Source organism: Papio anubis, chromosome 13 (genome assembly GCF_008728515.1).
Source record: "Papio anubis isolate 15944 chromosome 13, Panubis1.0, whole genome shotgun sequence".
NCBI lineage: Eukaryota > Metazoa > Chordata > Mammalia > Primates > Cercopithecidae > Papio > Papio anubis.
Genome location: NC_044988.1, coordinates 27689344 through 27957074, shown reverse-complemented (window position 1 = coordinate 27957074; position 267731 = coordinate 27689344). Strand labels below are relative to the sequence as shown.

General features: G+C 41.7%; 2 protein-coding genes across 4 annotated transcripts; both read right to left on the bottom strand.

Annotated features, from left to right (window-relative positions):
* Nucleotides 1-26469: 26469 nt before the first annotated feature.
* Nucleotides 26470-252095, bottom strand: APBA1 (amyloid beta precursor protein binding family A member 1). 3 transcript variants are annotated; one of them, XM_021927537.2, is made up of 13 exons: nucleotides 251877-252095; nucleotides 96110-97379; nucleotides 69162-69257; nucleotides 64550-64589; nucleotides 60703-60848; nucleotides 51073-51105; nucleotides 49972-50058; nucleotides 49176-49361; nucleotides 45048-45227; nucleotides 42504-42716; nucleotides 33903-34022; nucleotides 31661-31801; nucleotides 26470-30322 (listed from the first exon to the last, which is right to left on the bottom strand). In XM_021927537.2, exons 2-13 carry the CDS (start codon nucleotides 97307-97309, stop codon nucleotides 30251-30253), a joined length of 2514 nt encoding a protein of 837 aa, XP_021783229.2. In that variant the 5' UTR covers nucleotides 97310-97379; nucleotides 251877-252095; the 3' UTR covers nucleotides 26470-30250. The 3 variants fall into 3 exon arrangements, with proteins under 3 accessions (XP_021783229.2, XP_021783230.2, XP_021783231.2); XM_021927538.2 differs by lacking the exon at nucleotides 251877-252095 and adding an exon at nucleotides 251687-251840; XM_021927539.2 differs by lacking the exon at nucleotides 51073-51105 and having other exon boundaries at nucleotides 251877-252078.
* On the bottom strand, nucleotides 139947-140990 carry LOC103878393 (cytochrome c-like). The gene has a single exon (XM_017949915.3). The coding sequence runs from the start codon at nucleotides 140500-140502 to the stop codon at nucleotides 140230-140232; it is 273 nt and encodes a 90-aa protein (XP_017805404.2). The 5' UTR covers nucleotides 140503-140990; the 3' UTR covers nucleotides 139947-140229.
* Nucleotides 252096-267731: the final 15636 nt, after the last annotated feature.

Genomic DNA, 267731 nt, shown 5'->3' with positions numbered 1-267731 from the left:
TATCTGCCCATTCCCAGAAACTGAATTCCCCTTCAGGCTCATGATCTTTCCATTTCTCTAGGAGTCCTCCTGTCGGCACCATAGCTGTCCACTAGGGGCTGGCCCACTGCCCCAGGTAAGCCCCTCCCTTGTTTGAGGGCCTCACTGTAGCTCTCCAACGTTCCGTGGACTGCCTACGTGGCCCGGTCTGGTTTCTTCTCTCCCTCACAGCTGCTTGTGTACCCTCAAATTGCTTTCTCCAAGTGAAGCCCTACAGCTCTTAGCCAACCACTTTGTCCCAGTCCCATAGCCAGGCAAGAGAAGGGACTGGCCTTCCCTTCCCTCACTCAGGCCTGGCTGCACCTTTCTTACAGCTCTGGAATCAGTTTTGTTTTGTTTTGTTTTTTTCCTAGCTGCATCCCTCTCCACCTTCCCTTCTGAACCCTATTGCTCACCTCCACCCGCCACCACAGGCCTCCCTATGTACCTGAAAGGCTCAAGGAAGACAGGTGTGCACCACAAGTGTGGACAGTGTCTGGCTTCTAGTCTTGAGGGGACAGTCACAGAGATGGCCTCAGCCATCTCGAGGAATGAGAAATTGCCAGCAACAACTGGAAGAGGAGAGGAGGCATAAAACCTGAGAGCATCAGTTAGATGGACACCAGGAGCAAGTGGGGGCCTGGCTTAGCTTCACAGAATTGTCCCTGCAACTTGAGAGATGGTGAAATCTGAAAACCTACTTCTGCCTTCCTTCCCTGACTTTAAGGAGTATTAAAGTGAAAAAAAAAAAAACAAAACATGCAGAAACATATATATATATATATGTTTATATATATATAATACAATAGTTTACATATATTTAGCATGGGAGGGAACTCAGAAGTCATGTGATTTATCTCCTTGCTGGTTCATCTGGGTAGTAATATACTTTTAAATACTTAGGCATTAATAATACACATGCTCATAGGTTAACTGAATATACATAGGGAGGGCAGCTGTTTTGCCTTTGGAGTTCTTTAGGAATCCATGGTCCAGAGGTGTTGACAAAGCATTTCAAATGTGGTCATCAAAATTACACCCGAGGGTTGATTAATTAGCATAAGGGATGTTTGAAATAAGTTTTCACTGGCGAAGTAAATAATGTTCATGAATGTGGCCAGCTAGGAGCCCTGCGCAGTCATTGTTGCCTCTGTACCAATGAGGCATCAGAATCTGGTCCCCACTTTGTGAGATTGTCACAGGATGGACCGAGATGCAGGCTGCTCCTTCAGAACCCCAACCTTTCAAGCAAGCTACATGTCTGAGAGTCTGAGGACAGCTAAGACTTCCCCAAGCGTACACCCTATTTTGTGCAGCCTCGCCAATGAGCGTGGCTGGCTGGCAGAATTCCCCAAGACCTGCTTTCATTGGAGCATCTTGATGGTGAGGTTTGGAGGGGGAGTCTATGGCCCCTCATTGCCAGAGGCTGCCTGTACTTGTCGAAAGAACCAGACATTAGCTGAACTGTCAAATTGGGTAGGTCAGATCATGCTACCCCCTCAATTTGCAGAAAAGAAAACTGAGGCCCAATGCTAAGAATGGGGCAGGGGTAAGAGACCAGGACTTCTGGCTGGAGTTAACCTTTGGTGTCGTCCATTCCATGAATTTGAACAATGCGTAATGACGTGTATCCACCACTGTAGTAGTATACAGGGTAGTTCCACTGCCCTGAAATCCTCTGTGCTCCACCCAGCCATGCCTCTCTCCCCTAACTCCTGGCAGCCGCTGGTCCTTTTACTGTCTCCAGAGTTTTGCTTTCCCTGGAATGTCATACACTTGGAATCAGGTACTATACAGCCTTTTCAGACGGACTTCTTTCACTTCTTAGTAATATGCATTCAAGTTTCCTGTATCTTTCCATGGTCTGATAATCCATTCAAACCCTTGAAAAATTATTTGATTCAATAGTCATAAAAGTACTCTATCATGTTAACATCTCCAAACACTGACCCTCCTTTTCTGAATTTACTCATGTCAGGGACCAGGGAAAAGCAGGTCTGCAGGCCACACTGGATTAGTGCTCACCTGGGTTCCACTCTAGATGGAGCCTCCCAGTTTCGTTTCTATTGTGTGACAGGCCCTGGGGACACTGAAGAAGAGGACTGGGAGGGAACAGGTGGGGACCCCCTCTTCTCTCTGCACCCATGTCCATCTCTGAGGCTACCTGTGAGGTGAGGCCCGTCCTCACAGTGAGACCCATGGTGTGGGTCTCCAAGGCTTTGGCGAATCCCTCAGGATTAGGAAGAACTGGCAGAGGAAGGGGGGGCTGCAGCCAGGCCTCCACCCCGCGGGAGCGGAATTCTGGAAGTAGAACAAAGGGGTCCATTTCCACCTCCCTCCAGGCCACTGTGGGATGCAGAGGAGGACGGTGGGGCAGGGAGGGAAGGGCCCAGGACAAGACCATCTTTGTTTCTGTGTTGTTCCTCCCTGAGGCCTCTGCCAGGAAAGCCAAGTCTGAAGTCCAAAGACGCCTTCCACTCCTCTCTCTCTGCAGGAGCCTCCATCCTCTCATTCACTCAACAGGTATTTATGGAGCTCCAGGGGACCAGGCTGTGAACAAGGAGCTGAGGGTAGAATGCTGAGCAAGGAGCGGGGACACACAAATCACAAATTACAAACGCAAAGCCATCTTCCTCCTGGCTGCTGAACCACGCCCAGGCCCCAGCAAGGAGGAGGAGCCAAGAGGTGACTTTGAGACCAACAGGCACACGCCTGGTTTCTTAGAGGCTGCTGTGAAGGATCCCTCATCCCTGATTATTGAACAGGCTCACGTGGCAGGTGGTTCACCATCCTGGGAATTCTTCATGAAAAGTTATTCATGACTATTGTTAAAGATGGTAATGGGCTGGGCGCTGTGGCTCACACCTGTAATTCCAGCACTTTGGGAGGCCAAGGCAGACAAATCACCTGAGGTCAGGAGTTCGAGATGAGCCTGGTCGACATGGTGAAACCCCATCTCTACTAAAGATACAAAAATTAGCCGGGTGTGATGATAGGCACCTGTAATCCCAGCTACTCAGGAGCCTGAGGCAGGAGAATTGCTTGAACCCAGGAGGTGGAGGTTGCACTGAGCCGAGATTGTGCCATTGCACTCTAGCCTGGGGGACAGAGCGAGACTCCATCTCAAAAAAAAAAAAAAAAAAAGATGGTAAGGAAGACTTATTCAAGCAGGAGCCACCGCAGTGGGGTTCTGCAATAGGGGAGAAGGGTCAAACTCAACCCCAAACATAGCAGGACAAGTGGAGATTTATATAGCCAAGGAGCAATGTTGGGGTCAGTAGATGGAAAAGTACTAAGAGGAAACATGAGGGCTGGGGCAATTCTTGATAGACTGACTCACTAGGATTCTTGCGGAAGGCAGGCCAGGGTGATAAGCTATCAGGGTAGGGAATGAGGAATGTGATCAGATATCAAGGATAGGAGATTTTTGCTAAACTGACTCAGCAGAATTCTTGCTAAAACTGAACTAAGAGTCCAAGAGTCAGAAAGAGGACTCAGGTAGGGTGCAATGGCTCATGCCCATAATCCCAACACTTTGAAAGCTAAGGTGGGAGGATCACTCGAGTCCAGAAGTTCAAAACCAGACTGGGTAACGTGGTGAAACCCTATCTCTACAAAAAAGTGTAAAAATTAGCCAGGCATGTTTGTAGTCCCAGCTACGTGGGAGGCTGAGGTTGGAGGATCACTTGAACCCGAGAGGTTGAGGCTGCAGTGAGCCATGATTGCACCACTGCACTCCCACCTGGGAGACAGAGTGAGACACTTTCTCAAAAATACAAAACAACAACAACAACAAACATCAAAAAAGAAAAAGAAAGATGACTCAGAGGAGCCCTACTCAAGTTTGGTCAAGGGGCGAGTTGGTCAGACTCCAAGGAGCACCTCTGTTTCTGAGTGGGAACTCTCATCACACTGTGTCCCTTGCCTCAGGCTTGTCACTGTCTAAAGAAAAATGCTCCTTTCATTCCAACAGCTGGCAGGATCTCTGTGTTTTGCCCTAACAAAGAAGCTAGAGCCAAAATTCAGGATGATTCATCGTTCTTCTCTGGCAAAGTGGCTGTAGGTCCCAGGTCTATGGAGGCTTTCCCAGAATCTTTTAGACACTGTTCACGAATTCTGATCCAAAAGGAACATTTCATAGTGGGGGCAGGGCCACATATTAGGCAGAAAAGAATTCCAAGCAAGGAGAGTTGCTGGGATTATTCTGCTCTGGTCGTGAGCTGTTTCTCCCGCCGCCCTGTATCTGCTTGGTGGAGGCAAGCAGGTGTTCAACAGTAATCATACACCAAAATATGAGAGATGTCAGGCACGGAGGCCTCTGTCCTCATTTTGCAGACGAGGAGACCAGCATCCAGAGTGGTAAACAGATTTGCTTGGTCTCATACGAGCTGCAAGTGTCAGCATGCCACAACTTTAGCCTATGTCTCCTGCCTTCCATTACAGCAGACTGCTTGCTCTTCCAGACTGCCGCGGCAGGGAACTCTGGGGAGGTGAAAGAAACACACCACTGGAACTCATAGGGAGCTGAAATGGTAACACCAGTGTGTCACTTACAAATAGTGACAATGAGGCCAGGCACAGTGGCTTGTACCTGTAATCCCAGCACTTTGGGAGGCCAAGGTGAGAGGACTGCTTGAGCCCAAGAGCTTGAGACCAGCCTGAGCAATATAGTGAGACCCTGTCTCCACAAAAAATAAAAAAGCCAGGCATGGTGGTGTATACCTGTGGTCTCAGCTACTTGGGAGGCTGAGGTGGGAGGGTCGCTTGAGCCCAGGAGGTTGAGATTGCAGTCATCTGTGATAGTGCCACTGCACCCCAGCCTGGGTGACAGAGCGAGACCCTGTCTCAAAAAAAAAAAAAAAAAAAAAAAAAGATAATGACTAGCATTTATTGTGAGCCCTTCCAGAGCTGTCTTATTAACTTAAGATTAAGTTCAAGTAATCTTCGTAATAGTCTTCACAATTCTTTACTGATCTCTTATGACTCTACTTGATTTCTCTTGTTTAATTACATTTGGCGGACATCTCTAGTACAATGTTGAAGAGTAGTGGAAATAGAACATCCTTGTCATGTTCCTGATCTTAGAGGAAATGCCTCTGATGTTTCTCCATTAAATAAGATATTAGCTTTAGGACATAAATAAATACATAAGTAAATAAAATATAAAGATAGCATACCTCAGTTCCTGTGTTCTTGAGGGTTTTTGTTTTGTCCTAGTTGACTTTTGTTTGTTTCATGAAGGGGTATTGGATTTTGTCAAAGGCTCACTCAGTACCTCTGGAAATAATCAGATTATTTTTCCCCCTTAGGTTTATTAATGTGGACTATGGTATTAATGGATTTTGAATAGTGAACCAACCTTGGATTATTGAATAAATCCCATTAATTCATGGTGTATTATTTTTTTAATGTGATATTGGATTCTGTTTGCTAATATTTTATTTCAGAAAATTTCAATGCTATTTATTAATGATGCTGGTCTGTATATTTCTGTATACTCTTTATCTGGTTTGGGTATCAGTGTTTTATTAGATTCATAAAATGAATTGGGAACTTTTCCTTCTTTTTCAGTGCTCTGAAATATTGTAGAGAACACTGGTCTTTGGAGGCATGGTAGAATTTCCTGTGAAAGCCCTTGGTGCTTTTGGGCAGAATAGTTCCTTAATACATTTCTCTATTTCTTCTATTAAAATTGGTCCATTTAAACTTTCCAACTCTAGTGAGGGTCAATTTTGGTCATTTTTATCTCCCCAGGAAATCCTCTATCTACTTCACCCAGTTTTTCAAATTCATTTGCATAGAAATTTGTCATCTCTTATAATGAAAAAAAATTATTTTGTTCCAATGGTTATCCTCCTTGCCATTTTAAATTTTATATATTTATGGTTTCCCCTCTTTTTTCTTGTTAGCTATTTTTTTAAAAAAACCTATTTTTATTTATTAATTATATCCACTGTTTATTTGCTTTCTCATTAATTTTTGCTTTTAGTTTTTTTTTCTTTTTTGAGACAGGGTCTCACTTTGTTACCCAGGCTGGAGTGCGGTCATGAGACCATGGCTCACTGTAGCCCTGACCTCCCCAGGCCCATTGATCCTTCTACTTCAGCCTCCTGAGTAGCTGGGACTACAGGCACACGCCACCACGGCCAGCTAATATTTGTGTTTTTTGTAGAGATGGGGTTTCACTATGTCGCCCAGGCTGGTCTGGAACTCATGGGCTCAAATAATCCTCCTACCTCAGCCTCCCAAAATGCTAGGATTGCAGATGTGAGCCACAGCGCCTGGCTGCCTTTAACTTTATTATTTTCTTTTTTGTGCTTTATTTTGCTTTACTTTGTTGTTCTTTGTCTAGTGCTTTGAGCTGGAAATTGAATTCGTTTCATGTTAGTTTCTTACTTTGATAAAGTGTTTAGCGCAATGGATTTTCTTATCACTGCTTGAATTGAGTCCCATAGAATCGGATACATTTTTCATTGTGATTAGGGACCCCCTTGGAAAAAAAAAGAACACAAAATTAGGTACAGGGCATTGAAAGGGGCTAATTATGGGACAATCTATGATACTTGAATTTCAGTGGCTTCACAATAAATCCACCGTTGTTCAAGAATAAGGCTTTGGAGTTTACACCTGAGTTTTGGGTAAGTGGTTGGCATTTTTGAGATCGGCAGCAGTAAGAAAAGACTCTGAGACCATGAGTAACAAGAAAAAGGAACTGGAAAGAGAATGAACTATAATGTGTATCTTGTACCAGGCACTTGGCAGAATCAATCTCAATATAATCTTACCATATTGATAGTTTTACTATCACCAGTTGCAAATGATTAAAAGGAGTTTCTGGGTGTTAAGAAATGTGTTTCAGATCACACATGTGGTTAAGTGTGGCTACATCCAGCCCAGTCCAACCCTGAAGCCTATGTTTTCTTCACTACATGCACCATATTGCTGGTGCCAGAAAGGACTGGCTACAGTGCTCCTCCCATCTTCTTCCACAAGCCGTGAGCTGAGGAACTTCCTGTAGAAAGTCACCTGGAAAGACAAGTACTGGCAGTGTGGGATTACTTATTGCAGGGAATTTGACAAACCATGGTGACCAAATTATTAGTCATCTATTGCTGCGTAATGAATTATTCCCAAGTGACAAACATTTATTATGTCACAGGCTCTGAGAGTCAGAAATTCAGGAGCAGCTTACCTGGGTGCTTCTGGCTTAGGTTTTCTCATGAGGTTGACATCAAATGTTGGGCTAGAGCTACACTCATCTCAAGACTCAAGTGGGGCTGGAGGATCTGCTTCCAGGCTCGCTGATGCAGTTATGGATGGGCCTCAGTTTCTCACTGGTTACCAAGACTTCACCATGCAGAAATTCTCACCATGTAGGCCTCACTATGTAGGCTTCTCCACAGGGCTGCTCATAACATGGCAGCTTGCTTCCCAGAGTGAGATATGAGAGAGAGAGAGAGAGAAAGAGAGAGAGAGAGAGAGAGGATAAACCAGAAAGCCCACCCAAGATGGAAGCCACAGTCCTTTTATAACATATCTTAGAAGTGATATAGCATCATTTATGTTTATTAGAAGCAAATCACTAGGTCCTACCCACACTCAAGGGGAGGGAAATTGAGCTGTACCTTTTGAAGGAAGGGGTATTTAAAATATGTATGGATGTTGATGAGGTTCAGGACACATATCTCAGTCTGTTTTCTGTTGCTATAACCGAATACCTGAGACTGGGTGATTCTTTTTTGGATAGAGTTTTGCTGTGTCACCCAGGTTGGAGTACAGTGGTGCATCTTGGCTCACTGCAGCCTCTACCACCTGGGTTCAAGTGATTCTCCTGCCTCAGCCTCCTGAGTAGCTAGGATTACAGGCACATTCCACCATGTCTGGCTAATTTTTGTATTTGTAGTAGAGACAGGGTTTCACCATGTTGGCCAGGCTGGTCTCGAACTCCTGACCTCAGGTGATCTGCCTGCCAAAGTGCTGGGATTACAGGAGTGAGCCACCATGCCCAGCCTGAGATTGGGTAATTTACATAGGAAAAAAGTTTATTTGGCTCACAGTTTTGGAGACTGAAGTCCAAGAGCATGGTGACAGCTTCTGGCAAAGACTTGTACTGTGTTGTTACATACAGAGAAGTGAACAGGGAAGTGGGCATGAGCAAAAAGAGGGCAAAACACGAGGGGTGGCCTTGCTTTATAACACCCTGCTCTCACAGGAACTAATCCAGTCCCTTGAGAGCAAGAACTCACCTCCATGAGCATTAACTCAGTCCTGAGAGAGCAGTGTTAATCCCTCCTAAAGACCTCATCACCTCTTAAAGACCCCACCTCCCAATACCATCACACTGGGACCAAGTTTCCAACACATGAATTCTGGGGAACACACTCAAACCACAAACCACAGCAACACATTACCCCAAAATATGCCACCTTGGCATTTGAGAAAACAGCAGAAGCAGGAAACTCACTTTCACCTTCTCCTCACTCTTCTCTCCTAAAGCAGGTCACAAAACCTTCATTCTAGAGGTTCCCTTCCTATACCCGAGGAAAGGAATGTCTTTATCTCCGAAGATGCCAGGACACAGAGAGCAACATGAACAACCAGGCCTTGCTTAAGTTTTCCCCAGTTTATTACCATTAGACCATAACTTCTTTGTCCAAATATACTTGTCAACACCTATCCACTACTTCATCATACTTAGCACAAAAATACACAATTTCTCTATTCCTTTGGGTCTTCAGTTTTGAAGGCTTTCATGTCACATGAACTTTATATGTTAAATAAATTTGTACGCTTTTTCTCTTGTTAATCTATCTTTTGTTACAGGGTCCTCAACCATGAAGCTAGCCATGGGTGAAAAGAGGAATTTTTTCTCTCTCACAATGTGTTTTTAAACCCATCACAGTGATACCGGCTGCATATGCAGACCTTTCAGAATTTATTCCTGCCATGGGATTTGTAATAAGGGGATTTTGCCTAGGCTAAAGCCATCCTCCAAATCCCATTCCTTGCTCTCCCTGTAAATCTAAGCCCCATCATGCCCTGTGGCATATAGAGAAGAGATCACCTTCATTCATGCCTGCATTCATTCACTCACTCAGCAAATATTCATCAAGTGACAATGAAATGTTGGGCATAGCCCCAGGTACTGGGGGTAAAGAAGTGGAAAAAGCACATGAAGTCTCTGCCCTCATAGAGCTGATATTTGAATGGGAGGAGTCAGACAATGAATAAAAAGATAATTGAAGTAACAGCAATGGTAATAAGGGCTATGAAGAAAAATAATGGATAGGAGGTGATGGGCACTGCTACCTTAGAGTGACCATGGTAGGTCCTCTGCACTGTGTTGGAGGAGGTGCTCAGAGAAATCCCCTTTAATGAGATGACACTTTAGCAGAAATTTGAATGAAATGAGAGTCAGCCACAGGGATATTGGGAGAAAGTACAGCAGGGACAAAGGTCCTGAGGCAGGAGTGTTCTTGGTGTGTGTTCAGGGAGTAGCGTGGTTGGAATGGAGTGAGCAAAGGAATGATGAATAGGAAATGAAATCAGAAAGGTAGCCAGGCATCAGATCAGGGCTTTGCAAGGTCCTAGGTTTAGTCCAGTGTGATGGGACTCACTTGGAGGGTTTTGAGCAGAGGAAAGATGCAATCTGACTTCATCATGTTATTGGGGTCACTCTGATTGCTAAATGAGGGATGGGATGGGGCAGAAGAGAGGAAACGGGGCCAGTTAGGGGACTGCTACAGTCATTCAGGTAAAGAAGGTAGTGGCTTGTTCTGAGGAGAACACAGTGGAGGTCATGAGACATGGTCAGATTTGGATGTGATACCTCCCACATTGCTGTTTCCGGGAAGTAGTGCTGATGACTTAAAACAAGGATGTTTCTGCTACTTTTGTATGTTTCTAGCTAACTGGTGGTCATTCTTTTAACAAAATCCCATGTTATGTACTATGTTCCAGGTGCTATCCTGGCGTAATGGGTAAAGAAGCGAACCAGACACCGTCCTACTCTCATGACAATCACAGAACAGCAGAGAAGAGAGGCAGAGCAGATACATCACATTTCAATGTGCTAAATACTGGAAAAAATACTAGAGGCATCACAAAGCAGCAAGTCATTCACCCCATCAGCAGGCAGGAAGACTGAATAGGATTTGCATGGGCAGGAATGGGGTGGCAGGTGTTGCAGGTGCAGGATAAAGCTATCTGTGTCTGGGAGCAGTGAGGGGCCACAGATGAGGCAAGACAAAAGTTAGAACCAGGCTTGCAAAGACCCTGGAATGCCAAGCTAAATCCATTAGACTTTACTCTTGGAGGCGCATGAGGAGGCCCTGAGTAAGCCCAGTGACAGCAGAGAGTATGAGCTGGAGTGGAAAAAACTGGAAATATGAACTCCTTTTGTGATGCTATTGTTAATACCATTAGGAAAGATTTAGGAGGGGTGGAGCAAGATGGCCGAATAGGAACAGCTCCAGTCTCCAACTCCCAGCATGAGCGACACAGAACACAGGTGATTTCTGCATTTTCAACTGAGGTACTGGGTTCATCTCACTAGGGAGTGCAGGACAATCTGTGCTGGTCAGCTGCTGCAGCCCATCCAGCGAGAGCTGAAGCAGGGCGAGGCATCGCCTCACCTGGGAAACACAAGGGGGAAGGGAATCCCTTTTCCTAGCTAGGGGAACTGAGACATACAACACCTGGAAAATCGGGTAACTCCCACCCCAATACTGTGCTTTACCAAGGATCTTAGCAAACGGGCACACCAGGAGATTATATCCCACACCTGGCCGGGAGGGTCCCATGCCCACGGAGCCACCCTCATTGCTAGCACAGCAGTCTGCGATCTACCGGCAAGACAGCAGCGAGGCTGGGGGAGGGGTGCCTGCCATTGCTGAGGCTTAAGTAGATAAACAAAGCCACTGGGAAGCTCGAACTGGGTGGAGCTCACAGCAGCTCAAGGAGTCCTGCCTGTCTCTGTAGACTCCAGCTCTGGGGACAGGGCACAGCTAAACAACAACAACAACAACAAAAAAGCAGCTGAAACCTCTGCAGACATAAACGACTCTAACAGCTTTGAAGAGAGCAGTGGATCTCCCAACACGGAGGTTGAGATCTGAGAACGGACAGACTGCCTGCTCAAGTGGGTCCCTGACCCCTGAGTAGCCTAACTGGGAGACATCCCCCACTAGGGGCAGACTGACACCCCACACCTCACATGGTGGAGTACATCCCTGAGAGGAAGCTTCCAAAGCAAGAATCAGACAGGTACACTCGCTGTTCAGCAATATTCTATCTTCTGCAGCCTCTGCTGCTGATACCCAGGCAAACAGGGTCTGGAGTGGACCTCAAGCAATCTCCAACAGACCTACAGCTGAGGGTCCTGACTGTTAGAAGGAAAACTAACAAACAGGAAGGACACCCACACCAAAACCCCATCAGTACATCACCATTATCAAAGACCAGAGGCAGATAAAACCACATAGATGGGGAAAAAGCAGGGCAGAAAAGCTGGAAATTCAAAAAATAAGAGCGCATCTCCCCCTGCAAAGGAACGCAGCTCATCGCCAGCAACGGATCAAAGCTGGACGGAGAATGACTTTGACGAGATGAGAGAAGAAGCCTCCAGTCCATCAAACTTCTCAGAGCTAAAGGAGGAATTACGTACCCAGCACAAAGAAACGAAAAATCTTGAAAAAAGAGTGGAAGAATTGATAACTAGAATAATTAATGCAGAGAAGGCCATAAACGAACTGACAGAGATGAAAACCATGACACGAGAAATACGTGACAAATGCACAAGCTTCAGTAACCGACTCGATCAACTGGAAGAAAGAGTATCAGCGATTGAGGATCAAATGAATGAAATGAAGCGAGAAGAGAAATCTAAAGAAAAAAGAAGAAAAAGAAATGAACAAAGCCTGCAAGAAGTATGGGATTATGTAAAAAGACCAAATCTACGTCTGATTGGGGTGCCTGAAAGTGAGGGGGAAAATGGAACCAAGTTGGAAAACACTCTTCAGGATATCATCCAGGAGAACTTCCCCAAAGGCCAAAATTCAAATCCAGGAAATACAGAGACCGCCACAAAGATACTCCTCGAGAAGAGCAACTCCAAGACACATTATTGCCAGATTCACCAAAGCTGAAATGAAGGAAAAAATCTTAAGGGCAGCCAGAGAGAAAGGTCGGGTTACCCACAAAGGGAAGCCCATCAGACTCACAGCAGATCTCTCGGCAGAAACTCTACAAGCCAGAAGAGAGTGGGGGCCAATATTCAACATTCTTAAAGAAAAGAATTTTAAACCCAGAATTTCATATCCAGCCAAACTAAGTTTCATAAGTGAAGGAGAAATAAAATCCTTTACAGAGAAGCAAATGCTTAGAGATTTTGTCACCACCAGGCCTGCCTTATAAGAGACCCTGAAGGAAGCACTCAACATGGAAAGGAACAACCGGTACCAGCCATTGCAAAAACATGCCAAAATGTAAAGACCATCGAGGCTAGGAAGAAACTGCATCAACTAACGAGCAAAATAACCAGTTAATATCATAATGGCAGGATCAAGTTCACACATAACAATATTAACCTTAAATGTAAATGGACTAAATGCTCCAATTAAAAGACACAGACTGGCAAATTGGATAAAGAGTCAAGACCTATCAGTTTGCTGTATTCAGGAGACCCATCTCACATGCAGAGACATACATAGGCTCAAAATAAAGGGATGGAAGAAGATCCACCAAGCAAATGGAGAACAAAAGAAAGCAGGGGTTGCAATACTAGTCTCTGATAAAACAGACTTTAAACCATCAAAGATCAAAAGAGACAAAGAAGGCCATTACATAATGGTAAAGGGATCAATTCAACAGGAAGAGCTAACTATCCTAAATATATATGCACCCAATACAGGAGCACCCAGATTCATAAAGCAAGTCCTTAGAGACTTACAAAGAGACTTAGACTCCCATACAATAATAATGGGAGACTTCAACACTCCACTGTCAACATTAGACAGATCAACAAGACAGAAAGTTAACAAGGATATCCAGAAATTGAACTCATCTCTGCAGCAAGCAGACCTAATAGACATCTACAGAACTCTCCACCCCAAATCAACAGAATATACATTCTACTCAGCACCACATCACACTTATTCCAAAATTGACCACATAATTGGAAGTAAAGCACTCCTCAGCAAATGTACAAGAACAGAAATTATAACAAACTGTCTCTCAGACCACAGTGCAATCAAACTAGAACTCAGAACTAAGAAACTCAATCAAAACCGCTCAACTACACGGAAACTGAATAACCTGCTCCTGGATGACTACTGGGTACATAATAAAATGAAGGCAGAAATAAAGATGTTCTTTGAAACCAATGAGAACAAAGATACAACATACCAGAATCTCTGGGACACATTTAAAGCAGTGTGTAGAGGGAAATTTATAGCAGTAAATGCCCACAAGAGAAAGCTGGAAAGATCTAAAATTGACACTCTAACATCATAAAAGAACTAGAGAAGCAAGAGCAAACACATTCAAAAGCTAGCAGAAGGGAAGAAATAACTAAGATCAGAGCAGAATTGAAGGAGATAGAGACACAAAAAACCCTCCAAAAAAATCAATGAATCCAGGAGTTGGTTTTTTTGAAAAGATCAACAAAATTGATAGACCGCTAGCAAACTAATAAAGAAGAAAAGAGAGAAGAATCAAATAGATGCAATAAAAAATGATAAAGGGGATAACACCACTGACCCCACAGAAATACAAACTACCATCAGAGAATACTATAAACACCTCTACGCAAATAAACTAGAAAATCTAGAAGAAATGGATAATCTCCTGGACACTTACATTCTCCCAAGACTAAACCAGGAAGAAGCTGAATTCCTGAATAGACCAATAGCAGGCTCTGAAATTGAGGCAATAATTAATAGCCTACCAACCAAAAAAAGTCCAGGACCAGATGGATTCACAGCTGAATTCTACTAGAGGTACAAGGAGGAGCTGGTACCATTCCTTCTGAAACTATTCCAATCAATAGAAAAAGAGGGAATCCTCCCTAACTCATTTTATAAGGCCAACATCATCCTGATACCAAAGCCTGGCAGAGACACAACAGAAAAAGAGAATTTTAGACCAATATCCCTGATGAACATCGATGCAAAAATCCTCAATAAAATACTGGCAAACCAGATCCAGCAGCACATCAAAAAGGTTATCCACCATGATCAAGTGGGCTTCATCCCTGGGATGCAAGGCTGGTTCAACATATGCAAATCAATAAACGTAATCCAGCATATAAACAGAACCAAAGACAAAAACCACATGATTATCTCAATAGATGCAGAAAAGGCCTTTGACAAAATTCAACAGCCCTTCATGCTAAAAACGCTCAATAAATTCGGTATTGATGGAACGTATCTCAAAATAATAAGAGCTATTTATGACAAACCCACAGCCAATATCATACTGAATGGGCAAAAACTGGAAAAATTCCCTTTGAAAACTGGCACAAGACAGGGATGCCCTCTCCCACCACTCTTATTCAACATAGTGTTGGAAGTTCTGGCTAGGGCAATCAGGCAACAGAAAGAAATAAAGGGTATTCAGTTAGGAAAAGAAGAAGTCAAATTGTCCCTGTTTGCAGATGACATGATTGTATATTTAGAAAACCCCATTGTCTCAGCCCAAAATCTCCTTAAGCTGATAAGCAACTTCAGCAAAGTCTCAGAATACAAAATAAATGTGCAAAAATCACAAGCATTCTTATACACCAGTAACAGACAAACAGAGCCAAATCATGAATGAACTTCCATTCACAATTGCTTCAAAGAGAATAAAATACCTAGGAATCCAACTTATAAGGGATGTAAAGGACCTCTTCAAGGAGAACTACAAACCACTGCTCAGTGAAATAAAAGAGGACACAAACAAATGGAAGAACATACCATGCTCATGAATAGGAAGAATCAATATCGTGAAAATGGCCATACTGCCCAAGGTAATTTATAGATTCAATGCCATCTCCATCAAGCTACCAATGAGTTTCTTCACAGAATTGGAAAAAAACTGCTTTAAAGTTCATATGGAACCAAAAAAGAGCCCGCATCTCCAAGACAATCCTAAGTCAAAAGAACAAAGCTGGAGGCATCATGCTACCTGACTTCAAACTATACTACAAGGCTACAGTAACCAAAACAGCATGGTACTGGTACCAAAACAGAGATATAGACCAATGGAACAGAACAGAGTCCTCAGAAATAATACCACACATCTACAGCCATCTGATCTTTGACAAACCTGACAAAAACAAGAAATGGGGAAAGGATTCCCTATTTAATAAATGGTGCTGGGAAAATTGGCTAGCCATAAGTAGAAAGCTGAAACTGGATCCTTTCCTTACTCCTTATACAAAAATTAATTCAAGATGGATTAGAGACTTAAATGTAAGACCTAATACCATAAAAACCCTAGAAGAAAACCTAGGTAATACCATTCAGGACATAGGCATGGGCAAGGACTTCATGTCTAAAACACCAAAAGCAATGGCAACAACAGCCAAAATTGACAAATGGGATCTAATTAAACTAAAGAGCTTCTGCACAGCAAAAGAAACTACCATCAGAGTGAACAGGCAACCTGCAGAATGGGAGAAAATTTTTGCAATCGACTCATCTGACAAAGGGCTAATATCCAGAACCTACAAAGAACTCAAACAAATTTACAAGAAAAAAACAAACAACCCCATTGAAAAGTGGGCAAAGGATATGAACAGACAGTTCTCAAAAGAAGACATTCATACAGCCAACAGACACATGAAAAAATGCTCATCATCACTGGCCATCAGAGAAATGCAAATCAAAACCACAATGAGATACCATCACACCAGTTAGAATGGCAATCATTAAAAAGTTAGGAAACAACAGGTGCTGGAGAGGATGTGGAGAAACAGGAACACTTTTACACTGTTGGTGGGACTGTAATCTAGTTCAACCATTATGGAAAACAGTATGGCGATTCCTCAAGGATCTAGAACTAGAAGTACCATATGACCCAGCCATCCCATTACTGGGTATATACCCAAAGGATTATAAATCATGCTGCTATAAAGACACATGCACACGTATGTTTATTGCGGCACTATTCACAATAGCAAAGACTTGGAATCAACCCAAATGTCCATCAGTGACAGACTGGATTAAGAAAATGTGGCACATGTACACCATGGAATACTATGCAGCCATAAAAAAGGATGAGTTTGTGTCCTTTGTAGGGACATGGATGCAGCTGGAAACCATCATTCTCAGCAAACTATCACAAGAACAGAAAACCAAACACCGCATGTTCTCACTCATAGGTGGGAACTGAACAATGAGATCACTTGGACTCGGGAAGGGGAACATCACACACTAGGGCCTATCATGGGTGGGGGAGGGGGGAGGGATTGCATTGGGAGTTATACCTGATATAAATGACAAGTTGATGGGTGCTGGTGAGTTGATGGGTGCAGCACACCAACATGGCACAAGTATACATATGTAACAAACCTGCACGTTATGCACATGTACCCTAGAACTTAAAGTATAATAATAATAATAATAATAATAGAAAAGAAAGGAAAGATTTAGGATTTAAAATAGCAAGAAAAAAATGGAAGTAGGCCTAATACCCAGTAAGAAGAATAAATTATTTTGCATTAACATTTTAAATAGTTGTATATAAGCAAAAATTAGCTGGGAGTGGTGGCACAAGCCTGTAATCCCAGCTACTCGAGAGGCTGAGGCACGAGAATCGCTTGAACCCAGGAGGTGGAGGTTGCAGTGAGCCAAGATTGTGCCACTGCACTCCAGCCTGGACCACAGAGTGAGACTCGGTCTCAAAAAAAAAAAAAAAAACAAAAAAAACTGTATATAAGATAGCATAATATATTGCTATTAAAAATGTTTTTAGGCCAGGTGTGGTGGCTCATGCCTGTAATCCCAGCACTTTGGGAGGCCAAGGTGGGTGGATCACTTGAGGTCAGGAGTTTGAGACCAGCCTGGCCAACATGGTGAAACCCCGTCTCTACTAAAAATACAAAAATTAGCCAGGCGTAGTGGCAGATGCCTGGGAAATACACATGGTCCACACAGTTTAAATGGAAATATATTGAAAGACCACAGTGATTCTCTCCGGATATTGAAATTATATGTAAAGATTGACATTTGGTTCTGACCATGTCTCATGATCTCCACTGTGTCCTCCTCAGAACAAGCCACCACCTTCTTTACTCAAAGATTGCTTTTTCCCTTTTTACCACGTTTCTAAATTTTTGTCAATTTTCATGTGAATATGCGTTTGTTTTACAGTCAGAAAAATTGTTTCTAAATAAAGATAGAAAATTGATTTAAAATAAGGATCTGCCCAATATGATGGAGAACGGTGGCCTGAAGAAGCCGATTTCGAGCAGAAGACTAACTACTTTGGAAGCAGGGGACAGAACTTGCTCTCTAATTGGGTGTGAGAGAGACGCAAGAGTCAAAGTTCAATTCAGCCTCACCTCTTCAGCCCTCCTCAGTGCAGCTGCCCGAGCAGTCCTGTTAAAACAAGTCAGATCACATCCTCCTCTGCTCACTGCCCCCCAGTGGCTCCCATCTTGCTTAGCATAAACACCAGTATCCTTAGAGTCACTTCATAGCATCAACTTTCCCACCCTTCCTAGGGTTCTCTCTCAGTTCAGGGCCTCTTCCCCTCTCCCTCTCACCCTCCCTCCCTCTGCTCTCACTTCCTGGAACAGGCCTAGGAGTTCTTGCCTCGGGACCTTTGTACCTGCCGGCCGCCTGCCTGTATTGCCCTCTCAACTCCTTCAAGTCTTGACTCCAATGTACCCTTTTCAGTGAGGCCTTTTCTGGCCACCCTCTCCAAATAATCCCTCTAGAACTCTTTCTTTTCCCTGCTTATTTTTTTTCTCTTTGCACAACTTAATACAACGATCTCTTTTACTTATTTAACTTGATTTTTTGTTTCCCTCGCTGGAATATAAGTAGCAGGAAAGCAGAGATTTTGTTCAGTGAGGTCTTCTCAGCTCCCGGCACAGAATTAACCGCAGTCAGATGTTTGCTGACTGACTGAATGACCATAATCTAAGAACCCAAACATTCTATTTACCACAAAAAGACCATCAGATTTACTCATCGCTTAGTGAAAGGCATATATTTGATGGCTAGACTTCTTTCAATAGTAAACTCTCTTGGTACATTTTCACATTATTTCTTGGTTACTTTGTTTTCGGGGACAGCATAATTTAGAGACTAGAAATTGCGGGGAGGTGGTGGTAACCGGGGTCTGGTCTCCAGCCGACAGGAGGATGGGGGCCACTAGGGCCGTCAGATCTCGCCGTGAAGGTGCCGCGCTTGGCTAGATGGTTCCAGCGCGGTTCCCACCTCCTGGGGCGCTGGGGGGCGGCGCTACTCACCGGGCGCTGGCTGCTCCCGTGGTGGTTTATGGCCTGTGTGGCCTGGACGTTGTCCATGACATTATCATTGTCCAAGACATTCTCCTAGCCGCCGTGGCAGTTCCGGTTCTGTTGGCAAAGGCGCGGGTCCAAGGGGCGCAGACCGTTTTCCCCTGGGGGCTTCTGGGGATCCAGCGCCCACCGGAGAGGCGGCTGCAGGCTGACTCCACGCGCCACTCGGGCGAGCTGTGCTCGTGTCTCCCGGGGCCCTCCCCGCTTCTGGTGCAGGCCGCGAAAAACGCGTCCCAGGCCGGGAAAAACGCGACCCCCAACGGATTGGCTGGGACCTCCAGGATCCCAGCTAGTGGGAGCCGCTGTGCTGGAGGGAACGTTCTGGAACGCGGGGTGGGGTCGGTGGACGCTTCCCTCTCTGCCTCTGGGCTCTAGCCTGATGTCTCCTCCCTGCCTAATTAATTTTCGAATGGAAATAACCTGAGGAGTAAAGCAGCCGAAGCGGGCGTCTTATTCCACGCCCACCCTCGCCTACTGTAGATCAGCCGAGAGACCACAGCTTTCTCTATTACTAAAGAGAACTGAGGATGGAGGGGGAAGGGGACTGGGAAGTCCCGGGGGAGGGAATCTAGCCCATTCCAGGCCCCAGACTCCTTTCCCGGCAGGGCCGACGTCCTGGCCGACGTTCAATAAGGGGCTTATTGAAATCGTTGCTGTATTCCCCCACGGCCCACCAGGTGGCTGTAGCGGGTCACACATTGGGCTGGAGAAGGCCAGGAGAGCCAGGGCCAGAGAAACGCCTCGTCCACCTCCAAGCAGGGCGAGTCCCAGTAGTCTGTGGGGACGCCAGACTAGGACGTGGGCCACCGAGGCTTCTAGAATCATCGTGGCTAACAGCCATGGAACGATCGACACGCGCCTTGCATCCGCAGCTCCCAGCACCGTGGCTGGCACCAAGCAGTGCTCCGAAGCTCCTTTCTTGGAAGGAAGGCTGAAGGGTGAGAATGCAAGCGAGCAATGAACAGCAGTTTCCAGCTGCCATCACCCAGAGCTCTTCTTTAGTCAAGAGTGAAATAAAATAGAATAAAATGGAACTGAAAATGGACTTGCTCCCTTGGGCCCCACGTCTAACTCTAGCCTACCTTTCCTGTCAAACTGTGGGTTGGCTGTGCTCCCCACGGCCAAATCATCCCTCTCCCTGCCCCCTGCTCCCAGGTGCAAGCCAGCAGACCAGGAACAACGTGTGTGAGCTGCGCCTGCCCCTGGCTCTGCGGGGACCCACAGTGCATTTTGGCTGATGCTTCCTATCTGGCCTCCAAATCTCACCTAAACCTCTCCTACAGCCCTCATTTGGAATCATACAGGGAGGGAAGTCTGGAAAACAAAGTTCTAGCCTAGTTAAGTTGACTTGATGGAATGCCACCATGCTTGCTTGATGCTTCTGTGCTAGGTGGGGATCTCCTCGCCCTGTTGTTCCAGGTTTCGTTGCCTCTGCATGGAAAGCTGTTTTTCAACCTTGGGACCTGGAAAGCTCCTGTAGCATATTCAAAACCCTGCACCGATCTCACTTGCTCTGAGAAGAACTCCCGGACCCTTCCCCTCCAGGACTAGTTCTGTACCTTGTACGCAATGACTGTGTCTACTGCACATGCTAAATACTCAAGGACAGAGTCACTAATGGTTAGAACAACTGAGCCAGGCTGTGCCCATTGCATAGGTGAAGAACTGGAGGCACAGAGTGGTTGAGTAGCTTGCCAAGATCACACAGTGACAATCGGTAGGAAAGCTGTAATTTGAACCCCGGTCTGTGACTCCTCTTCTAATTATAACCCACAGTGACTAGAAAGCCAAGGAAGATTTGGCTTCTGCCCATAAGAAACTGCAATTAGCGGAGGGGAAAGAGGTGGTTAAGGTAGTAAGCAGCTGGTCAGTTGTGCTATGTCTGAGATTGACAATAGGAGCAGAATGTGGCGTGGGCCCTGGAGAAGGGCGTCCAGGGTAGGAATGAGGTTGTGTTTCCTGCTTCCCACCTCCCACTTCCTGCAGTGGTAGCCTCAGCCTTCCAGGAATGGTTTCTACCCAGCTGGACGAAGGGACTAGGGGGCAGCAGTTATCTATGCTGCTTGCCGCGCCACTGTCACAAAGACTCTGGAGCTGGCCTGAGAACTGGGGTCACAGCAGTGCGCTCAGCCTGTCTCCAGGGCCTCTTGCGTCTGGCGGGTGGGAAGATGAGGTCTGCACTGTTGTCTGTCAGCAGCTGGGATCATACAAAGGAGCATTAGCCTGGGAGCCAGGGAGTGAGGTTCTAGCTGTCCGCTCATTGTGTAGTCTCCAGCAAGTCCTACCCCTGTTGGGGTCTTTAGTTTCCTTATCTGGAAAACAAGGGGCCTGTGATGGGTGGCCAAGGCTCCTCCTCCACTCAATCGCCTGGGAATCTTGGCGGTTACCTGGATTTGGCACTTCTCATGTAATTCCACCAGAGGGCGCTGAATCATAGCTCTTACCAACTTGGTTCCTGAAGCGGGTGTCTAGTGGGGAGAGCTCAGAGGAGGTGGAGTGTGAGTTGACTGTGATAAAGTTGTGTGGAAGCAATTAGCAATTAAGTATATGTGAGAGAGAGAGAGAGAGTGTGTGTGTGAGAGTGTGTGTGTGTGTGTGTGTGTGTGTGTGTGTGTGTGTAGAGCACCAAAGCTCCTATAACCACCTATATCTCCCACCACCACCCTCTGCCTTCTGGCTGCATCTTCAGCCACTTGAATTCTCCTTTCTTAGCTCCTAGGGCCACCTCCATGCCCTGCCCGAAAGGCCTGGCCTCAGGGCCTTTGTCCTTGCTGTCCGTTTAGCTTGGAACACACATCCCTAAGGCATCCACAGGGCCCTCCCTCACTTCTTCTTCATGAGGGCTTCCTAACCAACCTACATAAAATAGCCACCCCCAAACTCATTCTATGCTTTAGTTAAAAAGTCTTTAAAAAACTGTGGTAAAATATACCACAACATAAAAAGTACTATTTTAACTATTAATTTTAAAAATAAAAATATAGTTGAATGCATATAACATAAATTTTCCCATCTTAGCTATTTTTAAGTGCATAATTCAGTAGTGTAAAGGACATTCACATTGCTGTGTAATCAGTCTGCAGGGCTCTTTTTTTTCTGGCAAAACTGGAGTTCTGCACCTGTTTAACAATAACTCCTCATTTCCTCCTCCCCTTGGCCCCTGGCAACCACTTCTCTACTTTCTGTCTGTAAGAATTTGACTACATTAGGTATCTCATGTAAGTGGAATCATACAATATTTATCTTCTTGTGGCTGGCTTTTTTCACTTAACATAGTGTCCTTCCAGTAGCGATAAACCCTTATGCTAGCATGTGCCCGAATTTCCTTCCTTTTTAAGGCTGAATGAATAATACCCCACTGTGTGCCTGTACTATGTCGTGCTGGCCACTCATCGAGGGACACTTGGGCTGCTTCTGTTTTTGGCTGTTGTGAATAATGCTACCATAAATAGGGGTGTACAAATACCTGTTGGAGCTCCTGATTTCAATTATTGTTATTATTATTTCTTTTTGAGACAAGGTCTCAGTCTGTTGCCCAGCCTGGATTGCAGTGACACAATCTTGACTCACTGCAACCTCAACCTCCCAAGGCCTAAGCAATCCTCCCAATTCAGCTTCCTGAGTAGCTGGGACTCCAGACTTGCACCACCACGTCTAGCTAATTTTATTTTATTTTTTTGTAGAGACAGCGTTTCGCTATGTTGCCTAGACTGGTCTGGAACTCCTGAGCTCAAATGATCCTCTTGTCTTGGCCTCCCAAAGTGCTGAGATCACAGGCATGAGCAATCACACCTGGCCCCTGCTTTCAATTCTTTTTCCATTTTATTTTATTTTAGATAGGGTCTCGCTCTGTTGCCCAGGCTGGAGTGCAGTGTCCATGCTTTATTTTGTCTGCAGAGCACTAATTACCATCCAACTGCCCTCCTCCTGCCTGCAACTAGAGATGCAAATGATTTCTATTTGGTAGAAAGATAACCCTAAAGGTTATAATTGTATTGCCTTAAGGACATTAGCCAGTTTTATTTTATTTTATTTTATTTTATTTTTATTTTATTTTTGAGATGGAGTCTCGCTCTGTCACCCAGGCTGTAGTGCAGTGGTACAGTCTCAGCTCACTGCAACTTCTACCTCCCGGGTTCAAGCGATTCTCATGCCTCAGCCTCCCAAGTAGCTGGGATTACAGATGCCCACCACTATGCCCGACTAATTTTTGTGTTTTTAGTAGAGGTGGGGTTTCACCACATTGGCCAGGCTGGTTTCAATCTCGTGACCTCAGATGATCCACCCGCCTCGGCCTCCCAAAGTTCTGGGATTACAGGTGTGAGCCACCATGCCCAGTCGCAACCAGTTTTACTTCTAACCTAGTAATTTTATTCTAAGGTTCTTTTAAAATGTCTATAAATACTTAGGTCCTCCAAATGCTTTTTGGACCAGCTTTGCCATCTTACTTGTTTCCTCATTAATGATTAATAAATCTCTGATATGTGTTCATTCCGTCTTTGTTATGGGAGTTGTGTTTTTTAACTTTTAAAAAAGTATGCATTAGCATCCAGAAGTTTTTCCCAGGGACTAAAATCTGCATTTAGATGAAATTCAGTACATCAGTAGTTTAGGACTTCGGGTGTTTGGGGGCGACCCGCACTAAGCCATGTAAGTGCGTGCGGAGCCTCTTGAGTTGTGGCTCCTGTTGGTGTACCCAGGGGATCGGGAAATTCCAGGAAGCTTATGAGGACCTGGATCTGCTGGGCCCCAGGAATGGCCAGTACTTCCTCAGCAACCACTATGTGCCATGCACATTCTGAAAGCTTCCTATGTGTTAGCTTATCCTCACACAGTCTCCCTGAGATAGATACTAGTTTGCAGATGAGGAAACAAGCTCAGAGGGTTTAAGGAACTCTGAGGATCAGAGTTTAAGCAAAAATTATAGAAGAAAGACCTAAATAAAGTGGTTCTGTGTGCATCAGGATGGTTGAGTGGGTGTTTTTCTCTAGTTCTGCAATTTCATCTAAGATCAAAGCAGAGAGGCGGAAGCTAAGATATAGTCTATGGTAGGAGAAACCTTGCCCATGGGGGCAGACCCCACCCACACAGGCAGACACCATCCATCAGGGGACTGTGGTCTCCTGTGGGACAGACGCACTTCCAGGGAGCTTGCTGAGAGGTGCCAGTTCAAAGACTAGACCCTTCCACCAGCTGCCTTCCCCGCTTCATCCTGGTGAAGTGAGAGGGGTGTTGTCATTGGCGAGGGATGGGTGCAGAATTCAGGAAAGGAGCTACTTTCTCGCCTCTCCACTCTGGGAGGCAAGGGAAGATTGACCTCAAGTCAGGGGAGGTGAACCCCAAGAGCATCACTGTGAAGGCTGGGGGCCCATGCCCTCCACTTGCCTCCCCACACACTGAACTGGGCATTGGTGACCATCTTATCTACGTGTGGCTGAGGGACTGGACCAGCAGAAGGTGCGGCGCTGTGGGTGGTGAGAGAGAGAATAGAAAGCAGTGGCTCCAGGATGGGCAGGGGAGAGACAACCAGGGGTGTGCCTCCCTTCCTCTGAGGGTGAGGAGGATGGTTGCTGGATGCTGCAGGAGCTTGCCGGCTGGGGAGATGGCGGCTGCAGGCGGCTGGGGACACAACAACCTGGGTGGAAGAGGTGTGCACTTTAGAGGCGTGCGCAGATTGGTACCAGTGTGTGGCCTGTTACAAACTGTGCCACACAGCAGGAGGCGAGTAACAAGTGAGCGAAGTTTCATCTGTATTTACAGCCACTCGCCATTGCTGGCTCACATTACCGCCTGAGCTCCGCCTCCTGTCAGATCAGCAACAGCAGTAGATTCTCATAGGAGTGCGAACCCTGTCGTGAACTGTGCATGCGAGGGATCTCGGCTGCATGCTTCTTATGAGAATCTAATGCCTGATGATCTGTCACTGTCTCCCATCAACCCTAGATGGGACCACCGAGTTGCAGGAAAACAAGTTCAGGGCTCCCACTGAATTATACAGTTCACTACAGAACACTATATATTACAATATAACCATCATAGAAATAAAGTGCACAATAAATATAATGTGCTTGAATCATCCCCAACCATCACCTCCCTGGCACCCGGTCTCTGGAAAAACTGTCTTCCACGAAACTGGTCCCTGGTGCCAAAAAGGGTGGAGACTGCTGCTTTAGAGTCTCCAAGGGGTCAGCTGGAAGATGGGGCCCAGGGCTCAGGGACCCCAAACGCCCAATTGCTGCCGTTTGTCTTCATTGATCTCCTGGTCAGTGAACTAGATCAGCAGAATGAAACAGCAAGGCGAGGCCTGTGACCTTCCCAAGGGCAACTCCTAATGTAGGGGAACCTCTGTGCACCTCCTGCCCATGCCCCTTTCCATAAAGGGACCCAAAGAAGGAGACAGGGAGGGAGGGAGCTGAGTGCAAGCCCTGCTCTCCCAGGGCAGTGCTCACTTCCAGTCTGGGGATGGGGAAATGGGGCAGCCTCATTTGAATGAGAGATTGTGGTTTGCAAATCAATGGAAGAAAACCTGGAAGAAAAACATTTTAAGAATCAAAAGAGACCAAAAAAATCTAACGCCGAGTTCATCCGTGTGCGATGACAAGCCCGTCCCAGGTGGATGCAGGTGGGAGTCGTCGGAAAGCTGAGCGTAAGTGCTTGAACCCTCTGTGCCTGTTTCTTCCTGTATAAAATGGAGACAATGTGGCTCACGCCTGTAATCCCTGCACTTTGGGAGGCCGAGGCGGGTGGATCACGAGGTCAGGAGATCGAGACCATCCTGGCTAACACGGTGAAACCCCGTCTCTACTAAAATACAAAAAATTAGCCGGGCGCGGTGGCGGGCGCCTGTAGTCCCAGCTACTCGGGAGGCTGAGGCAGGAGAATGGCGCGAACCCGGGAGGCGGAGCTTGCAGTGAGCCGAGATGGTGCCACTGCACTCCAGCCTTGGCGACAGAGTGAAGACTCCGCCTCAAAAAAAAAAAAAAAAAAAAAAAAAAAAATAAATAAATAAATAAAATGGAGACAATGATAATACAGGAAAAGCTTCTACCACTTAGAGGTGTTGTGGGAGTTACTGAGTTCATCTCTGCAGGACGCTTGGCACGTGGAAGGTGCCATAAGGACTAGCTGTCATTCTCCAAATTGTGACTTCCCCCGACACCAGTTCAAGGTGCTTTCTTCCCACTTGATCCAACAGCAGTCATGTCGGTGGTGGGACACTCTACTTGCTGTGAGAAGGATGGAGAAGGGGTTCCTCGGGGCCAGGCCACAGGACCCTTGGGACAAGGCCCTGCCTCCATGTTCAGGGCTTTCAGCAGCTACGGACCTGATGGGGCTGCAACAGGCTTTGCAGGGAAGATGGGGGAGGGGCATATGCAAAGAAAAAGCTGATGAGCAGTCTGCTTTGGAACAGGGCTGGATACTCTGTGTTGGGGAGTCCAGGGCCCCCAGCATGCCCCTGGCAGCAGGGAGGGCATGCCTGGCAACCTTCAAAACGTGAATTTCCAAAGAGCACCAGGAGGAAACCTTCCAGAACCTTCTCACACGTGGGCCTCTCAGGGCGCTGTTTTCCACTGTCCACTTAGGTCTTAGTCCCTTACAAAAAGGCACCTCCCTTATGGGAGATGACTGAGGTGGGGGAGAATTAATTCCTGTTTTCCTACCCTCACGGAGGATGTCAAGTATGAAATCCAGAGAATTTCTCTTTCTCCAGTTCAGTGCGTTCGAAGGAGACCCACAGGACTGGAGGATCAGCTGGGACAGGAGAACATAGCCTTTCTTGTCTAAAACCAAGTCAGTTCCACAGAACTGGAAAAGCTCATTTAGAGAACTCCTGGGCTCTGGGCACCTGTAGGGTGGGTAGGAGCTAGTCTGTTAGGGAAAAGACAAACTCATCACACAATCCTGTGCCTTCCCTGCAAGAAGAAGACACTTGGCCAGGCCAAGAGGTGAAGTTCTTGTTTATTGTTGCAGCAACTCTTATACAGACATTAGCGTTCAGTTAAATAAAGGAAGATAGCACAGTAAAATACATCACAACCCCAAACCGGATGACTGTGGCCACGGTACAGAGGAGGGAGGGAGGGACCAGTGACCAGACTGTCGAGGAAGTACATTCAGTGGGTGTGCGGTGTCCACATTCCAGGCTCACGTGTAGATATATTTTATTTATATATTTATTTATATTTATATATAGATCATTGAGTTTTGTGTATACAAAGAACGATATTGTTACAAATACAATACTATACTTCTCCCGACGCTTTACAATAAGCTCTATTTCACCCTCTTTACAGAACAATAGTACAAGTTCATACTCTAGGTGCTGTGCTAAGTATGTACAAGAAATGTCATTCCCACACAGTCCTCACACACTGCCTTGATGGAGGGGAAGAAAGATCGAGTTGTGTGCTCAAGTCGACCCAGGCCAGGGAAGGAGACAGACATGAAACTCAAACCAACAGGCGGCCTGTGAATGTGAGTCAACACATCTAAGGAGGGGCGGCCCCTGGTTGTAAACATTGGTAACGGCTACACCACTGGGTCGAGGGACCCAGGAAGGGCTCTGTAGATGGTTTTCATCCGTGTGCGGGAGGTGTTGGTGCCCACAGGGTGAGGGGGGCAGAGGAGCGATGGGGGAGGTAGTAGGTTACTCTGGGACTCCCTGAAGGCGGTGTTGATGGGCAATGTTCAGAAAGCAAACCCGTGCACAGGGACCCGGCGCCCCTGCAATGCGCTCCTAGGAGCCTGCTCTGGCGAGGGAAGGTGTCGCTGGAGAAGTGGGCTCCAGGCATTGGTCTTTGGGGGTTTCTCCCTCTCGTGAACCCAAGGCTGATGGTGGCTCCCTGAAATGCTCACACTGGAGAAGAGGCAGGGTGGGTTCTGGTGCCTCTGCCTGGACCAGGACGGGGAGGTGAATGTGGGAGTCCATCCCCAAAGCTGAGCCACCAGCACGTCCTGGTGGAGCAGCCACAGCGGCTCTGTGCCCTCGCAGCATTTGGGAAGGCTGTTCTGTACATAGCCTTCCCGTTACACGGGGTATTTAGATATTTACATATATAACTATATATACCGGGATGACAGAAGGGAAGACCACCACTTCTCTTGGGACTTTCAGAAAATCTAGCGACTCACTTTTAAGACTCTGGCTGCTGGGGTGACCATATCTAGGCTCACTCCCTTGCCCCAGTGGTAGCGGGAAAAAGAACCCACTTCAGTTGGATGGACCTGTTCCGAGCTCCAGCAACTTCCACTCACTGGGTGTGAAGACACACCTGGATTAACACAAAAGAATGTGGTGGACAAATCATCTCACTCTTATGTTACAATGTCAGTTCTCCAGGAGAGCTTGCAGAATTGGCTTTTTCAGCACCTCTCAAAGTTTACAAGGTTTTTGTGCAATAGGAATAGAAAGTATATTCTCTCCTTGAGGCGAAGATAGGTAACTGTTATGTGCAGGTTGTACAGGGACGCACTACTGGAGTTCTGTCCCCTGGCCAATCGTGGGCGGGCCTCTGTGGTGCTGCCCAGGTGCCTGGGGACAGACAGGCAGGAGCCCCTGCAATGATTTTCCAAGGCTCCTGATGCCTGAAATGCCACCAGTAACACTTCATTCCTGTTCTATCCACTCTTATTGGCAGAGGAAAGATGAACTGGCTGGTGACTCTTTAGTGTCTCATTGTATCACCAGATACTCTACAGCAAATGGAGAACCCAGGCCATGGTTCCTTCCTGGTCCTCACATTTGTGATGGGTTGACCTTGGGGCTGGTCTCCAAGCAACTTTCTGTAAAGCACCCTTCAAAGAAGTCCTGGGGAGCTTTATGGCCCATCCCAGAGTCCCTGGCCCCACCCCGTGCCACTCTCTGCAATGGCAGAAGCCCCTTTCCCCACAGGGCCCCTGGGCAGCCAGCGGCCTCCCTTCCTTAGGGCTCCTTTGTAGTACAGTGAAACTGAGAGCGCCGCTGCTCATTCCTTTCAAGCATTGCGCTTCCCTGATTCTAAGCAGAAAACTCTGAAGGTATAGAGATCTCGGGGAGCTGATCACAGAGCTCTCTGGTTGAAGTCTCTTGTCCCTAATCTTGTTATAGTCACTTTTCTCCCTCCTTAGAATCCCTCCATTCTCTCTATAAATACATGCTATCCAACATTTGCTCACTGAGTTCCTATTTCCGTAGACACAACATAAATATCCTGGATGCAGAGAACAGGGACTATATTAATTACAAAATATATTAGTTTCTCTTCCCCTGTCTCTACTGAGGTCATGAATGAAACAAAACAAAAGCAAAGCCAAATCACACCTCACATGAAAACAAAATGCTCTTTGGACCAAGTGAAAACTGGCTCAGAATTATAATATTACTAAAACATCTACACTGAACTGAGACGGAAGCCATAAATATGAGGCACCTGATGAAAACACGGAACATTCCACACCAGCTGAAAATGCTCTCAGGCCCACAAGGCAGCAAGAGGGTGTTTATGGGCCACATCTGGGGATTCTGAGGCATAACTTGAGGTTGCTATTGTCCCCTTAATTTTGTGGCTTATGTACTATTCTGGCCTTTCCAATATCACATGCTGCCTAGTGGCCCTGAGCAAAGAAAGCTGGTCTTGCCTTGGGCCAGGAAACAAGAGGACAATTGCACCTGGAGCTCGCCTTCTGGGGAACAGTCCCTCCTTCCCAGACCCCTGGGATGTGTGTTCGGCAGGAAGGGGAGTCCAGGAGGAGGATGCTTTAAACCAAGGTGGTGCTGGAGGGGCTGGGCCTCAGCCGCAGAGAGGGCAGGTCTCTCAGGATGAGGCTGAGCAGCCCCCACCCTCCTGGCCACCTGCCAGGGAAGGGGCCTCCCAGAGAGGTGGGTTTCCAGGGGATCTGTGTGCCTAATCTTCAGCTTGTCTCATTGGTGGTGGGAGCAGGGAAGGGTGATATGCAAATGGGACTGTGTGTGTGAGAGATACAGAGAGAGAAGCAGACAGTACCTGCCTGTGTTTATCTAATGGTTGATAACTTCAGGACAACCTGGCAAAGTTCAGATGCCCCATGAATTGCCAAGCTCTCTGTGACACTATGGTGTCCTTGCCCAAGGCAGTTATTTCCCCTTTTATCCTGGGGTCAGAAGGCTCGTGTTAGAAAACACACATACGTTGAAATTAAAACTAGCAATAGAAGAGGTTTAAGGTTGGCTCAGAGATTCTGGGAGGAAATAATGTATGGTGCCCCAACTACAAGGCAGGCAGTGCATAACCTTAATAACGTGGGCTGGCCCTGGGTACTACCACATTCCCACAGATAAACTCAGAGAGCAGAGATCAGCAACTGGGTTTTAGGCACTGCTGAATCAGCTGCTTCACTGCCCTGGGAGCTCCTTCTAAGAGGTCTGCACCTCTTGGGAAGGGAGGATTCCCCCTCAGGCAGTGACAGCTCACCCCTGGACACACCCAGAAGGCCCTCCAGGATGGTCCTGGGTCGGTACCAGGTGGATGCTGGCTGCTCTCCATCCTCAAGGGAGTGCATACGAATCTTCCCTGGTATTTAAAAAAAAAAAAAAAAAAAGCAGATCGGAGAGAGTAAAGAGGTCCTTGTGCATTCTTCTCTTCCTGTGTAAAACCGAATGCTGGGCGCGAGAGGGGAATGTCTCAGTGGACACAGGGATGCAGCACGAGAAACACAACCACGATGAGGAGAGTCCTCCATGCATGCCACCACGTGCGGCCGCGGTCAGATGTAAACGGGCTGCTCCTGGGCCGTCAGCAGCCTGTACATGGCGGCTGGCATTGTCTTCATGTGAATCTGAGGGTACAGAACACACTTTAGTGGGGGCTGAGGCTGGGGGCTGGCTGCATGGGCACTGCCCAGGGCCGGCGAGAGAGGCAGTGCTTCTCGCATAGAGGGCTTTGCAGATACCCCCCTACTGCCCAGCCACCACCAGGGACCTGACCCAGGGTGGCCTCCAGGAAGGGTGGAATCCACTGATTTTCTCAAAAGCTTAGGGGTGACAGAAATGAACAAAAACCAGGCAAGGCTTGTTTCTCAGTCAAATGCTCTTGCTCTCACCAGACCCTACCCTTTTAAAAGCGAGAACTCTGAAAATGGAGGGAGAAGGGCTCAAGGCTTCTTAGGGCACCTGCCTCCCTCACCTCTCTTGGCAGATAAGGCAAGGATGACAAATCAGCCCTAGAACAGCAGTGATGACTGACAGCAGTGATGGATGACAGCAGCGATTACTGACAGCAGCGATGACTGACAGCTGTGATGAATGACAGTAATGACTGACTGACAGCAGTGATAACTGACAGCAGTGATGAATGACAGCAGTGTTGACTGACAGCAGTGATAAATGAATGACAGCAGTGATGACTGACAGCAGTGACAAATGAATGACAGCAGTGATGACTGACAGTAGTGATGAATGACAGCAGTGATGACTGATAGCAGTGATAACTGACTGACAGCAGTGATGAATGACAGCAGTGATGACTGACAGCAGTGATAACTGACAGCAGTGATGATTGACAGCAGTGATAAATGAATGACAGCAGTGATGACTGACAGCAGTGATAACTGACTGACAGCAGTGATGAATGACAGCAGATGACTGACTGACGGCAGTGATGACTGACAGCAGTAATGACTGACTGACAGCAGTGATGAATGGCAGCAGTGATGACTGACAGCAGTGATGACTGACTGACAGCAGTGATGACACGTCACGCCACACTGCACTGGGGTCACACCTCTGGAGGGTCACTTTGTTGATTTGACTTGAGTCTAAGAGTTAAATCTTTTAAATACATTTGGGGAGATTAACTGGGGAAAATGGAGGCAACTTAGGCAACCATACAGAAAAGCAACAGAAAGCTGAGTGTTGAAAAGAGAAGGTGAGCACATCAGATGAAAGAGAAGGCTGAGGGTGACCTGATTCCATTTCATGGAGAAGCTCCCGGACAACCGCTTGCAAATGTGTTTGGCGTTTGGTCAGAGACAGATAGGTCTGCTTGTTGGGGAGTGTTCAGGATTGGAAATTCAGGGAGCTTTCCCTGAAGGACTGCTCAGGGCCACAGTGGGCATATGAGGCAGGGGCACCAGATGTGGCCCGCAGCACCACCCCCAGCCCTGGATCTCTCCTACCTCCCCAACAGCATTGGAGAGAATGTGGACGATCTTCTCGTGGGGGGTGGCCACGACGCTCTGTCCATTGATTTCAATGATCCGGTGCCCCACACGGACGCCTCCTCTCTCAGCTATTCCCCCTCTCATGAGGCTGCAGATCTGCCAGAGTCAAAGGCTGTGTTACCCTCATGGCAGAGAGTGTGGCAGGGCTGGAAGGCCGTCTTTCCCGAAAGCCCCGCCCCCGCACTCTGCTCTTGGAGAAACTGACATGGTTAGGCTTTGGGCATTTAACTCTCTTAGTGTCTTTTCACAAAAGAATAGGTGCTGTTGGTCCACATGGCCACCTTGTTCATGTGGCTTGCGCAGAGACTGTAGCACATCACTGGTTTTTACGGCACACTGAATACTACTTCTCATCCCAGCTGGGGCTGGGTAAAAAGGGCCATTTGGGCCTGTCGCAGAGTCGCCAGTGTTTTCAAACTGTTAGCCTGTGTGACACAGGTTAGTGTTAGTTCCCGCAGTCATGACTGGGACTCAAGCACTCAAGCACCGAAGTGTTTAATGCAGCAGATTGTTTTTAGGGTCACAATTGTCTGAGCCACCGTGGGGCTGGAACTCCACCTCTGTGTTCCAAAGTGTGGCTGGCTGGGAGGGAGAGGCTCCTTTAGAGCTTCCCAATTCAGCGGCCCCTGTTCAAACTCCCTTCCCACAGAAACGACAGTGAGGCTGGATTTTGTGATGGCACAGTCAGCCACCACAGTGACCCGAGGCTGCAGGCGGGGCTGATGGGCCCTCCACCCTCACCTCACACACACTGCAACATAACTTTTCCCAAGAGTAGGTCTGAATTTACTAAGTTGGCTTTTCATTGCAGACCATGCACCTTTATTTTAAGTGGATGCAGACAAGATTGCAAGTGACATCTTGCAGCAACATGCTGTGTGATTCTGTGAGTGTGTGGCCCAGTTGCTCTCTCAGCTAGTCTGGGGTCAAAACATTCCTTAGGTGTTTTCCCAATGGACCCACAGGTGTTAACAACTCCTTGTTCATATCCAAACTTTTAATACTATTTAACTATGAACAAAGCAAACAAGTACAAGTACAAACCAATGAAAAGATGATCTCAGAGCTAGACTGTAAAGAGTCAGCCTAGGTCCTCTCCTAATAGGTAAACTAGGCTACTCAGGTACGAAGAATGCAGGAAGTAGGGCTGGATATTTCAACTCCAAATGGGAAGTTCAAGGGTATTTCTAAACCTTAAAATGTATTTGGAATGATATTTTAATTATCTAGGACACTTTTTTTTTGAGACAGAATCTTGCTCTGTCACCCAGGCTGGAGTACAGTGGCACAATCTCTGCTCACTGCAACCTTTGTCTCCCGCGTTCAGGTGATCCTCCTGCCTCACCCTCCTAAGTAACTGGGATTACAGGTGTCTGCCACCACACCTGGCTAATTTTTGTATTTTTAGTAGAGACTAGGTTTTGCCATGTTGGCCAGGCTGGTCTCGAACTCCCGGCCTTAAGTAATCCGTCTGGCTTCGCCTGAAGCCCAAGGTTTGAATGATCACTCAAACACCACACTGTGTGAATCCCAGTTGTGACTGTGGGAACTGAGCCGGCCCCTGCACCGTACAACCCCATGCTTGGGAGTCAGCTGCTCTGCGGGGACTCTGTGCCGCCTGGGTGGACAGCCCAGAGGTGAGGAGGCTCTTGGAGGGTGCATCCCAAACTCTCAAGCTAGCAGCCAGGAGGATAGCCCTGCATGTCACAGAAATGCTGGGTTCTGGGCGGGAATCTCTGCTGAAGGGACTCTGTCCAGAGAGGGAGCTGAGCCTGCTTCATCCATTTTTCTTGATGGATTCCTTCAGGGAACAAACTGACTTAAAAAAAAAAAAAAAAAGAAAATCAAAGGCCCTGTAATACCAGCACTTTGGGAGACAGAGGCAGGCAGATCACAAGGTCAGGAGTTCAAGACCAGCCTGGCCAGTATGGTGAAACCCCGTCTCTACTAAAAATACAAAAATTAGCTGGGCAGAGTGGCACATGCCTGTAGTCCCAGCTACTCAGGAGGCTGAGGCAGGAGAATCCCTTGAACCCAGGAGGCGGAGGTTGCAGTGAGCTGAGATCGTGCCACTGTACTCCATATTGGATGACAGAGCAAGACTCCATCTCAATTAAAAAAAAAAAAAAATCAAAGGCCAGGCTACATTTTTATTTGTCAACATTGTGGAAAAGGATGTGGAAGGTGTTCTACTTACAATTCCGTTCTGGACACTGAAACCCAGCTGGTAGCGAAGGTCTGGTCTTCTGATTAACACGGTGGTGACCGGAGGACATCTCACAATATTCAGCTTGACTCGGGATTGATTCTTTAAGCCCTTAAACATGAATAAAGTACAGTGGGTATGGTGACCACTGAGGCAGACAGAATAAACAAAAGCAGGCAGCACCAAAGGCAAAAGAAGCCACACTGAGTTTTCCATAGGACCCACTGCCTGCCTGCAGGCCTTCAGTGCCCGGGCTGGTACAGTCACTGCTCGGCTTCACCTACCCAGGGAAGATGCCACATGGTGCAGATGGAGCCCTTTCAGCCCATGCACAGATGGGGTTCCTGTGGGCAATGTCTTCCTTTTGGGAAGTGGACTAGGTTCAAGGGATCTGATCAAAGTACTTGCACAACTATGAGGAAGTGTCAGATGTACTTTTTGACTTCAGAGATGAAGGAGGCACACTATTTCCCCCAGCCAGGAAAGATACGAGTGGGAAATGGATTTTCTTTCTGGAAGGCAAACTCTAGCAATGACTCCTCTTCTAACAAAGGACATCTAACTCACAGCAACTGGCCTGATTCATCATGGCTCTTTTCTCTGGTCTCTGATGCTCCTCTTTCCCCTTCTTCCTGCCAGTGAGAGATTTTACAGCTATCAACATTCCCACAGCAACCAGGGACTCCAATCAGTGTGTGCGTCCTTGGGAGAATGGGGAGGGTTGCAGGATGGGTGTTGATGGAGAAAGAAGGGGAAGAAATACGACTTGCAGACTGTTGTTTCATGATCCCTGATGACACACCTCTCCCTCTAAATTAAAATGGAGCACAGAGGGAAAGCTGATCTTTGACTATAACAAGGGACTAGTTTCAGTGACTGTGTAGAAAGCTTCCACCTTGGTGTATTGCAGGCTCCTGCCCCTGTCCCCTGATCAGACTCACAGCAGTGAGAGAAGCCCTGGTGTGCTCAGAAGCATCTTTAGAAAACCATCACAAAGCTACATTTGCCCTAAGCTGGGCAATGGGAAGGTTTGCTCCTGCAGGCCCGACCACTGACTTGTCAGCTTCATCCTAGAGGAGGGTGCTGGGCAAAAGGAACTCAGCTCTGAAACAAATGTCCATTTTCCAGTCTCCCCAGGGTGCCTGCTCTGCCTCAACAAACTCCTGATTACCAGATGGGATAGAAGGAGTGACCAATAGCAGGTGCCTTCCCACCCTTTTCAAATCATGGTATGCAGGAGAATCTTGTTTGCACGCTGGGGTAAACAGACCACACTGTTGTAGCTGGAGGCCCTGCAGTCCCTGGCCCTGCTACAAGAGCTGAGGCAGCGTGGGTCAGAGCCCTCAGTGGGAAGCACCTGCCCGACTGGACTCCCATCTACACGGCCAGCTGTCTGGGAAACTGCTCAAGGTCAGGCCCAGGCCCACTCCTCCAAAGGGAACTGTAGGGTGGGTGGGAGGAGAGGTGGGTAACTTTTCCTCCAGGGGAGAACAGCTACCAGGGAATGAGGAGGCACTCAGGGAAAAGGCAAGCTCTGTTCTATCTAAGCCCACAGTATCGCCCAGAGACAGCATCTGCTCAGTTCACAAGTGGGTCCAGTTTGTGCCCTCTATGAGTGAAGTGGAAAGAGAACCTGGAAAGAACAGTAACAAATCCACAAAAAGCACGCATGAGGGGTGATCGTCTGCCTCTTATTCTATAAATAGAATTCTGCAAATTCCACAGCCACTACTGCTGTCACTCCTTGACCAGTCTACCAAATCTTTTTCAGTGCGAGGTCAGGACTTACATTGCACATTTTAAAGATGAAGACATAGACATGGAGCTTGCTTTGTCCAAGGGCTCTGTGGGGTCAGGACTGGAATGATGGATCCTTGCTCAGGCACCCTGCCTAGCAGAGGCGTGAAACTGGTGTTAGACAATTTCACTGCAAACAGAATCTGTAGCCAGAGTGCTTCTTGGAGTGGCAGAAAAGACCAACACCCCTTCTGTATCTGAGTTACAGAATATGCTTTAGATTGAGGGAGAGGCGGGGGCTATTTAGTCTCTGGTTATCCAGCTTTACCATGCTTGGCCAGCAGGTGTATACCAATGGCTCTTAAACCCCACAGCAGCAGCAGCAGCAGCAGCAGCAGCAGCCCCTGGCCACTTTTTAGAAGTGCAGATTCTGGGCTCTACCCAAGTCCCACTGAATCAGAAACCTAGGGGTGGGACCCAGGAATCTGTGGATGACAAGTCTCTGAGATGATTCGGGTGCACACTCAATTTGCGAACAACTGGTGTGGACCACTACTGCAGAACAATGAATGGCCTCATCTGCATCCAGGTGGCTTAATTTCTCCACGGATGATTACATCCAAAGATGTCACTTTACTAGTCACACCTGCAGCCAGTGTGCTCAGTGGGAGCAGGTGCTGGCAAGGGTGGGGTGAGGGTGACATCTTGTGGGAAATTTTGTTAGCCCAGTCACTATACAGCTGACCTGTGGTCAGTCATCTGCATGTCTGTGTCATGCAGGAACACCCCTAAGATCACTGCACATCAAAATCTACCCTGATGATGAAACTAATGGAACCAAAATGACTGTAACTACCTGTCATTGGACACTCACTGTTGTCTGGCATTGACCTGGAAAGGACAGGAGCTGCCTCATTTAATGTGGTGGCCGTAATTATTCTATGAATATATTATACAAGAGGAAACTGAGGCTCAGAGATATTAAATGACTTACTCACATTCACACACAGCAAGATTCAATCCTAGGTCTGTCTGCATTCAAAACGTGCAGTATTTCTACACCATAATGCCCCATATACACAACCGGAGAGGGTGTGTCTTTTGTGAATAAGGCTTGCTCCACAAAGATGACAGGGTCAGCCACAGAACAAATCTGCGTCCCCAAATTCCAGCCTTGAATTGGGGCCATCTTTTTAGTTCACTTTCCTACGTGGCAAGAGTTTTTTGGGGTTCCTGGTCCTCACAATTCCCCACCCCCTGGCTTCCCCACTGATGTGGTTCTAGTTTCTGCTCCTAATGTGTGAATCTTGATGGAACTCAATTTCCCCGCTGTCAGCGTCTGCTCCCCTAGTGCTCTGAATTCCTCTGCTTTCTGCAGGACTTGAGCCTCCCCATGGCTGTCACTCTGCTTGTGGCCTCCATGTACCATGCGACTTGGCATTCACACTCATGCGGCATCTCCCGGTGGTTTTGGAACATCTCCGGGGAACTGTTCTGGTTAAGGAAATGATTCCAAAGCATAGCAATGGAATGAGTGTGATTCTCCCTGGGGAAATGAACATCTGCGAAGGATTCAGGCCTTCCATATGCAGCAGGTCCCATCGTCCCCATCAACAAAGGGAGATGCTCTGGCCTTCCGCTCCTATCGACAGGACCAGCACAGCCTGGTGAAGAGGACTCCCCTGGTGTCAGAAGACCTGAACTCAAGTTTTGTTTCTGCTACCCCAAGCAGTGGGATCTGAAGCCCTTTGCTCACCCTTCTCCCACCTCAATTTCCTCATCTTCCCAACAAATGGTAAAGCTCACTAACGTCTCTTGCAGTTCTGATTTCAATGACTGCACCCCCTTTAATGTGTTTATTCCTAAATGCCTTTGTCTGCAACATCAAATCTCAACCATTATGCTTAAACCTATTCCTGAAATTTAAAGTGGGCTTCTTTTGCAGGGCTGGGAGGTATGATGGAGAGCAGCTCAGACATTCATGCAGACATTTTTATCTGCTTTGAGTGCTTACTCCTTCCCACCCACTTAATCAATCAATATTTACGAATCACTTGTCATGTGCCAAGAAATGTGTTAGGCACTGGAGATTTAGGGAAGTGCACCCTTTCCGGGGGGGACAAGAGACATTATCGGTACTAAGCACAGGGCTGTGAGCCCAGAGGGGGCTTGAGTCCCTTCACCCTTTTCTTTCTCTCTAATCACAAACTAGGAGACCAGGAATTTGTGGGAAAGAAGAGAGATGAATGATGAAGACAGGAGCATGCTGTTGGAATCTCAACCCTTCAGGCAAAGCCACCTGCTTTAAATGTTTACACCTGTTAACCACTGATATTATTTAGGTACGCTTGTGTGATACAGAAAATGTTACCCAACATACCCAAAAGCAAGAGAATGACTTTATCTTCTCAATGTTGCCTAAAAAATTCACACTGCTCTGGTGGGTTCTTTCCTTCTCTGTGAATTGATTTAAGACGCCTGATCTGTCCCTCAGTGAAAGATTTTCTAGATTGGGGAAAATGTGTTGCAAGATGAGGCTTAAGAGAAATAGCAATTGAAAATAACCAGACCATGCATTTGCTCTGCTGTTCCTAATCAATGTTTCATGTTGGGTCCCATTAACTTAGATTTCTGAGCTGCCATTTTATTGGAGGTGCCAATTAAATAAAGGGTCATTTGGTCCCCATGACAACAGTGGAACGGTACAGCAAATTAAGAAATCTGGTGGGAGGGGAAGGCCAAAGAAGAGGAGCGAAGAGAGAAAAGAGAAGCCAGAATGGTCTCTATAGCAACGGGAGAGCGGAACCATGATGCTCCTGGGGAAGCAAGGGAAGCTGTGCGCTATTCTAAAACAGAGCAAAAACCCAGAGGGCAGGACCACAGAGGCAAAGGCCCAGAAAAAGGCAGCCTGTAAAATGTTCCACCCACCAATAATTATGCCTTGGGAATTAATTATGACCCAAAAAATAAGAGGTAGGAAGAGGAAGGCAAGTCAATACCTATAATTCTACTCTAGAAATCTATTTCCTCTAATCTGGGGGGAAAATGGTCAACCAGTATTGAAGAGGCCAGATGCAGAATGCACACTTTGGACGCCTGTTCCAGAAAGTGTGGCCTGCAGACTGGTGATGCCATCACCCCCACAGAGCCTGCTGAAAATGCAGAATCCCACCCTACACCTGCTGAATCAGACCTGCAGTCTAACAAGATCCCCAGGTGATTCCAATCAGTTTGAGAAGCACTGATTCATCAGGATGAGAGTTGCTTGTCAAAGTCACTGCAAAGAGCATGAACATACACTGAAACAAATTTGAACACAGCCTTGAAGCAGCCCAGACGCTGCTCTGCAGTGGCCCGAGGGGTAGGGGTAGGGCAGTGCCCACATCTGTCCAGGTGCAGGCAAAAAGGAGTGTGTTTTCTAGAGAATTTTAAAAATGTGATAGAACCCACTGAAGTCAGTCTGTATTTGGTACTGGCAATTCTGGCTGTTATCAGTGGTTACACCTCCCACCAGCCAGGGTGGTCCACGGACGGACCATCACATCTCCCTATTCAACAAGCGGCGCACTGTGGCAGGGAGGAAGTTCAGCTGTGTTCTAATCAGGGTCTGCCCTGTTAAGTACTTCTTCACCATGGGCGGCCATGAAGGCACTGCTTTTCTTACTCTTCATCTTCATCAGTTACATCTCTTTCATCACCACTTGGCCTTTTAATTTTCTGGTTCTATAGAGACTACATTTATAGACATCAAAGTTCAGTTCCTCAAACAATCCGTTTCCCCTTAGGAAACCGTGCAGACAGAGCTCTGTCTGTACTCCAGCAAGCTTTGCTTCCACCTTGATGCTGTGATCCCACGGCAGCTGCAGAGGGAGTCAGGCCACCCTCACAGCCTCACTGCTTCCCTCCTCTGGTCCCCGCGCAGATGAGGCGGGAGGGATGCTCAGGAGGGTGGGGACTCACTGGCCAGCTGGGGGCCCTGGGCAAGTCTTCTGTGCGTTTAGAGTCTCCGATGGCCCATCTGTGCACCTAGCATCTGCTGTCCCCCTTGTGGGCTGTCCTGAGGAGGAAGGGAGGTGACTCCAGGCCATGAGCTGGAGTCTTGCAGGCCTCAGGAAGCCCAGCTTGTTCTTGCCCAGGCCCCATCCCCACCTTTATTTAAGTCCTCCCCTTGTCTGAGTCTGTTCTTAGTCTGCCATGACAAAGTACCACAGACTAGGTGGCTTATAAACAACAGACATTTCTCTCTCACAGTTCTGGAGGCTGGAAGTCCGAGATCAGTGTACCAGCACTGTCAGGGTCTGGCGAGGTCCCCTTCTGAGTTGCAGATGGCCAACTTCTAGTATCTTCACATAGCAAAAGAGAGCTTGCTGGGGTCCCTTTTTTAAGGGCACTAATCCCAACCATGAGGGCTCTACCCTCATGCTGATCACTTCCTAAAGGCCCTACCTCCAAATAGCATCACTTTGGGATTAGGGTTTCAATATGTATTTGGAGGGAACACAAATATTATTCAATACTTAACCCCCCATCCCCTCTCCTCCTCCCCAACCCTTCTAGACCCAGACCAGCTCCCCACAAACCGTCCCTGACCAGCTTCCCTCTCTCATCGATTTCTCTCTCTTGCATCTGAACTCCTACACCGCCCAGGCAGAGTTTCTCAACCTCATTTGGGGCTGGATAACTCTGTGCTGTGGGGCTGTGCTGTGCACCGTAGGATGTTTGATAGCATCCCTGGCCTCTACCCACTGGATGCTGGCAGCACCTTCTCCTCCCCAGTGGTGACAACCCAGTCTCCATACATTTTGGAGGATGCAAGATCACCCCTGGCTGAGAAGTACCACCTCAGGGTCTGGCTTGGGCCTAGCATTTCACCTGGCACCCTCCCTGGGATGAGTCTGTATTGGAGGCTTATCCTCCAATCCTTAACCATGGGTGATTACATCATCTTGCTGTGCCTCAGCTTCCTAGCTTGTACAATGGGTGCAAGAATAGTACCTGCCCACAGAATGCTGCCCCGAAGGCTCAGCAAGTCAGTCCACACATATCTCAGAGCACACAGCGCTCAGAGCACCCAGAGCACAGACACACAGCACTGAGCACTGCAAGCCATAAGTCCTTTCACTTCTCCTCAAACCGATCAAGCTCCCTGGGGGCAGGGACTGTCTCCATGGGATCCCTGGGTCCCACAGCCCCTCAGCAGTTCTCATGCATGCACCCAAGGTGTTTAATAAGCAACTTGCTCACTGGCAGGAGCGACTTGTGGTCCTGCCTCCCCAGCCCCACCTCCCGCTTGCCTCTCCATGTGATCACAGCAACACCAGACCAGCCTTTCCAGGCCAGGCTCAGACCCCATCTCTCCCTGACTCAACACCGGCCCCTGTCCATCAATTCAAGCAGAAACTTCCAAAGGCCACTTCCCTTTCTGCTACTGAGCTAGGTTTTACTCCTTCAAGGTCAACTTTAAAATCACATAAAATGGGCCGTCTAATCACTCATAGCCTCTCACCTTTGCTCTTAGGGCCGCAGAGCCCTTGCACATCTCTAATTATCCTCCACATGCATACTGTCAAGCCAGCTTCCCCAGAGTGCGGCTCTGCCTCACAGAGGCCCAATTAAACCTGTCTGAATGAATATCCGTGTTCAAAGTTGATTCTCTAATCTTATCTTTAATGTGTATTAAGCAAGAGGTAGAATTCATTTAAGTGTAAGATATAAGAAAAAGAAATTAGAGGAGGCCAAAGAGGACTATTTCTTTCCAGATGTGATTATCTTACATGGAATTAGAATTTAATCCATTTCATTAAAAACAAAAAGGCACCATCCGTGTGTCCTATACACTCACCTTAACCTCCCATCCCCACCCGCTCAGCCGAGGATGCTGGCTTCGTGATTTTTCTTTTGCTCACAATGACTATTTGCATGAATTCATCCCTTTCCTTCTCCTTCTCCCTCTCTCACACATGCACATATGTACACAGCTACATCCTAGCTAAGTCTTTCAGGAAACCTCTGCAGGACCAAAAAAAAGTTGTGGGATCTCAGTCTACCTACAGTACCACAGCACTAGGTGCAGAGCTACTGGGGTCTACAGATGCTGTCATGGAGGAGGGACATCCTAGTCACACTGGCCATGCAATCGGCAAGTTCCAATGTGCTCAAAAGACTCCACGTGAATGCTTCATGTCTAAAGAAAGTCTCACTTCTTCTCAAGTGTTCACATTTAATTTTCCTTCCAGTAGCTCTTCTTAGCCTTATAAGCATCAGTTCAGGTTGAGCAGGAAGGATGCTCAGGTATGAAAAAGCTTCCATGGACTGGAAGAGAGTTTCCTCCTTCTTCTGGCAACGAGCACATGTGAGTTGCTTTACCCGGGGTCTGAGGGAGGACAAACTCACCTGCATCATAGTCAGGGCCACTGGGAAGGAAAAAGTGCTCAGATTTGAAGCATTTCTGTGATTTTTTGACAGGGATGCTAAATCGTGCCAAGTGTATCTGGCTGACTCTAAGTGATTGTCTGGATTCCCAAGCTGAGGCCTTCTCTGTTGAGGCTGAGTCTGGGCTTTGTGCGAGAGTGCTGTGATTGGCTAGTGATGCCTGTGAGGGACATGCTGCTATTAGAAAGTAGTGTTATGTGAACCAAATAAACTTCCCCTGATCTAAATTGATTTCAGGGAAGAATCTGTAAACAGTAACTTGATGGTAAGCTTCCTGAGTGTAAGTCCACGCCTTTTGTGTTTATGTCTTCCTTGGTGCCTGACACTTCGAATATGTTCATATACATTAATGACTGGATGGGGGTCACACTTCACATCACTTGAGGTTTACCACAGCAGCTAATTTTTCCCATATTCAGGTACCTTAATAATGCTCTGGCAGGTGGATAGAGGCAGGCCCACCAGGCTGGTGCCATTAATGGACATGATCTGGTCACCGATATTCAGCTTCCCAGATTTCTCTGCAGGGCCACCATGCATCATATTGGCAATGATCACGGTGGGGAGGATGGATCCCCAGCCAGACTCCACAATCACCACACCTAGGATTTCTCCTTTCTGCTTCTCTATGAAAACCTGGAAGGAGAAAAACATTTAGAAAGCCCACATCAGCAACCATCTGGGGTAGGTAGAAATCAAAGACTCTCCCCCATTCCTGTCTCGCCTAAAGAGACACTTCCCTGGGGGGAAGACACTTCCCAGATGAGTTCCTGTCTTCTCAGCATTCCGCACATTTGGAATTTTTAAGAAATGAATTCACACAGGTCTACACTCTTTGTAATTCACTCTTGTTTCACATAAACAAACTTGCCTCAGCACACAACCACGAGGACCACCAGTTTTGTTTTTTGTTTTCTTTTTTTTTTCAATTTCTTCAGTCCTGTCCTCAGTGGCAGGGGAAGAGGCTCTGTGGGTGGGTGGTGTGTTACGGTTTCTAGAAATAGCTTTTCAAATTCCATGCGCAGGTTCCCCCTCCCACAGTGCTTCCCCAATTCGCTCCGACATTTAAGTTTCTTGAGTTAAAAATAAATAAACACACAGAAACACTTCTCTGCAAGGAGAAAAAGTTGAGAAAAAAGAAAAAAAAAGTGATGCTGAAGTTATCACAACCAAAGGTTGGGTGTGCACTCAGGAAGTGCATATCCTGGATACACAGATTTTTCACAACCTTTACTGGCACGGCAGAGAAGACAGGAGTTGATGTTGGATACTTGCACTCTGGGGAGGCCTGGAGAGATGCCACTAAAAGGCACTGCACCTCTTGGAAGCATCCAACAAAGAGTATGTATGTGTATTTTTGGGGGACTTGATAAAGTCCCCTTCACAGGTTGATGTCTGCTTCCCCCAGCTGCTGAAGTTCACAGTCAGCCCCTTCCCTGGAGAACTGTCCTTAGCTGAATGGGAGACACCTTCTGTTAAGGTTGAATTGTATCCCCCCAAAATTTGTGTGTTGACTTCCCAATCCCCAGTGCCTTAGACTTAGATTGTGACTATTTGGAGATAAGGTCTTAACAGAGGTAACCAATTTTAAATGAGGTGATTAATATGGGCTCTAATCCAATATGCTGGTGTCCTTAAGTAAGAAGAGGAATGGTTGTCTGTCATGGGTATCAAAAAAAGAAGAGGAAATTTGGACATAGAGACATGCATGGAGAAAGGATGATGTGAAGACACAGGGTGAAGACAGCCATCTACAAGCCAAAGAGAGAGGCTTCGAACAGATTCTTCTCTCATGGCCCTCAGAAGGAACCAACACTACCAACATCTTGCTTTTAGTCTTCTGGCTGCAAGGTCTGTGAGACAATAGGTTTCTGTTGTTGAAGCCACCCAGTCCATGGTACTTTGTGACAGAAGCCCTAGCGAATTCATACACCCCCTGTCCAGCCTTGGCCAATGACCGGCGTGGGGTACAAAGGCTTGCCAGCTCCCTTGCTCCAAGGTGAGATAAATCTGTCCTGCAATCTGAGCCATGGAGCTTCCCTCTGGGTCAGAAGGAAGCTCCTTGCAGAAAGGTGGGACACCCTTCCTTGGTGTCCCACCACCAAGCTTCCCACATCCCTTCTGTTCTGAGGCACTTTCCCAACAAACCTCCGTGACAAGAATCCCTGCCTCAGGCTCTGCTTCTGGGGAATCTGACCTAAGACACCAGACAGACCCCAGTGGATCAAACGATCGCTTTCTCATTAAAAGTTCTTTTTACCTATGGGATCAAGTCCAAACCCCTCAGCTGGACTTGCAGGCCCTCCAGTCCTGACCCAGACCTCAGGCCCATCTATCTCCTTTCCTGTGCCCACCTCCTGCTCTAGCCAAACCATACTTCCCCATTCCCCAGACAAATGTGGAACTTTCTGACCTCCAGGCTTCCAACCATTCCATAGACCCTACCCTCGGCTTGCCCCTACAATCCCCAGATCGCCAGATCAGCTCAGATAGCCACGTCTTCCTACAGGCACTCCTGAAGAGCTCAGTCTGAAACCACAGGTCATCCCCAAAGGACCACAGCATCTCTTGTCTGAAACCTGAGATCTTCTCTGTTTGTCCAAGTGTAGTTGGTTTTGATTAGTGCCTGTCCTGGCACCATTACTTAACTTTTTCAGTGCCCTTACCTAGATTGCAGGGTTTGTACAGGCAGAGTTCAGGTCCTATCTGCCTCTGGGACCCACTCCAAACTTAGCTCAGGATGACCAGGAGCAGAGGATGTGCTGCCTCTCTGTTTATACACAATAGCATTTCATGACAGGGCCCCAGAGCGGGGAGCGAGAGATGGGTGTGAGCGACTTCATGATGTCCTGCCAATACTGCACTCTTCACCCTTGATCTGCCTTCACTTCCGCGGCAGGGTGCCCCCCTTTCCAGGCCCCTACCCAGCTGACCCAGCCTGGAGAACAGCTTCAGGAAAGTACCCACATCTTTACAGTTTTCCGACTTGGAGAAGTGAATCAGGTCATCGTTGTACATGTCCTGGGTATTGAGCAGGTCACTATACTCCTTCTGGCTGAGATCTTCGGGGTTAATCCCATTGGCCCTGAGGAATTCCTGGTACGCCACACTAAATGCCTGTCCGATGGACTGTGCAATCAGCTGAGCCTGGAACAGCAGCCAGAGAGGAAAGATGGTCAGCAGAGCAGTGCATCTGGTGAGCAGCCTGGCGTGCTTCCCACCTGAACAATGGCCCCCCTGGAGTTTGAAGAAGCCCTAGATATCACGCCTGCTGGGCCAGTGGCTCTACATGGGGCTACCAGTGCCCGCCAGGGGCCGTTTTCAGAACGACTGGGGATGTTTTTGATTATGATGATGATCATAAGGGAGCTACCGGCATTCAGCAGACAGGAGTCAGAGATGCTGAATATCCCGCCATGCAAAAAACAGCTTGATACAGTGATGAGTCATTCTATACCCTGCATCATCTTCACAGATCCCACTGGACATTCATGAGCATGCAATACTTGTTTACAGTTATCTGAGTCCAGGATTCAACTCCAATTTATACATAAACACAAAGACTTTGTGTGACTCTAATACACATCAAACATTTCAAGAATAATACTGTGTGAATTGAGAGAAGATGTTATTTTGCTTCATTCAGTACTTCACCAGAAGGAAGCTTCATGACTTCGAAAAATCATCAGCATCAGTGCTGTTGTGGTATCTGTGCTGCCGATAAATCACATACCTATCAACCTGCACATGTGCTGTTGTGCATGGTGATTCTGCATGTGCTTGTAGACACATACATGTTATTTAGCCCTCAATTTGAAATGTCAACTAGAAAGTGTTTACGATATCCCACTGCACACTGTGTTCTGCTACATTCAAGCTTAATCAGGTAGGTATAAGCATCTTGACTACCTCATTATGCCTTTCAGAATGGTTGCGCCAGAGCATTTATTAATACATATTGTAATATGGTTTTATTTTAGCTTGCTTTCCACTTATCTTTCCTTTATATTACATTTATGGCCACAATTTGATTATTCTGTGAAAGATTTTTCAATAGGGGAGGTTATATTAGCTATGAATTTCATTTCAGGATAGTAATGGGTCATTAATAAAATATTTATTGTAGAAAGGGAGTGTTGGATCTAACAGAGTTGAGAACTCTGACTGGTCCAACCCTGTGTTTTCCAGTTGAGGAGATGGAGGCCCAGAGACACAAAGGAACCTCTCAAGGTCACACAGCTTACAGGAGGTGGCACTGACTTCTGCACTGGGCTTTGATAGCTTTTCCCTGCATTAATTAAGCAACATTATTAATCCAGACAGCCAAGAACAACTGAACACTTCTCATGTGGCTATGCTGCAGTAAATGCTATACAAGGTATATGCTATGAAAAGTAAATGCTATACAAGGACCATCACTGAATCTGCATATCAATTCTATGACAGCTATTAGTATGACTGGTCCACAATCTTTCACTTGGAATGTAAGAGGCTCTGTTTCAGAATTCAAAACTTTTCCAATTTTAGAAAGGTAGCAGGGTGCAAATACTGGACATTGTGCCATAACCTCCCTTAGGGTCTGGGGAAGTACACAGAGCACAGTAACATTTCTGTGGCAAAATGTGTAAGATTCATGGTAAGCTGGACAAATCCTATAAATGGCCTCCCGGCAGGCAAGGCAGGTTTATCAGTCACCTGACTGCAAAAATCCCTTTTGTTTCTCAGAGCTTTCTAGACTTTGGAACCATGGATCTGTATTAGTGTCCCCATTGGGTAGACCAGGACATGGAGGTTGAGGGGTTAAACTGCACACTTCCTGAGAAGGGGCTGGGGGCTGAATTCAGAGCCCATCCTCCTGACCACCACACTGGACAGCTTCTCTGTGAATTCTGATGGGCAGAAAAACAAAGCCAAACCAGAACATCTCTAGAGCAGTGTTTTAAAAACACAATTCTAACCTCCACTCCACTTTCCCCACCTTTCCTAAATGTTGGTAAAAGCACCTTATTAACAGCAAAACAGGAACTTTCCATGTGGCTGGCTATGGGAAAAGAAATACTGAACTTTTCTCACTGTGAGAATCTGGTGACTTTACAAGTCACATCAAGAACTACCACCGTCTACCTATTGTAAAACCGGAAGGAGTAAGGCATTGCTTTCGGCATCAGAGAGGTGCATGTAGACAAACTGAAAAATATATACCTGGGAATGTGACCAGTCGACTTCCCGATCACCATTAGTGGATGCCCCCGGTGAATGCACTGGCTACTGGGATTTATGGACCACTAGCCATGTGCCACACATCAGGCTTTAACTGCAGTATCTATGAGAGTGCTGCAGCAGCCTGGCGAGGGAGGCACTATCGTCCTGCAGAAGAGCAGCCTGAGGCTTAGTGGCTGCACAGCTTGGATGAGGAAGGACTCAAGCCCAGCTTGCCCAGTTCTGGAGCCAGCACACTCTGGCCCTGCTCTAGTGAAAGCAAAGGGGTAAGGTTCCAGGTCCACTCTTGCTTACCTCTTGCTTCTCCATTCTTTCCTTTCTTCCCTGGCGGACCCAAGGGCACCCCAAGGAGAAGAAACCCCTCCCTAAGAGCTCTAGCCAGATGGAGGTGGCGGTGGGGCCCACAGGGATCCTCGATCCCTGTAACTCTGTCTTTTCACTGGCCTGCAGGACACAGGAGGCTTAAAAGTCCAAATTTTCACTTTTGGAACTTTCTGAGAACCTCCTAAAACTCATTTTCCCCCGTTTGCATGTTGGCCTCAGCTTTACAGGAACAGTAGGGAGAATGGCAGGCAGAGGTATTTCAAGCTCTCTGTCCTCCCAGTGACCTTGTCCTGTGGCTGCTTTCTAGAGAACAAGACCAGTAAAGGATGGTGACAGTAAGTGTCGGCATCTCCTCTCTGTGCCCACAGCCCCGACAGCTCTGGTTCCCTGGAGAAAAAAGCAGGATGGCTGCTGACACCTAACTTCCAAGAGGAAGGCAATTTCTGCAGCTAGATGAAAGAGGTACTGGAGAAGAATGGCCTCTTTGAAGGAACCAAGGCTACAAGACACCATCTTCTCTTCACAGATCAGGACTCTGTGCTCCGTGTGGGAAACAGAGCTTATTCCTCTGCGTCAGGAGGAAAACATGAGAACGGTCAAAAGCAATGGTCCTCAGGCGGTGGGTGAGTTTTCTGCTGTTAAAGATTACTATGGGGCTGTGGCCTCCCCTGGGAGGCAGCTTCTGAGGCCCAGGATGGCGAGGGGAAGCAGGGGAGCACCTAGGAGCAGCTCAGGTGCTAATGCAGTTTGCAGCCTAGTGGCCTCACTAGCAGCTTGGGTTACAACCCTGAAAGCAGGCCAAATGAAAAAATGGCTTTTGTTGTAAACAAATTTTCTCTGTTGACCACATCACCCAGAGAAATGGAGCTTAGGAATCACTGACTTTGTGCCAGGAAGAGGAGCTGGTTTTCCTAAGGACTGGGGTGGGTAGTGCTGTTGTTTGCTGGGGAGGGACAGGGATGCTAACTTTCCTGTAGCCCAGAGGATGGTCCTGGACCACAAAGAACTGTCCTCCCAAAATGCCCTCATGCTTGGGCAGACCTGCTCAAACCCCTACAGGGGGGCCAAATTCTTCCTACTCTTCACCTCATCCCAAAGTCTCTAATAACTCAGCCTCCTTTCCCTTCCTCAAAGGGAAACGCAGCTAGCCCCTGACTCAGGGCCTTCACACCTGCTCCTTCCTCATTCTCACTTTATTCAGGTCTCTGCTCCAAGGTCACCTCCTCAAGCGAGGGCTTTGTTGATCACCCTACCTGACATAGCCCCTGTCCCTCCATCCCTTGACCCTGTTTTATTTGTCTGTGGAGCACTCCCCACTACCCAATTTTACATTAAGTATATTTACCTATTGCTTTTCTGTCTCCTTTCAGCCCTTGCGATGAGTACCCTGTCTGTTTTATTCAGACTTGTATCTCTAGTGCTGGAACAGTGCCTGACACACAGTATGTGCACAGTAAATACATGTTTCATGTGTGATGAATTAGACTGAATCAGGTTCTGAAAAGTCAAGAGAACCTAACCCAGAAGGAGATCAAAGGAAGCAACCCTTACATCCTCAGACTCGAAGACGTGGCAGATCATCTTGTACTGCCTTTTCCCATCCTGGGACGGGTGGGAGGCTTCCACGTTCTCCTGGGAGTTGGAACGAGGCATCCGCCGGCGGGCCATTAGCACAACGATGTTCCCAATGTCCGCAATGTAGGAAATGGTCCTCAGAGGGTGGTCCATCATTGTCTCCTGGAGGTAGGAGGAGAGGGCAGGTAAGTCCAGCGCGGCATCTAATGACCCAAGAGAGCGCCTGCCACCCCATAGCCAGTCAAGTATGTTCACATGCAGGGTGGGCTCCCTGGCTCACTGCAAAGCCCATGGTGAGGGATTAATGGATCCCCACCCAGGCCTGAGGGCATTTCCCTTGGCTAACCAAGAGCAGGAAATGATCTGTGGCAGGTGAAAAGAAATAAGAAATTCCAAACAGTAGAATCTCTTGTGGGGAAGTTAAAAAAAAAAAAAAAAGACAAAAAAAATCAGAATGGCATGGCTGTTTCTGTTTTTGTGTGCAGGAGTGTATGAATGATTTTAAACCCAATTTCTTAAAAGACGAATGTGTCCACATTAATGAATCCTCTGATTAAAATTTCTGAAAATGCTAAACGTCATCCATGTCTTAGGGGCGTTTTTGGGCTTTAAGAAAGCAATCCCAAACCCCATCCAGCAGCAGGCACTGTGAACACCACCTTCTAGCTCACTGGGGCCCAGCATCTGGGGACAGCCGCTCTACCGACGCATGCATCTCTGAGTTACGATGCCACTAAGCTTCCCCCTGGGAAAGGTGGAAGCCAGCTGATACCTGTGTGTCAGCGTTCAGCACTTTGATTCTCTGGGTAGAAATGAAGAGATCCACCTCAGTCATTGGCTGAGATTCGCCTTCAGGAGCCTAAGAAGAAAAAATGCACCAAGAGAAAGTTTGACCACACTGCCCTGACCCAGATGCAGAAGGAGTCAGGTTAGCTCACACAGAGGCACCAAGACACAGTTACCAGAACAGCAATACAGACTCTAGGCTTAAACTGCCAAAGCTGAAGGTACCACACAGAGGATGGACACATGGACAAGAGTTAGCACCTCTAGGTTACAGGGAAAAATGCAGAATCCCCTTTTCTTCCTCCCCTATAGAAGCAGTAACTCACTGCAGTAGATTTCACTCTTTGAACGATGATGGCAAGTGGCGCTCTCTGTAAGGGTTTTGGAGCCCAACAGATTGAAGAAATAGGGCAAAAAACTCATACCAAAAGACCTTGGGGAAGTCGCTTAGAATTTGCCTCTGCTTGAGCCGATGGAAGACAATGTTCATAGCAGCTGCAAATGAAGCCATTTGGATGCAGTTCTGGTAAGAGGGTCTTTACATTTTACACACCACCCCAGCAACACAGAAGCAGTCCTGAAGCCACCCCATTAAGAGCCCCAATGCCTCAACGTCCCAGGAGTAGTAGTTCATAAGCACCTAGAAGCTCCACAACCAAAAAGCGCAGTCTGGTTCATTTAGGGCTTAACTCTGTACATGTGTGGTTATTAGCGAGTTTTCTTTTTTGCATCCAGCAATCTGACAAATCCACAAATCAAGCATAACTATAATCGAACAGACTCAAGTCCCTGCCACATCGATGCTCCTGAATGGTTGGAACTTCCATACTACTATATGATTCATTTAGCATCTCCAATCTGCTCCCTGTCGTTCCTCTGAAGTGAAATGACTAATGAGCAACAGAAAACGGCCACCTTCGGCAACTGAGTTTTGAGAAATGCTGGCTTATGGGGCGGTTCAAAAAGAAATCTGAACAAAAACTTGCTGGATGCAGAAAACAAAAACACGAAAATATAAAAAGGTAAAACAGAAACGAATGAAAAGAACAGGCATAACACCAAGCTGATGAAGTTGTTTGTACTGCACCTTCTTCCTGCTTTTGGCTAATTTCTGGGCCATCTGCTTAGCATGGAACAAACAGAGACAGGAGAATAGTTAGAAAGAATTTGCAGAGACTCAAAGTCAAAAAGGGAATTGACAAACTAATACTGAATAGTGGCATAAAGCGTTTCTGTGGGAAGAGGACTGGCTTTTAAAAATCCCAGTCTAAAGATAATCAATGTCGTAATTCAGAATTTAGTATGTGGGAAGTAGTGAAGTGAGACAAAGGAAATGTGTTGGGTGCTTCTTATACTTAATTGCGATTGATCTTTCCAAACCAAGTTTTGGTTCTGTTAATTTTCTTTATTGTAGGCCTGGTTTTCTATTTCACTGATTTCAGCATAGACCTTTATTTCCTTCTACTTTCTTTGGGTTTAATTTGCTGACTTCTCAGCTTCCTGAGATAAAAACTTAAATTATGGCTTTTCAAACTTTATTCTGATATTCAAAGCTATGAAGCTCCCTCTAAGCATTGCTTTGGATGTATTCCACAAATTTTTGTGTGTTTCAACTTAATCATTATTCCATTAATTTTTTTTTTTCAATTTTCCACTGCAATTTCTTCTTAGAACCTTGGATTATTTAGAGTTGTATTATTAATTTTGATACATTTGGGGATTTTCTAGTTATTTTTTATTTATTTATTTATTTTTGAGATGGAGTTTTGTTCTTGTTGCCCAGGCTGGAGTGCAATGGCGTGATCTTGGCTCACCGCAACCTCTGCCTCCCAGGATCAAGAGATTCTACTGCCTCAGCCTCCCGAGTAGCTGGGATTATAGGCATGAGCCACCACACCTGGTTAATTTTTGTATTTTTTAGTAGAGATGGGGCTTCTCCATGTTGGCCAGCCTGGTCTCGAATTCCTGACCTCAGGTGATCCACCTGCCTCGGCCTCCCCAAGTGCTGGGATTACAGGTGCGAGCCACCACGCCCGGCCTCTAGTTATCTTTTTCTATTGATTTTGGAATTAATTCCCACTGTGGTCAGAGAACACAGTCTGTATGTCAGTCTTTTGAAATATGCTGAGGCTTAGTTGTATGTTCCAGTACATGACTGACCTTGATGGATGTGCCATGTGGACTTCAACATATGCATTCTGTAGTTGTTGGGGACAGTGTTCCATCAATGACAATTAGGTCAATTAAGTTGGTTAAGAGTATTGTTCAAACCTTCTATGTATTTGCTGGTTCTTTAATCTGCTTGTTCCATCATTTATTGAGTGTGTCAAAACCTCCAGCTGTTATGTGGATTTATCTGTGTATCCTGATTCTGTCAATCTTTACTTTATCTTACAGCTGTGTTATAAGGCACGCACATATGTAGGATGGTATGCCTGCTTGATAAATTGATCCTTTCGTTGTTCTCCCTCTTTAGCTCTAGTAATACTTCTTGCCTTAAATTTGTGTAATATTAATGTAGTTTACATCTAACTAAAATGGATGTACCATACTCCCTTTTGCTCACAATTAAAAGACAGCATAGTTGATAAAAGCAGAGAGTGGGGCTGGATTGTCCAAAACCAAGTCCTGGCTCTGCCATTTACTAGCTGTGTGACTTTGAGACAAGCCACTGAACATCTCTGTGCCTCAGTTTCTTCATCTGCAAAATGAAGATAAAAATAGTATCTACCTCACAGGGCTGTTTTGAGGACAAAATGAATACATGCAAAGCTCTTCAGTGCCTTGTACATTCTAAGCACTATATTTGTGTTTGCTGTTATATGATTATAATTGACCTAGGTCATGATGCAATTTCTTGCCTTTTGCTAAGGCTTGCTATTTATACAGATCTTCTACAAATAATGGTGAGTCAATGGCCAAACTGCAGATGCTGTTGTGGTAATGGGAGTGGGGTGTAGGAAGAACTGCTCTCTCATATTCCTGGGTACTCACCTGGTAGAAAAGCTCCTCTGCTCTCAGCAGCACATCTCTGTTTCATTAGTGACTAAAATATGTTGCCTATACTGCCTCATTGTAGAGAAACTGGATGAGTCAGCCATCCAGACACCACATAGCGAATCTCTGGTACACCCGGGAAACTAGGGCAACCGCACTCCCGCACAGATGCCCTGCTGTTCTTACTGGTGGCCATGAGTTCACAGTGAATAGTCTGCTCTGAAAAAGTCTGAAGGTAGCAGCTGTGTCATCCTGACTGCTGCACATTGCAGTGGAAATATTTCTGCATCTGGGAAGTGACCGTATGCTGATGTTATACCACGCCACACCACGAGGATTCCCATGTGGAATCCCAGAGTCTGGCCAGGGATGTTCTGACTGGCGTCAGTTATAACCTGCATAACTGACAGCTGGGAGATCTTTAATGTTTGTTTGACCTTGACCTCTCCTGAAATGATATGGCAGCAATATAGGAATTTCCATTACTTTGGATACCAAAGTATCCAAAGCTGTTGGTCAAAATTCAACTCTAGGGAACCAATTTGAAAGAACTCTTTCAAAAGAAAATAGGTTCCACCATCCCTCGAGTACCCAAATTCCTTTTTTTTTTTTTCTGGAACTGGTGTTGAGGAAGAGGATCCAAAAGGCAAACCGAGTCTCATGAAAAGTATTCTGAAACTTTTTTTTTGTGGGGGTGGGATGGGGGGACAGAGTCTCGCTCTTTCGCCCAGGCTGGAGTGCAGTGGTGCCATCTCGGCTCACTGCAACCTCCGCCTCCCAGGTTCAAGCAGTTCTCGTGCCTCAGCCTCCTGAGTAGCTGGGATTACAGGCACCTGCCACCATGCCCAGCTAATTTCTGTATTTTTAGTAGAGACGGGGTTTCACCATGTTAACCAGGCTGATCTTGAACTCCTGACCTCAGGTGATCCACCCGCCTTGGCTTCCCATAGTGCTGGGATTACAGGTGTGAGCCACTGCGCCTGGTCTGAAACAGTTTTTATGAAGTTAAAAATATTCTGTGGATTTAGAGTAATACCATCTTTAAATCACTCATGATATCCAAGTACCCTACAATAAATTATAATTTAAAATTTAAATATAACATCACAGAAGATGGGAGAGTTGGAGCCAGAATGAGAAATTAGGGTAGCAGAAAGGGGTCCAAGAGAAACATAAGGCCAGCATGCATTTTTAAGCCAGGAATGCCAACATCTATTTAAACCCTTGTGTTTCCTGGGATTGATTATGGCTTACCACATGGCGGGGTGTGGTGCAAAGGACAAACTGCAGCACCACCCACCCACTTACTCCATCCACAATGTGTACTGAGTTTCTGCCGTTGTTAAGACACTCTAGATTAGTCGTGCCAGGGATGCTCCTGACTATTCTATCTTTTCTTTCCCCACTGACATTTGCTGAGAACTTGTTATATGCCAGAATCCTTCGAAGTATTTCCCATAAATCAGTGTAAAAACTTACAACACCCCTGTGAGCTACTACCCTGCTAGGTGGTAAGCCATGATCAATCCCATGAAACACGAGGTTTAAGTAGATGTTGCCATTTCTGCCTACATTGTGTTATCCTCATTTTTCAGAAGAGGGAAATGTGGCACAGAGAGGCTAATTAACTTGCCCCAGGTCACACAGCTGTGAAGTGGCAGAACAGAGATTCAAATTCTGGCAATCTCACTCCACTGTAAACCCCTAGTTGTGCAACTGGGGCAAGCTTGTCATCTGTAAACTTCTCCATTTGTCTACACCATGCGGTGAACAATACCTACCTCACAATATTCTCTACCTCATCCATTTTGAGGAGTAAATGAGAATGAGATAATGCATGTGAAGGGCCTAATACTTTACTGATCATAGACTTTTTCAACTAAGCTGGGAAATGATACAACTCAGGCAAAGCTATAATGATAGATATTTTACTTCTACAATGAAATCATAATTTTGAGACAATCACAAAAGAATGAAAAAATCTGATCTTTGGGACAGGCTAGTTAAGATGGATATATGAATGTTTGATAATGAATGCAGCTTGCCAAAATGCATGGACCACAAGATACCTAAACACCATTTGTAATCTAATTGCATAAGCTTCAGAGGAAGAATGGAGACACAACACCACACTCCGGGTGGATGGACACGAAGCAGTCTCTGTGGTCCAGGTAGGGCTCAGCAGGCCACCCTATCTTCTGGCTGAAGAGCAGAGAATGAAGTGGGAATGAGAGTGGAAGGCAAGGTAGAGATGCAGTGGAGAGCAAGGAAGACAAGTGAGCTCATTGTGCTGGCCTCCAGTCGGGCTCTCTCTAGATAGGAGGTAGGCATGAGTCCCACGCTCTTAGGGGAGAGGTGTGTTTCTATCTAGGGCACATTAAAGACCGACAGCACATAGCACAAAGCTCTCTCTAGAAGTTTCTCCCAAAACATGTTCCAGAGAATACTACCAATAAGACAGGTATCTATCAAATGGTGACAATTAGCAAGTATCTATCGCATGGTAACAATGTATTCTGTGCTCAAGTAATTATGGGAGCTGCTAGTTAAAGTGAATGAAATCTTCTTAGTGCAGGACTTCCCAGAGCCTTTAAGAGGAAGACATCTGTAGCAAATATCCGAAAAGGAGATCTATTTTCTTGAGCTCATTTGCCAGTGGAACTCTATTAGTGACAAGCGCTCAGCCTGACTACAATGCTGCAGGGCACAGTGGGAGGAAAGATGCCTCACACACTGGCGGGTCCACCTTCTCTAAGGCAGTGGTTCCCAAACGCTGGTGCAGAGCGGAATCTCCTGGACAGCTCGTTAAAACACAGACTCCCGGGTGCCACCTTCTGAGCTTCTGACTCAGTAGGTTTGGGGTTGGGCCTGAAAACCTGTATTTCCAATAAGTTCATAGGCAATGCTGATGCTACTGGTCCGGGGATCATGCTTTGAGAACCAGAGCTCTAATGCAATCCCCTAAAGTACATGAGGGCTCTCTGGAAGGATATTACTTCTTAAAAATGATGACCAACAAAGGCAGAATGAACACATTAGGGAGGGACCAAAGACCAAAACAAACAAACAAAATTTAATGGCAGATGTCTTCTACTTCTGCTATTGTGCTCACATATGTCATCTCTTAAATTGTGGTAGACAGAAAAGCCTTTAAATTTCAGAGCCCTCAGCTTACCTTGTATTATTGTTACCTAACATTCTTTTTGGCTTCTTTTTACTGCAAGTTTCTCAAGCTCAAGAACTGCGTATTGGTTAATTTTTATTCTGAAAGGGCCTATCACAGGAGTCTGCACAGCAACAGTTGGCATTTGGGGCCAAATTCTTTTGTTTCTTTTCACATTAAGTAGAAAATACCTGGCCAAACTGCAGCTCCAAATTCTCTCTCCATGTGGCAATGAATCTTGTAAGTTTTTTGTTAAACTAAGAAAACAGTAACTTTCAAAACCCCAAGTCCAAGTCCAATGAGCAATGTTCAATTTTAGTATACAGTTGGTACTACGTGAGCGGCAGACACCACAATCGACAAATGGAACAGAAATTAAAGACTGCTTTGAAATGGAAACCTAAGCTTCAAGGTCAGTGTCTGTTCAGAGATAAAGCACCATGAGTACCAGGGCGCGTGGTGAGCAGTTCTCACTCACATCCAGCCACGTCCATCTGGTCAAACAAACAATGTAGGCAGAGGAAGAGAGGGACAAAACTGGGGTCCCTGCAGGGAGTGAGGGAAGAAGGAGGAATCAGAAAACAAAGGAGGAAACTACCCCCACCTTTGTTTAGGTGAAAGTGCCAAGCCAGAAATTACTAATCAGCTTGGGGTTAAGGACATTGCTAAATGGATTGCAAAATAAATCCACAGAGCTTTTCTTTCTCCTTCTTTCCTGGATGGATGCTATAAAGTCTGCAGCTTTGCTATGCTCTGTGTCCTTTCTGCCAAGGTGGCCTAGAATAACTCGTTCTGAAAGGTCAGTCTCTCTTTCGGAAACAGCATAGCACCATCTTCCTTACAGAGCAGTGTCTGCCAGGCACATGTGGGCACCCGGTGCAAGCTCCTTCCACTTGAGCCCAGCCCAGCCTGCTCAGGATCAACACTCTTTGCCCCCAGCTTCCCTTTGCACTGATGAAGTCCATGTACGCTCCCTAACACAGTCACTTTTTGGAGAGTGCTCACTTAAACAGGCATCTCCATTTACACTTGGAAAAGGCTTCTAGCTAGATGTAACGTCAACCAATCTGACGAGCATTTTAATGGACGTAAAAGGAACATGAAGCAGAAAATATTTAATGACAGGCAACAGTTCCTTCCAATGCATAGATGCACATTGTAAACTGATACTTATAAGTTATGAGTGAAATGTAACCATTTAATTTTACCACTCTATAATGAATTCCTCACGCCAGAGTAATTTGCTTGTAAAAATAAATATATGTTTTCCAGATGCGTATTCTGCTCTAGGCAGGTCTAAAATGTATTTATAATCAGAAAGCCTCTATCTTGCTTGTTCTGATCAACAGAGCCATCTAATTTTTGGTTCAAATGAACTGTGGAACTTCGGGATACCAATCCTTTGGAAGCTTTGAAGTAAAATCTCTGATTTCTTATGAGGCAGCTGGACTTTAAAGAAGGAATAACAACACTATAGGACACCACTGTGGAAATAAGAAAAGATAATTCACAATACAATTGGCACTGATGAGCTTTGGTACAGGGATGCTGTGTACCTTGAACATTGCTTTATGTACAAGTGATGTGCCCCGTGCCTGCTTTTTCCCTGTAAGGCCATCTCAGCACTACCTAAGTGTCATAAGGGGACTGGAAAGGCATAAATGTTCTATCTGTAGGAGTCCAAAGCTATCGGAGGGCTAATAAACAAGGTGTCCCAAAGGAAACCTGAACCTTAAAACTTTGAAACCTTGATGGATAGAACCTAGAAAAAACTAACCTCAAAGCAACATGTAGTTTTCAACCTCAGGAGTCTTCAGTACTCTTTTGGGGGCAGACTGCAGCTTTATTCTGGAAGATTTGCCTGAATGGGCTCTGGTAGCATTCCTTGATAGGGGCTCTTTGGCATTTTGGTAGAGATAAAATCTTTGTTTTGTGGCTCTGCCCTGGACGTTTTAGGGTCTTGAGCACACCTGGCTCTGGCCCAGTAAACGCCCCCAATCACGGTGACAAGCAGAGGCGCCCCCACTCATTTCCAAACACATCTTCTGAAGGCAGTCCCTGTCTATCAGAGACTCCAAGTGAGGCACACCAGGCTTTTGGGCTTCCACCAAACCTGGGGAAGCTAAGAGCACCATTCACCTGGAAGCCCAGGAGGCATATCTGGTAACCATGGGGCACGTGGAGTCAGAACTATGTCTCTATGTCTCTTTGATTTAAAGTTCTCTGCTCTGTACAAAATAGGATGTGACTGTGCCTGAAAAGCAGCTTGTTCTCTCTGAGAGGCTTGTGGGTTGTTGCTTTGAATGCTGTGCCTGGAAGACAACTAAACTAAGATGGAGAAGACCTTGGGGAGACTTTCTGGCACAATGTCACCACTTTGTAGAAATGGGAAGACAGCGAAAGGGAACTAGGCCAAGCTTGGATGGGCGGCTCCCCAAGAACCTGGTGAAGTTCTATCCGTAGCATTGTTTAGTCTCAAAGTCCGAAAAGGTATGAAGGTCAGACTGTCTCCAAGGAGTTGTACTGTTGGGAGCCATGGGGCAAGGCACATCTCTTTGGGCAGGGGGTGGGGCTTACCTTAAAAGAACTGGACCCTCCCACTGTCCATCAGTCTGGGAGAGGCTAATTTTAGAAGAAGACAAATACCACAGACATGGGCCTTATGGCAGCAGGGCCTCTGAGGCACAGGCAAGGTTTGTGTGCCCCAGATGAAGTGGCTGAGTGGATCCCTGACACATGGAAGGAACTATAAGGTCCTGTCAGTAATCCTGACACTAGGTCTGGCCTAGCAGGGTGGTGACAACAGCCACTCTTGAGGCAGTTGCAAATCACTCCTCCCTGGTTTATAAAAACATCAGTAGACATGTCAAAAGTTGCAGCATAGGCTTACTGTCCTAGGAGGAGTTAAGGGAACGGCCAGATCTGAGCTTGGGGGAGAAGCATTTCCTCCAAGTGCAGAGAGGTGGTCAGATCAGTGGGTGACACACAGAGGCCCCAGCAGCAGGAGCGGCAGTGAGCAGCCTGAGGAGGAAGCCATGAGAGGGACATGGGGCTATTCACACAGCATCCTGGGAACTGCAGGATAACTGGACAGCTGAGGGTTCAGGGGCATCATAATTACGGTGTCGGTGATGCTATGAGCTGCTTATAATTTACCACATGGCGGAGTCTGGACACGTGACTATCATAAGAATCAGCCTGGGCATGAGGCCCAAGCCAACTGCCTCTCCTCTGCAAGCACCTCCTGGAATTGTTGGTCACTTACTGTTCCTTTCTACCTCTCAGGCAGAAGGCAGCGGTCAGAGGTGTTCACATCTGCAGGCTTCGCCTGCACTCTGGCGGCACTCTGGCTGAGCTTGAGGACAAGGATCTCACTTTATCAGCTGCTGTTTTTCCTCCCTGCCAAGACCCTGCACAGCCCTGCATGCCTAAGTGCTCAAGGAATAATGTTTTCTTTGATTGCGAGATTAAGGAGTCTCAGTTACTGCGGTCTACCTGTCCCTCTTTCTCCTTCCACATTACCACACAAACACCAGGATGCAACCCGGAAGTGTATGAGAGAGAAGGTATGAAATACGGAGTGGCTCCTTGAGGAAAGAATCCATCTGGACCAGTTGAAACTGGATAAAACAGACTCTTGCAAGGTCTAACCTATTCCAACTTGCTGGAAATACCTGGTCCTGAACTTCTACCATGATGCTGTCCCTAGGGCTCTAGGTGACAATGGCCTCAAGGCTCGGGGAGGCTGCCCAGTGGTTCCAGGTACTGGTGGCACAATGGCAAGTGGATGACATGAATGTACCTTAAGTGTTCCTGGACTCCTGGTTTGCCCATTATTCTAGGTAGTTTTGGTATCGTGGTGGAGATTCTAGAGCTCTGCATTTCTGCATTTATTCATGGGAATAAACTGGTTCTGGATGGTTCAAACTAGTTGTGAATGACTTAAACCAGATGAGAGTGGTTCCTCCTGGATCAAACAGGCTCGTTCCTTTTATGTCTTGATTAAACAGATTCAAACATGTTATGACTGGCTCAAACTAGTTTAAACTGGATTAGCCTTGCACTGACCTTAGACTAGCCAGGTTAGATTTGATCAAAGGGTTCACTGTCCTTGAAGCAAGCCAGTTCAATCTAGCTTGAACAGGATGGACTGGTTCAAAAGCAATGCCACCTAGTTTGAACCAACTCTGTAACATGAATGTTTGCCACTGACCTCCAGCTGTCAGTGGAAATCCAGTGGTACATGTCGTGCACTTGAGACATAATACTCAAAATGGCATCCTTCCTCATTACATCAACTTTTCAAAGGTTGTGATCATAAGTACTTCTTCTCAAGACTGGCCATTTATAACAACCTAAATAGATCATGTTTGTACATAAAGACCCCAGCAGACTTTGGAAATTTTTGTTAACAGGCCCGTGCATAAGCACTGCCTGTCTGATGTCATCTCAAACCATTCTCCTCTAAACTAGATGTGGAGCCGTGGCCAGTGCTGTAGACTGCTCAAGTGCCCACACCTGCCCACCATCCCTGCTGGAGCACCCAGATGTCCTCACCTTGATCCTGCTTACGGCTTCCTGGGCCTGCATCATGCGCACGTTTTTGGAAGGAGTTTTGTCTGAGAGCAGCTGGGTGGAGCCAAGGTAATTGGCAGCAAAAATGATTCCATCGATCAAGTCTTCGGGGTCGCAGGGTCCTGGAACTGTAACACACAGAGCCACAGTGAGGGAAGCCATCCTGGGGCGGGGCCTGCCAACCCCGTCAATGGCACGTCACCCCTCTTCCATGCCTCACCATTGGCACAGGTGAGGCAGAGCAAACCTGCTGGTCTAAGGCATCTCTCTGTGTCTATCTGCACCCACACCTCATTTTCAAATAGAAGGCACAGTTTCTAGAATAATTTGCTTCTCTAAAACCATTTACTATGGAAAGTGATGCAAATATTTACTTAAATATGGAACATAAAATTCAGCAATAAAGCATACTGTTTCTCCTGTTAGACTGAGCTCTTAAGGGACAAAGACCATGTCATATTCACCTCTGATTCTCTTGTGTCTTACTGTCACCCAGGTGGTATCAACTACATGTTTGCTGGATAAATGGTTAAGTAACTAGATGGCTGTCTTTTTAGAAAAGCTTTTTACAGCAATTCCTATTACTTGCCTCCCATTCATATCTCCTCCCCCATTTAGTCCATAATGGAAGAAACAAATTTATAGATCAGAAAAATAGGATATCTGTTTCAGAATGTCTGGATTCCTGTAATGGCTTCTGACCTCAATTGTGCAAGACAGATAACATGACCTCAAAGCCACGGTCCCATGCTGTCAATCTTGTTCACTTACAGGGTATAATGTTCTTGGCCTGTGCCTACACACAGACAGATTCCAAGGAAAATCAAATTTTCTGTTCTAATTTACCAGCCTTTTAAGTCAAACCTGTTTTAAATATTTTAATTGGGGGCACCTGATTCTAACCACAATTAGAATTGTAATTCTAATTGTAAACCCTAACTCGAAATTAAAACGTCTGTGATTAATATATAACTGTATAACAGTCCACTTAAAAAGGCATTTTAATCTGCAATTGAACATATATATTTTCTTTTCTTTTTTTTTTGAGACAGGGTCTCACTCTCTCACTCAGGCTGGAGTACAGCGGTGTGATCTTGGCTCACTGCAACCTTTGCCTCCCAGGTTCAAGGGATACTCCCACCTCAGCCTCCCAAGTGGTTGAAACTACAGGCACTACCATGCTTGACTAATTTTTGTAGTTTTTGTAGAGATGGGGTTTTGCCATGTTGCCCAGGCTGGTCTTGGACTGCTGGGCTCAAGCAATTTGCCCACCTCAGCCTCCCAAAGTGCTGAGATTATAGGCATGAACCACCACGCCTGGCCCTATGTATTTTATTTGCCTTGAGTGGTACATCTGGGGAGACTAAAATATACATTTTAACTCACTGTTAAAACCTCAGGGTCTTAAATTAGATAACTTGTAATGGAAACAATTTGCTTTTTCCTCTTGGAAGGCTAATCTGAAATGCTTTTTATTTTTACCCTTAAACATCAAGCTCATCTTGAGTTTACACAGCTGCTTCCTGTGCTGAACTACTTATCAGAGTACAGATGTAAAATAATCTACTCATTTATCTAAAACTAAGGTGGTGCTTGAAACAAAGAAATTAGAAGTGTTTTAGGAAGGGCTTTCACAAAGCATCTATGTAGTAATTAAATAAGGAAGCCTGTTATTTGTCTTATTCTCCATTTTTACAAGCAAGACTTCGAGGCTAACACTGTGACTGGTACACAGACAAATCTGCCTCCACTACTTACCAGTAATTCACACTCTGCTCAACAGCCACAGGGGCCTGCTCCGAATCTTTTATAGATGTGAGACGGATTCGGGCTATATATGATATACAGGTTCAGTTGTATGGCAGGGAAGCATATAAAATAATATATGAACAGGTCTGAATCCACATTACACTTTATATAAAGTAAAAGATTGTCAGTTCTTCCATGATAAGTTCCTGGTGATGCATTTCAGTGTTATTGAAACATAATCATTATTGCCAACCAGATATGGAGAAGAAAGATCTCATCTGGGAAATGAACTTTAAAAGTCTTCCATCTATTTTTTAAAAATCAACGTTAAAAGAAAAACAAAAACTAACTACCTTCTCTATGGGACTTGTAACATCACACATTCTTCTCTGATTTGGCGCTACGGGCGCTATTCACTGACAAGGTCCCTTTTTGACTACAGTAAGTGTGGGTATGGGGAAACGTTTAAAAGCAATCCAAATTATATTTAAATGACTATAGAAATGCCAAGCAGCCAAGACACACAAATATCAGACCTAAACACATTTTGAGATATGATCTTATTGCCATTTATCCTTTCAGGAAATTGAATATAATTGAATGTCACAGTCACCGCATCACACCCAGAAAAATAAAAGCCCCAATTTCATAAATTCACTTTGGGCTCAGTGCTAGTATATTCTTACAAAGTTAAAAAAAATTAAACCCTTAATGATCCTGTGTCAGAGAATTGCAAGTTTTCTTTTGGCCTTTCAGAACGTGGTTTCCCTTTAGTGCTGCCTTCGGGTTGCTCTGTGGATGAGAGACCGCACACGTGACATCCTCACACTCAGGCTAACGCTGAGCCTGAAAAATCTCTAGGCCAGGGGGACGAATATGAAGAAGGCAGCTTTCAAACTTCAGAAAACTGCCCAGAGTGCTCTCACAGAATTTCAGAGCCTCACAAAACTGATGCAAATAATTCACAGATGACTGAAGAGAGAAACCTGAGTAACTAAACCAAAACGGTGAGCTTGTCCTGGGCTTTGAGCCCAAGGGTTCATGAAGGTTTATGAGCCCTGGTAACCCTTTCCCAGGCAGTGGAACACAATGACTGTTCACGCACAGGATCCAAAGGCCAGACACACCCTCAGAGAGCTGTCTGGGCATTCTCTGGCCTCCAGAAAAGCCTCCTTCAAGGAAGTGGTGATGCACCCAGGTAGACCCTCAGCACCATCTCTAGCCAGAGAGTTGAGTGCCTCTTTGTGAATGAGAAATGGTGCCTGATTTGGTGCCCCATTTGGATGGTACAATCTCCAGCTGGAGTGCAGAGCTTGGCTGAACTTTGGCCCCACTTGGCCTCTGAGTAGGTGCCCTTGTGCAGTGAGTAACCTGCACAACCAGGTGTGGCAGCCCCACAAAGACACTGGTTTCCAGAGAGAATTATGGTGCCAGCCTGCCAATTCATAGCCTGGCTCTACAGTGCCAACTGTGGGATCTTGGGCAAGTTATAATCTTGATGCCTCAGTTGTCTCATTATAACATGGGGATAATAACAAAACTCATTTCACAGGATTGATGTGAGGATTCAATTAGTTATTACATGGGAGGTGCTTAGAACAGAACCTGGCAGAGTAAGCATGCGGTAACCGTTACTATTACTAGCTCATCCACATAATAGATGAAAATTGCTGGGAAGGTTTTTCTTATTAAAAAAGACCAAAATTTCTGCCTTAATGTTCATTCCCACTTGAATTTTTCTTATCGAATGTACGGGGTGCACAGGGACAGAATAAGGAGACTTGGGTTTTTGATCCAATGTGACCACTGCTAAGCTGCATGACACTGGGTAAAGCCCACAGCTTCGACTCAAATTTCAGAGTCCTCATCCACATAATAGGCAAAGACGTGAGTAGGATTTTTGAGAGGCTCCCAGCTATCACCCTTCTGAGTCTAAGATTCTAAGACTGTTAACATTGTGAATAAGTGACTTTATGGCCTTTCTTCCCTTCTATTGTCTTATATCTCAGTGCTTCATATGCCCCAATACTAAAAGATTCATGAATGACTCAGTGCTCAATATTTGCTTTTCAGCTCTTACCTTCAACGTAGGTTGGGAATGAAGCCAAGCTTTTTCTTGACTGTAATTAAGACAAAGAGGTTTCAAAAAGAGCAAAGTATAATGAAATATGCGTTAACACAATCATCCATGCAACATGAAAAATAAACATATCATCAGTGGCAGTTACCAGTTACTGATCATTTTTAGTTAGAGAAAGTAAAGTGCAGATAAACATGCATTTATTAGTAAAGGTTACCTAAAACCCAGAATAGTCCATTCATATTTTAGATAACCTAGAAATCTTACATTTCACAATCAGAGAGGTATTTGCCAACTAAAAAACAATCCCACAGACAAAAATCTCTAACAACAACAATAAAAAGGGCACAATTTGTAGTCTTAAGGATCTGCATTTCCATGTGAAAAACTGATTAGTGAAAGCACCAACGTTATGACTATACGTTGAAATTAAGAATTCTCTTAGAGAAATTTATTTTACTCTTTGCCACAGTGATCTCTCACTGTGCTAAAAATGTGTGCTAGAGGTTTTTAAAATCTCTTTCTTCCATCTCCTACTGATTTATTTTAGTTGAAAAACTCCATTATATAAATCATTATTGTGTGTTTTCTGAATAAGAACACAATAATGGAGTAAATTCCAGTAAACCCTGGAATTTCTTCTGCACCTCAGAGCAAAGGTCAGTGTTCTCACAGCACTGTTGGAAGCAGAGATGATGAGCTAGACACCTTTTAGAGCCTGACTAGATGGCAGCTTAACTGCCTGCTCTCAGAGGAGCAAAACTCACCATACGTTCCTTTCAGAAGCAGATGTCCTAGATGTAACACTGACTGAGATAAGAGAAAGAAATTCACCCCTGCTTCTACCAGTAGAATTTGTAGCTGGTGTGTCTGGACCAGGGTGATACAAGCATCACAGGAGAGTGGAGAGCTATTGTTAAAGACAAGTCCCTAAAATGCGTAGAAGGTAAGATTTGCATGGCCAAGAATTTCATTGCTGAGAACCTACCCAGTCTTAGGTGATTATTTAAATGCATGACTTTAAGAGGAAAGATATCTGGCACTGAATAGCTGTTGGATAGGCTGACCTGCATAGATGGTAGACTCTGGGGTGCCTGGCAGGTTGGATGAGGAAAGCGCCCTGGGTGAGTGTTGGGATGTCATTGGGAGCAACTCCCTAACCTAGCACTTAACACAGTGCTCTTTCCTTGGAGGATGGGAATGGCAAAGGGATGATAACTTAGTTAATACTTGGACAACAGTCTAAAAATAGTAGTTTTAATTGTTTTGTGAAAAATTGGGGCAGTTGAAGAAACCTAGTTATAAGACTCCAGGTCAATTCGGGATAATGACAATTCAACACTAATCACACAATAATATATTGTACAGGGCAGCTTTTCAGTAAACCTGCTGCATGTGTGCTCACTGAGATGAAATGGCTCTGCACACCAAAGTAGGTGGGTTCCTAGTGCACCAGGAATGAAAAGTTACTGGCTAGTAATGCGTTTATGAGAAAATGCACACCAAATAAAAGCCAGGATATGTGGACGGGGGAAAGAGAACTCCAGTTTCAGCAGTGCTTTACATTAATTGTATTTTCCACTTACCTAAGTGAGAAGATAGGCCCAGTTGAGGGCCAGCAGCCAAATCTAATTCAGATTGGTTTAAAGAAAAAAAAAAAACCCTCATAACTTCATGTTATGCAGATGGAAGCTAGCATCTTCATAGGGGCCAAAAACTTTTAAGTTACTATTTCCCAACCATTTCCCTACCCTTGTCCCAAGTAACTAGAACCTGGGGTAAAGAGAGTTTGTTTAATCAAAATTGCTTAGCCTCCAGGTACATCTAAGAAGTCACTTCACATTTTCTTGCTCTATTTGAATACTTTTCTGAATGCTAATCTCAAAGACAGTGTCCAGATTGTAGCAGAAGCTACAAAAGAATTACTTTAGTCTATAGTTCTAAAATTAAGAGCCATTTTATTAAGAGCTACAACAGAAAGCATTTGGTACATTCACTTATTCTCTACTCATGAGCTCACGACTAGCTTTCTTAGTCTCTGGGGTGGTAAGATGTTTTTTTTTTTTTTTAAAGAGTTTTGTGAAATGGAAGAATCTCTAACTATTGCACACAAATAGGATTTTCATCATCATTTCTAAAGATACATAGAAACATGAGCAAAGTCTTGAGGGACTGAGAAACTAACAAATTTGCCTTATTATATCTGAAGCATAATCAAATGCTGAATATTTAGATGTCTGGTTAGCCCTTTATTTCACACTTGGACTGAGATGAACATCTGCTGATCCTTAACTTTCAAGAATAAATAAAGCTGCATTTAAAAAGTTAAAGGCTAAGATCTTTGGGATTTGTATTTGGGGGTCACACAAATCGACTCATGGGCAGAACTTGGAGGCACAATTGGGCAACCGGAACAATGACAGACAAGCTACCTTGTCCATGTAGTCTGTGGCCTGTGAACACTTTCTACTCTGGGAGTGGCAGATCTTGGCAGTTAAGAGCGTGGGTTCCCATGAGCTCTGGATTTGAATCCTGGCTGACCACTTGTGAGCTCTACAATCTCAGGTAAGTTACTCAACCTCTTAGCTTCTTCAACCAGCAAATGAGGACAATGATACCTACCTCACAGAATTATTTTAAGAATTAAATGAGACATTATCTGTGATTTTTCTCAGCCCAGTTCCTGGAACATTGTCAATGCTCAAGAAATGATAATGCTCATTACTGTTACCACCATGGCACCTGTCCTTTTTTTTCTTCTTACTATGCGTTCTCACCCAACCATGTGATGTAAGAATGAAGCGAACTGTGGAACAGTGGGAACAGCAGAAACTGTGCCCCTGTCACTCCTGCTTCAAATGGCCAAGGGTCTGAGGTTCAAGACCAGAGGAGGCCTAAGTATATTTCTAGTCTAAATTCTAATGTTGGTCATTACAGAGAAGGTCTATCTTTGATTGTTTGGTTTAATATGAACAGATTAATAAAAATACTTTTCCTTTGCATATTTAATGGCAAATATATGTGTATTCAAGGGTACCTCAAGGGTAAATTTTAACTAAGACTTCCTTTAAAAGTGATCTGGCCGGGCGCGGTGGCTCAAGCCTGTAATCCCAGCACTTTGGGAGGCCGAGACGGGCGAATCACGAGGTCAGGAGATCGAGACCATCCTGGCTAACACGGTGAAACCCCGTCTCTACTAAAAAAAAATACAAAAACTAGCCGGGCAAGGTGGCGGGCGCCTGTAGTCCCAGCTACTCGGGAGGCTGAGGCAGGAGAATGGCGTAAATCCGGGAGGCGGAGCTTGCAGTGAGCTGAGATCCGGCCACTGCACTCCAGCCTGGACGACAGAGCCAGACTCCGTCTCAAAAAAAAAAAAAAAAAAAAAAAAAAAAAAAGTGATCTGCCACTCAGTTTAAAACAGAGATTGTTTTTTTCATTGCATTTAACATAAAATTATCAGCAAAATGAGGGAAAAGGAAACCATCGTTCATCATGTGGTTTACCTCTTTAACACATCTCCTCACTGTTGATGAGGGAGCAGCTATATTTAGAGTGAGCTGAGCCCACACACAGATTATGGCGCAGACCAACATTTACTTGATGTTGGCTCATTAGCAGGTGTGGGTGGCAGTTCACTCGGTGTAAAAGGACCTTGGGTACAGGAGAAGGCAGTGTCTCCCCTCTGGGGCTGCCCTTTCTCAGCTCCAGGCACCTCAGTGGGAAAAAGCAGCATGTTCTCACTGAAATGTTCCACATAAGCAAGGAGACCACAGAATTTGTTGTCCAAAAGGGATACTTTAGAGCTGCACTGTCTGGCAGTCTGCAGCCACACGTGGCTATTTAAGTTAATTAAAATGGGATAAAATGAAAACTTCAGTTCCTCAGTTACACTGGCCACATTTCCAGGGTTTGACAGGCACATGAGGCTAATGACTAGCACAGTGGACAGAGCATAAGTGGAACATTTCCAGCATCGTGGAAAGTTCTCACAGACAGCACCGCACCAGCAAGAGAGAAGGGCGTGCTCATAAGACGGGCTGCCTGGACAACAGGCGTGGACTGGAACCATGCCCTAGGTAAACTGGGAACATATGGCCACTCTATTCTTATGAAAGATATCGCATTTGGGCCTGAAATAAATGAGTGTTTAAGAAACTAACGTATTTCCCAAAGCACACAGCAACTGCAAGTCCTGACATGTAATGCCAGGAGGAAAGATGCTGTACGTGGAGTTTTTGGTATCCAAGGTCAAGTGCTGTTCAACAGCACTTCCTGCAATGATGCAAATGCTCTGTAATCCACCCTCTCCAATACAGTATCCACCACTGACAGCCATCACAGGTGGCTACTGAGCACTTGAAATGTGGCTACTGTGCTTGAGGAAATAAACTTTTCATTTTATTCATTCATTAGACACCTGCAGCCAGTGGCTATCAAACTGGATGACATGGCTTTAACAGGTGAACTGCACACTGGAGAGGAGAAATCAGGATTGTTTTCACCAGGGTAATGTGGGTCAGGAGCGCTGTAGAATGCTGTAGTAGGAAGCACAGAGCAGTATTACAGTAAAGCAAAGTGGCCCGATGGCCTTGGTAACAAAACAGCACCCTACCTCTTTATTTGTGGAGGCTTCTGCGGGGTCACTGGGGTGAAGAGGTGTGCCTGATGACTCTGCACCCAAGGGTGAGGAGCTGCCAGGAGACGGAGACTAGAACACAGCAAGAGGAAACACGGTAAGAACTTGAGAGACTTGGCAGACACTTGGCCGGGGGAAAGGGGCCGGGAGAGAGAAGCAAGCAGAACACAACCGAACAGACACTGCATGGGGAGAAAACCTCTTAGAAAGGAGCTGCCAACTGTACATAAAACACTTGTGGTTTTCAAGCTTTTTTCTTCAAGTCCTGCCATGCTTTCAAAGGAGATTTCATAGCTCTGGGCTGTTATTTCCCTTAGGCCAAATATTGAAAGAAAATACAGAAAAGGTGGAATATCAAAAGTCCTAAATGAATTGAGCTAAGGATATCACACAAATATGTTTAAAACATTTTTTTCTTACTGATGAAGCCAAATGTTTAGGGTATCAAATGTCTTATAAAATCGCCTGCCCCCAATGATCCAAATGAAAAGTAAAAATTAAAACACACATTTTTAAAGAGGCAGCTGGGCCTGATTTTGACGACTAGAAACCATACCACCTGTATTTTCCTAGTCAATTCAGATTTCAAATATTTCGGATTTAGTCTACAGGCTATTGAAAATTCAGAGAAATTTCAGCATTTTAGCATCTGAACACTACCTTGGACGCTCTTAGAACAGTTCAAAAATCCTTTGTCAAACAGTATATCAGAAAATAAGGCTTATAAACATAATCCAGCATATAAACAGAACCAAAAACAAAAACCACATGATTATCTCAATTGATGCAGAAAAGGCCTTTGACAAAATTCAACAACCCTTCATGCTAAAACCTCTCAATAAATTCAGTATTGATGGAACGTATCTCAAAATAATAAGAGCTATTTATGACAAACCCATAGCCAATATCATACTGAATGGGCAAAAACTGGAAAAATTCCCTTTGAAAACTGGCACAAGACAGGGATGCCCTCTCTCACCACTCTTATTCAACATAGTGTCGGAAGTTCTGGCCAGGGCAATCAGGCAGGAGAAAGAAAGAAAGGGTATTCAATTAGGAAAAGAGGAAGTCAAATTGTCCCTGTTTGCAGATGACATGATTGTATATTTAGAAAACCCCATCATCGCAGGCCAAAATCTCCTTAAGCTGATAAGCAACTTTAGCAAAGTCTCAGGATACAAAATCAATGTGCAAAAATCACAAGTATTCTTATACACCAATAACAGACAAACAGAAAACCAAATCATGAGTGAACTCCCACTCACAATTGCTTCAAATAGAATAAAATACCTAGGAATCCAACTTATAAGGGATGTAAAGGACCTCTTCAAGGTGAACTACAAACCACTGCTCAATGAAATAAAAGAGGACACAAACAAATGGAAGAATGTTCCATGCTCATGGATAGGAAGAATCAATATCATGAAAATGGCCATACTGCCCAAGGTAATTTATAGATTCAATGCCATCCCCATTAAGCTACCAATGACTTTCTTCACAGAATTGGAAAAAACTACTTTAAAGTTCATATGGAACCAAAAAAGATGCCTACATTGCCAAGACAATCCTAAGCCAAAAGAACAAAGCTGGAGGCATCATGCTATCTGACTTCAAACTATACTACAAGGCTACAGTAACCAAAACAGCATGATACTGGTACCAAAACAGAGATACAGACCAGTGGAACAGAACAGAGCCCTCATAAATAATACCACACATCTACAGCCATCTGATCTTTGATAACCCTGACAAAAACAAGAAATGGGGAAAGGATTCCCTATTTAATAAATGGTGCTGGGCACCAACATGGCACAAGTATACATATGTAACAAACCTGCAAGCTATGCACATGTACCCTAGAACTTAAAGTATAATAAAAAGTAAATAAATAAATAAATAAATGGTGCTGGGAAAACTGGCTAGCCATAAGTAGAAAGCTGAAACTGGATCCCCTCCTTACACCTTATACAAAAATTAATTCAAGATGGATTAGAAACTTAAATGTTAGACCTAAAACCATAAAACCCCTTGAAGAAAACCTAGGCAATACCATTCAGGACATAGGCATGGGCAAGGACTTCATGTCTAAAACACCAAAAGCAATGGCAACAAAAGCCAAAATTGACAAATGGGATCTAATTAAACTAAAGAGCTTCTGCACAGCAAAAGAAACTACCATCAGAGTGAACAGGCAACCTACAGAATGGGAGAAAATGTTTGCAATCGACTCATCTGACAAAGGGCTAATATCCAGAACCTACAAAGAACTCAAACAAATTTACAAGAAAAAAAACTCCATCAAAAAGTGGGCAAAAGATATGAACAGACATTTCTCAAAAGAAGACATTTACGCAGCCAACAGACACATGAAAAAATGCTCATCATCACTCGCCATTAGAGAAATGCAAATTAAAACCACAATGAGATACCATCTTATGCCAGTTAGAATGGCAATCATTAAAAAGTCAGGAAACAACAGGTGCTGGAGAGGATATGGAGAAACAGTAACACTTTTACACTGTTGGTGGGACTGTAAACTACTTCAACCATTGTGGAAGACAGTGTGGCGATTCCTCAAGGATCTAGAACTAGAAGTACCATTTGACCCAGCCACCCCATTACTGGGTATATACCTAATGGATTATAAATCATGCTGCTATAAAGACACAAGCACACGTATGTTTATTGCGGCACTATTCACAATAGCAAAGACTTGGAACCAACCCAAATGTCCATCAGTGACAGACTGAATAAAGAAAATGTGGCACATATACACCATGGAATACTATGCAGCCATAAAAAAGGATGAGTTCATGTCCTTTGTAGGAACAAGGATGCAGCTGGAAACTATCATTCTCAGGAAACTATCGTAAGAACAGAAAACCAAACACTGCATGTTCTCACTCATAGGTGGGAATTGAACAATGAGAACACTTGGACACAGGAAGGGGAACATCACACACCAGGGTCTGTCGTGGGGTGGGGGGAAAGGGGGAGGGATAGCATTATGAGATATATCTAATGTAAATGACGAGTTAATGGGTGCAGCACACCAACATGGCATATGTATACATATGTAACAAACCTGCACGTTGTGCACATGTACCCTAGAACTTAAAGTATAATAATGAAAAAAAAAAAAAAAAAAAAAAGAAAGAAAAATCAGCTCAGGGAGAATGGCCTGGTTGGGTGTGGTATTGCCTGGGCTGATGGGACCCCAGCTCCCTGTGCAGGCAGGCCCCGCTAGATGTGAATAGGAAGCTCCCAGGTCCGTGTACACAGAAGGTGCTCCATAAATATCTTCTGAATGGATGGGCAAATAAAACAAGCAAGCACAGGGATGGGACTGATATAGGCCCGGAAAACACTCCTCGGCCTATAGCCAAACATTGTTGTGTGCTCCTGAAATCTTGGGAGATGAAAGGCATCTTCAGGTAAGCCACAGAGATGCTTAAGAATTCTGCAGTGATGGTCCTCTGAGAGGAAGGCTATGCTGCTTCACAGTCTGTTGGCAATGTTTGACAAAAGGCATAAAACACAGAGAAAAACCCAACACAGATGTATTCCCTCAGGAAGCGTGAGGAAGTGAGTCTGGGCAAAGGAAGCAAAATAACCCTAGTCCTTGCTTGAACCCATGTCTGATCTCTCAGGACCAGCCCCCTTGGGGAAGCTGAGGCACAAGACATCAGTAAAATATCTTCATGGAAAGGGAGAATGTTTCACACAGAAATGGTGCCGGTGTTGGGGCAGTGGGGGCACGTTGATAGACAAAGGGGAGCTTGGTGAGCATTGTGTGAAACAAACAAACAAAAACAAACCTTTTCCAAAAAGTCTGAATTATGGAAAATATAGGGGGCCACAAATGAACAGAAAGACAATGCGGTGAAATTCATTTTAATTCAGATGAAGCAGTTGTATGACCCCAGCCTAATGCTGTGAGACTTGAATTTGTTTCTTGTGATCCCATACACCTGATTCTAGGCAGGGAGGTGAGGACAACGAACGACCCCCTTAAATGTTCACATGCAGACATCAGACACTCTGTGGGGAAGCCAAGAGGGCAGGCCCAGGGTAACAGCTGCATAAAGAAACCCAGGCCCCACAGCCCTTGGCTGCAATAAAGCAGCCCCGCATGCCTTCAAGAAGAAACACACACAACTTTTATTTGGCACCGAAGAGAGCTGGTGCATATTTGCTGATTTTGCTCTCTGGCTGACTCCAAATTAATGTAGTAAAGTCTTCATGAGAAGTTAATGCCTTTAAATTTCCCCAGTTTTTCAGATCTGAAGAGCTTCTTCGGATATGCACGATTCTATTTTTTCCCCCAAGTAATTTTCTGTCACAAAGATTTTAAGGGTCTGGCCCCCAGGGAACCTGGTGTAGCTGGATTTTCTTTAATTGCATGGTTTGAGGGCTGTATCACACCTTCATTAAAAACAATCCTCCAGAGAGTCTCACATTTCCTATTTCTCAATTGCTCTAAATCTTCTAAAAATAAATTCTTTACAACATTATGGGAACCTGATGATCTTAGGATGATGTAAGAAGACAGGTTACACAGACAGTGAGCAGGGGCATGGAAGAGGGAGCCCGGACCCCACAGAAAAGTGAGGTGACTGCTGCTGAATACCCACATGGAATAGAGGGAGGGGGCACAAATGAGCCTGCAGTGGACACCGCCCTTGCAGAGGCTCTGGTTGAACCCACACCCACCACATCAGGGACTGCTTCCCCGCAGACCCCGGGTACTCTTGCCTTTGGCACGTGCTTGAGCTAATTCAAGTTTCCTCCCGTTTGCATGTGCAATTAATCACCTCCACCTAGAAAGTTCACCCTCATTCTTTCCTACGTTCAATGTTCAGCTCAAAAGCAATCATCTTGCTGAAGCTTCCGCAGACCCTATTCACAGTACATTCCTTTTCTCCACAGCCACGTGCCATTCTGTGTAATTATCTGTTCACGTTATGCGTTATGCCCCTTCTCCCCCAGGAGCTTTCAGGAGGTAGGGACCTTGTCTTGTTCATGTTCATCCTCCAACTGCCTCGCCTTGGGTTTTGTAAACAGTAGGCACTCAGCAAATGTTTACTGAATAAATGGCTTCAATTTATTCTAGCTTTACAATGTTTTCCAGCTTGCATAGGAAGCAGATATGTTACAGATACACCCAATGCTTTCTTCACTTTTCAGTGGCCAATGGTAGGCCCTTTTCTGATACAGCATCCCTCTAGTGTTGCGTTAGAACATTCAATATGCAGTTTTTTTAAACTAAAAAACATTTTTTTTTTTTTTTTGGTAGAGACAGGTTCTCGCTATGTTGCCCAGGCAGGTCTTGAACTCCTGGGCTCAAGCAATCCTCCTGCCTCGGCCTCCAAAAACACTGGGGTTACAGGTGTGAGCTGCTGTGGCTGGCCTCAATCTGCATTTTGAATTAGAGAAACGGTCTTTGCCTTTGATGACTGTCACCTGGGCTCCAAGGACACTCTTTTGATGCAGAAAGCTGTCCCCAAATGAGAGAGGACCCCATCTAATGGAAGCCTAAAAATCACCACACCATTGCCTAAATGTCAAGGGTGGACAAACAGCTTCAAAACAGACATGGCCCCATGAAGCCTAAACAACGGTGTTAGTGTTTAGCTCATCTCAAATGTCTGCTTTACAAGACCTTTGTCTTTTACGTCCAACTTCCACCTTGATATACTCTTAAAAATGGAGGAAAAAAACAGAAATTATATAATACTGTTAACTTTCAAAGAATACATTGCAGGCAAAATTTAGGCAATGAAATATGATAGAAAAAGTAAAATTGTTGTCACATATATCTCTCTCTGGAGTCTCATGCCTTCTGGGCCACTGGATGGATATCCAATTTTAAGCAAATGAGACCATTTGCTTGTGAGGGTGGGACGTAAATGCAGGGTCAAGAGTTTACAAAGGTAAGTGCTGAACCCAGAAGTCTATCTAGGATGCAGTACGCAGAGATGACTCACCAACAACTCCCTGTTCTACATAATTACAAGGTCTCCTTAAGCTAACAACTCATCTTCTGCAGATAATGTTCTAGTAGATTCTCTACAGCTACCATCTAAGTTTTACTACCACAGCTCTGGGATTCCACAGAGCAAAGCTTTCAGCCTCAAGACCAGGTTCTTGAATCCCAGACAAGAAATGTATCATCCTGTCCATTGGCACTGGAGCTAGAGGTGGGTAAAGGATATAAAAGTATCCCAAGGCAAAGTTGAACGTTCATTTTAATTCTTTTTTTTTTTTTGGCGGGGGGAGACAGAGTTTCGTTCTTTTTGCCCAGGCTGGAGTGCAGTGGTGTGATCTCAGCTCACTGCAACCTCTGCCTCCTGGGTTCAAGTGATTCTCCTGCCTTATCCTCCCAAGTAGCTAGGACTACAGATGCACACCACAACGCCCAGCTTATTTTTGTATTCTTGGTAGCGATGAGGTTTCATCGTGTTGGCCAGGCTAGTCTCAAACTCCTGACCTCAAGTGATCCACCCGCCTTGGCCTCCCAAAGTATTGGGATTACAGGCGTGAGCCACTGTCCCCGGCCTCATTTTAATTCTGTCTGAACATCTCTTCAGGGCAAAGACAGCACTTCTCATGGTAGTGGGGAGACATACAAATAGATCCTGGAACTTTCAGGCTGTTTGAAGGGAAGAGAAGCACCACCACAAGTTATTATTATTTGTTCCTTCGACAGACATCTCAGTGCCTATCTGTGTTCCTAACACTGGGCCAGGAAACAAAGAGGAAGGAGACCTGTTTTCAGAGAATGGGAGGAGGCAGATATGGAAAGGCAGGCCCCCAGCAGGTGGCCAGGATGTTCTTCTGCACAGTGGGGACACAGAGGGAGTGGTCAGTTCTGCAGGAGGGGAGGGGTGTGCATCAGGCAATGCTCCCTGGGGAGGTAGTGCTTCAGCTGAGTCCTGAACACCATATGGTCTTCATAGAGTAGTATGGGACAGAAAAGCAGGGAAGATACTGGAAACACAGGCAGGGAGGAGGAACAGCACAGCTCTGGCAGGTAAGAAATGAGGCTGTGGAGCCGGGCAGGGACTAGTGGCTGGAGCCCCATGGAGGATAGCACAGGGTGTTACCAAGAGGTACACAGCTCAGCTCCTACTCTCTGCCCCAGGAGTGGATTTTTTTTTTCTTTTCTTTTTTTTTTTGTGAGTCACTGGCCTGCTCCCCTCATTGAAGAAGCCTAATATAGGCGTTCAGAACTATTTCCTGAGTTGACCCAAAGATCTAAAGGAATGAGGGATTGAGTTACCACTCTCACCCCTTGGAGATCTGAAGAAAGAAACTTTTATAATTAGGAAAAGTAGATGGGATGATAATAAGAATCCCCCAAAGCTGGAGGTAAAGGGTTCTGCCTCCTTCCAAATAGATGGTGAACAACATTCTATTCTAGAAAGGCCTGAGGACTGAGGCAGGATTTCAGAGAGCAGGGCCATGACGTGGAGAGGAATTCAGGGATATTGAAAGAGTTTTGGAGAAATTCTAGTCAAGAGACACACAAAAAGTGAGTTCTATGTGGGCCATTCATTCAACAGTGAAATGCTGACAGTGTCCAAATAAACCCAGATCCCTGCCTCCCCTAAGAAATACCTGGTCTTTCAGGGGAGACAAACCCATATAGGTTACAAATACAGGGTGACTTCTGTAAACAGTGGTCACTGTCTGAGTAGCTGCAGGAAAACAAAAGTTTTAATGTCACAAAAAGTCACAAATGAGCCGGCTACTTATAATGTGCTAAGTTTGAGTGTGTTCCCTAGAATTCTTGTGTTAGAAACTTGGTCCCCAGTGCAGCAGTGTTGAGAGGTAGAACTTTTGGGAGGTGACTGGGTCATGAGAGCTGTACCCTCAAGAATGGATTGATACATTCAAGAATTGATGGATTAATGGGTTATTGAGGGAGTGGGTTAGTTACTGTGAGAGTGGAGCTATTATAAAAGTCAGTTTGGTCATCCCACGTGAACCCCCTTGACATGTGATGCCCTGCACTGCGGAGTCCCCACCAGCAAGAAAACCCTTACCAGATGCGGCCCCTCCACCTTGGACTTCCCAGCCTCCAGAACTAAAAGAAAATAGACTAAGACACAACATTAGTGCCTACCTGAACGGTCCCAAACACTAGCATCTATTGATCTGGTCCACATCTTTGTCAACTGTTCTGTTGACTGTTGGGACCATCTGTCGTTACAAGGCAAAAACAAAACAAAAACAAATAGCAGCAAACAAAGTGCAGAGGTGCAAATATTACAAAAATAAATAGAGGGATAGCAGAACTGCATAAAGTTGAAGAGGGCAAAGTTGGAGTCTTTCTCAAACTAGCTGTTGACAGTGGAGAAACTGGCAGGGTTGCACTGGTTAGTGAAGGAGTGATGAATGGAAAGAATGTTAACATTAGAGGTGCTTCTAAAGAGAATGACTGGAATATCAAATAATTAAGAAAGGCCCTTAAGAAAACAGAGTCAGTCCTTAAATATTTTTACTGAAATTGGTTTCTCTTTATGATTGAGATGACCCTTTCTGAACATGCTGCAAAAGTCACATGTGATTTGAAGGTTATTTTGTGTGATTCAGTGACTTTTCTTTGAAAACAGTTATAACTAAGATCAATACTACATCATATAAAATCAGTACTACTTCTCTGTTCTAAGAATTTGTGTACAGTTGGAACTATAACCTATAGGTTGATAGTCAAAAGATAAACTAAGGTTATATTTATATTTTTTAGTATTGCTCTCAAGGTAAAGTTCTAACTGAATCACTTCTTACCGATACCTTGAGAATGCTGGTCCTCATTTCAAATGAATGAATGTTAAGCAGCTTTTTGAAGGTACACACATGCAGGGATTCCTTAGAGTACCTCCGCCCCAGTGGCTGAAGTGTGGCATGATGGCTGCCAAGATGGGCAAGGGGTGTGGAGGTCACCTACACCGGCTGGGCCAGAAACCCTTCTAGTGGAGGAGACACAGAATCATCTCCTATCACAGTGCTTGGGACTCCAAAGGCTCTGGAATAAAGCCTGTTGGTTGAAAATCGATAAACTCCTAAGACAATGGGTTTAGTCCTCAAAGCCACCATTTTCTGCTTTCCTATATTAGGATCCATTTTGAAAAGCATAGTGCGATTCCAGGGAACACAGTTACATACATAATTACATTTAATATCTCCCCTGAAATGTATTTATTTATTTATTTTTTTTGAGATGGAGTCTTGCTTTGTTGCCCAGGCTGGAATGCAGTGGTGCAATCTCAGTTCACTGCAACCTCCACCTCCCGGGTTCAAGACATTCTCCTGCCTCAGCCTCCCGAGTAGCTGGGATTAAAGGCATCCGCCACCACACCCAGTCAATTTTTGTATTTTTAGTAGAGATGGGGTTTCACCATGTTGGCCAGGCTGGTCTCGAACTCCTGACCTCAAGTGATCCACCTGTCTCAGCTTCCCAAAGTGCTGGGATTACAGGCATGAGCCACTGCTGCACCTAGCCCCTTGAAATGTTTTTAATTTTATATTGTGGCTGAACAAGGTAACTTATGTTTCAGGATAGTAAGGTGATTAAATGCTTAAGTCCCAGCATCTGGCAGATCAGAGTCTGAATTCTGGCTACCACTCATGGCTCTGATACTGGGCAGGTCATCCATCCTCTCTGACACTTCCTGAGAAATGGGGAAACAGCTACCACCCACCTCCCGGGTTGCCATGAGGATTAATTGGTGATAATGCACACCAGTGGTGGGTTCAGTGCTTGGGCACGGGCAAAGCATTCAAGTCTTTTAATGATCTGAACAGTTAGAAAAGTTATTTCAGCCCTCTGGGAGAGTGCTCACAAGGACAACAAACGCCCACGAGGATGTTTTCTTCATCTCGTTTCCTTCCTTATTAAAATTTTATTCACGGGTAAAATTGAAAAGCAAAAAGGCTCTATAAAATCATACCAAGATTCTACATTAATTCATAACCTCCAACATTCTTAATGGTCCATCGGTAAGAACAGCTCATTACTGGCTAAGGCTGGGGGGTATATACAACTGCTGTGTGCAACTTCTGGCATGTCCACTATCCCCCGACCAAGACAGCATTTCCAAATGTAAGAGTTGAGGGTGATGCTATTATAGTGATTGATTTACAAAAGAGAATCAGGGCATATGCATGCCTCTACTGTTAATTTATAGCATAGCTCACACACGACCTTGGCACACTGCTGATTAGGACACCCGGTGAAATACCCCAGCAAGCCCTAGCCAACCTTAATGAGTTCCAACACTTGTTGGCCTCTCTCCTCCAACGAAACTCAGTGATAGAAATTCATGGTAATGGAGGGCAGAACATAATTCTTTAAAAATTACACAGTTTTGCCAAATCCATCTGAGACTGAGTTATTTAGTAATTTCACATATGTAGAACAACACAGAGAACCTGAGAATAAGGTGTTTGGTTTTTATTCTTTAAGTGACTAAGCGGCCCATATGCTGCATGAGACTACAGCACTAAGAGCTCATGAACTTCTTCACCAGACACCTGTCATTAAGCACCTATTTACTCTCATTTAAAATGCAGATTTAACAAGCCCTGAACAAGTCATTCCTCAGTTCAAAAATCTTTAGTCATTCTATTTTGCTTATAGAACACATTCTAGAGTCTTTACTTTGGCACTTAAGGCACTCCAAGGGTTGGCCTTAATTGTTTTACCATTTATTTTTCCCTCTTCTACTTCCTATTCTCTTTCATCAATCCAAACTGAACTTCTTTCTGTTCCCAGCACATCACCTGTGTTTCTGCTCAGCGTTTTTGTTTATGCTCCTGGCTGAACTCCTCACATACAGGAAGCTCCAGCAGTCCGTCTCCATTTCAAATAGTACTTCTTTCATGCAGCTTTCTTAGTTCTCTTAAGGGAAAGGAAAGCCCCCTCTTGCAAGAACTGTCTGCATGCATTTTGTTTGCACCATTCTTATGGTGCCTCACTGTCTCCCTTCTATTTTATAAAAATATAATGTTACAGGACAGTAATCATATTTTAAGTACAATATTTTAATAAGCAACACAAAGGCAGGATTTATCATCAGCTTACATGTTTCCTCTCCAAGTGCCTCATATGGAGACCCCATAAAATATATAGCAGGAGTTCAATAAACGTGTTGAATAAATGGAAGCACGTATAGACATCCATTTTGTATCAGAGGAAAAGGAAGCAAAAAACAGGTTTATACAGAGAGTGGGTCTGAACACATGCAGCATTACTTCTCAAGGTCCACTGTCCTCAAATAGCTTTGCACTTATGCTTACTGGTTTATCCAGCTTCATCTCTTTTCTCACACCAATGTACGTTGTTTCCCTCACTGGTCCAAGTTATTTTAGATTAACCTCATTCCACATTAGAATGGTTTTTAAAAACCCCAAATATATGATTAGTTTTTTTTCTTGCCCCAAGATATGTTTGTGCTTCTAAAAATCGAAACTGGTTAAGAAATCCATAACTATTCAGTCTCAATTTAAACTATATTATCAATGCACATTTGTATTTCTTTAATGTGGTGAAGTAGAAAGTTATCATGGCATTGTAGGGGCATAATTATGTCATTAAAATGATAATAGCCTGGGCTTAATGAACTGTTTTATATACATATTTATAATGGATTCAAGTAATACCAATGAAACATTTTGAGATAACCATCAGCTAAAATATTCTAACCATTTTTGTTCTCTCTTTTCCCACAGGCAAAGCCCTCCTGTTACCAGCCCCAAGTCGGTTTAACCCATGTTAAATCTATAGGTTGAAGACTTGGGTCACTCGAAGCCCAGAGCCTTGCACAGCAGCAATCTGCTCCAACAGAGGGTGATGTCATCATCAGAGGCCACAAAAATAATGCATTTCTCACCATCAAAAAGCTTCTGAAGTCATGCTCTCAAAGGCAATAAATAAATAAATAACCAATTAACTACACCAGTGTAAAGTGAAACAAGTTCTTATCTGATAAAACTGACTTATAAACAGAGGTTATCTCTTCCCCCTTTGAAACAGCCTCACTGTACTTAAATGAAATGCATTACAATTTGGAAAAATGAGGGAGTCTTTTATTCATTTCTACATTTAAGTCCATCCATTCCTTGATGGTGTTCCCACACTCATTCCCAGGCCACTGGCTCTTAGCTCTGTGGGAGAGAAAAACCAAAGCCACTTTTAATTCCTATTAAGAGATGTAGCTAAGAGCACAAGCAGATTTTCTGTAACAGCACATTACCTGCTAAGAACAGTCATAGTGACCATTCACATATGGCTTACTATGTGTGCCAGGCACTGTACAAGGGTACATTATACTCGTAGTACCTCACTGACTAGCAAAGCAGTTCCTATGTGCAAGGCACTAATCTCCATTCATTTTCATTAGCATCACAGAAGCACAAAACATAACACAGAGCATGGAATTGGAGGTACACTGCCCAAACTGATTCATTTATTAGAACGTGGAGAATCAGAACGCAATGCTGATGGGGAGAAAGCAAGGAACACAACCCCTTTCCAAGCACCCTTTCTGAGTGAACGAGCAGCGTTTGCTCTGTCCTTGCCATCTTGGCCTTCCAAGCCCCAGGCAAACCTGATTCCACTGCCTCCTGTCTGGGGTAATGCACACTCCCCCTCTCTATTCTTGCTGTACTAACTCCTACCATCAAGGGAAATGCAGAGACCAACTTACAACCTGACAGGATGAGAAGAAGAAAATAAAAAGCAAAACAGCAAATGTGATTCTGAAGCCTTAGGATCCACCTACCTCTCCTTCGTGACACTCAAATCGGTACATCCAAAAGTTCTCCATCTTTCCGGGTGCTGTTTGGGCAGCTGGGCCACCTCTAGTGCCTTCACTTGAGAGCTGAGGCTAAGTCCTGACCTCAGTATCCGTGTGAGTTGTTTCCAGTGTTGTTAGATACCCGAGTCAATCATGCAACTGGTAACAGGAGATGTGACCACCTCCCAGGGTGTCCGACCCTCGCATTAACCCCTCGCTGCCTGAATGGTCCAGGCAGTCATGCGTCACTGCTGGGCATCAGCAACTGATGTTTCTGAGAAGGGGCTGGCCTATCCCTCCTGGCAGCAGCACCTACTATTTCTGGAGAAAAGACACTCGGCTCTGAATTGCTACCAGAAACTTTCACACACCCCAAACTCTGCTACGTTTATAGAACCTGTGAAAAAGCATCCAGCTCATGTGGAAGGAACGGGTGGGAGTCAGGGGAAAAGAGGCTCTCTCAGGACCTGCATCAGGATGCACCTGGGCATGTGGTGCAAGCCTGGAGGACACTGAGGCCAGCTAGGGGCCGTGCCTCTAGGCACAGGAAGTCTCTTCACCTTTACCGAGGGCCTGAGACAGCCTCACGCTGCAGTCTGAATAAGGGGTATGCCAAGCCAGCGACACCAACACAGAAAAGGGCTGCCTCCAAGGCCAGTACGGTTTGAACCAAACCAACAGATAATCCTACATTGGGCTCAAGTGCCAGACTATATATGCTGGTTCAGACCAGACCAGAGGAAGGTCAAGTCAAACCAGGCAGAACTGAGCTGGATAGAGGAGCTCTTGGAAACAGAGGCAGCAGTGTGGTTCTGAAGGCAGGAGGCAGACAGGGAGACCTCTGCAGAGACACCCTCAGAGCTAATTAGCTTCTCAATGATCTGTGCCGATGGGGAAGGATGTGGATGCATGAAACGCGTTCATCTGAATAGATGACTTTAGCCTTCTCTCTCATCAAACCCTTTATCAGACATGCTGACAGGTCTCTCTGTGAGCCTACCTGATTGGCTAATGTGCTACGATAGGACCAAAAGGTAGAAAAAAGAGACACAAAGGGCCTGTGAACAATCCACAGCTGGCAAATCCTCCCATGCTAGTTGACAGTTTGCTGTGCTGTGGACAAGCTCTGCAGGCCAAAGTGGGAAACGGGGCCAGAGAGAGGGTGTCCTCAGGCACTGCCCTCTCTGTCCTCATTGTTCTGACATTTCTGACCACTCTTGTCGGCAGTCGCATTGCACCTACTCTAATCTGAATCAGTGGGATGCAAGTCCCATAGCTGTTAGCCACCATTCGAGAAAGTCCTTTCTAAATGGTGAGCACTGCAGGAGGTATCTCTTCCTACTTTACAGCACTGGGCATCTCTCAAAACACTTTCTTCCTTCCATTAATTATTTAAAGAGAGAAAATCTTGGGGTGTTGATTCCCAAGAGTCCAGACTGAATACTCCCCATCATTTAACTCTCCCTAGCCCATGGTGCAGCCTTTCCCCCATTATCACTCTTGAAAATTGCACTGGTTTTCATTTATGAACTGCTCAGAACAGGGTGGGTGAAGCTGTTTAGAGTGTTCACTGCTGCTGTGAAAAGCTTGCAACTGTTTCAGTTATTACTCAGAAATGACCAGCACACCTAAGACTTAAAGTCACTAATCAGACTCAAAGAAAACTGCCAGGCCTTCTGGAAAGTTATAGAAAGCATCTACCCGGTGTCCTATTGGCACAAAAGAACTTAGAATTCTTTCTCTGGCTTTTTTGTTTTCATTGTTTCTTCCCTTTCATGTTCATTCTGCACCTGAAACCTACTTAATTATTCACCACCACCTTCTCCATGCCTCATCAATAATGGATAACACCTGCGATGGAAAACTCCCCCAGCAGCGCAAAGGCGGTTGAGGTGGAAGCATGAAGAGGAACAGCCACATACCACACCCAAGGGAGAAACCAGGCACTGAGACACCAGTCTGTCTCAAGGCCTGGTCTCTCCTGCACGGCTCCCCCATACCAGCAAGGCCCCTTAACTCTGTGCTTACCAAACTTCTTGCATCATGGCACACAGGGAAATGTTAATATTTGTACAATACACTGGGTCACACAGAGAGGACCTGGAGGCCATGATGAGGCTGCACAAGGGCTGAAGACAACGTGCCCGGTGGCCCAGGTCACTCCCCATCCCCAAAGTCTGGGAGGATCATCAGCACTGGTTGAAAAGCTCTGCCTTAACTTATGAAAGGGTCTTTATAGCAAAGTCTTTTGAAAATGGCAGTCCCTTGGGAATAAAGTTAAACTTCTCCTTCTGAGCAGTCCACCATGGACCTACTCTTTCTTCAGGACAACACCTCCTCTTCTCCATTTCCACAGCCTGCCCTCGTCCCAGCTTTCTCTGGTGTGGCCCCCTGCCCCATCTCCATGCTGGCTCTCACACACCTTCCCTTTTATGCCACTTTGGTTTCATCATCCATCGATCACTTCGGGATCTGCAAATCTGCCTCCTCGCAGTCAGACAACAAAACAAACGCAGCCCAGGAGTTGGTAATGGTTGACAAGATCAGTAGGAGAGGACAAAGCCAGCAGCTGCTCTGCCCTAAATCTGAAATCCAGTAGCTGAAATGGGACGATGCCAGATACCAAATGTGGCAGGCAGCCTTCTCAAATGGCTCCCAATCATCTCTACCTCCTGGTATTCAGCCTCTTGGGTAAATCTCCTCCCTGGGGAGGGAGCACGGTGGAGTGACTTACTCTAAGCAATAAAATACAGCAAAGATGACAGGATATCACCTGTGACTGGGTTACAAAAAACCATGACTTCCATCTTGCTATCAGACTCCATGACCTTCTTATCCTGCATACTTTATGAAGCAAGATGCCAAGTGTCAGAGAGTTCTAAAAATGTTTATTGAATGAGTGGATGATAAATTGTAAGATGTACTTTCAACTTTTGACTAAGGACAGTAGTCACAACCTCTCTCTAGTTCACTGGCAAAACAAGGAACAGCATAGCTTTGAGGCCGTATTTCTTATTCCTATATATAGCTGGTGTTCAACAAAACACAAAGGTATTAGCAGAGAAACAGCTATGACAGCTCAGCTCAATCACTTTGCATAGCAGATGGTTGAGAACACATATCTCTGATACTATTTGCTTGTGTAAGAAGTTTCCCATCCTTTTCTGAGGTCTGCCTGGAAAATACACTGGGTTCCATTCCTGCTGCCCTGGCAGCGGGTCCTTTGGTTCTAAGGTTATGCTTCTGAATAAGCTTCTGGGATGTTGACTTAGAGGGTCTGCCAGCCCCATTTTTCTAAACAGTCTGGATCATACAAGAAAACAAAGTTGGTTTTAGAGCCGACACTGGAATGTATACTCTTCTGTAGCAGGTAAGGGGAAAATCAGAGATAAGGATGCTTGGAGTGTTTTTCCTCTTAACACCACACACAGACTGGGGATAACTATCCTAGAACCACCCTTCTTCCCTTCCCTAAGAGTACATCACATTTCAGCCAAGAATCGATCCACTTGGGGAAACAGGGCTCCAACTGAACACATATTAATTCCAAATTCTGTCTACTTGATTTCAGATCCCATTTCAACTTCATCCTTTGCTAACCACATCCTGGAAAAATTTTGTCTGGCCAGAACTCTGCAAGGTGTAATCAGCAAGAGGAAATCTCTCAGTTCAGAATAGCTTAACAAGAATCCTTCACAAAAAATGGAATCCTTTGGCAGCAAGACAGTTCTTTTCACTTGTCCTTGTAAGCTTGACAACACAACAGCAAGGTCGACAGGATAAGATGCTGCTAACAAGTCTTAATGAATTAGCATGTGCACTTGACCTTGATCAGAAGTCTCCTAGCAACGGTCAAAAAAAAAAAAAAAAAAATCCATGTCGGTGGCATGCTGAATTCAGGGCAGGGAGGGGGTAACAGCAAGAAAATCAAGGTCCCAGATGAAGCCATGGTGCTCCTACACCCTCACTGTAACATTTTTCTTGGAATTAAAAAATAATGTGGATGTAAAAGTACACATGATCAGGGCAAGAGTTCACACCAAGCCCTCACTTCCCAGGATTTTGACAATATCTCTGTCTCAGCAGGAGAGCGGCTGGTTTCTGATTAAGAAGCATTAGTGCTGAAATGGTTTCCTGCTTCAAAATACTTTCTCCAGTGGTGTCTGGAATCAGGAGTAAAATGCCAATAAAAGGTAAATGTTATCTGGAGGTGCAGTGCATGTTGCCATTATCACTAATTAGCAGTTTAGTTTGACTTAATCAGACCAACCCTGGAAGAAAAGGCTGACGGTATAATGCTACTTAAGGTGGAAGCTGAGAACTAGGGTCACCTGAGTGCCTGACCAGGCTGGGCAGCCCAGGGGGGGATCTGAGTGCTGAGGACAGCAGAAAGGAAACACCAGCCCAGAGAGGGTGAGGAAGGGCTGCTAAAGGCCAGTCCCCTAATTCAGTTCGCCAGTGACCAACCCCAAATGTTAAGTGAGCTTTGACTTCCAAATGTAACTGACACATCAAACTTGTGATTCTTATTTCACATTTCCATATAGGATTCAATATCTGCAAAACCATTTTCTCTCATAGCTACCCTGGGACAGAAATCTGATTAACTCATTTTACCGATGAGGAAACTGAAGCCTGGGAGGAAAGCAGGTGGCCAACTCAAGGGGACTGCAGCAGATCAACTGTGAGCCAAAGATTTACATACAGTGGACACTCTGAGCAGCACATCTGTGTGACTTGCTCTGAGGGAGATACAGAAGGATGAGACGCCGATAGTGAATTACAGAGGCAACAGGTTAACGCGTGCAAGAAAAGTGGAAAATGAGATCCTAAAGAATTGAGTGTTAAACTCTCGTCCACAGCCTAAGCCAGTGCTTACCAATTTTGACTGAATCTCATTAATACCCGAGCCAAGAACCAACCTCCAAAGGCTCTAATCAAGAAGTCTGGGGCCTTGAAATCTGTTTAGAGAGCGAGGCCCTGACTTTATTTAATCGGACTGTGACCTGGTTAGAGACGAGATCCGCAAGGTTAGAAGCACGGAGTAGAGGCCAGTCCAGATAAGCATAAAGACATTTAGCATTTTTCATTTTAAAGATGATCACATTTATAGTCAAATCACATTTCATAATTCTCCTGGGTCACAAAAAGTCGTCTATTTTCAGCTACTCCTTCTGGGTAAACTGGGGCCAAAATGTTCAGACTGGCTCCAAATCTCCTTCAATCCATTACCAGACTTATTTACTTACTTGTTGGTATCCCATGGGTAGGGTCTGACCAAGGGGTCAGCTAGGCCTGTCAAGTTGAATGTCTGTTGTCTCAATATGAGAAAAACTGCAAGTGGAACTCCTCAGGGGAGTGAAGAGGCCTGTGTCTAAACAGAAATCCTCCTCTCTTATGGCTGCTCTCAAGAAAGCAGTCAGCGAAGACTGTTTCAAAACAAGTGGATTGAGAAACTACATTTTTGGACTCAGAACATGCTGCCAGTTACACGTGTAATTGGAGTATTTTTCATTTTAAAGATGATTATGTTTATACTCAAATCACATTTCATAACTTCCAGGACAACATGGGCTCCAGGATACAACTGGGTTACATATGAAATTCAATTATCATGACATATCTGTTCCTCTCCCAGCACCTTCCCTTCCTCTCCAATACAGCCCCAGTACACTTATCATAGAAAAAATGAGAGTGGCTGGGCATGGTGGCTCATGCCTGTAATATGACACTTTGAGAGGCCAATGCTTGAGGCCAGGAGTTTGAGACCAGCCTGGGCAACATAACAACACTCTGTCTGTACAAAACACACATGCACACACAAACATACACACATGCACGCGCGCGCGCGCACACACACACACACACTAATTAGCTGGGCATGATGGTATGCACCTGTAGCCCTAGCTACTACGTAGGTTGAGGCAGGAGGATTGCTTGAGCCCAGAAGTGTGAGGCTGCAGTGAGCTAGAATTGTATCCTTGCACTCCAGCTTGGGTCACACAGTGAGACTGTCTCTAAAGAGTGCATAGTTGGGGCAGAGGACACAATTTTTCTAAAGACTACTGGGCAGTTTATTGAGCATACACTTATTCAGCAAGCATGTCAGACGCCCGAACTGTGGCCTATGAGCTGCAACTCCAACTGGAAACTGACAACAAAATTCTCTCTCGCTAAATCGTCCATTTCTTTCCATGTTGTTTGTCCCATCACTTCTTGGCAGTTTCACATATATAATGTCTGGTGAGACAATCCATCAAAAAAGTTGAGAAAGATTCCTCTTGGGAAAGGGGTCAGGCAAAGAGAAAAAAATTGGAGCCCAGAGGGTTAAAAAAGATCAATCTTCTCCATCACTTTCTTTTATTCTACAGAGCACAAAGTAACTGGAGAACTTGCCTTCTGGTATGCAGATCACCAGACAAGTTTTGCTCTGGTGATTTCTAGGTGGTGATGGTCTGATGTCAGTGGGGGAGACATCTGCCAGGCAACACGTCTTGCCTAGAGCTGAACTGACAGGTGAAACTCTCAAGACAAGTTAAAATAATTGGAGGCAATACTTCCAATCCAGGTGGTGAGATCAAAAGCAAACATTCTCCCATCTCCTTTTGTTTTTTTTTCTTGATTGAAATGAATCATTTACTCCTCAAATGGGATTTCAAGGTGAAGCCTTTTCATTTTAAAGGTGTACCAGTAAGATCGTTAAATCTTTAAAAAAATTACTCCAGTTGCATTAGGTTCTCACAGTTCACAGAAAAACGCCTCACTTTGTTGTTGTTATTGACAACTAAGGTCTCTTAGAGCATTATTCCCCACGGACAGAAATGACACTTTACTGCGGATCCTAAGTTGCAGAATGGGCCACTAAATGCACCCTGGTAAAAGAAGTCATCTCAAAAACATTTCATTTTTGAAGTAAAGACCATTAACCTACATAAGTATACAAACCCGACGAGAAATGAACGCATCACATTTCACCTCAGCAAGCATCGCTCCCACTGCAGTTAGTATTCTTGCTGCTATCCTTCCCATAACTGTTCTGTGCTTTCCAAACTAAGCACACTATCAAGTCCACCGCTCCTGCACTCTTCAGGTTTTTCATTTTCAAGGTGTAAATTCATTTACCAATTAGCGTTCTTCACCTTAAGTAGTACAGTTCCCGCCTTGACCTACTTTTTATTTCTTTACTCTTATGTGTGTCATGTAAGTCAAATGCAAGTGTGTGTGCTTAACACAAACACTGCAGGAAATTAAAAACTTAGTGCACTCATCTTACCACATAACATAGTTAATAAAGCAGTTGTTTCTTAGAAATTGTGCACAAAATGTACAGAAGTGTTTGCCTTTGTGTCTCCAGGAAAGCAGTAACAATGAGATGGTTCCTTTGTGAGTCATCTCTAAAGGATTTCTACTCTTGCATATTTTTCAATTAAAGCAAAGAAATACATGAATGTAATTTTAAAAGTCAAATGATATCATGCAGTTTATGGCAAAAATCGAAGTCTTCGCTCTCCCTCCCATGCCATGGTCCCGCTCTTCTAGCATTTTTCCCTGGTACTTATTTCCATATTCATAAATAGCATGTTTATACTGCCTTACCTTGGTTTTTCAATTTTAGATATTATTTCCTGGCTCTCCTATAAACAATTAAGGTTTACCTCTTTCATGTTACATGCACCCTCATCCTCTCAATATTACAATTTCTGGTTAATCAATATTCAGTGCTTGTGTTCTGAAGACTATACTCTTCCCTGCTGAGCTACAACGCATATTATTATTGCATTTCTTGCCAATATAACAATTGCTTTTACTGAGGTAAATAATGGAATTGTTTTTCCGTTTGCTTAGTCTTCTATGGACTGATCAATAACTTATGCCAAACTCTCCTAAAACCATCTAAAACTCCTGGTGGCATAAATTTATCAGGAAATCTCTCAGTTCCACTCTTTCTAGAGACTAACTGGAACCCTGCGAGTGGCAGGCCACACGGGATTGGTGACTGGACTTCTGCACCATTGTGATCCTGGGATCTCCTTTCCCATCACCTGGAGATTCTCTCTGCTGCATTCCCAGGTTGGGTTCCCTGTTTCCTGGATCTTGCATCTTTTTTCTTGGTTTATGCTCCCATGCAAGAAGAGCAATCCTCCAGTAGTTTCCTGAGAAAGGGTGCATGTGAGGTAAATTTTCTGGGACCATGCATGTCTGAAAACATCTTTATTGCACCTTCACACTGAATTGAAGATAGACTGGCTGTAGGTCCCCCGGTTTCCAGTGTTGCTTGTGAAAAGTCCAACATCATTGTGCTTCCTGATCATTGTTGGTTTTATTTCTCGAAAGCCTGTACAATCTTCTCTTTCTCCCTCCTGTTCTGAAACTTCTGTGGGTCTTTTCTATTTCATTATTCTAGATAGGTACCCAGCAGACTCTTTTAATCTGGAAGTTCCTGTGTTCTTTGCCTCCAGGACATGGTCTTTCATTATTTCCCCTTCTGTTTTATCTTTGTTCCTACTACTTTTGCCATACTTGTTTTACTGTTTTGAAGATTTCCTCAATTTTGCTGCCTTGATTTCTCCAAGTGACTTTCCATTTGCTTTATGTCTTTGTCTTTGATGTGAGAGATGTTCTTTAAATGTCTGGTGATCCTTGGCTGTTCACTCATACTTAAGAGTAAATCCCCCAAAAAGCCTACTGGAAGATCATTGCTTATGATGCAGGAGCCGTCACTATGGGGTGATCAGGTGGAAAGCCAAGTGGTATACTGGGAAACCCCCAAACATTAGTATCTGTAGTATTTTCTCTTGGGCCTGTTACCTCAGAGAGGAATACACTCATCTGCTGGGGACTAGGGGTCCTGAGTGGGTTGGATTCTAAGCCTGACAACTAAGAGTTGTAAGGCATTCTCTGGGTCTCGCTGCTTAGTGGGCCCTGTGTTTCCCAAGGTACCTTGTTTCCATTTCCAACTGTTGCGATGTCCCCAGTTTCAGTGCTCCTCTGGTTCACCCTTTCCTTACAGAAGCCTCCCATCTTCTGCGGACAGGAGGAGTCGCCTGGCTTCATGGGTTGGAGAAGGCACCAGGAAGTTTAATGTCTCCTGTGAGAGGCTTCCAAATAATCCTCTTCTTGTTTTCAGCCATACTCCTCATATTTCTGCCACCTGAGGTATCTGTGTCTCAAATTCCTAAGTCTTTTTTGGGGGGTGTCTACTGCACACATCCTCACAAACACTTGGCAGAAGACAGAAAACAGAAACCTCATCAGTGTGTTAGTCAGGATGGACCAGGCTGTGCGGTGATAACAAACCACCCCAAAAATCTCTGTGGCTTAAAACGATAAAGGTTGATTCCTCTCTCAGAATACATGTCCCAGGGAGCCCTACTCATTGTGGTTTCACAGGACCTGTGCTGACAGGGGCACAGCCATCTTGTGAGGCTGCCCCCTTAACATAAGGCTTTGGGGTTTGTTTCCACCGGGGAAGAAAGCATGGTCTTAGCTGCTCCCACTTGGAAGCAGTACACTTCAGGGCTCACATTTCCCTGGCCATGCTTAACTTCTAGAGGATGAGGAAGTGCAGTCTTCTCCGTGTTTGAAAAAATAAAATAACTGGAAATCCTGGGGCACACTAACCCTTCCATCACAGCCAGTTACCACTTGGGTGTTGTCAAATTTTGTTGTGCTCATCTGTTACTGTTTCCTCTGTCAGCGTTTGTGCTTTTTATTATTTTACTGGAATTCTAGGAGGGAGAAGAGATAAACATCATCTCAAGCTATATACCACACCACTTAAAGTAGCCAAAACCATCCAGTTTACACCATGTGCTTGCTAGCATCAATCTCCCTGAGTCTACTGTGACTCTGTTCTTGAATGATTCTGTTGCCTATAGACAGATCAGTAGGCTATGGGTTTTCAGAACTGGTCTTCAGGCTGGGCTTGGTGGCTCATGCCTGTAATCCCAGTATTTTGGGAGGCTGAAGCAGGTGGATCACCTGAGGTCAGGAGTTCAAGACCAGCCTGGCCAATATGGCAAAACCCCGTCTCTTCTAAAAAATACAAAAATTAGATGGGGATGGTGGCATGCACCTGTAGTCCCAGCTACTTGGGAGGCTGAGACAGGAGAATTGCTTGCGCCTGGGAGGCGGAGGTTGCAGTGAGCCAAGATTGCGCCACTGCACTCCAGCCTGGGCAACAGAGCAAAACTCCATCTCAAAAACAAAACAAAACAAAAAAAGGAAAAGGACAGGTCTTCATTATCAATATTTTTCAAGAAGGGGATTGGGAGATACTTCTCAAGCACATATTTAGAAAATGGAAACCCCTTACTAGAAGAAAAGCACATTAAGTATTTTTTCAAATGTTTAGAACACAGTTATTTTCTCTCAGTGCTGAGCATGTAATAGATGTGTTCAGTAAACTCTTATGGATAAGCAATCCTGTTTTCTCTCTCTATACAACTCACCAGCAAACAAATGCCAGTTTGCTCCAAGAAAAAAGTGCTTAAGTTCTGGGGGAATTAAAAGTAGTGTTAAAAGCAGATTTAGCAATTAGCAATGGTGGGTGACAAATGGCAATACAGGTTTTTTTGTCTCCTTTTATTTGCTTCATTATAGTTTCTGATCTTGCCACTTTGAGAATGCAAATACTCAAAATACTGCTTTTGTAAGAATACCATTTCTCCAGGTCTGCTGACCATAATCACAGTGAGATAGCTCTTTTTGTTAAAACTTTATCTGTGCTAATAAAAGATTTAGTTAAATCTTATATCCACAGCACTTACATGGGGAAAGTGCCCAGATAATACATTTTTTCCTTTAAATCATTAGTTCTCAATCTTTCACATGCTCATGAATCTCAGAGAAAGTTTACAAAACAAAATAAAATAAAATGAAACAAAAAACCAGATCACTGAGCCCCACATCAGGTATTCTGGTTTGGAAAGGAAGGGCAGTAACTTGCATTTCTAATAAGTACCACCCAGACAGACTTCAGGCCACATGGCTTTAAAACACCTTTCCATTTTCTATAACAGCGTACATGGAGAATGAGTGTTCAGTAAATATTTTTTGATGCTGAGATGGAAATCAACAGAATATAATATCATTATATTCTCATAAGACCATTAAAGGAGGCAGCAAAGGAAGGTCTTTCCTATAAATATGGCATGACAGATGAAATACAACCCACAAATAGTTTAAAAATGACTGCTGGAATACTCTAAAGCACAGGTTTTCAGTTTCGCTTCATATTAACTATTCATAACCCAGTGATCCATACTGATTTCTTAGCATTAAGCTGAATTTCTGACACAGTGGGTTCCTAAAGCATCATACAATGTTCTATAATTAATTTTACCTTTTGAATGAAACAGCATGCAAGAGAGTTAAGTTGTTCTCCTAGTTCAAATGAATAAAAGCCAGCCTCTAGCCCTACCATAGGCTGTGCTGTGGGCTCATTGTGAGGCTGCAGGGGCAATTGGTTAACCAGGTCATTTCAAGGAGCTGGCGCACTGGAGAAAGCTGAAGGAAGAGGCCAGCATCTGGACCAACTGTGCCTGCAGCTTTTTCCTCTGGTTTCTAAAAGGATACAGAAGTCAGCCTTTTGCCAACTCCCTACTTTTGAAAACCTGCTCTATTTCCACCTCATTTGCAAAATGCTTGCTGCAATCCCTCCTAGCTGGGAGGAATCTGGAGACAGCTGGAGGTCAAGGAGAATTCTACATGTGAGTGCACCTGTTTTTCACTGAATCAGAAGCCTAGAAAAGAGAGAGACAGGACATGTCTGAACTCACTGACCCAATGCTGCCCCCTTGCTGGAGAGAAATGAAGTTCCCTTCCCTACTGCTTTCCAACCTTTTCTAATCCGCTAACAGCAAATGCTGACTATTCCTTAAAGAGGAGGTGAATGCTACCACTCTGACCTGCATAGCTCTTTATGTGTAAGTAAAATGAACAAATACCTTACAATAATGGTTTCTCACTCCAAAGATATGTATTGAGAAACGTCCTGGTGCAATCATAAAATGTAGAATTAAATGAAATTGAATATAAGCTCTTGACCCTTATCTTACTCTAAGATCCATTTTAAAATGAAAGGCTTAAAAATTATTCAAGAGTATGGAAAGGGAGAGTAGAAGCAGAGAGAATCTTTATAGCAAAGGAGTCAGAGCAAAAGTTAGTCTTTCTGATATATTCTGAACAGATAGTGACACCTAAGCTTGCCATGTTATAACATTTCCTAGGTATTTCAAAAATGGAAAATGTCAACAGTGGCATCAATTACTTTGTGTAGCTCTTCACAATGAAACACAATTTGGTTTAAAACAGAATACATATCTTTTGTGAAGTGGGAAGGATGACCTGATACAACCAGATGTGAAAATTATGCACCTACTGAAGCCCACAATGAGGCCTAGGGTGGGTGAAAAAACTGCAGAGGCCGGGCGGGGTGTTTCACACCTGTGATCCCAGCACTTTGGGAGGCCAAGGCAGGCAGATCACCCGAGGTCAGGAGTTCAAGACCAGCCTAGCCAACATGGTGAAACCCCATCCCTACTAAAAATACAAAATTAGTTGAGCATGGTGGATGCGCCTGTCATGCCACCTACTCAGGAGACTGAGGCAGGAGAATCACTTGAACCTGGGAGGTGGAGGTTGCTGTGAGCCAAGATCGCACCATTCCACTGAAGCCTGGGCAAAAAGAGTACAATTCTGTCTCAAAAAACCAAACCGAAACAAAAAAATTGCAGAAACCGGCCAGATGCTGTGGCTCACATCTGTAATCCCAGCACTTGGGGAGGCTGAGGTGAGTGGATCACTTGAGGCCAGCAGTTCGAGACCAGCCTGGCCAACATTATGAAATCCCGTCTCTACTAAAAAATACAAAAATTAGCTGGACGTGGTGACACTTGCCTGTAATCCAAGCTGCTCGGGAGACTGAGGTAGAATTGCTTGAACCCAGGAGGCGGAGGTTGCAGTGAGCAGAGATCGCATCACTGAGCTCCAGCCTGGGTGACAGAGCAAGACTCCATCTCAAAACAAAACAAACAAACAAACAAACAAACAAGCAAACAAACAAAACTGCAGAAACCCCTGGCAGAAAAAGGCTTGGAAGGATTTCCTCCAAAGAGGGCACACTACCCATCCCAAATCTTCAAGGGATTGATTTAAGGCAGTTCTCAAATTGTGGTCCTGGGACCAGCATTTTTAGGAACTTGTTAGTGACAACATTGAACTTTACCTGAGAACCAGAGAAACAAAATGAAGAAATACTCCCATCCTTTTGTGTTCTGGGAAACTCCTTCACCTCTGACTTAGAACAGGGATAGGGATGCTCCTCTTGTTTACCTATGACAAGGCCAGACGCAGACCCTCCACATTTCCATTCTTTCTTCACCAACCATCAGCTGAACTGCTTGCTAACCAAACTTTGGTTAAGGGTCTCTCCTTCCTCCAGGTGCGTGAACTTTGGCCAGCATACTACCACTCCTGAGAAAACGCTGGTCTCAGGTAGAAACATTCTCTGATCCACGGCACATTCAACTCCCACCCTTTTCAGGCCACCTTCACACACCCCGTTCTTTCTACTTGGCTACTCCTCCCTATAAAACAACTTCCCCCTTGTTCCTAACCCTAGAGACCCTTAAAGATCTTAAGGTCAGAGGTTCTCCTACCGCAACAGTCCTTCCTCCCTATAATGAAACAGTATCTTTCTCCCCTTTGCAATAACCCTTTCCAAGGAAGTCTCTCCTTCCTCAATCAGGGCTTGTTTTTCATTTGGCATTAGAAATACAAATTCTCGGGTCCCACCCCACTCTTTCTGAATCAGAAACTAGGGGTGGAGGGCAATGTACCCAAGAAAGCATTTCTCTCAAGGCCTCCAGGCACAGTGTGGGAAGCACTGATTTGAAGCCATCCCGCTAACAATCTGACGAGTGCATTCAACACTTTCTCTCCCGCTGGTATTTGAGAGTTTAGGTGCAACCTGCTTCTGAGGCTTAGGGTGGAAAAGTTATTAGCCTCCCCACAGACCACTTCCCATAAAGCCACTACCCAAGGGCACACAAGGCCATGGGGCGCCATCTTCCCTCCCGCCGCATGCGGCCGAGGAAGCCCGAACCCGCACCGACTTACATCTCCGTCCATCGGCCTCTGGTCGTCACAGTCCCTGGTGGGGCTAATGTCCTGGCGCATGACCCAGATGGGCTCTTTGGGCTCGTCGGGGGTGTAAGGCGAACGGATGGTCCTGGTTTTCACCTCCTCGATGGCCTCCTTGATGTCCTTGATGGCCAGCGAGATGGCATCGCGCTTCTCCTTGCTGTACCGCTGCCCTGCTTCGCCGCCGCCAGCGGGGCCTGTCGCCCGCTGCTGCCCCGCCGGTGCCTGCAGGCCGGGGCTGTCGGGGCGACCCCCGGTCGGGGTAGGGGGTCGCTCCAGGTCCTGCTCGGCCTCGGGCATGTCCTCGGCCGCCTTGTCGAGGCTCTGCGAGCTCATGCTCTGCTTGACCTCGGCCACGATCTGGTCGATGTCCTCCTCCTGCTCGTAGCTGTCCATGCGCGGATAGGGCGCGAACTCGGCCTCCTTCTCGGGGCTGTCAGACTCGCCGTCTGAGCGTTCGTCGTAGTGGTGCAGCCGCGCGCCCAGGGCCTCCTGGCGGTATGCGGCCGCCTCGTCGGGCTCCTGCTCGTAGAGCCGCAGGCCATCGTGCGCGTCCAGCTCCGGCGCGTCCCCTATCTCCTCGTACACGTGCTCCTGAAGACCGCCGTAGTCGGCGTAGGGCTCAGCGTAGGGCTCGTCCTCGCCGCGGTGGAAGAGCCGGTGCGTGTAGACATAGCCTGAGTAGGCCGCGTTCATGGCCTCCTCGTGCTCCAAAGAGTGGAAGTGCAGGTGGTTGGGCAGTGCAGGGCGGTGCGTGGCCTCGGCGTGCTCGGCCTCCGCCTGCTCCGTGTACTCCTCGGCCTCCGGCCGGTACTGCACAGCGTAGGCGCTCTCGTCCTCGGGGTCCTGTGCACGCTCCGCATCGTAGCCGTCGCGGGCCGCGGCGATCACGTCGCCCTCGGCGGTGTCCGTGTGGTTGTGGAAGCCGCTCTCGGTGCTGGCTGAGCGCTCCAGGCATTCCCCACGCTCCTCCTCCTCCTGGCCGAGCTGGGCGCGGAGGTCCTCGAGGGCGCCCCCGCGCTGGTGGCGGCCCGCATAGTGCTGCTGCTGTGGCGGCTGCTGCTGCTCCTCTTCTACGTCGGGGTGCTCCAGGTCGGCCTCCACCGACTCGTTCACCTCCCCACCTGCTGCCTCGTCGGTCACCTCCACCTCCGCAGACCCCTCCAAGTGGTTCATGGTGGGAGTCGGGGACAGCTAGGAGAGAAGCTGGGCCTGGCTCACTGCGCTCTCATTTTGCTCCACTGGGCTGGAAAAACAAGAAGGGGAGAGGCTGTCACGTGGTGCAAACTGTCGTTATGAGCTGAATATTCAGATAACCATAAAAACAACTGCTATTGATTCCTTTGGTTCTGGGTCAATTAAAAAATGACTGCAAATTTCAGCTCAATCTGACAGCACATACATAGCACGCAGCATAATTTGTAACTACATATCTACTTGTTTAATTGCTTATTGGCTTTCTCCATTCCCCACCCCTCACACTGAGCGCCTCAGGAACGTTTTGTTCTCCACCATGCATACGATTCGGGTCCCATTTCTGATGCATCTGAATAAAGAGTACTACTAAATTGAATGGGCCAATTGACACATTTTCTATATGCTAACAGATAAATCACTCCAAATTAAACTAGGATCCTACAACTTTAGAAATCACTCTTTAAATCAATTTCAAAGAAACATAATCTTGAACACCTTTTGAAGCCATTGCTGGCAACACAAGTATGCAGCCATTCTGAGGGAGGCTATCAGCTAGCAGTGGGGTCCCGCCATGGCTCTGTCATTACTGCTCTGTGACCTCAGGCAAGTGGCTTAATTTTCTGGACCTCCATGGTGTGACTGGACTCATTTCCTACACGCAGGGTGTTAACAGCTATTACACAGGGTAAAAAAGATTCTGTAATCAAATAAGTTTGGAAAATGCTGAGTTACAGTTGACTTTTCATTGTTAATATCCAGAAGGAGGAAGACACAGGATACAGGCTTTCCCTAACTTGTTTGACCAGGAGACACGTTTTCCTAGAGGCCAATGTTACACAGCAGCTGGTTTCTAATAGTCAGGCCTCCCTACTGCGCACTCAGCATCCAGGATACAACCAACCACGGAGACAATATTAGGGAAAAAAATCCAATACAACACAACAATAAAAAATAATGCAAGTAAAAATAAAGTATAACAACAATTTACATAGCATTTATATTGTATTAGGTATTATAAGAAATCTAGAGATGATTTACAGTATATGGAAGGATGTCCATAGATCATATGCAAATACTATACCATTTTATAATGGATTTTTATATCCACTGGGGTCCTGAAACCAACCCCCACAGATACCAAGGGAGGACTATATTCACTTTCCCCATATAACCTACATCTAAAATTCTATGGTTTTATGAGTTGCCATTATAGCTATAACTGGATAACAAGTGTAATTTTTAAAAAATATGGGTAGGTCTCTTTCTATTTTCAGATAACTTTTGTAGCTCGAGAGAAAGATTTGGTTTCAGTCTCTCTCAATTCTTCTTATCACAAAATAGCTTTATTGTATAATCGGTGCAGTGTATAGAAATAGACACAAAGAATGTAAAGAACAACAACAAAACAGGCAGGACCACTATGATTTTGAGATCCCTGTGGTAAACAGGCTCAACAGTGTGTGTAAACTTGCTATTGTGTTCTTTTGGAGAGCCTCTCTTACAAATGGACACAATGGATGGGAAGTGAACTCTTAAATATAACAGCAGACAGCCCCAGGAGGACCAGGGACATCTGACTGACTCTCTAGTAGTGAGATGCATTATATACTACTCAACCCCCCATCACAACCACAGCAATTTCCTTCAAGCATTGATGACCATCCCAATAGCAAAGGAGACCATTTTGGAGCTACCAAGTCCACATTCAAGCAAAAGTATCATGTCTTCCCATTCTTTGATGGATCCACCCCTGATTTGTGCTCACTAGAAGAAAAGAATCATGATTTACAAGAGATGAACAGTCTTTATTGCTTCCCTACTTGACGTGAGTCCCACTTGATACAAATTAGACCCAGCCTCTTTTGAATAATTGTGGGCTCCTCCCATTAACTCCTCCGAACAGCAACTGTGGACTAAGTGTAAGAAAGTCTTCCAAAAGCTATGAATCTCCCTTCAAACCTTGATGGATGGTTAAGGCTGTAAACCAGTGGCAGGGTGGGGTGGGGAATGATTGAAGCTGTTCCACCTCAGATCATCAGGCATCAGTTAGATTTTCATAAGGAGTGCACGACCTAGATCCCTTGCATGTGCAATTCATAATAGAGTTCATGCTCCTAGGAGAATCTAGTGCTGCTGCTGATCTGACAGGAGGTGGAGCTCAGGTGGTAATGCTCACTCACCTGCTGTTGTGCAGCCCGGTTCCTATGGGCCATGGACTGATACTGGTCCACGGCCCAGTGGTTGGGGACCCTTGCTCTAAACAGAAGAGGCAAGTGTTGCTGCTGCAGGCCACCGAGTTAAATGGCCTCCAGTGGATTATGAGAAACACAAAACAAATATTCAACTCAATACAACACATGGACAAGAACAGTGTACCCAAGTTTCCTTCATAAGGACTTTCTAAAAAAGACAACAGATAAATCTTCATTAAATCTACATTGGTTTGGTAATGTACAAATCTAATTCTAATAAACACAAAGCGAGCATTCACAGAAAAGGATAGCAAACATATCATAGACTTTCTTGGGTTCTGCTACCCTGAGGTGTCTCAGTTGTATGTGGTCAGTGTAAGAAAAACAGTAACAAAAACCACAGAAAGCACCTGAATGACCAACAATTCGTGATAACTGTATGTGGAACTGACCAAAATGCTGTCTTCAGGAAAAATGGCTCTTCTTTAGCTTGATGAAAATCTATTGACATATGTATTAAAAAGAAGTTTTAGCTTATTCTGGGTTAAAATTGGTGAATGGTACCCTCTTATAACCCATGTATTGATTCAAAGGAAATGGAATTTCCTTCCGTGTATATCCACTAAACTGTGGTAAAGGAAGTTCTCTGGTGGGGCAGGGGGTGGTGGAAGACAGTGTTAATGTAGTTTTGGTACAACAGAACTTTTTGTTCCCTAAGTGCCTTCTCCTTATAACCCCATCCACAGACCTCATGGGAGTATTTACATATATAGTGTTTGTATTTTACACATCATCGTGTTTTCAAGAATATGATTTGGGTTGTGGTATTGCAACATGTTAATGAATAACAGACATTGACTTTGGGAGTTTCCCTAAGACAAAAAGGCAATTGTCAATTTTTAAGGAAGGAGCTGAAGTTGATGCTTAGGTTTATCCCTACACAAAAGAGGACTGTTCTCCATAATCTGGCAACTTTGGGAGTGGTATTTATAAAAAACATTTAAGCTGCTTTTTAAAAATCCCAGGTTATTGTGGGAGTATATTGTTGGGACGAAATTTTTGAAAAGCAATTTGGCAAGATGAATTAAATTCTTCAAAAGATAACATACCTTTTGCCCCAGTAATTCTACATATAGAAGTCTAAAAGGAAAAAAACTTGAATGTGGACAAAAATGTTTCTCACAATATTTTCTTCAAAAGCAAAAATTTTAAACACCAAATATTAAGTGCTAATATTTATTAAGTACTGATAAGTACAATGCTAATCACGTTAGGGTTATATTGTGATCAGAAAGATGTGGGGGTTTTCCCTCTGGGAAGTTCCACCTGGAGTTTCCATAACACTTAACTCAGCCAGCCACAGCTGAAGAAATCACACCTCCTCACCCTCCCTTCCCATCCTGGCTCTCAAATTGGGTTCCCTCCTGTATTTCCCATATGGGCAAATGGCACCACCAGCCACCCACTGAATCATCTCCTTCCCTTATCTCCCTCCTCAAACTGATGCCAGAGTCCACTGTCTTTAATAACTCTTGGATCAGCCTTGCTGCCACTGCTTTGTCTTGGTCTGTCTTCACTACCTGGTTGCTTCCTTGACTCTGCTTTGTCAGCCCCCTCCAGTCCATCCTCCCCACTGCCAACCTGATGATCTTTATAAAATACAAATCTGAATCCCATAACCTTACTCCTCAAACTCTTCAGTGATTCCCTTCTAGGGCACAGTATAAATGCTTAGCTAACTATGTCCCAGGTACTACCAGGCATTTTCCACGTGACGCGTTTAAACTTCACACTAGCCAATGAAGAGTACTGCAATTATCAGCTCTTCTGAAAATGAGGCAACAAGTGATTAGAAAGGTTAGGATTGTCCCAGGTCACACATCTGGTAAGGGAGGCCCCCTGACATTTGATCTCTGCACTCTAGCTCTGGGGTCTGGGCTCGAGTCCTATTCCTGGCCAACAAAGCCCTTGGGATGCTTCACCCCTTTAGTCTAACTCCACACTTCACCCTGCACCCTGCATTCTAACAGCCAAAGTCCTGGTGTTGGCCCTAACTGCCCTCCCTATTCATGACATATTTTAACTTATAACTTTTCTTTGGTGAATCTTTCTTGTCTTCTCCAGGCCATGTTCATACTTGATGAATGTCAATTAGGTGCCAGCCTCCAGGCACGCTCGAGGCACGGGGGCAGAACAGTGAGCAAGCCAGAGGAGGCTTCCCTGCTTTCAGGAAGTCCCCATTCTATTGCATTGGGTGGCGGGGAGAGGGAAAAAGGGGCAGACAATAATTATGTAAATAAGTAAACAAGATAACTTCATAGGGAAACAATTTATGAAGCTAATACAACAGAGTAATGCCATGGAAAATGACTGAGGAAAGGGCCATTATGTAGATATTATTCAGAGAATGAGATATTTGAGTTGAGGTCTGAATAATCAAGAAAGAGGTGGCCTTGTGAAGATCTGAGGGCAAGGGCTTTGAGGTGAGAAAGGATCAGCTGTGTTCAAGGACAGAAATAATGTTTGCAGGCAGGTGTGGAGTCAGTAAGGGACAGTGTGATGGGTGATGGGGACAAAGAGATGGGAAGGGGCTGAGCTGGGCAGGGTCTGGTACATCATGGTAAATGGTGTGGATTTTATTTCAAGTGTAGTGGCACGCTGCTGGGGAGTTTAAGCAGGGGATTGATAAGTCCTGACTAAGCCTCCCTTTGTGCCCGCTGTGCTTTTTCTCTCTCTCCCTTTCCCTTTCTCTCTTTGTCTCACGCACACGCCATATATATATTATATAAAAGTATATGTATGTATATATATAATTATATATATAAAATATATGTATATATATGAAATTTATCTTGGCTTTTCTCATTCTGAGTGGTAATTCTTTGTAAGTATCAAGTCCTTAAGAAAAGATGTCTTGTCACGTACCTTTGATTTTCTGGTGCCAAGCACAGAGGGTATACAGAAGGTGGTCAAGGAATTTTTAGTAACTGAAAAAGGAAAAATCTTTATCCTCCACCCCTCCCACCCAATAGTTGGGGCCTTATAGACTTCTAGACATTGGCATGATCAGCCTTTGGAGAAGAACTCATTTCTTCTTTCTATCTTAAATTTTTGTTGCTCTTATTCACCCATGCAAACTCCTTCAACTTCTTCTAATGCTTTAAGTGCCTAAAGAATACAAATGATTCAACATTCTCCTGCATTTGAGTGTGTTGATCCAATGGGCATTTATCGGACATGTACCAGTCACTGTGCAAGGCAAGGGGCACTCTGATCTTTATAAAATACAAATCTGAATCCCATAACCCTACTCCTCAAACTCTTTAGTGATTCCTTTCTAGGGCATAGTATAAATGCTTAGCTAACTATGTCCCAGGTACTACTAGGCATCTTCCACGTGACGTGTTTAACCTTCACACTAGCCAATGAAGAGTACTGCCATTATCAGCTCTTCTGAAAATGAGGAAACAAGTGATTAGAAAGGTTAGGTGAACCAAACTATGGTTCAGGGCAGACAGCTTTGATAGTTATGATACCTGGTGTAAGTGCAAAATAGAAATATGCTCAAGATACAAAAGGAGCCTAGAGTTCAAACAATGACAACAATTGTAACACCTTGTGAATCATATTAAGTGCTGCTGTTCTTATGGGTTCTGGATTTCATGAGCTAGTGAGCATCCCAAGCAAGCTGAGGAAGGAAGTGGCATCATCTAATAAAAGTCCTTGATGATGACCCATGTACCTCTGGAGGCAGGCAGAGGCAAACAGAGGAAGAGCAGCTGATGGAAGAAAATCTCTCCTCCTCTACAAAAAAAGTTGGATGACCTGGAAGACACAGGCAGAATAGTCCTCTCCTCAGGGGCACCTGCAAAACATGAAGAAGGGGTGCTGTGGCATCCTGGCTACAGGATGAGGGTATCCAGGTTATCAGTGGTGAAGCACAGATAGCTTTCTGGTCTATGGTTCTAGAATGTTCCACAGCTTGGGTGGAAAAGGTGAACAAAAAGAGGGCATTCCACTTCAGTGCGCCATTTAGAAATAGAATAGTTCATGATTCAGCAGTTGAATCCAGGTATCTCATAATGTGTAGGAGAGGCTCATGTTGATTTGGGATTGATAGAAGGCGAGGCTGTAAATTACTTTAGTTGCTCTTTCCTTAAGTAATCATTAATGAGCATTTCCAATAAACTGTCCCTTTTAGCATATTCAGAAGTAGTGTTAGAAGAGGGGTCAGACATAAGGCAAATGCAATGTAAAGAAGAGCAAAAGGCATCATACCAGGTTGTTAACACCGAGAGGAGTTTGTGTACATCAGTGATAAACAAAGAAGAGCATTACATAATGATAAAGGGTTCAATTCAACAAGAAGGCTTAGCTATCATAAATATATACACACCTAACATTAGAGCACCCAGATTCATAAAACAAGAGCTTCTAGACCTACAAAAAGACTTAGCCATATAATAGTAGTGGGGGACTTCAACACCCCACTAACAGTGTTAGATCATCAAAGCAAAAAACTAACAAAGAATTCTGGACTTAAATTCTACATTTGACCAATTGAACCTAATAGACATCTACAGAATACTTCACCCATTAACTACAGACTATACATTCTTCTCATCTGCATGCACATGGAACATACTCCAAGATCAAACACATGCTTGGCCATAAAGCAAGTCTCCATGAATTCAAAAAATCAAAATTAAAATCATACCAGCTATATTCTTGGATCACAATGGAATAAAATAGAAATCAATACCAAGAAGATCTCTCAAAACCACACAATTACATGGAAATTAGCAACTTGCTCCTAAATGACTTTTGGGTAAATGATGACATTAAGGCAGAAATCAAAACATTCTCTGAAATAAATGAAAAGAGAGACACAAGATACCAAAATCTCTGGGATGCAGCAAAAGCAGTGTTAAAAGAAGAGTTTAGAGTGCTAAATGCCTATCTCGAAAATTTAGAAAGGTCTCAAATTAGCAATCTAACATCACACCTAAAGGAACTAGAAAAATAAGAACAAACTAACCCAAAGCTAGCAGAAAAGAATAACTAAAATCAGAGCAAGAATGAAGAAAATTGAGACCTGAAAATCTATACAAAGAATGAGTGAAGCCAAAAGTTGGTTACTTGAAAGGATAAACAAGATTGATAGACTGCTACCTAGATAAACAAAGAAAAAAAGAGAGAAGATCCAAATAAACACAATCAGAAATGACAAATGTGACATTATAACCAATCACACAGAAATAGAAAAGATCTTCAGAGACTATTATGAACACCTCTATACACACAAACTAGAAAATCTAGTGGAGATGGATAAATTCCTGAAAACCCACACTCTCCCAAGATTGAATCAGAAAGAAATTGAAACCTTGAAGAAACCAGTATCAAGTTCCAAAACTGAATCAGTAATACAAAAAAAAAAAAAAAAAAAAAAAAACCCTACCAACTGAAAAAACCCTGTAACAGATGGATTCACAGCCGAATTCTACCAGATGTGCAAAGAGCTGGTACCAATTCTACTGAAACTATTACAAAAATTATGGAGGAAGGACTCCCCAACTCATTCTACAAAGCCAGCCATTATCCTGATACCAAAAACTTGGAAAAGATACAATGGAAAAAGAAAACTAGAGGCCAATATCCTTGACAGACATAGACACAAAAATCCTCAAAAATACCAGCAAACTGAATTCAGCAGCACATCAAAAAGTTAACTCACTGTGATCAAGTAGGCTTCATTGCTGGGATGCAAGGTTGGTTCAACATATGCAAATCAATAAATGTGGTTCACCACATAAACAGAATTGAAAACCAAAATTACATGATCATCTCAACAGACATGGAAAACGCTTTCGATGAAATCCAACATCCCTTCATGATAAAAGCCCTTAAGAAAGTAGGCATCAAAGGAACATACCTCAAAATAGTAAGAGCCATCTATGACAAAACCACCGTCAACATCATACTAAATGGGCAAAAACTGGAAGCACTACCTTTGAGAACTGGAACACGGCAAGGATACCCACTGTCACCACCTATTCAGCATAGTATTGGAGGTCCTAACCAGAGCAATCAGGCAAGAGAAACTAATTAAAGGCATCAAAATAGGAAAAGAAGTCAAAATTATCTCTCTTTCCTGACAATGTGATTCTATATCAGAAAACCCTAAAGACTATGCCAGAAGGCTTCTAGAATTGATAAATGACTTCAGCGAAGTTTCAGCACGTGACATCAATGTACAAAAATCAGTAGCATGTCTAAACACCAATAACGTTCAACCTGAGAGCTGAATCAATAACTCAATCCCATTTCAAATACCTGTGCTGCCCTCCTCCCCGTCCCCCGCCCCCCGCACAAAAAAAAAATCTAGGAATACATCTAAGCAAGGAGAAGAAAAATCTCTACAAGGAGCACTATAAGGCACTGCTAAAAGAAATCATAGATAACACAAAGGGTAAAACATTCCACGCTTATGGATTCAAAGAATCAATATCATTGAAATGGCCATATACCCAAAGCAATTTACAGATTCAATGTTATTCCTATCAAACTACCAACGTCATTTTTTTCACAGAACTAGAGAAAACTATTCTAAAATTTATATGGAACCACAAAAGAGCCTGAATAGCCAATCCTAAGCAAAAAGAGCAAAGCCAGAGGTAACGCATTACCAGACTTCAAACTATACTATAAGGCCACAGGGACCAAAACATCATGGTACTGGTACAAAAACAGACACATAGATGAATGTAACAGAATAGAGAATTCAGAGATAAAGCCACACACCTACAGCCATCTGATCTTCAGTTGAAGTCAAGAAAAATAAGTGACGGGGAAAGGAGTCCTTGTTCAATAAATGGTGCTGGGATAGCTGCCGAGTGATACGCAGAAGAATGAAACCGGACCCCTACTTTTCACCATATAAAAAATTAAGTAGGATTAAAGATAAATGTAAAATACCAAACTATAAGACTCCTAGAAGAAAATCTAGAAAACATCATTTGGTCTTGGGAATACCACATCAGCCTTGGGAAAGAATTTATGATTAAGTCCTCAAAAGCAATAGCAACAAAAACAAATATTGACAAGTGGAACCTAATTAAATTAAAGAGCTTCTGCACAGCAAAAGAAACTAACAACAGAGTAAACAGATACCCACAGAATGAGTGAAAATATTCACAAACTATACATCTGACAAAGGTCTAAAATCCAGAATCTATACGGAACTTAAACAATTGAACAAGCAAAAACCAAATAACCCCATTAAAAATGAGGAAAAGACGTGAACAAATACTTCTCAAAAGAAGACATACAAGTGACCAAGAAACATATGAAAAAATGTTCAATATGACTAATCATCAGATAATTGCAAGTCAAAGCCACAATGAAGTACCACTTCACCCAGTCAGAATGGCTATTACAAAAACTCAAAAACAACAGATGCCAGTGAGACTGTGGAGAAAAGAGAACATTTATGCACTGTTGGTTGGAATGTAAATTAGTTTAGCCACTGTGGAAAGCAATTTGGAGATTTCTCAAAGAACTACCATTCGACCCAGCAATTGCACTACTGGGTGTATATCCAAAAGACAACTGTTCTCGGTAGAATGTTGTTCCACCAAAAAGTCACATGCACTTGTATGTTCATCACAGCACTATTCACAATAGCACAGACATGGAACCAATCTAGGTGCTCATCAATGGTGGGCTGGATAAAGAAAATGTGGCACATATACACCATACATCATGGAATACTATGCAGCCATGAAAAAGCGTGAAATAATGTCCTTTGTAGTAACATGCATGCAGCTGAAGGCCATTGTCCTAAGCAAAGTAATGCAGGAACAGAAAACCAAATACTACATGTTCTCACTTACAAGTGGGAGCTAAACATTGGGTACTCACGGACATAAAGATGGTAACAATAGACAGTGGGGAATACTAGAGTGGGGAAGGACAGAGGAGGGTATGAGCTGAAAAACTATTGGGTACTATTCTCAGTATTTGAGCGATGGTATCAATCACATCCCAAACCTTAGCATCATGCAGTATACCCAGATAACAAATCTGTACATGTACCCCTTGAATCTAAAAGTTGAGATTTTTAAAAATTGTGAAAAAAATGTTAATATAAATGACGAGCACATGGTACGTTTATTAATATTATTATTTCCTAAATGAGGCTATGTAGGGGTGGAAAACAAGCAGTTAAGCTACTTTTGATCTATTTTGAAATAAAGCTAGGTATAAATCAATCAAACAACAAATCACAAATACTGAACTATACATAGGCCAATATATGTGGTATTTTACATACTATATTTCCAGCCCTCACAACAGTCCCAGTGGGAATTATTACCTGCATTTTCTGATTATGAAGCAGAAGCTCAGACAGCTTAAATAACTTGTCCAAGGTCACTTAGAGCTGAAAGGGGTGAGGTAGATCTGCCTGGTTCTCACTGTTCATGCTCTTCCTATTACATTACACTGAGCCCATAAAGTGATACAATTGATTTTTTTAAACAAACATCTAAATTGGTGTAATCCCTTTTAGAATAGTCACCTTGGCCAACTCTATACTTACAAGTTCCAAGGGCACTGTGTTTGCTCAAAACACTTTGGTCACGCCTATATTGGAAGTGATTTCGAAGTTAATTTATGGGCTTTGAAACTACCAGCAAATCATTTTTAATATTCTATAATCATTTTTTGTTATATCTGATTTTTTACCTCAAAGGGTATCATCCAGGTTTATCATGCACCTTATTTAGAAGATTTGGCTGTGAATGCTTTTTGATGTTCTCCAAATATCAAGTATATCCCTAAAAGATGAAGATGTGCATGAAGCCAAGATTATTGAAAAGACTCTGGCATAAGCTCTGAAGTTAATTCCAAAAGATGGCTTTAAAAATTGCTTTGGCTAGTGGCCACGTCTTTAATATAAGCCTTCATCCTCACAGGGAAAATAAAAGGACAGAAGCCAATTGGGTGAATATATTTATATTCTTGTGTGACGACTACAAAATCAGGTTTATTACTTTCATCCCACCTTGCAATCTGTATAATTTTTGCTAATAGTAACCAGGCAGGAAAATTAATTCATCCACTTGGATTAGTTCAGTAGTGCCAACCACAAAGCTCTGATCACAGCCCAGCCTTTGATTAAAGAGAAAATTTTGAATTTATGCAGACTTTCCTATTGTCTAGCACTTCAACAATCTAATCACTCATTTATCATTCTGATTCCAATAAAATACATGAAATAAGCTTAAGGCAATCACTGAAACTCAGAGGGGAGATCTTGGAAATTTTACAGAAAACTCAAGAGACAGTCTCTGGAAATCAAAGCCAATTAAAAGTCTATCTGAATTTTTGTGAAATGCCTTGGTATTAAATAAAAAATGTCTACATATTTCATAATTTATTGAAGGTTATACAAACTTGGTATTTTTATTGTTACAATCCCTTTTTTATACTCTTAAACAACTTCCTTTCTACTGTTATCTCTATTGCTACATTACACTAAGTTGGCGGGTATTAAATTACCAGTTACAATCAATCTGGACCATTTTCACACACACACACACACACACACACAAACACTACAGTATTAAGGATAGTAAGTCTCTAAAATCAGTTAAGCTATGTTAGTTTTCAGAGGTTCATTAATTCATACTGCCAAAGGAGATGAAAACAGTGATATCAGGCAAAGAACAAATTGAACAGTTGTTCATTAAAATGTAGTCTTTTTTTTTTTTTTGAGACCACGTCACTTCAAATTTACTGCTATTGTTACGTTTACAGATCATTTGGTTCATTAAAAAGTCAGTTAACTTGCCTGTCTCTATTCCCTCAAGTTTTCTGTAGCTTCTTCTAGCATCTTCCTTCTCCAGTTTTATACCAGAGTATCAGTTGCAATCCTAATTATGAAGCTTCAAATTGAATTCTTGTTTCTGAGCTTCTTTGTATTCATAGGTCAGGAAAGCATCAAAGGCTATGCTGGTCATAATCCTCAAACATATTTTTGGTTATGCCTCAAATCTGCTATGCTAGGGCTACACTAAATGATTAAAAGCAGCCACATTCAGGAAGGCTCACTTTCTGACAATTCAGCTTCACAACTCCCAAAGAACAAAATCCACAAGCAACTATTAGGTAGCAACAATGGAGATGCCTTAAATTTGAATTTGATGAGCCAGAAATCCCATAATGATTCAAAGCCTCCCAAGACAATCAATTCTCTAAGTTCAGTCATGTTAGCAAAAAGTTAACAGGGAAAGAAATATAATGTAGGGAAAGGCAAAACTATTTTTTCTTAAAAATGACAAATGGATAATCTGGAAACTCATAGTAGTTCATTGGCCATGTTGAACAGAATGTAAAGAGATATGGTATCTGCATCTATACTCTTCTAGTTCACTAATTTCATTTTGGCTCCCAGTAAGGTAAGATCAGTAAAATCCAAATGTGGTTTTGAAGATCCACAACCTTTCAGTCACCTCAAGGGAAGACATGAGCTTCCAGAGGAAATTCTTCTTAATTTGCTTTATTAAAAATAATGTTCATCTTCAGATTAAACAGACCACCTATAGAATAGGAGAAAATATTTCCAAATTATGCCTCTGACAAAGGTCTAATATCCAGAATCTACAAGGAACTCAAACAACTCAACAAGAAAAAAACAAACAACTCCATTAAAAACTGTGCAAAGGAAATGAGCACACATTTCTCAAAAGAAGTACAAATAGCCAAGAAACACATGAAAAAATGCTCACATCATTAATCATCAGAGAAATGCAAATTAAAACCACACTGAAATATCATCTTATACCAATCAGAATGACTATCATTAAGTCAAAAAACAACAGATGTAGGCATGGATGTGGAGAAAAGCAAACACTTATACACTGTCGGTGGGAATGTAAATTAATTCCATCTATATGGAAAACAGTATGGAGATTTCTCAAAGAACTAAAAATAGAACTACCAATTGACCCAGCAATCCCGTTACTGGAAATCTAGCCAAAGAAAAAGAAATCATTATTATATTAAAAAGACACATGCACTTATATATTCATTGGAGGACTATTCACAATAGCAAAGTCATGGAATCAACCCAAGTGTCTATCAATGGTTGACTGGATTAAAAACAAGATATATATATATATATATATACACATATATATATATATATATATATATACACACACACACACACACACACACACAACATGGAATACTATGCAGCCATAAAAAAGAATGAAATCATATTCTTTGTAGCAACATGGATAGAGCTAGAGTCATTGTTCTAAGTGAACTAACTAAGAAACAGAAAACCAAACTCCTCATGTTCTCAGTTATATGTGGAAGCTAAACAATGGGTACACATGGACATGAAGATGGAAACTATAGATATCAGGGACTCCAAAAGAGGAAAGGGTGGTAGAGGTGAGGGTTGAAAACCTTACCTATCTGGTACAATATTCACTATTTGGGTAATGGGTACACCAGAAGCCCAGTCCCCACCAGTATGCAATATACCCATGTAACAAACACACATGTACTCCCTAAATCTAAAATATAATTTTTTTAAAGTAGTGTTGATTTTACTGAAGATTTCATAGGGAAGACTGAGGTGGGAGATTATATCACATACCACACCACTTATCCTCCAAAAAAATTCTGTATTGGTTAAATTTTCCCAAGTCTTTCTTCTCAGTCACCAGCCATAGAGTTGTCCCTCTCTGCTACACAGTCCTGAGTCGTAATGGTTCATGTTTCTTCCTTCTGGATCATCACAGTCCAGAAACAAATGTAATGTGAGTCACATATATAATTCAAAATTTTCTAGTATGCACATTAAAATTTTTTTAAAAAGAAAATTTTAATATTTTATCTAATATATTTAAAATATTCTCATTTCAACATATGATCAATATAAAAATTATTGAGAACGTCTACATTCTTTTCTTCCCACAAAGTCATCAAAATCCAGTGTATCTTACACTATAGCACATATCAATTTGGACTAGCCCCACTTCAAGGTTTGACAGCTACCATGTGGTTAGTGGCTTCCATGATGGACAGTACAGTTCTAGTGCTTCCTTCTAAGTCTCCTAAACTCTCTCTTTTCTTTTGCACAATAATTTGGCTTTGTCAGCTCTTCCAAAAGTGTGTACCATCACCCTCCTCCATCACCCTGTTCAACAAAGAAAAGATCCTTCAATTATCAGAATTTTCTCTGTTAAATAATAGGAGATTATGAACCAAGTCCTATACTGCCTGGTCATCAGTCTCCCAAGGGGGGCTGGCTTCATTATTCTTCCATCCCTCAATCCTTATCACTGTCCTCTAATTTCAGGTCTCATTGGGCCCCTCACTATCATTGCACCTGCTCCTTCCCTTCTCCAGCACTCCATCCTTGCCCTCCCTTTCGCCTTTTGTGTCCCACAGACAATCCTCAAGTGCATGACCACAGCTCACCCACTGCCCTTGCCCTTCGGCACTCATAGCCTCTGTACGTAAATCAGTAGGAGAAGTTGCCCAGAGATTTCTTAGACAGGCAATGAGGCTCAGGTGAAGCCAGGGAAAGTAAAAACTGAGAGAACTCTTTTCTCTCACTTGGAGGAGGAGTTGGAAGGGGAAAGAGAACCCTAGGAACTGGGGAATGGAGTAAAAGGCAGGAAGGCATAGTGGTTAAGAATGCACACTGAGTCAGACCTCTGGTCCCAATCTCAATTCCAGCACTCACTAGCTATGTGACCTTGGGCAAGTCATTTAATCTTACTGTGCTTCAGTTTTCTGTTCTCAATCTCGCTCATATTGCAAGAATTAAATAAGTTAATGTAGCGCTAAGAACAAAAATTTTAAAATATTCTTGTCAACCCATAGATTGCACAACACTAAGAGTGAACCCAAATGTAAACTATGGACTTGAAGTGATAATGGTTTATCAATAGGTTCATCAATTGTAACAAATGTACCACTCTGGTAAGAGATGTTGACAGCTGGGGAGGTTGTGTGTAGGGGGAGGAAAGAGGGTATATGAGTACTCTGTACTTTCCATTAATTTTTTTTCTGTAAACCTATGCTACTATACAAAATAAAGTGTGTGTATGTGTGTGTGTGTATACATTCCATTAATTAAATATACAAGCAAGACTGCTTCACTTTAACAAAACTAACCTTATCTGAAGCTTAAAAGACATGTGGGTGGGCCACAAGTCGGCCACTGTCCTATCACTGGTCCAATTCTAAGACCCAATGGGTCCAAGTGTGGGTGGCAGGAAACTGATTGGCACGGGAGGTCTCTTCCTGACCACCTGGTGCAAATACCACCCTGTGACATCTGTGTATGTAACTGCTATTTCTGGAGCCTCCTGCCAAGCTTGTCCCCACACTCTGGGCTTCTGGCTCACAAAGTGCCTGCTCATGCATTGGTAGCACTCGGCTCACATCTGCTGCTGTGACTTCCCAGCATGCTGCAACCAAGCCTCATTATTTCAATGTGTGCTTCGGTGAGTTGTTGAGTGGCTCTGCTCGCCCACCTCACAGCAGCCTGCTTCAGTGTACAATACCAAACCTCTTTGACCTTGTGTTACTCACACCATCCATGTCCAACTCAGGAAAATCACACCTCTAAGTAGGCAAGCTGTTTGCAGCTCTTGATTTGCAATAATTAATTCTTACAACCTTTCTTCCATCTATAAAATTGGTCCATGAAGGGTAATTTGAAAGTATCCATCAAAATTACCACTCAGAGGAATTTATGTACACACTCATACTTCATACATAATTGTGTGAAATGACTTAAGCACAAGGCTATTTAAATGACTAATGCACAGTTTGTGTTCACAAAAGACCAAAAACAACTAAAATGTCCATCATTAGGCAATTGGTAAAATAAATTATGTTGTGTCCTTGTATAGAATCCTATGACACACAAAGAAGGTGATCTGTGCAACACATATAGAAATAACTGCCCTGATCCAGTAAAGCTCAGATCATCATGTAATAAATATTGGTGTATATGTATGATGGAGCGGACAGGATATGTATTAAAATCTCTGAAATGATAAGTAAGAAATTAATACCAGTGGCTACTTCTTTTGGAGGCAGGGAAGGAATAAGAACTGAGAAGACTGGGGACTGGGATGGGATAGAGGCTTTTAAGCATATTCCTTTTTGTACACTATGATGTTTGAACCATGAACCTATTAAAAAAACCAAATACATAATAAAAATAATAACCCATTCTGCCTACTTTATGGGAGTGGTGGTTGCTTTATGAATCATAAAGTGCCTGAGAAAATTTACCTTCCTCTCTTGCTGAGGAAGGGCTTTGAGGAAGGGCTGATGAACTGAATCCCCGCAAAACCTTTCTGTTCTGCTGCTGAACGAATTTTCCCACCACATGTCAGGTTTCTTGCTGCCATGCTGGTACTCAACTTCTGTTTACTTTAAGCCTCACTATTCAAGAGTGATGTCTCTGTTGACAAATTGCAGGGGTGGGAGTGGTAAAAAGGACTTTAAGAGTTGTTATACTTTTGTTGGAACTTCTAGTCCAGGCTGTGGTCATTCACATCTGTGTTCCAGAAATTCAATACTATCAGTTCACTGATGGATATAATTATAAAGTAACAGAAATTTAGAACTGAAAGCATTGGCAAAGCCCAACAAGTTCCATATTTTACAGAGAAGAAAACCAAGGAGTGGAGAGATTGCATGGCTTGTCCAAACTCAAGCATGTGCTAATGCAGCACTAGAGAGCTTGTTGCTAGGTCTCTTTCTGCACCTCCTTCCACTATCCCACCATAATCCCAATGGATTCACTTACCAAGAGGACACGACATCCAAGTAAAGAAGAAAGATCTACTAAACAAAAGAAAATAATTACAAAAAGAGGCTTAGAAAAATAGTGTCAGAGCAAGGGAAAGTAATTCAGAATATGCAAACAATACAAAGCAAATCTGATTCATCCACCATCTTTTCTACCTAAAGAACACTTGGATTTCCAATGTTCAGCATACACATGACCTTTCTGAGGAGAGGGCAAGGAGGACCTGCCATTTATATATGGCTATTTGGATACAAAGTGTGGCAGAAATGAGTTCCTGCCCACGAAAAATTGAAGCTCACCCTTCACAATATAGCATTAGAACTATGTTTATAAACTCTCCTTGCATCTAGCTGGGACCATGATTAGTTCTATTCAAAGGAATAGAAGTGGAAGTGAGGATGTCATTTCTGAGCTGGGTCATCTAACCAATGAGTTTGCTTTTTCCATGTTCTCTTTCACTATAAATGCGGAGGACTCCGAGACCCAAAAGATATCAGAATCTCCAGAAGGAAGTATCCTGGATCCCTGAATCAACCACTTGGAGGAAAACTGTTCCAACCAGAAATGACCTGCATTGGATTGCCACTGTTAGGAAGTTAAGTTTTAATACAATAAGTCAATACAATTTTGGAGTTTGTTTATGTTATTCTAAATCAACGCACAGGAACATTTCACTGGGACCTGAAAATAAGCCTAACTCTCAGCTTTAAAAAAGAATCACAAGTATCATGAGAAAAATATCCCCTTTTCAATGTTTCTGTTTCTCTTCTAGGGGCTCTTCTAATTCTTCTAGGGGTTACTTCCATAACGCTATACGATCTATTACAACGTATTGAGTTAATTTAGGCAATATCTATTGACTTCCTACAGTGAAAGATGAGGATATAGCTCACTAATTTCTCCTTTTACTTCTCTCTCCCAATGTTGAGTAATTATATTTTTATTGGTTCATTCATAATTTTAAATACTATTTTTATAATTAGTATATCGACTTCTTTTTCTGTAAATGACACATCATCTTGTCTTTCCACTTTATCTTTCCCCTTCTACCTCCCACTTGCTGTCAACTACAATTTTACTTTTCATATTTGTCAAAACAACATGTATTTTATCATCTGCTGACGCTTTGTTTATAAGTTGATTTGAAATCCTGAGACTCAATAAAGAACCATTACTCGATTATGACTATGTAAATAATGTTCACCTGTATGCCAAGGAATCACCTGGGGATTTTGTTAAAATGCAGATTCTGGCTGGTGGGTCATGGCTGGGGCCTGGGATTCTGTAATTCTTCTCAGACTCTGGCTGATGCTCCTGCAGCTGGTCTGAAGTAGTTTCCAGCATTCAGAGGTGCTAATGATAAGCCTTGTACTAACCTAACTCCTATCCCTTGGTAGTTTTTTCTCTCTGGTACCTTTCAACATGTTTTTCTTACTCTCAGTGTTTGGAAATTTTCGGAAGATGAATCAAGGTGTTAATCATTGTCCTGAGCACTTAGTAGGCCATTCAATCTGAAGAGCTGTGTCTTTCTTCAGCTTTGGGGAATGTTCTATTATTTCTGTGATTGTTTCCTCCCTCTGCCTCCTGCCCTTTTCTCTGGTTTTACTTTGAGACTCCTACTGGTCAGATGTCAGAGCTTCTGGAATGATCCTCTACTTCTCTTATCTTTTCTCTGTTTCCATTTCATTCTCTTTTTGTTGCATGCTCTGTTCTATTTCCTCATCTTATTTTTCCCCAGGCCCCCTCTATTGAATTTTTGGCAAGCCTATGTCTAATCTCTAAAAGGTCTTTATTTCCTTATAATCTGTTTTTGTATCACTTTTAAATAAATATTATGCATTCTTAGAGTTCTCTAAACACATTAATGAGAGCTCTTCTTTGTTTGAAGTGTACTGGTTTGCCTTTGCTTCCTCTGGCTCACTCTTTTTCTGTGTATCTTGGTCTTTCTCTTTCATGTTGCTATTTTCCCCCACATATTTGGTGATTCTGTTCATACTTAAAAGTAAAGGATTAGGTAGATGGTGTGAAGTCTTTTTTTGATGTTGTGCAAGTAAGGCTGTTTCTCCTCATTTATTCTGTTTCATAATGTCACAATTTACTATTGCTTACCCATTCTCTTATTCATAATCATTAGGTCATTTCCACATTTTTCCTATGCAGTGTTTCAATGAACCTCCTCATAGATTATATCCTTATGAATGAGTACAGTTATTTATATGGAACCCCTAAAACTGGCAATGCTAGTTGAAAGCAGTACATATGAAAAAACAAGTTTTTATTATGGAAAATGTCAAATATATGAGAAACTAGGGAGAATGGTGTAATGATTCTCCTTATTTGCTTGAGAGGATTAAAGACATGATGATGGCCAGTCTTGATTCCTCCACACGCCTGTTCATTTGCCCCATCCTCTTGTATTACATTGAAGCAAATGCCAGAAATCTAACAATTTCATCTGAACTTATACACATTTTCTATTGTGGCAAAATATATATAATATAAATTTTACCATTTGGACTACCTTTAAATATACAATTCTGTGGCATTAAGAACATTCACATAGGCTGGGTGCGGTAGCTCATGTCTGTAATCCCAGCACTTTGGGAGGCTAAGGCGGGCAGACTGATGGAGGTCAAGAGTTTGAGAGCAACATGGCCAACATGATGAAACCCCGTCTGTACAAAAAAAAAAAAATTAGGCAGGCATGTTGGCACACACCTGTAATCCCAGCTACTCAGGAGGCTGAGGCAGAAGAATTGCTTGAATTCAGGAGGCTGAGGTTGCAGTGAGCTGAGATCGTGCCACTGCACTCCAGCCTGGATGACAGAGCAAGACTCTGTCTCAAAACAAAACAAAACAAAACAAAAACAAAAAAAAACCAAAACATAAAAACGTTTATGAAGCCCAAACCCCTCCTTTATGTGATATACACATGTATCCAATCTGCACATGTCTCTCCTGAATCTAAAAGAAACAAAAAGACAAAAAGGAACACTCATGTTGTTATGTTGTACAGTCATCACTACTATGCACTAAGATATATATATATATATATATATATATATATATATATATATATATATATCTTAGTAATTTCCTCCCATCTCCATAGAACTTCTATTTCTCTACATGTGACTATCGATATATTTTTCTTTTTTTCTGGGTGGGAAGAGGGCAGGAAACAAACATTCCTCTCTTTCTTTCCCAAGTTCTGAACCAACGAAGAAACATATAGGAGTCACACAAATGTAGATTTTAAAATATCGTCTGAAAAGGTGAATTGGATGATGTGTCTTTAGATCTGCAATCAAACTGTCTTGCGAATACTTCACCTCTGCACTAGGTAGATGATCCCACCTTTTCACTGGGACAGCTGTGAACCCTCACAGGTGCAGGGCCTGTCTAGGGAAGCCTATATGGCTAGGGGCACATGGGGATCCACCCTCAATTCAGGCAAGCAGAGCTGGAAAAAGAGGACCCAGATGGCACTGGCCAACAGACCCACTTCCTTTCCCAAATTCTCTCACAATCCTCTTCTGGAAAGGAGGGAAGGAGGGCCGGGGAGAGAAGCCAGGAATGTTCTTTCAAAATAAGTCATAAGGCAGGGAAACGGGGCTTCCCTAACAGATGTTATCAATGTATTTAATTGTTGTCAATCTGGTAGGTGATGTTTTAACTTGAATTTCTCTGAAAACCAATAAGGTGGCCCTTTTTTCACAAGCTTATTGGCCATTGCATTTCCCTTTCTGTGAACTGCCTGGTTTTCTATTGAGTTTTTTTTTTTTTTTTAAACACTTGCCAGGAGGCTTTTTAATATTAGGGATATTAACTTTTTGTCTGTCACATTGTTGCAAATGTTTTCCCCCAGTTTATAATCTGTCTTTTGACTGGCTTTATAGTTTCAGTTTCCACAGAGAAACTTAAAAGTTTTATTTAGTGATGCCACTTAGCAAAGATGAGGACTGTTTCGTCGTGATGAAACACAATAGAATCTTGGGCACCCAGGTTTGTGGAAAATCCTACAAAAGTACATTGAAAAAGGCTGGAGCCTTGAAAAAAACATGCACTAGAAGATTTGCTATAATAGTTTTTATCTCTTTCTCTTGGCTGACAAGGGTAACCTCATTGAAATCTACTAGTAGTTCCCCAGTTATCCATGTTTCATCTGGCCATTTGCATGGGCAGGAAATTGTAAAATCAATTTAAGCAATTTGGGGAGTGAATGAGGTCACTTCAAAATGATTTTAATCTACTGTGCTAATTGCACCTAAAATGCCTGCACACATTTCTCCAAATTTAAAATTCTAATTAGGGGTTGACATCTTTAAACACCTTGGTGATACACCCTGGAGGGGGGTGGAAAATCCGTGCTGATTTTCCCTTCTGCATCTGTAGGTGAAAGGATTTGCTGGCATCCCAAATCCATGGCACTTAATAAGGACAGAGAGGCACTTAGCGCTTTCCTGGCCCTAACACCCTACTTATTTAGGAGATGAGGAGAACTCAAATGGCTATTCCAACTCTCTCTAGGAGCCATCCCCAACTTTCTTTCCTATAGCCTAGTCTGGATCAGTGGTTTGTGTTACTCATCTGTGCCTGGCACACAGTAGAACCTCAAAGAAGTTTGCTAAATGATCAGTTACTTGAGGTTGCACACGTAGCTGGTGTCAAAGCTGTCCTGACTCCTGATTCAAGACTCTAAACTTCTATAAACTGCCCAGACTTTGGAGTCAAAAAGATTCTACTTAGAGTCCTAGCTCTGGCACTTACAAGATGTGTTTTTATCAGCAAGGTTACTAACCCTTCTGGACTGTCCCTTGATTTCTTTGTTCCCTTCTGTTCTGTCTTAAGCCCATTCCAATTGGGCTCCCATCCCTACTGCTCCACTGAATCAGCTTTTGTCTGGGTCACCAATGAGTTCTATATTGCAATATCTTGCAGTCATTGTACTTAACTACTGGGCGGCATTTGATACAGCCTATCACACACTTGTTTTCAAAGCACTCTTCTCTCCACGCTTCCAGGCCACCACTTTCTCCTGTTCCTTCCCTGTCTCATTGGCTGGTTTCTCTTTATCCGTCAGACCTGTCTACACTGGAGGACCCAGGCTCAGTCCTTGGACTCAACTGCTCACTATCTACACTATCCTCCCAGGTGATCACATGAAGGCTCATGATTTATCTACCATCTATACAATGGCAATTCTTAAATTTACAATGACAGCTCAAACTGTTCCCCCGAACTCCTTTAGACATAACTGTGCCTCCTTAATACTTCACCATGGATATCAAATTATCATGTGTTAAAACAGACTTCTGATTTCTCATTCTAAACCTGTTCTTTCCACTGTCTGCCTCATCATCCTTCTTCCAGTTGCTTAGGCAAAACCTTGGCATTATCTTTTAATCCTTTTTTTTTCATACCCTATATCAAGTCTGTCAGCAACTCTTGTTATTTCTACTTTCAAAATGGATCAAGAACCAACCAAACACTTTTTATTCCCTCCACTTCAACCACCACCATCTCTTCTTACCTGGACCATGTCAACAGCTTCCTAATTTGTCTTGAGATTTCCAAAATCTCGCCCAAGTGTAAGTTAGATCACACATCTCCTTGAAAGATTTCTCATCTCACTCTCCCTCGCACCTCTCACCTCAATGCCTATGCTCCTCCTGTCCTTGTTTTCACAGCCACGTGAGTCTCCTTGCTACTCCATGAAGTGACAATACCTGCCTTGCACTCTCCTTCCCCTCTGCCTCTACTGATCTTCTCCCAGATAATTCACTGGGCTTATTCCTGTCACTTCTGCATGCGTCTGCTTATATGTCACCTTATAAGCCAGGGGCGGTGGCTCACGCCTGTAACCTCAGCACTTTGGGAGGCTGACGCTGGCAGATCACCTGAGGTCAGGAGTTCAAGACCAGCCTGGCCAATGTGGTGAAACCCCATCTCTACTAAAAATACAAAAATTAGCCAGGCATGGTGGTTTGTGCCTATAATCCCGGCTACTTGGGAGGCTGAGGCAGGAGAATTGCTCGAACTCAGGAGGCAGAGGTTGCATTGAGCCGAGATTGCGCCATTGCATTCCAACCTGGGCAACAGGAGCAAAACTCCGTCTCAACAACAACAACAACGTCACCTTATAAGACACGCCCCCTGACAACTTATCTAAAATAGTAGTCTCCATCACTATCTGCTTACTTTTTCTTCATAGCACTTTTTACCTGATACATTACATATTTAGTTATTGTTTGTCTCTCTCCCCCACCATGGCTGTGTCCCTAGTGTCTGGAACAGTGTGTGATACTTAAGAAGTTCTCAGTACATTTTTGTTTTAATTGTGGTAAGAACACTTGGCATGAAAGATACCCTCTTAACAAATTTGTAACTGTACAATAGAGTACAGTATTGCTAAGTGTAGACACAATGTTGTATGATGGATCTCTAGAACTTACTCATCTTGCACAACTAAAACTTTATACCTGTTGAATAGCAACTTCCCATTGTCCCCTTCTCTGAAACCCCTGACAACCACTACCTACTCTCTGCTTAGGTAACTTTGACTATTTTATTATTTATTTAGTTATTTTAGAGACAGGGTCTTGCTCTGTCGCTCAGGCTGGACTGCACTCGTACTATCATAGCTCACTGCAGCATTGATCTCCTGGGCTCAAGCAGTCCTCCCACTTCAGCATTCCATGTAGCTGGTACCACAGGCATGCACTACCATGCCTGGCTAATTTAATTTTTTTTTTTTGTAGAGACTGGGTCTTGCCACATTGCCCAGGTTGGTCTTGAACTTTTGGCCTCAAGAAATCCTCCCAACTTGGCTTCCCAAAGTCTTGGGATTACAAGCATGAGCCACCACACTCAGCCTTTGACTATTTTAGATTCCTCATATAGGTGAAATCATATAGCATTTGTTTTTCTGTGACTAGCTTATTTCATTTAGCATAATGTCCTATAGGTTCACATGTTGTCACATATCACCAGATTTCCTTCTTCAAGGCTGAATAATATTCCATGCATGTATATATCACATTTCATTTATATGGTCACCTATTAATGGACATTTAGGTTGTTTCTACACTTTGGCTATTGTGAATAATGCTGCAACAAATGTTTTGCAAATATTTCTTTGAGATCTTGATTTGAATTCTTTTGGATAAATATCCAAAAGTGAGATTGCTGGATCACAAGGCAGTTCTATTTTTAATTTTTTAGGGACCCCCCCATTCTGTTTTCTATATCAGCTGAACCATTTTACATTCCCACCAATAGTATACAGGGGTTCCAATTTCTCCACATCCTTGCCAGGACTTGTTATTTACTGATTCTGTTTTGTTTTTGTTTTTGATAGTGGCCACCCTAACAGGTATGAGGTGCTATCTCATTGTGGTTTTGATTGGCATTTCCTTAATGATGAGTGATGTTAAGCATCTTTTCATATACTCATTGACCATCTGTATGTCCTCTTCAAAGAAATGTCTATTCAAGTTATTTGCTCTTTTTTTGCTTTTTTTTTTTTGTTTGTTTCTTGCTGTGGAATTGTAGGTCAGTAAATACTTTTGAGTGAATGAATGAACAAATCTCTATTTTAAAAGAACTAAATTAATGTATGTAAAGCACTTAATGGAGCATTTGTACGCTGTGAATTACTCGATAAGTTAGTATTGAAAACCTAGGATAAAAGGAGAGTAACATTTGACAGCAAAGCTTCCCAATAAAAAGAGTAAATACACTATAGAAAAGCAATTTATTTCCTCTTGAATTAATAAGTAATTTATTAACACTTTAAAAGTAATTTCTTAAAATTTAAAAGTAATTTATTTCCTCTTGAAATAATAAGCATGCTATTTTTTATTTTCTTTTTATTTTCAATTCAGCATATGTGTTTGGGACTGAGGTGAAAATACATCAATTAGCTTGGACCATCTCAGTTAATACCTTTTTTCTTTTAAAAATTTTACTTTTATAAAAATAATTTTTTGAAAATAGTTTTAAAATATACCTATTTATAATGAAACTAATAAACATGTCCAAAATTATATAACTTCTAAAAATTAATGAGTATGTTCAGAGCAGTTTTACGTTCTCAGCAAAACTGAACAAAACGTATGGAGTTCCTGTATACATCTCCTCTCCCCTACCCTGCATACACTTGCCTCCCCAACCATTAACATCTCCCACCAGAGTGGCGCATTTGTTGCAGTCAATAAACCAAGATTGGCACATCATTATAAAACAAAGTCCATCATTTACTTGGGAGTTCACGCATGGTGTACACTCTATGGGTTTGAACAAACATATAATGACATGTATCCACCATTATTGTTCCACACAGAATAGTTTCACTGCCCTTGTTTCTTTTACTTAATAATGTGCATTTAAAATTCCTCCATGTCTTTTTCTGCCTTGATAGCTCATTCCTTTTTAGCATTGAATAATATTTCATTGTATGGATGCTCCACAGTTTATCCGTTCACCTATTGAAGGACATCTTGGTTGCTTCCAAGTGTTGGCAATTATGAATAAAGCTGCTATAAACATCCACATGCGGCTTCTGTGTGGATATAAGTTTTCAGCTCATTTGTGTAAATAGTAAGGAGTGTGATTGCTGGATTGTGTGTATGGTAAGGTATTTTTAGTTTTGTTAAGAAACTGCCAAGATGTTTTCCAAGCAAAATTATAGCATTTTAATTATGTTTAATGCTCCCTTTTATTCTCAAAAGTGTCCAAGTGTGAGTGATAAATGGTCGCTGTACTTAAAAAGGATAATTTATCCTAAATTACAGAAAGACAGTATTTCACCCTAGTTGTATTTCGTTGAACCAAATCAAAAGGAATCACAAATAGCAATTAATCTTCTGAGGACTACTGGGGAGAGGAGAGAGAGCAAGTGAACTAGTTCTCATTTTCCTTGCAGGAGAAATCAGCACAATGAGGTTAAGAGGCTTCTGCAGCCCCAGCCAGCCAGCTGCAAAGCAGGAGTGCAATCAAAATTGCTGCAAACTCCATTTACTGTGCCGTCCTCTCAAGACCAAAATCTTCTTTTATTGTCCAATTAGTTAGGGTTCCTTAGTTTCTAAGAACAGCACTCGATGGATTTAAAACAGACTGGCAGTTCTGGGAGGGGCCGTGGCCCCTAATTGGAGGGAGCCCCTGGCAGTTCTTTGAGCCTGGGCTGCAGGCTGCTGGCAGCTGGCCCTCCACTCCCACTCCCTGCTGTGCTGGGATTTCCCCACCTGGCCTGTCCTCCACAGCCTGCACTGCACCTGTGGCTCTGCTTGCTGTTTTGGTTCCCTGCTCTGGGGCAGAGCAAAGAAATCTGGAAACCATTAGAAAATAAAGCATTATAGGTCTGAGGAAGTACTTGATTTTGCACCCTGCTATTATGACTATGTTCAGAGCAGTTTTATGTTCTCAGTAAAACTGAACAAAATGTATGGAGTTCCCATACACATTTCCTCTCCCCTGCCCTGCATACACTTGCCTCCCCCACCATTAACATCTCCCACCAGAGTGGCGCATTTGTTGCAATCCACCACTGATTTCCAGTCTGCCACTGACCTGGCCCCCTGTACTTAAAGAAGAAATAGCTCTGGGAGCAGTCTCTCAATTGTGCTGACATACCAAGTGCACAGGCTCTAGGCTGAGAAGGTCATGCCAATCAAAAGCACTGCAATAGCATTTCATGTTCCTGGGAATTTTCTAAGCTCTTAAATATTATTTAACCCTTATAAGAATTCTAGGAACTAGTTATATTATCCACCTTCAGTTTAAGGAGGAGGAAACCGGAACAGATAGGCTGAGTAACTTTCCCAGGGTCACAAAGCAGATAATTGGTGGGGCTAGGATTTTAACTTGCATCATATGATCTGTTCCAGAATCTGGTCTTAATAATGAAGCCATGCATCTCTCCAATTTGCCAGTAATGTCTGAAATTTCCCTGCTTAACCTAATGGGTTAATTGGATCACTCTGACATCATTGCTTCCATTCAAAGGAGTATTTTGCACAGCATAAAAACAAATTAATTTGGATCCAAATAATTTGACATAAATTGTAGGCCTCTCAAACTCAATTTCCTTCTGGATAAAACAGGCCTAGATTCAGTATCCACATTTGTTGCAAGAATAAAATAAAAATATGTTTATAAAGCGTGGAGTGCTTGTATCAAGAAACTGCACAGTCATATTACCTTCTACTACTCTTATTTGTTATTATTTTTAGGCTGAATTTAAACTTCCCTTTTGCAATATCTACGAAAAGAGTCTGCAAACAGTACCTGCAGTATGTAAGGTACCTTTAAGGATATTTTAAAACCACTTCAAAAGCATTTGCTCACATTTCAACAATCAGCATGCAAATTACAAGTCATGCTTAAACATTTCTTATGGCACATTGCAAAGGACCTTCTCCTGTCAGCCCTTTGTTAGCTGAGTTTCTGTTACTGAATACAGCTGAAAGTAATACAAAGTCAATTTAAATATTATCTATCATTCAGAATGGCTTTCTACCAATTTATTATATATGCATATAACATACTCCCATGCAGTAAGGTGTCTTTAGACAAGTTCATGACAACATAAGAAAATAAGGGGACTAAGAAAATAAAATTCATGTGTAGAGCTTTCTGTTGAACATCCCATCCAATACTCACTGCTACTCATATAGACTTTTAGTCCATACCTTTTACCTTATACACAGGGTCCTTATTTTGCATAACAGGGATTCCCACAAAAGAATAGCCTTACTATTGATATTGAAGACACATAATGACTAAAACATATAATTTGGTAACATATTGAAAGGATTTAAGAGCTTCTACAACACATATGCTCAGAATATACTATTTATTTTCAGTCTATAGAGAATGCCTGTTATCTAGGTAGATGGTTTCAAGGAAAGACCCCCTCAGTAAATATGAGTCTCCACCCACCCCCCTGCACCCACAATTCTCCACCCCGGGAAGGCCTTGGACCACAGGTTAAAATCCAATTTACGGTTCTTCAACGAGGCTAGAAGACACTCTTGGGGGTTCTGTTCAGCTTATCACAGTTCTACCTTCTCTAGAATTGTTTCTCCACTATCCACATGATCCTAGGCCCTGTTTCTTCCCCCTGGCCTTAGCCAATTGACGAGGGGTGGACCCCTCACCCAGAATAGGTCATAGTTCTTTCTACAGAAATTTAGAAATGGGACTAAGAGATTTCAATTCTCATCTGGGCTCTTTTCATGAATGCAGGAACAAAACTACCTTAGGAGTTGTGACTTAGCCAGACTAAACAAAATGGGCTTGATGGATGATGTGCTACCCGGCACAGAGAAATTCAAATGGAGAAAGAAAGGACAGACGAGGGAGATTGGGACAAAAAACCAAAACCAAAATCAAAACACACAAAAAACAAGACCTGCCTAGATTCTTGCTGGCTTTCCAGTCTCTTGTATGGTCAGGCTGCACCTCTGGCTCTTGGAACCCGTAAGACACTTCCAAATTCTTTAACTATATCTTGTCCCCATTTTCTTTTCTCTTTAAGCTAGCTTGAGTTAGTTTCTACGACTTGAAACCGAAAATTCTATCCAATATAAACAAGAACACAGGATCACATCGGGCGGGGAGACATCTGCTAACTCACAGAAGATGTTTGCAGATAGTCATAAAGCATTGCATCTTTTTGTTCTTATTATTTATCATATGTTCAGTCTGTCTCTCCCTCTGGATTCTAAACACATTGATGTCAGAGCCTGAGCCTATTTTGCTACAATTTGTAACCGTCAGGGTGACTTTTAAAATGCACATATGTAGGAAGTCTTCTCTACTATAAAGTCATCATGCATTCATGATGATGATTTTATAATGTCCTGAATCTTCTTATTTCGGCTCAGATGTGAAATGACTTTGAATGCAAAAAGAAAGAGTATTTGAAAACAAGATATTTTAGCCAATTAACTTACAAATGAATGACCTTCAGTATATAGGCTTGTAAACATCATGGAAGATACAGGTGGAAGTCACTTCTTCAAAGAAAGAGAGGGTATTTGAAGAGCTACTTCTGCTTTAGCTAGAGGGAAAACACTTCTTTATTTTTTGTAAGTTTATACATTTTCTAAAGTATCACAAATTTTGAAATTATACAAGATAAATTTACTTTAAAAATTAGGAATTCAGACTGAGAATTCTTTAATCCTTCAGATAGAGAATGCAATCTGAAAATGGGGGTGTCATTTGTATTCGAGGGGTATCATTTGTATTTTTTGGCCTACATTTTATTTCATCAGCATAAAAATCAATATTTTGCCTTTCAGACTAACCCATGAAACTACGGAAATCTGAAATCCTTCTCATCAGAGCATTCACAACAGTAGTAGAGCGAGTTATTCTGATGCAGAGGTCAGTCTACTTCAGTGCTGGGGAAATATCTGCCAGAGATATGCTGAGGGTTGCTTTTCTTGTCCACAGTTCCATTTCTGTAGGAACCGTTCCCACCCAGGGACTCTGCCTGAGCTGCCAAGATTAATTAGAGAAGACCAAGAAAACTGAAGGGAGTAAGAGAGCCAAGAAGGTGCTGCCCCCTAATGGCTGCCAGGGTCACAGATCCATTCCCAGGGTCTGGCTATCCTCATTTCTGAGAGATCTTTCTATAAGTTTGACCAACTCCTCCTGAACTAGAACTAGCTTAAGTAAGTTGCCCATTTCTTGGGAGAGAGATACTTTGAGAAGATTAATTTTATCATTTTTCCATGTTAAATACACATGGTGGGCAAAATAAAAAAAAAAAACCTTTGTTCACATCATAAACTAGTGTTTCTTATATAACATTAGGGAATAAATCTTAAAGTAAGGAGCAGAAGAGAGCAAATGGTTTAGAGTCAAAAGATATAAACAATGACTTAGAATCTTCAAGAGGCTGCTGAAGCTCTTTGTGCCTCAGTTTCCTGAAGTGCCAATGAAGGCAATGCTGATATGCACCATTCTGACCCACCTACTTTATAGAGTTACTGCGATGACAAAATGAGATCATATATGTGAAAAAGCTATGGCAGTTTAAAAGTGTTACACACACATTTAAAACTACTTGTTTGTTTTGAAATTATTAGGGCTAAATTTAGTATTAAGAAAGTTCCTTTTTCACAGGTTATTTCCTATTGCTAGAAGACACTTATGAATCTTGTAAGTCTTTAGAATGAGAATCAATTGTCAGAGCACGGAGACCAGTGAGGAATTAAATTCAGCTGCTTAAGAACAGGGCAATCCCTCTTCTCCCACGCCCTCCATATTGTTCTCTCATACTAAAGAAATCCAGAAGGGGACAGTCCAAGGATGGTATTGGAGTTTTTCAATATTGTTAGGAAACAACTCAGCTCTTTCCAGCTCTCCAGTCAGCCATCCTTAGAGCCTGACTCTCACATTTCCAAGATGGTAGCCTGAGCGCCTGCCATGTGTCTGTATTCCAGGCAGGAAACAGGGACAGGGCATAGGTAAAGAAGGGTCCTTTTCAGCAGAGTCAGCTTCTTTTAGAGAGCTTCCCTAGAATCCCCATCTAGTGACTTCCATTTATATCTCCTCAACCAGAAATGTGTCACACTGACCACCCCTAGCCACAAGGAAAACTTAGAACCAGGGTTGTTGTTTGGCTGGACACCTTACTACCCCAAATAAAAGCTGGGTTCTCTTAGTAATGAAGAAAGGAAGAATGGATATTGAATAGGTCTCTCTTACACTAGCCACTGAAAATGCTGCTTACTAGAAGCCACTGAAAATGCTGATTACTAGAATTTGAGGCAATTGTATTAATTTTCCATTTTTAAGATAGTTTAATGCTAGACATACTGGTGATACCCTAAAAGAACCAAAGCCCCATTGCCTTGGCCAGTGCCATGACTTCAAGGCTGGAAGAAGATCCAAGCTTTCCCCATCTCAGTGAAGCGCTTTACTCAGCAGATCACTCAAGGTCTGGTTTCCAACACAACCACCACCTGGAGTTCCTATCAACCCAAGAGCTGGGTTCAGTGGTATGGTCAGTGGAAAATGGCCTCCAAAGATGTCCACACCCTGGATCTCAGAACTTGTACAGATGTTACCTTACATTATAAAGGGATTTTGTAGACCTAATTAAGAGGATAAATCTTAAAATGGGGAGATTATCCTGGATCATCTGGGTGGCCTAAACTAATCATGAGTCCTTAAAAATGGAGAATCTTTTCCAACAGTGTCAGAGAGATGGGACCAAAGAAAGAGGAAAGATTCAAAGCATGAGGAGGACTTGGCACAATCCCTTCTCCTGCTGCTGACCTGGAAGATGGGAGAAAGGAGCATAAACCAAGCAATGCAAGCAGCTGGGAATGAGCCTTAGCTGATAGCAGCATGGAAATGGAAACTTCAGTCCTACAACCTCAGGGACCTACATTTTGCCAACCTGAATGAGTAAGATAATGGATCATCCCTTAGAGCCTCCAGAAAGGAACAGAGCCCTGACGACACTTTGCTTTTAGCTCCATGGGACCTGTGTCAGTTTCCCATCTATAGAACCTTAAGATAATACTTTTTTTTTGTTTTATGTCACTACTTTTGTGGTAATTTGTTACAGCAACAATAGGAAACTTATATAAGTGGGTTGGCAGAGGCTGCAAGCTCTTCTGAAATATTCTTCATAGTTTTAAGCCAGCTGATAAATGAAATGTCTCCTTACCTGCGCAGAAACAGTTTCTGACAAATTAATGGACTAGAGGCCATTAAAGGGTAAAAGGCAATAGGGTGCTCAGGAAGTAAGAAAGAAAAAGGAAAAGATGAGGAAGGACTGAAACCCTGGAGGAGAAAGAACAAGGTTGTATGCTGTTGGAGGCTGCCTGCGCCAATGCCGTTTGGTCACACGTGCCCTCAACACTGGCCATGCTGGAGATGCTCTAGATTGAACGCTCTGCTAATTAACTGGTTGCAGTGCTCCCCTCCTCCCCACAAAGCCCCTTTGTTCTTCTCTTTGAGGCAAACAAGGTCATTTGACTTCGCATCTCATCTGGAGTTGAAGTGGCTGACATCTACTTTGTTACAGAAGCAGCTGCTGAGGCAGCAAGACAGCTGAAGCCCTGAAATGCCCAGGGTGGTGGGAACCAAAGGAAGAGCAAAGGCTGGGTAGGGCTTGTCTTCATGATGGGCATGCAGGGAAGCCACAGGGACAGACTCAAATGTCTATGGGGCCACACAGCTGATGCAAATGAGTGAAGCAATCCAGGTAGAAGAAAAAGCAATATATAGTAGTTACAGAACGGTGCAAGCGCCAACGCCAAAGAAATCCAGGGGAAGGCCATTGCAGGCTCTCACTTTGCAATCTCATCTCTAAAGCAAAGGACAGGGCACATTAGTGGATGTAAAGAGTGGACTGTCAGTCACCCTGCTTGATGTGGGTTTGGGGGAGGAGGGACTGTAGTCTTACTGTCATTCTCCAAACACTAAGACCATGCCTGGGACACTAAAGGTGCTTAGAACATGGTTTAAGAATGTCATAGAGAGGATCCACAACCAGCCGAGGCCTCTGCACTTTTTGTCTTCTTGCCCTCTGCCCCACTTCCACCCAAAGTTGTCTCAAAACCCATATATTTAACTTTTTGCCACTCTGATCCTATGAGTCACCAACTTCACACTCTATCAGAATCATGATATGGTCCATGAATTTTAACTCTCAAAGTGTCTACAACTTCCCAAAACCCCTCGGCCTCACTGGCCTGTAAGTGACCTCTTGTGGTGAAAGAGGGTAACTGCATAGTGAAGAACCTTTTACATCCCAACAACTCGATTCGTATCAATTCAATAAATAGTTATAAAGTGTCTGAGGAAGAAGAAAAAATAAAAGTAGTGGACTTTTAAAACAAATCGCAACTTTTTCAAAAAAAGGAATGCTTTGAGGTGGATAGAAACACGGAAAGAAGGCTTACATTAGGACAGAGGAGATATAATTTTCTAATTCATGTTTTTCTAACTTATTTTCCAGGATTGCTGAAAAATTGGAACTGAGTTTTCCAATTATTTATTACAGGCTTTAGATCTTAAAGATATGGCATCGAATCTGAAGTCTTGTATACATAAGATGTGCAAACTTAAGGCACATCATTTAACTTATCTGAGACTCAGTTTCTACATCTGAAAAATGGGAATAATACCAGTTCCACTTAACTTCTATGATTGTTATGAGGTCTAAATTAGAGGAGATATGTACAGTGTTTTCTGTATTGGACCTTATAATCTTTGGTTCACCATATATTCTCATCAGTCCTCATGTAGCTTGCTTTCATTTATTTAGCTGTTTTGTTATAAACTGTACTTCTAACTGTAAAGTGCGTGCAGGTATTAACTTATCAGGGATTCGGGGATAAAAATAATAAACTTGATGGAAAATTATGCAGTTTCTTTCCATGGTATAAACATAAGTCAGATTGAGTTATTCTTCCTCCTTTCCTTTTAAATGCTCTCTGGAATTTTTCTCATCCTCTTTCTCAAATCAATTCAGTCATTCCTTTATTTTATTTTTTTACCTCTTCTGTATTCAGTTTGTTCCCATATTGTTTTATAAGTGCCCTTCAATTAATTCATTAATGTAGGTTCTTATTTGGAATGATGCAAAGAGAAATCATATTTATGGTAGAGGGTTGGAGCAAATCATCTTTAAGTCACTCATTCATCCATTCATTCTATAAATATTTAGTGAGCTTCTATTATATGTTATTGTGATAAGCACAAGGGATATAAAGTGAATAAAATGGACAAGGTCTTTGCCCTCATGGAACTTACCCTGATGAGTTTACAATAGAAATAATCAAATATATCCTGTGAGCTCTGAAAAAGGCTGTAAAGAGAATAAACAAGGGTGAAGATACAGGAGATGGGAGAGTGAGCATGTAGTTATCTGGGGAAAAGCATTCCATACAAAGTGAACAGCAAATTCAAAAGTCCTGAGGTGGGAGCAAAGAGGAGCATCATACGATCCTTTACCATGTGTAAGTAATTTATTGGACATCTCATGGATATATGTGTACAGTCTATCAATATGTATACATAGATATGTATAAACATAGATATAATTATAAATATATAGGTAAATATATATAAAATACATATATTGTATGAATATCTTAAAACCTTATCAGGAGCAGTGTTAAACCTTAGGTATGAGAAAAAATAGTATCGACATATCCTGCCTTCAGATACAGTTCATTAAACATATTTTTGGGACAAGAAAAACATCTGGAAAAGTAATTTAATGGATACTTTTTGGATGGCCTTGGTGACAGATTCCAGGGAAGAGATCACAGCTGCTTTGTTAACACATGGTAAAGGACCATATGATGCTCCTCTTTGCTCCCACCTGAGGACTTTTGAATTTGCTGTTGTTCACTTTGTATGGAATGCTTTTCCCCAGATAACTACATGCTCACTCTCCCATCTCCTGTATCTTCACCCTTGTTTATTCTCTTTACAGCCCTTCTCAGAGCTCACAGGATATGTTTGATTATTTCTATTGTAAACTCATCAGGGTAAGTTCCATGAGGGCAAAGATCTTGTTCATTTTATGAACACATTGTCACACATTGTCACTTGTAACAGCAATATGTGGCTTCACAACTTAATATCAATATTTTAAAAAGTAAAATAATCTGGCTGGGCGCAGTGGCTCACACCTGTAATCCCAGCACTTTGGGAGGCTGAGGTGGCCGGAACATGAGGTCAGGAGTTCAAGACCAGCCTGTCCAACATGGTGAAACCCCGTCTCTACTAAAAATACAAAAAATTAGCTGAGCGCGGTGGCATGCACCTGTAGTCCCAGCTACATGGGAGGCTGGGGCAGGAGAATCGCTTTAACCTGGGAGGCGGAGGTTCCAGTGAGCTGAGATGGCGCCACTGTACTCCAGCCTGGGCAACAGAGCGAGACTCCACCTCAAAAAAAAAAAAAAAAAAAAAGAAAGAAAGAAAGAAAAAGAAAAAAGTAAAATAATCTGTTTACTTTGTAAACACTAGCTTATGGAATTTCAGGACCAAGCTCTTGTTTTCTGTATTTTTTTCTGCCAATGTTAAACTATTTTGTTACAAAAGAAGTCTGGGTGACCCTTTTTATTGCTGGAACGACAATCCTAATTACTTTGTATTATGAAGTTTGAAGGCAAAGAGAAACAAGGCTGTTGAAAGGTTCCATGAAATCTCCATTAGTGCAAAACCTGTGTACCATGAAATGGTAAATCTGCAACGTTTCATTTTTTCTTCTAATCTTCGCTGTACAGACAGTTGCAGGCTTTCTCTTTCTCTACTTCCCTTAAGTCCATAAAACTTTAATGCCTACTCTGCAGAAGGCATGGCATCTATGGTTAGAGATAGGAAGACACACAGGAGAGGAAGAACTGACTTGTGCTGAGAGGCCAAAATGAAACTGTTCAGAGTTTTGTTTTGGTTTAGTTTTTTTGAGACGGAGTCTCGCTCTGTCGCCCAGGCTGGAGTGCAGTGGCTGGATCTCAGCTCACTGCAAGCTCTGCATCCCAGGTTTACGCCATTCTCCTGCCTCAGCCTCCCGAGTAGCTGGGACTACAGGTCCCTGCCACCACACCCGGCTGATTTTTTTTTTTTTTTGTATTTTTAGTAGAGATGGGGTTTCACCATGTTAGTCAGGATGGTCTTGATCTCCTGACCTTGTGATCTGCCCGCCTTGGCCTCCCAAAGTGCTGGGATTACAGGCGTGAGCCACCGCGCCCGGCCGAAACTGTTCAGAGTTTTAAAGATGTATCACACAGTTCACTATGGACAGAAAGGTGGCAGTTCCTACAGAAGTGTGGGGAATATGGCTGGAAAGACTGAGAAAAAAGTATCCTGAAAGGCTTTGAATATGACAACGGAAGAGGCTGTTTACAAATTTTTCAGCCATCATGAAGGATTTTAAAAACGAAAAAAGTGAAATGATAGCACCAGTGTTTGCCTCCAAAATGATCTTCACAAGTTGGGTGATTATAACATTTAGGCTGAGCCTAGATATGTCCTCCATCTTGCTTGATTCATTGTGTTTTTCTGTTTGAGTCTTAGAAAACACGTACCACAGAGCAAATGGAGAGTAATCAGCTAATGGTTCATTATTTATGCATAAAATGAAGATGTCCTGCACGAAAATCAATTCAGATTGATTTCAAACACACACTCACATTCAACTCTAAGTAATTTATCCCGCCACTACCCCCATGGAGGAGTTTAACAAACCCAAGCTGGGAAGATGAATTTACAACCCAATTTGTTCTTTTCTCCAAACTGAAATATCAATGTATCCAAAGAGAGATTTAAAATCAATGCCACTTCTAAATTCAACACAGATATGCCATCTAGCATTTCAAGGTTAGAACTTGCTGTTAAAGTGAGTACTGTTTGTACTGTTTATTCTGTTTCAGAGCAAAAGCTATACTTTAAAAAGTTGAGATCCAATTCATTCATGTACTGGGAGCTACCCTGACAGGTTTTATTGGGTTTTAAAATCAGAATTGAGTGGTCGCTTCATTTTTACAGAAATGGAGTTTATAAAATGTAAACCCTAGAAAGATTGATATTTTTCAGAGTTAATTGCCTTCTACCCTCACCTTGCTCATCTCTGCAAACTAAATTGTGCCCTTTCTTAGACTTTTTCTTTTTTTTTGATAGGGTCTTACTCTATCACCCAGGCTGAAGAGCAGTGGCACAATCTTGGATCACTGCAGCCTCAACCACCAGGGTTGAAGCAATCCTTCCACCTAAGCGTCCTGAGTAGCTGGGAATACAGCCTAATTTTTGTATTATTTTTTGTAGAGACAGGGTTTCTCCATGTTGCCCAAGTTGGTGTTGAACTCCTGGGCTCAATTGATCTGCTTGCCTCGGCCTCCCAAAGTGCTGGCATGAGCCACCATGCCCAGCTGGCACTTTTCTTTTAATGGAGGTATAACTTAGATACCATAAATGCACAAATCTTAAATGTACAATTTGATGAATGTGTGTATGTGTGTGTGTGCGCTTGTATACACATCCTTGTAAGATATAGACCATTTCCATCACCCTAGAAAATTCCTTTTTACCCCCTCTCAGGCAATACTTCCCCTTACCCCTATAGGTAACTGCTATTCTCACTTATATCATCAGATATTAGATGTACCTGTTCTGTTCTTGAACTTCATAAAAATCTAATCTTAGAATATATATACTCTTCTGTGTCTGGCTTTATTGACTCAATATAATTATTTAAAATTCACTCATGTCATTGTATCTACCAGTAACTCAGAATTTTTCACTGTTGAGCAGTATAGCATGGTATGAATATACTTCAATTTGTTCATCCATTCTTTTACTGATACACATTTAGGTCATTTCCAGCATGGACACTGGTTTTGACAGATTTCCATGGGGTTTAAGACTGGGATAGATGGACATAGCAAATTATCTGAGAACTCTAAGTTAGGAGCCACAGATATTTTTTACAGACTGTTCTAGACACTTTACATCACAAGTTCCTGCCAGAGATAGAATATACCTTTCTCACGCTCTATGAAGTGTCTGAATCAAAATGATTAAGCATTCAATTAAATATATTTGGTTCAGCATGGTGCTAATAGATACACAAGTGTGGATTGAATCCTACATGGTCTTATTGGTTTTTCTAGTGGAAAGGGCTCCATTTCCAGGTCTTAGAAAACAACAGGGACCCCCTTGAGCCATCTCACCAGGGCATGCAATTGAGCACAAAGGCAACGGAAAGTGTGTGTCACCTGGGAAAACTCATCCAGACTAGAAACTGAGCCCCTAATATATCATGTTCAACTCCAGTGAATTGTAAAGACATTGAAAAAAACCAACATATTCAAATACCTACTGTTTATAATATCAATAAAATGCTATGGAAATATTAATGGTAATAGCATACATTGATTATTCTACAGGAAACATACTGTCTTTAATCCTCACAAGTCTACTAAGTGAGAATTGTTCTTCCCACAGTTCAGGTGAAGAAGCAGACTCAGGGGCATTAAGTAAATTAAGGTCATGTACTTAGTAAGTAACAGACCCAGAACTTGATCCTGGGGTGTCACATTCCAAAACCCACCCAATTCTCCTTACAGTAAGACATCTTTCTACAATTAGTAGGCACCATATATTCTATATTTGAAGAAGTTAGATATAGGTACAACTAACTCACTTATGATCCATTAGTGGTTTTTGATGATGAGAACTGCAAACCTCAATATCGCCATTCCAAAATGATCAGCACCCAGAGAAACTCCAGAAGTTTCCAGCGGCACACAAGGAGCTTAAATATTATACAACAAAGACTTATCTGGTGTGCTCATAAGGACAGCTTTCATCAGTGCCTCTGTGCTACACCAGTCAAAACATTTCATCAGTTCTAATTTTTTTCTACCTTAAAAATAAGATTATTTTGAATGCGAGATTTTGCTACTGCCTCTCAAATAAGCACACACTTTAAAAATAGCAAAGAATGGCAGATATTTTTAGGGTAAACACACACACACACACACACACACACACACACGGTGATGTCCTCAGATTCCAAAGATAAGTGTTTCTATGAGAGCTTTTTCTATTTATTTTGATTCAGTAGTAAGAACACCTGCAGAAAGATCAGCTCTGTTCACAAGACCATTTCTTAAGAATTCATCGCAGATGTAACAGATGATAGCATGGAGACAGACTAAGCTAAGAGAGCCGGAGAACGACTGACGATTCCCATGTCCTGCACGTGTTCTGAGAAGATGACATTCCCACAATGCAGGCATTCAAAACTAAGTGAGGCATGGCAGACAAGAGCATGGCAACATCAGAAAGTCATTTTGCTTGGAGACGGTCCAGGTTTCTTCCAAACAGTAGTAGATGATTAAACCACAGAAATAATTTTAATAACATTTGCGCAATCATTTTTCAATGCATGGGAGGAAACGAGCTACAGCACTGGGCTATTTCACCCAGATTTAAAACATTCTCACCCAGATTTAAAACTGTGTGGAGAGGGAATAGAAGGAATAGATAACCAGGCTGGTGGTGCTAGATCCCACACACCCTTCACCCTCCCTGGTATTCTATTTGACTATGGGAGTTTTTGGGGCTGGGGCTACCTAAAATGTCATTTGTCCTTTTTATAAGCATATTTTCTGTGTTAGATAAAATATCCATAAATATACATTTAATGCCTGCAAGTATTATCTCATATAGCTGTGCAGTAATTTGTTTAATCATTGGCAACATTCAAAGAATGAATCATCTCAATACAGATAAGGGTGCAGAGAGCCAGCCATCTATCCTTCTATACTGGCATAGTTGGTAGTATAATTGGTATAATCATTTAGCAAACATTTTGGCAATATATAAAAAAGGTTTTATCAATTTAACAAGATTCATCAAAATATTTAATGTCTTTTTAAAATTAAAATGTCTAGAAATAAGTAACTAAAGTAGAATTTTAGCAATGAGAAAGGATACTTCATGGTTGCTTTCATTTACATCTGTGATTACTAGTGAGTGGAATAGTTTTTCAGATGCATACTAGCCATCCGATTTTCTCTTTAGGAAACTATCATGTCCTCTGCTCCCTTGTCCATTGTGGCCTTAGTGTTATTCAAAGAATTATAATAAGCTAGTTATATAAAGAGAATATTATCCATTTGTATGTTAGCATTTGTTTATGACTCAGGTGTTTGTTTTCATCTAAATCTAAAACTGATCAACCCCAAAAGAGGAAGCAGTTAGGTGGCAACAACAAAGAAAAAAACTGAAAAGCAAACCACTTTCGTATTTTGTATATCAAAAGCATTTAGATAATTTTCCAACAAGGGACTCACATTCTGTGAACGAAGCCTTTCACAGGAACCCGTAAAGCACAGCAATGATATAAACATAATGAAGAGAAATCTGTTACTAGCACGTTGACATGTCTCCCCACCTTATATCAAGTAGAAAATATCGAATCAGTTCCAATATATCTGTATCTAAAACAAAATCAAGTTTCCTTTGGTCGCATGAACAAGCCACAGCATTTACATCTTTGTTCAGTCCACACCAAAGACTGAAGTCTTGGGGACAAGTTTAAGAAGCCAGAGAGACACTGACACACCTAGACTGGAGGAAGTCTGTGGTCACACTTGTGCTGGACGGCCTGTCAGAGTTTACACAAATGCAGCCAAAGACAACTTCCACTGCAGTAAGAATTCTGATGCCCAGGGCCAGTTTGTGGCCCGCTGCAGTTGTACTTTATTATTCTTTGCCAAGGGACCAATAGTTAGCATTTACAGAAAAACATGAGCCTGTGCATTATTTATTCCTTAGAGATAGGGGATGATGCCCGGTCTCAATAGTTGCTTTGGCTCTTTAATTATATTGTAAAATTAACTGTGACAGGTTGTTTTATTTCTTTTGTGTCAACCAAAAACACCCATGGGATACATAATTTGGTGATCAAAGCCTTAACTTAGGAAAATTACGAAAGATTTTAGGAAACAGACTGGTACCTAATGTGCAGAGGCAGTGTGGAAAAGGAAATTAGCAAACATTCAGCTAAAATGTTCTCAAGGGCAGGGACTCATGGTAATAATGGAATCATTTCAAGCTTGAAGGAGGTTACCTATGGGAGACTGCTAGATCGCTTCAGGGATTGCAGCGTTTCATCAGCCTAAAAATGGAGCTGCCTCCAGAATTTCTAGGTCAGCAAAAGATAAAGAGGAGACATTAAAATCTAACGAAATGAGAGGTTGGCATGAAACATTTATAAGGGGTTAAGAATGCTGTAGATGAACAAATTAGGAGGCTATACACCATATCTAGAATATTGTAACCATGATAATGAATACTATTATTCATAAACCATGGACAAAGAAGGTGAGACAATTTGATATCTAAGTAAAATGCCTATAATCTTCCTGATAAAGTCTGAACTCACCCAACTCCACAAAGAGAATCTACGTCCAAGTCTTCTCAGGGTCACATAGCTCCTTCAGCTGTGACAAAGTGTAGGTGCTTATTAAATGGGTTCTAGTAATAAATAAAGCCTTATCTTCATCCAGGAAGAAAATTATTTGATCCATTTTCAGTATCTTCAAAGAAAGATTTTACACAGTCTCACCTAGAGGTGAACTTCTGACAATAAGGAACAATGAATAACCCAAAATTTATCACAGAATCCATAAACCTAACTTTAGGCAATAGCCTCTTCTTCCTCCTCACCCCCTCTCTCCTGCTGCCCTGTCGCCACAATCAGAAATGTCTATGGCTCCAAGATGACTGATAACACCTTTCCCTTCTTTGAACACAGGTATCAATGAGTGGTCAAAAGGTGAGAGAGTGGGCAACAAGATGGAAAGGCAGCAGCAGGCAGTTGGCTTGGATGGTTTCCAATAATGCAGTCACTTTGAATGTTCAAACCAGAAGCCATAGGCTACAGAATGGTTTCATTTTTCCTTTGCCTTAAGAAGGTGCATTCTCTCCTGTTTGCCACAAGCCTCAGTGCTCCTGGTTGTCTTCTATTTTGCCTGGTTTACCCTTCACTGATACTCCTTTTCTGGCTGAAGGTATAGATGCTATTCTTATAAATGATGTATGTATGTTGTGCTTGAAATGTATATTGTCTAACTTGTGGCAGGAATCTTTGTATAGCACAAAGGTCAAGTTCATTAATAGTGCTGTTCAAATCTTCCACAACTTTGATCATTTCATTTTCTGAGGCTTGTATGTTAGCATCTCTGATTGTTATTATAATTTGTCTATTTCTTCTTGTCATTCTATTAAATTTTACTTACTTTGAGAGTTCAAGCTCAAGACTTTTATGTCTTTCTGATGAATTATTCCTTAAAATTATTTGCACATTAAAGTCTCTTTTGCATGATAGTAATGTGGTTTTTATCAGCTCTCAATTTTTTTTTCCTGTGGTTTGCTTTTTAATTATCTTTAGTCTCGTAATCACACATAATTTTAGAATTTGTGTATATCTCTGCTACTTTAATCCTTTTAAGTTGGCAAAAGCACCATTCCCAATCACAAATACACAGTTCTACAGTTTTATGTTTCTGAATGGCTGTTTAAAGACAATCCTAAATTATAACTTAGTTTGACTTAGACTATAAAGAATTGAAGAGTGAAGTTTAACTTGCTACTATTTTAAAAGCATGTGATCTTATAGATTTATAAGATGTGAGAAGTGTTGAATAATCTTTAATATTACACATAAACAATACGAAAATGCCTTTCAATAAGTAAAAGGAACCATTTTAAATACAGAGGATTATAATTAGATTGGCATCGTTAAGCCCAAAACTCTAGACATTGCTACCTTATTTATCTTCAACCCTTGCCTGTAAGAGGCAAATGAACACAAAACACAGGTGAATCTTCCTTGGTTCTGAGACAGTGAAGGAATTTCCCCAGTATTTAAATATATTCACATAACCAGCTATATAAATCTAAATATAAAACCAACCAGCTATATAAATCTAAATATAAAACCAATCTCCAGTAAGTTTTAAGATGGCACTCACCATCTTTGTGAAAAGTTGAACATTATTAACGAACTCTAATCATATCTTTAGAAGGGGTAAACAGTGATAGCATTTACTGAATTGGAATTACTATTAAAATTCAAAAACTGAACATATTCATTTAACCACAAGCCAGTTTTAGTTTTAAATCAGGACTGCCCAACAAAATATTCTGTCATCATTCATGATCTGAATTCTGGTGTATGAGATCTATTAAAGTATGGTACACATAAAAAAGTCATGAGACATTTGTTTCGTAATAAATAAGGCAGTGGCCAACTATTACTCATTAGTAGCTTTTTTGAGATAAGCTATCAAGTCTGCCCTTTATTCCTTCTTCTTAATGCCGACACAGATCATTTTTGTTCCAGGGATGTACTTCTTGGGATTCTCCAAATACTCTATCAGTGTATCCTCTCCCCAGGTGTTGCCTTTGCTCTTACTGGCAGCTATGTAAGAGCATCCAGGGGCCTGACCTGTCTTCCTCCTGAAGAGACCATGGAGATTTGGTCCAATCTTGTGCTTGCTTCCCTTTTCAACGGTGTGGCACTGGGAACACTTCATAATAAAAATCTTCTTGCCTTTCTCAACATCACCCATATTTAATTCTCTTTTTAGTCACTGGTGCAATGAAGATTCCCGCTCCGAAGCAGGATGTCCCCACTCTCTAAGTCCAGCTCTTATTTTTTAAACTGTCTTGCTGATTTATCTTTTTCTACCTCTTTACTTTGTGTTATTTGGCTTCAAAAGTCTCTTATAAATAGCACGGAGGAATCTCCATCTTCTAACAGATGTTAAACATTATATCTGTTAATAAATTATACTTATGATTACTAATTTTATTGCACCCATTATTTATTCCATTATTTTCTAATTACTATGTCTTTTCTATGCTTCTGTTTTTCTTCTCTCCTGATTACTGTTAGGTTCAATAACTTCTTATTCTTGTTTTCCAATTAACTGATATGAAAGTTAGACATTCTATTTCTACTGTTCTTGTGATTATCTTATATATATACACATACACACATACACACACACACACACATATATATACACACACACATTATATATATAACTTTTATTTTAGGTTAAAAGGGGTACATGTGCAGGTTTGTTATACAGGTAAACTCATGTCACAGGGGCTTGTTGTACAGATTATTTTATCACCCAGATATTATGCCTAGTACCCAGTCGTTATTCTTTTCTGCTCCTCTCCTTCCTCCCACCCTCCACCCTCACAGGCCCCAGTGTCTGTTGTTCCCTTCTTTGTGTCCATGAGTTCTCATCATTTAGCTCCCAATTATAGGTGACAACATACGGCATTTGATTTTCTGTTCCTTCATTAGTTTGCTAAGATTACTTTAAATTTTTACAACTGACTCAAAGTTAATCAACATTTCTACCCTTTCAGAATAAAAAAGGATCTTAGAATGCTTTAACTCCAATTACCACCTACCACCTTCCATGATTGTTATCCAGCACTTTAATTCCATCTTGCTTTTTAACCCCCACTCCTCAAAGTCATTATTATCGTAATTAGTCAATGTTTGTTTAAATGGAACCACTAATTTACCACTTTCTTTTCTTACTGTTCATTGTTAAAACCCACTCCAATCCTCTGAGTTCTATCTCAGTCTTACAGAAATACATCTTGATCAATTCTTTAGTGAGTATTAATAAAAAGCAAACTTAAAAAATCTTTATTGCAGTCTCCGTCTTTAAAAATATATATTTTTTCTGGGGGGTAGGTTTAAAATACATATAGTGAGGTGCATAATGTGCATGCATTTAAAAGGTTTGGCTCAATGAATTTTGCATATGTAAGCACCCATGCAAATACCATCCAGATCAAGATTATAACATTCCCATCACACTCTCATGCCCCTTCTTTGTCATTACTCACTCCACTATTCAGACATTTATCTCTATCAATTTAGCCTACTTTTTGAAGTTTATATAAATGTAATCTTATGGTGGGTACTCTGTGTCTGGGTTGTTTCACTGAACATGTTTGTGAGACTATCGTTGTTATCACTTTTTTCTTTTCTACCACTGTGTATTCCATGTCATTATCATTCTTAAAATAACACTTTAACAGGGCATAGAATTCTGGGTCGATAGTTTTTTTTTCTCAGATTTTGAAGATGTTATTCCAATGTGTTTTATTCTTCATTGTTGCTCAGAGAATGCTGTCAGTTGAACTGCTATTCCTTTGATAGCAATTTGACCATTTCTTCTGGTTATTTATTTTTCCCATTTTTGGTTCTATTAAAAATGTTCTATTCATCTTTAGTGTTCTAATACTTCCATAGGTTATATCACAGTGTGGGTTTGTTTTTAGCAATGCTAAAAGAATTGACAGAAGTCAACGTGCTTCATCAATCCAACGTACATCTTTCCATTTAGACAATCTCCCCAAGCATCTGCATCACTAGAGTAGATTTGGATTCCACACCAGTATACCAGGACATGGAAAGAACTTGATGGGTGGAGTTTCTCAAGTCCCCTTCTTGCAAAAGGGGCAACCCTTGAGAAGGTCAGCAATACATGGGGATTAAGTTTTAGCTCCCTGCTTGCACAGGTTTAGTCACATCAACTGCCCCTGCATGCGTGGACGTTAACACAAGGGACTCTCCAAACAGTTTCCAAGACCATGCCTTCAGCTTTCTTCTCTGGTTCTTTTGAACTGCCACTTCTTTTTTTCATATCTGGTGATTTCTCTTTCTTTCTTTTGATCTCTATTATGACTTCTATTATGACTTTTTAAAAAGTATATTTTAACCAATTTTTCTTTTTTTTTTTGAGACGGAGTCTTCGCTCTGTCACCCAGGCTCCGCCTCCCAGGTTTACGCCATTCTCCTGCCTCAGCCTCCTGAGTAGCTGGGACTACAGGCGCCCGCCACCTCGCCCGGCTAGTTTTTTGTACTTTTTTTTAGTAGAGACGGGGTTTCACCGTGTTAGCCACGATGGTCTTGATCTGCTGACCTCGTGATCCGCCTGTCTTGGCCTCCCAAAGTGCTGGGATTACAGGCTTGAGCCACCGCTCCCGGCCATTTTAACCAATTTTTCTATTTGAGGTTAAAGGAGACTCTGCATGGACTTTGTCCACCATGTTGCCAGAATCTAAATTTGTTTCACTCCTTTATCTACCAGATGCCCCTGCCCACACCACACTTGGCTCTTAACTAACAGCAAGAGCCCTGAAGTTATGGAGACCAGGATTTGAATCACTGCTTCACTACTGACTAGCTTTTTGAAGCTGGATAGGTTATTTAACTTCTCTGAACCTTAGTTTCTTCATCTCCAAAGAGGGGATGATCAAAATTCTAATCTCATAACATTGTTGTAAAGATGAAATATGGGAATGCATGTAAAGTACTTGGCACAGTACTTCAATAAGCGCTTATCAATAACAATTCATACAGGCTGAGAAGCACTTATCTGAAATGCTTGAGACCAGTAGTGTTTGGGATCTTAAATTTTTTCAAATTTTGAATATTTACATTATACTTAACAGCTGAGCATCCCTAATCCAAAAATCCAAAATCTGAAATGCTCCAATGAGCACTTCCTTTGTGCACGACCTCTGAGCATCATGTCAGTCCTCAAAAAGTTTTGGATTTTGGAGCACTTCAGATTTAAAATTAGGAATGTTCAACCTGTGTTAACCACTGCACAACAACTTTATTCAAGTTATTAATTCATCTACCTAAGGATCAGATTTATGCACAAGTTGGTGCCACATAGACACAGAAAAATATGTTTCATGAGGAGGAAGCAAAATGAATAATAACTAAATATGACAATAGAGATTCTATGCATGTGGAATATATAAGGTTGCTCTTTACAAATACCACTTTACAAAAATCCCATGTTCTCATAATTTTCCAGGGTTTGGTGAAAATCCTTGAAAATCAGAAAGAAAACATTAAAAGCAAGAGAGAAGTGCCAGTGAATAGTGAGATAAAGGCTTGCCCCAGAACGTAAATCAATGCATGTGCTTCTTTCATCCATAAAGTTGCTGTAATAAACAGATGAACTAAATGTGTGTTTGGCAATGTAGTTGGTTTATATGATAGTGCAAGCATTTTAATTCACTGTAGCTCAGGAACAAACAGTTTACTGACTGGGTGGAGGAACACACTTTGAGTGATACTGCTTTAGGGACATTTTAGCACTATCCTAAAAGTGATACCATTGTTATGTAGGAAGGTAGGTACCTTGGATGCTGGGGGCCTGAGTTAAACAATAACCTCAACTGGAGAACAAAATAAATCATGCTACATAACCAAAGAAAGTTCATTACAAACCAATCAACAACTGTTAGAGTTCAGAAGTATATTGGAGTCTTGACCGTAGTTGATTTGGGGATATAGATGGATCTGCCAATCCGATTCCTTATGTAGGGGATTTTTTTTTTTTTTTTTCCTGAAACAGAGTCTCACTATGTTGCCCAGGCTGGAGTGCAGTGGTGCCATCTCGACTCACTGCAACCTCCACCTCCCAGCTACAAGCAATTCTCCCTACTGCAGCCTCCCAAGTAGCTGGGATTACAGGTGCACTGTGCCTGGCTGATTTTTGTATTTTTTAGTAGAGACAGGGTTTCGCCATGTTGGCCAGGCTGCTCTTGAACTCCTGACCTCAGGTGATCTGCCCATCTCGGTTTCCCAAAGTGCTGGGATTATAGGCATAAGCCACTGCGCCCTGCCGTCTAGGGGATTTTTTTTAAGGTGACTGTAATTACCATCATCATATTCATTTCTGCTATTTGATCTCTAACAGTTTTTTTTTTTTTGATGGGGAGAAGCTGATAAATTTTAATTCATTTTTTCATTATTTTTCCAAAGAAGTAGCAGTTAGACTGACTTGATGTACTCTCAAAGTACACCTAATAATATTTTCCATGTACATTCAAAGTGAATTAGCTTAATTATCCCGATTTTATCATTATATAACGTATACGTGTAAAGTATCACACAGTATCCCACAAACATGTATGACTATTATGTGTCAGTTATAATCAACAACAATAACAAAAGATACACAAGGGATTAGCTTGCTACAGTAAGGCCAAATCAAACATCAGATTTAATTCACAAGAGAATTATACTTTATAGTATGAATCTTACTAGTACCTTCACATATCCTAGATTTTCTTGACTTTATTTGTATTCCTGCTTTTTATTTTGAGATGAAGTCTCCCTCTATCGCCCAGGCTGGAGTGCAATGGCGTGATCTTGGCTCACTGCAACCTCCGCCTCCTGGGTTCGATTGATTCTCTTGCTTCAGCCTCCCCAGTAGCTGGGATAACAGGCACACGCCACCAAGCCTAGCTAATTTTTGTATTTTTAGTAGAGACAGGGTTTCGCCATGTTGGCCAGACTGGTGTTGAACTCCTGACCTCATGTGATCCACCCCCCTCAGCCTCCCAAAGTGCTGGGATTACAGGCGTGAGCCCCTGTACCCGGCCTGTATTTCTGCTTTAATCAATACTTTTAAAGCTTAATTTAAAGATTAGAAAAAAGGAGAAGAGACCAACAATATATTATGTATGGTTTAGCCTGCTGCAAAGAGAAGAAACTAGATCTGCCCATTAGAAAATTTTAATTCTGGGTTTAAAAATACAATATAATGCTCTTTTAAAAATATTGATTTTAAAATAAGGAAGTTAAAAACAATTTGACAAAACAGTATTGGTAGGCTTGAAAACTACAGAAAATAATTATTTCAACATTCACTATCACTATCAATTCCAAAGCTATGGTTTGCAAAATTTAGCTTGCTTCTTTGGAAATGACTGTTTTTCTAAATCTTGAAGAGAATCTAGTCACCTCAAGATGCTTAAAAGCCTTCAGCTAAGCTTTGCTCTGGGCTTCTGCAGCCCATTGGCTGGGGTAAATTCAATCCCTTCCACACACAAGTCTCAAGTCTGTCTTATCCCATAAATGTAAAGTGACCTAAATTTGGCAAAGTACTTAAAATCTGAATTATATATTTTCACTTTTTTGGCTATACTATTATTAATAAACTTAAGAAAAAGTATATCCCGAACCAACTTGTCACTTTAAAAATAACTTGCTTTCCCCATCCACGCAAAATGGACTTCGAAATTAAAAAGAGTTTCCTACTAAATTTCTCCTCTACTTTTACAACAGAGGTATCTTCAAAACTTCTCTTCTGAAATGACTACAAATAAAAAGCTGTCCCAGTATGAGCACAACTTTCATCAAGATCCAATTTAAGGTTTACTTTCCAGTCTCTGAAATATAAACCTTCCTTTGAATTCAAAAGTATAAAAGATGCTATATGGGTTAAAACATGGGTTGCATGGCTACCACATCACAGTGGCCACACAACCCATATATTAACATTTCTACTTCACCTGTCTTGTATTGGTAGAGAGTATATTAGCTCATATTATTCTCAATGTACTGCTTACTTTAATTATTTAATTATTATTTTTTAATTTGCTAGAGACTTGTCTATCCATCAAGATTCAAATAACTCTGAAGAAACCAATCCTTCTGGCTCAACTGTTTTGCACTTTATGGTTCCTGACACTCAGACAGACAGATGTTTCCAAGATGTGTGAGAGAACAGGAAGTCTTTAGCTTTGCCAAGACTGATTATTTCCATAACACCCACTGACTTTTGTCAGTGTAAAAGTCTCTGGGATAAAGTGTCAAGAAATACAAGCTACCCACTTTGAAAATAAACAATCTCTCCTCAAGGTCAAGTCTCAGTAAATTGTGCTTGGTGGCCCTCATTTGACAGCATGAGACCACTTTTTCTGGTGGTGGTGATCTATTCCCAATGACCACCATAATTACCTCCATAAGGTGCACATAAAATGCAACTCCTCAAACACCAAATTCGAGAAGCACCTTCCAAAGCATTCTCTCCTGACTTCTGTATTTCTAATAAGCACATCTCAGTTTCAGGATCACAGGCTTACAGATGACTGATGGAACTCATACCCGAATGCAGTTAATCTGAAGAGCCCTGGAAGAGCAGGGGCAATTTAATCTCCGCAGCAACGCTTTGAAACCCAGTGACAACTGTAATGGCTTTAATACCAAATGACAGTCTCCTTTCAAGAGCTTTATGAATATTAATGTAGTGATCACAGAGCAATATTTAAAAACAAAGAGTATGTCTTCATTTTCAGCTGCAACATCTCTGAATTATAAAAGGCCCATTTTTGCCTCATTTTCACAGGTTATAAATGTGTATTTCAATAAGGTGGGCTGGACATTGCTTTTACTTTTGGGGTGGGAGGTCACAAAATGACCTCTGTATGCCTTAACTGACAAAGGTGAAACTCACGCTGTCAATCTGTCAATTTTTAAATAAATCTAGTAAATAACTACTCAATATATGCTCAGAAGGGGCCAGAATTTTGGGGAGTAAAGAAGTAGAAGACATCACTTCCTACCCATTAGGATGGCTATTATCTAAAAATCAGAAAATAGCAAGTGTTGGCAAGGCTGTGGAGAAATTGGCACCCTTCCTGCATTGCTGGCAGTAATGTAAAATGATGCAGCCACTTGGAAGGCTGTATGGCTGTTTCTCAGAAAAATTCAACATAGAATTACCATATGATCCAGTAATTCCAGCATGTACCCAAAAGAGTTGACAGCAGGGACTCAAGCAGATACTTGTAGATCAGTGCTCATAGCAGCATTATTCACAATAGCCAAAAAGTAGAAATGACCCAAATGGGAAAAGCCCATTTTAAACGATAGTACAGTAATCCTTTCGAGGTGTGTGAAATATTTCTAATGTGAATTTAGTGAAAAAGAGTCAGCGCAATATATGAGAAGAAAAGGCGCATCTTTCTTTGTTGCTCCTCATATAAGCAAGGGCATAAAGCCAACAGGAGAAAATGTTCTAAAATACTCATTCTAATCCTGAAGTAAGAAGCAGAAAACAAGACAGATTATTCACCTGCAAAAGCCTCCAAACATCTAAAATGTGAAGGTGATTGCAAGTGCTGTCAGGTAGAGTCTGAGCTCATTTGTTATCTGGGATGCCACCTTTCCAAGGACTCTCTTGTTAGCCAGGTGCCCGCCCTGGCCCAGAAGCCTTGGTACATGTATGGACCCCAGCCTCCACATGCCAGAGCCAGCGCTGCCCCAGCAAAATTGTGATGGACCTGAGATTTACATACACGGCTGGTGAGAGGCCTTAGGCAGTCCTTAAATGCCAGCAGTCTCCAGCAAGCCCATCAGCTCCAATGACCTTAATCATCTATGCACCAGTGCTCCTGACTGTGTCCCTGCATCACACCTCTCCACGGAACTTCACACCCCAATAGGCAGCTGCCTGCTGGCAGTCCCACACTGCCCACAAATGAGTTCATTATCTTTCACTCCCATCACATTTCTTCTTCCATATTATATTATTTATCCCAAGAAACAATCCCATTTCCACCATTTCAAAAGCAGTGCCATGGCAGCTGTCAATGGTTCATCCTCCCTTCTTGTCTCCACCTCCAGTCGATTGTCCAGTCCTGTGGCTCTACATCCTCCATGTCATTCAATCCACCACTCTGCCCGTGCCCACAATGTCCACTTTCAGCTAGGCCTTGACATGAATCCTTACTGTTCTCCTCCCCTGTCTTTGCTTTTTTCTCAGAATACTCTGCACTCTGCAGCCAGAGTGATCTTTCTAAAATGCAAATGGAATCATGTCCCGCCTCTGTTTAGAATGCTTTGATGGTGTCTACGGCTCTCAGAGTGAGGAGCAAGCCCTGACCGTGGCCTAAAGGCCTGCTTGCTCAGGCCCTGCCGACCAACCCAGTTTCATCTCTTATCATGTTCCCACCCTTATTCCCAGCTTCGGAACTCCCTGCCCTGCTCCTGCACACATGCCGGGCCCTTGCCTGGCCAGCCTCTGCTCATTCTCCAGAACTCAGCCAAAAAATCTAGAAATCCTTTCCTCAAAGATCCTTCTCTTGACTCTCCCAGACTGAGGTAGGTCTCCGTGCTGCATATCTCCATAGCAACGTACACTCCTGCTTTTATAGCACAGATTAGGGACATCATCAACAACATTCTCATGTGGAGGACTGCCTCCCATACCCTGGTCTGGGGTCCCTTTGTCCTGGTCTGCAGCCCTCCACCATGCTGACCATCATGACATTAACCCAGGGTGCTGTAGGTGTCTATTTGCCCAGGGATTTCTATACCAGACTGCAAGTTTCTTGAAGGCATGTACTGTGTCTTTTATCTGCCACTCCCTGGTATCTGAGGCAGGGCCTAGTGCTTATTGGTGTTGGGTAAATGCTGTTTGAATAAAAGATGATGAAAATGCTCTGATAGTGACTCTTACAAATATAAATCTGATCATGTCACTTTTCTGCTTAATGATTTCACATCTCAGAATGAAATTCAAAGTCCTTTTCATGGTCAATCAAGCTTTGCATGATTTGGCTCCTGGCTTCCTGTCTGATCTCCTCTCCTAAAACTGTCCTTTCTCAAACACTCCAAGCTCATTCTCACCTCAGAGTCTTTGCACCTGCTGCCCCCTCCACCTGAACCCACTGTCCCCCAGGTGTCTTCGATGGCTGGCTCCCCAGCCACATGAAGGCCTTTCCTCAGATGTCCCCTACTCGCCCACCCCACCCACCATCACGCACAACTCTCCTGCTTGGCTTTATATTTCTTCAGTTATTATCTGGCATTATTACTTGCTGTTTGGTCACAGTCGGCCTCACTCTACTTGCGTGTCAGGGCTGTGAAGGCTGAAACTCTGTTCATGTTGTCCTTCCTGTATCCCAACTGGCACCAAGTAGGTGTGCAACAAGTATTTCTTGAATGAATGGAGAAATACTCAAAACTTAACGGTCTATACACTTCAATACTGTTTGAATTTTTGTTTTACAATGATCATTTATTATAACAAAACCCTGTAGATCCTAGTATGGCATTATATATTCATTCAACAAGTATTTGTTGAATTCTGTAGAGCACAGAGAAGCGATCAATCATTTCCACACAGAAGAAACAATGCTAGAGCGAGCTCCTGAAAGATGGGCAGGCACCTGCCAGAGAGAAAAGGGTGCTTCCCACAGAGAAAACTGCACCCGCAAAGGGGATAGCCAAGGACGGGAGAGGTTCTTCAAACGCTAAGGAAACCCCTGCCATCCCCACCGCCATGCAACACAGAGTCATTCATGTAACTGGAATTCTTAAACTTCAAGTTTTCTACATTCCTCATTAACTTTGAACCCCAGGTCTGGGCCTCACCCTCTCATGTCAGTCTGACTAATGAAGGGTTTCCAGCAGAGCTCAGGCCTGTCAGGAGGAGGTGCAGGGCTTCTTCAAACGGCACTGGGGTCCCGGACATTCTGTGGGGGAGACTCCCTCTCCTCAGCACCCACCCTCCACCTTGAGCATCTCTGCCTCCAAGCTCGTTCCCCACGGTGTAGGAGAGTTCTGTCTCCCACAGGCATGACAAGGTGGGAGAAGTGATGAAAACTCTTGGGCTTGTGTTGAGAATCCCAGGAATGTTCCAGACTTCATCCCCAGAAAACTCCCATCACCACTCCCAAAATGTAGAGTCACACCTTTTGCCAAAAATGCATAACAAACACAGTAAGTACGAGAAACGACATAGGATAAGGTCAGTCTACACTTCCTTGCAGTATGGACTAGTAAACTGCCTGGGTAGGAGACACAGGAACATTTTCCACTTAGAGAAGAGCAAGGGAAAGTCACAGGGGCTTCCTGAGAATGTCCCCCATGGCCTATGTAGAATTTCTCATTTCTCAAAGCTCCTAACCAGAGTTGGCCTGTGATCACACTTCAACAAACACAGCAGGGCTTGGGGGTACTTCATGAAAGATCCAGAGTTTTCTCTTCACTTTAGGATGAATCACTCTCTCCTTTGAAAATTTAAATTTGAGAAGAAATAACCTAGCCAGGCATTCTACATTTTATGACTTAATCTGTTATTCGAAATAGAAGAGAACTAATTACATCTTCCATTTAATTACTATAAAAATACAGCCAGAATGCATGCATTATATCACATTTACACCGCCATAAAGAGAACCAGCAGCCTCCCCCCCAGGTTCTGGTTGCCTCTACTGGAACTTTAAGTATTTCCGTGCTTCTTCCAGCTCCTCTCATTTTCAACCAGCAATGGAAGAGATTGTATAAAAAGTGTAAAAGTCATTCATATAAATCATTTATGATGTGGTCATTTGAGGGTCTTGATAAGCAAATCCACATGTTCAATGGAAGGTTACACAGCCCAGTGGTCAAGAAAGGGAACTGCCATTTAACAACTTTGTGTGCCCAGTGTTCTATGCCTGGGTCCTCAGGTCTCAAACTGTGACATTAATGGTATCTACATGGTAGAATTATTGCAAAGAATAAGAGAAATGATGTGGGGAAAAGGTTTAGGATAGTGACTGGCATGAGAAAGTACTCAAAAACAGCAGCTTTATTACTTGAGCTAAGCCTTTTAGAGGTATACGGGAGCCAGGATATAAGAACTGGACTTTCCACAAGAGCTGAGTCTTTGCAAGCTGCTAGGTCCTCAAAGTCTGGCAGCAGAAAAGGATGCTCAAAGCCAAAAGAGGTGAAATATGAAAGAATGAATACTGAACAATTCCTTGTTGTAAGGCTCACTTAGCTATGGAATGGGCATCCTTGAGGGTTTCTGTTTGACCTCCTGTGGTGTTTCTTCCCTGAAAAGGAAAGTCAACTTGGTCATCTTCCTAGGCAGGCTGCATTTTTTATTCAGGTGTGGTTTTTCACACACCAGCACATACACACCCCACCCCACATCACATCCCTGAACTGAAAAAGTCTTCTAAAACAAGTGATTTTCATGTAAGTGAAAGCCAAACAGAATTTGCCAAAGCTGTATGAGAGAGCGTGTGAGAATGTGATAGGAGGGCTATTTTGCCTCTCCCCTGCACCTTTCCCTCGGTATCTGGAGACATTTTTGATTGTCACGTGTGAGTGTGTGTGTGTGTGTGTGTGTGTGTTACTGGCATCTAGTGTGTAGAAACCAGGAATGCTACTAAACATTCTACAATGTCCCACACACAAAGAATTGTCCAGCCCCAAATGCCAATGGTGCTGAAACTGAGAAACCCTGAAAAAAATATCTACTTCTCTTATGCATATGGTTGAGGGTGATTGAGGCAACGTTACACATTTCTATTAACATGAAGAAACAGAAAACTTTGTCTGCAAGACTTAACATTCTTCTTGTGAAATAAACTCTGCTACAGGGGTGAATGCCAGGCTTAAAATGGAAAAAAAAAAATGTCTTGCTTTCTTCTGCAATAATACTGATTCAAAAATGGTCCAAAAACTTGCTAGTTTTTTTTTTCCTGCCTAGGCAGATATGAACAGCCTGAATCAAGCTCTACAAATAATTAAATCAAATTGCCAGGCATGTAATCTTCATTGTGGGTGAATAACACTGCAAATTCTTGTTCCCATGCCAGGTAGGTCAGAATCGAGGGAGAGATTTTAAATGCATTCCAAGATAGAGAATCAGAGAATATTAATCAGGGATCTGAGACGCTTGAGAAGGCACTTAACTCATTGCTTCTCCTTCTAGCAAAAGAGAGGTGGTGCAGGAGTCATCTGGAGCAATGAGAACCTGCCCAGATTTTAGGACCTAAAGGCTACCGAACATGTTTTAGTAAGAGTCACTTGCTTTATGCGATGGAAGAATTCACTTTAATATAAAGTGTACTGAATGTTGACTCTGTGCCAGGCAGTGAGGACATGCATGAGAGTGAGACACAACCTCCAGTGGCTGAAGATAGAGAGATGCGCAAGGAAAGAATGGCAGTGTGATTACAGTGTGATTACAAAGATTCCCAAAGAAAATATAAAGAAGTCATAATCTGGGGGAGTTAAGGATCATATTTGGATCCTTATGATCATATAGGATCATATTTGAGACAGTTGATAATTTTATAATATATCCTTTCTCTTGAATTCAAAGTGACTCTCCCAAAATAGCTTGATCCTCTTTAAGCATCTCTGGTTTTCTGATATTTAGAGATTTATAAACAGATATAACATGATAAAATGATCCTCTGAAAGGGGACTAAGTAAATTATTTTGTAATAGGAAGAAAACCTATCTTCTAACCAGTTTGTGACTTTTTCAAGGAACTTTTGGAGATGCTTTGATAGAATAGCCCCCGTTACCTTTTTTGTGTTACCTCTCACCCAACAAACACATTATATCTTCACTGTTATTGGCTAGATTGCGTATCTCTCTCCCCATATAACATGGTAAGTGCCATATACAAACATGAACAGGCTATAAATTAAATAACATTTCATCCCCAGGGTGATTGATCACCAAGACCTATGATTAGAACTTCCATTTTCCCGCTTGGTTTGTGGCTATGTTCTGAAGAGAGAAATTTGAGTTAATAAATCAACAAGAACAGTGTCAGCCCAATAAGACAAGTCTATTCTGGTTTTTATTACTTCTTGCATTGACAAAGTAATTTTCCCACTCTCAGATGGGTGTGGATGCTGGATTCTAATCCCAGCTCTCCTTTCCTTCTCTCCAATGTGCATGTTTTCCAAACCCAAGCCTAGGGTGGGATGTCAAACAGAAACACAACTTTTATTATTAACTGCTCACTTTGTACACTGCACAATGAAGGAAAAAATGTTATCTGTTGAATGAATGCATGCCAAAGGTTGAAAAATCTTTAAAAAACTAAATTATAAAAATAACCACATTAGAGAAAAGGAGAAACTGCCCATAACCTCAGCATTAGTCATCTGTTTACTGTGCCAGTTCTACACAGCTGTATCATAAAAGTCCATGCAATATTTTTTATGCTGGTCTTTTTATCCGTTTAAATAATTATTTACTCTAAGAAAAGCCATTAAAATGCATGTTTTCTGAGAATATTTAATATCATGCATAGGGAAATGCTTTCAATACAATGTTAAATAACAAATACTAAGTACAAAACTAAATAATGTATGACTCTAATTTTTGAGTGTGTATATATTTACACACACACACACACACACACACACACATACACATAGATGGAAAGATATATACCAAAATATTAACAGTGGTTTCAGATGGCAGGATTACTTTTTAAATTATTACTTTTCTGAATTTTTGACATTTCTATAACAAATATTTATCATTAGACGATGGAAAAAGTTCTAAATATCATATTACTTTTTTTTCTGTTTCTAGTATTGATAACTATTATTTTAATGCTCATACAGTATTCCATTAAATGGACATCACTTTTTAACTTAATTCTCTCTTGCAAGGAAATGTAGGCCATTTCCCATTTTGGGCTACTATAACTCATGCTTTGAACTTCTCCCTGTCTCCACATCCTAACTGCTTTATGTGGAAAACAAGGCTGTCATTGATTTGACCTCTGCCAACTGCTCCAATCTCAGGGTAGAGCTAAGGGCACAGGCATAGGAATGGGATGTTCTGATCCGAATCCTGCCTTACCACTGCTTCAATGCACAATCACGAAATAAAACAAAATACAACGGTGGATATCGAGCTCATGCACATTGAGGGAACTTGGAGATAGTGCTGCTAGTGTTATTATCTCTCTTTTTAAAATTTGACTTTTTTTAAGTTCTAGGGTACACGTACAGGATGTGCAGGTTTGTTACACAGGTAGGCATGTATTATGGTTGTTTACTGCACCTATCAACCCATCACCTAGGTATTAAGCCCGGAATGCATTAGCTATTTTTCCTGATGCTCTTCCCACGCGTGCCCTCCCCTGACAGGCCCCAGTGTGTGTTTTCCCCTCCATGTGTCCATGTGTTCTCATTGTTCAGCTCCCACTTCTAAATGAGAACATGCAGTGTTTGGTTTTCTGTTCCTGCGTTAGTTTGCTGAGGATAATGGCTTCCAGCTGCATCCACGTCCCTGCATCTCCCTCACTCCTACCCCTTCCCCAGTCACCTGAAGCTCCAGTCAGAAGGAATTATTCGAAGCTGACCAAATACCAGCCCCTGCAGCTGTCACTGCCTTCATGTGTATTGTTCCCTTTCTGGAAACCCTCTCTCACTTCCTCTCTACTGGGGCCAACTCATGCCCACCCACTTCAGATACCTATCCTCTTGTGATCCTTTTAGACCCCTTGTTTGGGTTAGGTGCCTCTCTTTGGGAGTCCTGGAGCCTCCAGTACACACCTCCATCTGAGCATTTGCCACATTTTGTTTGCCTGTTTATTTCCCTGTCTCTTCCACTAAACTGAAAGTTCCTCCACATGAGAGCTGTGATCTCCATCCTGAATGCTTATTTAGCACAGGGTTTCATGAACAGTAGATGCTAAGCTGTTGGGTGCCTGGATGGCTTTTTGCCATGTTACTCATCTTAAAAAAATATGACTTTTGGTGGTTGCATAATATTTCACTGTTACAGGTTTTATGATTTAACTATTTTCTTTCCTATGCAGTCCCTTGTCTTGGAGTGGGGAGAGGTATTTACAGAGACCAACCCAGTACATGAATCTTTTTTAAGAATACAAAAAATTAGCTGGGTGTATTGGTGGTCGCCTGTAATCCTAGCTACTCGGCACGCTGATGCAGGGGAATCATTTGAACCCAGGAGGTGGAGGTTGCAGTGAGCCAAGATCGCGCCACTGCACTCCAGCCTGGTGACAGAGCAAGACTCCATCTCAAAAAAATAAAAATAAAAATAAACAAGAAGAATACAATTTGGCTGGGTGCAGTGGCTTCTGCTTGTAATCCCAGCCCTTTGGGAGACCAAGGTGAGAGGACTGTTTGAGCCCAAGAGTTTGAGACCAGCCTGGGCAACAGCTAATTTAAAAATTAGCTGGGTGTGGTGGCAGGCACCTGTGGTCCCAGATACTCGGGAGACTGAGGCAGGAGGATTGCTTGAGCCCACAAATTCGAGGCTGCAATGAGCCATGATTGTACTACAACACTCCAGCCTGGGTGACAGAATATGACCCTGTCTCAAAAATAAGTAAAATAAAATACAATTTACAGCATTGTTGTATTTACAGAATACAATTTACAGCATTGTTGACTTTGAATATCTTAAGATTTTGATTTTACATTGCCAAAGTGTAGGGTGTGGTATCTTTGGATTCTAGTCTCGGTCCTATGTATTTACTGCTGCCACACTCTAAATGAACCCACTAAATAGCTAGTATTCATGTCTTCCGCTGCAAAACGGTATTCTTGCTGAAGAGCTTCCGTAGTTTCTGACAGTTTCCAAGCTGCAGGGCCTGGGTCCGTGGTGATGCACACATATTTCGCTTGGAGGGGCTGCCTCTGCTGGGGTCCTGCAGAAAAGGAAGACTCGGCTCTGTGTCCTTGGCGTTCTGTGTCCAGAGGCCAGACAGCTGACTGTGAATTGGGAGTTCCTGAAACTCAGCACGATGACTTAGAAACAGCACTTTGATATCATTCCATTCCTGTTGAGTGATATTTCCTCTCCTTTGACCTCAATTATGACATCTTCTTTGAAACTTTGTCTTATTAGGTAATATGAAATTGGTGATACACAAACATTTTTGTCTTACAAAAATAGTAATTTATGTTTATATGTGTGTGTACTTATATACATATTTATGTATCTTCAAATAAATGTCTAATTAATAAAACAAGTCCCCTAGATATATTTCAGACAGGAAACTTTTACATGAAGATGGTGAACTTCAAATCAAGGTGCATCCCTGGGCTTGCCTAGGAATCACCTGGGTCCATACCGCCCTGATGAGCAGGCACGGGGATCTGTATTTTGAAAAACTTCCCAGAATAGTTCTGAGCATGCCCAAAACTGTGAACTATTACAACAGAGCCTCATTTTGTGGTATCGCTAATGCAGTGATTGCTTCCCCAACCACAGTTTCCCCTCCTTCTGTGGACCTTTCTTCATGAACAACTTTACTTGCTTCACTCCAGATTGAAAATTTTGGTCAGCAGAATAGACTCAGATTAATAAATTCACATTTTTAAAAATCCTCTCTCTATATACATAGCCTGCCCCATAAAGCAAGTGAATGTACTGATCTCTTTTTGGAACTCTGGGGAAAGAGATCCCGTGGGGCTCCTAGGGAACAAATGTTTAAATAGCATAAAGGGTCCTCATAATTTTGTGTAGTTGGTATGCTGGTTTTGCGCTTATTTTAGGTAATATAAAAAGCATTCATAAAAACTTTCCAAGTAATTTTTTGAAACATGGATCCATTTATTTTCTTTCATAGAAAGCAAAAAAGAAGCAAAACAAGCAAAAGTACTGCTTTGTGATAAATAATAAGCCAAAGACTATTTATGATATTATGGATAGTGGTCACCTCTGGAGACAGGAGGGAAGCCAAGTCAGGGTAGAGCAGCACAGGGAGACTATGAAATGCCCATGCTCTATTCATTACTGTGAGTGTCCAGTGTACAGAACTTTACACAATTATTATTACTGTGACAGGGTTTCACTCTGTCGCGCAGGCTGGAGTTCAGTGGTGCGATCTCAGCTCATTGCAGAGGTTGAGATCAGTGCGATCTCACCCTCTTGGGCTCAAGTGATCCTCCCACCTCAGCCTCCCAAGTAGCTCAGACTACAGGTGTGCACCACCTCTCCTGGCTAATTTTTGTATTTTTTTTTGTAGTAATGGGGTTTCAACATGTTGCTCAGGCTGGTTGCAAATCCTGGGCCCAAGCGATTCACTGGCCTCAGCCTCCCAAAGTGCTGGGATTACAGGTGTGAGCCACTGCACCTGGCCCAATTATTATTATTATTATTATTATAGCATAAAACATTTATGCATTATTTGTGTGATAAAATTGACTATAAAACATAAAATATTGTTTAATTATTAAAAATAATTTTCAAATATTTTTTATTTTTAGAGGGATGGTAAAAATCTTTTAATTTTTATTTTGTAAAATCACTTTCTAAAAATTGACAAATAATAGCTGCACATATTTATGGGGTACACGGTGAAGTTTTGAGATGTATAAAGTATAGTGATCAGCTCAGGGTAACTAGCATATCCATCATCTCAAACATTCATCATTTCTTTGTGTTGGAAAAACAGAATATCCTCCTTCTAGCTATTGAAAACTATATATTATTGCTAACTAAGGTCATCCTACAATGGTAGAGAAGACTAGAATTTACTCCTCCCTATCTAGCTATAATTTGCAAATAATTTTATTGAGTAAATAATCAACTCGGTCTATGTGAAGAAAATATTGAGTCATCATGAGTAGACAGGGTGCATAGACATGGCAACAGCTGTGATGGTGACATGAGACTGAGGGAAAACTAGGAAGCTCTGGACTGGACCAGCCCCACATTATGGGAAACCCAGGTGGTTTTCTGATTTTCCAGTGGGGACCCACTCCAGTACACCAGCACACAAGGGGAACAGTTTCCCTCAAGACCACCATTGAACAGATGGCCAAGGGAATGCTTTGGGAAGGAGACTGGAGGGTTTACAACTTAGGACCATCTGAACAAGGCAAGTAAAGGGTCATGGTGGGTCACCCGTGAGTGAAGAAACCACAGGAGGGAAATGTTACTCAAATAAAATTATTTCAAAATAAATGCAATCATCACTATAAAAACCTGGTATCACTTCATATAAATGGAGTATGACAATGAAAAATAAATACATATATTAGTATATAAAGAATGCTCATCCTTCAGCCACGTAAAATCATCTGGCTAACCAGTCTGAGAAAACCTTTTCTTAAGAGCCTCATATTTTAGATGATAAAAACAAGGCCCAGAGAGGTGAAAGGACTTATCTAAAGTAGCACAGCTGGAATTCACCTGTCTGGACTTCACTACCACAATGCTCCCAGTATGGCAGCAACCCAGGCAATCCCCAGCACTGTCCCAACTGGAGAAAGCCTATTGTCCCAAGGGATCCTGCAATCACTTTCTTCTGTACTTCTCAGCTCATCTAAAATGAAGGGCCCCATTGGCAGTGTTGAAGGTAACAGTAAAAGGAGCCTAGAGGCAAATTAGAAAACATCGATCTCACTTTCTTCCTCTAGAGTGAGAAGTTAAATCAACCAAACCAAATTAGGACATCCCAGCTGTAGTGGCAAGGGAGCCCTTGGCAAAGCCCAACACAGCATGAGAAGCAGACTCCAGGCCTCTTCTGTGCTCACTGGGCAGCCAGCCCTTTACACTGGAGCACGGATCCAACTGCTAAAGCCGCTCCTATGTCCCCACAGACCCTGCCTCTCCAAGCCACAGCACAGCTGGCCACACGGTGGTTTTCTTTGTGAGCATGAGCTGATAGGTATGGGAAGGCCAGGGCATCTAGGGTCAAGATTTCAATCATCTTCTGAGGCTCAAGTTGCAGAACATCCTCTGCTAGGGGTTCTCTGGGTCTTCTCATCTTCACTCATCTCTCCTCTCTAAATTCCACCCTGAATTTCTGGATAAAAGGGGCTTCTGGTTGAAGGTAAGCACATTGTTTTTACTTATTTTATAGACTTTAAATTAAAAAATCACAGTTTCTCAAAACACTTTTATTCATACTTTACAAAGATTGAGAAATCAATGATCTATCTTTGGGAACGTCACTATGTAGAAGAGTGGCCAGGGAAGATGTGGCACATTTTACAGGAGCAGGGAGCCCCCTCCCCTGGCCACCACTGGTGCCATCTCTGCTGTTCTCCTTCTAATCTTAACAGTTCAGCTTAGCACACAAAAATCTGTCTGCAACAATAGTATGTCTGCATTTTAACAATTGCAATTTTATCACAACTTCACAAATTGTAGGGACAACAACTCTGCCTTTGTGGACACCATTGTACCCAGCACCATGTGAGCACATATTATGCACCAACTGTTGTTGAACAGATGGATAAGAAACCTTGGGTTGTCAAAAACTGCACTACAGAAAGCCATTATTTTACTGAGTAAAAGAGGGTTAGGGAATGGAGTTCCAGCAATAACCAAGTTATATTTCCTACAGAATTTCAATGAGTTTTTTTTTTTTAAGATAAATGAGTACAGCTTAAAACAAAAAACCCAAACCTCACTGAGACACCTCTGCTTGTTAACATGTGACTCAGATATTAAGGGTTTCCCCAGCCTTTAACTCTCCTGCCTGGAGCCAGCATCAGCACCCTGCACTCTACATACTGCAGCCCCACTGTGGTGACAATGTGCACAGCCACATGAGGAATGCCCTGGCCTGCACTGGGAGCAGTATTTTTTTCCCCTAAGAATGTTGCTAATCCCCGAGCAAGACGGGGTCATTTTCAACACAGGCTACATAAAGGACATGTTCCTCAAGGTATTGGCTGTTATACAGTCATCTGCTTTATGGGGACTTCAACTATAGGGTGAATGTCTGTATTTTTCTGTTTCATTTTTTTAACCAGTCCAATTCCTCGATTAGAATGAAGGCAAGAGCTACATTTTATATTCATCTATGTGATAGTAAAATGATGCTGTTACTAGCCCTATTTTATTGCTGAGGACGTTGAGGTTATGAGAAATTATGTAATTTGGCCAAGGTCACAGCTAGTAATGGAAGGGGTTGGGGAATCAAACCCAGGCAGGCTGGCTTTTAAGCCAATATCCTTAAGCATCTCACCAAAACCGTCATGGTGCTCGCAAAGTGGTAGGTCACAGTAATGCATGTTGCTGGATTCTTGTAAATATGTTATAAATGAAATAAGATGGAAAGAGGAAAACAAGTGGGTCAGGGAAGAGGAAGGAGAGGAAACAGAAAAGCCAGTTTGGAAATAGATCTAATTTGATTCTTGCTCATTTTATCCCATTTGTCAAAAGCCACTTAGCCACAGGAGTGGTTTTTACAGCTGTGCACACACCTAACTATCAGTCAGCCTTTGACCCAGAGATTCAGTTAGCTGTAGCCCCATAAAGATATTTTCCTATTTCCTTAAAAAAATATAGCCACATCTGGCTGTGGATACAATTCTCAAAATGCAAGTTCTAATTTAACAACAGACGTTTACTGGGCAGCAAAGACAGCCAAGAACGGGTGAGGAGATGGGAAGCTGTGGTCTGTGTCCTTGAGGAAATCATTTTAAATACCTGGATGGCACACTGGTGCTGTTTTGCTTGCCAAACCTTGTTGATTGATTGCAGCTGCCACAAGCCCTCTGTCGAGGATTCGGAGCCTGAATCCGGGCTTAATGGGTGAGTGCTGTTGTCCATGAGCAATGTCTGCCAAGGGCACAGAGGATGGGTGGTTTCAGGGTTAACACTGAGTGTATATTTAAATATTAATTCCTTTACTTCAGATCAAGCCCTAGCAACCTGCATATTGAGCAGAGCTTCACTGCACCAGCTTTTCCTCACCCTGCCTGAACTCAGGACAGAGGACAGACACTGAGAAAGGAAGACGGACTTCGCCTGAAGGATAAAAATCAATATTTCAATGGTCATGACCAACCCTCCTGGCCCATGTTAACAAATCCTATTAGCAGTGATTAGTACCCTATTATTCTGGCAAAGCCCTAAATTCCTCCCCATGGTGGTATGACATTATCTGATTGGCTAGGACTCTTAGTGAAGTTCAACCACAGCACAGTTATTTTTTGCTGTAGGAAACTTGCTGACAGGCTTCCTTTGAAAAACCAAAAGCGTGAAATGCTTTTCACTCCACTGAACGGTGTTCCACATGACACATAACTGATTGAGCCTAAAGAACCCTGTGGCTATATAAAGTACCTTCAGCTCCCCACTACATAAACTTCGCATATCCCTCTCCGTGTCACCTTGGCAGCTTGATAGGGTTGTTCTCAAGCAGCTAAAATGAAGACCCATTAGGAGCTAAAGAGCTATACCTAAACTGAGTAGCTGAATTGCTTTCGAAGGCCCCTGATGGGTATTCTGACCTGGATCCATCTTTGCCATGCCTCTGTGAGCCTCTGATATTTTATATCATTAATAGCCAGTCATTTCCTGAGCAGCAGGGGACACAGATCAAAGATGGTCCCAATCAGAGATACCATGGATACATCCTACAAACGGCGTCATCTCCAGACACCCTTTTCTGGCATTGTAATTTACTGGTACATCTGACCTAAATCAAATTCGGGCTCAATATAGCCACTTAAATGGTATCAGTCAAAGCAAGAGTGTCAAAATGCATTTTCCCCTCACCCTGCCCTGCAATTTCTTCACCCTGGGATTATATGTTTGCATGGCCACTGCTATTATTTCTGCTGCAAGTGAAAAATAAGAGCAGCCCCTGAGATTCACTGAAAAAACATCCTTGACATTTACCTTAGTGTATCGAGAAATATTAGCTCACTACATTTCTCTGAAGGTAGAAAAAAAAGTAGTTCTGCCTCCTTTGGAAAAGTTGCATAGTGCAAAGGGACAAATTATTTTGTGAGGGAAATATACTGCCTTCAGGTGTGTTTGCGGGGACAGAGAGTCGACTACATGAATCATTCACACTTCAAGGACTCTGATATTTTGTCCTTTGAACTTTGGCTTCAGGATAAGAAAGCAGAGACATGACTAGCCTAGAACACAGTAGGCACTAAATAACTATTTAATGAGTGAAGGAAGGCCTCTTCAGGAAGAATATTCCCTACTGACAATGCCCTAGGGAATAAGCAGGGCATGGAGGAAGGACTATTGCACTGATGAAGAGCAGATCTGAATTTAAACCCCACCTCAGTTACCTCCCAGCCGTGTGACCCTGGTCAAGTCACCTCATTTGCTGAGCTGAGTTTTAGTATCGTTGAGGGTAATTTGAGGATAAGGACAAAGGCCGGGTTTCCCTCTGAGACATTTTGTGAGGGCACACTGTGGAGGGTGAGGGCACTCTGTAAAAGAGTGACCACAGCCCAGTATGGTCTAGTGGGTTGATAAGAGTCCCAGATCCAAGGCCAATGTGTTAAGTGTCCTCATGGGACTGCAATAGCTTTTCACAGGCAGATGAACTGTGCTGTTGCTGCGCTGATTCTTCCAAAAGGTCTGAGGTCCTTTTTTTAGTGATTACCAAATTATTTACACAAGAGGTAAAAGAGAAGCTACATTTTCAGTCAACAGGTACACCTATTCTAAGTGGCTTTGGGCATCTAACCTAGCACTCAACACATCAAGGTGAGTCATAATTTGTTTTCTGATTTAAATGATCAGATACAAAGTAAGATAAACAAACAATGGGAGGCTGGATCATAAGTAAGCTCCCCTTTTAGGCTCCCCTTTGTTTAGGAGTCTAAACAAAGAAGTGAAATCTCACATTTTCCTACCTGTTTCTACTGCAGGATGTCCAGCTTTCTCTACGCTGGACAATTAGATAATGAGATAGTGAGGCAACAGCCTGTCAAACCAAACCACAGACAAAGGAATGTGCAAACTGGGTAGTCTTGCAGATTTTAGGCAAGTTCCCTACTATTCTTTCTTCTGGCTCAATATTACTTCCCATTCCACCTCCCCAGTTTCTTCCAGCCTGGTACCTGCTTCTGAGTCTGGCAAAATGGGGGAAATATTGCTGATTTGTCTTGCTCCCTCCTTTGAAATCCTCTCTGCTTCTACCCTACTGGCTTTATCTTCCCATTCAGGTTGTTCCCATTTTGGTCCCACTTCACCAGCTCCACCCACTCCTGGTGGCTCCTTCTTCTAATGGGGACTTATTCTTCCCCATTACTCGCTCATTTCCTGCCTGAGCTTGTTTGCCCACCTCCTTCCGCTATGAAAGTGAGGGGAGATCCATCAAGCTGGAAGCTGTCACGTTCAGTTAGAACAAATCCTGTGTCGGATCACTATGTATTTGTTGACTGAGTGGATGAATGAATGAAACCAATGAATGAGGAAAAATACAACCAGCTTTGCAGGGTAAATGCGCAGGTTAGCAATCACTTGAGCATGCCCTTAGAATGACCGTGTATGGAAGCTGATCTGAATGTGTGTTCTGAGCTAGGGAATCTGGTATAGCCAACCCAGAGATCCGTTCTTTGTGTATGAGGAACATCTGAGCCCCCAGGTTGTAGCCCTGGATTAAAGGAAGGTTGCCAGGTGGAAGTCATTAGAGGGAAGGTGTTAAGTGGAAATGTTCTATAGACTGCATGCTGCTTGCAAGCAGTTGTGACTCTCCTGCCCAGTCCACCACCACTGTTGGTTATCTTGTCCAGCCCACCACCACTGGACTCTGTCCCCTGTATATGAGTCCCTAAAAAAACCCCAGGTCTCCTTTGCTGGCTCTGGGTCTCTTCTTCAGCCTCTTGAACCTAGTGCCTTCCCTACTGAGGTTAATAGGGGTTCGACACCACAACCTGTACAGAAATCCTGAGTGTTCATAGCTGTGACAACTGGGACTTATCTTAAATCTAGTACTGAACCACAAAATTACCTGTCAGCAATCAGACACTGTTCTTAAGAATTCTATCTTAAGCTCCTGTATCTCAAATCATTATACTAAAATGATGTTATCAGAGCTAACTCAAGAAAATTATCCAGCAAATGAATGGGATTTAAAATTTTAAAAATCATCTTAAAAGAGATGTCTAATTACACAATTTAAAAAATTACCGGAGTTTCTACCCTAACCATGCCCTGCATTTCATGAGAAGTCTTAGATAGCAGCAGTTTTCATGGCCAACCTCTTCTGCCCCAATGAGGGATCTTGCAGAATCATTAAAAGCACTGGCTTTGTAGCATGCACGAGCCAGCTGGGGGACCCCAGGCAAGTACTTAGCCTCCCAGGCTTCTATCTCTTCATCTCTTGAATGTGGATAATGGTACCTAATGTGAAGGGATGTGATGAGGGTTCAAGGGTGTAATCCATGTAAAGTGCTTAGCACAGTGTCCAGCACATAGTGAGAGCAGAATAAATGCCAGCCGTTTTCTATGTGTAAATGCTTTTCTACCAGGCAACTGAGGAATGGCTAAGATGTGTAATCTCTCCAGCTGTGAGCCACACTCCCTTCTCCTGTGCTTCAAAACAAACTTCATGTCCCTGGCTCTGGTTCTTCCCTCCCAACTTATGCCAGTGGAAGAAAATATTGATCAATCCCAAATAAAAATATAATGAGATAGATATGTATGTTTCCATCCATATGTGTATATCTCCGTGTGTGTGTGTGTGTGTATGTGTGTGTGTGTGTATAAAGTATATTTATCATGTTGTCTCTTCTACAAGACTGTGAGTTCCTAGAGGGTGGTAGTGGATGAAAAAGGCTAACAACTGTTGAATGTTTTCGGTATTTTGGCTGTATTAACTCATTTTATCCTCACAGGAAGCCTATGAAGCAGTCAACATATCTTATCTATCCTTTATTCATTCAATTCAATAAATGAAGACATAAGTGATGTTTACTAATGTAACATTACAGGCTGGATAGTCTGATGGCTAAGGTTGCTCCCAGATCCTTTACTTATTAGCAGGATGACCTTAGGCAAGTTACTTAACCTCTCTGTGCTCCAACTTCTCCACAGGCAAAATGGGAAGAATCATGCCACATACAACTATTATAAAGATGAGTTGATACGCAGAAAAGTGCCAAGTACAGAGTAAGCATTCAGTAAATTATAGCAAACTTTAACATGGTTCCATTTTAAAAGGGGAAATAATGCCCTTTCGATGAAGTGAAATCCATCCCACTGATTAGAAATACAAACAAGCTTATATTCTTGTAGGAAAATGAGAAGGGTCAAAGTTCGAACTGACATAAAAATCCAAATTACTCTTAGAGTACCTAATAAAACAAAGGAATGATCATTTCACTTTGTCCAGGATGAATTAGTCATAATTTGCTTACCATATCCAGAGAAAACTTTTGATTACTTAGCATAAACTCATGAATTATCTCATTTGGGTATAATGTGTCTGTGGACAGATTAGAGCTAGCCAAGCCCACAAGAATGGAATGTTGACTTGCTTATTCATTTATTCACATTTGTTCACGCAACAAACATGCTGAGCGTCTACTATGTGACAGACACTTCTTGGCACTGGGAACCCAGTAGTGAACAAGGCCGTGCCCTTGGGGAGCTGTCAATCTTTTAGGTGATATAGACAGCAAACAAATAAATACATAATATGTCAGGTAGTGAGAATGCCATATCTAATTAGGAAATTTGCATTTGAAAAATTACTGCTCCTTAAAATACTAAAGCAGAGAGGAAAGACTTAAAGACTAAAAAAGTTGCTGAACCACAATAACGTGTAAGGTGAGTCAACTTAGCTACTGACCGGAAACCTCTTCCAGGATCCTCTAAATGACAACAGAAGAGATGATAAGAAGAGACTGAGGCTCAAGGAAAGGGGTGTGTGCCCGCTTCCTTCATTCTTGCCAGGGCCAAAGGCTGGCCTAGCCCAATGTGCCTTGGAGAGAAGGGGGATGCCTCATGGGCCAGACAAAGCTGTGGCTTTGAGTCCCAGCTTCTGCATCTCTCCCTTGGTTCAGGGGTACCATCTGACTCCACCTGTAGGGTCAGGCCACCCAGGTCCCCACAACTCAGTGCTGACCTGCTGCTGGTGGGATTTCTGGAGCTCTGGTCTAACATCCAGGGCCCAGTGTCTAGATCCCCTTGACTGTTTCTGATCTGTACTCATGCTATGAAAAGTAGACTCTCCTTGTTCATAAGACTTGTATCCTAAGCAATGACTCATTTCTGGTGATGGAATTTCTATTTATTCTTTGTACCAAAGCCCATCTGGTCACCTGCTGAGCATTCCTGTACTCCTAGGACTTGAGACCATCTGCCTTTCTCCTGCTTATCTCATCCCCCAAACACAAATCCAGCCTCTCATATGGCCCTGGGATAGGCTCGGCTACCTGCTGGCAACCTGTCCTGGCATTTTTAAGTTGAGCCTTATTCTAGACTGCCCACCTACGTGTATGCCTGCCTCATCACTTCATGATGGAACCTGTTGCAATGACCAATTGTCTAGCCCATGGATTTTACTTTGCTGTCACAGAACTCCTGAACCCTTACTGCAGCTGCTCAACAGGATTTCTGCTGGGGCAAGCAGCTAGAGCCATCACTCAACACCCATCCATACATAAAAACCACTATAAAAACAGATCAGTATGCTTCTAGGGCTTGGCCTTTACAGCAGCTAACTCTACGTGCTGAATGTTGTGTCCAGATTGACAACTGGCATCTCCTTGCCCCTTCCTGTATAGAAGCAGCTCAGAATCAGATCTCCCTATATTATGCTGCAATCATTTGTACATCTCTTATTATCAAAGTTTCTATTTTTGATATGTATTTGATGCTGAACCTAATGGAGGGCTGGCACATCATGGTCTCAACACATATTTGTTGAGCGACCATAACTCAACAACGGGTGGCCTCCAGTTGACTGACCACTAAGGTTTTCCTTGATTCAGCCCATACCTGAGCTGAAATCATGATAACCTGGCTTTTGGGCAGGGAATTTTAAAGCCAACCTCTTTGTGGAACATTCTTCATTTTCTTTCTCTAGCCACAATTTGGTGCTCTCATGAGGGAACTGCTTCCCTTGTAAGGGTCTCAAATGGTGGTGGTTTCTTTACACAACCCTTATTTTCCTGGACTAGGAGGAACAGTTGGTGTCTTCCTTACTTCTCAATGCTGCTTCCAGATCATCCTCTCCTTGTTGCCTAAAAAATGAGCTATATCTGCATTTTCTAAGAACTCTGCAAAGGTAGGATATATAAGGGAAGACCTGGCTGCCCATTACAACTAACAACCCCAAATAAGTAGTTTTTACTAGAATGAAGCCACTTAGCTCTCTCCTTAGTCAACAAAAAAATTCAACCTAACATATGATGAAGCAAAGAACCAAGAGTTCCATATACTTTAAAAAATAGTTTGGCTGTATAATGTGCTTCTGGTAGAGACCACCGTTGCTAAAGATAATTCAAGAAGAAAATATGGTCCATTGATCAGAGTGTTTATAATTGTATATTGTTGGTTGATAAATCTTATATGCTGTTGTAGTGAATATTTTTGTCTTTTTTTTTTGCCACTGGCATCCATTCTTCCTACTTCCCATAAGAGTTTTTTAAAGCTTCATCCATGTCCCAGTCTCAACTCACTACGGTTCAATTGCCTCCCCATCCTCCAAATTCAGGGACGGAGAACACAATAGTGCTCCAAAGTAATGAACGGGTCACATTCCTTTCATCATAGTAATTGGTTCTGTGATGGGCAGGTGCCCCAACCAGAGTCTAGAACACTTCCACGGGGGCTTCCAGGAAAAAGCCTCATTGTTTATTTGCCACTGTAAGAGTCAAGATGTGGAGCTTCTGATCCATCTGACATCAGCAAGAGGAGAGCCCATCTGAGAATGTGGCCAAACTAAAAGAGAACCCAGAGTTGGGGAGAGAAAAACTGGAGCGTGGTGTCATTGGCATATCTGTAAGTCACACACTTGGACTTTCAGTTACATGAGCTGTGGAAGTCAAAGATCAGTTTGCCGCACTGTTTCGTCTTCTTGAGCACATGAGAAAATGACATTTCTTGGCATCCCTTGCAAGTAGGTTGGGTTTATGAGACTGAACTCTGCCTAAGAAATATGAGTAGAACTGATGTAAACCACTTCCAAGCCCCCTCCAAAAAACCTCCAATGAGATTCTCCCGTACTTCCCCATGACCTACCTTTGGTAGCAGCCATGGAGATGTTCCAGAAAAAAATAAAAGAATGTGATACCGGCCAGGCGTGGTGGCTCAAGCCTGTAATCCCAGCACTTTGGGAGACTGAGGCAGCCGGATCATTTGAGGTCAGGAATTTGAGACCAGTTTGACAAACATGGTGAAACCCCGTCTCTACTAAAAATACAAAAAGTTAGCGGGGTGTGGTGGTGGGTGCCTGTAATCTCAGCTACTCAGGAGGCTGAGGCAAGAGAATCACTTGAACCTGGGAGGCGGAGGTTGCAGTGAGCCGAGATTGTGCCACTGTACTCCAGCCTGGGTGACAGAGCAAGACTCTGTCAAAGGAAGGAAGGAAGGAAGGAAGGAAGGAAGGGAGGGAGGGAGGGAGGGGAGGAATGAAGGAAGGAAGGAAGGAAGGAAGGAAGGAAGGAAGGAAGGAAGGAAGGAAGGAACTGGGTGGTGGGTAAGGTGAAAGAAGCAGTGTCAGGGAAGATCTCTTTGTGGGAATGACATTTGAACAGATACCTGATTTGCAAAGGCAAGCACATAATGAAGCTACTGGGGAGAAAGAAAGAATGTTTCCATTAGATGAAATGTCTAGTGCAAAGGCCCTCAGGTAAGAAAGCGGTTGGCATATTGGAGAAAGAGAAAAGGGGCAATGTCATTAAAAAGCTTATTGACAGAGGGAGAATGAAAGAGCTACAAATGAAAGGCAGTAGACAATGGTGCCTTGGACCAGAGTGGTAGCAGCGGAGATGGGAGAGAAATAGGAAAATTCATGATTTCTTTTTTAGAAGCAGCAAAGACAAAACTTGTTTGTTGGTTGGAAATCAAAGAAAAGAAAAAGGGAGGAAATCAGTGATGTCCCCCAAGTCTTTGGCTTTAGCAATAACATGGTGATGCCATTTAACCAGTTGTGAAGATGAGAAAAAAAGTTTGGAGAGGAAAATAATCAGCACTTCCATTTTTTGGATATGTTAAGTTTGATCTGCTTGTTAAAGATCCATGTGGAGATGTCAACATAGACATCAGAGCTTACAAGTCAGAGCTTAGTTCCTCTACACCACAATGATGATCATGATTATGGCAATTAATATTAACCGAGCATGTATCATATGGCAGGCATTATGCTAGGAGCTTTACATAGAGTATCTCATTTAATCTCACCACATCCCTGTAACTAGTGCCTCCAGTTTAACAGATGAAATTGAAGCTCATACTTCCTTGCCAATATTAACATGGCTACTAAATAAATAAGTAGTACAGTTCCACCTTATATGGCATGAGACCTTGCTCTCTATAAGGTGCTTAAGGGGAAGAATAGCATCTTTTCATGCTTTTATTTTTGTTTTGTTTGTTTTTGAGACAGGGTCTGGCTCTGTTGCCCAGGTTGGAATGCAGTGGCACAATCTCAGCTCACTGCAACCTCTGCCTCCCAGAATCAAGCCATCCTTCCACCTCAGCCTCCTGAGTAGCTGGAACTACAGGCACATACCACAATACCCAGCTAATTTTTATATATTTTTTTAAGTAGAGATGGGGTTTTACCATGTTGCCCAGGCTGGTCTCAAACTCCTGGACTCAAGCGATCCACCTGCCTTGGCCTCCCAAAGTGCTGGGACTACAGGCATGAGCCACTGCTCCTGGCACATCTCATTCTTTACATCCTCAAAGCACTTAGCAGAATGCTTTGTACTTAGAAGATAATCAGTCACTGTTGCTTGATTCCATTGCTCATGGGAAAAGACCAATGACGTGATGCTAGGCCCAGACAAAGAAGGCGTCCACTCTAGTTCTCCTCTCTCTGCTCTTTCCATGTAACAAGGGATTTCTGACCCATGGGATCCCCTTCCTCTCTCACAACCACTTAAAGCACTATACAGAGGGATGTGTGCAGTGTGTCATGGCAAGATTTGGAGCATGAAATCACCAGAAACAAGGAAGGGTGGGGGTCTCAGTACCCAGCTTTCATTCAGTATCTCATTTAGCCCATGGTTTTCTACTGGGACTTTCAGGTTATTGGGGTAGTCTTTAGTGTATTAAAGCCAACACTCATTCTGTACCCTGCCCACTCCTCAATTCAGGTAGCTTTCAAAACAAGTTGAAATCATGAACCGGAAGATCTGAGATCCTGATTGAATCAGATTCAAGCAATTTAAACTGGGATTGGCTTTTCTATTTCTCTCTGGCCAAACATTTTAGGTCAATCTTCTACTTGATGAAATAGAAAAAGAATAATCCAAAATACTCACTGTATATTCTACCTGTAATTTTAAGAGAAATGACGTTACTGAATGAAAGGTGAAGCCCCTCCTGCTTCTCCATGGAGGAGCACGAGGACTTGGTTTGGTAGTGGAAGCACAGCAGGTGGGGCTCATGCCGCTCCTCCTCTGGGCTGCTCTTTTCACCCTCCTTCCTGAAACTCACCCTTGCCAGTCCTTTAAGCCTCAGCTCCAATGGCACCTGCTTCAGCACTCCAGGATGGTCCACGCGCTCTTCCTCTGAGTTTCTATCCCTGTGCTCACTCCTCTCTTCATTTTTTAAAAATAACAAGATGTACTATCAATGTATCTCCCTCCCTCCTCAACTATGAGTTCCTCATGGGGCGGGAACATGCTTTACCCATTTTAGAAACCCCAGGGCTTAGCCCAGTTCCTGGCAGATCCAGCGAGGTTCAAATAAATAGCTGTTGAATTGAATGGTGAACAGAGTGGCATTGTGTTAGGCGGAGGAAACAGTATCCTGTGGACATGGGAGACTTTGGTTCTAGTCCTGGCTTTGGGCCGGCTCCTTATGTGCTGCGGGGTAAGCCCCTTACCCTCCCTGGGTCTATTTGTTCATCAGCCAAAATAATGAGGCTGGACCAGCTCAGCTCTGGAGGCCTCGCAGCTCCGGCACTGAGCAATCTGTGTGCAGATGGGAAAGCAGCTGAGAATAATGCATTAACATGGGCTGGCTCTCCAAGGCCTTCACCATTAATCACAATTCTCCAATCTGACAAAATCCCTCCCCAAACGATCTCAAAAGGATGCTGCACACAACGAAGGATAAATAATCACTCTCAATTTCCAGAAAGAGAACCGTGCTCTAATGCCCACGAATCGTGTCAGTCTTTTTCTGGCCATGTGCATACACTGTGCTTCCCCTGGCTTCTCACTCCCAGCTTCACCAGGGTGGGGGTGGGCAGGGGACATGGCTGGGTACCCAGCAACAGTGGGTTTCTGCAGACAGCTAAACGGCATAGAGAATATTCTGCATGTTTTAATCTTCAGTTCTGTTTCCAAACTCAACTTGAAAACCAAAGTCCTAAGAGAAAGCTGATGGCTTTCTACTGAAAGTTTTCTGCCAAGTGCAAATCTGAATAGACCCGTGAAGAAAATCCTTTCCCATCGTTGCCATGACTCCAAGAGGTCCCTCGTCCCATGGTCCCAAACTGTGGGAGGAGGTGAAAAACTGCATGGGATGCTTCCCTGCCGAAGCAGAGGCAAGGCGGCCAAGGGAAGAGAGAGGCACCGCCTATGAGGCCCCATTTTTCTAAATGCTTTCAAGGCAGAACTTCTGATGTGAGATCCTGATGATGTCCAGTTAACCGCATTTCCCCCTCTCTCCAGGTGCCTCTTTTCCCCTTCTCTGTAGTTCTCTGTCTTTTCTGAATCTAGCCTTCCCCTGTGGATTCCTGAATCCACAATCAATACAGAGCTCTTCCAGTGGAATAACAGTTTATACTTTCAAATACAGATGGCTGACAAATATTCTTAAATGTCTTAATGTATAAGATGTCTGGTCTCTTCGATTAAGTACACATCTGAAAGCCAAGAACCATGTCTGCCACTTCTTTTGAACGCTCAACATAGAAGTTTGTCAACAATATGAAGGGAACAAAAATTCCCTTCAATGATAGTTGTTAAGTTAAAGACATTGAAAATGCAGGGGAACACTCTGCCTCAGTCTCTAACTACCTGATGGCAGGACATGAATCCTTCCTTCCTGGAAGGAACTTCTTTTTGGCCCAGAGAAGGCACAAAGCCGGCACCAGAGGAATCTGGGAACAATTTTAGCATCTTCCCTCGTTTTCTTGCCTTTTAAAACACAGCAACTGTTCTCTCTTTTGTCTTGTCACTATGTAGGATTTACAGCTCCGTTAAAATACTTTTAAAACAAGGCCCCTAAGGCACTGCCTTGAGAGAAAAGGTTTTGAACCCAGGCCTTTCCCATGTGATAGGTACAGCATATGTTAATAAACTTTTTTGCAAGCTTTTCTTTTGTTAATCTGATCTTTGTTTTCAGAAAAGTGTCTCAGCTAAGAACTTAAAAAGAGGGAAAAAAATCTGTTTTCTCCCCTAAATACATGTCCAACATCAACAAACCAGGTCTTCCAGACATGCTCCTTTCCTAAGCTGACTTTAATAGGATGGATGCTTTTACTCGCAAAGACTGGTCCTCTCCTTACTTTTCATTGCTGAAATCCATTTAACTGGGTTATGTTTTCTTGCTTGTATAATAAAAGTGATTTTTTCTACAGATACATTCATCGTTTTCAATAATTAGAAAGTAATTTACCTAAATTACCCTTATTAGAATGCTGAAGAGGAAATTGAAGTCCCTCCATATCTTATAGTCATAATATTTTACGATGTCTTAATTCTTAGGGATCACAAAGCTCATGGTTTCTGTACTAAAGGAAGTGCTTTCTGGACCAGACAGAAGCAGTGGCTTTGCTTGTGATCCCAGTGCTTTGGGAGCCCAAGGTGGGAGGCTTGCCAGGAGTTTGAAACCAGCCTGGGTAACATAGTGAGGCCCTGTCTCTGTAAAACATTTAAAAATTAGCAGGGTGTCATGTTGAGCACCAGTATTCCTAGCAACTTGGGAGGCTGAGATAGGTGGATCCCTTGAGCCAGGAGTTCAAAGTTAAAGTGAGCTATGATCATGCCACTACATTCCAGCCTGGGCAACAGAGCAAGACCCTATCTCTTTCGAAATAAATAAATAAATAAATAAATAAATAAATAAATAAATAATGTAAAAAGTGGTTTCTGATGAGTTTTGATGGTTTTATAAATGACAGTCTTTCCTATGCTCTCATGTGCGTGCTCACTCTTTTCTTGTCTGCTACCATGTAAGACATGCTTGCTTCCCCTTCCACCATGATTGTAAGTTTCCTGAGGCTTCCCCAGCCATGCGGAACTCTGAGTCAACTAAACCTCTTTTCTTTATTAAAAAACAAACCAACAAAAAAAGAAGTAGTTTCTTATATAAGCTTTTCTTCATATCATTAGGAGTAAAATTGTCCTGAGCCTGAAAACTGAACTATAAACATGACTGAATACATTAATAGGAACTGAGGTTTTCTATATACATAAAAATGTTATATCATTTTACCAAATTAAATGAGGTAAAATGATAAAGTCTTCTGCAACAAAACAGTATTATAAAATGCCATATAAGAAACTCGCTAGTCATTCAAATACTGCAGAGTAATTATCACTGTGAGAAGACTCTAACCTTTGGCTTTACAGTGTCTATACCTCATTCTATCACAATATTTTCCAAAGATAATGCATTTAAAATACAAAGCCAAAAGTTGCATTTCTGTTACATTTTGAAAATTTACCCTTTGAAAGTCAAATAACAAGGCCGGGCGCGGTGGCTCAAGCCTGTAATCCCAGCACTTTGGGAGGCCGAGGCGGGTGGATCACGAGGTCAGGAGATCGAGACCATCCTGGCTAACATGGTGAAACCCCGTCTCTACTAAAAATACAAAAAACTAGCCGGGCGAGGTGGCGGGCGCCTGTAGTCCCAGCTACTCGGAGGCTGAGGCAGGAGAATGGCGTGAACCTGGGAGGCGGAGCTTGCAGTGAGCCGAGATCGCGCCACTGCACTCCAGCCTGGGTGACACAGCGCGAGACTCCGTCTCAAAAAAAAAAAAAAAAAAAAAGTAAGTCAAATAACAGACTGTATTTCTTTCTTCTTACCAGAATATTTGGAGGCCGATGTAAATATACCTGTGCTTATCTGTGCCTAGTTATTTATAATCTCTAGGAAACATGACATTTTTCCTTCTAGAACTGGTTTTTAAATCAGCAACCACACTATCATGCATATGTGATATGGGATTGCTTTGATATGAAAAAGGCAATGTGTGATATCTCACTTGCTTAGACCCCATCCAATCATAACTAAAAAGATATTCAAAGAATTATAATCATAAGAATTACCAAACAATCATCAACAAGGAGCCAAAAGAACATGAAGGAGACCCTGAGGGAGTGAGAGCTGAAGTTCATCTGTAAGCAGAAAACAGACGTAATATGTGGCTCAGGAAATGACAGGACACTAAAGTTGCCAGCACATGCCTGAAGCACGAGTATTATTTTTATGCACCAGTTTAGAAAACAATGAAGCAGAAAACAAAGCTTTGACCATTTGCTGAAAGGAACTTTCAAATGAGGTCAATTCTTTCACATTCCCATTGATGCCAATGAAAGTCAAAGTAGATAAGAGGTCCAGTATTAAAATAAAATTAAGCAAATACACAAAATCACTTTTCAAAAAGGAAACCTTTTGTCAGTGTTTTTCATCCCTGAAGGATTCGTTATTTGTGAAATTTGTTCAGTGAAGCTCTCTTAAATGACTGCCCTTAAGTGACTTTTGTGACCTTGATTACTCAACTTTTATTTAACTTTCTATAGATTCCAAGTTGGACTGAATGCATTTTTATTACATTTGCATAACAGCAGAGGTGTTGGATCTTCTGGCGATAGATTCCACAGGTCTTCTTTATGCTGGGAACAAGTCTTGGCTCTTTCCTCCTCTTGACTCACATCCCTGAGTTGGGCCACAGGCTCTGGGTCTTCCTGCTGGTTCTGTCCATATTTTCCCCTTGTAAACAGGCTCTGGGACCATCTATGTCATATCATGGCTGCAGCAACAGACAAGAGCCATGCTGCTCAAACTTCAATGTGCCTAAAATCACAGGGATAGGGGGTGTCTTTAAAATGCAGATTATGATGCAGTAGGTTTGGGTGGGGCCCAAGAGTCTGCCAAGTGTCGCTGATGCTGCTGTTCTGCACTCCTCACTTGAGTGATAAGGAACCAGTGCGTTTAATCAGGTTCTTGGGCCCCAGTCTCCACTGGTGAGCCAACATGTCAAATCAGCTCTTGGACAAACAGTCCTCCTTACCTATTCAGGTTACTATTTCCTATGAAACAGGTGATCAGAAGAAAGGTAAACTAAGGAATGTGAAGAGAATCAGGGAGTGAGGGAAGGGAAGGATGACATAAAATTTGGATGACATTATGGAGGAAGGGTGGTTGCGGTGAATATAATATTCTTGGGTATAATAGGATTACATGATTATGATTGGGGATTATAATAATATATAGTAATAACCTGATTGAGGATTCTTGGTGAGAATATGAACAAAACCCTAACAAAAAAGGCTCATGTGATTGACTGCCCAAAGAGTTCCGAACTGCTTTCCATCCAACGTTTGCAGTTCTTTTCGGATGAGTAGGCATTACCCAAACCATTCATATAACACTTTCTGGTGAAGTGGTGGTTAAGAATAATGTTTTGGAGTCTGACAAGAGGTCAGAATCATGATTTGCTGTTACTAGTGTTAGGCAAGTTACCAAACCTCTCTGGACATAAATTTTCTCACCTGTGAAATGAGATATTAACAACTACAGTGTAATGGTATGAATTAAATGAGAAATGTGGTATGAAGTACTTAACACAAAGACTGGCACAAAGTACGCCGTCAATTCATATAAACTATTATAAATATTGTTAAAAACAAAATACAGGTTCTACATACATGTATTGTTACAGTTCACTTTCAAGGTGATGATACTGGCAACAAGGAGATGAAAAACTTAGGCTCAAATAAACTTTATATGAAAGCTGCCCGAGTGCCTGGGTAATGTCTGTAATATTGCTGTCTGGTCTGAAGTCTAATGCTAAACACCAAGCAGTCAATAAGTCAAAGAAGTACCTGATATTTAATATTTTCAATCTCCTTTGACTTATCTTCTAGTTTAGTTTCCATGGGAATCTGTGCTTAGGGGCAATATCAAAAGCATACTGAAGGAAATGTACCTAGTTCCCAATGTGTGCCTTCCTGCTTATTAATGGAATCGTAGTTGATACAATGGCACAGACCTCTGAGATTGTCTAGTCCACCCTGCTCTCCATGGCTTGGGACTATGTCACTCTTCAAGAAATATTCTAGTGGATCTCTAACTCATACACCATTTTACATCCATTATGTCAGTCTAAGAGTGGCTCCACATCTCCCATGCAGAAAAGGAAATGATCTTGGTGATAAATGTTTACTTTTGCATTCAAGGACAGAATATTTTTGGTTTATTTGCGGGTTCATAGATGATTTTTCAGATGTTCGAAGTTGCTCAATCTAGCTACATCCACAGTGAGGCTAAATACCCTGGATCTCCTGGGATGGTGGTAAATGATAGTAGCAGGATGTCTAAGGAAACACCCAGAGGGAACTCAACAATTACCGTCATTACAGTCTGAGAGTGGCTCTTTCAGTATCTAAGCTCTAGGCTCTGGAAGAGACCTTCAGGTCAGGCATACCAGTTTTCAAACTGTGTTCTACAGCAATTCACGATCAGAGATGTTTCAGAGGGGAGAGAAGGCTGAACCAATGGGACTCTGGACACCCCCATCCAATCAGAGCAACTCCTTTATTGATTGTTTTGTTTTTTGCACCCCCTCCCCTTTTGGGAGACAAGGTCTTGTTCTGTCATCCAGGCTGGTGTGCAGTGGTGTGATCATAGCTTATTGTAATCTTTAACTCTTTGGCTCAAGGGATCTTGCCATTTCAGCCTCCCAAGAAGCTAATATCACAGGCATGCACAGTCACACTCTGCTACTTTTTAAATTTTTTTGTAGAGACAGTCTTGGTATGTTGCCCATGCTGGCATTGAACTCCTGGGCTCAAGTAATCCTCCTGCCTTGGTCTCCCAAATCCCTGGGATTATAGGCGTGAGCCACTGTGCCTGGCACTTTTTATCTATTTATATGTTGGGATTCTGCTGATATTTTTCTTTTACCCACTGATGTGGAACTTTTATTCTTTCCAGTCATCTAAGTCCCTTCATCCAATTTATCTGTGTATTCATTATGATGAGATTTAGCTACAAGTAACCAAGACACAAGCTCATGGTAAATGAACAAGATATATGTTTATTTCTCTTTTATATAAAAATTCAGATTATGGCTAGTATAATTGTGCCAGCTATAAGAGAGCAGACAGCTTATCCTTTCATCCAAGCTGGAACTGCAGCCATTACAACCATGTTCCGGGCATGTTATTAATAGAAAGAAGGGTGCACACCATCGTTTAAGAAGACACTCCTCTCCTCCACAGATGTTGCATTCTGTTTTCATTTCATTGATTAGTACTTAGTTGTGTTGACTACATAGAGCTGCAAGCAGGGTAAGGGAAATGCAACCTTCCCTATTCTGATGCCACATGTCCAACTAAATATTGTGAATTCTATACATCTAGAAGCAGAGGGCAGACACTAAAGGACACGATCTATCTTCTGTTGCAATCTATCTTCAGCCCAATTAACTGGTTGAAGGCTTGGAGTCTCTGACTTTCTGCATAGATCTTCCTAAAACTAGCAGATTAGAAGAGGATGTGAAGACACCTTGAAAAGTGACAGCTGAAACGGTAGTGGCTGCTGAATTACGTGCAGCAGCTCCCAGCCATTTAGTGGGGGCGCAAATCAATATTTACAGTGCAACACTGACCTTGGTTATGGAGGAGAGGTTAAATTATGTTTGGCACATTCTGCTTAAGGCTGAAAGGACTGATACATTACAGAAAGATTCCCATTGACATAGGTAAAAGTTTTAAAAGACATTTAAAGTTGTATGCTTTATCAACTGAGAAATCTACTTGACACAGCACACCTCACTCCAGATGGGAAGGTAAATCAGGGGTGTGGTCCTTCTGGGTCCCCAGTAGATGCTTTAAGATGGGGTGGGGGGTGGTGAAAGGAAGCAGAGGGAAGGTGGCTCTCCTCTAGGTCCCTGCATCTTGAACAGAAGCTGTATCTACTGAATGAATAAGTAGATGAGGTTGGGGGCTCAAGACCCAGCTCTGCCTAAGGGCCTACAAGAGGACAAGGTTCTTGTAGGAATAGGAAGCAAGATCCACCTGTGGGGAGATGCAAAAGGTGTCCAGACTAGCCTTGGGCCTGGAATACACCAAATACACCAGGAAATGGGTTTCCAATTATAGTCTGCCATGAAGGAAGATTCTTGAAAGTCCAAAGATCAAGCTTTCTAACTTGATTTTGTTTTCAAGTGCTTTTTTAAGTTTATATTTCATTCATTGTTAGGGTTATTTTTACTGCATTTTATAACTGTTTCAAAGTCTCTTCAAAAATTCAAAAAGGACAAATATTGTATGATTTCACCTATATGAGGAAGCTAGAGTAGTCAAATTCATAGAGCAGAAAGTAGAATTGGTGATTGCCAGGGGCTGGGAGGAGCTGGAAAGGGGAAGTTGTTTAATGAGTTTGGAGTCTCAAGGTTACAAGATGAAGAACTCTGAGGTCAGATGGTGTGGATGGTTGCACAACAACGTGAGCTGTGCAGTTAATAATGGCTAAAATGGTAAATTTTACATTACATATGTTTACCCTAATTTTTAAAACTAGTCTAAAGTTTAATTGCATATATTAGAGAACTGCATTTCATTCCAACTGTCAATATTTGAAAAAGTGTTTTAGTCATTGCCTTTAACAACTTTGCAAATACTAGAAGTGGTTTTAAGCATGTCTTACTACTCACTCAAAATAGTCAGTGTTCCCTCTGGGTCCTCAAAGGACTGAGGAGTTCCCACAATGTTCTAGGCACTGTTCCTAGCTGACTCACCAAACCAATTTCAAATTGTTTGGTAAAACACTCTCACATATTCCCTCCAATGCCAAACCACTCACCAGAACATTTAAACAAGCTTGCCAAAGTTTGATAATTCAAAAATTAGTAATTAATCGACCTAGTATCTACTGAAGGAGGGATTATAGACCTTTCACCAAAATTCTCTGAAACAGTGGTTCTCAAAGTGTGGCCCCTGGACCAGCAGCACCAGCAGCACCCAGGAATGTGTTAAAAGTGTGAATTCTCAGACACTGTGCAGATCTCCTGAATCACAGCCTCTGGGGGCTGGGCCCAGAGGTCTGTGTTTTCCCAAGTCTTCTAGAGGATTCTGATGCAGACTGAAGTGTGAGAAGCACTACTCTAAGGAGTCTGTGGCTGCCAAATTGTTAAGAACCAGCATATTCACTCGAAGGGAGAGGACAATCAGAAGGCCAATGTAAGTTTCTTTTCTGGGACTTCATGAGTTTTTATAAGACTGATCCAAAACAAGTCAGAGGTTCACTTTGCCTGGTAGCATTTCTGCAAATATCTGATCGGATTACAGCCCTCATCTCACACCCAGAAACACGACCAAAGCTCCCCACACTAACTTACTGTTTTCTCTAAGGGGAGCAGCTGCTATACTCCCTTCTTTCTAATCTGTTGCCTCCCTGGTAATGACCAGGAAGAGAGGCTATTTCAAAACTGTGCCTGCCATAAAAATTGGGACTCCTGTTAACTCCCCTCTCTCTGCCTTTAAGGAAATGCAAAGAAGGCAGGGAGAACACAGGCTGTGGCCAAAAATGATTTCCGCTGACTATGGTGAAGGTGATTCTGCAGAAACACCACCGTGGTTTAGGACCAGATGACCTTACTTCAAGTCCAGCTTCTGTCTCTTAGTAGCTGTGTGACCCTGAACCTTTGCTTCCTCATCTGTAAACTGGGAGTGGCATGGTTCTTCTGAGAGTTTGAAAAGATGTAAGCAGAAGCTCTTTATGAGAAAGCAGCCCAATGGTGACATCCCAAGTCTAACTCAACCACTTATCAGCTGTGTGTAACTTTAGGCGAGTCTCTTCATTTTTAAAATAGGGATGTTGGCTGGGCATGGTGGCTCACACCTGTAATCTCAGCTTTGGGAGGGAGGTGGGTGGATCAGCTGAGGTCAGGAGTTTGAAATCAGCCTGGCCAACATGGTGAAATGCTGTCTCTACTAAAAATGGAAAAATTAGCTGGGCGTGGAGGTGTACACACATAATCCCAGTTACTCGGGGGGCTGAGGCAGGAGGATCATTTGAACCTAGGAGGCGGAGGTTGCAGTGAGCCGAGATGTGCCACTGCTCTCCCATCTGGGCAACAGAGAAGACTCCGTCTCAAAAATAAATAAATAAATAAAATTAAAAAATAAAATAGGGATGCTAACTCAACCTCCATCTGGGAGGCTTAAATGAGATAATATAAATAAAGGGCATAACATACTTGCTAACGCATAATAAAAACTTCACAAATGTTTAGTAGTAGTAGTAATAAAGCTTATAGCTATATAACTATCAGGTATCCCTAGTATAATTTTAGAATACAAAAAGAAAAGTTGATAATACAAGAGAAGAGTGCAGCAGATTCACATATTTTAATAACAAACAAGATGCAGGCTATTGAGATCATTTGTTTATTGTGAACAAGATAGAATAATCATCTTCCAGGAAAAGTTTCAAACACAAGAAGCTGATCTATTCCAAAGCTGAAAGAGCCTTAAACTCCGTTTTTGATCAGGAGGTCAGTTTTTTATTTCTCTCAACATAGTTCAGATACAATAAAGATAATATTAATTAGTATTCATGTAATAGTAAATACTCTTTTCAAACTAATTTCGTATCTATCATTTGAGAGAAAATATAAGAAAATTTCCTGAAATATAGGAAGATATTTTTAGAAGTCTACATGACCCTGTGCTAAAGAGGATGGAAAACCATTTCCACCACCATAACCTACCTTTGCTGACTTGAAGGACCATAAAACTACTTGTTGGCAACTATTAAGTAGGTAAATTACATGAATTCTGAAAAATCCTTGCAGATTAGTTGTCATAGTACAGCTAAATGTTTCAAGAGACGGCATTAATCTGTTTTGACAGATTTTGCTCTCTGCAGAGTAATAGGGACTTTAAACTGATTTAACAAGAGCATAGAATGAAAGAGTTGGAAAGATTTGAATCAAGACTCCCTGTGATAGAGGTATTTCCTCCATATTTAAAAAAAATGTTCAAAAAGCATCACATTGCAGTCTCTTTGGCAGTGCTTGAATCAAACAATCTCAATAGACAGGCGCTTATTTGTATTTCTGACTCACAAACAAAACTACTTTCCCAAAGATACTCTACTACATTTTCCCCTGTATTCCAACCCCTTCTAATACCAAACAATGCTCAGGCTCCATGGGCAACTTCAACTTCCTAAAATAAAAGATTTTTAACCAGGTAACTACCAAGCCACAAAATGAGTGACACACAGACCATGCTTTGAGAGAAACATTTTCTTAGAAGATTTGGTACACTTACAACCATTCATCATTCAAAAGATACATTTTTTAAGCACCAACTATGACAATGGATAAAGCACATAATTTATTAATCTTTTCTTTTTTCATGTATTCTCTTTTTGCAATTTAAAAAAGTGAGATATAATTAACATTCCATCAGATTAAGCCTTTTAAAATGTATAATTCAGTGGTTTTCAGTATGATCACATGATTTTGCAACCATCACCACTATCTCAATCCAGCACATTTTCATCACCTCCAAAAGAAAACACAGACCTGGTGGGGCGTGGTGGCTCACGCCTGTAATCCCAGCACTTTGGGAGGCTGAGGCGTGCGAATCACGAGGTCAGGAGATTGAGACCATCGTGGCTAACACAGTGAAACCCTGTCTCTACTAAAAATACAAAAAATTAACTGGGCGTGGTGGAAGGCGCCTGTAGTCCCAACTACTTGGGAGGCTGAGGCAGGAGAATGGCATGAATCCGGGAGGCAGAGCTTGCAGTTTGCTGAGATGGCACCACTGCACTCTAGCCTGGGTGACAGAGTGAGACTCCGTCTCATTAAAAAAAAAAAAAAAAGAAGAAAAGAAATCACAGACCTATTAGCAGTCACTCTCATTCTTCTATCTTCCACCCCAGCAAAAACTAATCTACTTTCTGTCTCCATGGCATTCTTCATTCTTATTATTTTTGAGCACCTACTTGGCACCAGGCACTGCTTTAGGCCCTGGGGGAGAGACTGGGAAACAAAATAGGCTATACGTCTCCCCTAGTGGAGTTTTTATTCTAGTGACTGCCTACATTTCACAAAATGAAAAACATTACATATTTAGAAATACAGAAATACATGCAAGAAAAAGAATATGCTTAATCTGGCAAACAAAAAAATACATACATACACAGGACCATGAAAATGTGCAAAACAGAGTCAATCATCTTTCTTATCAAAAGACTATTGGCAGCAAACCAACATGTGGAATTTTCCCGTTTCTTTCCTTCTCCTGGTCCTCTGGGAGGACAGTAAGGATGAAACTAAATAGCTAAAGAGTAAAAGACAAGTGATGCATGGCTGGAACCAGGGGCAAATGGGACAGTTAGCTCCAGAAGAATCAGGTGTCTTCTCATCTTGCGTTCACATGCCTTATGCCACAAACTACCATCTGAGCCCAATCACTGGCTGAAGACCTCAGGTTTAACACCAAAATAATAAATGTCTGACAAAGGCAAAACCATCATCCAAAATAGCAGGTTACAACCAAAACTTCTGAGCCCCAGTCAATGATACCTTTATTTTAGGCAGAACAGGATAAAGCAATTTTGCTTTGAATTTTTGGAAGAAAGAACATGCGTAAATCTTAGAAGCTCATTGTAACAGGCTTTGCAGGCTTTGACCTCCCGGATGTGAAATGTCCTGATCAGCTCATACTGCAAAATTTTTGCTGAAGCTCAGACAATCACTGCTCCAAAGTAACCAATCCCTGCTTTTTCTGTTATAAACTTGCTATAATCCCTAACAGAGACAGAATAAAAAGTACATGGATATTGCCATATCTTTATACGTAAATATTTCCCAATTGTATAAATTCAAACATAGGCCTACAGCTAAGAATAAATGAAGAAAGAGAATTAGTGATTAAAGTGAGTCTGTGAAAAAGCTTCTTTGTTTGGCTCTAGTAGGCCATAAGGCCAAAGTGTTTTGTGTAACTAGAGTAACCTTATAATTCATCATCCAAATGAAATACTCTTGAGAGTGAAAGCAGGCATCATTAACAATTATGCTGAGAGAGCAGACATAAACCTGGACAGTGCCAGACAAATGGGGATAGATGAATGGTCACCCTATGAATGAACATCACGCCCGAACAGAGAATGGCCTCTTCAGTCTGCCTCAGATCCTAGAGTGTAGAGGAGAGATTAGACACTGCAATAGTACATAGTAGAAACTGCTAACTATTACAAAAAGAGAATCACTTATGATTGTTGTTTAATGCTCCCTGGGTAAGCTCAAGTAACCTTGAATTCTAAAAGCTTTTTAAAAACAAATCTTGAAACCCTGTACAAAGCAGTGTATAGGAAGGACAGGTCTAAAAGGAGTAAGTGATGAGTATAAGAAGTCAAAAGAAGTTGTTAGACAGCGTTTGTGGGGATGTGTGCACATGAATGCGGGCACGCATGCGCACACTGGAGGGTAAGTGGAGAGGCACACGGGTGTGGGCATGCATGCACACAGGTGAGGGTAAGTGGAGAGGCACACGAGTGTGGGCACACATGCACACACATGAGGGTAAGTGGAGAGGCACATAGGTGTGGGCACACACGAGGGTAAGTGGAGAGCACACGGGTGTGGGTATGCATGCACACGAGGGTAAGAGGAGAGACACACAAGTGCAGGCACGCATGCACATACGAGGGTAAGAGGAGAGACACACGAGTGTGGGCACACATGACCATACATGAGGGTAAGTGGAGAGGCACGACAAGGAAGAAAGAGGTTGGAGTAATTTCATTCTTTTATTAGAATTAATGAGAAATTCTTAAACATGCCAATTTGGTTATGACTCACACAAAAACAATAGCTCACAACTACAAAACATAAAACAGAATGATTTTGGGGGTTATAAACAAGAGTTATAACCTTTCTCCTGCCCTTTAAAAAATATTTTCGATAAAGCAAAGCTATAACTAGTTTTTGCCAAACAGCTAATATTTACATATAATTGTAGAGAATTTTTCTCTGGAACAATGTTTCTGCACTTGAACGATGGTACTAACCTCCTTCACGTAAAAAAAAATTATCTCAGGCCTCCCCAGAGCAAACTAAAAAGAAATTATGGTAAGATTATAAATACCTTATGTTTCAAGCTCTTATATAGCTATAAAATCAATATAAATTTATAATTGATAATACAAACAAACATACAAAGCCAATAAAATCCAAATGAATAACATTAATTAATCTGCCATACAACATATTGTTGAAATTAGCTTTTCACACCATAGCCTGGCTCTTCCATGATTGGCCTCCCGATTCTATGGCGTATCCTGTGATGACTCAATGCTCCAGCCATTTTCTTCTATTCAAACTCTACATGCAGCTTTTATTGTCACAAATATTAGCTTATATTGTCATTTGGTCTTGGCTGTAAGGCATCATTTATCATTAGATTCAACTATGCCCTTTGAGCTGCTGACTATTAAAGAAAAGTCATTTGATGCCAGGGCCCTAACAGCCACATGTCACTGTGGACACTGAAACCTCACAGCAGCATTAGTGGTCACCCAGAGAGTCCAGAACATGCTTACATTAAATTTGTTTTTAAGTCATCAAACTGAATTTCACTAGTTATAAGTTCCATGAGGTCACAGATGTGGGTTTGTTTTATTGACTGTGGTATTCCCAGCACTTAGCAGAGTACCTATACATAGTAAGCAATCAACATATATTTATCCAATGAATTAATGATTGAATGAATGAATGGAAAATTCTCAAAGAAAACTCATGTAAACATAAGAAATATATCCCTGGTCCCCAGTCTCCTAGAACCTGAAGGAAGAATATAGGCAGAGTCCTGCCAACAGGCTTAACAAGTGAATATACATACAAAAAGAATTCACTCTCATACTCACTAGATTTTATACCCAAATCACTCTGAAAAGAGCACTGGTATGCAAGCAAATACACTGTTCTTCCTCAAGAATATCAGTGCAGCCAAAGAGGGCTCCTTGCCCTCTGCCCATTAGCAGAGGATTGCTTTTGATAACAAAACCCAGCTGTGGCAAATGGTGGTGCAATGGAGCAAAAGAGAAGGTGGAGGGGCAAGAAGGGAACTAGAATGTATGACATTAGCACCTACTGCAGGCCAGCAGATGTGGTGACAGGAACTTGATATCTGCTGCCTAGTTTGAACTTCACAAGAACTCTACGAGGTAGGCTTTATTGTATCACCTACTTTTTTACAGAGAAAGAAATTGATGCTCAGAGAAGTTAAACGAGGTTGACACAGTGAGTGAGGGAGGGAGCTGGATTTTTTTTTTTTTTTGAGACGGAGTCTCGCTCTGTCGCCCAGGCTGGAGTGCAGTGGCGCAATCTCGGCTCACTGCAAGCTCCACCTCCCGGGTTCACGCCATTCTCCCGCCTCAGCCTCCCGAGTAGCTGGGACTACAGGCGCCTGCCACCACGTCCGGCTAATTTTTTTTTGTGTTTTTAGTAGAGACGGGGTTTCACCGTGTTAGCCAGAATGGTCTCAACCTCCTGACCTCGTGATTCGCACGCCTCGGTCTCCCAAAGTGCTGGGATTACAGGCGTGAGCCACCGTGCCCGGCCAGGAATTGGCTTTTTAACCTAGCCCTGTCAAGTTAAAGTCTGTACACAATTCTCAGGCCATGCTGCTTCCTAAAAGAAGTGACACATGGCAATAAGAGGGCAAGAAAGCAGGTGATAAAAAGGCAGATGAAGAGATTTCCCATCCTGCAGGTAAATGGATACACTAAAAAATACAATCATACTGTCCCATTTATTTCTGAGAGACACAGCAGCAGTTCTTTCAAAGAAACCCCCATAATTCTGGCCAGAATTGTATTTGCTTCACAAATGAGAAGTTCAGCCTTTAGTTCATCTGTTATTATCTCTTTGGGTTGAAAGAAGAGAAGCAGCAGTGTATTAGTCTGTTCTCACACTGCCAATAAAGACATACCCAAGACTGGGTAATATATAAAGGAAAAAGGTTTAATTCACTCTCAGCTCCCATGGCTGGGAAGGCCTCGCGGTCATGGCAGAAGATGAAGGAAGAGCAAAGGGATGTCTTACATGGCGCAGGCAAGAGAGTTTGTGCAGGGGAACTCCCCTTTATCAAACCATCAGATCTGGTGAGACTTATTCACTATCATGAGAACAGCATGGGAAGGACCCACCCCAATGATTCAATTACCTCCCACTGGGTCCTTCCCATGACACATGGGAATTAAGGGAACTACAATTCAATATGAGATTTGGGTGGGGACACAACCAAACCATATCAAGCAGCATCCACCATTACTGCTAGGACTGGCAGATTAACACATTAACAGTTTTTCAAATTCAAGCTTCCTCTAACTTTCAAAGCTAAGCTTTACCCTATGCACTTTGAGTAACACACTGTAGCACTCATTCCTAAATAACACCACAGATTTTCTTACATTTCTCCCAACTACTTTGTATTAACTTTTGACTTACTAAAGTAAAATATGAATGGGCAAAAACCAGTCTGTTTGGGCCAATAAATGGCTGATGGGAGGTAAGACTAACTAGTGTTTAGAGCCAGCTGTGGCTCCAGGGTCAGATTACTTGGGTTGGAATCTCAGGGTTGTCTTACTGGCAGTTTGACAGGTTTCTTAGGTTGGTTAAGCCTTAGTTTCCTTATCTGTAAAACGGGGGATATTACCAGTACCTCTCTCAGAGGGCCTTTGTGAAATCATGCATGTAAAGCACTTAGCTCAGTGCCTGTCACATAATAACAGCAAAATAAATGCCAGTTATTATTATTAGATTATGCCTAGAAAATATTAGAGCTAACATGGTGGCACAGGATGGAAACAAGCCACATCTACTATTTTTACATTACTCTGATCACAATAGATTATCACATTTACTTAATTGGAAGTGCATGATACTGTAAAATATCCTATAGCTAATTCTTTTTATATGCAGTGGTATTCCCCCGAGAACACTTAGTACTATATTTGGCAACGAAATCACAGAATCTTCTTAATTACAATGATGAACACTGTTGGCTGCAAACTCAGTAGTCACAAATAGAAGTGTTTACCAAGGTGGAAACGGCCACAGTGATAAACTAATGCACCCACACCAGATTAGGTACATCTTAATCCATCTGGTTTACTATTTATTTGACTGAAAGGAATTTTTGAGTCTATAGCATCATCAAATTACTCAAAAGGAAAGGGAAAGTAGGTGAAGCAGCAGACCTATAACCAATGTTCACTGTTGTTACCCAGATATGAAAAGGGCTAAAAGGAAAATTCAAAGACAAGAATGATAGTAGACTGGGGGGGGGGGGGGCGGAGGGACCACTGCTTGGATAAGCCTTATTGAAGGCACTTGCTCCCCCAAAAAAACAGTATTTATGACATGCTACTTCAACATAAAAGAGGGCACAAAGGAACATCTGTAAATACTGTTGTCTTTAAGAGGCCCCCTTTGGGTCCCCTTCTCCCCAGAAGTGGTGATAAAGTCTCAGAGGGTAATTATATGCAATTATCTAAAGCAAACTGAATTAAAGGGCACCCATACTGAGAACTTGGTTTTGGTCACATTCCTGTCAAGTACACTTTCCCAACTTGGAGCCCCAATTTTCTGATGTTTCCACATCAACCTCTGTCCCTCCTCCATAGTCGGTGTGGCTTTTTTCCACCCTGTGCCATCTTATTAGCTTTAATATTTTCTAGACATAATCTAATAATAATCACTAGTATTTAATTATCTCTTATTATGTGCAAGTAGGTGATATCCAACATGATACATAATCTGCTTTTAACCTAAAACATCAGTTTAACCAATAACTATGTGCTGTATATGTGACACACTGGGCTAGGCCCTGTAATGAATACAAAAACAAATTAGATGTCAATTCTACTTATTAATTAACAAGATTTTTAAATGCTCACACTGATTCCTTCCGAGCATTGTACTTGGGAATGGGGTGGGGAGAAGATGCTAAATAAAAGAATCATAAGACTGTGAAAGTTTTCAGGATCAAAATGGAGTCACTTATGTTTAAGAACCTGACAAATAGAGCCAGGGGAGGACATAAAGGGAGGTTTTTCATGCACAAATGCCCAATAAAAAGAGCTATCATGAAAGACCCTGAAAAAACCACAACTTTGCACAAAGGCCATACACAAAATCCTTCTGCAAGGACATCTGCCCAGCAACTTCCCCTCAGCCTTGGACTGGTGCTACCCTTGTTACTGATCCTTGTAGCCAAGAATAGGTATCTCAAAACAATTACGTAATTCTCTTACATTTCCTTTAAAGACCTTTATTTTCCTTTACCTCCATGAATATGCACATAGTTTACTATGGTACATGTATTCCCACTGCAATGCCTAATACCAAATAAACATTTTCTTTTAGCGTCCACCTGTTTGGTATTTAGATTGATGAAAATGATGTCAGAAATGGGATCAAAGTGAGCTTACTTCAGACAAATGCGCAGCCCCTAGAATTGAGTGCAGTACCATCAACTAAGCCCTTTGCAATCTCCATTTCTGTGAGTCTGCCCTGCCGAATCTCCTTTCAGATTCTTGGTCTCCTTCCCTTTGGTGAGTTGTTGTTGTTGTTGTTGTTGTTGTTGTTTGAGGCAGGGTCTCCCTCTGTCACCCAGACTGGAGTGCAGTGACACAGTCATAGCTCACTGCAACCTCAAATTCCCAGGCTCAAGTGATTCTCCTGCCCTGGCCTCCCAAAGTACTGAGATTACAGGCATGAGCCACCACATTGGGCCTTTGGTGAGTGAGTCCTTTTTGACTTGAGATCTGATTCAATTATAAGGCCACCTTAAATAAAGAACCTTGGGGCCAGGTGCAGTGGCTCATGCATGTAATCCCAGTACTTTGGGAGGTCAAAGCAAGAGGATCACTTGAGGCCAGGAGTTCAAGACCAGCCTGAGAAACATAGTGAGACCCCGTCTCTACAAAAAATTTTTAAAATTAACTAAGTGTGGTGGTCCATGCCTATAGTCCTAGCTGCTTTTGAGGCTGAGGCTGGAGGATTACTTGAGCCCAGGAGTTTTGAGTCTACAGTGAGCTAGGATCCTGTTACTGCAGTCCAGCCTGAGTGACAGAGTAACACTCTGTCTCTAAAACAAATAAATAAAGTACGTTGTATCTTCTTGGGACTATAAAAGTGTTTTTTTGTTATTGTTTTTGGGGAGTAAGCCCTTTCTGGTGTACGGACAATGTCCTTCTGGTTTGAGTACTCTAGGTTCTACAGAATTTACATTTTGTCAGGTTCTGTATGCCTAGTTTAATACTTTGTTTGATCTTCACACCTGAGTTAAAATTTTTGTGGGCACTCTGATTTTGGTTTTGTTTTGGTTTTACATGTCTGTCAATGATCTGACTCATTTTTCCTTTGCTTTCTTCTGAATATCTCTTGAGAGCAAAAAATAAACATTACAAATGATGGGTGCTACATGGCCAATGAAAAACTACTAAGGCAGTCACCATCATCTAAAACACTGGTCCAAACTCCCTAATAGAAATTACCAGATTTTTTTTGCTCTCAAGAGATTAATAAGAAACAGAATGAGATTCTCAAACATTAAGGCATGCCAGGTTCTCCAGGACTGCTGCCAGCTATGAGGCTTTTCCTCAGGCACATTTTAAAATCAATGGTCATAATGTGGATCATTCAAACTCCCCAAGCTTGTTTTTTCTTGGAACTGAATTTAAAAATGCAACCAACTATACACAGTTAAAGGTACGGATTTCTAAGTTCTTTTTTTTCTTTCTTTCTACTTTGAATCTGCTGACTCTTCTGCTGGTGTTGAGGTAAACTCACTGCTTATGGGATTCCAGTTAAAGTTTTTTGTTGTTGTTGTTGTTGTTGTTGTTGTTGCTGTTGTTGTTTTAAGTCTGGAAGGGCTTTCAAATTAATGGCTTTACAAATCACAACAGCTTTATGGCAACCAACAATGTAGACACCTTTTGGAACTGTAAATTCAGTTTGTCTAACAATTGCTTAAGATGATAAAACAGTTAATTGAAGGCCTGACATTCTAAAACAAAAGAAATGGGTAAATGTTTATAAATTAGACTTTTAGATCAAACAGGTCAAAATCTTGAGCTCAGAGCAATAATATAAGGTATCTCTGTCCGGGATAAAAATTGCTTTATCTGCCATGCAGGGGCCAGAAAAGGAAAAACAAACAAACAAACAAAAAAACCAAAGAAAAACCAACCCGGCTAAAATGCTTCCCTGGCACATTGACTAGTCAAGCACACCAGATCAACAAACAAAATATAAAGTTGTTACTAAAAAACTCAAACCCACTGGGAGATTGTTTTTCTGATGCAATTCAGCCAGTCCTAGCTAAAATGCAAATATTTGAATATTTAATCTTAAACTCATTTGAAACTGAAAAAAGTGGTGGTGGGAAGTTAAAAGATGTTTTAAAAACCAAACTGGTTTATTCAAAATTTTGGTCCACACTCTTCATTAGATTACCCATTTAAACAAATAAAATTTAGCCATGGAAATATAATTTGGATCCAACTGTCTTATTAACTAATCAGTTTCTATTGTTTTGTTTTACTTTCTCGTGACTAAAATTCTAAAAGGAAAGCTATAAGGTATTTATTTGTGTGTGGGTACATGCATTTGTGTGTTGACAAGTGTTGTTGTGTCTACATGGTACAACCTGGCATAGTTGGCCATAAATCACTTAAGTAATTCTATTCAGATTGGCTTAATGAGTGCTGTATTAACTATATAGTAATGAACTCAAATGCTGTTTAGTTCACATTAGTTAAGTAAATATTTAATAAATAAGCTAGTTTTAAATTTGTTGATAAAATAAAAATTAAAATGTCTTCAGAATTGTTGGCATCCACTTTTGTCTGGGTTTACTAATCAGATGGGATTATTTGTCTCTACATATTTTAAGGTCATAAAACTATAAATCCAACCTAAAAACAGAATAATCTTTGTGTAATTCTTTAATAAGTAAGACTACTATTGTTAGTTTAATGAAAACATCTTTATCATCTGATTTACCTGCGAAATACCCATATATTTAAGGTTCTTATATAGGTGAACTCCAGATATTCACAGACTGTAAAAATGGTTAACAGGAAAATAACTTAAAATGATGACTAGTTTTGCATACTATCTCAGTTTTTATAAGTAATCAAGGTATAATTTTTAAAAATAAATTAGGGAAATGTAAGTGGGATAAACATTTATAAATGAACTTTTCATGTGATTTGAAATCTTAAAGTTACGTTAAACTATGTGATAGATATTCATTAAATGTCTGGGTAATTTCCTAATAAAATACTAAAACATAAATTGCTGAACATAAATATAGGATTGTTCTTGGATTCTCAAATTTTATACAAAGACTAAATATATTGGGTATATTAAATATAAAAATTATGTTATAGGAAATGTTGCTAAAAATTATGAAATGGTTCTCATCTGTAAAATACTGATGTGTGATAGTTCAAAACGTTTTGCTTTGTAGGTTCTCACTGGAAATTTAGGTTACTAAGAGTTTAAAATTCTAATTAACATATAATTCTGTATATAAAATGTACCAAAAAGATGTGTTTTGGTGAGAAAAATTGTAAGAAAAATTATGTTCTTTATAGAGAAAAAAGAATAATTTTGTCTAAATTAAGAGGTCATTAAAGGCTACCTCAAAATATGGATTTAGGAAGGAAGAAGAAAGATGATAGAAATGAACCAGTAAGCAGGAGATATGTGAGGAAAGTTGTAAGTATTAAGATGTATTTGTGGTAAAGAAGGTTAAAAAGAAAAGTGAATAATTTTGTATAAGAAAATGTTGTGTGGTAGATTTTTGTCCTAAAGTAAAATGACTGGTTATTTAAGAAAGAGAATGTGTAGGACAAAACTAAAAGTCTAGCCTGTAGTCGAACATCTGTGTAAGTCATGAAAGGTTTGTGAAGGATGAATTTATGAAAAGAATTTGTATGTGTGATCAAGTTGGCTATAATTAGAAGGAAATTATTTATGTCTTTCTAAATATTGAGCTTTGATATTAAAAATACACTGCTACATAACTAAAACTTTGATCTCCCTATGTTAGAACAACAAGGTTTTCCTGAAGTACTAATCTGCTCTTAGTAAAATTGTAAGAGGTTTTGATTTTTAATTCTGAAATCTGTTTAACAGCCATCTTCTAAGCTGCAACTTACTCCTGTTTTATAGTTTCTATTCCTGCCACATTTGTTTTCCTAAGCCATTTAATTTCCCTAGTTTAAGGTTGGAAATGTTATCTTCTTCATTTAAATTTCTCCAAGTACAGCTTTCCTCTTGAAGCTTCTCAGGTTCATGTCTTGGAAGTTCCACTTTTGCTGTATCTTGTTGCACGAGATTTATAGGTTATACATCATTGCCTTAAGCTCTTTATCCCCTTGAGAGGATATGTCTTTTGCTTGGCTGAGGTGATAACTCTTTCAACTTTCTAAACAGCTCCTGTAATTTTTTTTTTTTATCTAGCTCTAACTCTGTTGACATGGCCTGACACTGGGATGTTCCTCCTTGAAGGCCTAGAAAGGCAGTTACCCTCCAGTATAATTTGATTTCTACATGGCTCTGAATTGCTTTATGTAACCAGGAAACTTGCCATGCCTTTACTAATAACCACATATTCCCCTGCTCAAGACATAGTTTTCTTGTTTACATTTCTCTATAATATGGTATACATTCATAATCTTGGACACACACTCTTCCTGTGTCTGATTAAATTCAAGTATTTTTCATCAGGTTTGACTTCCAGGTTATTTAAACTGTCTTCCCGTAAGGAGAAGCAATCACGTTGCAGAAGATTTCTCTTTACCTTTTTGTTAACTGACCTAAGATGTAAAGATTTTGAGTTTTATCAAAATAATTTCCTTTGTAGTTTTTATTAGGTTTTTGATTCTTAAAGTGAGCTTTGAAAGGGTTAAGGTTTTTGTCTGTTTGTTTGTTTGTTTTTTACATCCATGTAACTTTCTGTATTGCTTTTGAAGTTTTGGATGATCACTCTAGTTAAACGAATAACTACTATTTCATGGTGACCTGCGATCCTGCTTTTATCAGGTATTCTAAACTTTTCGGCACCTTTGATGGGCTTCCCCAGTATCAAAATTCTAAATTAAGTCTTTTTTGACCTAGAATTAACTTTGAGACTTTCTAGTCAGGCCCATGGAGAACATCAAAGGATGTTTCTCTCATCTTGTGGAGCTATTACATGATTAAGCTCTTTGGTAAATTGTATGAGAAACATTGTCAAATGATAAGTGATGTTAGACCATCCTTAAATTATATTTATGGGTATGTTATAGAGACAAATGTTAAAAAGTATGTAAATCCATAGAAGTCTAATATGGTATCAGTCATAATTTTGGTTATTATGTTAAAATCTTATATGCTACAGAAATAACCAAATTCCTTGTCAATTGCAAATTATAATAAACTTCCATCAGATTTTTAACTGTAGATATTCTAAGTCTCTCATCCACCATTATGATACTTCTCTAAAAGCATTTGCAATCAGATTCATGGAAAAGACTAACAAATATTCTTAAATATAGGTTTTAATAACTTTAAGATCGATGGACTAAATGAAAATGTTTCAGAGTTCTAATGAAGAAACCGATGAATTCATGAAATTACTAATCAATATCAAGCAGAACAAAATTAATTGCATGAAATTAAGTAACTGATAAAGGTAATGTTTACATGACTTTTATTTGAAATATTGTTAGTTCTTTAAATGTTTTGTTTTCCAGATTTAAGAAAATTTTCTCTTTTAAGCTAGGCTGGGCTTGGTGGCTCACACTTGTAATCCCACATTGCGGGGCTGCGGCTGGCAGATCACTTGAGGTCGGCAGTTCAAAATCAGTCTGGCCAACATGGTGAAACCCCTTCTCTATCAAAAAACACAAAACTTAGCTGGGCGTGGTGGTGTGCACCTGTAGTCCTAGCTACTCGGGAGGCTGAGATGGGAGAATTGCTTGAATCCAGAAAGCAGAGGTTGCAGTGAGCCGAGATCGCGCCACTGCGTTCCAGCCTGGGCGACAAAGTGAGACCCTGTCTCAGAAAATAAAATAAGAGACAATTTTTTCTCTTAAGCTTTCTATAGTTTACAGCAATTTTGTAAAGTATACTTTTGTAAACAAATATGGAAGCATTTGCTTTTTCTCCCTACTTATTCCTTCCAAAAATCAGAAGCTATCTGTGAGTGTTCTTATGACAATGCAGTTATTTCCATAAGTTCAATAAGAATTTCCTCTGTCTTTATAACAGGATACAATTGGAAACATTGGTTTTACTACCAAGACTTTGACTGGAATATCATATTTGAGAATGTGTTTAAAATGCCTGGCTTCAAGGGTTCCCAGCCTTAGAGTGAGTGAGTAAAAATGGCCACTTCATGATAGAAACCATAGGTAAAATCTGAAGTATGCCTTGATCTGGCTTCCTAGCCTCAACAGATTTTAAATCTGAGCTTTCTATGTGATCAACGTAAAGATAAAAGGTTATATTTCCAAAGAATGCTATAATACACCTGTTATTAGAATACAGTCCTGTACATTGCTTTCAAGTTCTTATTCTCTACCTACAGATTGGACTAGATCCTGAATTCTTCTAGAATCCTCAAATCTAACTCTTCCACAGAATTATTAAAAACAGAAGTTGCTCTGTTCCTGAAGTCCTATAAGCTGAAACTAAATAAATTTTAAGGGACAAATTTCATGTCTGATGTATGGGCCACAAAAAGAGTTCATCAAACTGCTCAATACCATAAACAGAGACATTCAGACTACAAACCAGGACAAGAAATTGATAACTTTATGCTGTAGGCAGCTTTTCCTAAGATGTCAGAACAAAATCGCATGTAATAATGAGACTCTTACCCCTCTTAATGCTACCTTTTTCACTTAGCAGGATAATGACATAATTGCAATTTCACAACCAGTAGCTTCCCCTGGTAACTTAACCACCTGACCTAGGAGATCTTTTGGTCCATGCAGTGAGTGACTGTAGCAACATCCCTAAGGCAACTGTTGATTACTCTCTGCTTTAATTCAACCCAACCATAGAATACCAGATGCAAAAAAATCACTCTATATTTCTTGTTGCTCTATATTATTGGTTAAATAAGAAAACACCTGTGCTAATGCTAATACCATATGCTGTAACTGGATAAATTCTTCTGGGAAAGTTGAGATCCATATATACAAAAAAAAAAAGAAAACAGGCCACAGGGTTACAACATGTCTCATCTAATTGTCCATGGTCATTTGATTGATGCAATCAAATGAAGCCTAGGTTCATGGCTTAAAACCATGCGAACTGGGATTGTCATAGTACTATTAATTTTACTCTGTATTTTCCTTTTAAAACTTTGTACCTGTTACCTGTTAAGTTTCTTCAGAAGTACAACTTCTAACAGGATGATATGGACCCAGCACTTTGAAATGATAGCTAATGCCTACAGAAGAGATATAATCGAACTTAACAATGAACTCCAGGTAGACCTATCCTGAGAAACACTCCCTCCAAACCTTCCTTGTTGCTCAAATATAGCTAAAAGGATCTTGACACTGACTACTAGTCACCAATCACTTCCCTCTGATGTGGGACCAGATTAGACCACACCAGGACAGGTCCACTGCAGCACTGAGGGACAATCAAAAACTAAGGATGACTGATCAGCAAATCAGCAATGCTTTTGGAGAAAGATCTTGCTCAAAAGGGGAGAATGTGAAAGTTATCAGAATCAAAATGGAGTCACTCATGTTTAAGCCCCTGACAAGTGGAGCTGGAGAAGGCCATGAAGGGAGGGACATGCACAAATGCCTGATAACAAGAACTATCACAAAAAAATCTGAAAACAACACAACCTTGCACAAGGGCCACTGTAACCTTACACACACACACACACACACACACACACACACACAAAAGGACTTCTGTGAGGACATCTGCCCAGCAACTGCCTGTCCAACCTCAGACTGGTGCCATCCTTGTTATTGATTCTTGCAGCCAAGGATAATCATCTCAAAACAATTATATAACCCTCCTCACTTTTCCTTTAAGAATCTTTGTCTTCCTTCACTTCCCTGAATATACATATAGCTTACTATGGCATGTGTGTTCCCACTGCAATGCCTATTCCCAAATAAATATCATTTTCTTTTACAGAATATACCTCTCTGTTTGTTCTTTAGGTTGATGAGATTAATATTGTAGTGGTGACTTACATGAGCTGAATATCACATGGAGGAGAAAATATATACTACCAACATGGCATAGTGTAGAAACTAGGCATCTATATTTATCCTCGATAATCAATAATGGCTGATCTAGTAGTATATGTGTATCCAGCCCTAGATTTGACCATTAACAATACCAACACCAACAAATATTTACTGACTATTCCCTGTACAGCCCCACCTTAAGAGCCAGAAATTCAGGTTAATAAATTCACCCCAGATCATGATACAGATTTGCTTTAGGCTTAAGAAATTGTTGAGAATATGGGAATGTCATGGGGAAAAAATGGGAATTACACCTTCATTCTCCCCAAATCTCTGCCCATCCCTACTGTTCAGCCAGACAACTGTCAACACCAAATATTTGGGATTTATATCTCATTTTAAAAAAATTGTGGTAACATATATAAAATGAAATTTACCAATTCGACTATTTTTAGATATACAATTCAATGGCATTAAGTACACTCACACTGTTGTGTGACTTTCCCTCCTTTTAAATCTTGCTTTCTTGCTAATCAGAAGATCAAGTTTGGGTTATGGACATAAAGCTAGCAGTGCTAAAGCTCTGGCCTCCCCGTGCTTCACCATCAAGCTTAAACACACACACACACACACACACACACACACACACACACACACAATCCTCCTAGGTAGACTAACATAAAAGCAGCAAATACATTTTCTTAAATCTCAACTTTAATTGCTTGGCAATGTATGTCTGGAATACTGTGCAGGAACAGTGCCATGACTGAATAGTGTTGTTTGCCTCAGGTGTGGGATGGGATAATGGCATCATGCAAGTTACATATTTATCATTTCTGGGCTAGCTGTTTTAGTACAGGTCCATAGAAATTGAACACAGCTCAGGCACTCTGATAAACACACACAATAGGCACTAGCTTGGTGGGACATCCCCAGCTCTTCTCAGACTCTTCATTGGCTCCCTACAGAAGCCATGCATTGGCACCAGTGACTTTTCTAGGAACCACTCAGCTTCTCTTGACACAATTTAATTCACTCAACATTTAGTGTGTTGGCACGATGCACAAGAGACACTGTTCTAGATGTTTCAATGATTAAAGTGTAAGTAGAATAATTTCTAACCGCCTAAAAGCTCACAATATGGAAGGATGCTAATGAAGGCAAGTACTTGAATAATTGTTCTATGAGGAAGGATATGATACTTTCCACAGAAAGAGACAAATGAAACGGAGGTATGAAGTAAATCAAGATGGCGGCCAGTCATACTTAACCAAGGCTGATGTGGCTATGAAAAATCAGAGGGTTATGACAAGTAGAATCAGACAAAGCTACTGGGTAGGGCAGAACCAGATAGAGACAAGGAACTATGGCTCAGGCCAGAAAAGAACCCAGGCTGAGAGTGAATTCACTGAAACAAAGAGAGGTGAGGGCTCCAGATTTGTCATAAGAAATTCTTAGCAATATATATTCAGTCTTTGTTTTTAAAGATACATTACATAGAGGAAAAGGGTACAAACTTGTTAGAGGCAGAAGAAATTGATTCACATCGTAACCCTGCCCCCTACTAGCTGGGGTATCTTAGGTAAGTCTCTCAACTTTTCCAAACTTCCTATCTTCAAAATAAGGACAAGATCTACCCTATGGGCTGTGTGAAAAGTTAATCGAGATGCAGTCTGTAGAGCAGCTAGTAAAGTATTCGGCATATGGCAGGTACCTAATATATTTTGGTTCTTTTTATTTAAGGGGTTTCTAAGTAGCATTGTGGAGTACAAAACCACATCAGTCAACATTTATTGAAACTAACAGAATATTTGTTATATTGAGGCAACTGAAAGGAAATTTAAGTTCCCACTCTCAAGAAATTCATCTGGGAGTGGAGAGAAGGAAACAGATATCTTAAAAAGCCATAATAAAAGCAATTACATTCATGAAAATGAGCCCATCACATACACATTACTTTGAAAACACACTGAGTGATTACACAAGAGTCATTAATGAAGGCTGACAGAACTATAGAAGTAACTGGAAAGGTCTTTATAAATTAGGGAAGGAAATATGAGACTCATAAATACTATAAACACATTTGCTATTTCAGCCCTACTATTTACTAGCTGTGTGACCTTGTGCAAATTGCTTAACCTCTCTGAATCTCTATTCCCTCAGCCATAAAGAATAAATGAATCTCTCTCCTGCTTATCTCATGTGGGTGTTGTAAAACTCAAAACAAAGTATGCAGATGGGCTCTGCCAACTATCAAGAGCCATACAAAGGCAGGGCATCATTATTACCATTGTCTCAAAGAGCAAACAAAAAATCAGTTATTCAAACATAGGCTCCCTCCCCATCTCACTTGTGCTTGGATTGGGAAAAACAGAGAAGCCAAGTTGAAATTTTCCCTGTTTAAACAATAAAACTTGCCTTATGAGAAAGTTTGAGCATAACAGAGAGTCATGTTTTAAATTCTGGAGTTTCATGGATGTGGTCTGAACTAATTATTCACATTGACAGAGGCAGTCGGACTGCCCCCCACATATGTAACAGAGATGCACATAAACACACATTATGTTTTGCTGAATGACATAAACTGCAACTTTTCCATTCCATGTTTGCACAGCCAGCATTTTCTGATAAAAATAAAAATTCATATTTTCAGTTTCTATGTGAAAAGTTACCTGAAATCTCTAGAACATGAGGGAAAAAAAGATTCCCAATACTCAAAACAAGCAATTAAATACTGAACTGAAAACAGTCTTCCCTTAACATTTGGTCTCAAAGCCCTGTCTGTCTTTTGGAAAACTAGGTCCTCGCTCCAGCATTGCCTCTTCCTCCCTCACCACATTAGATCTGGCAGTTAGTACTAGTGGCTTCCAATTTCTCCTGAGGACGGTCTAGTCATTTTCTTTTTTTAATTCTCAAAGCCAGGGCAAAGTCTGAAATAAATTCTAGCTGCATTTCCCCCCTGCAAATTGGTATTACCAGTCTTCAGCAAGAAAATGGGAGGATATAAGGTACACACTAACCTAAGAAAATGGGTTGTGGCCACCATGCCAATGAGGTTGAGCTTATCCCTAGAGACTGATGGTCAGAGAGACAGAGTGCTGGCCAGGTGCGGTGGCTCACACCCATAATCCCAGCACTTTGTGAGGCCAAGGCAGGCAGATCACGAGGTCAGGAGTTCAAGACCAGCCTGGCCAGCATGGTGAAACCCTGTCTCTACTAAAAATACAAAAATTAGCTGGGCATGTCGGTGCATGCCTGTAGTTCTAGCTACTTGGGAGGCTGAGGCAGGAGAATTGCTTGAACCCAGGAGGTAGAGGTTGCAGTGAGCTGAGATCGTGCCACTGCACTCCAGCCTGGGCGACAGAGTGAGACTCCATCTCAAAAACAAAAACAAACAAACAAAAACCAAAACAAAACAAAACAAAAAACAAAAAAACGACAGACAGAGTGCCACCTCTTCCTTCTACAGCTGGCAAGGAAAACTCCACGGGGTCCGAAAGTGGCTGCAGGGCCCTGTCCCAGTCATTTAAATTCACTCCATCCCTGCATGGAGATGCCATGGAAGGAGGTGTTTAAGGTGTGCAGGCTCGGGCTGGTGCGGCTACACCAAGGAGCTGCACAGTTGGACGACAGTGAAGCTCCAGAAATGAAGAAGCAGCAGCAGCAAGGCGTGGGTGGCAGTATGTGGCAGTCCTGCATGTGGGCTTAAATCCAAAGGCCTGGGAGCTGGGACTGAACCTGGGCTCTGCCTTATAGTAACTGTAGCATGGTGGGCAAGTTACACATCTTCTCAGTGCTTCAGTTTCCTGATCTGTAAAATGCAGATGGATAGGACTTTTGGTAAAAATCAAAGATTGGCACAAAGTAAGCATTCATCAAATGGTAGCTGTTATTATCACCAGTAAGGGGAATTTAACTAAAGATACCGAAACCTAAAGGTGCTGGCTGCCTGGCCATCTAGTCGTCTTGATGCCAGTGGGATTTCTTAAAGTGCTAGCTCCACAGGTGTCACTTCATGTAAGATTACAAGAATTATATTAAATGTAGCACATTAATGACTTCATTACCTTGTTTTCTAGTACTTCAACACCACTGAAATTGCCGCCAAACCTGTGGCCCCTCTGCAGCCCTATGTTGAGTGATGTCCAACCACCTTTCCAGTCAACCAGCATAGAAATCCTAGACATCTTTTAAAAGCATAAAAGCCAATGACAACTTATCCATGGAGAGACTATATGGTGCAGTGGCTGAGTGCATGGCTCTTGAGTCAGACTGCTCAGGTTCAAGTCCTGGCCCCACCACTTATTAACTGTGGGTCTATGAGCAAGTTATTTAGTCTCTTTGTGCCTCAGTTTCCACATCTGTAAAACAGGTATAATAACAGCTTCACAATATTCACAACAGCAGTTGTGGGGATCAAATGAGTTCATATATATATCAAGTACTTATTAATAGAAGAAGAGTTCCTGGCACATGGCACTAAGTGGGTATCGGCCATCATTACAACTCTTCTTCATGAATATAACAGAGAAATACAAGCAAGTCAGGCTCAGAAGCCTCCTAAGGCAAATGTTTTGTGATCTTTAATCTGCTTCCTACTAGTGAATAAACCATAGCACTTGGCAGAAATAAAGCAGTTAATTGGAACGCAGTGTTGGCTACGATTAGCAACAAACCATGTTCTCCCATCCCAGATGGCAAACTGATAAATAACAGAGATGTTGCCTCCCAGTCCATCAGAGCCAGAGGGATCTTAAAGATCACCTGATAGAGTGGCCACCAAACCTGAGGAGCATCAAAATCAACTGGGGAGCTTTCCAAAAAACACAGATTCCCTAAGCCCGGACTCTGAAATGATTTCAGTTGGTTTGGGATGGGCCCCAGGAATCTGAGGATGTCACCCATATGTGAGATCTATGGATTAAACCCATTCTCCCATCAAAGATGATGAAAATAAGAACTGGCAGAATAAGTCCACTTGCCCTATGTCTCACAGTGTGTAAGAGGCAGAACAAAGCTCAGACGTGCCACACATCTCCTCCAGCAAAATCATCTCTAGAAAGTGAAACAAACAAATGAATCCTACACTAAGGGCTTAATCTCCAAAGGTGATTAAATATGAACATGTCTATGTCTAGTTCCTTATAGGAGCAGGTGGGTCTGGCTAGGTTTCATGGGTTCTTCCATTAGCAAAGAGAAGTGCTGTTGGAAAATGTTCCTGGTCTATAAAGTCATTCAGTAACAAGAGCATCTAAGGCCAGTGCAAATTAAATCAAAGTCTGTTTTTATACCTTTTTATTCCAAGTAGCTTTTTAACAGAGACCAACTCATAAGAAAAAAAAAAAGAAAGAAAACAAAATCTATTGGAGAAGTAGAGGAGACATTTGGGAATAAAGGGAAATAAGGCCCTATTTGAACCTACAGAGTCATCCTCACATCATCTATGTCATTGCAGCCTCAGGCCTTGCAATGTGTCTGTACTTCTGTATGTCCAAGAACAACTTATTTAGAGCCTATGAACTAAATTCCTGTCAAGCTAAAGATTTTTCCCTGGAAATTTTGGTAGGGATAATTAGTATAATTTCCCAACTTCTCATGACAAACCCTTCTGATATTTGGAAAGCAGCTCATTATCAGCTGTGGTTTTGGCAATCACAGCACATAGAAACAGCATGCATTGTCTTCATGGTTAGCACAAGCAGCAACAGAATGTGCAAGAATGACCTCACAACTCAAGTGTCCACACCCTTGGCAGAGCTAGGGGTCCTCTCCAAAGACTATCCAGGGGTCCCACTAGAAAAATAAGGCCTGTGCTTTATCACTAAAGGCCAATGTCTGACATGGTTTTTGGCTCAAATGGCAAAATTATACTTGAAAAGTCTGGAAGACAGCAAGTTTAAGCACCCCATAAGCACCCCACCCAAAAACCTACATTATCAATCTACAGTTGTTTTGAAACATGGATCTTGCAGGAGAGTGCTGGGAGTCTACTGTGTTTTCATTTACTCTGGTTTACTGACCTGAGGCTGCAATGAAATAGATGAGGGTGATTCTGCAGGTTCAAGGAGAACCTCATTTTCCTTTAGATTTTCTTTTTTTTTTTTTTTTTAAGACTTTCTCTCTGCTAAAAAGCAGAAAACTTATGAGGGAGTGGTACTTCTGGCTTTTGCACATCCTCTTCTCAAAGAGGGTTTGATAGAAGACAGCTGGGGACAAGCTTGAAGTCACAGAGGGAAGAAGATGATTTAGAGCAGGAAGTGAATGGGTCACAGGAAATCCTCCCCAGTCTCACAATTTTGCAAGGACTGACCCTGACTACATCTAATTGTTCTTTACACCAATTGTTCTCAATTTTAACGCATATAAAAACCAGCTCAGGAGGGGGTATAAACATGCAGATTCCTAAACTCCCAACTTGGTTCAGGAGGCTTGGGGTGGGATCCAGGAACCCACATTCTAACAGGGCTCCCTGGCTGTGTGGATGCACATATTTGGCCCCAAAACTGGAGAACACAGTTGACACTCTTGAGGAGGTTCGAAATAAAACTGGTGGACTGCTTGTTGCTTTTAGCTTTATGACCTTGAGTAGGTCATCTTAACAACTAATTCTCCCTCTGTGTGTTGTAATACCTCTCTCACATGGATATCCTGAGATATCTTGCTGTAATACCTCTCTGACATGGATATACATAAGGTAGACGTGAGCGTATTTTTAGAAATGTAAAAGCAACATAAAATGTAAAACATAAATCATCATAATCCATTTTTTTCCATTTTCATTCATTTTTAACCTATCTTTAGAACACGCTGGCAAATTGCTTCTGAGGATTCCCAATATGAAATAAAAAGTTCCCAGAGGTTCAAATCATGATACTGTGCAGTTTGGGACAGCTTTCAGTGAAAAATCAAACAGTCTCTAAATATAATAAAGAGCAGCACGAATTTACAATACAGTGAGTTTTAAATAGGCAGTCACACTGCATACGACCAACATAAGGACGGGCAGGAATATGCCTAAGATTAAAACATCCTACACACTTATAGAGCAAGTAATGTTCATTCTTACTGTGCCAGGCAATTTGCTCAGACCCAAGCAAGATCCCAAATGAAAAACACATTCAATTTTGAAACAAATTTTATAGTTCCAATAATTTAATTTTCTTCTATTATTAATTATTAAAGAAAGTGCCCACAAAACAGCATTTTTCTTTGAAAGCATAAGGAACTATGCTCAGTCCCTGCTGGTATCCTCACTAGGTATTGAGTATAGTCACCTCCACCATGACTCCACAGAGCTGGGGTGAGGTGCCCAGCGGTCAAAATAACTGGCTTCTCACTCTCACCTGAATTAGACCTGCCTCATTTGAAGACATTCAAATATGTCCTAATTTTAGAGGGCAATCCATTGAAGTCAAGTTTCCAAGAAATTACATCAGTCTTTGCAACAAATTTACAATGGCATGACCAAAACTTGGTTCTTGAGCAAGGGTTTTAAAATAAAGCATGATGATTTACAGTTCAAGTTCTCACAAATGACAGAGAAACCCAGGTGCAAAGGTCAGTTTAGATAGACATCAACGATAAATTAAAAGTGCATCAAATTCTCTTTCTCCATTGTCAAACTAAGACATGTTTTTCCTGGTTTTTCCTCCTATTGAAAAGGAAAAATAGGACATGACCAGCCTTTGTTACAGATATTTAATGCTAACAACCAGCTCACAGCAAAAGCCTGCTAATAGGTTTCTTTCCTCCATAGTTCCTTCACGGAGCTTACATTCCAGAGATCTTCGGGTTTTATCTGTGCTTAATTTATCAGATTCCTTCCTCTGACTTATAGGGCTCTGCACAACATGGTCTTTATTTGGGACCACTTTCCCCATTCCTAGTACATTGGCCACAAAAGCCTGTACCTGTCTTCAAACATATCGAGCTTGCACCACTGTTCCTGCTGGAATGTCTTCCCAGGACTGCTCCTTTTTGACACTGGGATCTTTGTTCAAAGTCTATATATTTCACTGAGACCATCTCGTCCCACCCAGTTTAATGTAGCTGTCTGATCACTCTTTGTCATGATGCCCTAAATAATTCTTTGCGTAGGATTTAACTGCAGCTGGTAGTTTTCTTGAATATTTACATTTTTGCTCATTATTTTCTTCCTCAAATGAAATACAAGCTTCACAGGAAGAGGGATCTTGTCTGAATTGACCATTGCAGCATCCCTTGTCCCTAGAACTGTTACTGGCACATAGTAGGCCCAAAAAGATTTGCTGGCTTGGTGGATATGGAGAACACTGAGGTTGCCAAATTAATATTCAATCTTGAAGAAATCTTAGGGTTCAAGCATTAATTAGGCTTAGAGATATGCCACTTGCAGACTCAATTAGCTTAAAACACCATCCTCTGCTGGGCTAATTTAATTAAAATATATCTCAAGCTTTTCATTTGTTCTTTGTAAAATTTAATATTAAACATATTATTAGAAAAGTATTACTAAAATCTGAAACATATCCCAATGACTTTAAGAGGTTTTGACTCAATGCACAACCAGCAACTTGAATATACAAGAGTGCAACATATGTCACTGGGCTTGAGTTCATCACTGCCTAAATTACTCTCTGTTAATAAATTCAGCAGATTAATTCTTAAGCACATTCTTTGGGCAGTATATCCAATGCTACCCTGATGGTCCAAAAAGGCTTTATCTGAGTTACTTGATAAGGGGATTAACTTGGATACTGGGGGAGACTCAAACATTAACTACTATTTAGATGTCATTCTAGGTTTAGGAAAAAGCAATTTGTTAAGTACAGGTCATGCCAAATTTTTGTTCAAGCCTTTAGATGAGGTTACTATTTTTCTAGAATCAGCTGCTAGATTCTAAATATAAACAAGCTTATAAGGTGAGTGAAGAGCAGCAAGCATATTGGTGATAGATGTGGTTATGCTGAAGACAAACTGAGCTTCAGCCACAAGCATGGACCAAAAAGTAAAAGCAGTGTCTCGGATTTTGACCACAGGGGTCTTTCTATTGCATGGAAATAAACTGCTTTATTGTTGTTATTGTTGTTTGTTTTTTGCTTCTTTGGCTTTTTTGGCTTTTTTTTTTTTTTTCCACAAATGTACATTAGGAACTGTTAGTACTTTTAAAGGATGATATAAAAGCCAACGGGGGAATCTATTAAATAAAACTCAACTCAATATTCTCCATTTTAATGTTATCACTCTTCCCATTAAAAATGAAGAGTCACACACTCATCTTGTGTATCGCAATACACAAGAATAAGAAAGAACTTAAGCTAAACTGCATAAACAAACATGTCCTGAAAATTATGGAATAGAAAAAAACAAAACATGCTGCCCCCTTTATCTGCCAATGAATTTCTGAGAAGCACCTGGCACTTTTGTCCATTTATACAAATTTACTCTTTAAGACTCAGCCAAATCTCCTGGAGAGAATGAAATAGAAACATAAGCTTCAAGCCCTAAGAAAAGAAAGAACTATCATGATTTTGTGTTTATGTCCTAAGGCACACTGCTATCCACAAAAGCCGATGGCATCTTGGCCCATATTTATTTACCTACTAAAGTCAGCCAGTAAGCCCCCAAAGCTTATAATCCTGAGGCCAGTGGGAGAAGAGCAGCACCTACAGAAAAAAAAAACAAAAAAAACAAAAACAACAACAACAAAAAAAACTTGGACAATTCTGAGTTATTATTTTAAATAATGCCTTTACTTTTGCAGTTTTCTACCTCAGTAATTTTGGCTGTCAATGCTTAAAAGTGCCTTCCAATCACTATTCAAAACCCTCATACAATGCTGACCTATTCTTTATTCTGAAACTAATGCACTCTCTGGGCATCTCTTAAGGCACTTCAAAAGCAGGTCATTAGAAAGAATATAAACAGAAACATGCTACACAATAATTTCCAAGAATATGGGCACCCTAAATGTGAGAGAGAAGTTTTTAAATATCCAAAAATTTACACTGTTTTTTAAACCGTGAAGGGTTGCCTTTTTGTTGTTGTTGTTATCATCTTATTTGATTGTCTTGAGGTTCATTATAGTTTAATGCAGTAAGATTCACCCTAGGGTTTTTCTTTTTCCCTCTCTCTCTCAGATTGTGAAAAATAGTTCTTCCATTAACTAGATCTCTAGAGAACATATCCTCCCCTAACTGGCTTGCATGGGAAGGCAGACTTTCTAATTTTATAGCAAAAATGGGGAATTTGTGGGTAGGACATGCTCATTGAGTTCATCTGGACCAGTTCCCACCCTGACTGTAGGACTCCTTTGATGGTGTGTGTGCCATCTGGGTGTCAATTTGTTGTTATAACCTAAATGACTTTCCTGGGTGACATAACGAGAAACCAAGTGGAAATAGTGTTAATGCCATGAAACACATATGATGGCTACTCAAAAACTTAGAACCAAACTTTCTCTTCCTCAAGACCAAATTCTCTGTTTAACTCCATTATCCTCATGGACTCTCTCCCATACCCAAAGTAACCAAGAGAGATCCCAGAACACAGAAAGAAGCTTGAAAATGGAACATGAATTGGTCCCACAACTAGAAAAAATAAGTCTGAAATTCCTCCATTTGTTGTCACCATTAACTGTATCAAAAGGTGTGATGCAACGGCTAAAAGGCACTGGTGGGAGAATGAGAGACCTGAACATGGTAGATACACCCTAAGGTGACCCAGTGACCCTCCCTCCTCTTGTGTGTGCTTTTGTGTAATCCCCTTCCTTTGAGGGCGGGTGTGATCTGTGACTTGTTTCTAATCAATAGAATAGAACAAAGATGATGATGGGAAGTCATCCCCATAACTATTATATAAGACATGATTTGGTGGGTTGGAGTGAGAGGATCTTCTTGCTGGCCTGATGAGGTAAGCAGCCACACAGCAAAGAGCTGTAGGTAGACTCCTGTCTACAACTAGCAAAAAGTTAAGTCCTCAGTCATACAGCCACAAAAAAATATAATTTCTGCCAACAAACTTAATGAGCATGCAAGTAGATTCTTCCACAGCCAAGCCTCAAGATGAGAATGCAGCCCAGGGCAGAAACCTTGATTGTGACCCTGATCTGTGCCCAGACTCTTGCCCCATGGAAACTGTGAGGTAAGGAATGTGTATTGTTTTAAGCTGCTAAATTTGCGGTGATGTGTTATGCAGAAATAGAAGACTAATACACTATGAGAAGAAATACAGGTCAGAAGTCTTATTTAAACTGCCCATCCTTAAAGTGAATTGGAGTCAGTCTACGTCTGGCTGAAGAGTTCTGTGCTAAACGCCCTCCTCTGAAAATAATCACAGGAAGAAATATTCAGTGACAGGCAGAGTCACCTGAGTGCCATGGCAACCATTCCAAAGAATGTCTATTAGCTTCCTAGAGGATCTAGGTTCTGTGATGGAAAGCTTATTAACCAGAAGAACTTCTTAAACAGATAATGAAAAATAATGGGCATAGTGACATGTTCTAAAATCTTATTATACTACACAGGAAACTTCTAAGTAGCTTTACTTAAAATTCCTAGACGTGCAGAACAGTGAGAGACAGTCAATTTGTCTTCATCTTCCTATAACTCATGTTTTTGCAAATAAGTTTCTATTAAATCTCTATACCTGTGAACTCATGTAATAGTTCTGGAGTAAAAGTGAGTTAAAAAGAAAGAATGCCTAATGTGACCTTCTTAAAGGCATTGTTACAGGGCTGCGATATTTCATGTGTTAATCTCCTCTTATATTAACCCACAATCATATTTTTTAGGCTTTTAATGATTTCTTCATAGTTTTTTATAGGATGACAACTTCAAAAATTAACCACATAAGATTCCTTATAGAAAACTATGCAAAAGGTAACTTCAGAATATGTGACCCCTATAATAAGGGGGCTAAAGTCTGAATTAAAACCAATTATAACTTTTAAACATATCCGTATCAGGATTCCATCAATCTTCTCCATTTATCCAATGCCAGCATCAAGTATTTAATGACAAGATTATCTAATACTTAGAATATTTAATTCTTAAGTTTTTACTTCACATTATGATTAGACAGCTGATGTTAATGTTAACTCATGACTGATACTAACCATTATACATGCCACAAGTTTAAATACTATCTAAACTTCCTTTTAGCACTAATAGTTCATGATTAACCTCATTTCTGAGCAACATTTATTAAACAAATACAGACATTAATAATTCATATGAAGTAAAAACAGGCATAATATCTGTGAAATGATGACAAGTTGCATAAGATGAAGTCAGAATCCACATTTTGTATTACCGTAAAATATTGAAGTTCCAGAAATTTCCAGAGGGACAAAGCATGGCAAAGGTCTGGAAACTGACAGTCCAGGTTGAGAGTCTTGGATCAGCTGTGATTAAGGCAAGCCAAAGGTCTAGAGCCTGGGAGTTCAGTCGAGTTAGGGGATGTAACCATCAGTCACTCAACATATTATATTCATTGAGCACTGCTATGTATTGACCCAATTCCAGTGCTGGGGTTACCCCAGTAAATGAGACTGTCAGGGTCCCTGTTTTCCCTACTTGCATTCTGTTTGGGGGACAAACAATTAATAAGCAAGCAAACAACTGATTAAAGCAATTTCAAATAGTGGAGAGTTAAGTCAATTCAAACGAACATATTACTGAGGTCCTTCTCCCAGTCACACAGTATCCAGGTGCTTGAAATACATTAGTCAACAAAGCAGATATAGATTCCCAGCATCATGGAGATCACATTCTACTAGGGAAAAGATACAATATCACAAGTCATAATAAGTATTAACTTATATACCATGTAAAAAACGTAATATGTGCTATATTTTTTTAAAAAAGGCCAGAAAAAGGTGATTGGAAGTATATATGTGAAGGGGCAGTGGGTCACAATTCAAAAATGGGGCAGTCAGGATAGGCACCAGTAAGCAAGTCACATCAGAGCAGACTTGAAGAAGGAAACCACAAATGCAAAGGTGCTAAGCAAGACTGAGTTCAGCATGGAGGAACAGAAAGAAGAATGATTGGGCATAATGATCAGGGGACAGGACCAGCAACGTGGGCAGGAATCAGATCACACAGAATTGAGTCAACAGGCCAACTCTGATCCCTAATTGCTCCCCATCTCTGCTACATTGCTATCTTCTTCCTGTCTATGGACCCTGCTCATCAGTTTCAAACACATTCTAATATCTTCTGTCTTTAGAAAACCATTCCACCCTCCTGGTCGCCACTGAATGTCTACCATCCTTCTCATCTACGTTTCTCCAAGGAAAGGTCCAGACGTACTGCCTCTACCTCCTGGCCCTCCTATTTACCCTGAAGTTTACTCTAATTGGATCACTCCCTAACACTTCTTTTGAAGGTCACCAATGATCTTCACATGTTGAAATACAAAGGACACTTGTCCTTAACTTATCAGGCTCTCTGCTGCCTCTGGCACAGGTGACCAGGCTCTCTTTCTAGAAACACTCCCCTCTCTCCATGACAATACCACCATCCTCATTTTCTCCTGTATCTCTGGCCTCTCTTCAGCTTCTCTTCTTAGGAGTAACCCATAAATAAACATACATGTTCACGTGAAAAAAATATGTAAAGGTTTTGGTTAACTGAAAGCTCATTCATCAGCCCTGATGGCCTTGGCCCAGAGCAAATCACTTAGTCTCCAGGGGACACTACAGTCAGTAAAAAAGAAAGAGCTTCAGAACAAGGGAGACCTGCCAGAGCTAATGCTTTTTAACTGAATGACCTTGAGCAAGACACTTCTCTGCAGGACTCAGTCTTCTCACCTGTAAAATAGGGATTTTTAACAGTGGCCTTGCAAGGCTATTATTAAGACTAAATGATTTATCCTTCCTAAGTTCTCTGGCCAATGCCTGGTACTTGGTAGATGCTACTCTGCTGTTAGTGTCCTCCTGAAGCTCAGAAAAAAAAACACCTTTTGGCTAATATCCAGAATCTACAAAGAACTTAAACAAATTTACAAGAAAAAATCAACCCCATCAAAAAGTGGGCAAAGGATATGAACAGACGCTTCTCAAAAGAAGACATTTATGCAGCCAACAGACACATGAAAAAATGCTCATCATCACTGGCCATTAGAGAAATGCAAATCAAAACCACAATGAGATACCATCTCACATCAGTCAGAATGGCGATCATTAAAAAGTCAGGAAACAACAGGCGCTGGAGAGGATGTGGAGAAATAGGAACACTTTTACACTGTTGGTGGGACTGTAAACTAGTTCAACCATTGTGGAAGACAGTGTGGCGATTCCTTAAGGATCTAGAACTAGAAATACCATTTGACCCAGCCATTCCATTTCAGGGTATATACCCAAAGGATTGTAAATCATGCTGCTATAAAAACATCTGCACATGTATGTTTATTGAGGCACTATTCACAATACCAGAGACTGGGAACCAACCCAAATGTCCATCAATGATAGACTGGATTAAGAAAATGTGGCACATATACACCATGGAATACTATGTAGCCATAAAAAAGGATGAGTTCATGTCCTTTGTAGGGACATGGATGAAGCTGGAAACCATCATTCTCAGCAAACTATCGCAAGGACAGAAAACCAAACACCGCATGTTCTCACTCATAGGTGGAAACTGAACAATGAGAACACTTGGACACAGGGTAGGGAACATCATACACCGGGGGGCCTGTCATGGGGTGGGGGGAGGGCGGAGGGAGAGCATTAGGAGAAATACCTAATGTAAAAGATGAGTTAACGGGTGCAGCACACCAACATGGCACATGTATACATACATATGTAACAAACCTGCAAGTTGTGCACACTTACCCTAGAACTTAAAGTATAATTAAAAAAATAAATAATAAATAATAAATAAAATTTAAAAAGAAAAAGAAAAAAGAAAAAGCACCTTTTGTCTGAATAACACAGGAAAGAAAAATAATATTAAAAGGAAGGGAAGGAGAAGCTATCATTAAACTGTTCTGGGTGGAGTCACTGTTAATGACCCATAAACAAATTAACTTTCTTTGCCTTAGAAACCTAAAATTCTTAAGTTGGAAAGAGATTTCAAACACATTAAATCTCTTCAAATATCTAATTATCAACAGGAAGCAAATATTAATCATTACTGAATGCTCCAACTTCCCTCCCTCAAAGGTGTCTTATGTACTTTTTCCTTTATTGAGAGAGAGTCAGTACAGGGTAGAGTATATCCCTACAGCCTGGATTTAAATCCTGCCTCTCTGCTTCTGAGCTTTGAGACTGTGTACGGAGAACCTAAACTTCCTGTGCTGCAGTTTCCTCAACTATATAATATGAGACTAATTATACTACTTATGGGACTGTTTTAAAAACTAAATGAGGTAATATAGATGTAGTGTTTACAACAGTTCCTGGTACAATGGTAAGCTCTCAATGAAGATGGAGATCATAACAATAACGACCACTACTATTATTAGTTCAACTACCCTTGGAGTTCTCACTTCACACCCATTCAGTGATTTGGAATCAGATACATGAGGTACTTGTTCATACTTATCATTTTCCTGTATAGAACAATCCATATATTTTAAAGGAAATAGATATTGCTGGGTATTTTCTTTCCATTTGCCTCTCTGGATCTACTGCCTCTCAATTCTGTGATCCAAACGAATGACACTCTGTACCACTGGCCTTCCTTGTCCTCTCACTTCTGGTTGGGTTAAGCCAATGGGACACATTGGCAGGAGATAGGAGAGAGGCAGGAAAGTGAGGTCAGAGTATCAATTCCTATAGCTCCCTCCCTGCTGGGTCATCATGGTCATCAGCCTCTCCTACAGGCCACAGCTCCTGCCAGGCTGCCCTCCCTAACAGCTATAGCTACTTGTCTGGGGTTTGAGAATCTTCCCTCTGTTGGCCCCTTCAGGTGTAGATAGGGTTAAAGCTCCCCACTATTGCAAACCTCAGGATGCCTCACCATCTCTTGTTGTTTTATGTAGTCCTGAACATATCTTTTTAAAGAGTCTCTTCATTAAACTCTTCTAAATTACCTAATTCTTTCCTGCTGGAACCCAGACTGACACATAGGTCATGCTTTTCAACATATAGCCATGCAAAACATGAAGGAAAGGTAGCACCTGGAATACTTTCTATAAGTAGAAAGCAGCAGTTGAGCCAGAAGGCTGAGACTCTCTCCCAAAGCACTCCACTTCAAACTCTTTTGTCATTGGAGCCGGGTAGCTCACATGGAGGGCAAAGTGAAGGACTCTAATCTTCTCAGCATTTGCCATCCCAACTGACCTTTCATTCAGGTAAATGTTATTTCCTCTGACAACTCGAAGGATGAGAGGACTTGCTGGTACTCCATCTCTCAAATGATCAAAGTTTCCTCTCCAGCCACATTCAATCCACTGAGATATTTGCTACCATGCCCTTGAGAACAGGTTCAAATACAAATTTCTCTAATACTACTGCTCCTTTTCTAAGCTGGCCTAGCAGAACTGGAGTTAACAAGAACATCCTGGAGTTTTCCCTGTTAGCAACCAAGCCACAGATAATACTCAATGCCCCAAGGCTGCAGCTCTTAATTATAACCAGAAGCTTAATTTTAGAAGGTGACACCAGCATCAGCTTTCAGCTTCACAATCTGAACTAATCATTAATTGCATCTTTAGGTCAAACTCTATGAGAAAGTTATTCAATAAATGGGAAGAGGAAGCAGAGCAAGACGGCTGAATAGAAGCCTTTACTGATCATCCTCCCTGCAGGAACACCAAATTGAACAACTATCCACATAACAAAGCACCTTCATAAGAACCAAAAATCAGACGAGCGATCAAAGTATCTGGTTATAACTTCGTATCAGTGAAAGAGGAACTGAAGAGGGTAGGAAAGACAGTCTTGAATTACCAACGCCACCCCTCCACCATCCCCTGGCAATGACCATGTGGTGTCGAGAGACAATCTGAGCTTAGGAGAGCGAGAGCACAATGACTGAAGAACTTTGCATTGAAACTCAATGCTGCCCTGTTGCAGCAGAAAGCAATACCAGGCAGAACTCACCTGGCACCCATGGAGGGAGCATTTAGACCAGCCCTAGCCAGAGGGGAATTGCCCATTCTAGTGCTTGCAACTTGAGCTGTAAGTCTTGCCACTGTGGATTTAAGTGCTCTGGGGTCCTAAATAAACTCGAAGGAATGAAACATGCCTATAAGGTCTGGAAAACAGACTCAAAAAGGCAAATCTGAAAATAATTGGCCTTAAATAGAAGGTAGACAGAGAGATAGAGGTAGAAAGTTTATTCAAAGGGATAATAACAGAGAACTTCCCAAACCTAGAGAAAGATATCAATATTCAAGTACAAGAAAGTTAAGAAACACCAAGGAGATTTAACCCAAGTAAGACTACCTCAAGACATATAATAATCAAACTCCCAAAGGTCAAGAATAAAGAAAGGATCCTGAAAGCAGCACGATAAAAGAAACAAACAACATACAATGGAACTCCAATACATCTGGCAGCAGACTTTTAAGTGGAAATCTTACAGGCCAGGAAAGAGTGGCATGACATATTTAAAGTGCAGAAGGAAAAAAATTATTCTAGAATAGTATATCTGGTGAAAATATCCTTCAAACATGAGGGAGAAATAAAGATGTTCCCAGACAAACAAAAGCTAAGGGATTTCATCAACACCAGGACTATCCTACAAGAAATGCTAAAGAAAGTACTTCAGTCTGAAAGAAAAGAATGCTGACGAGCAATAAGAAATCATCTGAAGGCACAAAACTCACTAGTGATAGTAAGTGCACAGAAAAACACAGAATATTGTAACACTACAATTGTGGTGTATATCTTGAGTAGAAAGACTAAAAGATAAACTAGTCAAAAATAACTATAACAACCTTTCAAGACATAGTACAATAAGATATAAACAGAAAACAAAAAGTTTAAAATCAGAGGATGAAGTTAAAGTATACAGTTGTTATTACTTTTCTCTTTACTTATTTATTTGTTTACGCAATTGGTGTTAAGTTGTGATCAGTTTAAAATAATGAGTGTATTATCTACAAGCCTCATGGTAATCCCAAATCAAAAAACATAAAACATATATATACACACAAAAAAAGCAAGAAATTAAAACACACCACCAGATAAAAATAACCTTCACTAAAAGGAAGATAGGAAGGAAGAAAAGACCACAATATAGTCAGAAAAAAAACAACAAAATGGCAGGAGTGAGCTCTTACTTATCAATAATAACAGTTAATGTAAATTGACACAATTCAATCACAAAACATAGAAAGGCTGAATGGATTAAAAAACAAGACCCAATGATTTGTTGCCTACAAGAAATACACTTCCCCTATAAAAACACACACAGACTGAAAATAAAGGAATGGAAAAAGAAACTCCATGTAAATGGGCACCAAAAAAAAGCAGGAGTAGCTATACTTACATCAGACAACATATATTTCAAGACAAAAACTGTAAGAAGAAACAAAGAAGGTCACTATATAATGATAAAGGGGTCAATTCAGCAAGACAATATAACAACTGTAAATATATATGCACCCAACACTGAAAACTCTCTAGGACATTGGTCTGGGCAAAAACTTCTTGAGTAATATTCCACAAGCACAGGAAACGAAAGCAAAAATGGACAAATGTGATCACATTAAGTTAAAAAGCTTCTGCACAGGAAAGGTAACAATTAACAAAGTGAGGAAACAAGCCACAGAATGAGGGAAAATATTTGCAAACTACCCATATAACAACAGATAAATAACCAGAGCTAAAACAACTCTACAGGAAAAATATCTAATAACCTGGTTTAAAAATGGGCAAAGGATCTGACGAGACATTTCTCAAAAGAAGACATACAAATGGCAAACAGGTTTATGAAAAGATGCTCAACATTGCTGATTATGAGATAAATGTAAGTGAAAACTACAGTGAAGTAGCATCTCACCCCAGTTAAAATGACTTATCCAAAGGACAGGCAATAACAAATGCTGGTGATGAGGTGGACAAATGGGAACCCTTATGTCCTGTTGAGGGGACTGTAAATTAATACAGCCACTATGGAGAACAGTTTGGAAGTTCCTCAAAAAACTAAAAATATACTTACCATATGACCCAGCAATTCCACTGATAGGTATATACTGCCAAAAAGGAAATCAGCATATCAAAGAGCTATCTGCACTCCCATGTTTATTGCAGCACCATTCACAACAGTCAAGATCTGGAAGCAACTTACATGTCCATCAACAGATGAATGGATAAAGAAAATACATTCTGTAATCACAGCACTTTGGGAGGCTGAGGTGAGCTGATCACTAGAGTCCAGGAATTTGAGACCAGCCTGAGCAACACAGTGAAACCCCATCTCTATAAAAAGTACAAAAATTCTGGACACGATGGCATGTGCCTATAGTCCCAACCGCTTGGGAGGCTTAGGTGGGAGGATCACCTGAGCCTGGAGAAGTTGAGGCTGCAATGAGCCATGATGGCACCACTGCACCCAAGCCTGGGTGACAGAGTGAGAGCCTGTCTGAAAGTGAGATAGAGAGAGAGAGATAGAGAGAAAGAAAATGTGATACATATACACAATGGCGTACTATTCAGCCATATAAAAGAATGAGATCCTAAATGAAATCCTGTCATCTGCAACAGCAGGGATGGCACTGGAGGTCTTTACAGTAAGTGAAATAAGCCAGACACAGAAAGATAAACTTCACATGTTCTCACTTATTTCTGGGACATAAAAATTAAAACCATGGAATTCATAGAGATAGAGAGTAGAATGATAGCTGCAAGAGGCTGGGAAGGGTTGGGGAGGATGAAGTAGGGATGATTAATGGGAACAAAAATATAGTTAGATAGAATAAATAAGATTTAGTGTTTGATAGTGCAACAGGGTGACTACAGTCAACAATAATTTATTGTGCCTTTTAAAATAACAAAAAGAGTACAATTGGATTGTTTGTAACAGAAAGAAAAGATATATGCCTGAGGTGATGGACAGCCCATTTACTGTGATGTAATTATGACTCATTGTATGGCTGTATCAAAATATCTCACATACCCCACAAATATTTACACCACTATGTACCCATAAAAATTGAAAATTAAAAATTAAAAAATATAAATCCTTGTAGGTTGCTTTAGGGATAAACCATTGGCCCAAATAAGTAAAATGGATGAAACATGCTTCCATACCATGGCACAGCAGACACAGGCTGAGAAGCAGTTTGAATAACAAGCACAACTTCTAATGCAAAGAAGTTGTACTTGGCTTGTATAACACTTTCTGCCAATTTAATGTGGACCTGAAACACATAAGAGTAAAAGTGCTATAAAATAATATCTTCAAAACTGTTATACTTTTTAAAATTACAATTATGAAAAATAAATGTTGAAGTTATAATAGGAAAGCTGGATAATGCCCAACACTGGGTCAGATATAAGATATTCTACATAGAAAAAAGGCAGGACATAGGAAATAGAGAAAGGAAGAAAAATCATGAATGTGAGATAATGAATTATGTGCTGTAACAGCTGACCTCACTGCTCAAATATAGCACATAATTCATGAGTCATGACATTACCATGAATGCCTTCTTGCAGAATTCACAACTGAGCAGCACTGGCAACCTTTGAATATGGTGTTGTTTCTTTCTTTCAAAAGACAACACATCTGATGAAGAGTAATTTTATTTACTCGAGATATGTTGCTAAAGAGCGGTATACGGATTTTTGTACAGGTAATTATATTTCAAGTGCACTAGGGTGTCTAGCTTTATGAATAAAATGCTCAAGTACATATTTTTTTTTTGTTTTTGTTTTGAGATGGAATTTTACTCTGTCATCCAGGCTAGACTGCAGTGGCACAACCTCAGCTCACTGCAACATCCACCTCTTGGATTCAAGCGATTCTCCTACCTCAGCTTTCCAAGTAGCTGGGATTACAGGCGCGCGCCACCATGCCCAGCTAATTTTTGTATTTTTAGTAGAGATAGGGTTTCACCATGTTGGCCAGGCTGGTCTCGAACTCCAGACCTCAGGTGATCTGTCCACCTTGACCTTCCAAAGTGCTGGGATTACAGGTGTGAGCCATCAAGTGCATACTTTGTAAAGTGAATAATAAAGCCCTTGCCCTGATCCTCTCTTCATTTATGTGTAACAGTTGGTTTGTGTGTGCATGCAGGTATGTGCATGTTTAAATAGTTTAAAGAACCATTCAGGCTTCAAGTCGGCAAATGAATCAGAAGTGATTAAAAATCACATCAAATTTTTACTAAGACAAGACAACCTTGGTGTCTGTCTAGGCAAGTATATGCAAAATCTTTTTCTTTCAGATGCTTCAGTGCCCATTCAGAAGATTAATGGAAAAAATATACAAGGTGTATGTTTTTGGAATTTTGAATTTTGAAAATTAAATTTTGAAAGTTAAATTTTGAAAATTAAAAATTAAAAAATATAAATCCATGAAGTCACATGAAAACAACAGAAATATATAGACAGGGATGGAGCTTCTTAAACAAGAGGGTCCATGCCCCATTCTCAGGGTCCCTAAAACTATAAGAGAATTTATATAGGTTTTGATTTTTATGATAATCTAATCCTCAGCTCCCATCATGTTCACTAAATTATTATTTAAAAATAGAAAAACTTCTATTTTACAGAGATAGTTTACAGTTAAAAGACATTTCTTGGCATTATTTTCATCCATCTATTCTCAACTGAATTCTGTGGCTCACTGAAGTTGTATTAGTCTATGTGAATTTTTCTCTTTTAAAAGGGAGTTGTAATCCTGTTGTATTGAATTTGAATGGGAAGGATCAACATGAACTTGTGATACATTTTATCTTCCTCTGCCCATTAAATTGGCTTAGAAATAATGAGCAACCTAGTAGTCCCAATAGATTGAGGTCACTAAATACCATTTCTCACTTAAAGAAACTAAGGTTCTCAGGGGAAGTAGCTGATTCCAGGTCAAAAGTAGAAAATATAAAAGATGCACCTGGAACATCTCATCACACCAGGAGCAAAGGAGCTATCAAAGACTACAAGGAGAATGTCAAAAGGATTCAGGGGCCACCTTTAATAGGCTCCTACTGTCCAAAATGAAATGAATTAAAATATATCAAATGTGCTTAAATTTACAGTACTAAAGTCAACAGTAACAATAAAACTTTCCTTCCTCACTGGTTACCCCTGGAGGGTGCGAGCAAACCAACTCCTTATTTTGAAAACTGGTAAATAAAGAAAAAGAATCAAACATTTACTCTGCCTTGATAGGATAAATTATATGTCAAGTAACCACAGAGTTGAGAAGTGTTTCTCCTTACAGAAGTCCAACTAATAAATGAGGGAATAGTAAAATCTGAATGGCATCATTTTTAAATCCCCAACAAATTAATACATTTAGAAAAAGCACTTATGAAATAATATTGCCAAAAATCATCTAAATGGAGTCCAATGAAGGCTCTACATCTGTCTACTAATTTATATAAAACACAAAGAACAGAGAGCATATGAAATGACAGCACAGGGGACAATCAGCAAAACCCAGACTACAGAACATCCTACAGGAAAATTGACCATTTTTTCCTCAACAAATAAATTACTCAGGGAAAAGATAGATAACAGAAAAGATTAATAAAATAAGCTTTATCCAGGTGTAACGCCCATCTATTTTGCATCTGTACAACTCCTAAAGCCATTACTTACACACACACATGCTCACATATTACATGTGCATATTTAAACAAAGAATGTTGCTTTAAAACTTAGTAGGAAACAATGACAGTTTAGAATACAGTGTCTTATGATTAGGAAACCATAAAATAGTGTGAGCCCTCACTCCTGGGAAATAAAGCAAATCTGGAAAGCTTAGGACAGGAATGCTCATCTGGGGCACAAGTATTCCTTGGGAGAAATTTAGAATTGTTGAGAATCATATAATTTGCAAAAGCTTGGTTAATAATACAAGTTTACATTTGGAAAATTTAAAAAATATTTAATGTATATAATAATATTACAGAGTCAACTAAGCACCAGAGCCTATGCTGAACTTTATATACATTACATAACAGCCACAGGGAAAGGTATTAGTATCCCTATTTCTCAGAAGACAGAAAGTGACCTTTCCAAGGCTATATAGCTAGTAAAAATAAACATATACACTCACCATCTTACTACGTTCAGAAAAAGCATTTCACAAAACTCAACTACCATTCATCATAAAAACTCTCAACAAACTAGGAATAGAATGAAAGCTGATAAAGAGCATCTGCAAAAAACCTGTAGCTAACACCATACTTAATGGTGAAAGACCACTTCTCTCACCATTTCTGTTATTTCAATTCAATACTGGTTGTCCTAGCCCATGTAATAAAGCAAGATGAGAGAGGAGGGAGAGGGAGACGGAGAGGGGGAGGGGAATAGGGAGTGGGAGAGGGGGAGGGGGAGGGGGAGAGGGAGGGGGAGGGGGAGGGGGGGGGGAGGGGAAGAGGAAGGAGAAAGAGAGGGCGTGGGAGAGGGAGAGGGGAAGGAGAAAGAGAGAGAGAAAGAAAGAAAGAGAGAGAGAGAGAAAGAAAGTTGGTTTCTTCATTTGCAGATGACATAATCATCTACGTAGAAAATACCAAGGAATATACCAAAGTGATAAAACTAATAACTGAGTTTAACAAGGTCACAAGATACAAGGTCAATATATGAAATGCAATGACATTTTAATATATTAGCAACGAACAGCTGGAAGTTGAAAGTAAAAAGAAAATACTAAAAACATGACATACTTAGGAAAAAATTTAACAAAATGTATTTATTGAAAACTATAAAACATTGCTGAGAGAAATTAAGGAAGATCTAAATAAATAGAGAGATATACCATGTTCATGGGTTGGAAAATTCAATATTATTAAGGCATCAATTATCCCCCAAATGATCCATAGATTCAATATAATGCCACTCAAAATCCAAGCAGACTTCTCTGTAGAAATTGACAAGCAGATTACAAAAGTTATATGGTAATGCTAAAATCTGATTCTAAAATCTACACAAAAATGCAAAGTTGGAGGACTCATACTACCTGATTACAAAACTTAGTATAAAACTATAGTAATCAAGACAGTGTGATATTGACACAGGATAGACATATAAATCAAAGAAACAAAATGGAGTCCAGAAATAGACCCACCATATATGGTAAGATGATTTTCAACAAAACTGTTAAGATAATTCAATATGGAAAGAATAATCTTTTCAAAAAAGGGGTATTAGAACTGAATATTCATATATGAAAAAAAATCAACCCTTCCCTCTCACTATTCACAAAAATTAACTTAAAATGCGTCAGAGACTTAAATGTAAGAGCTAAAGTTATAAAACTTACAGAAGGGACATAGCAGAAAAATCTTGTAACTTTGGGCAACGTGAAGATTTCCATTTCCTTTTTTATTTTTATTTTTTGAGACAGAGTCTCGCTCTGTCACCCAGGCTGGAGTACAGTGGCGTGATGTTGGCTCACTGCAACTTCTGCCTCCAGGGTTCAGTCGATTCTCCTGCCTCAGCCTCCCGAGTAGCTGGGACTACAGGCACATGCCACCACGCCCGGCTAATTTTTTGTATTTTAGTAGAGACGGGGTTTCACCATGTTGCCCAGGTGTGAAGATTTCTTAAACAGGACACAAAAAATGTACAAACTATAAAAGCAGAAGTAATAATTTGCACATCATCAAAATTAAAAAGCTTCCATCCTTTGAAAGTCAGTGTTAGGAAAATAAGATGAGTCATTGACTAGAGATAATATTTGCAAAATACCTATGTGATAAAAGACTTATACCTGGAATACATAAACAACCCTTACAACTCAATAATAAGATGACAAACAATCCACTGAAAATATAACCAAAAGATTTAAACAGATGCTTTAGTACAGAAAAGATATGATTGGACAATAAGCCCAGAAAAAGACACCCAACATCATTAGTCATCAGGGAAATGCAATGCATTATCTCTACAACCTAACTAGAATACCTAAAACTAAAAAGCCTGAAAATTCCAAGTGTTGACAAGGATGCAGAACAACTGGAAATCTCATAAATTGCTGGTGGGAAATCAAAATGGAACAACCATCTTGGAAAACAGTTTGGCAATCTAATGGTTAATTTTATGAATTAAATTGGTGGAGCCACAGTGTCCAGGTATTTGATCAAATATTATTCCATATGTTTTTGTGAAGGTGTTTTTTTTGAGGAGATTAACATTTAAATGGTAGACTTTGAGTAAAGCAGATTACCCACTATAATATAAGTGGGCTTCATACAATCAGTTGAAGGCCTTACTAGAACAGACTGACCACCACCTGAACAAGAAGGAATTCTCCCAGCAGACTGCCTTTGAATTGGAACAGCAACTCTTCCCTGGGTCTCCAGCCTTCCAGCTTGCTCTGTGGAGTTTGGACTTACCAAACCTCTACAATCACATGAACCAATTCCTTCAGCTAAATTAACCAACTGATCTCTATATATACATATATGTGTATACACACACACCCCCTGCCACACACACACACACACACACACACCCCCCTCCTCCCCCTCTACACATACAGCCTGTTGGTTCTGTTTCTCTGGAGTATTCTACTAATATAGGCAGTTTTTAAATCAAACGAATACTCTGCACTTACATTTGATCCAGCAATCCTACTCTTAAGTATTTACCCCCTACAACCCAAAATTGTTTGTGTAGACAAACAAATATATTTCTACACAAGCTCCCCGTGAAGACTTTCTTCACCTGCTGAGTCTCAGTAACTTTGCTGTCCTCAAGGTCAATAACCTCTTTTCCATACCTCTCTCCTGGTATACAGTGGGGTGGGAGTCAGTGACAATTTGGTTGAAAGAAACAGGAGTCACTTAGGCTTAAGTATATGTGAATTTACTAACAAGGACATGGATAATACATGGAATTCAAGAGCACGAAGTATAGCTGGGCCTCAGGAAGCTTTGGGAACAAGGTTGGCACATCTCTCCTCATGGACCCATGGGCTCTCATTTATGTTTCTTTCCCTCTATGTCTGCCTGATTCCTCTCCCTCCTTCTTGTTTCAGGATACTTCTCTATGCACATGAGCCAAACATGGCCCATGTAGCCCAGCCCTGCCTGGACTCCTATCACTTTATAAAGCTTCACATCCAAATTCTCAGGATAAAGAATCCGATGGATTCATCTTGAGGTCCATTGGCTATGGCTTCAGAGCTCATATCCCAAAGCCCAGTGCAGGGACTAGCTTAGGCGACAACTCTATGGGAAAGGAATATGGAGCAGAGAAGAAATGATCAGTCTCCTGGCCTACAAGACCCTACCTGAGCTCATCCCTGACTTCCATCCTTAATACATTGTAGTATTCACTGTCTCTCAGCTTCTTGCTATTATCCAAGGACTCCAAGCATGCTCTTGCCTTAAGGTCTGTTTTTGTGTTTGCTGTTCCTTTTGCCTAGAAGGCTCTTCCCACAAATATATGCAGGGCTTGCTCCTTCACTTCGTCAGGCCTTGGTTCAAATGGCCAGGCCTTCCTTGACCACTACAACCCTATGTCATACTCTTTGCCGTTATTCCATTACTCTGCTTTATTTTTCCTCAGAGCATTATAAAAACATGACATGATCATGTATATTTACTTATTAATCTGTTTGCTATCTGTCTCTCCCACTAGAATGTAAAATTCATGAGAGTGAGAACTGCTATCTTTTCTACTGTATCACCAGGACTCTTAGTATCAAGTACAGAATAGATGCTCCATAAATGTTTGTTGGATGAAGTGTTAATTTTACATGCCTGTTTTACATGCCTACTAATTGAATGACCACCACCACAGTCCATATATCTCCATTGATAATGTCCCATGGAGGGGCATTTCCTACCATGTTCATGCCAGTATTTTGTACTCTTTCAATGTTGACACTATTTTTCTCATCTCCCAAAATTCTTCTGTTAATTCTCAATAAGTGATTTAACTAAATTCCTCTTTAGCCCATTCACATTCTGGCAGCTCCATGAATGGCTTTCCCCATTCAAAAAACCTAAATGCTCTCATCATAGAGTCCCATTTCTAAGAAGCCCTACAGAGGCCCAGCAGCCCTGTTCTTCTCCTTCCAACTTGGCCATGTCTCAGATGGGACCCCAAGAGCTTAAGCTTCTTTGAACTCACCCACAAATAACTGGTTTGAGTAGAGGAAGTTGGGGATGTCTATGAAAAACTGTGAACTCATGCTGAATGGAAGCCAGGGTCCTAATGGTGACACCCCTTGGAAGCAGACTTTATTCTGTGAGTAGTGGGGAGCCATTGATGGTTTCTGAGCAGGAGTAGGTAATGAGAGATATGCTTCACGAAGATGTCTGGTAGCAATGGGTAGAAGGACAGTGACCTGTGATTATTCAGGGTAGAAGATGATGATGGCCTAGATAGGACTCTGGTAACAAAGACCACTGCAGAAAATAACACGGTGGGAAGAATCTATAGAATTTGAAGTGCGTAGAAGTATGTGTGGGGATGGGAGTAGGGGGCTGGGGGTGGGAGAGGTGTCAGATGCTGCCAAGGTGTCAGGCCAGAAGTCACTGGATAGTTTATTAGGATATCCACGGTAATCCTCAAGATGACAGTTACAGATGGATGTTGGAATGGAAAGGAGATACTGAGAAATTAGTCGAGAGGTTGAATAACTATAACTTGTATGTTCTTTATTGCCTCCAGAGCATTTTCCTCTTTTTTGATCCTTACTTGCTCATGGGATAGGTAAGTAAGAAAGGCTGTAACTTTGTCCAAGCCACAGGGGCCAACAGAATTGAGGTCAATTTCTCTGACATGATTGAACAGGAAGCTGGTCAGTTATTTGAAAACATCAGTTAAGGCAAGATTTCATAACATGACACAAGCAAAACATTTTTCTTTCATTTGGCTATCCACTGCCTGAACCAAGTTATGTGTTTGGCAAGTTCACCACTTTGTGAGTCCAGGCTGGGCGAGGCAAGATCATCTCCCCAAAGTGAGAGAAAAAAGCTAGAGACTTGCTTGCCCAGTTTTCCTTGCAGCTAGAGAAAAGGCTGAGGGAGAACTGAGCTCTGCCAACCAGGCAGCCTGCACGGAGGCGGACTGGGAGCTTACATTATGAAAGGGAGGGGGGAGCTCGTGCTCTCTTCAGCAGTGGCAGGAGAAGGGTGGCTTTGTAGCTGCACACTCGACACAGAAGTAGCTTTGAGGATGGCAGGGCCAGCAGCTGCGATTAAGTTAAGGTCCTGGTAGAGAGGTCACGTGGCATCGAGAGTTCCCTAGAGGTGACATTTTCTCGTCAGACCAGTTCTGGGGTTTAGTGTTGGGTGCTGCTCCAGGAAGCTCAGCCTTCATCCAGGCTCTCCAGTTCTCCCAATTCTCCAGTGGCCCAATCACGTCTCTGCTTAGCCAGAGTCACTTTCTGTTGCTAATGTCTAAGAACTCTGACTGATACACCTTAATATCATAAATGTTTTGTTTTACTTTAAATACCACATGGATAAACATACTCACCAATCTTACGACCAGTTGAAAGTAAGTCCTGTGACATATAAGCAAAATGAAAATAGGAAAAGTTTTATTTATTTATTTTTATTTTTATTTTTTTGAGACAGAGTCTTGCTCTATCGCGCAGGCTGGAGGGTAGTGGCACGATCTCGGCTCACTGCAAGCTCTGCCTCCTGGGTTCACACCACAGGCACATTCTCCTGCCTCAGCCTCCCAAGTAGCTGGCACTCCAGGCGCCCGCCACCATGCCTGGCTAAATTTTTGTATTTTTTTTTTTAAATAGAGACAGGCTTTCACCATGTTAGCCAGGATGCTCTCGATCTCCTGACTTCGTGATCTGCCCCCCTCAGCCTCTCAAAGTGCTGGGATTACAGGGGTAAGCCACCGTGCCCGGCCTTGTTTTACTTTAAATACCACATGGATATACATACTTACCAATCTTATGACCAGTTGAAACTAAGTCCTGTGAAATATAAGCAAAATGAAAATAGGAAAAGTTTTATTTTAATAAGCACCCAGGAGTCATTTTCTAGATTTATTAAAACTCATTTATAATATCAAGTTTTTTTATAGAGACAGGATACAAAATAGTAAATATGCTGTATTTGCTGCACACACAAGAAAAGAATATGCCAAAATGTTAACAGCCATTATCTTGGGGCAGTGGGTAATGAGGAATTACTGATTTCCTCCATTCTGCTCATATACAGTTCAGAAATTTTCTGCCATGCATGTGTCATTCTTGCATGATAAAATATTTTTAAAACATAGAAAACAGGTCTGCTTTCTTCTGTAATTGGGCTGATCATTACTTTTCATCTCTGTTGGAGCATTTTAGGAGCAACTTCCTTGCCTTGGTCTGATGTTCTCAAAAGGGATTTGCAGGGAATAACACTCCAGGCCTCTCTAACCCCACCCCACTTCCACCCTACTCCTCAACATCCACCCCTTCTGGAGAGCTTAGGAGGAAGTCTTAGACAAGCCTGGCTTCCAGCCTTCCTTGCTCTTTTTCACCTCTGCCTGCCCACAGAAGGGGGCATTCTGGTCTGCTCTCCTGCAGGTAAGTTACCAGGCAAGCCCTGTCCCTCCTGGGCCAGGGCTGAGAGCATGAGTGGCACTAATTCCAGGAAGTCTTTAGTGGTCACACACCTAAGCCACAGTTTCCAACGGGCTTTATTGGTAACAGAGCTCCATTTGTCTCTTGCATTTTATTTCTCCTTTGGTTCCCAAAATGGGAGGGGAATTGAAGAAGGTAATATAGACACACCCAGGCACCAAAGGAACTGCAATTAACACTATTTTCTAAGGCCTCTCAGTGCTCTCCATGAATAAGTCCTGGGACACAGGGGAACACAGGCTGCTGAATGGGTTCTCAATTGCCTATAACCCTGGGGAGAAAACATTCAACCCCCAGTATGCTGCCAATACTGCCTGCATTTTCCCTTTTCACTGCCTTGTTGGGAAGTGCATCATTGCTTAATATTCAGGAACTCCCTACCAGGATTCAGTGCCTTAATAACAGCAATATAAAACCTCGATTATCTAATAAAATATCCCAGACTGGACCCTGAGGTTTCATTAGTGGTAAGACATTTTAATGGGATTATAGCTTTTTTTTTTGTTCAGAAAGCAGACACTGTTCAAGCCTGGAAAGCTGATCCATTGATCTTAACCTTTTCCTTCACAAAATACATGAAAAGAAAGCAAATCATGGAATCTCAAATCTGCAGTTCTACCTCTGCTATTTTATTATTCCTTGCCTCCTTCAGATAAAGTACCTAAGTTTCAGAAGTCATTACTCTTAAATTCAAGCCATAGAAACACACCCATCTTCCTAAGAGTTTATCAGCATTTTGCAAAGTAGCTGGATGCAGCAAGTACTTTAAAAACCACAGTAAATTAGCCAGTCAACTTCCAAATATTACACATAATTGCTATCTGACAGCTTTCAGGGTAGACAACAACCAAAGTCAGGTTTCCTGACTATATTTTCCTCTAACTTACTAAGTTATAATTCAGGGTCACAAAACAACAGCTTAGGATATGCATGCCATTAAACAGAAAGCAAACGTCATCAAATACATAACTCTTAAAAGTTGCTTCCTTAGTGCACCAGAATATATGCTACAGAAATATAAAGACATGAGCAAACAAAGACAAAATAATACTATTGAGTATTTAAAAGTCTTCAACTAATATGTTTCCAACAGCACTGTTTTCTAGGAAATCAAACAAAAGGTGCTTAATGAACAGTGAAACTGTGATAAGTCCTTTCTAATAAAATAGGCAGACTGTTGACCGGGGTTTTGGTGGGTGGTCTGTGGGGGATAGGAACATGGGGTTGATAAAGACAGGCCTTAAAGGCAGGACTGCATGGCTGGCAAGCTTTTCCTGTTGCTGCCTAGGTTGAGCCATGCTGCAGCCGCCCCCACCACTGCACTCTCTGGATCAGAACTGGAAGGTACCTTGATGTCTTTGCTTATAGTATCGGACAGATGAAGGGCTGGTTACCTGCCAGGAAGTGAAGACCATGGTTAAGAGTCCTCTACGCTAGGTTCTTACAGTCACCAGCTACTAGATTCTTGGCTACAACATTTCTCACCAAGAGCAGTGTCCTTGGGAGAAATCTAAAGAGGGATGAGAAAGGGGTTAGGAATAAAACTCTCTCCTAGAGACCGGGTCAGAATACACAATGGTTTTAACTTCACAATAAAGTGACAAGGTACACTTGAATAAGCCACCCTGATATATGGAAAGCACTGGGCACAGAAGTAACTTTCCCATTGAATCAGGAGTTGATCCCATAAACTTTATTATTAGCCAAGTTTACATTTATGAACATTTTACACACACTACTCAGCTATATATTAAAGATAAAAATTGAGAAAATACCTATACTTTGGTAAGCCATGTCTAAAGCCATTTCTCTTTTCAACCTAGTTGTTCATTCCACCAGTGGGCAAAAATCATTATTTTTAAAGGTTTCCAATGTAAGAGCACAGACCACTCAGCTATTATAGCGCACTATAGTTTAGCACACAAAGGTGAGTCCCAGATGCAGTTCAGGGATGGTCTGAACCTTTGAACAAGGGCAAATCCAAGCACTCTAACTCCTGGTTGCCTGCTCTATCCCTCATCCATGCCGCCTTTTTTAAGCATCCATATGGATTAGTGAATCTCATTTCCAAATCTATGCTTGCTTAGCATAATCTCTCATCCAGAATTCCCCTTTGAATTTGAGATCCCATATCTAAGGGCCTACCTTCCATTCCTCCCTGCAGGTCTCACAGACACCTTAAAGTCAATGTCTTATCTGTTTCCCTTTCACGCTCCCAAATGAGTCATCATTCATCTTCCATTCCTTATTTCAGTAACTGGAACTCTATCCCTCCAGAAGCACAAAACAGAACCTGGGAGTCATCCTTGATTCTTGTTATTTCCTCACCTCTCATACCCAACCTATCCCCAAGTCCTGATGGCTTTACCTGATGAATATCTTTCCAGTCTGTCCATTTCTCTCCAGCCTTCTGCCAGCAACATTCCAAAGCATCGCCTCCCTCTTGAAGCTCTGTAATGGCTTCTTAGTGGCTATCAATTTCCATTTTTAAAATGCATGTGTGTCTTCTCTTTTGCCCCTTTTCCAATCTAAGATCCTAGAAAAGCACAAATCTGATCATGTCTTTCCTTTATTTGAAATGCAAAAATGGCTTCCCATTATTCTCAGAATAAAGAACAAATTCCTAAGGCAGCCTGGAGCTCCTGCCTGATCAGACCCTGGTTTAGTCTCCAGCCAGCTAACCTCCACTGTCCGCTTCAGACACACTCTCTCCCTTCTGCCCAGAGTCACTTACCTCCTAGAGTCACTTTTCCACTGGCCCCACAGGACCAGGTCTTCCTGCCACATGCTAGTACCCTCACTTCTCCATGGCATTTATCAGTGGGTAATGACACATGTGTGGTTTTGTGCAACTGCCTGTCTCCTGTGCTTAACTCTAAAGCTCCCCGAGGAGAAGGGCTCCATGTACTCTGCTCCCATCCACCCCCAGGGCCTTGCATGGGGCTGACACACAGCTGATGCAGTGCAAACACGTGTAGAATGCACGACACTCACATCACAGTGAGGAAGGCCCAACTCGGACAGGATCATCCACTAGCCATTCAAGGGTCAGTTTTTCAGGGCCTCAGAGGGTCTGGAGGAATATCTCATCTCTTCCCTTAATAAATCTCCCCAGGATGACCTCTGGGCTTAAAAATGGGGGTAGACTGGGGAAAGTATTCTGTTAATGTGATTTTTAAAGATAGTGAAAGCCGGCTGGCATCCTTTAAACCTCTGTGATTAATGGAATATATTAAAGTAATAATAAAGACTTTAATTGCTACAGCTTTAATCCAAACTGAGAAAATGTCTAAGAAATGAGAAAGCAGGAATTCTCTCTCCCACGGCCTCCTCCCCCATGAATAAATATGAGGGACAGAGTTAGAGGCAATGTAGTATAGTAGTTATATGTGCACACACTCTGAACTCTGGCTAGCTGCATTCAAATTCTGGCTCTGTCACCTATTGGCTGTGCCATCTTGGGCAAGTCACTTAACCTCTCTGCTTCAGTGTCCTCATCTGCAAAATGAGGATAACAACAGCATGCCTTATAGTGTTGTGAGGATTAAATGAGTTAATGTAAGTTAAGTGCTTTGAGCAGTGTCTTATGCTACTTATAGTAAGCAATACACAAACGTTTGCCATGTTGTTACTTGGTGTTTTAAAGGTGTTTAACAGCATTCTGGCTAAAAATGTTATGTTTTGGTTAGAATGGAACTCAATGTTTAAAACGAAGATGTTAAAATTAAAATGTGTGCTGTCTTGTTTTGTTATACACGAAACTATTTTTTAATGAAAATAGTCTGAATGCTTAACCTTGTTGAACCCAGATAAAACAAACAAAATATCTGTTAGTGAATGGTTGTTGGCTTCTTAACAGAGTGTGACAAAAACCTTCCTCAAATATGCATGGATAACCTGAATTCAGTATACCTGTTCAGTATCCAATGAATTCATAAGCATATGCTTCATTTCCCTTTGATAGATAAAGTAACAAAATCACATTCAGTTAACTGAGCTGGACAATAAAATCAGAAGGAAATTAACAAAAATAAATCACTGCATTAAAACAGAGCATGTATACATATATCTATCCTTGAATTGTGAAGAATATATGTTAAGATTACACCAAACAGAAAGGTACTTATTATAAAAACAGTTGACTAAAATGTTTCCAACTAATCACATGCCCATCACTATGACCAAATAGTTTCACTCCTAAATATATACTCAAGAAGTATGAAGACAGAAAGACATATATAACATTGTTCATAGCATTTTTGTTTACAATAGCCAAAAACTGAAAATAACCCAGATTTCTATCAATAGGAGAATGGATAAACAAATTGTTGCATGTTTATACAACTGAACACCATATAGTAATGAGAATGAACAAACTACTGACACGTGTAATAACATGTATGTATCTTACAGATATTTTGTAAAGTCGAAGAATCTGGACCAAAAAAATTGTATATATGGTTCTCTTTATATGAAGTTTAAGAATCATCGAAAGTGATCAGTAATGACAGAAGCAGCAACAGTGGTTACCTCTGGGGAGCACAGGCACAGAATGGGAGGGAGTGTGAGAGGATCTCAGTGGGTGCTGGCAATGTTCTAGATCTTGATTTGGGTGGTGGTTACACAGGTTTACACATAAGTAAAATTCATCAAGCTGTACACGTAAAGATTTGTGTAGCTTATGCACTTTACTGTATGTGTTTTACTTCTATTATAAAACAATCTTCCCGACTAGTAATTTAAATAATGACGGAGTTTCACTCTTGTTGCCCAGGCTAGAGTGTAATGGTGTGACCTCGACTCACTGCAACCTTCGCCTCCCGGGTTCAAGCCATTCTCCTGCCTTAGCCTCCCAAGTAGCTGGGATTCCAGGCACCCACCACCATGCCTAGCTAATTTTTGTATTTTTAGTAGAGACGGGGTTTCGCCATGTTGGCCAGGCTGGTCTCCTGACCTCAGGTGATTCGCCTGCCTTGGCCTCCCAAAGTGCTGGGATTACAGGCATGAGCCACTCCGCCTGGCCTCTGACTGTACTTTAACAAAATCGACTGCCATTTGATTACTTCGTGTGTTGTTGAAGAGTTGGCAGAGTTGATTACTTCGTGTGTTGTTGAAGAGTTGGCAGAGTGCTCCACCCACATACACACCAAAGCAAATATTAAGTCTCCCACAAAAGTCATGTGTTGAAGCCCAAACCCCCAATGTGACTGCATTTGAAGACAGGGCCTACAAAGAAGTAATTAAGGTTACATGAACTCATATGGGTGGGGCCCTAATCCAACATGACTCGTGTTCTTTTTAGAAGAAGAGACACCAGGGATGCACACACAGAGGAAAGGCCATGTGAGGACACAGCACGAAGGCAGCCACCTGCCAGTCAAAGAGAAAGGCTTCAGGAGAAACCAGACCTGCTGACACCTTGATCTTGGACTTCTAGCCACCAAAACTGGAAGAATAAATGTCTGTTTTTTAAGCCACCCAGTCCATGGTATTTGTTATGGCAGCCTCAACAGACTAATATGCCAGGTAAAGAAAGCTCGAAGAGAAACTTCAGGAACTTGACACAGGCCCTCTGGTTTTTATGGAACCCAGGTGTTGATCTCTGACTCTCGTTGGGAGAAATCTAAGGGCTAGTCAGAGTTAGCAGGGCAAAAATAGGGGTGCAGGGAGAGGGATATGTTGGGAACAAAAGGCATGTCTACTGCCAACCGAATAAGTGTGTGTGTGTTTCCTGTGGTCACAATGTGGCTCCACAGAAGTAGCCTGTCTAAGCTGGAGGAAGTGAAGTTTAAAATGAGACAACTTTCACTTAGTCACAAATACAGTAAAAAAGAAATAAAAGAAGAAATGATCTGCAAACAACCAGAAAATAAGTAACCAAATGGCAGTAGTAAACCCCTACCTGTCAATAATAACCATGAATATAAATTGATTAAATTCTCCAATTAAAAGACATAGAGTGGCTGAATGGATTTCAAAAACAAGACCCTGGCCGGGCGCAGTGGCTCATGCCTGTAATCCCAGCACTTTGGGAGGCCAAGGTGGGCGGATCATAAAGTCAGGAGATTGAGACCATTCTGGCTAACACAGTGAAATCCCGTCTCTACAAAAATACAAAAAATTAGCCGTGTGTGGTGGTGTGCACCTGTAGTCCTAGCTACTTGGGAGGCTGAAGGAGGAGAATTGCTAGAACCTGCGAGGTGAAGGTTGCAGTGAGCCAAAATTGCGCCACTGCACTCCTGCCTGGGCGACGAGCAAGACTCTGTCTCAGGAAAACCAAAACAAGCAAACAAACAAAGGCAAACAAGACTGTATGTGTTGTCTACAAGAAACTCACTTCACCTATAAAGACATGCATAGACTGAAAGTGAAGGAATGGAAAAATATATTCCATGCAAATAGAAACTAAAAAAGAGCAGGAGTAGTTATACCTATGTTAGAGAAAGTAGATTAAAGTCTATTTTAAAGTTAAGAATGGTTTAAAGACAAAAAAGGCCATTATATAATGATAAAGTGGCCAATACAGCAACAGGATATAACAATTCTAAATATATATGCACTCGACACCAGAGCCCCCAAATATATAAAGCAAATATTCATAGACCTAAAGGGAGAGGTTGACTGCAATACAACAATAGCAGGGGAGTTCAATACCCCCTTTCAGCAATGAACAGATCATCCAGACAGAAAATCAACAGAGAAACATCAGAGTTAAGCTGCACTCTAGGCCAAATGCACCTAACAAACATTTTATAGAACATTCCATCCAACAGCTACAGAATACACATTTTCCTCAACACCACATGGAGTATTTTCCAGGACAGACCACATGTTGTTAGATCACAAAACAAGTGTTAAATTTAAAAAATCAAAGTCGTATCAATAATCTTTTCTGACCACAGTGCAATAAAACTAGAAATCAATAACAGAAGGAACCTTGGAGAAAGTATGCAAAATAATGGAAATTAAACAACATGCTCCTGAACAATAAATGGGTCAATGAAGAAACATAAATAGAAACTTAAAAATTCCTTGAGACAAATGAAAATAGAAATAGAACATACCAAAACCTATGGTATACAGCAAAAGCAGTTCTTAGAGGGAAGTTTAGGCTGGGTGTGGTGGCTCACACCTGTAATCCCAGCACTTTGGGAGACCGAGGTGGGTGGATCACTTGAGGTCAGGAGTTTGAGACCAGCCTGACCAACATGGAGAAACCCTGTCTCTACTAAAAGCCGGGAGTGGTGGTGCATGCCTGCATACCTGTAATCCCAGCTATTTGGGAAGCTGAGGCAGGAGAATTGCTTGAATCTGGGAGGTGGAGGTTGCGGTGAGCCGAGATCACGCCATTGCACTCCAGCCTGGGCAACAAGAGCGAAACTCTATCTCAGAAAAAAAAAAAAAAAAAAAAAAAGAGGGAAGTTTATAGTTTATAGTAATAAATGCCTATATCAAAAAAGTAGAAAGATCTCAAATAAACAAGCCACCTCAAGGAACCAGAAAAATAAGAACTAAACCCCAAATTAGTAGAAGAAAAGAAATAACAAATATCCAAGCAGAAATAAACAAGTTTAAAAAATACAAAGATCAACAACCCAAAGAGTAGGTTTTTTTAAACAAACAAACAAAAAAAAGATAAATGAGATAAACAAATCCTTAGCTAGATTTACAAAGAAAAAAAGAGAGAAGATCAGGTGTGGTGGCTCATTCCTGTAATCCCAGCACTTTGGGAGGCTGAGGTGGGAAGATGGCTTGAGACCAGTTCAAAGTTGCAGGGAGCTAGGATCACTCCAGGAATACACCAGTTAGGAGCACTCCAGCCTTGGTGACTGAGCAAGACCCTGTCTCAAAAGAAAGCAAAGAGAGAAAAGAAAAGAATAGAAAACCTGAATGGACCAATAATAAGTAATGAGACTGAAGCAGTAATAAAATGTCCCCCATCAAGGAAAAGCCCAGGAACTGATGGCTCCACCACTAAATTCTACAAAACATTTAAAGAATAACCAATACCAGTTCTTCAAAAACTATTCCAAAACACTGAAGAGAAGGGAATACATCCAAAATCATTCTACGAGGCCAGTATTACCTTAATACTAAAACCACACAAGGATACAACGACCAAAAAGAAAACTACAGGCCAATATTCCTAATGAATATAGATGCAAAAATCTTCCACCAAACACTAGTAAACCAAATCCAAAAACACATTAAAAAGTTCAGTCACCATGATCAAGTGGGATTCATCCCAGGGGTGAAAGGATGGTTCAATACAGGCAAATCCATTAACATGACACATCACATTAACAGAATCAAGGACAAAAACCATATGATCAATTTAATAGATTTAATATATTTAATAGATACAGAAGAAGTATTTGATAAAATGTAACATCCCTTGATGATAAAAACTCTCAACAAATTAGGTACAGAAGGAACATACTTCAACACAACATGATAAAGGCCATGTATGACAAACTCGCAGCTAACATCATGCTGAATGGGAAACTGTTTAAAGCTTCTCCTCTAAGATCTGGAAAAATATAAGAATGTCCATTTTCACCACTCTTATTCAACATCATACTGGAAGTCCTAGTCAGAGCAATTAGTCAAGAGAAAGAAATAAAGGGCATCCACATTGGGAATGAAGAAGTCATATTGCCCCTATTGGCAGATATGAATATATATACATATACACACACACATATATATTCTATATATACATAGAATATCTATATAGAATATATATATTCTATATATACATAGAATATCTATATAGAATATATATTCTATGTATACATGGAATATCTATATAGAATATCTATATAGAATACACACACACACACACACACACACACACACACACACTCAAAGATTCCCCCGAAAAACTACTAGAATAAATAAATTCAGGAAAGTTGTAGTAGACAAAATCAACATGGAAAATTAGTAGTATTTCTGTATGCCAATAACAAACTATTCAAAAAAGAAATAAAGAAAGCAAATCCATTTACAATAGCTACAAAATAATAAATTACCTAGGTCTAAATTTTAGCAAGGATGTAAAAGATCTCTACGATGAAAACTATAAAACACTGATGAAAGAAACAGAAGACACAAATGAATGAAAAGATATCTCATGCTCATAAATTGGAAGAATTAATATCATTAAAATGACTATCTACAGTTCCAATACAATCCCTATAGAAATACCCATGGCATTCTTCACAGAAATAGAAAAACAATCCTAAAATTCATATGGAACTCCAAGTAACCAAAGCGATCTTGAGAAAAAGAACTAAGCTAGAACAAAATTACAGTTAGATAGGAAGAATAAATTCTGTTACATAGTAGCGTAGTAGGGTGATTACAGCTAATAACAAGGTATGATATATTTTAAGATGAGTAGAAAAGAGGATCTTGAAAGTTATCGCCACAAAGAAATAATAAAAGTTTGAGTGACTGCCATGCTAGCTACTCTGATTTGATGATTATACAATGTGCACATGTATTAAAGCCTCACACCGTATCCCATAAATGTACAATTTTTGTGTCAATTTTAACAAAATTAACAAAAACAAGACAACTTTAACACTACTACACACTTAGCAGAATGCCTCAAGCTAAACAAATGGCAGGAAACCAGGTGCTATCACCAATGTGGAACCAACCACGACTCTCATAAACTGCTATTGGGAGTATAAACTGGACAAAGTAGTCCCCACTCTGGAAAACTGGCAATATCTCTAAAGCTAAATGTACACCTATTCTATGACCCCGCAATTCCATTCGTGAGTATATACCCTACAGAAATCAGTGCAGATGTAAACCGAAATAAACATATAATAATATTCACAGTAAAACAACCCTAATGTCCTTCAACAAAAGAATTGATAAACTCAGTATATTCACACAATGGATTAAACAGCAAAAAAGGAATGAATCATGAATTCATCTCTAAAATATTAAACAAGAAGTCAGATGCAAAAGGCTACATACTATGATTCCACGTAGATGAAGTTAAGAACAGGCAAAACTGCTCTATGGTGACAGAGGTCAGAGTAGTGGTTACCTTTCTGAAAGTGGTTGATATTGACTGAGAAGGCACATGAGAGAGCCTCCCAGGGGCCAGAAAATGTTCTATGTCTTGATTCAAGTGCTAGTTACATAGGTTTTCAGATATGTGAAAATTTAGCAAGTTATACACTTGATATTTCTGTTTCTTCACTATTCAAGTTACATTGCAATTTAAAAACATCAAATATTAGATGAGAATTTGAGTTTTTATTATTATACTGGATGTATTATGTGACTAGTAGTCAAACTCTTCACCACTTAAGACTAACCAGGGCTGGGCGTGGTGGCTCATGCCTGTAATCCCAGCCCTTTGGGAGGCCAAGGGGGGTGGATCACAAGGTCAGGAGATGGAGAGCATCCTGGCTAACACAGTGAAACCCCATCTGTACTAAAAATACAAAAAATTAGCTGGGCATGGTGGTGGGCACCTGTAGTCCCAGCTACTGGGGAGGCTGAGGCAGGAGAATGGCATGAACCCAGGAGGCGGAGCTTGCAGTGAACCGAGATCACGCCACTACACCACTCCAGCCTCGGCGAAACAGCAAGACTCCGTCTCAAAATAATAATAATAATGATAATAACCGGGAGATCTAAGAGACCTGCCTAAAATTTTATTCCAATGGGGAAGAGAAGACAAGTCTGTTAAGTGGGTAGAAAGAAGCTGTAAGAGAAGAACTAGAGATGATGGCTATTTGCATCCCATTGAGTCCAGCCCATTCAATAAACCTGTTACATAGAGAATAGAAAGCAGTGGATTTTGTTTGAGATTCCTTGAACAACAAATAGTGTTTTCTGAGTCTGCCAGCTATTACTTAGGTTTCTGTTTACTATTCAGTTCCAAAGATTAACTCTGATGTGATGACATGGGAACCATGGTTGACACTGACATCAGCAGTTTATTGACCTGTGTCTAGTGTTAACATCCAAAAATATTGTGAAAGACAGAAGTCCCCCTGCTTAGCCCAATGATATCAACATTAGCCACTGGCTGACATTATCCAACTAATGATCACAACAGAGTGAAACTATTCATTTTGACTAATATAGCACTTTGCTAGATAATACTTAGATGGGCTAAATACCAACTATTAAGCCTATTTTTATGAAATTATAGGAATACAGATACTTACATATATATGCATGTGTGTATACATATATATTTAAACATTTTACTACTTTAGCTTTACTTTAGATTCTACTCTAGCTTTTATTTTGGGTGACTCCCAGTTTAAGGTAACAAATTTACCACCTTAATACCACCAATTATATATTTTTAATCTTTTCCTCTGAAGACCCTACTTAAATGAGTATAAAGGTATACATCAGGTATAAATCCACAGAGAATGGAACAGGGAATATTCACAAACAAAAGATTCTAACACATTTTCTTTGAGATGACTGAGCTGTAGAACCCCAGGGATGCAGGCCTACCAAAGGATGGGGTGGAGAAGGCTCTGGAAACGGGAGGTTCACCGATGCAGAACAGCTGGATCCCCAGCCCTCTGCTCCACACCCCACACATGTATCACTAGGAGCCAGCAGCTACTTCTCAGGAAGAAGACTGGCATGTGGAGATTCCCAGTGGAACAACCTAATAGCTCCCTTGGTTACCCTATAGAGAGGCCTGCTGATGGACAATGTTGTCCTACTCAAGTCTCTTCTTTCTCTCTTCTCTTCTCTTTTCTTTCTTTTCTTTTTTTTTTCTTTTTTTTTTTTTTTTTTTTTTTGCAGAGTTTTGCTTTGGTTTCACCATGTTGGCCAAGTTGGTTTCAAACTCCTGATCTCACGTGATCCGCCCGCCCTGGCCTCCTAAAGTGCTAGGATTACAGGCGTGAGCCACTGCACCTGTCCTCAAGTCCTCACTTTCAATGTGCTTTCCCACCCAACATCCAGCACCTATGGCTCTTTTTGGGAGGGCTGCACTTGCTTCACCCTTTCATGTCAAGAGCCAGAAATACCTGAGAATTTATGTGCCCCTACCACAGACCCCCTCTCTTAACTGAAGACTGACAGGTATGGAGTACGAAACACCAATCCCATAGATTCAGGCGGGGACAACCCTGAGGCTGACTTACACTCCAGAGCTCCCCCGCCCCACACAGGATCAGGCTGAAGTCACTCTCTGCAGTACGTTGTTTGAATGAGAGCATACCTTTACTTGACTTCTTCCCCTTCCCTTCCCAGTTTTTCCTGAGAGCATCTCCTTAATAGAGTAGCACACATACACACAAACCCTCTTCTTGGTGTCTGCATCTGAGGATTCTGACCTAAGACATCTGCAAACCACACCAACTTATACAGACCTTCTGGCCAGCTTCAGTGTCACAGTCCTACATATGAAAAGACAATCAAGAATAAGCAGACTGTGCTGAAAAACTCCAGCAGGGAAGGGGGTGATCAACATAAACAACAAGATGTAAACACTGTAATTTCCCAAGTGGGAGAAGCAGGAGATGTGATAGGAGAGGGAAAAATTAAACTCAGAAAGATTAAAAGATTCACTGTGCAGATATCATAATAAATGACACCTGAATCATCCACCTTCGTATGCACATTCTCTGTACTTCATCAAGGGGAGCCTCATTCCACATAAGAAGCTGCAGACAGGTGGATAATTGCCTACCCATCACCATGCAGTCCTCTCTAAGCCTGCCCTCCCTGCATCACCCCATCCCCTCTGCATCCATCCACTAAATGTAATTTTGAAAGCAGTCTTTGCACTGCCAGTAAGTACCATGTTGTGTTTCACAGGGAGCAGCTTAGACATAATAGCAAACAAAATCCTGAGTCTCTCATCCTCCACTCTTCCCCAAGCAGGTTTCAAATACCTCACATGACTTAAATGTATAATAATATGCACTTTTAACACTGGCTTAACATTCTATCTTCAGGACTAGACATCATCTACCATAGCAGTAACAATTTATGCCAAGTCAAAGGACACCTTATCATTTATTTTACATGTGTCATGAATCTCTCTTCCAGATTATGGAAAATTTATATATTTTGGCAGGCTAAAATACTTAAGCACTTAACTGAAAGCTGACTTAATTGTTCCTTTCCTTAACACATTTTAATAAGGAGTAGATACCATTAGTGATTTTGGTCCCAAGCTTCTAATATATTTATTTCTTCCCACCCCTTAACTACATACCCACGTGCACACACATATGCACAATCCTTACTATAGAGTAACATATTCAGCATAGACTATGTGGAATAACACACCCCTGCCATGATTCCAGCATCCAGTTTCTGTCCATTTTGAGAAGAAAAATGTTAATTTATATATTTTCTAATAATTCCACTTCCAAGTCTATACTTATTAAGAAGAAAAACAGGAGGTATGTTCAAGGCTTTGCTCTTAGATAGATGTGCATGATTCCTCAATACATGGTAAGGAAATACAAAGATAAAGTACATTCTATGAGGTCCTCTTTATTTATAGTCAAATGCATGGAGTTCTGGTCCCCATGTTAAATTCTGGGGGAAGCACATCACCAAGGGCTGCTGGTAGCTGAGGCATGAAACACTTCAGCCAGTTCAGAGTTCCCTATAGTGACAGGATACCCAAGGGAGCAAAGCTAAACATCTGGCCACTTTAGTTATCCTCTAACAAGCGCTTTTCATGCTGAAATGTTGGTTTTGCTTGTCTGTTTGCTTTTCCCCTCTGTCCTCCCTGACATTCTTTTCCTTTTATGGTTAATAGCAGAGGGGGGAAATACTTTAAGGCAAGAATCTCAAAGCCTTACATTTAATCACAAAATCTTAACTCAATCATTCCCAAAGGTTTACTAGAGAATAGGTGGAATTTCCTTTAAAGATGAAAAAACAGGATACATACAAAAGCAACGGATTTTTAATCCTGATTTATTCAATAAATATTTCTTGGGCATATAGAATATACATGTGGGGGGCATACTATACATATGCTATTATCTTTCTCAGTGTTAAGGGAGATGAAAACATGAGTGTGTGGGTGGGTGCATATTTTGAAAGGACAAGAGAGATGGAAAAGATGAGCATGAGCTGCTGGAATCCAGAGTGGTACAAAGCACTGTGAGAGTTTAGATCAGGGGTCAGCAAACTGAGGTCCGTGGGACAAATCCATCCCACTGCCTGTTTTTGTACTGCCTGGGAGCTGAGAATGGTTTTTATGTTTTTAGATGATTGAAAAATAATTAAATAAGAAATCAACATTTTGTGAAGCAAAAATGATGTGAAATTTGAATTTCAGCATCCATAAACAAACTTTGATTGAAATACAGTCACACTAATTGGTTTACATATTGTCTACAGTTGCTTTTGCACTACAACGGCAGAGTGGAGAAATTGTGGCAGAGACCATATGGCCCACAAAACCTATTTACTACCTAGCCCTAAACAGAGAAAGTTTGTCAACTTCTGGTTTAGAGGAAAGAGACACTAGCGATTAGAATTAGGTAGGGAATCACTTCCATTCAATGTCATGACGAAGGAAGTGAGACATCTACCTTACTTTTCTGTAGCCTTTCATATTTCATTTGTCCCCAGTGACCCTGTACAGGAAGAGACGGGAAGGGAAGGTTTCATCATTCTCCCTTTTGTAGCTGGAGAAGCTGAGGCTCAGACCAACCTGGAGACTTGTTCACTGTTGATGGCTAATTATGGCAGCACTTTATTCCAACTCGTTCTGAGTCCTTGCCACCCCACAGGGCCAAGAATGGAGAGATGTCAGTGCAACAGTGCTACGGTTTGAATGTGGTTCATCCCCACCAAGATTCGTGTTGAAATTTAATCCCCAATGTAGCAGTATTGGGAGGTGCATGGGTCATGGGGGGTGAATCGCTCATGAATAGATTAATGTCCTCCTGCAGTGATGAGTGAGTTCTCACTCTTACAAGAATGGAATTGTTCCCTAGACAGCGGATTGTTAAAAAGAATCTGGCTTCCTTGGTTTTTCTCTCTTGTTTCCTCTTTCACCATGTTATCTCTTTGCACACACTTGCTCTCTTTCCACTTTCCACTGTGAGTGGAAGCAGCATGAGGCCCTCACCAGATGTAGCTGCCTGGTCTTAAAACTTTCCAGCCACCAGAATTGTGAGCCAAATAAACTTCTTTTCTTTGTAAGTTACCCAGCCTCAGGTACTCTGTTATAGCAACACTGAATGGACTAAGACAAACAGTAACACACACACACACACACACACACACACACACACCCCAAGTAGGATGAAGGCATCATAAACAAGAGTCAAGATGGTGCAGTGGGGATGGGAAGGTACTGCTGGGTCCAGAGGACAGAAAAGACTCCAGGACCAGCAACTGTCTGGGGCCCATTCCTATGCCTAGACCTGAGGCAAACCCCCTTCGTCCTGTCTTGTAGCCACTGAGGAACCTCTGGGAGTCTCAAACTTCTATCTGCAATATAAGTTCTCTCTTGATGTGGTTATGAAGAGTAAATTAGGTCATTATGAGAAGTAAATGAGTTAGTTGTGTACAGTACTTAGCACAATGCCTGACACTTTCTAACTTGTTTTTAGTCACTAGATGGGGAATCTGCTGAGCTTTTAAAAAAGGAATTTATGTGTACTTTAGAAAACTAGACTGCCATAAAGAATATAATCATACCTGAACATAAGATTAGGTTAGGCTTTCATATGACCTAACACTATGGAAGCATTTCATCTGTAGAACAAATTCTAGCTCCTTTAGGACAGAACTCTTCCACAGCTCAGGGAAAAACGATTCTCATATATTCAAGTTATTTGGAAGGGAAGTGGGCGTAGAAACTATTTTCACATCTGGGAAGAAATATATTAGGTTAAAATTTAGAATTAAGTAATTAACTAAACATCCAGAACTCTAGAAGCTAAGAGACAGCAGCTAGGAAGAAAGGCAGGAAGAGAGAAGGACAGGAAAGAACCGTGAGGAACCAGCTCAGCAAGGATGTTGTGGCTCAGTGACTTGACATGGTCCCCACAGCCCACAGATCTAAGAACCAATCTATTCTTCCTACTCCACTTTCCCTTTTCCACACTAATATAATTTCTTCTTTTGGAAATAAAATGTCTACTCAAAAATAAAGTTTCTCTCTGTGATTACTGCATCATATGTCCGTACCACCAAATATGCAAATATGCTAACAATTCAAAAAAAGGAAAAAACAACTTTTGACATAAAATTATTTCATACTATAAGAAAATAAGCACTTTTCTGATAAATGTAATGCAATAGAGCAGTGTTTTCTAAACTGCATATTAGGGTTCACTAACGCAGAGATTAGTTCAGTGGGTTGGCAAACATACAGAACAGAAGAGAATAGAATAGAAAGTATCAGAGTGGATTACACATAATAAAGGACAAGTATTGCTGAGTGAAACTTGTTTCAGCAATGTGTGTGTGTGTTTACACACATTCATCTATGTTGCTAGCCTATCATCTAAATTGTATTCTTACCAGGAATCATGGCCACAAATGTGTAAAAGCCACTGTAATAGAATGTTACCCACTTTAGTAAAGTCCAGTATAAAAGTCCAAATTCACTGAATAGCCAATTTAGGGGATATTCTTGTTAAGTGGAATTTCCTTAAATGACTCTAAGCTCCTCCTTTGCTTTTAAAATATGCTACAATTTACAAGAAAAAGGAATTTATGGATATCTTGTCAATTATACTTCTTCTTTAAAATAGTGTGCCTGTTAATAAATACAGAATTGATCTTGAAATACAAAATTTATCAACAGTCAGAAACATAATGATTATATTATTTGGAATGGTGACCAATTAATTCCTTTAGGAAATAAATCATTGCTGTATTTGCTGTATTTTTCACACTGATTGTATACTAAGTAATCCACATGGAACAGAAGAGGAGGTTGAAAAGGAAACTTAGTGGGCAGGGATTGGCTTTGCCACCATACCTTGACAACCTCCTGCGATTACTTTACATATGCAAAAAGATGAGATTCTGTCCTCCAAAAAGTGTATTTCAGAAAACAGAAAGTTGCCTTATGTATAAATGCTTACAAAGTCTCCCATATTGTGGGGTATTCTCTTAATTACCTTCTTCTGAATGCCGAAAACCCTGTTACCTCCAAGATAACAGAAACTGAAAGTCATGTAATTCAGTAATAGCTGGATGTGATGGCAACTGATTTTAAAGAGAGAAACCATGTCAAAAACACATTACCTGGTAAGACTGCAGATTTCATGAAAAGGAGGTGTGTGTTTCAGAGGTTACTTAAGAACTATTTGGAGAAGATAGCCGGAAATAAACTCAATCAACACAAGATAGGGATATTTCTGAAGGCTATGCGATTGAAATAAGATAAATGACTGAATGAATAAAGAGTAAAGGAGACCATGATTTTAACACCAATTTAAGTAAATATTCCTGGGGAGGAGCTTTACAATTGCTTGTTTTGAATGTCTTTATACAAGACATATAGAAGTGCTGGGTTGCAGAGATCATAAATATACTCCTATAGGAAGAAAAGATAAAACAAACGTTCTTACGTTAAATGAATGAACACACAAGGTTTGGAGTAAAGTTTGTGGTAGTAGCATCATAACAGAAACTCAAGAAGTCCTATATCTCAAAAAAGTTAGATAGAAATGAACATGACAAAAGTGACCTAATCATGACAAAGACTCTAAAGTCAAAAAAGTTTGTGAAGTATTTGAAAAAATGATTTCATAAAATGTGAGAATGGAAGGATGTCATATTTCTAAATTATTAATTTTATATAATGTGATTTTAATTATATGAAAGTAAACTTAATAACTTAAGCATAAGTAAATACTTCACTCTGCCTATATTCCTAGAATATGCATATTCAAGTTGACATGAAGCCTCCTTAAAAACGCTCTGGTTGGAAAATTGAGGGCCACCCTATAACAGAGGGTACCTTACACATGAACATATATGGTACTCTGCATCTCAGATAACTGAGGGTGGCCAATAGTTGGCTTGTGAGTGAACAGAACTGCAGGCAGTTGTCGCAGTACATTAAAAATCCTTAAATTAAAATAACTGCCATCAAACCAATTATTATCTGTTAAAAATTCTTTATGATACCTCTGTGCTGTGTCAAACAGGGGTCCCATGTCCACTTCTGAGTTCAGCTACAGCTATATCGACAGTCTTCACATACACTGACAGTTTCCCACTTCCACCTGGCTCTGCCTCTCTGCTTCTCTGCTCAAGGGCTTTCTTTGGTGTCCCTGGAGCTTGCTCAGGCTAATATTAGCAGCCCTAAAGTACTGAAGATTTAATATCTCTAGGGAAATGGTGGATAAATACCCCAGTTTCTCCACTGCTTGGTGGACAATCCTAATGTGCAGTCTACATGATGCCAGCAGAGCCAAGCCTCAGCTGCCCACAGTGGTAACCTGCTCATTAATTCACCTCTTAATGGGCTTTCTTCCCTCTCCTGTCTCATTTTCTCCATCCTCTCACTTGTGCTTCTTGAGGTTGTCTCTCAAATAAACTACTGCGAACTCAAGTCCTCATTTCAGGGTCTGCATGCATAAACTGCCTTAGCATCATGTGGCAATTCTGTGTCCTCTGAAAAACAGCTACCTATCTGCAGAAATCAAGGTAAACGAGCTTTACCCTCATTCTTTACACCTGAGTTACTTAAATCTTTGGAAATTTCTCATCAATTCCTCTCTGTATTTGATAATCCCTTACTAATGCAGAGAGTCATTTTGTGTTATAGAGTATACCCAGATGAACAAAATGAAGTTCTAGCCTCAAGGACCTTACACTTGAGAATGGAACACGAAACAAGGAGGAAGAAAAGAAAGCAATATTTAAAGAAGATTCAGACCACAGAAGAGACGTAAGTTCCAAGGAGCAGAACTACTTCCAGCTGACTAGTATTTCATCACTACCCAGACAGAATCACGCTTTGTTTTTTGACGTGATTTCGGCTCACTGCAACCTCCGCCTCCTGTGTTCAAGCAATTCTCCTGCCTCAGCCTCCCAAATAGCTGGGACTACAGGCATGCGCCACCATGCCTGGTTAATTCTTGTATTTTTAGTAGAGACAGGGTTTCACCATGTTGGCCAGGCTGGTCTCAAACTCCTGACCTCAAGTGATCTGCCTGTCTCAGCCTCCCACAGTGCTGGGATTACAGGGATGATTGTTTTCTAACTTAAATATATTTGATTGAGGACATTCATCTTTTTATAAACCCAACACTGATTCATAAGTCAGCCCAAATACAGTAGATGGTAATACAGCCTTATGGGCAACCAATTCAAAATGAAAGGCAAAGCATTTTATTGTGAATTCCCTAAATGACTGCTCCATCTACCAGGAGTGATACCATGTCCGGGTAAACTGAGGAAACCAATAAGGTTTCCCTGCTGTCCCTTGAGGATGCCAAACATGGTCCTATCCAGTCTTTTCATTTTTGATATCCTCTCTGCCTAGAAGGCCCTTCCCCAAATATCTTCAGGGCTTACTACTTCACATCTGTAAGCTCTTCTGCTTAAGGTTTTTCCTGACCATCCTATATAAAATAACATCACCCCCTACCCGCTATTGTCAGTCTATTGCTCTCTCTGTTTTATTCTTCATCACAGCACTTACCACCTGGCATATTATGTAATTGCTTATTTACTTATTTTTAACCTCCTTCCACTAAAAGCTCTGTAATATTAAGGACATGTCCCCCCCTCCTCTATATTCCTTGCACCTAGAATAGTTTCTGGCCCAGAGAAAGTGTTCAATGAGAATATGTTGAAGGAATGAATACATTTCATCATTAAAACCTCAAAACCCACCACTCATTACAGTTGAAGTTCCATAAACTCACCTGGAATCGTGACATAATCCCATAACTCAAGGATCTAAAGGGGTCACAATTATTTTGTGAAAAATGTGGAGTTTTTTAAAATAAAGCTTCAATGTACATATCAGGTATGAATAAATAGTTTTAATTCTATCATAAACTTGTACAGGCCACAAAATGCAACTCATTCAATGTCCATTGTATGAGAATGAAATCCTGAAATTTAAAATTTTAGATAGTGTAGCTAGCTTACTTAAAAAAAGTTTATTCATGTATTCATGTGACATATGTATATTGAATGCATATGATGGGTATGGTGTTGGGTGAGGTGCTATATTTGATTTTTCTTTTGAAAACTGACTTTACATGTAAAGTAAAATCATATTCTACCATTATAGATAGAAAAAGCTCATCCTTTAAAAAACAACTTACATTTTTCCCCATCGTTTTACTATAAACTTCTTAAAATTTAGCTCAGATCTCTGAGAGAGAATATTTACAGGAAATACAAGTGGAGTCTTTTATTCAGATAATTTTAAAGGTAAACATTCTACTCTTTTTTACTGCATTTAAGGGAATGAAGAACCACAAATGCTCACTATACAAAAATTACTTAAGTAGTTGTCAAACTCCAGTTATATAGCATTAACTGGTTTCACTACAAATTCATGCTTTTCAAACACATGAGGTCCTCATGGTTGAGTAATGATCTTTTATTCACTCCTAATTGACTCACTGCTCTGTTTCCACAATGCCCACAAGTCTTTGTCATTCTACTCCTGGCTTCAACCTGCCCATCTCTCTTTTGACTTTACTTAAAAGACTGTGGCCAAATTCCTTTCTTTTCACCTCGAAATTCCTATGCTTCTGTCTCAAAAGAATCCATCCTTTGCTTTCATCTAGTATCCTCCCATCTTCTTGAAGACTTAATTCCCTCAACTGAGCCTCTCCCTTACATTTTCAATCTCTTTTTTCCTCAATGGATTGTACTCCTCAGCTTAGAAAGCGGGCTCAAGTCTTCCTAAACTAAAAATACCACTTTCCCTCTACTACACCATTGTTTTGATATATCATACTCTCTCTCCTTCTCCTTTACCTCCCAACTTATTGAAAATGAAGTCTGTTCTCACTGCTTTCCATTTCCCTTCCCCCACCCTTCCCTTCAACCCTTGCCCCTGGCTGCCACTTCCACCTACCACAAAGACAATCAAGGAAAGCCAAGAGTCAAATCCAATGGCTTTGCCTTGGTTGCACCCTCACCCATGGGGTGTGCTGTGTGAGTGACAGGGGCTCTCCTCACCCCTGCCAGCTTCCATGACACTGTACCACTCTACTTCCATCATTTTTCTCCAACTGCCCTTGTTTAACATGGTCCCTGTCCTCTTCTTTCTCTTTCCCCTCCAACACACAGACATCCCTTAAGGATCCTATCCTTGCCTTTGCTGCTTCTTTCTTCATTTTCTTTATCAGTGATTCCTGGGATATCAAAATCGCTCCTAAGTAGATGACTTACAAATCTCTTTGTAGCTCCAACCTCCCTCTGTATTCTAGTCCCTTAACTTGGATAAGCCTGTCATGCTCAAAAAGAAATTTCTCTCCTCTTCCTTATCCTCTGTTATATCTTCTTTCTGAAAATGACCCAACTGCTCTCTCAGCTAAGCCTGACAATGATCTTTGGCCTCCCTTTTCCCTCCCACTCTCCAGTGACTGTTCAGGCTCCTCAGATAATTCTTGCACACCACCTCTTAGGTGTGTTCCCTTCTTCCCTCCCACTGCCTCTTTCTATCTTTCCCCTACTTTGACAATAGGGTCTATCTGGTCTCCTTCCTGCCAGTCTTTTCCCATGTCATTCCATCCAACATAATACTACAAAATTATTGCCCCAAAGCACAGTTCTGATACTGTCAATCTTTCTCCTCACAAATCTTCTATAGCTCCCCAGTCCTTACTGAACAAAATCCACACTCCTTAGCTTGGCGTACAAGTTGCTCCACCACCTTGAACAAACCTCTCTTTCTTGCTTTATCCCTCATTACATCTCTTGGCATTCCTAGTGCTGCAGCCAAAGCACACCATTTTTTTGTTCTCTGTGTAGGCATACATCTTCCACTGCCAGGCCTGTGCTACGCTGTTCCTCCCCCAAGCATGCCCTTCCTTCTCTGCCAACCCAAATGCCACCTTAATCACAGCTCAAATGCTATATCCCATGTAACCTTCCCTGATTCTTCCATCAGAAGTCATTTTGTACCCTGTGAATTCCCACAGCCCTGCAGGAATACTGCTTTTTCAGCACTTAATCATTTTTTCACTATTTTTACAGTTAGTAACACATATTCCTCTTTTCTCCTTCTAGACCAAGATTCACCTCTGGGCAGGATCTAAGACTTAGCATTCTTTGAATCTCCAACCCTTCTCAACATTCCCTGTCCCCTATACCCCTAGGTACAGTGGGTCTGAGACACAGGAGGCAAGATGTTTGCAAATTAACTATTGTAACCCAGAGAGTTAACTTCAGATTTCATTGCTTGAAATTCTCTCAGTTTTAGCAACAATTACTTCTTCTTTGTAGGCTAAAAGTCCTATCTCCCCAAGGTACTACATACAGTTAATTCCTTTTGGACCCAGAGGTCATTTTCAAATATCTCTTACTCCTAAGTCTTCTGAAACAAACAAACAATAACAACAACCAAAATGAAAACAAAAAACAAAACAAATAACAAAAAAAACCCTTAAGAGACTCAATAATGGTAGAGAAAAGCACTGATGCTATTTTAAGTGAAGGAAAGGCATCCATGCACAAAAAAATGGCTTGCTGCAGGCCACAGCAAAAGGTACAACCATTTACCAGAGCTGTCTCATGAACCTTATACCAGTCCAATCTTTAGAAAAGCCAGATATTGCATTTTTAAAACTATCAACCTGGGCAACGTAGCGAGACTCTATCTCTGAAAAAAATAAACAAATATCTGGGTGTGGTGCCATGTGTTTATTTCTGTCCCAGTTATTCAGGAGGCTGAGGCAGGAGGATTGCTTGAGCCAGGAGTTTGAGGCTGCAGTGAGCTATGATCACACTACTGCACTCCAGCCTGGGCGACAGAGGAAGACCCTGTCTCAAAAAGATAAATAAAAATAAAAATGATCACGTTTATGTTAGAAAAGAAATCACTGATTCCTGAGTCATCGATTATGCTGCTGTGTAATTTCTCTTTCTCTAAACAGTGTATTTACCTGGTAATTCCTCATATTATTAAACTTTCTTGTAAGACATTTACATCCCTGGTCTTACTTGCAAATATAAAAGATGATGACTTTTTTTTAAAAAAAAATCAAAACCTCTTAGAATGGCTTTTAAATTCCATAAGTACTTTTCTCAGAAAGGGATTTGGCATAACAAATAAGAGAGTAAAGAACTAAGATTCAAAATTCATTTTTACAAATCTATCCTTAAATCTTGGATGAGAGCCAACAACCAACCTCATATTAAAATCTTAGAAGGCTTGACTTGAAGAACATGGGGAAATTTACTTTACATTGACAGCTTCAAGAACACCTAGTCTATACATCATTAAATAAGATATATGGGAAGAAAAAAAGCATATGTGGATAGCCCTAGTTTTATTATTTTCAATGAAACAACGATATCGTGCAACCTTTGCCCATAAAAGAATGCAAAACAAAAATTTTAAAAAAGAAAAAGAAACCTCTGGTGCCAACATGTTGTATATTTACTTGTGTAGCCATGACTGCTACGGGCTTTTTGAAGAGAACTGGGCAGCCAGTTTGGATTCCGACAGCAATGCAGTAGAATTTAAGGTGTTATGACTAAAATATGTCCTAAACAGGTTAAGTTAGACATACAACATTTTAATACAGAAGTGTCGAGATACTCATTCCTGTGAATACCGCAGGAGAAATACAGGCGAGGAGGAATCACACTGCCCTGGATACACATGAATATGCCATCTCCCTGCCTATCTCTACCCAACCCTACACACACCTATCTTTACCACGCAGAGACAATTAAACAGCCATAGACTCGATGCATTTCTGTGTCCTTGTTCCCACTGGGTGAGTTATTGCCAGCCTGACATTTTTCCAAATTCCCTACTAGTGGGCTATATCAGGTAGGAAAGCAGGGACTTTACTGACCTGGGACCCCATCACTGTGGGTCTTGGGAGATTTCAGTTTCCAAATGATACACGGCACCACCTAGCTATTGTGACAGCTGGGAGAGTGGATGTCACCAGCAGTAGAAATAAAGTATCCTGTTTCCTGAGGAAAACGCCCTGGCTGTGCGACGCTGACCAGGTGGGCACCAAACACTTCTCCGTGTGATATTTTTCTTCTTTTTTAAAGACTGCCCCCCGGCCCCGCCGCATCTCTCTATACGTACACACCTCCAGAGTTCATTCTAAAAGAACCAATACAAAGACCATCCATCCTCTAGCCATAAGGTTTTCAGTGCTTACATGTGGAAGGAGAAGGTCTAGCTAGCATTGAAAGTTGTGGGGACAGGAAGAGGAATCTGATCATTCAACACTATTCTCCTTCAGGTCAGACAAGAGAAAAACAATAGAAACTGCAGAGTCAGGGAGTACAAGACCCTTATGGAACAGGTGCTAAGCAGAGAAGTAGTATCAGAGGATGGAAGCCCCCTTCAAAACCGGGTACACCAGCAAGCCCAGAATGCGTAACGGTTATCCTATTTCCCTGCCATGTGCCTCAAAGCAACATGCTCACTTCCACATCCCCATGTCATGAGGCCAGAGGAAGGGGAAGCGAGAATCCCTACACTGGGCCATCCACACGCAGGAGCAGAACAGAGACTGTGCTCAGAGTTGCAGGGTCAAAATAACAAACACTGTCCCACAGTCTTAGCCGGTGACATCAAGTCAGGGCAGCGGCAGATCTCTGGGTTTGGGGCGCTGTTTGGGGAACGTGGATGCAACCAAACGCGTACACACACATACACAGAATTTTACAAACCCGCCCCTACCCCACTGCCTCCCTCCACACTTCACACACCAAGTGCATCCTGCCCACCTCACCGTTTCCATCATCACATTCTTTCTCCAGGAGAGTCAGCCGAGAGATGAGGGATCCTAGCGGGGATTCCTGGAAATGTCACCCCCCAACACCTCCGTCCGCCACCCCCATCCCCTCTGCTATACCTTTTACACACACACTCTCACACACTCACTCCTGCCATGACTGTCATCAGGCCCGCCTGCTGCGCCCGAAGCCTGGCATCTGAGCGGGCACCGGACCCCAGCCGTCTCGCCCGCAACGCCGCCTTACCCCGCCTCGCTGGCTGATGGTTCCAGGCACTGCCCCCTGGAAGTCGCCTGCTGCCCCCGCTCCTCCGCACTATTGTTCCAGGCAGCCCCTCTCGCGTCCGGGGGCGCCCTTTGGCTAGGACCCGGGCTCCATCGGGGGCCGCATCAGCGCCGGGCACCCCTTCTCACCCACCCCTCCCTGGCTGTGGTACCTTGCCTGACAGCTGGGTCCGCGGGCCCGCGGGAGCAGGCGGCGCTAGTGACAGCGCTGGTGCCAAGCCTGGGAATAAAGCTCCGCTCCAGCCGCTGCTACCTCCAGCGCCACCATCTTCTCCCGCCGCAGCAGCCGCCGCCGCCGCCGCCGCCGGGACAGCAGCCGCCCTCGCCCAGCTCCGGCTCTGCAGCCGTCGCTCGGAACCCTCCGGTCTCGCGGCCCCACCCCCTTTCCCCACCCTCCCTCCCGCCCTCCAGCTCTCTAGCTCTCCCCTCGTGACGCGCGCCGGGGCCGGCCGGGCCTGCGAGGGAGGGCGCGGGGGAGCGCGCGCGCGCACGCCGCCAGCTAGTAGCGCCCCTGCCTCCCACGCCCACTCGCGTGCGCGCGCGGCCCGCGAGCCCGAGGCGGCGGCGCCGCCGGCGTCCTCCGTGGGCCGCTGGCCGCCGCTCCCCTGCCTCGGCGCCGGTGGGCGTGCGGGACACCGGCGCCTCTCGCCTCCCCTCGCGTCCGGGTTTCGAAGGGCCCGCCCTGCCTGTGTTCCACAGCCCTATCCTCTGGTTCCCGGCCAGACGCACGGAGGGGAAAATGCGGCTGCATCCCCGAGGGGACTGACGGGGACCTCCACCCTCCTCGGTGGCAAACCAAGGGGTCCCCAGTTTCCTAGCCAGGATCTGTGGCCAACCTCTGCGCGAAGCAACGGGCCACGCTGCAGGACCACGAAGCCAGGCAGCTGGGTCGACTCCTGCAGGGTGTTCTCTCGTGAGTGACTCCCGAGCTTTCCCGCTTCCCAGGCCCCTTAGATACCGCCTGCGCTTCAAATCCGGAGATTGACGGCGTCTCCGGAATGCGCCGCAGTGCTGCGAGTTCCCCGCCAGGGGGAGAGCCGCGCGGGTTTGGGCCTGAGCGAAGCGGGCCGGGCTGCAGTTCTCCAGGGAAACTGCCCAGTCCGGCCAGGGACAGCGGAGAGCCTGCGGATTGTGAAGCCGGGGAAGGGTCGGCTTGGTTTTCCTACCCGCTCCTCAGTTCTGGTTGATCGGAACTTAAGAGTGTCTTTGAGCCTAGCATAGGCTATCCGCCCTAGATATGGCTCCTAGCTCGAGAGGCCACCCTTTGCAGCAGGGACCAGGTGGCAGGTGCTGTGTGTTAATGAAAAGCTGTGGGCTAGACAGGCCCCGAGAGGCCTGGGCTCTGGCGCTAGCCCCACCTGTAATTAGCAATGCAATAACTAAATCATTCCCCGTCTTAGAAACACAGATTTTTCATAATAATGTTATAACGCACAAAGGCTAGTAGTTTGCAAAGCCCTCTCCAGACATATATTCTCCTCCAGTAAAATGAGGATAAGCGCTGGTTATCCAGATCCCTTGGGAAATGCATCTTTTACCACACCATGTTTCCATAGTATTTTAAGCACAATGTCTCCAGAGAAGTCTGGGGGTGTAGCCTAAAGCATTCTGAAAGTCTTGTTTTAGCTTTAATATTCGTATGAATTCTGCATTGTACTTCGTAATTTTTTTTCTTTAATAAAACAGCTACCTTCTCAAAAAGATCTTTTAGTAAAATTTAAGATTATATACTAGGAAGATGTATGCTTGTCCTGTGACATTACTCATTTTTTTTTTCCAGTGAATACTTATTTGGCATATGTACGGGCCAGATATAGTCCTTTTCCACCAGAGCTCACAGTAGGCTGAAGGAAATAGGTATTCAACTATTAGACTGGCCAGGCACGGGGACTCACGCCTGTAATCCCAGCACTTTGGGAGGCCGAGTACGGCAGATCACTTGAGGCCAAAAGTTTGAGATCAGCCTGGTCAACATGGCGAAACCCTGTCTCTACTAAAAATACAAAAATTAGCCGGGTGTGGTGATGCACGCCTGTAATCCCAGCTGCTGGGGAAGCTGAGGCATGAGAATCGCTTAAACCGGGAGGCAGAGGTTGCAGTGAGCCAAGATCGCGCTACTGCACTCCAGCCTTGGCGTCTCAAAAAACAAACAAACAAATAAAACGATCAGACAAAGTGCAACTGTGATAAATTCTCAACTGCAAAGGCCCTAAGGAGCACGGGAAAACCTAATGTAGACTCCAGGACTAGGTAAGGCTTTCTAAGGAAACGACATTTCAGATCCCCCAGGAGAGGCAGCAGTGAGACACTTCCAGGTAAAGGGAAGGAAATGTCAAAAGGCCCAAGCAGGTGGGGCGGAAGTGAGATGAAGCTGGAGAGGCAGGCAGCAATCAGAACCTCAGGAGACCTTGTGGACCGTTTTTAAATAATTTTGTCTTATGAGCCTGGAAAGTCAATGAAGGGTTGCCAAGATTTGGGAGCAGGCAAGCAGGATTACATTTCGGTTCCTGAAAGATCGCTGAGGTGGCTTGTGAGGAATTGATTCGTGGAGGGTCAGGATCCAGGGCAGAGGGAGTCTGAGCTTATCCTACTTAGTGAGTGTTTAGAGTTTTCTGTTTTTGCGCTAACTGCTCTTTTGATTGTTTTTAGTTCTTGCCTCTGCTCTCCTGTGTACTCATCTAGGAGGCTTTCAGAGTGCTTCTCTGTAATGGTTTTTGTTTTGTTACTTTTAATCCACTGCGGTTTTAGGAAGGAAATTAACCTTGTTAGAATTTCAGGTTAAATAAGAGAATATAGGTTCTGAGTGAGAGGCTCTTTTCTGTGCATACACTTACTGCTGTTTGGTTTGCTATCTCAGAGATCTTTCTGCTTATCTTCTACTTTTTGTGTTGCATTTCCAGTTAGACTAGGTTCTTAGATAAATGAATGAGGGTTACATTATTGCTTTAATAATATCCTCGAATCTTACCTCACAGGATTTTTGTGTAAAGAAAGTATGTGAAATTTCTCTGCAAAGTATTACGTGCCATATAAAGAAAGGTAATCGTTGTTAGTTATAATGGTAGCCTAGAGACCTCCAAAACTAATTATGTACCAAATGTTCATATGTGGAAATTTCCCTCCCTCCCCCACCCCTATGAAAAACACATATTCCTATTTCTTCCAGATAGCATGAATCATTGTCTTAAGTGCTATTGTTACTCTTGCCTTGGCTGGCAGGAAACTCAAAGCCAAATTTTCAGATTGTCGTAGGAAATGAGTGGATCCACATGGCATGTAGATCCATGTCTCAATCCCTCCTTTGGTCTTGTTCTATTCTATTTCTAGATTTCCTGTGCCTGCTTTATTGTTTTTCTTTTTAGTAGATCTTTCATAAGGCACTCCAATCCACCTTCTCCTGTTAACAAGGGTCAAAACTGCTATTCAAGTGTTTCAGGAAGCAGTATATAAAATACTGGCAGCCAGGCATGTTGGCTCATGCCTGTAATCCCAGCACTTTGGGAGGCCAAGGTGGGACGATTATTGGAGGTTAGGAGTTCAAGACCAGCTTGGGCAACATAGTAAGACCCCCATCTCTCAAAAAAAAAAAAAATTAGTGGGCATGGTGGCGAATTCTTGTAGTCCTAGCTACTTGGGAGGCTGAGATGGGAGGATTGCTTTAATCCAGGAGGTTGAGGCTGCAATAAGCTATAATTGTGCTTTAGCACTTCTGCCTGGGTGATAGAGCAAGACCATGTCACTAAAAATAAAATAAAACACTGGCAACCTGCTGACCATTGAAGCAGGTAACAATAGTATAGACACTGTGCCAAGTGACTTGGGTTTAAAGTAAAGCCTTCACCACCACTGCATGTGCACCTAAAGTCTCTGTGCATGCCAATTTAAAACTTCATATTATTGGTAAACTTAAATATGTCTCCCAATGGCTCATAGTTTAATCTCTGAGGTCCCAAACTCTATCAGCCTACACTATACCTACAAATACAGACGGTTCCTGTCTTATGATGTTCGACTTAGAAGTTTTTGACCTTACTTTTGGGCTTATCAGGGTATTAATTTTTTTTTTTTTTTTTTTTTTTTGGTCAGTGTCTCACTCTGTTGCCCAGGCTGGAGGACAGTGGTGCAGTCTTGGCTCACTGCAACCTTCACCTCCCTGGTTCAAGCGATTCTCCTGCCTCAGCCTCCTGAGTAGCTGGGACTAAGGGTGCCCACCACCACGCCCGGCTAATTTTTGTATTTTTAGTAGAGACAGGGTTTCACCATATTGCCCAGTCTGGTTTCAAACTCCTGACTTCAAGTGATCCACCCGCCCCAGCCTCCCAAAGTGCTGGGATTACAGGCATGAGCCACTGTGCCTGGCCTTAAGTGCATTTTTGACTTATGTAACCCCACCATAAGTCAATGAGTGTCTATATATCTTGCTGTCACAAGCACTGTTTGTCACTTGGTAAAAGGACAGAGATTCAAAAACTTTTATTCATTTAGGGTTCTTTTTGTCAATAAAGACTTGAAGATTCCATTATTCACTACATCCATTCAAACTCCACAAGAGTGTGACCATAACTTCCAGCTTTTGATATAGTTCTGGACAGCTTAAATTGGACATCCTTCTGATATAAGTTGATACTTTTCCTTGATTTCAAGTTCTTAAGTGATTACCCTCTTTCTGTATCAGTCTTTGAGCTTATGAGCTGAGGTTGTATGTAAAACAAGCATCGAACAACCTTCGGTAATCTGGTTTCTCTTGAGGATTTCCGTTCTGCTAATATTTAGTAATCCAGCATAATTTCTAAAATATTGTATAGCCTTTTTGTCACAGGATTTAAAGTGTATGAAAGAAATATACAATTATGGGATGTATGTATCATAAACTTCAATAAATTTGCTTGTATATGCTGATTCTTATTTCACCAGCTTTTTTTCTGGGCGTAAAATCTGTCCAGAGAAATAATGCCCTTCTTTTCTTTTTTGTTCTCCAAACAGGCCAGGCTCCTTCTCTTTTTCTCCCACTGTGCCCTTTAATGAGTCCAACCAGAATTTTGTATGATGTGTTTATCTGATACATTGGAAGACATTCTGGTGCCCCATATGGTAATTCTACCTCTGACAATGAAGTTTTTGAGTAAATAATGTCACGGGAACATATTGACTTTTAAAAATGGTTGTAATCCCATTCTCTGAACCATACTCCATGACCAGGAGCTTGGGTTACACTGACTAACTTAAACCACTCAGCTCCCAGTCCTGGAGCTGGGTCAGTCCTCCCCAGACCACATGGCTGATTGAGGATAGAGCAAGATCTGGTGACTACAAAAAGGGTGAAATGGGAAGAGGGAAACAAAAACATCACCTTCCCTGTTCATCTCAGGCTTATAATAGTGAAAAACTATAAACTTCAATGTAAATGTACCACAATAAGGAAATTGGTGTATAGATCAGTATGACTGTACAGTGGAATACTATGCAGTCTTTAAAGATACCATACGCACAGAATTTTTTTTTTTTTTTGAGACAGAGTCTTACTCTGTGGCCCAGGCTGGAGTGCAGTGGCCCCATCTTGGCTCACTGCAACCTCTGCCTCCCGGGTTCAAGCGATTCTCCTACCTCAGCCTCCTGAGTAGCTGAGATTACAGGCGCCTGCCACCATGCCCGGCTAATTTTTGTATTTTTACTAGAGACAGGGTTTCACCATGTTGGTCAGCTGTTCTCGAACTCCTGACCTCGTGATCCGCCCACCTCGTCCTCCCAAAGTGCTGGGATTACAGGCGTGAGTCACTGCGCCCGGCCAGATTTTTCTTAATAACATGGAAAAAGTTAATTTTACATCTTAACTGAAAAAGGCTAGATACAAAATTGTGTAGATGATGGCCATAACTTTTAAAAATGCACGGAAAATAATACATCAAAATGCGAATGGTAGCTCACTCAAGTAATAGGGTTATTTTCTTCTTCCTATGTTTTGGTAGCTTATATTTTTTTTAACCAATGTACCTTAATTTGAAAAACAATAATACTAAGAATGTGGCTGTAAACATTAATACCCCTTACCACCAGATGCCATGAAAGTAAGTATTGGGTCACTTTGCATTTCTAAAGCATTTTTTCCTAATTTGATCTATCCTTCAATTTTTATTTTAAACACCACATGCTTTAAGAAAATGTTTTTAGACTAATGTTACTCTCATTGAAATACCTTATTTTCTGAGCATTTGTTTGTAGCACTAGGAGCCTCAAAGCCTTTGTGGAATGTCAGGATAGATACAGATTTTAAAAATGATTAAATTGGTTGCTCATTCCGTTTAACACTTGCTTATATATACTTGGTTGTTTCCAAATTTATTTTGGCAGTAAAGTACTTGAATATGATGGTCATTCGGTAGGAACACCGAATGACCATAAAATATTGACCTATTTAATTCATGCTACAAACCAGGCACATAAAATATTGACATACTTAATTCATGCTACAAACCAGGCACAATTTTACCAGAAGAAATTATAACTATGTGTTTCTATATAAAATATGCCATTACAATTAGAAGTATATTTCCTTGAAAATAAGAAGCTGTGAAATTAAGTGCTCAGCAATTTCAGAATTTTTTTCTTTTAATATGTGTTTGCTACAGATTTATATCTTTTTGCCATCTTCTTACTAAATCAAGTGGTAGTAAATACCAATGACTGAAGGAAGATGTCTAGGATTAGAATATAAAACTGAGAAAATTCCAGTAGATATTTTTCTGTTACTAGTTTGTAGACAAAAATTATATATACATGCATGTGTATGTGTATGTGTATATATATGTCACCATTATTCATTTTTGGCAGGAGTCCACCTTGGTGCTGTTTCTAGAATGGCACTGACATATGGACACATGATTTAAAATCACTGCTCTATTCCTGTTTTCTGTTAGGTATTTTGTTCCATGTATGTTGGTATCATCTCTCCAAGTTGTTTATGAATCCTGAAAGATCAGTGACCAAATGTCAACTACATTCTCTTGGTATTTCCTTCACTAAATACCTAGCATATTACAGAGTACCTAGGAAGAACTCATCAAATATTTGTTGGCTGACTGATATACAGATACCTCTTGGTGGGGTTATAGTTTCTACTGAATGCCTATAGCTTTCCCACCATTGTAAAGTCAAAAAGTCATAAGTTGAACCATGGTATGTTGGGGACTGCCTGTACTTATTAGCTATCTTTCCAGTTATTCCAGTTAGGGTGTTCAGGAAGATTATCTAAATAATTTGCTGTTAAAACAATTTCCTTTTCATTTGCTGCTATTTTTTATTAGTATTCAGTAGTGCCTGAAAAAAAGTTATAGATATGTCCACTGACTCAAAAATAAGGGGCCTGTTAAGGCTTTCAGAGTATATAAAATCAGTGTGAGCAATGTTATCAGATCTTTAACCCCTCTATCAGCCAAGGAAATTTTTCCCTCTCTTTCCTCTCTCTGTCTCAACACACACACACACACACGTGATATCCTGTGAAATTCTATTTCGTTAAAGCACTACTTCTTGAGAATTTTTTTCTATATGCTTGCACAATATCAGCATTCAGGATGAGCAATAACAATATAATGAACAGTCATGACTATATTTAACATTTTCAGTAGGTAATACTATTTTTAAAAGCCACCAAATATTTAGATCTTCATTCCCCAAACTTTATTAATCTAGTATGTGCTAGCTACTATAGTAGGCATTTGAAAGTTCAAGCTCTATCCTCACAAGCTCTATCCTCAAGAACTTGTCTACTTTAAGAAAAATCAGACAGACCTATAATCAAATAGCTCCATTGAAGTTTACTGACTGGGATAAGAGACACACAAATGACAGCCTGGTTAAATGGTGTTTTTGTGTTATTTGTTTGCTTTTCTAAATACATGTGTTTCAGGAAATTACATCAATTCTCAATCTTCTAGAAGTCAAGTCTGTAGCTAAATGAGCAGGTTTTCTTCCTCAAAAGGAATTTTGTTTCCTAATTGTAAAAAATATTATGATCACCTAGATTTGATGGTTTCCATTTAACCAGAAGGCTTGTGAGTTTCTCCCAGGTGAGAAATTGATGTATTTGAAAACACTTTGGGCAGACAAATGTGTCTGCTTCCCGAAAAAGAATAGAGATCATCTTCCTAAATGGATCAAACTTCTGAAAGTTCAGAAGAATTGACTTAGGGTCTTTGACATTTTCTATCAAACAGAAAACTGACTTTTAAAAGGGGACGTTAGTCAGTATAAACTGTTTAAAAAAATCCGTATTTTCTACTTTTATTTTATTCCTCAGAGAAACTCATCCTTCTTCTGCCTTCTGCCTCAAACTCATATCTTTTTATTAAATCTGACTGTGGAGATGCTTCTAAGTTAGGTCAGTATTGCTATGGATTGAATTTTGAGAGCACATTTTAATTTCAGTATTCACGCAGCCGAGCACTGCTAAATTGAATAGGCTGTGGTTATGGGAACTGCAGGAACTGAGATGGAACCAAGAAATCTGTTACTGGAGAAACCTTTTGGGTGTGGACAGATTTTAAGTCACTCTTAATAAGCTATGGTAGGTTAAGGAATAACATGTTGTGGGATTCTGGAAAGCAGCTTTTCAGTCTTCCTTGCCATTTGGGAATTATTTTCATCCTTACACCACTGGAAACTTAATCAAGAAAACAGAATTTAAATGGGTCTCAGTGAGCTGCGTAGCATACATCTGAAACTTGTGCAACAATAAAATTCTTTTGCCAAGTGGATAGTTAGGGCTATATTAGTAGCATGCCTCTCAAAGAGCATCAGGTATGCATTTTAATTCTATTTGCCTAGAACAAAGAATAATCCCCTAGGCTTCTGTATACTTTGCTTTAAAAAAAAAAAAAAAAAAAAAAGGCAGGGGTGGGGAGGTTGAGAGACTTCAGCTGTAGTTTCTCTTGATCAATTCTGAATATTAATATAATAGGATGTGAAGTTTTTCCCAAGGTCTTCCATGGATCACTAGTTCTGGGGGAAGACAATAGTTATCATGTGGGAAAAAAAAAAAAGGTTTCAAGATCAAATACATCTGGAGAACTCTGGAGTAAGCTAAATTGTACAGGTTTTTGTTTTTAAATTGCAGGGCTTCTAGGAGACTTTAATTGTAAATTTCCAGGAGGGAAAGAGAGATGATGGAATTACCAAACTTACAGTGTTCCTTTTGCAAGAAATTTTTTGAGGGACAGGCAAGGATGTGTTATGACTTCTGTGGGCCCCTTGCTCCATAAATAAATATTAAAGATTATATTTTATAAGTGGGTTGGTATAAAGATGAATATATTAATAGTCTATAATAAAACATTTTGTTTGACCTAAAAGTTCATTTTCTTTTTGCTTCTGATTTTAAAGGAAATTAAAACATTTTCCTGAGCCCCTGCAAGTATTGTGCCTAGGTAATGTACCTACTCGATCTAATAGGTGAGTCGACCCTGGGTCTAGGTATTACACAGGAGGAATGAGTCACTGCAATAAACCTACAAAATGGAATCTAGAAGCACACTATGGCATTTCATCTGAGGTACTGAGATTGTGGCCGCAGGGTCGTCGCTTCTTTTCTTCATGCGATGGTCACTGAAGAAAGAAGTCTAACACACACACACACACACACACACACACAGTGGCTAAAAGTAGACTGTGGCAAATCTCCATGTTATTTATCCTATGTGAGCTCTACTCATTCAGTATGTTACCTTAAGCTAAAATACTATGTCTATTTTCAGTGTTTTCGATGTAAATCTATATGGGGTTAGATGAACTGGCTGAAAAAGGAGATTCTTAGTTACTCATTTCTAGGTATGAATCTAAATACTCATTCATGCTCAGAGCATCTTTGAGAGAAAAAGTTCCATAGCTGAAACTGATGTCACCAATCTTTATTATGGATAAGACTTTCAATTTATGGTTCTATTATTTTGTCACAGTGAACTTACTGGCTAGGGATATTGAGAAATGAGCATTATTAATCCTTCTTTGACAAGCAAAGTCTGGGTAAGAAGCTGTGGGTAATGCTCGCAGTGGGGTGGGCATGATACCAAATTTGACCTTTGGCCATGGTAGCCAAATTTCCACAGACTGATGATTCATTTTGAAAGATAAATTAGTAAAAGGGAAGTGATATAGTTTAGATATTTGTCCCTGCCCAAATCTCATGTTGAAATGTAATCCCCAGTGTTGCAGGTGGAGCCTGGTGGCAGGTGTTGGGTCATGGGGGCAGATGCCTCATGGTTTGGTGCTGTCCTTGTGATAGCGAGTTCTCACGAGATCTGGTTGTTGTAAGTGTAGCACCTCTCCTCTCATTCTCTCTCTGTCTTTACCTTCTGCCATGAGTAGAAGCTTCCTGAGGTTACCCCAGAAGCAGAGATGCTGGTGCCATGCTTCCTGTACATCCTGTAGAACTGTGAGCCAATTAAACATCTTTTCTTATAAATTACCCAGTCTCAGGTATTTATAGCAATGCAAAAACGGCTTAATACATGAAGTTTCCATATAGTCTAGAGATGTTCAACTCAGAACAGTATTATTTGGTTTCTCTACTGAGAGTACATTCACTGAAAAAAAAAAAAGTTGCCATTTTCTCGCTCAGGAGCAGAGGTAAATGGATTCTAGTGATATACCAAGTATACAGGAGAATTTAGTATACTGCCTCAGCCTCCCAAGTAGCTGGGACTACAGGTGCGTGCCACCGTGCCTGGCTATTTTTTTGTATTTTTAGTAGAGACAGGGTTTCACCATGTTAGCCAGGATGGTCTCAATCTCCTGACCTCGTGATCCACCTGCCTCAGCCTCCCAAAGTGCTATAATCACAGGCGTGAGCCACTGCACCTGGCCAAACATTTTAGACCTTTTGTTATGCAAGTGCACAAAGACATATGTATATATTCAATGTAGCATTGTTGTTAATATATGAGGAATTGCTAACCAAAATGATTATCACTCAGGAATAGATTAAATAAATTTTAGTATACCAAAAAAGGACTATTATAAAACATTAAAACAAATGTGAGGAGCCCATATGTTCATACAAGGGAAATTGTCTACAATATATTGTTTTTTGTTTGTTTTTGGGTGTTTTTGTTTGTTTGTTTGTTTTTGAGACGGAATCTCACTCTGTTGCCCAGGCTGGAGCACAGTGGCGTGATCTCGACTCACTGTAACCTCTGCCCCCCAAACTCAAGCGATTCTCCTGTCTCAGCCTTCTGAGTAGCTGGGACTACATGTGTGCGCCACCACGTCCGGCTAATTTTTGTGGTTTTAGTAGATGGGGTGTCGCCATGTTGGCCAGACTGGTCTCAAACTCCTGACCTCAGGTGATCCACCTGCCTAGGCCTCCCAAAGTGGATTACAGGTGTGAGCCATGGCAATATACTGTTAACTGAAAACTCAAGTTACAAAACAGTATGTTTAGATTGATCCCATTATTCTCTTAAAAATATTAAATATTCGTCCAAAAAATTTGGAGTAATATATAGCAAACTGTAATAGTAGCACACTCTCCATCATAAATAGCTACAACACTTGAAACTTTTATAAGAAGCATTTATTATTCTTGTACTCAGAAAAAGTCATTAAAATTTTTTTAAAGTGTTTAAAAAAATGACCATTCAGAAATGTTAGTAGAATTATATTTTTCCTAAAAGTTTTTTTTTTTCTCTCTGAGGCCCAATTAAGCACTGGATTTCTTGTGACATTGAAACATATAGCAAGAGAGTTTGTGGTCCAGCGGCTTTTTTTCCATATACCTGTCCTCTCTGTGGCTGCTAGGGTCAGATGGAATTGGGATCGTTATCATCCTTGGCTTAAGAACTCATCTAGAGTACCTTTATTAAAATCAGAAAACTGAACAGTATGATTAGCATGAGATTTCTCTGCTGCTGTAGACTTAGTAGCAAAGGTTAATGAGTCACATTATATAATCATAAAAAAGATTAACAATTCTCCTTATTGAAATTTTGGTAAATATAAAATAATTAAAAGAACAGAATTACTCATAGCTCCTTCACTCAAAGCAACTACTGTTCACATGTAACATTTTTAACATTTTAAAAATTCGTTTTTTGCCATGTCTCCATTTTTACAAATATGTGATCATATTCTATAAATAATTTTTCATCTTACTTTCATTATTTAGCACATTTAATCACATTATTTTAGAAATTTCTCTGTAAACATCATCTTAATGGTTATTTAATATTTAATAATTTATCTAATAACCTTCTGAGAAGCTTGCCATTTAAGTAGTTTCCAAGTTTTCATTAATATAAGAAATTATTAGTGAACATCCTTGTGCATAAAGCTTTTTTTTCCCCCAGGTTTTCCCTTTAGGGAAGTTACTAGAAGTGGTACTGCTATTCGAGAATGCAAGACTCTTGATACAAATGGCTAAATTGCTTATTCTAACTTACACTCCCACCAGTAATGAAAAAAGATACCTGAGTACCTGTTTCATTATACCCATTATTCATTTGATATTATCGGTAAAAACAAAACCAAAATTTGTTAGGTATAAATTGAAGTCTTTTTTAAAATTTGTATTTCTTTGCTACAGGACTGAATATTTTTCTGCCACATCTGTTACCCACCTTTTTTCCTTTGGTCAGTGTGTGTGTGTGTTTGTGTGTATACTTTCTGTTCATGGCTTTTACTCATTCATCTACCGGGTAAAAGAGTTTTTACAGCTTATCAAGTTGCAAGAATTCTTCACATAGCCAAGGTATTCATAAATATATATATTTTAATTTTGATGTAATCCTAAACTTAAAGAGAAAGTTGTAAGTATAATATAAAGAACTACAAAAATCATTTTTGTCTGCAGCATTTTCTGCAAAGATTGCCTCCAGTTGTAGTTTTTCTTTTGTTAGGATTTTGTTTAAAATTTATCCTTAAAATGTGAGTTTATTGGGCTTTTAAAATCACAATTATTTAATCCTTTCTAAGATACATAGTCCTCTTCTCTGGGAAAATTCAATATTAAATTCTATTTTTGTCAAAATCTTTTTAAATAATTTGACTTATTTTATATATCATTTTAGTCCATTCAAAAATGAAAGATGAGACTCTACACTGATTTTTTCCAAAATATTTAGTAATAATTGTCTCCCCAAAATGTTATTGAATAATCTTTTGTTACTGGTTTTTAATGTCCCGTGGATCACGTATGAAATTCTCCTATATACACTTATTCTGCAGATATAACCTAGTCCCATGTCTATACTATAGTTCTTGAATTATTATAGCTTTAGACATAGCTATTCTCCACTGATACAGTCATTTATTTTTCCAAACTTTATAATTATGTCGTAAAGAAAATGTGGCTTTCATTGGCATTGAGTTATACAAATAAGAATTTGATCTCTCATTGAAGAACGTAGTATCTCTTCTTTTGCGCCTTTTAGCAGTTTTGTGGTTTTCTTTATATAGATCCTTCATGTTTCCTAGGATATTGGGTTACATTGTGGATGGAATCTCTTCCCCTTGCATTTTGTTATGTTTTGTAACTAATTTTTGCTACTATATTAAGAAGCAGCAAAAATGTTATAGAACAAACAAAAATCATTTACCCATAAAAAATAGAGAGAATGCCTAGCTTTATTTTATGTTACCTCTGAGTGCGCTTACTCTTCAAGGTAACACGTGTGTAAAATGTACCTCTGGACAACTGAGTAGGTTAACTTGTGTGGGATTATTACTTTACATTTTGTAAGTATTGGGAAAGCCTTCAATAATTATTAACTTTGTTTCAGAATAACTCATCCAGTATACGTCTATTGTAGCAATAATCAGACAGAAGAGTTAGTTGTTCTTAAAGCCACTCTTAGTTTGAGATAACAAAATCATAGTGTCTACGCATAAAATAATGCTTGTCTTGCTTTTTCTTTGATTTTATCTATTCTATTCAGCTCATCCCCAAATCATAAATTTGTTTAAAAACAAGCTAAAAAGCAAACCTGTCTCATTCCTGTTGGAAAATTGAGCTGTCTGCCAAGGGGTCATTTCTTCTGAGTCTGACTTTCAGTGTGGTAGTACAGTACAGGTGGGTTGCTCAGTGAAGCTAAGCTATGTGCATGCAGCTGACCTAGAACCAGTTCCCATCTGTAGAATCATAAGCCAGAGCACAAAAATCAATGACATAGTCTAACATCCCTTGAGATTTTTTCCTCATGGGAATAAAGAGTATAATGGAGACCTGAGGTGAACTAGTCATACCTAAAACCTATCTGCTTCGTAGGAGGTTCATCAAACAGTGCCTGGGAAAGCTAGATTTAGAGTTTTGAAGGGTGGCCAGTGGAAGAAAAGATAAGAGTTTTATATTTTCCAATATTTGCTAGAGTTAACATCTGTGCCAATTTAAGTCTGTTAATAAGTACATTCACCAGGAAAAATCTATCAACCTTGATGAATAAGTATATTTTCTCTTTGTTTTTTTTTGTCCATTAAATGAAACTTTACCAAATGTATTGGCAAATTAAATTTTTAGAAATATTAAAAACATTCCAATTGGATTTCAGAATTAAATGTTCACTTGGCCAGTTTTATAAGACTAAAGTTTTACAAAATATTTTAATAATTCTCTTAAATCAATTTTCAAGTTTTCCACAGTCTATACTGAAAATTCAACATTTTCTACTATTTAAGACTATATTATGTGGACAAATTTATGTATTATAATAAGTGAAAACAAACAAAATCAAATATTTTGTTTTTATATTTTTATGTAGTAAAATGTGTTAAAAAGAATGTTATTGCACAAAACCGATAGTAATTGTTGTTAAGATTGTGGCAACTCAAGTGATTTGTTCTTTTCTGTTTTTCAAATGTGTAAATGTTATGTTACCTCCATAACTAAATAAATGTGACATTTACATATTTTATCATTGATTTAATTTTTAAAAAGCACTCAGAAAGTACAATAATTTTATAATCTTTCACTGTACTTATATGTTCAACAGAATTCAAATTAGGGCCATATGATCAAATAGACAGATCAAGAAGTTACCTTAAAATACTTTCAATTTTATTAATGTTCCCAATTATCACTCATTCTATTAAATAGCAAAGATGATATAGTCTTAAATTTAACATAACAATTCCAATGTACTACATAATCACACCTACCTATGTCTGTGAAAGACTTATTAAAATAGTAAGCCAAATTATGTTACCCTCTATTAATTAGTCTTTGTATGGTTTGCTTCCCAAGGGAGCTACCGCATACTGGATCAGGGGTTACAAACTAGCAGCTGCAGACTGGAGCTAGGAAGGCAGCTGGATGTTTTGTTACCTCCCACAATATTTTTTAATGCATTAATTAGACAAATAAAAATTATATATATTTATCATGTATGGCATATTTTGAAATATTTATACACTATGGTATAGCTAAATCAAGCTGATTAGCATCTGTATTACCTCATGTACTTACCATATTTTTGTGAAAACACTTAAAATCTACTCTCAGCCGTGTTCATGAATACAGTACATTGACTACAGTCAGCATGTTGTACAATAGATTTCTTGAACTCATTACTTCTAGCTAACTGAAATTTTATATTCTTTGACTAACAACTCCCCAACACCTCCCACTCCCCATGAAGCCCTTGATAACTACCATTCTATTCTCTGAGTTCAACCTTTTTAGATTTCCACATATAAAAGAGATCATACAAACTTTGTCTTTGCGTCTGGCTTATTTCACATAACATAAAGTCCTCCAGGTTACTCCCTGTTGTGGTAAATAAAGTATTTCCTTCTTTTTAAAAGGCTGAATAGTATTCCATTTTGTAGATATACAACATTTTATTTATCCATTCATCCACTGCTGGACATTTAGTTTGCTTCCATATTTTAGCTATTGTAAGTAATTGTAAATAATGCCTCAATGAACATGGGAGTGTAGCTATCCCTCCAACATACTGATTTCATATCCTTTGGATAATTACCCAGAAGTGGGATTGCTGAATCATATGGTAGTTCTATTTCTA

What these genes read in the sequence shown, in the direction of transcription:
- APBA1 (XM_021927537.2), bottom strand. Translation starts at nt 97,309, where the DNA reads ATGAACCACTTGGAGGGGTCTGCGGAGGTGGAGGTGACCGACGAGGCA. An exon ending in ATTCCCAACCTACGTTGAAG is followed by an intron (nt 60,849 to 64,549) that starts GTAAGAGCTGAA and finishes TGTGTGTTACAG; the next exon opens with TTCCAGGACCCTGCGACCCC. An exon ending in TCTCCAATGCTGTTGGGGAG is followed by an intron (nt 30,323 to 31,660) that starts GTAGGAGAGATC and finishes CTGTACCCTCAG; the next exon opens with ATTCACATGAAGACAATGCC.
- LOC103878393 (XM_017949915.3), bottom strand. Translation starts at nt 140,502, where the DNA reads ATGGGTGATGTTGAGAAAGGCAAGAAGATTTTTATTATGAAGTGTTCC.